The following is a 228,666-nucleotide window of genomic DNA, read 5'->3' as shown; positions in this document are numbered from 1 at the left end:
ATAAAATGGAGGCATAGATACGTGCTACTACTTTTATGAATAAGTGGTGATATAACATTAACCTCACATTTAAATTTTTATAATTTTTTGCGTGTTAATGTGGTAGGTGTAGGAGCTCTGAAGTCGATAGTATGATTAAATTAATTTCACAGAAAAATCCTAATTGACATTCATAAGAAAACATAAGAAAATTCCAAAATCAAAAGGTACTTACTAAATTTATAAGCATTTATTTATTGCAAATAGACGATAAAAAATAATATATTTTATTCTTCTCTCCGTTATTATAACGCAGGAGAAAGAATGCATAATATTATAGTAGAATATTAGATAATTTTATTAACTGCATAACAATATTCATAAATATATTTCTAATTATCAATCTATTTCTTAGGACTGCATTAATTCTCTGGCATCAGATGACCACACGGGAATGGACTCCTTTCATGAATGCCTACAGGAGTATGGAGAAGGCCTAGAAGTTGTACAAATATGCTTAGAACCAGAAGAATCGTCCATCAAAGATGATGAACTATCTGCATTAGCAGATATGAGTAATGATGATTTTCAAAAGAAGGACAGTTACATAAGTGACGATGAAGTCATGTTTTCCATCGACAATAAAGATAATATTAAAATAAACGGCGTTATTGATTTAAAATTATCAAAGTCTGTTGAGTCGTTAGACGATCAGGATGATGATATGACAATAACCGAAGATGATGCCATTACAGCACCAAGAGAGTTACATTTGAGAAGTAAATCAGAAGAAAGAAAAATAAATGGTAATACAAGTTTATCCAAACAACATAGTAAGGATTTATCAACTTCTGATGAAATGGTGTTTGCTGTTACTCCAACGGGCTTAGAGAGAATAAGTTACGAACAATATTGGAAAGAATGTCATGAGAATAAGGAGAAAGTCACAAATAATGTCAACTGCAAGGAATGTTCTAATTCATTGATAAGTGAAGACGGGAACTATAACGTGATTCCTAATATTTCCGTCCACGAAGAAAAAAACATCTTGCTATACATCGATCACGAAATAGATGGATACGAAACATGCCTCGATGATGAATCACCGTATATAAAGCTTACAGAAAATAAGAGCCATAAAATCAACGGTAAACGTGAGATCAAAGAGTTAAATAAACATAATAAAATAGGTATTAGTAACAAAGACAGCGAAGTATGTGCCAAAGATATAAACGATCAGATCACTTTTAATACTGCATGCGAGGTAGCGCCAAACGGTCATCCATATATTGAAGAACGCATTATTAAACAAATGCAATCTTTAAGAATAGAACCAATTAACGTTAATGTAGCTCCTAAAGTACACAAAAAACGAAGTCCAACAAAACAATCAAAAAAAGAACGCCATTGCATCGAATACTATAATGATCAAGATGAATGCCTTAAAGAAATTCGTCGAAAAAAATTAGAAGAAGATAAATGTGGGAGCAAGGGAGACAGAAAGAAGAATCTAGATAATAAAGGGGCAATGGAAAGGAAATTGCAATTTAAAAAGAAAGAACTCAGTGAGGAATCTACGGACTTAGAGTCATACGTACCAGGTTGCCATAAATGTTTTTTGGAAAACTATGCGTATGCTCTTACAGAAGCATATATTGCTGAAGCAGCACAGTGCAAGTTTTGTGAAGTAATATGTGATATTTTAGAACCACGAAAAGTACTATCGTATCGACGCATGTCTGCTCCTGCTTCTATTAACATTGATAGCCCAGTTTCTGAGACCGATGATGAAGACTTCTTGATGGTGCCTTCTGAGAGGGGTAGAAGAAAATCGGCTGGGCCTTTAAAATATATTTTATCCTCAAGAAGATCAAGGTAAGATAGTTTTGTACTAAATTATTGAATATAAGAATTATATTGACAAACGTGCAAGTAGTGTACCTGATGCTGAGTGAGTTCCATCGGCCCTGAACATTTGCAATACCAGAGGTCTTTAAAGCTGGATTACCGGTCTCTGTGGTGAAAGAATCATTCTTTTCAAGCTTTTTGCTAGAAAATTCTTAAGGCATAACGTGGGAAAATGGTGGATAATTCTACATCATCGTTATATAAAGTAAAATTGATTACCGCCGCCCATATTTATTTTGTAATTGCAGGCACAATTCAGTTATTGTTGTACCATTAAAGGTTTTGTCTAACAAGATTTTATGATTGTATGACTCATAAGATTTTATTGAGATTATCAGTAGAGAGGGCAGGCAGGCTTCTTTGCACAGTATGCGGATAGGTTGTGTGGTAATGTAATGTACAAGTATCACTGGTTTTCGTCGTGGAGATCTTTGGAGAGGCCTTTATCCAGCAGTCGACGTTTTCCGGCTAAATTACTTAAATCTTAATCCTTAAAGTGACGAGCGCAATTGCTAGCCGCTCAAATTTTTGTAAAACCAAGAATCCTGAACGGCACTGCATTTTAAGAGCATGACGTATCATTTACCTTCATCGGAGCGTCTTAATTATTTTTTTTTATTCGGGAAACAAACAGTACAACTTAATACACTTAAAAAATAAAACTTAAAATATATTAAATCACTGACCAATAAAAGTTTCCACAGTTTTCGTTTATCCCATCACCTTTTAACAAAACGGAGGTAATCTAAAAAAATGATAATAGATATAAAAAAAATTAGGAAATCCTTTGACCCTAAGGCCACCCCTGCAACTTCTCGCTAATTCCATAGCTAAACGGTTCAAATTGTACTCTTCGAGCCCAAAAATATCATTTGTATTATTTTGACCTTTTCGAAGAGTTAGGTGTTCTATGTTTTAATAAAAAAAAAAAATAATGTTCTGATAAAAATTAAATAAAACCCTATCTTATAAAATTTTAAACTGCTATTACTTTTGAATTAATAAACCGATTTTCACGATTGGTAAAGCTGTTTAACTAACTATTCCAAAAAAGCAAACAATAAGATTTTTTTCGTAATTGTTTTGAGATTTCTCAAAATCTACCGCCCGTGGTTAAGCCCTTTCGAATGGCGTCAACCGCGATTAAATCGGTCGAGCCGTTCAAAAGTTATAAGAGGTTTACATACATCCATTCACACATACACATACAGACGTACGGACACCATCGCGGGAATAGTCCGGTAAGTTTCCTAGGGCCTTCAAACGTCGAGAACTTAAAAAAACTCAATTTTCGAAAAACGAGGTAAGACCAATAACTTTCCGATTTTTGAAAATTTTCAAGCGAAAGTTTAAAAATATGATTTGTATTTATGAAAAAAATCCCATTCTAAGGTATGATTGCTACTTAAATTAACTTTTAAAACTCTTTGACCCTTTCTGCAATAAATATAGTAATTCTCCCAATAGAGTTTATATACATGGACATTAATTGAATTACCTTTCGTATACATGACCGGCTTGGGAATTGCCCTCTTAGTTAAATTAATACATTAACTTAATTTTTGTTATCTTTCACATACTTACCATATTGGCTACACAGCTTACACCCGCTACTTCATCTGTGTGGATTTTAAATGTAAAAATAGGAACAATGGTTATAAAAATAAAATATAACATGAACAGACATACCAAAATAACATATAATTTAAATCAGATTAGTATAAGATTTAAAAAGCTCTCATTTTGAATTTCAAAATAAGAATCTGAAAACATATTTTGTATTGAATGTCTTAGTTTTGAAGTTGTTTTTATGGAAGATAAACTAGCGCAATTAAATTTAAATTAGCGCCAAATTCATAATATTCTAGATTTATTTTTAGTTACATTATTTTAATATAATTAAACTCATACTGTTATTTTTTTTACCTTATATGAATTAAGTAGGGCAGCTGGTATATTATGCTGTAGCAGGATCTTCTTCAGTGCGGAAATGTGGACAAAAACAGTCTTAGCGCTGCCCACAACTACAGTGTTGTAACACATTTTGGATGGAGGCAGATGCTAACTCTTTAGTTTTTTTAATTTGTGCTTGTATTCTCATTTGCACATCATAGACACACCGTAGAGGGAGAAATATCCAATAATTCCCGAGATTCCGGGGGTGAAAAATCTGTAATCAAAACGTATGGAAGTAAGATTATTAAGTGTCAAAAAGTTGTCAAACAGAAAACTCACAAAAAATGTGAGCAATGTAAGTAAAATCATATTTGCGCGGGAATAATTGTTCGGGAAACTGCTGGAGCCACGTGTGTACTATCGCCGATGTTATTAACGCTCTATGAAGTACAATCCGTTCGAATTACATGATTCTATTTTAGTTAAAACAGAGTCAGTAGGATTAAAGTCGTTAATTTCCGATTTATTAAATTCAATGAACAATCAATTTTTATCGCATCGTTTAAAAAAAGAATTTTTATGGGTTGTAATTTTTTATGTGATAGACACCAAATTAAAAATATATGTACATTTTAAAACATCTACAGACAGTGATGGAAAATATACCGAGATTATCGATAAAAATTCATAAGCAATGCATGCTTAGACATTAATTAAATTAAGCTTATAAAATACACACGAGCAAGTGTATGCTATACCAATAAAACTGATTTTTTGGTCAGCGGGGGCCGATTCTTGGTTGAATAACCCCTGACTTTAGGCCGTGCGTGATTTAGGGCGGCCGGGAGGTGCATTCTGATTGTAGACTAACAAATCTTAGCGGTATTAAAATTTAAGGTAACTCATAAGATTTAGAAATGTGTGTATAAATTATATAAAAATGTAAGTATGTATATGTAATATAAATATATAAAATGAAATGGCAAAATAATAGATAAATAATAACCACGCTAAGATCAAAATCAAGCAGGTGCTCAAGAAGCTGTCAACGTTGCCTCCTTGAATTGTCAAACAACTTCTTTGGCAAAGGTACGTCCCAGATCTCGGGTCTTCTGTCAATCTTATAATTTGCCTGGACAACTCTTTAATAAGAGTTTGGGCGGGCAAAGTCTCCACTTCAAACGGAAGAAATATGTGCCCATCACCAAGTGACGCATATTTCCTCCCTTTAAGTGTTTCAGCCGCATCAGCCGCTGCTCCTGTCGCCTTTGAGGTGCTTTTAAGGGAAGAGGAGTGATATGAATGCGAAGGATGACAGCTCAGACTCATTTAATCTCTACAAACTAAAATGCTTAAGAAAATTATAATTCCAAAGCTAACCAACTCTTAACTCATCTGAGTAAGTAGATAACATAGACAATGGTTAATAATAAACCTTTGTACTGCCAGGAGAGCCGGCAGAAGTGAAAACTTGAACATAACGTTGTGCATTTTTGAATATTTTTGAATGGTTAGGGAATAATTTTGTATGAATCACTTAATTTATCATTATAAAAATACTAGCATGCATGTAGTTAAATACAATATTCATTTGTTTCAATTTATATAACATAAAAATTTTAACACTTCAAAAAATTAAAAAGAACTGTGCAGCACATGAGTCCCAGCTAAAAGGAGCTGAATCAGTATCTAATCATCTGAATCTGAATCAGTACCTTAAAATTTTAATTTTTTAAATAATAATAAATTTTAAATTGAAATAAATCCATCTTATAAGAAAATTACAACAACAATTTATTGTGAAAAAGAAAATTGGAATGCTATAATTTATTAAGCTATATTAATATCAACAATATTATGTTGCAATGTTAAAATACTTTATCGATAATATGTGGCTACATCACTAAAAGCAAATTGCTAATACGGATAATTGAATTATGGTCGGCCGTCCTCAGCGTTCCAGTACAGATTGTCATCTTGCTTTTTATCAACGTGACAAATTTTAAAGTCGTTTTTTTTTTGTATTTTTGCTAAAATCTGCGGTCGTATTTGTTCACTGTCGATATAGGAAATGTAGTGTTGTTCTGTTATCGATTAACGGTGAGTGATTTATGTATTTTTTTAATATTTTGTTTAATTTGATTGATTATTTTATTTTTGTCAAAAAGTACAAAACCTACAATTAACTATCTAAAATAGTATAGTAGACTTTTCTTCTTAAAATTTCCAAATTAATTGATAGTTTGACATTAATTGTTACAATATTTATTTCATACTTTTACACTTTACTTCCTATATTATAGATTTGCGTTGTCCTCGCTATAGAGTAGCTAATTTTATATATGAGTTAGTTAACTAACCTAAGGGAAATAGTACTCAAGGGTTTAAATAAATATTGTTATAAATAAAAAATAATCAAACCAATGATTTCCTTATTAATGCACTGTTTTACCAACTAACGGCGTCTATCGATCGAAAGAATGTTATCTCATTACGATGAAACCTTACTAAGCATACCTCCGTAACACTCCATTGATTTGCTCAATGCGCTTATATTTTTGTAAAGCTGCTTACGGCATACGTCTTAAAGTTATTGGAAATTATATAATTGATGCATTGTTGGCAATGTTTGAATATCTATACTCTTTTACTTAACCCAGATTCTTTCATTGATTTTTCATTATTATAATAATAATACTTAGCATCACAACATAACACCTTTACATCAATCTATAATAATGACAATATAAATGTTTTTATTTATTTATTCGTAATAATAATATGCTAGTGATGCTTATTTTGCACTCCGTAACAAAGCGATAATGAAACCTATTTTAATCATTATATTCTTCGTTGTAAAACAACGAATGCAAGCGCTATACTATTCTGCATTCAGAAGAAATAATAGAAATCGATATCAGTAATCGATAAGTGACGAACCACTGGTGTCCATCTCTTGCAGACCGACCGACAGATAATTAGGGGCACAACGACCAAACTTTGGCATAGCATAATTATTATAACGTATTAAAAACAAAATAAATATTATAATTTTATAATTTGGAAACAGGCAGCCAGGCAGAGTTACACAAAATGAAACTCTATACACTTTTATAATAAAGCCCCAGTTTGCACTGTTCAGGTATTATCAAAAAATTAATTTAAATGTTTTATAAATAAAAATGTCTGTATAGTAAATTCTATTACTCCACAGCTGAATAATGAACCCTAGTAATCGGACAGCCTGGGACTAGATAATGATTATTTTATAGCAATAACAATGACAGTACAATATTGTATATTTTATTAAGAAGAGCGCAAAATACTGGCAGAGTTTCTTGCGTCGCCGTTGCTTCGTCTCTCTCAGAGCGCCATTTGTTTCCGAAGCGGTGGTAGTGTTAGAAATGACATCAAAAATAATTCTAATGGAATCAATTTTAAGAAAAATAAAATATGCCTTTTATACCTTTAGTTCCAACTAAGAACAATTTATGAGTCCTACTTTGAGTCTTACATAAATATGTAAGATTACCTAACAACGAAGACATGTTTTGCCGTTTGGTGTCGAGACACTTGGCCCATGGGGCCCAGAGGCGCGGAGAATGTACTAAGTACTATGTTCGTGTCTCAAGGACTGCTGGAAACCCAAGCGCTGGCAGCTATTTCGGTCAACGGATCAGCCTTGCTATCCGACGTGGAAAAGCTGCCAGTATTCTTGGTACGCGTCCCCGTAGTGATAGTTTTAATTTTATGTAATCATAGTATTGTAAATATAGTTATAATATTTGTTTGGAAAAAAATTAAGAACAGTTTTATACAGCAGTAATATTTCAGAACAATCAAAAACTTTCCAGTCACAGTGCAATTGGCTGCAGCTGTGAATGTGTCGAACATGTTCCAAAACGGTTTATTATTAAAGTTTTGAGACATATTTATTTAACTTGGCATAGCTTTGAGTATAATACAAGTATAGTTGTAGTTAATATTATAAATGAAATAAACAGTTTTATTGATCAACTGCATAAACTATTTCGTGGGAAAATGTTCTGTAGTTATACCAGTTCCAGGGTCCTTTGCACAGGATGCCGGCTAGATTATGCATACCACAACGGCGCCTATTTCTGCCGTGAAGCAGTGATGTTTAAGCATTATTGTGTAGCGGTCTGAAGGTAGTTAGTGAAATTACTGAGCAAATGAGACTTAACGTCTTATGTCTCGAGGTGACGAGCGCAATTATAGTGCCGCTCAGAATTTTTGGGATTTTTCAAGAATCCTGAGCGGAATTTCATTGTTATGGGCAGGGCGTATCCATTGCCATCAACAGAACGTTCTGCTCGTCTCGCCCCATAAAAACGTGTTTTGAATATTACAGTTTAAATAATTTATAAAATGATAAAGAAAACCATAAACCTAAAGGAGTGGCAATTAATTTCTTAATACAAGAAGTATTAAAAAATTAAGGCTGAATCCCTTCCGAAGTGTTGGTAAATGCTAATATTCTTAACTAGTTATAATATAATCATATAAATTCGAAATTCATAAGTGTAGTTTCATGACCTGATTTAATAAACCTGATTTGATTAATTCTTATATAATTTATACATCTAGATAGATTGTGACAGCTGTGAACACGACGAAAATAATAGCGGTGAACTGTTAGCCTCTATTTTCAGCAACGCGCGCACACTAAAGCAATAAACTTGACTTCTTGTCATGCGTTGCTAGAGGCTCTATTTAGATGTGTAAATTATCTAAGAATTCAATGTTGTATTAAAAAGTTAGTTATCTGACACACATAGTACAGTAAGCCTATCATTAATTATTTACTGCATCAACAAAGTATACACTAATATGAAATACATGTAATATATATAAAATTCTCATGTCGCGGTGTTTGTAGTTAAACGCCTTCGAATCGGCTCTCTGACCGATTCTCATGAAATTTTGAGTGCATATTGGGTAGGTCTGAGAATCGGACAACATCTATTTTTCATCCCCCTAAATGTCCACGCCAAATTTTTTTTTATTATTTGACATTTTTTTTTAAATTTGTTTGATTATGAGTCAGCATTAAAAAATATACACAACTTCAAATTTTCACCCATCTACGATCAACAGTTACTTTTGTATCGCGATTTTCATATCAGCAATACAATGTTTGCTGGATCAGCTAGTATAATATAATATTGACAAAAACACAAGCTGAGTGCTACTTAGTTATAGACACAAATAACATTCATAATTAAGAAGAAAGAATAATAAAGAATTTCAAAAATTAAATTAAAGAATTACATCATTATTAATTGTAAATTAAGGACCGAGTCCGAGTAAGAACTTTACGTATAACATAAAAGGGTTTTACTAGAAGCATTGTTTAACTAATTCCATCAGCATCATAATTAATAGATAGTGGAATCAACATGCTTGATTAAGCGTGAAATTTAGTGCATCCCAGTGCCTGTGAAATTCATTTTGCAACGTGTGCATTGTGGGATAAAACTAGCCACATAACAAAATTTTTTTGCTGTTAAATTATACAATATTTTTTTCATTAAACAATTCATATTCATTTAAAAAAGATGATTTATACGTCTAGATAGACCATGACAGCTGTGAAAACGTCGAAAAAGTATTTTGATGAAGTATAAGACTGGAGCGACCGCCCTCAGGCTATTAAATAATAAATTTAATTGTACAATGTTACTTTGTAAATGTTACTTTAATTGTAAAACATATTTTTGATGAAAAAAAAAGCCCGCAGAGTTTGTTGCGCCCATTCTTCTCAGGCCTGAGGCATTCATTTTGGAATGGGTGGTAGAATTTTGACTTTCAATAAGTGATTTCACATCCTATTTTGACTAAAAATATTTGAGTTTGAATTTGAATTTGAAAAATATTCTGTATTTTGAGCAATTCACGCACAGTAGCATAAAGTGTCATACAAATCGCTAGTGTAAGACGTAGCTTTTCACGCACACAAAACTAATATTTCTGGCTTTTTAATCGTTTGTTTATAGCAAGAGACGCAAAAATTATCTGAGGAATCGATCATTTTTTTTACAAATAAATTTACTCTATGGATTGAACTTATTTGCTCTGTGTTTTTCAGGGTGATACGATATGGGTTGCTTGAAAAACAAGCGCGTACTGGGACCTAAAGAAAGAAAGAAAATTAATACTTATTCACCTAGGTCAAAATGACAATTAATGTCAAGATTTTACCACCAGTGGGAGGCTCCTTTGCTCAGGATCCCGACTAGATTATGGGTACCATAACGGCGCCTATTCCTATCGTGAAGCAGTAATGTGTAAACGTTCTCGTCTGAAGGGTGCCGTAGCTAGTGACATTACTGGGCAAATGAGACTTAACATCATGTAGTTAAATACAATATTCATTTATTACGCTATCTTACATAAAAATTACAATTTATGTTACATAAATAATTAACCCTTCCGAACGTTTTCAATTATTTTACATAAAAAAATTTATCTCTCAGAAAAATAATCTTCCATCCATAATTTCAACAACTGCCTTACGAATTATCGATCAGGTCACGTGTCCTGACGCGAGTTTAACATTTTATACACATCCCAAGAAAAGTGTTCAACGCCGCTAAAGAAGTTATCACTTCAAAACTCAGTGAGTGCAGTAGATGCATAAGTTCAAATACTATGTAAATAAGTAAAAGTATTATGCGAGTTATAATCTAGAATCTAGACGCGTACTAGATTATGGGTACCACAACGGCGTCTGTAACTACCGTGAAGCAAATCCAAATTCAAATTCAAATAGTTTTATTCAAAATAGGATTTAAAATCACTTATTGAACGTCAAAAACTACCACCCATTCAAAAGAGACTGCCTCAGACTTGAGAAGAATGGGCGCAAGAAACTCAGCGGGCTTTTTTTTTTAATAAAATATGGATTACAATGTGATATCGTACAATAAACATTTATTATTAAAGAGCCTGAGGGTGTTCGCTTTATTCCCAGTCCGTGGTGTCATTAAGAAAATCGTTTATGCTATAATAACCTTTCCCACACAAACGATTTTTAACAATTCTTTTAAATTTCGTAACACATTTGTTTTGTACATTTTCTGGGATCATATTGTAGAAGCATATACATCGCCTAACAAAAAACTTACTAACTCGACCCAACCGAGTAGTAGGCATAACAAGTTTATGTTTGTTCGTCGTGTTAACATTATGAATGTCACAGTTTCTAGAGAATTCCTCAATGTGCTTATGAACATACAGAACATTATCAAAAATGTATTGAGAAGCAACAGTCAAAATGTTTATTTCTTTAAATTTTTCTCTTAATGATTCTCTAGGACCTAGGTTATAAATCGCGCGAATAGCCCTCTTCTGCAGCACAAAGATGGTATTAATATCGGCCGCACTGCCCCATAACAATATACCATAGGACATAATACTATGAAAAGCAGTAATGTGTTAGCATATTATTATATTTAATTATATTATTAGTAAGCTGTGTTTCGGTCTGAAGGCTGTCTTTTGTCTCAAGGTGACGAGTGCAGTTGTAGTGTCGTTCAGAATTGGCGTTTTCAATAATCTTGAGCGGCACTGCATTGTAATGGGCAGAGCGTATCAATTACTATTAGCTAAACGTACTGATCGTCTCGTCCCTTATTTTCATAAAAAAAAATCTAGAATCAAGAGTAAAATTCACAATTTTATCATATCGTCATGACAAACAGACAACAGAGCAAATGCTGTGTGGGGTGTGTTCACTCGGCCATATCGTGGTGCTAAGTGATTGAACTGTCGTGTCCTGTACACTGCGATACATAAGAGAAACTGATATATTCTTTTTTCTGATTAAAACCACATGCTTATGATGTTTTTGACAACTGTGATACTAATAAAGCAGCGAAATCCAGAGCAAATTTCTGAAAATGAATCTTCTGTGTGCATCTTGTACATTGTAATCGACGACAAATTTTAACGTGACATGAAAATCATACGAAATCTGACAGGCATTGTCAGCTTTTTGTATTCAAATATCATGTTTGCTACACGGACGAGTAAAAAAAGTAGGACTCCGTGTCACCTTACATAGCAGTGAAACACCAAAATAAGCCGGTAAACGAGTAAATACATAGCCCCACGCACACACTTACATTAATACAAGCCGATCGGCCGCCATTATGAGTTTTGCCTTCGTCTGACAGATCAGTTTGCGTCGCAATAAAATATTTTAAAAATGCCGTCGTGCATTGTTAAAAGTGTAAAAACGATACTATAAAATATTTGTGCCATATATGGTTATTCAAGGGAGAAAAAATTGTGTAAATGGTTTCTCTCGTAACGGCACACACACTAGCATAAAGGTGCTAATATCACGGCGCGGAGTCCTTCTTTTTTTACTCGTCCGTAGTTTGCTATAAATTATTCAAAAACTAAACGAAACTTTAGATAATTAACACAACTTCTTACAAAATTCTATTGAAATATATAAACATAATCATAAGAAAATAAAAACATCGATAAAACATCGATGCAGCCAAAAAATTCAAAGAATTGCACAAAATTTATATTTTTAAACTTGTATTTTTCCTTAATGGGTTCATTCGTCTTTTTAAGCTTAATTTCCATTTGATTTGATTGATTTGATAGTTAAATATGTACATGACAAACAACCACCTTCGCACGACACGCCACAAGTTAGGATATCATCCCCACCATCAGGATGTGTGGCGGTCCTCCACAGTGCGGTTTTCAAGGAGCTTTCTCCCACGTACTACAAGCTGTGGAATGAGCTTCCTTGTGCGGTGTTTCCGGGACAATACGACATGGGTACCTTCAAAAAATGCGCGTACACCTTCCTTAAAGGCCGGCAACGCTCTTGTGATTCCTCTGGTGTTGCAAGAGAATGTGGTCGGCGGTGATCACTTAACACCAGGTGACCCGTAAGCTCGTTTGTCCTCCTATTCCATAAAAAAAAAACAAACAAAAATAAGGGAGTTGTATAAGAAGGATGATATTAAAAAGTTTCCAATATGGACAGTATAGTTGGTGGGCTTAAGTCACCAGGATCCCATGCAGATACGTCCGACGTCATGTTGAGCCCCGATACTTAGCTGGAGATCGCTGACACACGAGTCAAACTTCAGCTACTTGTAAGCAGTAACTTCTATTTCAATAGATTTGATCTTTAGTAATTGAGCTGGTTTCTGAGGCCCCATCAGGCTCTCTGATGAGTAATTATAGTTACAACGATGATTTGACCCTAATGAATCAAACAAATAGTACAAGATAAATTAATCCTTGTATGACCGTGATCTTCGTCTAACACAGACAAGTAAGATCCACGGAAGTCATAGATAGTTTACAGTATAAAACCGAATACAACCAAAATCACAAGTTGTAGGTCTGCACGTCAAAAGAGAAAAAGGGTTCTGAGGAAATATTTTTTATCGCATTACTATAATATCTAGCAGTAAAATTATCATTTATTGTGATTTTTGATAATTTTCATTTGCTACACAATTGATTACATAGCAATTTTACAAAGCTTGTTATATTGTTTTTTAAATTTATTCTTATGAATTATTATTCATAATCACAACAGTTCACTCATCATTATAATTATCGTCAAATGTAAAAACTGATTTATGTCATAGAGGCTCATCGTAACATAAATACGATACGAACAACTTTTATTCAATTTCCAAATTCCTGCCAATTACCTATCTCAACAATGCACAAAGTGCCTAAAAAAGTTTTCTCTGTAAAATTCTAATAATTATTTCAACAGTTAATGTAAGCGACTGTACTGTATTATTCCGGGAACAATGGTCGGACTCAATGAATACGTTTTGTATTTTTGATTCAATATGTTGTTTTATTTATTATGTCTATTTTGTTCATAGTTTTAACAATTTCAAACGTAGCTGTGACAGTAAAACCAATTCACAAAAAGTATTTTAAATCTTACTACGATACAGTTATCCCAGATGTTATAATAGATAAAGGGGCAGAGCAGTACGATCAGGGCTATATCGTGATACGATACAATCGATCCGCTTGCATTCATCATCTCTATATTATAACCAAACCACCACAACGTTCCCTTCACTTCAAACAGCCCACATTCTAGTGCTCTACTAGGCGCAGGCCCGGCCACATATGGAGTATTGCTGTCATCTCTTGTCTGGCGCACCCCAGTATCAACTCAATCCATTTGATTGCGTGCCTCGCATATCGGCTCTAATTGTCGGGACCCAGTGCTCTGTGAACGGCTGGATCACTTGGTGTTGCGTAGAGACATCGCTTCATTGTGTGTCGTCTACCGCATTTATCACGGGGAGTGTTCCAAAGAGCTGTTTCACCTGATTCTAGTGTACCTAATAACGGGGAATGGATTGTAGATATCCCCCATCTGGGCGCCACGTTGGCAACTCAACCAATTGACACAGATCATACGCCACTGCAAAATTATGTACAGATCCCCCTACGTAGTCTGTGGTGCGCGACCCAAGCCGTTCGGCATTACGCCCGTTGAAGTCACCCAAGACTACGATTTCAGCAGAGACAACCTATGCAAGCCAATCAAATGAACTGTTTCTGTTACCACTATAGGACCACCTGTCGACACATACGTGGATGCGTAGAGTAGACAAGCCCCTACCCTCAAAATTGGCGGTTTGTAAAATTTGTGATTACCAAAGCAGGTTTTACTCGATTCATCTGTGTCTATAAATTGCACCCTCGTTAGGAATCGCTAATTTTCTCCCCTTGGTGAACAAATACTACTAACGGTATTATAGTTCCAAGTAAATCAATACATCTTTGATAAAGTAATGAGATTGCAACGAAACCATCTAACTGTTGTTTCATCTAGAGCTGTGTTTGAATAATTTAATTGATTTAAGTTCAAGATACCAAGGCTATAAATTACACATTACCTTAGCCTTAATTTGATTTATAAAATAATAGGTACACGAAAGAAATCATACTTTAAGAATTAAATTAAAATACGCTTACACTCAATCCGAACATCTAATATATAAAATTCTCGTGTCATGGTGTTAAACTTTCAACTCCTCCGAAACGGCATGACCGATTCTCATGAAATTTTGAGTGAGTATTGGGTAGGTCTGAGAATCGGACATCTATTTTTATTTTTTTGACATTTTTTTTTAAATTTGTTTGATTAAAAAATACATACAAATTCAAATTTTCACCCATCTACGATCAACAGTTACTTTTGTATCGCGATTTTAATATCGGCAATACAAGGTTTGCTGGGTCAGCTAGTAATTATATAAAATAGCTTTTAATCTAAACGTATACACTTTTATAATGAACTGAAGCTGTGACAGTTGCTCTATTTATGAGTTATCTATAAATAATTATAAGGTCTTATAAAAATGTTACATAAGAAAAAGCTTGGGACTAAATTATGTTTATGATTATTTTGTAGCAACAGCAATGTCACATGCATAAAAAATATACGAGTTGCACTCCGGGAGCGCCGGTAGAAGTGAAGAATTGAACATAAATGTTGTGCATTTTTGAATATTTTGGAATTGGAATGGAATAATTTCGCACGAATTGCTTTATTTGTCAGTATAAAGTACCAGCATTTATGTGGTTAAATACAATATTCATTTATTGCGCTATCGTACACAAAAATGACAATTTATATTATAATAATTCTACGTGATAAAGTTTATCTCTCAGAAAAATCAACTTTCATCCATAATTTGAACGACTGTCTTACGAATTTTCGATCAGGTCATGTATCCTGACACGAGTTTAGCATTTTATACCCATCCCAAGAAAAGTGCTCAACGCCGCTAAAGAATACAAATGATTTGAGTTTTCTTTAGTGTTAATTACGCCAATATTTGTCTTTAAACAATTCGACACGTGTTTCGCCTCTACACGAGGCATCCACAAAGACGTGTTGTCTCGCCAAAATCTGGCACGAGACTGCTATGCAGAAAGTAACGCCTACTTCAATAAATTTTCACTTCAAATATCTATTATCTTACCGACGTCTCAAGCTCTTTGAAAAACGTAAATAGGTGTCGATATTTCACCACCATTCCATACAGTATTGATCTCAGATTCTGAGGTAGATTTATTTAACGGCGAAGTCATAACCTTTATTTACAATAATATTTATAATAATACAATAGACAATGAGAACAAAGAAATACAAGTATAATTTTCCCCTTAGGGAGAGTCTTCGCTAATGACAAAGCTAAAAACCAAATATTTAAACTGTTAAAATATTTCATGCCTGAGATTCGATCCCTCCACCTCGCGGTGTTTCGGCATCGCAACACAATGATTCAACCACAGGTCCAATGACTGTATGATCATTAAGTTGAAATAGCCGAACTATAATTAATTAACAAACTATTGTATAATTAACTATACATAGAAGCATAAATATTTCATTCATAATTTCAACGACTGTCATCCGAATTGTCGATCAGGCCTCAGGATCAGTCCTTTCGCGAGTTTAACATTTAATACCCATGCTAAGAAAAGTGCTCTACGCCGCTAAAGCAGTTTTTACTTCAAAAATATTATATAAAATATATTTCACTTTTAAAAGAATTTTATGTTCACTATTTTCATTGAAGCGAGCTAGTATAATGGATATATGACCAACTTCTGTGAGTTTGTAGCGGCTAATTTCCATATAGAATGTCGTAGGTGATATTTTACATGTTTTTTATCTAATCCACTATGTCGTTACTCGCCCAAACGCTCACTGCCCACAAAACTGGTAGTATACGCAGCTATTCAACCATTGACTTTTCTTTATAAAAATTGATTTTTCTCTATATTGCTACTTATAGCACTGCATAGCCTCAGTTTGTTTAACAAGAATTAGTCACAGTTAATGAACCTTGGTCGTGATTGGTTTGTAAATTATCCTAGTTTTTATTTTTAACAGATACCTACTATAAAGAGAATTGGCCCTAAATATGAACCCTGAGGTATACCATACCACAAGTATCACAGACATATAAAAAGTAGCGGACTAGACATCCGTAAAAATTGAGTAGCCATTACTCACAAATAGGGAGTGATGTCAATTATACAGTTCCGGCCTAAGACCTGTTATTTTTTTTGTACGGATCACCTGGTGTTAAGTGATCACCGCCGCCCACATTCTCTTGCAACACCAGAGGAATCACAAGAGCGTTGCCGGCCTTTAAGGAAGGTGTACGCGCTTTTTTGAAGGTACCCATGTCGTATCGTCCCGGAAACACCGCACAAGGAAGCTCATTCCACAGCTTAGTAGTACGAGGAAGAAAGCTCCTTGAAAACCGCACTGTGGAGGACCGCCACACATCCAGATGGTGGGGATGATATCCTAAATTGTAATTGTAATCTGGCATTGTGGCAACCAAAATACTTACTGAAAGCGATATTATCTGCGTTTTAAGTGTAGATTACTTATCAACAAAACCTCAACAATGACCTAGAGCTAACATTAAAATAAAAGGTGGATGGAATACTCATAATTTATTTCACTTGTTTTTGAATAACACAATTCAGATTTCACTGAGATTCATTTTATTCGTCTGTGTGGGCAAATCAACAAGCTTTCCTTCGATATGTACTTTTAAATGGGCACCAGTAATATTTTTTATTGAAATTGAAACCATTTGAAATGTCAATTTCAAGACCTGACTGTACAATTAAACGTTTTTAAATTTGATAATTAATATTCTTGACAATCTTTCCAAAATGAGATCCATTGTTTTAGAAGTATCACATATCGTGGTACATACTCTATCCATCAGAAATATCAACTTTCATCCATAACTTCAACGACTGTCTTACGAATTTTCGATCACGTCACGTGTCCTGACGCGAGTTTAACATTTTATAACCATCCCAAGAAAAATGTTCAACACCGATAAAGAAGTTTTCACTTCAAATCTGTCCGACGTCTCTTAGCTCTTTGACTAATGCTAATGTTCGAACAGAAAATTCCGTCTTTATTGGCAAATCTGTACCTGACTCACACACTGTATTTAAATAGATGTATGTTGCTTGTCAATACGGCAGCGGGGTGAAGACAATTTTATCTATGAGTCAGTGAAATACTAGGATGTGTTAGAATAAGATACATTTACAACTTTATTTTGCAAAAAAAGATAAGGAATCAATATAAATATAAGTATGAATTAATGTTTGATCTGATACTCTTACGGGCCGTTCCCAATATTCAGTCTTTCTCTTACTTGCGATAAAAATCGTAACTATCGTTGACTTTTCTATCCCAATAAACTTAGCGACCGTAACTCACCTTTGTACACACTGTTTGTCAATGGGACGACGTATAGCTTACCAGCGATAGCAGTTTGTATGTCCCAATATAAGGCGATAAAAATTACTTATCGGGTATATTGGGACAGCTTCAGATTATTGACACCTGATGGTAGTAATTTATCTCTATCTGTAGATAGTATATTGGCCGTTAGTAAGGCAAGTATTCATCTGTCCAATTACTTAAAAAAAGAGTTTGCTGTATCTTTATGTGGCTTATTTTTTTAGTACTATTAACATAATATTGTCTCTACAGACAAACATGCATATAGTAGTTATTACGTAAGCTTTTAATATTGCAAAGCAAATCTATAAGTTTCATATTGTAAGGATAATTAATAAGGTTACTGTCCAAAAGTTAGGAGCATTATTTTTACAATAATGAATTGGTTTTATTAAAAACCTTATCACTTTTCCTGAAATTTATTGCCAAGCCCGCAATGAAAGTTTTCTTTTGCGATTTAATCACTGATTTTATATGTACAGCTTCGCTACCAATATGACAGTGACCGTTACTCCTGATCGTCGCGATGGCACCGCGCAACGCTGGGGTCCTCCTCGTCGAGTGACTCTGAAGAGAAGTCCTGGCCAGCCGCTTGGTGTCAGCATCGTTGGTGGAAAGGTATAAATATGTAACCATCCAATCATAAATTATCAAAACTTTTGTGAAACATTATAAAATTTATCTGTGTTAATACAAAAAAGTGAAACATATTCGGCCTTACAAATAAAATTGGCATAAAGTTATAACTAAGCCTAAATCTGTGTCTTTCTGTTGTTTGGCGTTCAACAATCTTATATATTTAAACACGAGTCGAAGCTTGTCTAAAGTGTGTTTAACGAATAGATATGTATATGGAAGATTTATTAATGATGACAGATAGATGACAGCCGAGAAAAATTGCGTTCTGTTCCTTTAAGTATTGTTCCTGTTCAGTTAATGTTGTATTTTAGTTACGATATTTTCGTTAAACACAAGATAAACACTGTTTTGTTACAGAAAAAGATAAACTCCATTTTACGGCCGTTTTCAATAATGTATCTCTAGCTAGCTACGGATAGATTACTATCACCGTTTAATAACAAGACCTTATCTATCCATAGTTATGTCCAATATAGTTTGTTATTAGTTATAGTCCAATGCTATATGTCGATAGGTTATTGAAACGTAAGTAAGCGTAAAAGGATAGATTTGTATACCTATAGTGAGTTAAACTAAGGATAGATAGGTTATTGAAAACGGCCGTTAGACTTCGTGATTGTTAGGTCACTGCCGTTGTTATTGTTAAGTCACTAATACAACGTGTGTATAAGCCATGTTTAAAAATTTGTTTGTCTAAAACGGCTTTATTCACGTTTTATTGGTGTGTGTTTCGGACCATTCGGAAGTCCTTCGTCAGGGTGAGTGCGGTAAGTTTGCGGTGACACCCCGTCTCAAACTGCAGATTTGCGGACGCAGTTCCGGTACCAACTCTGACTAACCATAAGTAAAGCCGTTTTAGACAAATAAAATCCGACCTTAAAAGTTTCAAATAGATACATAGCAATTTGCTTGTCACTGCAGATAATCGCGATTTTTTTCATTAGAAGTCTATAAACTGTCGCTTACATGAGAACATAATATTATAACAAAGAATTTTTAAATCGATCTCAAGTCAATTTCCTATGAAGCAAATATTGGGGTTGAGCAGGTTATCAACTGTAAAGTAGATACTGTAGATGAAGCCACATCCTTAGAGTTGAACAAAGCATATAAGATTTTATGATGATACGTCACTCGAACCGTTAGCTCAGTTGGGAGAGCATTGGCACGGAACGCCAGAGTTCGTGGGGTTCGAGCCCCGCATCGTTCATAAAATTTGTTTTCAAATTTTATTTGTGTATTTTTAAATCGTCCTGTTGATGTGTATATAACTGGAAGCACTAAACAAGGAAAGACATGCTATCTGTTATACTGCATGCATTAGATTAAGATTGTCCATTGTGCAATTTAGCACCTTCATAAGTAATAGTTTTCTGTCCATAATGAATTAATTTATCCTAGGTTTTTGAACTGGAGACGGATACCCTTTCATACATTATTGGGCCAAGATGTAAAAGGATGAAATTAGTGTCAATAAATAGCTTATGAATTAAAAAAACATCACTGAAAATTTTATGAATTTTGGCAATCTGAAAGCTGAGTTATAGGAGGTTTTGTAAAATTGAGGTTATGCAATATATGGGCAGCAACCTATATTAATACAGCTGATTTTTGAAATGCGATTGTTATTTTGTTGTATGATAATGATTGTACAAGTTTAGCAATATCAGAAGTCAAATAGAAAGAAGGAAAATATCAATAAAACAGCGGGAAACACTCAAATGACAAATCGCCTAGTTATGAAACGAGTGATTGACATTTGACGTTCTAGACAATTCTGTGGCTGTCACTGTCAGCACAGATAAAAATACAAAACGAGATTCAGAATCGACTTTTTCTTCGATCGATTTCTTTATATTAAGTTGATATTTATTTTTTTTAATAAAAGACATTATGTTATGTTAATTATTATGTATTTTTTACTAAGGTACTTTTATTGAATCAAACATCTGGTGCGAGTGGTTTTGGGTTGAATTCTAAATATCATTCACATTAATCGATTATAGTAATCGATATCCCATTTTAATCGTGAATATTAAGATTGTGAATTAGGCTAATTTTGTATATTGTGAAATAGAAAAATATGACAATTTTTTAAACGATATCTCAACTCATTACATTGTGGCCCAGAAATCCCCAACTCCTTTTTTATGTAATACTAGCTGACCCGACAGACGTTGTTCTGTTCATGATAAATAAAAACTCGTGCGGATGGAATTTTGGAAAATCCGTTCTTAGCTGACTTCTACTCGGTGAAAAGAATATTCCTACCAAATTTCAAGTCTTTAGCTCTAGTGGTTCCAGAGATATCGTGATGAGTGACTTTATACGTGGAAATCTATTATATATATATATATATATATATATATATAGATTGAACTTCGGAAATGGATTGTCTTGATTCATACCACAAACTTTCAAGGATTGGCCTTAATATTTGAATGGTCAGGGCGAATGCGAGACGGATCGAAAATTAAAGATATGCGGGCTAACTCGTCATGCAAAATGTTCATTAAGTAGTTGCTGCAGATCTGAAGAATTGCTATTATCATTGCTGCATTGATCTCTTGACATCGATCAAGTTATTTGTCCATGTTGCCCATGAAGTATAATTGTAAAAATTTAAGCTGTGCATCTTCGAGAGGTTGCAGAAAATCCAATACGATGGTCAATCTGTCCTTATATCTACAATAACAAAAGCAAACCCCGTATTACTGATTTATAAACACTTTTTTTAGAATTACCATACACAATACATAGGAATAAGTATAGTACGTATGTTATTCTTTTACTGTATTGTGTGTAAGTATGTAAATAAATAAATACCTTGAATGTCGGATTAAATCCTCGTTCTTAGTTGTCTGCCCCAAATGATGTCATTTGGAAACAAACATTGTATTTTTGAGTGTTTTCTAGAACATGGCAGCACAATTCTTGCGTTTCTCCGCAGAATACTCGCAAACAACGTCCATCGGCCCAATGCGAAAGCTAGTCTGCAAGCAGTACTACAGTACAGTATAAGTACTGCAATCGTATCGAAACGCTGCTCGATTCAAATCAGTACTTCATAAACTTCTTCTTGTGCGTCGAAAATTATCTATAAGTTGTTGATCTCTGAGGTATTACTGGACGATTTCGTATTGCCAGCCGATCCGTTTTACGGGCTGCTACGCTTTGCTCTTGTGATTCATAGTACGAAGACGATCCATACTAACGCGGTTCTTTTCACCTACAATTTCTTGTTCTTCTTCAGTCCTTTCATTCGCAATATTTCGAATCCTAGTTGCATTAGGTCTTTGTCGGGAATAATTTGATCGTCTTGGTCGTGACATTGTTAGTGATAATATCTGCACAATAAGCTAATAGAAACTCGAAACAAACACACCAACCGGTCAGCTTGAATAACATGACGTGCACTGTCAGTTGTATTTTATAACTCATGTAGCGTGAAACTAACAAAATCTTTATTGAATTCTTTCTATTCTCGAGATGTCATCAAAATGTCAATCCATACAAAATGTATCAGAAAATAATTTTTTTTATAATAATATTTTGTCGTAATTTTTTTGATATTTTATGACTTATGTCCTATGTCCTTTTCCTGGCTCTAAGCTACCTCCTCACCAATTTTCAGCTATATCGGTAAAGCCGTTCTTGAGTTATAAATAGTGTAACTAACACGACTTTCTTTTATATATATAGATGAATTGTCATTTTTGTGTACGGTAGCGCAATAAATAAATATTGTATTTAACCACATAAATGCTAGTACTTTTGTACTGATAAATAAAGCAATTCATTGCGAAATTATTCCCTAACCATTCCAAAATCTTCAAAAACCACAACGTTAATGTTCAAGGTTTTACTCCTGGAGTGCAACCTGTATTTTTTTAGTATAATGTGGTCAGTATTGCGTCTATTTTCGATTTGTTTCTGTTTTGTAAATTTTATTCCTGAGTGTAATTGTTTATTTATAATTTTTCTAATTACAGTACAGGTTGTGTATTTGTATAGTTGTATATTGTACTGTATGTATAAATTTTGTTTAATTACAATTTTCACTATTGTTAGAAACGGATAATGAAAAAGTGTTATAATTATTTGGTTTTGCATTACTTACTTGAATTTTATTTAAGATAAATTTTGCGTTTATCTCCCAGAAATTGGCTCTTCATGCGTCCTGCTTAGCAGGATCTTTTTCAGGTAGGTCGTATCACTTACCATTGTATGTCTTATCTCTTCTCTTACTGACATAAAAAAATCGAGTAATGTGAATGTAGGTTCTTCGAATACATTATGTTCAATCTCCCAGAATTATACTGAGCAATGCCCGGAAGTACTCCAGTAATATAATGGGATATGGCGACCCAATTCGGGCTGATTAACCTTCGCTTTAATATAATATCAGCCTGCGGTTAATACCTCATAACTACGCGCCAGTAAATCCTCCCACATACAAACGAAGTTTGTTTTTCTGAACATAAACTGAGTCGTAAATAATGTTGGATAACGATGTGAGAATTATATTCATTTGACGTTATATTGACGTGATCGTAAATATTGCTATGAGGTGGTTGTTACCATCTTACGCTAAGTCTTATTGACTCAAAGTATCAATCAATTATTTCGAAGAACAAGAAACGATATAATCATTCGGCAGCGGAATTCTAGAAGCTTTATGAGCAGAGAAAGCTATCTTGATTTTTTTTTTTTAAATGACAGTAAGCGACGAGACATTCAGGACGTTCAGCTGATGGTAATTAATATGCCCTCCTCATTCATAACAATGCAGTAAACCCAAGAATTCTGAGCGGCTCTACAATTGCACTCGTTACCTTGAAACATAAGATGTTAAGTTTTAGTTTAATAATAGTTTGCCAGAGGACATCCGACGGGAACCAAATAAAAATAAATTAAAAAAAGCTATTAAATTGTTATTTATTGTTGCAGTAACATTTGTAAAATACGTATTAGGATTTATTTTATGAGACTCGCTCGATCCTGTAGATAAACTGTGTAAACAGTTTTACAGGACCTTGTATTATTTTAAGAAGAAAAAAAAATCTTATTTGCCCAGTAATTTTACTAGCTACGTTGCCCTGTAGACCGAAACACAATAATGCTTACACATTACTGTTTTACGGCAAGAAAAGGCATCCTGTACAAAGGAGCCTCTCACTGGTAAAAAGTGTCGTTTATCATTCATTCTCACTCACACCCTATTGTGAGAACTGCGAGCAAAGAAATATTGGAGGTATTTTTGAGCTACAAAATTTTCAAAGAAAAAATTAATACTTAAATACTAATAACAGGGGATAGTTCGCAAAAACATAATGAACTAGTCAACTTTTCTAAAGCATCTTCGTAATGCTTCCCTAAAACAAACCTAGCTTTATCCTCGTCCTATTATTTAATCTAAGAATAATCAATGAATTATTAAAAACTATCAATTAGTACTTGCCTATAGATTTGACCTGTAGAAGATCAAATTAAAAAAAAACTCACGATAAAGTTAACATAATATCTGGCAGTAATATTTTCTAGGTGGACATAATATCTGGCAGAGAAGACGCGAATGGCAACGATAAAGGAATATTTGGCATATTCATTAAAAACGTAGTCGCCGACAGTCCTGCGGGAAGATGTGGGGATTTACATGTGAGTAGTATAATAAGCAGACACGAGAGTTTAAGTTATGTTAGCGTATAAAAATTATATGATACTATGTGTTTTAGTTAATAGGGTAGTTCACGGACTAATTAAAAAAGAAGGACTCCGCGCCGTGATATTAGCAAGTAAAGCACCTTTATGCTAGTGTGTGTGAGGACGGGGTATACCAGTTACAAAAATTTTTCTGCCTTAAATAATCATATATCCACAAATACTTTTATAGTATTGTTTTTACACTTTTTCACAACGCACGACGGCATTTTAAAAATATTTTATTGTGATGCAAACTGATCTGGCCGATCGGCTTGTTTTAGTGTAAGTGTATGCGTTGGGCTATGTATTTACACGTTTTCCGGCTTGTTTTGGTGCCTCACTGTTGACTCCTTATTTTTTACTCGTTCGTGGGGTTGTTATTAAATTAATTTTATGTAGATGCTAAGAGTAATATATTTAATGATTTATTATTATTATATTATTGCAAGCACACGAGAGTTGAGACCGTAGACTTATAATGTGCCTTTTTTTTACAAAAAGGGACGAGACGAGCAGGATATTCAGCTGATGCTAATTGATACGCCCTATTCATCGCTTTTTTCAGTTGTTAAGCAGTAGTGTTGCGAACTCTTTTTGTGTATCTGTTTGAAGGGCGCCGTAGCTAGTGCAATGACTAGCTTAGTTAAAGGAATTTAACATTGTATGTCTTAAGGTGACTAGAGAAATTGCGACATCACTCAGAATTTTCAGTTTTTTATTATTACTGAGCGGCACTGCATTCAAATCCAACTATTTTTATTCTAAATAGGATATGGAATCACTTATTGAAAGTCAAAAACTACCAACCATTCGAAAAATTACGCCTCTGACCTCAAAAGATCGCCGCCAAGAAACTCAAAATGTATTATTTAATAGCTTGACCGATAGTGCGCGGCCTATTGAAAACTAATTTTTATTGTGCGAAAGTATATTGTGACAAACTTCTATAAAAAAAAAAGAAGAAGCCCGCTGAGTTTGTTACACCCGGTCTTATCAGGTCTAAGGGATAAATATACGAAAGGATGTTAGTAAATGACGTTCAATAAGTGATTTTTAATCCTAAACTAAAATATTTCAATTTGAATAAAATTTTAGAATACGAGTAATCCAATGATGAGATATATCATTTAGGTGGTCACTTTTCAGGCGGACGCTTACCAATATCATTAAATACTCTTGTGGGTGCTCTCATCTGCTTCATATCCCTAACTGAACCAATGATTTGACGAACTAGAGAAACAAGGTCAAACTTAGTTTTACATTTTTAACCATCTGCTATTTCGGGCAAAACTGCCATGACATTTCTGCGATAAAAACTGTGCATTTGTGCCATTGTATACCGTTTTAAAGGGTATGGGTGCACATATGAGATATTTCATTTTAATTCCGAAAATGATAGACGTGGAGTGATGTAATCGGTATCATATCACATTAGGCTTCACATGTTTCTTATCATTTGGATGTACCAGCAGCTTTTCCCCTTGCTTACTCCCAAAAAAGGTGTATAATGAAATTCTTTTTAAAGACAGGAGACAGAATCTTGGAGGTGGATGGATCATGCGTGAGGACTGCTCAACACGAGCGAGCTGTTCAGCTGATAAAGGCTTCTGGAAACACCGTCACGTTGACAGTGCAGAGCCTGATCACTTGGGTATTTATTTATTGATAATTAGAATAAATTAGATGACATTTCAGTCTTGGAGATTCGTGACCAGCCTTCGAGGTGATAAAATTATATTATTTACTGATATATATCAGTCACATCTATATAAATCTAAATAAGAACGTTCTAAAAGTGACTTATGTCTACCACTAGCGAAGAAATAGAGATTTAGTATTGATCACTCTAGCGAAACTTTATAAAAAGCGATTTACTGGATTGTATGAAACGTGCAGTCATTGGTAGAGATCCACTACGTTTTAAGCAATTGTTCGCTTTGAAACTTAGCTGGATTATACTTCGTCGCCAATCACCATACTATTTCAAACTTATGCCTAAACTAAACTAAATTTCAATTCTTACTTCGGCAGTCACGCCTTTTATTACTTAGTATTTACGTCTTCTTTAGTATTGATTGGAACGGCGGTATTAGTGGGACCATAGATTAAGAATATACTAGAAAATATCTATACACCGACACACTATAGACAGCCTTACAGCAAGTTGTGTGCGTTAGTTAGTTGTTTAATATTCAAAATGATAAAGCTGACTGACTGTTTACGACTTGTCAGTCAAAATCGGTTACTGTCAGAATCTCAGGTCACAATAGATTCGCTTACCTTCTCTATTCTGTTGTTTCTCTGATAAGGACATCCTTCTCTCTCACACGTTTTGTCTATACGCTAGCATAATAATAATAAGTCTATTGCATGATGCAAGGTAAATATTATGATGTATATCAATATACAGGATTAAGTAGTAGTGGTATTAAGTAGAGATAACAAATAAATATTGATTTTCAGGAAATAAGCGCCTTAAAAAAAGTAAAAAAATAATTATTAACGTACCCAATTATAAAAGTTTGGATACCTCTGCTTGCGACCATTTTAATTTATCCCCGCCTACACACCCATTTCATTCATGTACCCAGCGAAAGGGTAGGCAAGCAGCGGAAAAAATGAGTTTTGTATTAATAATAAATATCGCCCGCCTTATTCGTTTGAGCTGCCGCGCAGCTGATGTTAGCTATACGCCATTAGATCGAAGCCAGGTCGATGACCTTAGTTGAGTGATAGAGGTTCTCAAGATTTTGGAAACCATTTAATATTATGAAATATTCTTTTTACTCTAGCATTTAATCTCAGGGGTTTTGGATTTTTATTTTATTTTTAGTGGTGTCTCCGCATTCAACTTCATATCCGAGTCAATTATCGTGCAGGGTTTTTTTAACACAGTGTATATAATTTAAAAAAATTTATTTTATATTTATTTTAACTGCTTTTTATAAAATAAAATATGTGGCTATTTTATTCTTAATTTGTTCATATTGCCGTTCTACACACTAACGCTGCACAAGTTCCTCAATATTCTGAGCATTGCTATCGTACGTAGCAATGTAATGTATACAGTATATAATTATAGGCAACCGTCATTCCGTTAGGTATATTATTCCATATGTTTCTGTTGTCATATCGGTTCAGAAATACTGTATCGGGAACCGATTCAACAAATTTGCAGTACGAGGCAATACATTAGTATTGCCGATATTATGGGCAAACATTAACGCTGTTTGTATGTTTATGTAGAATACAGATTCATCAGATGCATCACCACCGGCCGCTACACCCAGACCATCCATTAAGAAGAGGCCAGCCCCATCAGCGCCTTCGCTCGGTGGAGCTACTCAGAAACATGATATCAAGGTAAATTGATTGATGACTAAATATTATAGGTCTTCTAGACTATTTATCCCCTGCAGTTTCGTCAGATCAGTCAATAGCGGCAAATGTGTTGTTTTTGGAAGAGGAACATTATCTTGCACGTTGTCCTCTAAGTTTCTAATCTGGCCAACTTATCGGTATTTGAAAATTGAACACTCTTAGATTAAGTTATATTGCTAGTATTCTAGTGATTGTTTGTGTGAGTCGCTTTTTACATTGTAGAAACATAAAATGTCACAGGCTGAGTAATATTGTCACTGGTTTGGCGATATCCGATCGATAGATATATGAACCTGAAAGAAAATGCTACTAGGCGGAATGGGTAGGATATTACATTTGTATCGTCTATAATATTAATTAACTATAATAATTTCAAAACTTTATCTTTTGTTATTAAGATACTAATGTTTTAAAATATACGGTGTAGTTTTTTACGAATTCTATTACGTTGATTTTCCTTTGCTAAGCCAATTGCTTTGGTAAAATTCCTTTGCAAATTAAACCGTGAACTTCCAGGGTGCCAAGATGATTTTTATAATGAATTGGTGATGAGGTAAAGAACTGTTCACTTATAAACTTATTTAAATTTTAACCCCAAAAACAATTTAGAATCTATCAAATAAAAATAAATCACATCATTCACTTATGAATATCAAAAGTTATACTTTTTACCATTTACCAACTTTAATGAGAAATAGTGGCAAGAAACTCATTGCCATTATTTTAAATCAACATTTACTGCTTCATCGTTTTACAAGTAATTTTAATATCTAATATATAATATTTTATAATCTATATAAAGTGATGCATCTGAAATATTAAAACATCAAGTACTCTGTAGCATAAATGAGTAAGTTAAAAAAATAAGTAAATAATACCTCGCAGTATTTACTTTCTTATTTATAGATAAAATATAGCTAAAAGAACTAAAAAATTGTAACATTAATTTAATTTCTTATCAGATAACAGTGACATCAGACATCGATGCAAAAGAATCTGAATCAAAAGTAGAGAAGGATACAGAAGAGAAAGAGGTAGAAGACAAACCGAAGACGGTTTATTCTTCAGATGAGAGCAGTGATGAAGAAGACGATCGAGAACTTCAAGGAAGAACTTATTCTGATAAAGGAGTTGAGGTTTGTGTAGAAGACATTTCACTTAATGTTTTGAAAGCAGGATGAATTATCTTCAGGATCACCGGATAATAAGTGATCACCTTCGCCGATGTTCTCCTGCGACGGAGTAATGAAAATAACGTCCACCAAAGGCCTTTAAAGAATATGGATATTTTTTTCCTATTTCTCATCATATAGTCTGCTAACAGATGTATTCTATATTATAATCAAATATTTTATAAAAAAAATCTCGTGTCCCAGCGTTTCTTCCCAAACTTCTTGCCTAATTGTCATGATATTTTTGTGTACCTATAATATTCGGTAGAGAATAATATCTGGCAATACAGCGTTTGCCGGGAAAAATAGAACCTTCCGTGACTTTTCTATTGTGCTAAAAAAGTAATGTAATATTTGAATTGAGTTCCGTGGACTGTTCTTCTGTAGTTTTCTAAGCCTTTGAGAAAATTTAAGAAAATATATTCACGTATTTGACTATCATATAAATAAAACTGGAGTGTCTGTTTATAATATTGAAATTATATTATTGTTAAATTATATTAATTATATATGAATGTAATAATAAATACACAAAAATATTTTTTTTACAATTTTTGTCTGTCTGTCTGTTTGTTCCATCCGTCCGTTTTATGGCAGACTTTTATTGGCAGGTAGCTGATGTAATAAGGAGTTACTTACGTTTATTTTAGAAAAATTCTAAAAAAGTAATGTTGCAATGTCCAAGAAACGGTCTAACCCTAAAAATAATTTATATGGCAAAACAACGTTTGCCGGGTCAGCAAGTAGATTAAATAAAATGTTACAGTCCCTTACGTTTATTGCTTTTGGATGGTTTTTAGAATTGTTGTTATACATGGTATTGAGGTGGAAAAGAGACCCATTTATCTTCTATGTTTGATGAATGCTTAAGAAGGTATAAATTGTGATACTTTCTTGTACTATTAAGACTTATCGTAATATTATCAGATTTTTTTTAAATAATTGTATTCTTCTAGATCGATCGTGCTTCAGCAGGAGCTATTAAGCGTAGCAGAGAAGAGAAAGAGGCTGATCCAGAGCAAGAAGATGACTTCGGCTACACGGCAAGTAAGTGGAAAGATACATTATTCGCGTTTGTAAATTTCAGTCTCTATATAATACATGTATATTTTTATGCGTATCTTTTAGATCACAAGGATATAATCTAGCATCGTTGAATATACAGATTATTTGAATAATTATAATAAAATATATATATATACATGCAATATCCACGAAAAATTTCACAAATATTGTAATATTCCTCGTTTGCTCACGAGTGAAACAACTAATCTTTACTATGTGGCAATACACCCGGACACGTCCGCACGCAACCAATAGCCGATTAGACAGTTTTAATTAAGGCCAATGCCTTCCGCTGTACTGTGCATTCCTTATATAGTACTCAACGTCACACGGTTGATGTCACTGTCGATGTCGTGACAGTGACAATGATAGTTAACACATACTCTGTTAAGACTAGATGTCAGTACACTACAAATATAATTCTCCTGGAACAAATACATTTTAATTACAATTTACTTATATATTATACTTATCAATAAAATATATTTTCCTGCAATAAACCCTATCTTAAATGTTATTTATTCAAACAAAACTAATCCTCTAACTATATTTACAATACTATGACTACGTACCAAGGATACTGGCAGCATTTCCGCGTTGGATGGCTAGGCTGATCCGAAAAAGCTGACAGCGCTTGGATTTCCAGTAGCCTTATTGAGGCGCGAAGATAGTACTTTGTACCTACATTCTCCGCGCCTCTGGGCCCCACGGACCAAGTATCTCGACACCAAACGGTACAAATATGTATGTCTCACTGAGACCTATCCAACCAACATATTTGCGACGTTTGCTGTCTTCGGCAGTTGAAGCAGCAGCCCCAGCAATAACTGACGTAACAAGGACTGATGATAAGGAGCCTGAGTGTCGGCGCAACTCGCGTCCCACACCAGTGCGCTTCCTTAGAAAATCAATAAAATTAAAAAAAAAAAATTAACACTGAATCATTATCCTTTTTACATTTATAAATAGATTTGATTAATCGTAATCCATATTTTTGCTGCTACGAAACAACAGGTATGAATTCTTTATGAAATGCCTTTTGTTGGACTTAAATTTTCCGAACATTTACAATTGTAATTTATATTTTTGTTACACCATCAGAAAGTAGATATTTCAACGAACAAAAAGCCTCCAAACTTTTTGAAAAAAGCTGATACTTTGATGTCAGAATTTTCAATTGAAAATTAGGGTGCTTTTTTGATATTAAGTTAAAATAAGGCGAAAAAATAAATATTTTAAATCAAATAAATTGCAGTGTATTTGGGACATAATAAGGTAAGTTTTCACCAAATTTTGTAGAAGAAAAAAATTTTTTTGAAAAAGATATAAAAAACTAAAAACTTGGTTTTTTTGAATTTTTCACCTAAGTTTTGAGGTTATGTGAAAAAAGTGTGATTACAAAAGTTGTAGATCTCTTTATTACCTACAACTTTGCCAATTAACTTTATGCCATAGGACTTGTAGTTTTGCCGGAAATCGAGATAAACCGTTTTTTACCCTAAACACCCCCTTTTCCACTTCCCGACCTCAGATCGCCCGTAATTTATTTTTCCCTTAATTTTTGTTATATTCTCGTCGTTTTCCAATGGGTTTCATCCTACTATTAGTTTGTTTCACTTTTTATCATTTTCAAAGGCTTCGGCACTGGTCTATATATACTACATACATCTTAAAACAGCACTAAAACCCCTTTTACTTAAAAATGGAAGTGTTAAGGTTTTTAAATATTTATTTAAATATACTTGGTTAATTGTTTTCCCTACTTTAAATATACAAATTGAATTTTCTTCAGGCGTATTGATTTTAACGCAGACGTAAATCTATAAGATTACGTGAACGATAGATTATTGACATTACCTTACCTAAAAATGAATTTAATTTATATTAAGGTTAACTGCCCCACTGTATAAATATAAAATAAGTGTTTATTAATTAATATTCCAATTAACATACATTAATAATATTGTACTCTGCGTTGCTTATCGTTTGTATTTCTTTTGTTAGACGGGCAACTAACGGCCGCTCCCAATATACAATCTACAAATAGAGATAAATTACTTCCTTCAACTGTCAGTAATTAGCTGTCAATAATCTGAAGTTGTACCAATCTACCCGATAAGTCATTCTTATCGCCTTATATTGGGATGCGTGAAATGCAATTTCCATCGCAGATAAGCTATACGTCGTCCCATTGACAGACAGCGTGTACGGATAAAGTTAGTTACCCACGAAATGTTTATTAAGACAAGACAATTATGACAGAAAAGTCAACGATAGTTACGATTTTTATCTCAAGTAAGAGATAGGCTGAATATATGGGTTTTGTTTTTAGTTTGAACGCACTAATCTGAATTTATTACCATACAGATTTGAAAACTTTATAATTGCTGATAAGATAGTATTTTCTTTGATAAACGCGAGTGTTACAAATTTAAATAAAACACTTTAAAAGGATTAAAACATGTGTAATTGTAACCGTGTACATTAGATTTTTGCGTAAAAGTTACATTTTTTACGTCCGTGTCCCCCTGAAAACGAGATCTGGAAAGGTATTGAAACGTCCGCGTCGGGTTAACTAAAATAATAATTAAAATGTAACTTTTAACCAAAATACTGAGTTAATTATAAAACGTTATGTACAATGATATACAAAAATATTGATCCTCAGTACAAAAGGAAGTCAAACGAAAAAATAACTTTGTTTTTTGTTCCGTTTGCTATTAAAGTGTGCTTTTTAGTTGTGCAAACCAGCTTTGAATTAAAAGGCTCCGTCTATTCTCACATCAAAACATCACACGTTTGTTGATGTCTAAAATAATGTACTAAGTGACGTGGTTACTATGTAAAGTCGAAATAATTTAAATATTGTCATTGTTCCTTGTTGAAATAAATAAACTATTTTCAATTAGGCATAAAGTTCTTTTGAATCGTCACTTTAAGTTGAGCTCGTGAGAAGAACATACAAGAAACTCAACGAGCACTCTTATCAATCATATTGAGTTATTTACAATGGCTGTAAAATATATAACAAATTTACTTGTTAGGTGCTGCATCAAATATATGAATCGTGTTTAAATAATATAAATTATTCCATAAAAAGATATATGCTTATTATATTTATACAGTTTATTCTTTAAATAAACTGTATAAATATATATTATCGTATATTGGATGCAGCAACCTTTAGAGCTTTAATTCAAGTATATCAGACGTCTTCAAGTGAATGTAAATTAAGTTAAAAGATTCCGACCACACACGTAGAGGTCAAGTTAATAAAATATAGGTAGAGTTTAAAAAATAAGTTCCCATTTCACTAAACCAATAATCCACATCCACCTTACTGTAACTAACTGGGGTCGTAACGTTAAACGTAACACGCTCGTAAATCGGACATTGGAAGTTTTTAACGATGAAAGAGTTATATTTCACGTTATAAAGTTTTTAGTAGACAATAATGAAGTTTGTCGACATGTCATTTTACAACTCTGTTGTTTGTTTTCGTTGTTCGAATTATGTGTTAGAAAACTTTATTTTTACTCGAGTTAAATAATTCAAAGCATTCTGCCAGTGTTTTTACTCGAGCGGCTTGTGGGTGTCATATTCGCGCGGGGCTTATAGCGTTCTACGTGTCACATATAATAATGCATGTAGGAGGCTGTTAGGGCTGCCGTGGCGTTGTAGCGCTTCTGGAATGTTTGCTGAGGCATGTGTGGACGGTTTCCATGCCATAATGCGCAAAAAAGCGGTCTCCATGTTGCAGCGTCTTCGTGTAAGCAGTAACAGCATCCTAAAGATGATTGCTGCCAGAGCTGACTGTTCCTTCCAGAAACACTGGATACAGTTAGCTCTAGGTTTATAAATATATTTCACTAATAATACTAACGTAGTTCATAATAAATATTGTTACCAATATATATGGAATTGTCTCTGAATTAAATAAATAAATCGCAACAAGACTCACAACAACGTTCAAAAATTGTCTGATCTAAAACTGCGTATCGCGTCTTTTGGGCAGTTGTGTTTCGACCGCGCTTTGAATTCAACGCCACGCAATGATATAGTGGTTAGTAAAAAATGTCAAAATAACAGCATATCTAATCTCAAAAAGGATGGAGTGTCGTGTTTCAATCGTTAATCATTTTGCTAAATTTAAATTAAATCATTTAAATTACATCGCCGACGAAATGTGCGAGTGTTCGCACCATAATCAATGAGCTTCTTATTAGCGTATACAACTTAGAGCATTATTGCACCACTATAAGGTGTTAATTCGAATGAATGTTTGAATGTTATCTGTTTATGTTAATGTATACGTATATACTACGACGCTCGGACATTTTTGATGACTTTTTAATAGACGAATTGAAGTCTAGATCCTTATAGTACGTCAATGAGTTAAAACGATAAATACCTGGAAATACCTCGTATAAAGTTTATTCAATATTTTAGTCGTACGAGCAAGAAAATTCCTTGATAACCCCACCCCACTTTTAGGCTATTCCATTTGTTCATGGTAAGTCGTGCCCAAGGTATTATGAAAATATCTAAGGGCATCGGACATATAATCACTAGACTAATTTGTTAAATGGGCTAGTTTGTTAGTTAGTTAGATCGCTTATTCTCCGGGAGATTATTAAAAGAAATTTAGAACATATTTTGATGGCTTACAATAACGTGCCATCATCAACGACCAAGTCAACTGACTCTAGTGTTGCGTAGAGGTGCGGGGGTGTCTCTACATCTTCTTTCGGATATTATATATATCACCGGCAGATTTCGGAAGAATTGTTGAACCGTCAAAATTCGAAATTGGAACATCTGGCATTTCTTAATCGCAAGTTTTGCAAGAAAATTATTGTCTCGCACATTCATATGTCCTGAATCAATTCAACTCAGAGACTTCGAAGCTTCGAGAATCATCTTACTTCAAAGGCTGTCAATGCATTTGTCCATGGATTTAACTTTTCAGGTGTGGCACCTGCCGGTATGTCCTTACTTATTATTATTTATCCCTTAGGGCGTTATTTAACTGGCCGCTACTAGCATAATGTACACAGTTATATAGAGAGAAACTTACCTACATGAAAATATCCTCGATAAATGATCTCGTCCACAAGATTGTAGGACGACAAATCACTCTACTTTAATAGTCGGGGACCCAGTGCTCTGTGAACGGCTGGATCACTTGGCGTTGCGTAGAGACGTCGCTTCATTGTGTGTCTTCTACCGCATCTATCGCGGGGAATGTTCAGAAGAGCTGTTTAACCTGATTCCTGCCGCCGAATTCCACCTTCGCACGACACGCCACAAGTTAGGATATCATCCTCACCATCTGGATGTGTGGCGGTCTTCCACAGTGCGGTTTTCAAGGAGCTTTCTTCCACGTACTACAAAGCTGTGGAATGAGCTTCCTTGTGCGGTGTTTCCGGGACGATACGACATGGGTACCTTCAATAAAAGCGCGTACACCTTCCTTAAAGGCCAGCAAAGCTCCTGTGATTCCTCTGGTGTTTCAAGAGATTGTAGGCGGCGGTGATCACTTAACAACAGGTGACCCGTACGCTCGTTTGTCCTACTATTCCATAAAAAAAGTCGTAATTTGAAAAAATAACGTCGTCATGTTAGGGTTCGTAGAAAAAAACACCACAGTTATGTCAAGATAACTTTTGACGTAACGAGACGATGTAAATAAGCAACCATGTTAGCTTCAGTAGACATGTCGAGAAAAGACGTGGAAATGCGTATAGATAATTTACTCGTGGTGCGCATCCTAGCCCGGCTGGTGTCCGTTTGGTTGCAAAAACAATTTGGTGCCGCGACCAGCTCGGACGTGCCATGACGCTGGTGTCTGTATGGTGTCTAGTTTGGTAGCTTACGGACACCCGTTGGTGTCCCTGGGAAGCCGTAGAATACCGTTTACTCTTATGCAAAAAAAAATAACACAAATAGTATTGTGGCATTTCAATTGGAAAACGTAACTGAAAACAACTTACGTAAAGTAAACATTTTTTTGTAAAAACCCACAATTTTTCTCGCTTATACTCACAAAGCTTTGTCGTTCCGTCGCTGGAATACAAAAGGCTCTGTGAAATACAGATGTGTTTGTGACAACAGTTCTCTGTATGCTCTGGGCGTTGTTTAATTTTAAAAGTAAAAAAATACAAACTGTACGGAGAATATCAAGCTTAAATGTACGTTTTTGTATGATCATGTCGGTGTTAGGAATACCTAAAAATATTGTGAAAAAATTCAAGACTAATTAAATTAAACGGGCGCAAGATACTCAGCGGGCTTCAATATTTTTCATAAAAATATGGTTACAATGTAATATCGTAACAATAAAATTTATAATTTAATAGACTTAGGTCGCTCCATTCCAAACCTGTGGTATAATTAAGAAAGTTACCACACAAACGTTACTTCGTTTCGTTTCAAAAATTTCGTGATACATGCTGGGAAAGTTAGAGTCGATTCGAAAAAAGTGTAAGGACCCTTGTCAGATAGAAAGTTGCACGAGCTGTTGCCGGGCTTTCAAATAATTAATTTACATAAATTAAATATAGAACAGAACCTAGCACTATCTATTCATCGCTAGTTTAGCTACACAGTCAGTATCTAAAAAAGGGATTGTGTGGTTTTATGAAACCCTGGTAAAAGTGAAACTTTTTTTCACATTATAGACATTTATAATAATAAAAAAAAAAATAGGAGTTAGAATGTAATGTATCACTTGACAAAATATTGTACAAGAATAAGATGAAGAACATAAACAATGGTTAGAATATTATTTTGTGTAATTTATAAATCTGGTATATAAACATTCGTCTCTATGACAGTATCCACTAACTAACTTTGAAAAAAAGGATCTAAAATTTTCGCATCACGTATGTAATAATTATTATGTAATGTGTATAATAATTGGGTATATAATGTATTAATTAAAAAAAATGTATCTTTTCACTTATATATTTAAATATGAATGATTTTTTATTACTTTAAAAAAATATATACAATAATTGACTGTCTACTTTTTTATTTATAATATATTTTTAAAACCTTATTATTTTCTTATTTATATACTAGCCTATATTTGTAGAATAATTAAATCTACAGTATCCTATGGTACATGTACACGATTCTCGGTACTTTATTTTTGAACAGAAGAAGAAGAAAAAAAAATATGTCTATATAGTATGAGAAGATAATTCATTCTTGAAGTGAAACTTTTATTACATCGTCTCAAACTTTTTCGTCTGTGTGTTGCATTTCGCGTGACGGTCGGGCGGCGCCTATAGTTCGCATATTGGATGCAATTGCGTTCGGGTGGAAGAGTAGGTTCAACCCCACACACTTGATTAAGTTTTATTTTATTTTATGAAAATGTAAAACAAAATAAAGTCCTTCTAACTTCTACAGTTGGAGCCATGTTTATCATTCAAACTAGATAAAAAAATGTATGAAAACTTATTAACTGTTTACCAATACTATTTAACATGACATATTTTTGTTATTTTTGTAAAGAAAATCGTTTTATCTTTGTAATAAATTAAAAATGCTTCTTATTTTGAATTAAAACTATGGCGATCTTGTGTGAGACAGGTAACCTAGCTCCGCTCAATTCCTCAAGGCCATTGGCTCGGTCCCCAGCCTTAACTGCTGGTTAACTAGGTAGTCAATTAATATTTATTTTCTATGTTATTTATCTTTTAATCACATATTATGATCAACAAATGTTACGTTCTAAGATCTCATTAGTCTTACCAGTCATATTGTATATTAACAGCCATTTTTGGTGGTCACAAAGTGATTCCATACCCACTATACCACTTGTATAGTCGTATGTAACGCAATATTTAAATTAAATATAAGCGTGATATTTATTATATATAAATAAAAAAATTTCAAATATTCAAATTCAAATATTTTTATTAACAATTGGATGTGACATCACTTATTGAAAGTCAAAAAACCACAAGCCATTCCAAAATAAATGCATCAGGCCTGAAAAGAATGGGCGCAACAAACTCAGCGGGCTATTTTTTTCATCAAAAATATGTTTTACAATTAAAGTAACATTTACAAAGTAACATTGTACAATTAAACATATTATTTAATAGCATGAGGGCGGTTGCTCCATTCTGCGGCGGTCTGTTCCTGGTGTTAATATTATGAATATGACAGTTTCGCGCAAATTCACTTATGTGCCTATGAACATACATTATCAAGAATATATTGAGAAGCAACAGTCAAGATTTTAATTTCTTAGAATTTTGCTCTCAATGATTCCTTAGGGCCTAGGTTATAAATAGCGCGAATAGCCCTCTTCTGCAGCACAAATATTGTATTAATATCGGTAGCGCTGCCCCACAGCAATATACCATGGGACATAATACTATGGAAGTAACTAAAGTATACAAGTCGCGCCGTATCTATGTCAGTTAATTGTCTAATCTTTTTAACCGCGTTCTAACTAAGTCTGTTCGTCAATCTTTCAATATGGGGGCCCCATTGTAATTTGGTATCCAGAGTAATGCCAAGAAATTGAGCAGATTCCACCGGTTTTATCACCTCTTCGTCTAACAAATACTTGCATCAATATTTTTGACATTTGGTACGGTAAATTTTATATATTTCGTTTTCTTGCAATTTAAAAATAGGTTATTAGCGCTAAACCAGTACACGATGTCAGATAGAATATTGTTCACTTCGTCATACATAGCTTGGTTTCTTTTCACTTTGAAAATCAGTGAAGTGTCGTCCGCAAACAATACTACCTTATGTTTTTTCTCTATAAGGAACGGTCCGAGAATAGACCCTTGTGGTACCCCCATACTGGGACTCCTCCCAGGAGATCTCCTGCTATTCACTTCGACCTTCTGAATTCTATTGTTTAGATATGAAATCAGAAGATCAAGTGCAGTTCCCTTAAGCCATAGTGACATAGCACAGACATAAGCTTGTAAAACTATTGCAATAAATTCACTTATAATAATATTAATATCATGAATTACAAAATGTTATATCGCGCTTCCGTAAATTGATATACAAATCCTTACGTGCCTACAAACAGCACCGTAGCAGTAATCACAACATTGTCATTATCAAAGGGATAAACAATGTTTTAAAACTTTTAAGTACTATTTTTATTTTACGTACTCTTCGTAGATTGTTCATTGTTTTCTAAGCCTTGTTTTAAATATTCAAACAATTATAGTTTTCCATCTTGTCCTTTACATTTAAAAAAATATGATTACATCTTTATTACTTTCACCGGAAAGTATTTTACGCTAAAATGTTGGAAAAACTCTCTGTTTCAGTTGAATTAATTTAGATACAGGCCGGTAAAAATAGAATCCGTAGTTGATTATATAATCTGGTTCGCGAACACCTGTTTTGTTGTTTATTGTAAATAACCTTCGAGAGTGGAAATAGAAGCGCAGATCGATTTGACTAAGTATAGGATTCTTGATGTATTTCAACCTATTTCAATGTGTTATTAGCTATTATTTCGTAACGAGCGGCGCCCACGACCTTGTCGAAATCTAAGCACATTTCATTCAGATGCCAACGTGTACTCGATTCTGTTTTCATTTTAAAAGCAAAGTAAAGTATGCATTTATTCATGACAACAAGAAACTTAAATAAACAAATTTTTAATTTGATTGATTTTATTACGACGTCCATGAAAAGGACACCCACTCAGCATTTTTGGAATTGATTTCTAACACTGATTTTCAGTAGGCCCTGACCATTGATCATTTCGACCTTTTGCCAGCAGCCGTTGACAACACGGTTCCTGTTGTTATAGGTCTTAAAAGTGACCCTCTAAAAATAGTAGAAACAGATCAGAAACTATAAAGATTGAATTCGAATGCGAGTTTTAAAAGATTTTTTTTTATTCATTTTATTAAATAGGACATATTTTGATTTTCTTTATTTATTTATGCTGATTTTCATTATTTTTATGCCTCTGAAGACTTTTGATTCCATAATAGAAAGGATTTCAGTTTGTTTTTAAAAGAGAACAAACGTTATTGATCTTTAATAGGTGGCGGCAAATCATTCCAGCATTTGGAGGCCCTGTATTTAAAGCTAACTAATAGTTATTAGTATGGCAGACATGAAAAGGAGTTACTGAGGCCTATTCAAACGTACTTAAATTTTATTTATTATAAGGATAATATTTATTTATTACATCTTCTCAAAAATTGCCTTCAGCAAATGTTTCTTGAAAATTCATTCCAACTTTGCGTCAAATAACACTCGCATCACGTTGACGTTTCGTATTCACACATCACATCCGCGCATTTTGCAAGATATTTCTTGCCATGCACAGCCACTTTGTGGAATCAATTAACAGCTGCTGTTTTGCCGCGAATCGATACGACCTTCAAGAAAAAGCATATTACCAGTGAGCAGACCCACCTTAAAGGCCGGGAACGCATCTCTTCCTCATCTGACACCCGTTGTTGCGGATGTCCATAGGCGTTTGCCTCACTACTCCCCACTCCGTGAGTCTTTTGCTCGTTCGCTTCCTCATATATAAAAAAATTAGGCCTTATGTATAGGTAGAACATATTTAAAATCTTATTCATCAAACTTTATTAAGCCTATAAACTTTATTTTATATTCTAAGGACATGCACGGACTCCATGAAGACTAGTCTGCTACACTGTGAATAAACTCGAAATATATTAAGAAGAAGAGATAGAGAAACGTTGAAATCAATAGCAAATTATTTAAAAAATTAAAAAGTTAAGGTGCGATCAGACTGAAATGGAATGAAAAAATACAATATATAATACGCTATCAATTTTTTTAAGAGCTTACTATCTAATATATTATATATTTATATTTATATAGGTATTAGAAAGTGTATTTCTATAACCCTATCTACGATGGGCGATCAAACTTTATTAAGCTAATAAACTAATACTTATATAATAATATGTTCTAAGGGGGAAGAGTCCATGAAATCTGTGAAAAATCTGGCAATCCGTTGTTTAAGAAATTGAGATGGTTTTATTAAGTTTCGAAGACCACGTTTTTCTTTGCGCCCATACAAAGAAGAAAGGGCTAATGAATACTACTATACTAGTGAATGCAGCTGGTTGCGTTGGTTATGTGGGACTTACAAGAGCCTATGTTCGTATCAACTAAACACCACCTTAGGTTGGCTTGGGGAGAGAGAGGCGCAAATTGCACTCCCTTAGGAGTATCCGCTGGGATATTGCACAGAAGGTGTTATCTAATTGGGACTAGTGACATTGGAAGGATGATCACAAATGGTGAGGTGAGTATAAATGTGTCTGGCTATTCCCGGATGTCAAAAGACGGTCTAGGTCAGCCGAGAGTTTGTTAGTTTGATAACTCCTTAACGACTTACATTAAGGGTGCGATCTGTGACAGAATTTCTAACCGTCTGTAATAAATTTGCAATGCGCTTACGTTCATTGCTGCATTATAAAATTTAGTAGATCTACACAAGTTTAGACAAATTACTAGTTAGTGTAGTTCAGATTCACTAAAATTCTAAAAATAAAAAAAAATAACAAAAAGACCGACTTCAAAATCACTATTCCAAAACAATAGATATAATATGCACTAAAAATACGTAATTATTTTTATACAATCTAATGAATAAATCTAATTCTAGTAACGATTATTGTTATTTTTGGAATCAGTTGTTTTTTTGTTAATTTTTTTTAAAGGCCTAGTCAACAATGATTAGCAATATTGTATTTTGTGTAATGTGAACGGCTTACAAGAACGTTAACGTTAGCAAATATGTAAAAGCCAATATTTTTCAGCTTTCTCGTACACGAGATAATGAAAGAGAATTGGCGCCAGTTGGCAAATAGAAATTTAAAAACAAATAAGCATTATTTATATTTCACCACTAAAGGATTTAAGTTTTTTGGATTTAACCACATTTAAAATTTGACAAAAGCTGTCATCCAAATATAATATGTTCTGTCCACTTACACTACATATACTAAAAAGATACCCTGGAATAGATATCTAAGTCTAAAAGCAAATTTTATTTAATTCAAGGAACTTTACATTTAAATATACAGTTTAACTAATTATTTTATGTCAGTAAAAATATAATATTTAAGTATTAGTTTCTCTCATTAAAGGTTACCGTAACTTATTAAATCCAAATCCCCTTAGATGGTAAAGAAGTAACAAAATATAAACATAAACCAATAATACATAACATACAAACTTTCCCCTCTATAATATGAGTGTGATTTTTCATCAAAAACGTAAAAACCTCCGACTGAACAATTCTTGGTCGGAAAATTGGGACAGACTGACGAACATAAACTTATTTCGTCTGGGCTTAAAAAATACCTTACTGCTACTCCACTGATGTCACTGTCCAAATCGGGTTCTAAATTCAAAATACGCAGCTGAATCTGAAGTAGTATTTACATTGCTGCCTATTGACGAAAGAGAGGCACCTAAAACTCAGTGGGTTTTTTTTTAATATAAAGTTCGACACAATAAAATTTCGTACAACGCTTGCTCTATTCGAATCTGTGGAAAGATTAAAAATGTCATTTATGTTATGGTAACATTTACCATATAAACGTTTTAAACAATTCTTTGAATGTCGTATCATTCGTTTTGCACATTTTCTGGGATTATGTTGTTAAAAACATATAAATTGCCCAATAAAAGCCTCGCTAACTCGACTCAACCGAGTGGTAAACATTAAATATTTAATATTTAATTATATCTTATCAACTGAGCTAGTTCTTGACGACTATAGACGATATTAAAACGCAAGCTGACGTCATATTTACATACCATACGCATTTTATTAAGTCGTTAAATAGCTGTACAGCTATATAGTATAGCTGTGCATCAAGTAATTTATTACTCTAATCTAAGCCCTATATACTATGACTTAGAATCTATTTTATTATAACTATTAGCCATCAGCGGATAAAAAAGTTCTTCTAATGCTAGATGTTCACTTTCGCGTCCCTGATCTCAAAAATCGCACTCCGCTTATTTTTATGTTATTCTCATGTTTTACTAATAGTTTTGAGTATTTAACTTCTAAAATCCGACGGGACAACGAATTAACATGCATAGATGTAAGAGCAATGAATGGCAGATTATATTTTCACATACATCGCTTCATTTTGTGTTGTTCGCGAAAAGCTGTTTCACTTGATTCCTGCCGCCGAATTCCATCTTCGCACGACACGCCACAAGTTAGGATATCATCCTCACCATCTGGATGTGTGGCGGTCCTCCACAGTCCGGTTTTCAAGGAGCTTTCTTCCACGTACTACAAAGCTGTGGAACTTCCTTGTGCGGTGTTTCCGGGACGATACGACATTGGTACCTTCAAAAAAAGCGTGTACACCTTCCTTCAAGTCTGGCAACGCTATTGTGATTCCTTTGGTGTTGCAAGAGAATGTGGGCGGCGGTGATCCTTTAACAGCAGGTTACCCGTACGCTCGTTAGTCCACCTTTTTCAGAAAAAAACGAACGTATGTTTCTGGTGTTAAGTGATGACCACAACCCATATTCTCTTGAATCACAATTACAGCCACAGCATTTTGCAAAAAACTTTTACAGTCTATCCAAATGATCGATTCATGAGTCGGGGCTGTTTCACTGCCTATCATTGTTCGGAGTTCGGCACAGTAGACATCTGCCGTTATTGCTTGGCCAGATCGGAGAAAGCTATAGTGAATAACACCATGCTGAGACCACCAAACAATTACCATTACCTTTTTATTGGTAATCCTTGCTTTAGAACACTGTTAGGCGTTTGACCTGGGGTCAGCGATTGCATTTTTCACTAACGGTTATCTTAAAGAATCCACTTTTCATAGCATTACATAATTCGATGCAATATTCCTTATTTTCTGTATCGATTCCACAAGGCAACACAAGTTCTTTTTGCAGATCAGTCGAACCATGAGGCACCCATTTTTAATATTTTTTTAATTTATTGATTTGACGTAAATGAGTGAATATTGTTGAGGTAACGTTAAACCATGCCGCTAATTCCTGGATCGGCTTCGACCATCTCTTTCAATTCATTGTTATTCATTGCGGTCTTCCACGTGGTTCGAATCTTTCCTTTTCGTTCTTCAAATCGAAGTTTCCATCACGAAAGCGTTTAAACCAAAATCGCACGGTGCGTTTATTAACAGTCCTCTTTCCAAACGCAAAATTGATATTGCGAGCTGTTTCTGCCGCTAGTTCCACGTCGGACCTCGTATTCATAAATCACTCGAATTCTCGAAGTATCTATCTTTCTTGTCGAAGCTGAATAAAAAAATCAATTGAAAGTTGATAATCGGATGTTGCATATATTTAAAAAGGAGAACTACATAGGTGAAAAAATTTTCACTCCAAAATCACAAACCATGAAGGTTCTATGTCAAATCGAAGCACCTAACACAATAAAACGGCAATATCATACTTTAACCCCTATTATTAACTGTAGTGCAGCTCTAAGAACGCCCTTCTCATGATACAAAAAGAAATGCTAATTGAAAATAAAAACATAAAACTGTACAGGACATATGATTTCGAATGTACTACCTTGAGTGTTGGGTGAACGTGTGGGTGGGTTAGTGTTAATGATATGTATACAGTGTTTGGGAGTAATTTAGTACCCGTTCTTTCCATTTGACCACATACAACGCTCGAATCATTGACAATATTATGGTCATCTCCAATCACCTTGATTCTTCAGCATGATCCAACTTTAAAAGCCCGCATGCCTTGACCTCTGGTTTTTTTCATTTTCCAGTAGGTGGACCGTTTACCCTACGAACATGCGAAACTTTGTATAAGTTCCCATAATTGTTTATCAATTGTTCTCATTTCACACAGGAAAAGCTTACGTGAAAGAAGTAAGCAATAAGAACGAAAAGTGCCGAGTATCCCCGAATCGACTCAACCAGCGCTGAGATGATCTCAATCGAAATTATACTCAGTGTCAAGTGCACTTCAGTTGCTCTTGTATTGTGATTTAAAAATATGCGCTTAATTTACTGCAAGGTGTTTGAATCTGAAATGATATTTACACAGTTGCGTTAAGGTCCAGTTTTGTTTGATAGTTACTGTCGCTTACATCGTCTTGTAAATACAAGTGTGGATATTTTCCAGCGCACGTGTTTAGTTTTCAGTGTCGAGATAGAAACACCCGAACGCGGTTGGCTGTTCGTATGACGCGCGAAAGTTTTTCGAAATTTGAATTTTAAATTTACGACTGCTGTTATGTTTTATTTTTAATCGGGCGACTAGTGCATGGTGATTGCCAGTGTTTGTGCATACGAGTGATATAAATAGGTTTTATTGAAAGTTTATTGTACTCATTGAACATTGTTTATTATTCGCCTTCTAAATATATCGTGTATTGAAATAGGCTGTAAAGATTTACCTTTGATTTGATTATCGAAAAAATATTTTACAATTCACGGTCTTTGGCACTAAATTTATTTTAGTATTATTCATTACAATAATTATTAGAAATTAGCTTTAATAAGAAGAGATCTTCAACTTAAATTTCACCGACAAACAATAATTGGAAAGTTTTTTTTTTTATAATTATTCCTAGTAATAAAATTATGGTCTTTGATTACTTTAAGCTTACATAAATTTATGGGCCGTCAAAGTACTGATATTTTTTTTAGCTTAGTTATTAGGGTTTAAGGCTTGGCTATAAGGCTGTATGTCTATCAGCAGGTTATATCTCATAATCCCCAATAATAAGATAGCTAAAAATAATTTAATAATAAGCACAAAAATCATTCACCTTTCTGACGATTTTCTTTTTATGTCATGACATTATGACATTCATATCTGCAATTTACACGATTTTCTGTGACATAACTTTGGAATGATTTTAAAGTCTTAGTAGAATAATATAACCACGCGCTTCGTGCTTTAGTCTTAGGACTGTAGGTCATAAGTGAAAATTCTTACCTTTGAGAAATGTTTTAGGAAAATCTAAGTAATGTATGTCTTAGGAATTTTTTACTTCAAAAAATATATCACTTACATAAAAGTATTTAAGAAGATAGTTAAGAAGTAGTTGCACATGTGACATAATATAGGGATGGTGTATATCGCAATTGGATGCACAAATTTTCTAGGTTAGCAGGTGACGCCTGGGATAACAATTAATATTAGTAATTGTAATAATTAACAATTGTTTTTCTTTAAAGTGATCACTTCTGGAATAATTTACACAAATTAAAGTTGAAAACAAAATTTATGAACGATGTGGGACTCGAATCAGCGACTACTTGCGAGCGCTCTTCCACTGAGACAACCGTTTCTTGTTCAACTCTCAGGTTGTGGCCTCATCTACAGGATCTTCTTTACGGTTGATAACCTGCTTAACCCCAATATTTGCATATTACGAAATTGACTCGAGATGCGGCTCTTTCAAATATAAACAATTTGATTTTGTTTTTAAATTCAATTTTTGTATAATTATAAATACGTTTAAATTTATACTTTACTAGCTGACCCGGCAAACGTTGTTTCGCCATATAAAGTATAATTCACGCGATAGTTTTATAAGTAATAAAATATTGCCTATATTATAGCCTGTACATCATTTTGTTCTATTGTCAATAGTTTTTGCAGCGCACGCAAAAATAGGTTTTCGATTTTACACCTTGTGTTAGAAAATAGCAATTTTATTACGGATCCCTAATTTTGAAAAAAAAACATAGCCTATAGCCTTCCTCGATAAATGGACTACCCAACACTGAAAGAATCATTCAAATCGGACCAGTAGTACCAGAGATTAGCGCGTTCAAACAAACAAACAAACACTGCAGCTTTATAATATTAGTATAGATTATTATGTTTAAAAAAATAATATAAAATATTATTTAAGTATTATATACATGTTTTAATCTGAGATTATGCGCTTGTCGTGAAAGTAATTATTTTAGTAATGATATGCTGAAAAGTAATATTGAGGAAGTTAGTTTTAATAGAAATAGTATTCAGAATGTAGATAAGAATCATGTTAGTTTGATATTAACAGGTCTTTTTCTTTGAATTTTAGTATGTTTAATACAGTTTTTAAATAAATATTGTTGACAATATTCATCATGTCCTCATATTCGATCCATATTTTCTATTAATAATAATTGTTTAATAGGATTTTGTATTCTATTAGAAATTTTAAAGGGGTCATCATCACCTATCTGTAATGACTCTCTTTCTCAGGAAGCCGTGGAGGTGTCAAGTTTAAATACACACGTTACACATAAATTTACTTCTTTGAAGCTGTAAGCTAAGGTTTCTTAATAAAGCCAAACAAATCTGCAGTAATTTTAGCCATGTATCTTAACCTGCGGTTAAATCATTACCTATAGGATAGGCAGAAGTGTTAAACAACTTTTAAATACGAAGGTTTAGTTGTGTTTTGATCATAGGTACCTGCAGAATTATCCTGGATAATTTTTCATGTATTTCTCATTATGTGGTCTGCTGTCAATTAAATTTTTCTTATATTGCTTTTTTATAATACCTATATCTACTAGCTGACCTGACAGCATTCGTACTGCCTCCATCAATATATAAAAGACGTAAACTTTTGTATAAAATAAACTTAAAACAAATAAAAGGAACACTTTTTTAAGTGTTATTTACCCGTGTTTTAAGGAAGTTTAATTTTTACCTCCTGAGAAAGTTATAAAGATATAAAAATTCTAATTAGTTATTCATTTTAAACTATTATTTTTATTTGATTTCTGAACGACTGGCGACACATCAAAGGAAAAACAAAATTGTTGTTTTTATTTAATTCCGGATATTTTCATATTTATTCAACCTTTTTAACCTTCTCTGGACTTCCACAAATAATTCAAGACCAAAATTAGCCAAATCGGTCCAGCCGTTCTCGAGTTTTAGTGAGACTAACGAGCAGCAATTCATTTATTTATATATATATATATATATATTACTACAAAATCAATTTTCCAATGGAAAATACTTCGAACGAAGACCATTTCGTGTCATTTATACCATATCGTTTTGTCTGCTAAGGAACGCAATATTTGAAAGTAAAATTAAGTTTGGTATACTTGTACTATGACTGAAACTGTGCAACAAAATATTATTTTCTCTTTATTGATTTATATTAATTATTACATTAAGTAAAACAATATATAGCTAATAATATAAATATACTAGCTGAACCAGCAAACGTTCTAAGGCCATATAAGGTAATAAAAAAAATCAGTAATTAAAATTTTTGGGGTATAAAAAATAGATGACGACCGATTCTACCTACCAAATATAACGCACATAAAACTTATCGTATTAAAATAATCATTATATTCGATTTCCATCTTGCAACTCTATTGCGTATCTGTGGATAGTATAGAATAATATTAAAATCGCGATACAAAAATAGGCGTTGATTGTAGATGGGTAAAAATTTGAAGTTGTATGTATTTTTAATGCTGAATCATAATAAAATAAAAATATAAAACAATTGTCAAAAAAAAACAAAAAAAAATATTCAGGAATGTGTGGATGGACCCTTATCATTTAGGGATATGAAAAATAGACGTTGGCAGATTCCCAGACCTACCCCATATACACACAAATTTTCAAACAAATTGGTTTAGCCGTTTCGGAGGAGTTTGGTAACAAACACCGCGACACGAGAATTTTATATGTGTATAAGATATAGCGCATACGTGATGAAATTTAGAAGATGGCTCGGCGGTTCTTTGCCCAAAGGATCTCTATATTAATATTTATGACCTTTTATTGACTTAAGCTTAACGTGGCACCTGTTACAATTATTGTTATTGCTTGTTTCAATATAAAATTGTTTCAAATATACTATAATATGTATCACATATGCTCACAATATTAAATCAAGTCAAGGAAATAACTCTTATGAATGTTAAAAGTTATTCTTTTCTTTTTTTCATTTCCTACCAATTTGAAAAAGGTTGAGCTGTAATGAGAAGAAGTGGCATGAAACTCATTGCCACTCTTTTAAATCAACATTATGAAGTTACTTTCTGTAGTTTTTGTTTGTAAATAGCGGAAACTGCGTTTAAAGACTTTTTTTATGACAATAAGGGTCGAGACGAGCAGGACGTTCAGCTGATGGTTATTGATACGCCCTACCAATTACAATTCAGTGCCGCAGGATTCTTGAAAAACACAAAAATTCTGAGTGGCACTACAATTGCGCTGGTCACGTTGATACATAAGATGTTAAGTCTCATTTGCGCAGTAATTTCACTAGCTACGGCGCCCTTCAGATCGAAACCCAATATTGCTTACATGTTACTGCTTCACGGCAGAAATAGGCGCCGTTGTGGTACCCATAATCTAGCCGGCATCCTGTGCAAAGGAGCCCACTGGTGGTGAGAGTATAAAACAGAGCGTTCTTTCCGTTCGAAAAATAACCTAAGTTACACTCAAGTTCCGCCTAAAGAAATTTCACTTCAAAATTTATCTTCAAATGGTTTATTATACAACATTTCATTTTATCAACAACTCGACCATTTTGTACCAGAAATAATAAGACTCCCGAATTAATGTTCCCTCGTTTTAGCATAAACAAATAAACACAACGAAAGTTATGAGCGCAATTTCTTGTTAATTTATATGGCTAAGGGTGTGTTTATCTTTGGGTTCCGTACCATGAGTAAAATGTAGTAAAATTTGATGAAATAAATGCAAAGATATTCATGCTTACTAGAATAGCATTGCTTGCGCCGGCGTCATGTGCCTAGTCCTCTCCTTTCCTCAAATATTATGTACGAAAGGAACGATGGCTGGTCCATGCGGTAACTCGTGAACGGGTGCTGTTTGTGGTGCCAGGTCGACCTATTAAAGTTAATAAATCATTGTATAGGCTCCGCCAAATAACTTTCTTTTTTTAAATGCTATAAAAAAACTACTGAATATTTTCTCAAATTTCTTATTTTTATTTTTATTTGAAAGTACAATCCTTCCGGTTTATAATGGAAAATAATTTCATTCAAATGGCTGCCTCGGCTGGCTATGCAGTAGCCTACACGATCGGTCCAATTTTTAAGCACATTATCAATTGTGTGCAACTGTATTTCATCAATGGCTTCACGAATATTGTCCTTTAAAGCGTCAATTGTCTCTGGCTTGTCGGCGTAACTCTTCAGATGGCGGACCCGTTACTTGTTGGATACGATTACTAATTATGATATAGTAATCACAACCATCAAAGTGTCAAGATTTAACATTGAAGCTCTAATAGTTTTAAATAGTAAAAAGTGGTTAAAAGTTCTTTTAAACCTGTGATTTATGTTAAAACAAGTAGTGCAAGTGCCAATCCATTGAATTGCTATTAAATTCACTAGTTTTAACAAGAGAAACTTCATTCAAACCACGGTAAAAAATCACTATTATCCAATTTTCTAGATTATTATTCATGAATCATCAATAATCACCAACCGCTGCTGTCAGCTAGCATTGACATTTACTAGCAAGCACTTGACAGCGGGGTGAGCTGCCAACTGCCAACGAGTATACGAATATCGCCATTGACAAAAAGCAGTATAATAATATTACGTTCCGTTTTAAGCATACAACATACAACGTAATTAACTTTACCACTAGAAACAAGTTATCGTTATGGATCTCAATTTACAACAATTATTTCTGAAGATAAAACTCGAAATGGAGAACCAAACGAAAGAAATTACAACTAAATTAACGGAAAAAATTGACGAAAAGCTTCAGCCAATCATCGAAGAAAATAAAAACTTAAAGATTGAAATAAATAATTTGGAAAAGAAAGTAGCTTGGTTAGAGAAGGATAGAAAGAAAAACAATATTGTTATATTTGGAATGGAAGAGAGCGAGAAGTCCAACAAACAATTAATTACGAAGGTCATAGATGAAATAAAAAAGTTAGAGATAGAATTAAGTGTACAAGAGATAAATTCTGCGCATCGAGTTGGAAAGACAACAGCTGATAGTAAAAAAGCTCGGCCGATCGTAATAACGCTTGCAAATACATGGAAGAAAATTGAAATTTTAAAAAACAAAAAGAAATCAAAAAATATTTATATAACAGAAGACTTCTCGAAAGAGGTGTTAGAGAAAAGGCGCTCGTTACAAGCTCAATTGCTAGAAGAGAGGAAAAGAGGGAATTTTGCTTACATCAAATACGATAAACTAATAATAAAGAACAATTAGAGTCATGAGAGCGAAAGCGTACCCTATCTACGCCATATAGCTCTAATGCTTCTTCACAAAGTCCAAATGTAACAGAGTCTATAAACAACACACCAACATCAAAATTTAGTAGAGTCAATGCTTTCGATATAATGCGGGCTCGCTCTAATTCTTTTAACCAAGGCACGGACCAAAACAAGTAGCAATCCCCTTTACTCGGCAACCGAACTGTTACAGACAACATTAAGAATAACTACGAAAATCTTCCTCCAAGCCGATTGGTCATCGTGGAGGAAAATGACCAACACCCTCTAAATTCTAATTGTAACTTCACAGTTAACTACCCTTCTCAAAAAGACAAACATAATATATACATATCAACATTAAATGTACGATCTATTAGCTCACCAGAAAGGTTACTTGAATTTGAAAAAGCACTCGACGATATTAAATGGGACATAATAGGTTTAAGCGAAGTGCGAAGAATGGGAGAGTGTGTTGAAGAATATGACAACTACCTTCTATATCATAACGGAGAAACACCAGGCCTTTACGGAGTTGGTTTTCTGTTAAAAAAATATCTGTCATCAAAAGTAGAAGAAATAATTGGTATATCCGAAAGAATAGCAATCTTAAACATTAAATTACCAACATCAGTAAAAGATGAATCATGGACAATCGTACAAGTATATGCTCCCACTGAACCTACAAATAAGAAAGAACGTTTGAAAGTTGAAGAATTTTTCGAAACATTACAATCGATCAACCATTATATGAAAAATAACGTTATAGTTATGGGTGATTTTAATGGCAAAATAGGACAACGTAAGCCCGGCGAAGAGCACATAATAGGCAATTCCAGTTATGGTATACGCAGTAAAAATGGTAATAAAATTATCAGTTATGCCTTACAAAATAAACTAACAATTCTCAACAGTCAATACAAAAGAAAACCTAATAAAAAATGTACCTGGGTGTCACCTAATGGAAATTATAAGAACGAAATTGATTTTATTATGACAAATAAAGCGAGATGTTTTTCTAATACACATGTTTTGAACAATTTTAATTTTAATACCGACCATAGAATGATAAGAGCTTCACTAAAAAAAGTACCAGCCAAAAAGTCGAGAAGAAATTATAGAAACACCAAGCCAATACCCATAACAGAGGATTACAAAAAACTACAAAATAATCTGTCCATAGCTTTAAACCAGGAAGACAAAAACTATGAGGATATAGAAGAACAATATAATTCATTAATAACTAACCTAATAAGGGAAACAGTAAAATGTAAACCAGAAGCAAAGACTCTATCAGATGAAAGTGAGAAATTGATAGAACAAAGAAAACAGTTGATTTTAAAAAAGGATAAGGCCACTAAAACTAAAATTGCAGAATTAAGTAAAAAAATAAGATCTCAAATACGCAAAGATATAACTTAGAAAAGAAATAAAACTATACAAGATCACATTACCAAAACTGGAGGAGTAAGAAAAGCACTAAAAAAACTGATGAACAAAAAGGATTGGATGATTAATCTCAAGAATAAAACAAATAGAATAACTAGGAATAGGGAAGAAATAATAAGAACTGCAGCCGAGTTCTATCGTGATCCGTACAAAAGTTCTAAAAATTATCGAAACTTAGCGGAAAATGTAAAAGACAATGAATATGATGTTATTACAGACAAAAATCCTCTACCAGAGATCCTTCTTAGTGAAACTGTTTCAGCTATCAAATCACAGAAAAACGACAAAGCACCAGGACCTGACCAAATATCAAATGAGATGCTCAAAGCCACCTTACCTATAATAGCACCCAAGCTCACTGTACTATTTAATCAAATCCTGAAAACTGAAAGCATTCCGGCAGACTGGACTAAATCAACTATTGTATTAATTTATAAAAAAGGTGACAAAAACGATATTGGAAACTATAGACCGATAAGTTTGATGGCAAACATATATAAAATTTTCTCCAAGATATTATTATCAAGAATCTCTAAGGTATTAGACGAGAACCAACCCAAAGAGCAAGCAGGCTTCAGGACAAAATTCTCGACTGTAGACCATATACACACGGTAAAACAAATATTAGAAAAATTTTAAGAGTACAACTGTGTATATTATCTAGGTTTTGTCGACTACAACAAAGCTTTTGACTCGCTAGAACATGATGCAATTTGGAACTCTCTTAAAGTTCAAGGAGTTCATGGAAAAATAATAAATATTTTAAAGAATATATACTCCAAAAGCACAGCTCGAATAAAATTGGATAAGGTCAGCAGCGAGTTCCCAATAGAAAGAGGAGTCAGACAGGGAGATCCTATATCTCCCAAACTATTCTCAGCAGTATTAGAAATGATATTCAGAAATCTTGAATGGGAAAGTGAGGGACTTAATATAAATGGGGAAAAACTAAACCATCTACGATTTGCGGACGATATAGTACTATTTTCTGAGTCTTCAAAGAAACTAGAGCATATGCTACAATTGTCAGAGGAAAGTGTTAAAGTAGGCCTCACAATGAACGTAAACAAAACTAAAATAATGACAAACTCTAATAAAAAATAAATTAAAGTAGATGGTAAAACAATTGAATATCTAGACGAATACGTTTACCTGGGGCATTTATTATCAATCAAAGACTGTATGACAAAAGAAATCGATAGAAGGGTCACGAACTCCTGGAAAAGATATTGGTCGCTCAGCGAAGTGATGAAGAACAAGCATATTCTCATTAAGGACAAAAGAAAGGTTTTTAATGCTTGCATACTACCATGTTTAACTTATGGATCACAAACATGGGCCCTAACCGAGAAAAATCTCACAACTCTAAAAACTTGCCAAAATTCTATGGAAAGAAGCGTCCTAGGTGTTAGATTGAGAGACAGAATGAAGCTGCAGGACATAAAAGAAAAAATAAAATTTAAAAATGTAAGCAAAATTATTAAACAGCAAACATGGCGATGGACAGGCCATATGATCAGAGACAATTCTGGAAAAATGGACGAAAAAGTGACGGAGTGGTACCCCAGAAACGGAAAAAGAAAAAGAGGCAGGCAATCCAAAAGATGGGAGGACGACATCCGAAACTTGGTCGGAAGCATGTGGACTCGTCTAGCCAGAGATAGAACGAATTGGAAAAATTTAGAGGAGGCCTATGTCGAGGGACACGCAGCAAGAAAAGTTTTTAATAATTAAGTTATGCAATATATTTAAATGTAATGTAGTTGCTGCAATAAAGGCTATTTTTATTTTATTTATTTTATTAATCACAACCATCAAGTTCACGAAGCATCCTTACATGAATGAATACAAGCTCTAAAGGTTGATCCAATATAGGATAATTTATATTTATAAAGTTGATCCTTGATTACTTTTTTTAAATATTAGATATTATACAAATGATTTAAGTTTTCTTAGTGTTAATTCCGCCAATATTTGTTTATAAAACAATTCGACACGTGTTTCGTCTCTACACAAGACTATTAGGCAGTCTCGTGCCAGATTTTGGCGAGACAATGCGTCCTCAGGATGCCTCGTGTAGAGGCGAAACACGTGTCGAATTGTTTTATAAACAAATATTGGCGGAATTAACACTAAAGAAAATTATAACATTTGTATAATTATGGATTTCCACAAAGTAACGCCTAATTCAATAAATTAGATATTATTTTAACACGATTCATATATTGGATGCAGCACCTTACTGTTTGTAATATATTTGTTTTGTAGGTGTACAGCTGTTATATAATACTCAATTTGACTTAGAAGAGTTTCTTGTATGTTCTTCTCACAAGCTCTACTTTATCCGAACATTTGGTAAATTCAGTAATTTAAAAGAAAAATATATAGTGACAATTCAGAAGCGCTTAGTATAAGCCTCATTGAATAAAGTTTATTTGACTTTGACTTTATATAAGTATTTTACATTAGTTGCATTAATATATTGTTTATGGTCGCGTGTGTCTCTTCAGAAAAATAATGAGATATAGATGAGAGTAGGTCGCCATATTGGACGGACCTGCGCTTTGTAGTGGGCAAGAATTGTTATGTTTTTTTACCATTTAAATGTTTCTTTATTTTAATAATATAATTAATTATTATAATATTGACACACTTTTTACACAAATTATCTTGCCCCATGTTAAGCATATATAGCCTGTGTTATGGGTTACAAGACAATGATATATTTAATACAATATACTTACTTAAACATACATTAATTCATATAAACATACATAAATACATTTTAACATCCATGATTCGGAAACAAACATCCATATTCATCATATAAATGCTTGCACCTACCGGGATTCGAACCCGGGACCTCTAGTTTAGTAGGTAGGATCGCTAACCACTAGGCTATACAGATCGTCATTTTGTAATATGCTTTTTCTTAAAGTTGTTTTCCTTTTTTATTCAAGCTTCGAAATTGTTGAAAGGCAATCCAATATGTTTTCAGAAAGCTTATTAGACAATGCTATTGCCGTTAAATCGTTTATAGCTTCTAATACATATTATTATCTCAATGTGCAGTTTCTATGTCAATAAATTATCAATATGATAGCTCCGCTGAAGTATATAACGTTATTCTTAGAAAAAAAGCGGTATCTACTAGATCTAGTTTATCGTTATTAGGTTGTACATGTTACTCGCTTTTTGAATATTTTGTCTATTAATATACTGTCTCACAATACAAGTAATGTAGCGAATAGTTATAGAATAGATAAATATAGCCACATACAACGTTCTGAGTAACTGACTACGTTTTAAGATCATTTCACCGCTATGCTTATTTACCAGATGGCTTTCAGGCAGGTCAGTTTGGCAACCTTGCATTCTATAGTTCCGTCTGACAAAACGGAAATAAAAAAAAATTGTTTCTAATACGAAATAACTAAATTTAGCTTAATATATCGTCGGTTTGCTGCAAGAACTCATTAAGTGACAAAAACAGAACTATGAATGAAGCCACTTTAAGTTTTAGTAATATTGTTTATATCTTAAATATGATTCTTGTAATATTTTTGCAGTGTACAATGTTACTTACTTGTTTAATATTTGATAAAGTCATTTAATATCCTAAGGGACTGTCTCACAATATACAAGTAAAGTAGCGAATAGTTATAGATTAGACAAATTGGTAGCCACACACAAAGTTCCGAGTAACACTAGACTGCGTTGCAAGATCACTTCACCGCTATGTTTATTCACCAGATAACTTTCCGGCAAGTCAGTTTGGCAACCTCGCATTCTATAATTCCGTCGTAAAAAACGGAAATATAAAAAAAAATTTTCTAATACGAAATAATGAAACGTTAGCTTAATATCCTTACAAATTTATGTTTCATATACATATTAAAATTTTCTATTGTTATAACTCTAAATAGCTGTTCTAAAACTATTTTCACTATAAAATCAATCATCACGTACATAATTATTTTGAACTTTCGTGTAACGAAATTTGGAAATGACAATAAATCAGTTGTCATGTGCCATTCATTAGTCATAACACGTTATCCGGCATATAAATACGCACATGTTTCCAGATCCATTCTTTAATTTAACAAGCGCTTCATATACTGGTTAACACTATAAGTACATTGTGAAACAAGATTATAAACAAGTGAATAAAAATTTTTTTGACTTTGTCTACTAATGACTGTATCTAAATAATGTACGTTTTATTATTCAAAACTACCGGGTTCGATTCTTGAATTGACTACTAGGTTTTTTTTAAATCTACAATTGTAGTTTTTCTTGTCATTCAAAATCAATGACATATAAGGTTTATAAGAATAGCTGTTACAAATGAAACATTACTTGTGAAGATAAACAATTTATAAAGATTGAAATATTTCGCGTAATTCCAATTTCGTATGTTATTTTAACCTAAAAACGTTCGCAAGAATCATACAGTTAGGCAAAAGTGTTACAATTAACTAATTTAATTACCGTATTGTCGCAATTCAGTAGAACACAAAACTTTTTATTAACGCTTTTTACGATTACAGTAAATTGCACTTAAAATTAATTAGAATAAGTCTCATGAGGGATTAAGTCGGCTTTTCTCAGGGAACTTTACAAAGCTCGCAGTAGGTACTCATTTTAAAAGGCATTTATTTTCTCTTTTCCATGTCATTTCTAATAACAACTAGATACTACTAACCGCTTCGGAAACAAATCGCGCTCTGAGAGAGAAGAAGGGGCGCAAGAAACTCTGCCAGCATTATTTTTTTGCGCTCTTTTCCATTTCCATCGCTTTAAAATAATCACAACCTTTTTAACTGACTTCAAAAAGGAGGAGGTTCTCAATTCGAATTTTTTGCACCGACTTAAAACCTATCAATATGAAGAACATACAAATAATAGTATTTTATTAATATTAAAGGTAAAGGTTTGCGTAAGATGTGTAATAAATTAAATTTTTATTAAGTTATTTTTTTACTTTTCAGTTTTTTAAGTCGGTTTTTTCAAACGTAGTTTTTTTTTTATTTAAAATGTTGTTCTCCGCTGCGCTCCAACTAGATACAGCAGGCGCAGTCGCAAAATGCGGCAAATAATACTACGCCCAAGTGGGTGTACTCGAGCCAGTCTCTAACAATGTGTGACGTTGACGTGCCACATGTTCTGTTAAACTTTGCTAATAATTGAAACTAAAATGCCGGTTTGCGTAGTAAAACTATGTAAAAATAATACCACAAGAAATAAGAAAGACACTGGAATCACATATCATCAGTAAGTATTTTGTATTTTATTAATTTCAATGTAAAATAACACGAAGCGTATATTACAAAATTTGAAAAATGTCATTGAATGTCAAGATGCCACGCACACAAGCATTTAATAGTTGCCGTAATAAAAAAGCTATTGTTTTTAGGTAGTGCGGTATCTAGTTGGAGCGCAGCGGAGACCAATTCTTTATCTAAGGTTGTACTGCTAAACTAAAATTTTGTTACAAAAAATAACGCCTTCAAAAAAACATAACATATTAAATCAAATAACCTTAAATAAAATAAACTCTACAAAAAAATTATGATTAATTTATTTTAATACTTACCTATATATTTCTAACAGGCGTTACATCACAATCTCAATATTATAATTCTAACGTACAAAGCTATTTAAAACGCTTTTACAAAACCTTTTAAAAATCTTAGATTATACGTCTAATAGACTTAATAGTTGTGAAGGTGTGGAAAAAAATAGCAGTGTACTGTTAGCCTATATTTTCATCAACTCGAGTATCGCAGTGTAAACCTGCTATTATGCAGACTAAAGTAATAAATGTGACCTGTTATCATTCGTTACCGTACAGCAATAGGTTCTATCTAGCCGTATATAATATATTATCTAAGATTTAATTATATTAGGGTGGATCAAAGATAATAATAATAATAATATTGACACACATTTTACACAAGTTATCTTGCCCCAAATTAGGCATATAGCCTGTGTTAAGGGTTGCAAGACAACGATATATTTAAAACAATATACTTACTTAAATATACATAAATGCATATACCTAAGCATCCATGACTCGGAAACAAACATCCATGTTCATCAGATAAATGCTTGCACCGACCGGGATTTGAACCCCAAAACCAAATTCAAAACCTCTAGCTTAGTAGTAAAGATGTAGTCAAAGATGTAGAAATGAAGTCCTTACACGTCAAAAATGGATTTTCATAATACCTATATCTTTTATGCTCGCTAAACCACGTTCGTAATGAATTTTGATACAACTGTTCCACCCCGCAATTTCGTACGTAATAAATGTAGCTGTTTCGACCATGGCACTTTTCATGAAGGTACCTATAATAATAAGAAGCATTTAATATAATAATATAATTTTCTTTATACCTCAATTAACCTTAAATATTTCGAATTTTTGCACTTTTATCGCTTGTACGGTTATAACAACCAGCCTCTGATCAATATCACGAAAACTCGTTTTTCTCCCTTTGGTAGTTGTAAGAAATAAATTCCGACATCATATTACTAAGCACATAATGAAGATTGGTCGAACCGTTCTTGAATTATAAAAGGGCACACAAACTGAGCTTATTATCATATATTTTATATTATTATTATAGAAAAAACTTTATAATTATGTTGCGCGCACGGCGGAGTGACAGACGCTGTATAGACATAGTTAAAATAGAGAAAATGCTCAAAAATCTAAACCAAATACTATTGTAGCATATTATATCTATTCAGTAGTTTTTTCGTTGTTCCAACGTACATACAGAAAAGACCAATAAATATTAATAAAGTACCTTTTTGGCTTCGGAATTGTAGAGCTTAAAGCTCTGTTCAAACTGATGCGACTTCCCGCGTGTCATTTTTGGTTCTTCAGTCTCTTGTCATCTTGCATTGTGAGATCAAACAATCTCCGCTATATAATCAAACGTCCCGCTCTTGTTTCGCTTCAACTTGAGCGACTATTCGCGTCAATTTGAACACGTCCATACAAGTTAGCTGACACAATCGACGCGAGCGACTTCCGTCCCGCGGCCCGCGCGTTATTCGCCTCAGTTTGAAGAGAGCGTAAAGTTTGTTACGATTCCATTACATGTATAGATTTCACAGAAACATTAACATAAGGTTGAGATAACATACATGCTACTATCACGCTACATGCAGACACAGTATTATTGATGCTTTCGATATCCGGGCATGACAAAATTCATTATTGAACACGTAGATCATTTATACGTCTAGATAGACTACGACAGTTGTGAAAACGTCAAAAAAGTTTAGAGTTAACCTCTATTTTGAGCACTTCACACACACAAACACAAAGTGTCAAATTATTGCTTTAAAATATTTTTTAAATTAAAACATATTCTCTGCTATTATAAAAAAAATGGTCTAACTACAACATGTAGATAATTTGTTATGTTTTTATAGTGAGACCTCACTATTGAGAAACAAATATTGGGGTTGAGCAGGTTATCAACTGTAAAGTAGATCCTGTAGATAAAGCCACAACCTGAGAGTTGAACAAAATATACAAGATTTTATTACCGATAAGTCACTCGGTTGGCTCAGTTGGAAGAGAATACGCACGGAACGCAAAAGGTCGCGGTTCGAGTCCCGCATCGTTCATAAAATTTTGTTTACAAATTTTATTTGTGTAACATGTAGATATCTGTAGATTGTTGGTGAGAGTGACCAATTATACAGTTAGCCCAATGCTTAAATTACTGGGCAAATGATACTTAACATCTAATGTCTCAAGGTGACTTGCGCGATTGTAGTGCTGCTCAGAATTTTTGGGTTTTTCAAGAATCCTGAGCGGCAATGCATTGTAATGGGTAGGCCGTATCCATTACCATCAGCTGAACGTCCTGCTCCTCTCGTCCCTTATTTTAATAAAAAAAACCGACATCCGTTGAAGGTTTACATAAAAAAAGCACTTTAGAAACTGATGGGCTTGTCCCAGAATTCGGAAGTTAAGGTCAAATATTTGAATTTCTATGGCTTCTTCACGCTTCATAGAATCTGCCATTTGAATTTAAAATCTCATGATTAATGTATGAAGGGGCGAGACCTACACAGTAACAGAATATCTTTACGAAGATTTGACTTTTCGATTACTTCTTACATCTATGGAACAAAAAGAAACTCTAGTAAGCTTCGTAAAATATACAATAGTTAACACAGGAAGCCGGCTAGATTATGGGTACCACAACGGCGCCTATTTCTGCCGTGAAGCAGTAATGTGTAAACATTACTGTGTTTCGTTAGTAACTAGTGAAATTACTGGGCAAATGAGACTGAACATCTTATGTCTCAAGGTGACTAGCGCAATTGTAGAGCCGCTCAGAATTTTAGGGTTTTTCAAAAATCCTGAACGGCAATGCATTGTAATGGGTAGGGCGTATCAATTACCATCAGCTGAACGTCCTGCTCGTCTCGTCCCTTATTTTCATAAAAAAAAGATGGGCGGCGTCGTGTCCCGGGTTGTCTACTTCCCTAAATATGTGCAAAGGGTACGATGGCTGGTCCATGCGTCAACTCGGGGGTCAATGTGTGCTGCTCGTAGTGCCAGGTCGGCCTGTTATGTAATTACTAATTATGACAGTAATAACCACCATTATGTTCTCGAAGCATCCTTACACAAACAATGAATTTTAGCTCTGAAGGTTGATGCATCCAATTTACGATAATTTATTTTTATACAGTTTATTCTTTATTACTTTTTATGAAATATTTGATATTATTTAAACACGATTCATATATTGGATGCAGCACCTTACAAACTAATTCGTTTTATATATTACATCCATTGTAATACTCTATTTGATTGAAAGGGTGGCCGTTGAGTTTCTTGTATGTTCTTCTTGCGAACTCAACTTCTTCCGAACATAATATTGTAGATTGAGTAATTTAAAAGAAATATTTATAGTGGCGATTCGAAGCGCTTAGTTTAAGCCTAATTGAATAAAGTTTATTTGACTTTGACTTTGAGTTAGTAGAAAAACGAATCTATTGATTTTGAAGGACAAGTCATGGTCTTCCTTGCTTGAAATTGCCTCAAAGTATTTTTTTTATGATAATAAGGGACGAGACGAGCCGGATGTTCAGCTGATGGTAATTGATTCACCCTGCCCATTACTGCAGTGCCGCTCAGGATCCTTGAAAGAGCCAAAAATTCTCAACGGAACTACAACTGCACTTGTCACCTTGAGACATAAGCTGTTAATTCTCATTTGCCAGTAATTTCACTAGCTTCGGCGCCCTTCAAACTGAAACCCAGTAATGCTTACACACTACTGCTTCACGGCAGAAAGAATCGCCGTTGTGATACCCATAATCTAGCCGGCATCCTGTGCAAAAGAGCCTCCCACTGGTAATATTAAGAAATTTTTGAAAAAAATTTTTGATTATAAACCTAGCTTACCACTACCGAACGAACACATTGACAAATCAAATTTGGTTACGCACTCGATAGTGCGTAAAAATGAACTGACAGCCTTCGGGCTGTTTATGTCAAGCCAATCTAAATTATAGTAGAATTCACAGAAGTACAACTAACTCTTCGATTGACCCAAAGTTTAATTAATAATTAAAATTGTTGTTGCACGCACACTGGCGTATGTTGATAGCAATAGGATGACATGCCATTTAAGATTATTACATAAAAAAAATTGCGTCGTACAAAGTACACATGTCAGAAGTGAAACCTTCATTCTGCATGAACCTCTAACTGCATATGAGGTCCTGGTACATGTTGCTAGGATGACACATGATTTCAACCGCTATGACAGACATTACTATCACCGCTACCATGTTTATGTACTCCTGGTGTCTATGTAGCGATGCGTCGTGCGTTAGAATATATTAAGGTATACTCGCGTCATATATATTATATAATCTCTTCTGTAACTATGATCGCCTGGTACCAAAACAGTGTATAATGCTTCCTATCTTATTTTATCCCACGTATCTTATGAATTTATGTGTTTGTCTGTCTCTTTTTATTGTCGCGCTTTTTCATTTCATCGACATTCAAATCACAGCGTTGCTACAAAAGTTTTCACTTCAATTATTACACCACACAGACAGACAACACTAAGCCAAAGTACCTGTTATCTTTTAGATACAGATAACCGTAACAAATAAATAAAAGTAATCATAACCCAGAAAAACAAGACTAGAGTTATTGTGAGAGAATATGAAGATGTAAATTATTTTGATTAAATTGCAAACAAATCCAATCACTTTAAACGTGGGAATGGATATTTTGATGAAAATGAAAAAGAAACAAATCATTTGAAGTGTTTTTGAATAACATCCAACATTCCTGTTTGGCTCAAGTTGGACTTTATCTGAGGTTTTAGCTTTATTGCTTTTGCTTAACAGAAAACGTTTCTTTATAAATAATACGCATTCAAGTTTGAAATTGCTATTTTTGCGTACTGTAGTGTCAACTTTTTTACTGGTCTTCGAATCGCTATAGGGTTTGATTGACTGCCGAAATTAATAGAGCTCTCCTAGATGGAAATCTTGAGAAATGTCCAGAAACTGTGTAACTGTATATATAATAATTCCTTTTCATTCATAAAACACATGATTGAATGACGCTTCCTAATCGTATCTTACACTAAGACTATTAATAAAGTTCAAAAATGTTTTGCCTAGGACATAGGCCTGGAAATTCTATAGTTTAATGGCAATTTTATGGTTTAATGGTGGTTTTATATAGTTCTTATATATATAGTTCAAAGAAAAGTGAACATTGTGTTTGGTGATTGAGAGTGAATAAAGGATACTTAGTTACTTTAATGAGATGCGTTAGTGTAAGCGACAGCGTGTAATACAAAGCATTATGAAACTTAACCTCTGTGATATAAGTACGGAAACAGCATCCAGTGAAAGACATGAGTGATGTGCTAGCATAAGTGCCGACGTATAAAATAAAGCATAATGAAACTTATGTAGTATACAATAAGTGCGAGAAAGGCGGCAAGTTGAACGGTTGCGTGGAATGCGCGCGGCGGGCGGCGCGCTCTCGTGCGACGCTCCCGCGCGAGTTGGAGCCATGTAGTGATCGTGTCATGGAGACAATATCCGAGGATGCTGAGGCTGAATTGGAACTTGGTAATTACACAAAAAATAGTTATTACGATTCATTATCTTCTGTTCTTTCAAAGCTTCAACGTGTCTTTCGTGATACAACCATTCATCCATCTTGGAGGTCCAAATTCACATAGTTATACATCTAGGAGGGCTATGCTCGGATTTTCCCTGCGAGATCGAATCAGAAATGAGGAGATCCGTAGGAGAACCAAAGTCACCGACATTGCCCATATGATTGCGAGACTGAAGTGGCAGTGGGCAGGGCACATAGCTCGGCGGACAGATGGCCGTTGGGGCAGTAAGGTCCTCGAATGGCGACCACGTACCGGAAGGCCTAGTATTGGTAGGCCCCCCACAAGATGGACCGACGATCTGGTCAAGATCCCCGGAGTAAGTTGGATGAGGGCAGCGCAAGACCGATCGTCATGGCGATCTTTAGGGGAGGCCTTAGTACAGATGTGGACGTCTTCCTGCTGAAATGATAGTTATACATCTAAGTTACACAGAACTGTTATACTTCTCTGGCATAAACCACACTTTCACACATGATTCTACTTTTCTGTATTCTTGACCTGGTCCCTTTACAATACATCCCCAACATGTTTGTGAAATGAACGCTTAGCCTGATCTTTTTTTTAATTTTAAACCACCTTCCACAGTTGCCGGATTAATTTTTGCAGTCAATTTACTTTCATCAGTCTTCTATACATTACGAAACCAATCCAACATTTCCTTCTTAGCAACTATTACTACATATTCTTTACAACACATTACTAATAAACATCTTCCGCTCCTAAAACAACATTCTAAGAAATCCTTGTTTGTATAAGTTCTTCTTTTTCTTTTCTTATTCTTGACATGTGCAATGCATACAATTTAACCAGTGGGAGGATCCTTTGCACAGGATGACGGCTAGATTATGGGTACTACAACGGCGCCTATTTCTGCCGTGAAGCAGTAGTGTTTAAGCATTATTGCGTTTCGGTCTGAAGGGCGCCGTAGCCAGTGAAATTACTGGGAAAATGAGACTTAACATCTTATGTTTCAAGGTGACGAGCGCAATTGTAGTGCTGCTTGGAATTTTTGGGTTTTTCAAGAATCCTCAGCGGCACTGCATTGTAATGGGCAGCGCGTATTAATTACCATCAGCTGAACGTCATGCTTGTCTCGTCCCTTATTTTCATAAAAAATAATACATATAACTTGATGTAACTTTTGAGTCCTGTACTTAGTTATCTACAAGAAATATGTAATTAGAAATGCGTAGAGGAATCAAATTGAAATTAACATCAAATACGTTCTTATAGTCCTTTGAAGCTTTGATTATTTTATCATCATTTTTAAGTACCGCATTCTAAATTTTGTAGACATACACCCTCTTATTCATATGGTCCGCTAACTTAAAACAGCCGCTAAGGAGTGTTTTTTCTCATTCTGACTTAGGTCGATAGAAGAAGACAGAGTGAGAATTAGCAATGCTTTAAGTTAGCAGACTATTATGAATAAGGGGGACAGTCTATTATTATTTATAATTCTATAGGTTTTTCTTAATGATTCTCCAAGTTGAAAATACTTTCTATGTGACTGGCTGAAGAGACGGAGACGTACACTTGCCTATCCTGACTCGCTGTGATGAAGAATTGCTGCTACCACATGTTCTCACAGCACTTGAAGTAATTAGTTATTCTATTGTTTATCCACTAAGCCGGCTGGTAGTACTAAGAGATTTTCGAGTTATTGAACAGGATATATAAGTCATTCTGACTGCCATGTTACATTCTAAGTTAAATTTTTAATGAAACTACTAGCTGACCCGAAAGACGTTGGTCTGTACACAATAAACAAAATACAGTTTTTTTATGAATTTGTCAATAATATTTCATAACATCAAGATTCTCTCATAGAAAATATGTTCATACAAAACAAATATTGGAAATCAAAATAATTATTGGTCCCAAATCGAAATAAAAACTATCCTATCACTCATGTTGGACTAAACTGCACTCCATGAAGTTATCCCCATTAAAATCTGTTCATTAGTTTAGGAGTTCCCTGGAAACAAACATCAGGTCACTGAATTTATTCATATAAAGATAGTAACTTTAAATTGCATCACCAACCAGCATGGTTTTCTCAGAGGTAGGTCTACTGTCTCCAATCTAGTTGTTTTTATCTAAGCTATCTGCGTAAGGTATTCATGGGGATCTTTACCGTTGGTTCACGTCATATGTCCACAATAGATCCCAGTCAATAGTTTTAAATGGGTATTCATCGACCTGGGTTGAAATTCCATCTGGAGTGCCTCAAGGGTCTTTATTGGGGCCTCTTTTATTTGCAATATTTATAAACGATATCAATACTTGTTTTCATCATTCTAAATTTCTACTTTTTGCTGACGATATGAAGGTCTTTAAATCTATTGGTTCCACTAGCGATGCTTTTCATCTACAAGAAGATCTTTTGAGACTTGACCAGTATTGTGCTCTCAATAGATTGTACTTTAATGTTGCGAAATGCTTTTTACTAACTTTTACTCCCAATCAGGAACCCATTCAGTTTCATTATGAGATTAAATACCAAAATTTATCTCGTGTTAATACGATCAGAGATTTAGGTGTTACCTTTGACACCAAGTTAACATTTAGTCAACATATTAATGATCTAACTGAGAAAGCATTCAAAGCATTAGGATTTGTTGCCCGGTCATCTCAAGACTTCAAGCAGATGAAAACGTTGAAAGTTCTTTACTGTGCTTATGTGCGAACCCACTTAGAATACGCGTCTGAAATATGGAACCCTTGTTATGCCACTAGAATATAGAAAAGATTCAGAAGAAATGCACTCGTTTTCTCTGCTATAAATTTAGAATACCTATAGTTGAATACCCTCAGCGCTGTCAGAAATTTCATCTGTTACCACTCCAGCTTAGAAGATACTCGACTGATATTAGGTTTCTTGTAAAAATAGCCCAAAGTGTGGTGGATTGTCCTGAACTCCTCAGCATGATTGCGTTACGAACTCCAAATCGAACATTAAGAAATCATGATTTACTTTACGTACCTACCAGTCATTCTCAATATAGAATAAACAGTTACATACCACGCGTCACCAAACTGTTCAATATGTATAATTGTGATAGCCGATTTGATCTTTTTAGTGGTTGTATAATAAGCATAAAAAGTGCGTTCGCAAATGATTTTATGCAATCAAAAAATGTATCATAAGTGTATCTTTATATCTGTGTATGTATAAGTGTTTCTATTCTAAATCTATAGTTATAGTTAGACTAAGCAAATTTCTTTCTATATGTGCAAGCTTGTAATTGACTTTTAGATTTATGTTTACAATTGTTTATATTGTAAATGTTACTGTAAGCTCCCCAAATAAAATAAAATAAATAAAATTAAATAAAATAAAATTAATATTTTAATATTAAATCAACCCAATTCAAAATACAGCTATTAAAACCATCTAATATTGATACGATGCCTACATTGTATTAACTCATCAAGCAATTCCAATATTTTTACTTTAAAACTCCAAACATCAACTTAAAGTTGACAATTGAGGTTTCTTATTTACCTATCTAAAGTAATCAAGTTTCTTCTGAAAGTCGATTCTCAAACTTAATTCAGAAGCCTTAATGTCAAAACAACGCAATCTGGCAACAGAAATGGAACGATCGAGCTCTGAAGTTTGTGAATGTTTGGCGAATTTTGTGTGATAACAAGGGAGCCGGTATTTTGGTAATGACGAAATAACAGCCCAAAGTTGAAACCCCTTGTGAAAGAAATTTTACTTGAATTCTTGGGCTTTTTGTGTCAAAATACTTGTGAAGATTTTCCTTGCTTTGTTCCCAGCTTGAGTAAAGAGGCGAAAAATAGCTATTTATTTATAGCTAATGGCTTTTAATGAATGCTTTAGTTTTACTTTCTGAAGAGAAAACTCCTTAGCCGCGCTGAGCACTTTATTTTGTGAGTATTGAATGAGATTTATCCGTCACTCGCTCGGAATCTAACGATGGACCAATTTTTCATACAAACTAACAAAGGCTTAATAACAAACAAAAATATAGAAAATGGATTATGCTTCCACACATTAATTTAGATAATAATAAATTTCATCATCATCAGCCGGAAGACGTCCACAGCTGGACAAAGGCCTCCCCCCTAAATATTTGCACTACGATCGGTCCTGCGCTGCCCTCATCCATAATAAATTTATTTTTATGTGTATAAATAAGCCAATAAGTAGTTACTACTATAAGAACTAACTTATTGTAAACAATTTGTTATTTTTTGAAGTGATATCTTGTTGAATTCTCGGGTTCCGTCCGTGCGCTCTTCGACTGAGCAATTCAAACTGATGGCTTCGTTCGTTCACAAATTTTGGTTAAAAATTTAATTTACTTATTGTAATTTCAATAATTAAATTAAATTTAAATAAGAACAGCAAATATAAAATCTATATATTTCTTTGTGTAGTAAGTATGTCAGTAAGTTAATCATTTTTACAATGGTTCAAATATTGACAGTCAAATCGGGCACGAATGAATTTAGAATACTATTGCTTTTGCCTCGTAAATAAAGTATAGAATAGAATAGAATAGTATAGAATAAATAAATACATTAACTGTTAATTCCGCTAAGTCTTGGGACTGCACCCCCCGCCCACCCGCACGAGTTAAGGGTTAAACACGTCGCCCACCAAATAATCGAATCCCGTTGAACTCTTGACTGAACAACCGGGTTCGTTAGTAACGTGAAACCCTACTGAAACCAATTAAAGACGTGTTTCACAGTGAAGTGTATGAGGCTCTCTGTCTTAGGAGCTGTTAATTCACAGAACTGTGGAATGAAAGAAAAAAGTAACTTCATTTACTTAGATCATTACACGTCTTACATATGATACATATATACGTCTAGATCGACTTTGACGGGTGGAAAAACGTCGAAAAAATTGAGGTTGACTGTTAACCTCTATTTTGAGCAATGCACGCACACTTACACAAAGCGACAAACAAATCGACATCGTCACAAGTGATGAAAGCAATATTTATTGCTACGAACCCAAAACCATAAGACAATCAACAAGCTCAGTGGGTGTTTCCTTTCGAGGATCGTAAGGTATAGAAAGGAACAAGCCAAGGAAAAAAGATGATTGCCTCATTCTTTGGTCGAAAAGATCACTTCGCGACAGTTGTGCTAGAAGATGGAAAGACAGTTACTGCAGACTGGTATGTCAATCGCTGTTTGTCGCTGTCTTGGAAAAAATTCGACAGCAACGCCCTCGAAACGTAATCCTCCTTCACCACAACAATGCTTCAGCGCACTCCGCAAAACGGACTGTTGAATATTTGACTATGTCAGGTGTCAAGATAATGAGTCATCCGCATTATTCCCAAGAACTAAAGATAAAATTTGACGTATTCGCTTTACGAGCCCTGAGCCCACGAAAATGCCCTAGAAGAGGAAGGAAGAATAGGCCCACTGCTTTTCTCATTGATTCCATCGAATGCTACGATGTGTAGAGAGGAACGGAGATTTCTTCGAAAAACAATAAAAAATTTGGCAACTTTCTACATTAAGCCGTTTTTCATTTTCTAAACATTTTCAGCGTTACCTAGGTAAGAGCGGGTCCAAGTCCTGCATTGTTCATAAATTTTGTTACAAATTTTATGTTTAACTCCAAAAGTGAGAGAGGTGCCAAAAAATACTTAATTATTTAGATTTGCAAGAGCGACATCTTAAGTCAATTTCCGAATACGCAATTATTGGGGCTGAGCATGTAAAGTACATCCAGATGGAGCCGCAATCTTAGATTTGAATAAGACATAGCAAGATTTACGAACCATACGTCACTCGAACAGTTGGCTTAGCTGGTAAGAGCGCTAGGGCGTATCCCGAGAGGAACGGGTTGGCGTTTTTTTTTCAAAATTTATGGATAATGTGTTTAATTCGTGTGTAATTTATTTTTAAATTTAAACTTCATCCCAGAAGTGAAAAAGGTGACCCGTAAGCTCGTTTGTCTTCCATAAAAAATTGAGATTATTTGAGGTGAGTGAATCGATTCTATCTCGAAATTACGATATCACAGGCAGAGACCGTAAAATAGAGAACTTACGTTGTTTGTTCGTTTTTGCACAGTTTTTAAAGATCATTCATTCTATTCACAATTTGCATATTTTTGTAATTTCTCTTCCATGTTCGGGGGCTGATATAGACGGTCATTATTTATGATTCTGTTTACGAATTTTAATTTTGCCTTGGAGAAAATAGAATATTGCCTTTTCTGGAGTAATAATAATGATAATGATGGTTTTTTTATTAAGTATTCCGTTACCGTTGAAAACCAGGTCGTAGTATAACAGAACGAACCCGTATACTCGTATGTCCTCCTCTACCAAAGAATCAGGATGCTGGCTAGATTATGGGTACCACAACACATTTCTTACAGTAAGAGACGAAATGAGCAGGACGTAGTGCTGATGGTAACTGATACGCCCTGCCCATAACAATGCAATGCCGCTGTCACCTTGAGGGATAAGATGTTAAGTCTCATTTGCCCAGTATTGAAAATACTTTCGCTAGCTACGGCGTCCTTCAGACCGAAAGACAATAATGCTTACACATTACTGCTTCACGGCAGAAATAGGCTTCGCTGTGGTACCCATAATCTAGCAGGCATCCTGTGCAAAACCTTCAACTGGTAAAAAAAAACATACAGTAGGTATATGTTATTATTAAAGTGACTAGTCGTTTCTTGCCACTTATCATATTAGACAGATAAACAAAAATAAACTAGTAGTCTTCTATTCTAGTAGCTTAAGGACGCGTTTACGAATCCGACAAAAAAAAGATATTTTTCGGTCGAGTTTGTGATGAAATGAAACTAAATCTAACAAAACTAAAAATTGCCACAAATAGATTACATCTTTATCTCCAATTAGCGGGAAACATTTGCTTTAAAATTTTGATATTTTATCTCGTAAAAACGATTATTCGTTACCTCTTCACACAAAATTGACGAAATGGAGCTTCATTCAGGATCAGTTTTCTGCTACTACTTACATAATTTTGTCTCTTAAAAATTACGTAAGGAAGGCAGATATAATATTTTCAAAAACACGGGATTTAAATTATTGAATATTTTATAAATAATCTCAGAAAAAAATAAAAATGAATCGTCCAAAATTCATATATTTTTCTGATAAGCATGAGCTTTAAAGTGTGGTATTAAGGGTTATTTTATTTTGTCCCTCCGTACGCATTGCACAGAGAGATCTATCGAAACAACGTCTGTCCGCGCTCGGCCGCCGTCGTGAGTAGACACTGTGTCGGTTGTAAGTAGCAGCTCGTACTCGGAAAGATCGCTGTACGAACATGAATATTTTTTATAAGCTCTACAATACTGTCTTTGATACTTTACATATTTTGTACGCAGTCTTATTTTCAAAAAATTATGTTTCTGTATTTTTTTGAAGAATTAGTGATTTATTTTCATCTCTAAATTTAAGGTCTATATTAAATCGAAATCCAAGATGGCGCCTATGAAATTTACCAAATTCTCTTCATGGATGTCATTTTCATGGTTTTCGGGGTTAACAACAATGAATTTCGGGTCAAAATCGAATTTCAAGATGGCGTCTATGAAATTCACCAACTTCTCATCAAGGGTGTCATTTTCATGGTTTTTGGGGTCAACAATAACGAATATACGATCAAAATAGAAATCCAAGATGGCGCCTATGTAATTTACCAACTTCTCTTCATGGGTGTCATTTTCATGGTTTTCGGGGTCAACAATAACGAATATCGGGTCAAAATCTAAATCCAAGATGGCGCCTATGAAATTCACCAACTTCTCTTCATGGGTGTCATTTTCATGGTTTTCGGGGTCAACAATAACGAATTTCGGGTCAATATCGAATTTCAAGATGGCGCCTATGAAATTCACCAACTTCTCATCAAGGGTGTCATTTTCATGGTTTTTGGGGTCAACAATAACGAAATCGGGTCAAAATCGAAATCCATGGTGGCGCCTATGAAATCTACAATAATTTTTTCATGGGTCATTTACATCGCCAAAATTAGAATTCATTCATAAACTAATAATTATATTATAAAAGGCCTGTCTAACAATATCCCACATGCTAAATTAATTCTTCATTCCCTAAAAATAACAAAATAACCCGCAATATTTACAAAACACATTCCGTTACCAATCTAATTAAAAATCTCAAAATTTGATTTTGAAAGACCTATCTAATGATACCTGTATATTACATAAATGTAACGTATATCTTCCTTAATCCCGCATTATTTTCAAAAGACCAAAGGAAATGCCATGTATCAAACCTGAATCTAACTTTCAAAGACCTATCCAACGATACCCCACAAGGTATGTCTCCAGTATTTTTTTCAACTCCACTTTTAGGGGAGGTGTCCTCAGGGGGGAAGCTACGTCCAAAGCTATATTAAGTTATATTAAATAATTATCCTAATCTGTTCTCTAAGCCAATTGATTTTTGTCAAAATTAGAAATTATTTCTGTTTTCTAATTATTATTACTCATTAAACCTGCACGATGCAAAGCTAGTAGGGAAGATGTTCTACATACTCGCGGCCGCGCGCTAAACCTGCATGATACAACTAGTAGTGAAGTTGTTTTACTTCATAGCTGTACCGTCTGCTTCATGCTACATTCGAATTTTTTCACTCTATCACAATCAGACTCAATCTCCCTCCCCTCTTCTTGGATAAAAACGTCCTTCATTTTCGTGACACTTTATTCTGTTTCATCCGTAAAAATTTACCCTCATGCGAGCAAAGAAGTTTCACTTCATAAATGATCCCAAATTCGTTCTCTGCGCCCTCGGGAACCTCGGGTTCGGTATCCATATTGTTGAAATCATAATTTTGCGCGGCGGCCATCTTGGATTTCAAAAATGATCCCAAATTCGTTCTCTTTACCCTCGAGAACCTCGGATTCGGTATCCATATTGTTGAAATCATGATTTTGCGCGGCGGCCATCTTGGATTTCAAAAATGATCCCAAAATCGTTGTCTGCACCCTCGAGAACCTCGGATACGATACCATATTGCTGAAATCATAATTTTTAGCGGCGGCCATCTTGGATTTAAAAAAACTGCGTTTACTGCATACGACGTTATGCGACAGAATTGCCATCTAAAGTTCTAATATTTAACTACTAAACGAATACATCAAACAATTATCAAAAATACATAGGTATTAAAAATAACAAAATTCAAACTTGTTAAAGTATCAAATTCATTTGATTCCCGCAATTAACTTTAAGTACGTGTATGTGTTTGAGCGGTGTCAGTGTAGTGGTGCGATTCGATACCTCTCTGTTTTGAGAACACGTCCTTAAGTTGTGATAAATTGTAAAATGACTTTGACATTTATAAATATAATTTTTTGACCAAACTTTGTAAATGACATTGTTCATTGAGAATATCTTTATGGTAATAGAACCTGTAGATTTCGTATTGATATAGAATGGTGGGCAGATTGATAGCATACAATCAATCTGCAACAAAAAAAAGGTGAAAGTAAGCAAGGTTTCTCCATGGCTCAAATAACTCATATAATGCATGGGGAGGTCTGTATATACTTACAACAACGGCACGCTCAAGCTCTGCACAGGCTATTTCAATGGTACGTTCAACAGAGAGGCCCACAATATCTTTACGGTCTTTGAATTTAAATGATTTACTTATAAGTATAAGAGAGCCGCCACGTGCAGTCTTTTCTCTGCTAAACACACTTGCCACCTGATGATCACTGGAGTTAAAACTGAGCTCATATTTTCTAAGCCAGTGTTCTGTAAGACATAAGATATCAAAATTTTCATGGTTCATTAGTAAATCCAGTTCCAGTTCTTTTATTATGTTTACTAGTACTTGTACATTGTGTATTTATATTGCTAGAGGAGTCCCCTCTCGTCTTATTGACTAATTTAAATTATTTACAACATATTCCAAACCAGAAACTAAACTATAAGACTGCTTAATAGAAGCAGTGTGAATCAAATCATTACTTTGCTCAATAGGAGCAGAGTCCAACAAGCTATTACACTGCTCAATAGAAGTAGGGGATCGGGTTGCCAAAAAGTTGGCTGTGTTATAAAATAAATAAAAAGATAGCGATTTTGCTATCTGTCTTTTATAAAAATAAGATAGGTGTAACCTATCAAATGTCAACATTTTACATTTATGATTAATTCCAACCATCTCCATGAAGGTGTTCACTATCACTCAAACTCTATTACAGGTGCCATAAAAACATTGAAGATATTGGAGTATGGCGGAGGTGCTCTATTAACGTTTATTTTAACTAATCTGTGATGTTTGTTCTTCTTTGTAATCACTTATTAGAGCTTAATTCAAATTCAAATATTTTTTTCGAAATAGGATATCATATCACTTATTGAAATCTAAACAATTTGTTATGTTTTTAAAGTGATAAGGATTAAAAATAAAAAAAAATTAACAAATAATAATTTGAAAACAAACTCAACTCAATGAACGGTTGGAAGAGCACCCGCACGGAACGCGAGAGGTCATGGGTTCGTGTCCCGCATCGTTCATAAAATTTTGTTTTCAAATTTTATTCGAAAAAGTATGCCTCGGACCTGAGAAGAACGGGCGCAAGAAACTTAGCTGGTTATTTTAAATATAAATATGGTAACAATGTAAAATCGTACATTATTTAATAGTCATATTGCGGTCGCTCCATCTGAGGTATCATTTCATCTGTGGTATCATCAATAAAGTCATTTATGGTACAGTGACCTTTACCACACAAACGTTTTTTAACAATTCTTTTAAATTTCATAATACATTTACAGTAAAATGTATGAGAGAAACATGGACGATAGTCAGTAAGAAAATTTTTAAGAGAAGTAAAATTACACTTAATTGAAATTCGATAAATTTGAACATATAAACGTCAATCTATTTGTTTCACCTTTAACTGAAATCGATCCATTTGAACCGAACGAATATAAACTCATTACACATTAATAACATCGGCAATAGTAACCCCATGTCGACCTAGCATGACATATGTACTTATATTATACCTAACTGAAGTTTCCCGCGTAAACATAACTCGCATGGTATATAATATACCTTTGACAATTTGTACACATCTAGATGGTGGGGATGATATCCTAATTAGTGGCGTGCGTGTGAAGGTGGGATTCGGCGGCAGGAATCAGGTGAAACAGCTCTTTGGAACATCCCCGTGATAAATGCGGAAGAAGACACACAATGAAACTACGTCTCTATGCAACGACAAGTGATCCAGTCGTTTTCCAAATAAAATAAAATAAAATAGAGTAGGTGTAAAGATCTCATATGTAATTTGTTTAATGCAGAATACTGATATATTATATTGAAACAAGGTTACAAAAACCAGAAGTCATTTGATGACCCATATAGTCCACAGAAGTAACTACAGCCAACTTGTTTCGGCATCAAACGTGGCGTATTCAAAACAAAATCGACTCTACGACAAACGATCGCCGATTCGTGTAGAAAAGCTTGTTACAAGTTACAACTTTAACGTTACTGAAGGTCGAAATTCGCGTAGCATTTTATGTAGCCAATTGTCATTTCGATTTTATGAGTGTGTTAGTCGTAGAGAAGAGTTTTCTGAGATAGGTAGCTAATATATGATTTTCAGTTGGAGATGATTCGAGTTGTAGTCAGGTCATACATAACCGAAGAAAATATTTATAGGAAGCGATTATTATTAGGAACGATTATATTTCCTATCCATTGAAAGGATGAAAAGTATTTGAAAACAATGAGGTCGAGATTTGACCATAAAGTATTTAATTTTAAAATTTGCACTTTCGTAGGTTTTATTTGACGAACACCCCTCTGTAATATATGTGTGTGTATGTTGTGTTTTCAATCAGTAATGTGTGTAATATTTATTCTAGTTAATTTAAACCATTAATAATTAAATATATAAGGTATTTTATTCATGGAATAGCTGTATGCATTTCGTCTCCATATAATTATGCATCTGTTCGCGCGTTTTTATTAAAAAGGGGTACAAAGTTTTCGCTTTACGTATTAATTATAGATTTACGGCCGTTTTCAATAACCTCTCTATCCTTAGTTTAACTTACTGGACGTAGACAAATCTATCCTTTAACGCTTAGGTACTTACATTTCAATAACCTATTGACAGATAGGATTGGACTATAACTATATTGGACATAACTATGGATAGATAAGATCTTGTCATTAAACGGTGACAGCAATGTATCCGTAACTAGAGATATGTTATTGAAAACGGCCGTAGAACTTTATGTCTAAAAATGTATCTTATGTATCAACAATCAAAATTAAAACTATATGTCACTAGACTGATTATGTTAAAATTAATTTAAAATTGTAAAAATTATTTTTTAATATATTTATAAGCACTGCACTTACTTTAAATTTGAAATGGAAAACAGTGCCATATCACTTTTAGGCATTTATTTATCACGGGGATTGTAATTGAAGAGCTGTTTGACGTGATTCCTGACGGCGAACTTCATCTTCGCACGATACGCCACAAAATAGGATATTATCCCCACCTGGATGTGCGATGTTTATCTACAATGCGATTTATAAGGAACTTTCTCCTAGGTACAACCTACCTGTAAATTGAGCTTCCTTGTGTGATCCTACCAGGGTGACACGATAAGGGCACCTTCAAAAAGCATTTCACCTTTTGCCGGCTGTCAAAGCTCCTGTGACTTCTCTGGTGTTGCAAACTAATGTGGGCGGTGGTTATTACTTTACTTCCTGTACGCACGTTGAGTCTTCATCTTCCAAAAAAATACTAATTGAGGCTACCGCAGACACATCTCACTCACTCTGATGAAGGAACTTTACCGATTAAATTTGAGCTATGTCGTTTCAAATATATCGTTGTCTCATGAAAGTTTTAATTAATTTATTGCACTTTTGATTATGAGAAAAATAACAAACTTATTCATATATTTTTATTCAAAATAGGATCTAATCACGAAATTCACTTATCGATTGTCAAAACTGCAATCCATTCGAAAATAAATGCTTCAGACCTGAGACAAACAAGCGGAATTTTTAAATAGAATGTGGTTATAATTAAATTGTCAGAGAGCGGTTACTCCGGTCTTTAATGACATAGTAACCTTTACCACACTAACCACTACCACGCCTTTCGAGGATTAAAATAAAATGTATTTAATAACTAAATATACAAATAATTTGCCCCCGGTATTGTGTCTAAGTCTCAAAATTTGCAGAAACAATAATAAACTACAAACCAATCCCTTAGCTAAAGCTGTTTGAAAAATTTTCCCGAGAGTATCAAATATATGTCAAAATAATTAAAATATAATTGAACTCAATGTAATCTACTCGTAATATCGCAATTAGCATCCGACTGCACAATTTTAATTGACGCAATGAATCTCGAGCGATTCAACCTTACAGAGCGTCGGCCGCATCCATTCAGGAACATCTCGTTATAAATAAACTCTTTGATTCATTTGATACAGTGAATGTAATATCAGAATTCAACATAATTATAATAACTAAGTTCATTCCGTTCTTTTTTTAGGTTGCTAAAGTTCGAATGCATTTATTTCTGCAAGAAGATTGATGTATAATCCCAATAAGAAAAAAATATTTTAATTTTTGTATTGATAATTCGTATATAGGCCTATTTCTGCTGTGAAGCAGTAATGTTTAAACATTACTGTGTTTCGGTCTGAACGGTGCCGTAGCTAGTGAAATTACTGGGCAAATAAGACGTAACATCTTATGTTTCAAGGTGACGAGCGCAATTGTAGTGCCGCTCAGAATTTTTGGGTTTTTCAATAATCCTGAGTGGCACTGCATTATAATGGGTAGGGCGTATCAATTACGATCAGCTGAAAGTCCTGTCGCCTTGTCCCTTATTTTCATTTTAAAAAAAGGTATCTGCAATATTAAGCAGGTTTAATGACCCGATTGCCTAGTGCCTAGTAGGCCTAAGCTAATAATGGTCCCGGGTTCGAATTCCGGTAGGTGCAAACATTAATATAATATGTATGTGAATGCCTTCAGGTTATATTATGTATTCATGTATGTTTAAGTATATATTCTCTGGTGCAGGATACGCCTAGTTTCTAGCCAAATAATCTGTATAAAATGCACCTGAAATTCTTGTTCTTGTAAGACAGAAATCGTATTATTTAAAAGTATTCTGTTAAAATAATTGAGAAATTTTGCTCAAATTACCGAACGTATCCTATATAACATTATTTATTGAATAGTTCTTAATAATGGACTAAGTGTGTGGATTTTCCAATTTTTTATGGAAAGGAAAGAGAATTTAGAAGAAAAGAGGTTACAAATGGTGAGTAAATGATCACTGTATGCCCACAACACTAGAAATAACGTACACGTCAACTTAAAAACTGAAAACACATGATCATCGAACCGGGAGCACTTGTTGAAGGTTAACAATTCTACCTATTGCATCAAAGACGCTTTTAATTCCTTCAAAAGTTTTTCATTATTTTACTAAATCTATTTATCGATGTAGATATTTTTGGAATACCTACCACCTAAGAAAGTTATGTCCGAATGGAGCAAAAAATCCCGACTTGCCCACATTAATATTATAAATGTGAATTTAAGTTGTTGTTACGCTTTCACGCCTAATCCACCAAACCGATTTTGATAAAATTTAGTACAGTGACAGACGCCGTACCTTTTTTTTGCTTTAAAAAGCCCTACCTTTTGCAAAAAAATAAATGGAGGGGTTGAAATAGGCGATTGCAGTTTGTATGGAAATTCAGCATTGTCGAAGATAAAACAATGAAACTTTGTATTTAAGCACTTGATAATAAATAATTTATAACATTTGTTCGAGCATTTTTAAAACTTTGACCTACATGGGGATGAAATAGGAGATTAAAGTTCACAGGGAAATACTATTAAAGAGACTGTCCACAATGACAAGGGATATGAAGAGCACTGCCAGCAGCGGAAAGAACAGTTTGTAAGTGTGTTATTTGAAAAGTATCCTTAAAAATAAAAAAATTGCCCAAAGTAACTATTCAACGCGGATGAAGTCGTGGGAAAAAGCTAGTATAGATGTAATCAAAGCAAATGAGCCCAATAAAAGAGACGTCGGTATAATGGCATGATGAAGGAATGTGATAAAAGATTTAATAAACTAATGCTCATCTCTCCAGCAGTTTATTACTGTTTATGATAAACACGTCTACTTGATATGACATTAGATTTCCTGCGCTTTACGTCTTAAATACAAATCATTCTGGTCTGAGATATTCATGCAAACACTTTCTGATCAAATTTAAACGTTTTTATTCAAAGTTAAATAAAAACTTCTCGATAAAGTGGCTTATTTTTTTATAAGAGTAGGCTTTGTCAAGAGATGCTTTGCCGGCCTTTATGGTAGGAGTATGCTTCATTCTTGATGGTGGCGTTGAAAGGCTTATGTCATGAAAAGTAAAAAACCATCTGCCCAAGGACATTGGTAATACTTTAAGTTAATAACAGATGCGTTTTATCATCCGAATTGATAGTATCAGGATGCGAGAAACACAGTGGGCCTTTTTTAAGATGGTTGAAGTACTAAGTAGAAGAAAGATGCTTAAGAAGACCCTATAGGACTTTAAACGAAAATTTGCATATTTTTTAAAACTTTAAACAAAATATTATCCATAATGTTTTATCATCACGGAACTTTAATATTGTAACACATTAGCGCAATCAAAAATAACGATCCTGAAAAATTGGCAATAGCCGAACAGTTGCTTAAAGCCGTTACCAACAATTTAATTGGGAGGAGGAAATTTAATAGGGAGGACGGTTTTAGACTAGCGCAAACATGGAATCCTGTGGTCTCACTCTGCAGTACAAATGCAACAAAAAGAAATTTAAAAGAAAGAATAGTATGGAAGTCGTCAGTAGTGTGTGTCGTGACTTAGAGAATCAAAGGCCAATACGAATTAGGCGCCACGTGGACAGATTGATGTACTATTAGTGTCAAGAGTTTCTCGCCGCCTCCGCAGTTCCGCCGCGACCATGATACATGCAATCGGATCGAAATATCGGCATCGTATTAATCTATACTAATATTATAAAGCTGCAGTGTTTGTTTGTTTGTTTGTTTGAACGCGCTAATCTCTGGTACTACTGGTCCGATTTGAATGATTCTTTCAGTGTTGGGTAGTCCATTTATCGAGGAAGGCTATAGGCTATGTTTTTTTTTTTCAAAATTAGGGATCCGTAATAAAATTGCTATTTTGTAACACAAGGTGTAAAATCGAAAACCAATTTTTGCGTGCGCTGCAAAAACTATTGACAATAGAACAAAATGATGTACAGGCTATAATATAGGAAATATTTTATTACTTATAAAACTATCGCGTGAATTATACTTTATATGGCAAAACAACGTTTGCCGGGTCAGCTAGTCTTAATATATATAAATTACGTGACACGTTGTTTGTCCGTGATGTACTCCTAAACTAATTAACGGATTTAGATGGGGTGCAGTGCATGGAGTGCAGTTTAGTCCAACTTGAGAGATAGGATAGTTTTTATTTCGATTTGGAACCCATAATTATTTTCTATGAGAGAATTTATTGACGCACGGTTTGACAGTTCTGCTGTGAAACAATTTCTGTTTAACAACAGTGAGCATATTTTACGTAGTAGTTCGTGACGTTATGAAATATTATTGAAAATTTCATTAAACAAAAACAGTATTTTATTTATTATGTACAGAACAACGTCTGTCGGGTCAGCTAGTAAAATATATGTCGTGAGAACCCGTAATTATAATTACATGATATTATGCTATGATTTTTTTTATACTACATTATATACTACTAAAGAAAACTTTAAATTTACAATATGATTTGATGGTGAAAAAATTTCCGAATGTGACTCTATTTTTTATTTCTTATGTTGAGCTAGCTCCATACTACATCCATGGAAAGTTATAGATTTAATCGGAAATGTTATTTTCTATATTCAGTAGCATTATTTGAAAAAAAAAAACAAATAAGCTCGATTACATACATATATTCATCGATGAATATATGTATGTAACTATAAATATATAATATATTATGTATATAACCTATATTATGTTTAATGATATATTTTATGAAAATAAGGGATGAGACGATAAGGACGTTCAGCTGATGGTAATTGATACGTCCTGCCCATTACAATGCAGTGCCGCTCAGGATTATTGAAAAAAAAAAATCTGAGAGACACTATCATTGCTCTCGTCACCTTGAGACGTACGTTGTCAGGTCTCATTTTTCCAGTAATTTCGAATGAACCTAAACACGAGTAATGCTTACACATTACTGCTTCACGGCAGAAATGGGCGCTGTTGTGGTACCCATAATTTAGCCGGCATCCAGTGCAAAGAATCCTCTCACTGTTAATACTCCTACAATATTTTTTTCCCATCATTGTTGTTTTCAAATGCGATATACAAGTGTGGCACAGATACAGACAGTCAAACGCCCAATAATAGTCACTCTTACTTATTCAAGTCTAAAAAGTTGTAAGTTACAAGTATAATATGCAATATTCCACTTTTGAAATACACAGTTAAGAGTACTTAAATTAAAAGTCCTCATACGCTTTACAGAGGTCGAGAAGAAAAGAAATTTTGCATGAGTCAAGCAGTCTCTTTGTAAGGTCAGATTACTTGAGGCTAAAATATAGACTGAAGACTGAAGAATTTTATTGACGGAGCTGTGTCACCAGTGATTTTTTTATATTATATTAAAGGGATGAATGTTAGCATTGCTTTTACTACCTGGTTACATTATTTCTAGACCTGACGTCGATGACGTCATATCGCCGCTTTGTTACGGTATGCAAAACAAGCATTACTAGGATATTATTATAATATAAATAAAAAACAATTTTTCTTTCAGTATTATAAATTGATGTAGAGGTGTATTCTGATGTTGATTATTATTATTATATTATCGAACCATATAGCTGAACGGTTAGTGACCGTGACTACTAAGCTGGAGGTCCCGGGTTCGAATCCCGGTAGGGGCAATCATTTATATTATCATTATGCATGTTTGTTTACGAGTTATGGATGTTTATATGTATTTATGCATGTTTAAGTAAGTATATTGTATTAAATATACCGTTGCCTTGTACCCATAATACAGGCTATGGCTAGCTTAGGGCAAGATAATTTGTGTAAAAGTGTCAATATTAATATTACTATTATAATGATGAAAAATCAATGAAAAAATCTGGGTTAAGTACAAAAAGTAATTATTTTCTGGCAATAGTATTAAAGCGATACAGAACAACAGAAACTACAGAACTATTAACAACAACAGACAAACCGTAACAAAGAACACTTTAAAAACAAACCATGCAAACCGTACTGACGCAACAGGACGAGTGCGAGGGGGTAAAAAGGGAACAGGAGGGGGCTTCACTTTTAAAGGATACTGAGCTACTAATACTTAACATCTTACGTTCTCAGTGAGATCCCTTCATGTGAATGTCTCGTATTTTCGCTTGGATCCGACTAATACAGGCATATTGCTAAAACCTCCCTTCTAAGCTCTTGATATAACTAAGGAATGAACAATTAATAAACGAGCGACAGCATTGCTTTCACTGTGGTCGATCTGCTGGTCGCCTTCTGGAATACCTAATCATAGCTATTTATAGAATAATTGCAAAAATTGGTCTTGTACTTACTCTTGTACAAGTCAATTAATTAATTTTGTCCATTATTTTAAGTAAAATGGAATTTTTTAAATGTACCCAAAATAGCCTGGATATTGGTAAAAATATTCCATTAGACTATTGGGTCTTCTATAGTATTGTACTAGGATTTTTAAAATCCGACATTTCTGAATGTTTTACTTATCATTTCTATACGATTAGAAAGCCGTCCGAACAAATAATAACTAGATAAATCAAATTTTTCAAAAGTGCATAACAAGATTACTTAGATAAATATTGTTTTTAATTTATATTCAGTTCTGTGTCAAAGACTCCGTCTATGAAATTTTAAATGTATTAAATAAAAGTAATATACGGGTCAGCCCATAGTGATCCTCGGCATGAGTCAATATTTGGCAACTTTGAAGCTCAGAGAATATCACTGGATTGGATGAGAATATTCGATTTCAGACTTCGTTCACAATAAATTAAGTAACTTTACAGTTACTTTTGGATATAGTCTTTTCTTCGATTGACGCGAGTGTCATACATTTAAATGTGATCATTTTTAAAGATATGAAACGCGTTGTAAATGTATTTTTTATAAAAGTTATTTGAATATAAAATTACATTTTTTATAATTTATTTATTTAACGCGACGTGGCCTTTGCACGTTTTCGTTCTGTAACTATAAAAACTCAACGCCGTCCTGAACATAGTGTTCTTGCAAAGGTCACGAAACGTCGGGTTAAATAAATAAATTGTAAAAAATGTCACTTTTACGGAAATAACTTATGTAAAAAATACAGTTAAAAGTACACGCGCTTTAATCTTTTTAAAAAGTATTTTATTTAAACTTTTGGATATCAAAGCCCAAATTCGTTATTATTATAATGAACATGTATTTTTTTTAAATGAAGTCCATTTACGAGTATTACAATAATGCTTAGATAATTTATATGTCTAGATAGTCTTTTGCTGTTAAACAACAGATGAAAACAGTCCAGGAATGTTAGTTTAGTGTGCGTGACATGAGAGTAAGAGAGTTGCCAAACCAAAAACACATTGTTATGTGGCGGGTAGGATCGAAAAAGCGGCAATGTAGTAAACACCAATGATTCTACCACGCTACCGATGCCTTTTTATCGATTAACTGTGATATTATAATGATGTTGAACCCGATTAAATCGAACATTTCATCCATAAACATGAAGTCCGTACGATAACGAAGATAAGATATTAGCTTCAATGTTAATAATTTGACGATATAAAAGCGCTTGTGGAGGAATTCATAACATTTACAAACAACACATTAATACAGTTTTAAATAGAAAATTACAGAAAAAAAAATTACAAAAAAACACCCGACTTCAAAAACACTATTCCAAAACAATAAATATAATATGCACTAAAAAGTATAAAAATAATTGCTTATTTTTATACAATCTAATTCTAGTTACGATTATTGTAATTTTTGGAATCGGTGTCCTTATAACTCTTAATGATATATTATCTTCTTCTGATTGGTATAAAACACGAGTTATTTTTCAAGGCAGTACCAGGAATGCAACTATATTGAAGAACGTCATATTATCACATGTATTATGGTTCATTTTAATCTTCACTAAAGTGGAATTTTAACGACTAACTTCTTGGTAGTAGACCTGCAAAATCTTCACTCTAATCTCGTTTCCTGTGCTATTTATTAAATTATGTATATCATTTCTTTAAAATATATACGTATAGTCGTAGTAGATTTTTTTAATAATTTTTATCAATAAACCCCCTTATTCATAATGGTCCGCTAACCTTAAACAGCCGCTTAGGAGTGTTTTTTCTCATTCTGACTTAGGTAAATAGAAGACGACAGAGTAAGAATTAGCAACACTTTAAGCTAGCAGACTATTATGAATAAGGGGGTATATATCTGCCACCATTTCGGAGACGAATGGCGCTCTTAGAGAGAAGAAACAGGCCAACAAACTCTGTAAGACACGGCACTGCAATCTTTACTGTTGCTTAAATTTATAGTAGAGGACCAAATGTTACATTAGTTAAGAAATAGCAATAAAATAAAAATAAACTAACGGTAACACTAAGTATAAAATTTAAATCAATTTAACCAAGTTTCCAAATAAACCATTTACTCAATATAACTGCGATGCATTCATTAATATTTAAAACCAAGAGTGTGGTTCAAGAATCGAAGGCTTTGCGAGAGAACTCTTGACCTAAATGCAGTGGGGATGCAAATTGCTACACTTTGTCAAGCCTTATATAACGACATGTTATTAAGAAAAGAGCTGAGAAATAACTTGGTTTAATTTTAATGATATTCTAGCTACTGTTTAGAATTTTATAAAAGTAGACTTCTCCATTATATGCTGACATTAATATAGTGTTTGCTCTGCAAAAAAAAGCTGTTCGTGCTATATATCAGCTTGGTTATAGACAGTGAAAGAAAAAATTTAAGAAATAAATATTATGACTGTTTATTGTCAGTAAATTTATGAAAATTTAATATACGTTCACAAAAATCGTCACCTGTTTGCTCTTAATAGGTAATGATTTTCATTAATATAACACTAGAAATAAGGGATTGCTTGTATCTAATTCTAGTAGGCTTCATAAGATACATAATAGCTTTTTTAAAAAGAGTTCTTCTCTCTCAGAGTGCTATTTGTTTTCGAAGCGGTTGTATGTATTAGAAATGACATCATAAAGAATTCTAAAGGAATAAATTTTGAGAAAAGAAACGCTTCTTATGCCTTTTTATACACAGTCATATCAGATGTTAACATAAACTTAGTAACAATTTTATAATAACTTACAAGCCAATGTTCAGATACACTGTTGAGTGGCTTTTTGAAACTACGAATCAATTGAAACTTTTTTCACAAAATAACACATTAATAAGCGAAAGAAAAACAGTAATAATATATATTTACTAATTCATAACATAAAATATATAAAGAACACATTGTTAGGTATGGGGTTCGAACCAACGTTCCCTGTCGCCAGACCTTAAATGACAATCTGAATTAAAGGCTGTTGTTGTAATTAATGATTCAACTTCAACCCTACTCCACATCCGGCGGTAATGCGACATGAGATAGCTAGAACAGAATTAAGGCATTGAAATAAAAGTTTCCATTTAATATCTAAACAAGTAGACAGACAGTCTGGTATTTTTAACTAGTAATGCTATTTTTCTATAAGGAAATAATAAGAGAGTTCCTTGCGAGTTTCTTGCTTCCAATATAGTGTGATAGAGGTTTAACTAACATTAAACAGTATAACTTAGATTAAGGATTGATCTCCGCTGTGCTCCAACTAGATACCGCAGGCGTAGTCGCAAAGTGGGGCAACTAATACTACGCACAAGTGGATGTACTCGAGCCAGTCTTGAACAATGTGTTTTTTTTATGAAAATAAGGGACGAGCAGGACGTTCAGATGATGGTAATTGATACGCCCTACCCATTACACTGCAGTGCCGCTCAGGATTCTTGAATAACCTAAACCTTCTGAGCGGTACTACAATTCCGCTCGTCACCTTGAGACGTAAAAAATTAAGTCTCATTTGCCCAGTAATTTCACTAGGTACGGCGCCTTTCTAGCCTTTTGTAGCCATCAATAAAATAACATTATTTTGTTCCAGATAAAATCAGGAAGAAGTATGGACCCCTTGGTGAAAGCATTATCGTGGTTAAGCTGGAGAAGTCCCTCAAAGTGGGTCTGGGTCTAAGTCTAGCTGGACATCGGGATAGAAGTCGCATGGCTGTCTTCATCTGCGGGATACATCCATCTGGAACAGCTGCTAAGTCGTCACCAGCGATCAAAGTTGGAGATGAGATTTTGGAGGTGAGATATTTATGATATAAGTAATATTATAAACACCTCTTTATCAAATATCCAGTAAGAGATATTCTCGAATATGTCAGTTCAGCTACACTGATGTAGCAGATAATAACAAGAAAAAACAAACAAGTAATCAAGTTGTTTACGCAACAGCTAGTTATCTCATACTCGACTTAAGTGTTTGTACATAAGGTCTTGATTTATTCACGTACCACCGGTACGTGCACCTAGCCATTCGGCGTGGTGGCAGTGGGGTTCTGCTCCAACACAGAATCTGTAGGATTGGATGTGTTCGAGGAGCCGGTCAGCTTCTGCGTTACCGTTATGGGACCTATACAGGCATGCGTAGATTCGCGGATTCTCCCTGACGTAAGCGCACACGCCAACCCGCAGTATAAAGGAGTGTTCCAAATTATACCCCGGATATGAAAGGTAAGATGAATCAGCCAGAGAGTCTGGCTGCGTCTCGGTTAAAAGGAGCAGGGCCGGCTTCGCCGTCTCCAGGTGAAAGTGGACGACATTTAAATTTGAGCAAGTGCAAGGAGGTGTAGGCCTCCGGATACCCCACTCACAGGACGAAACACAGCGGCATAGCCGCTATTTCACGCCTGTTTCGTGTGGGGGAGTGGTATTTCTCCGGGCGTGTTGGCCCAATCCGGTTAATTTTTTAATTTTTTATGGAAAAGAAGGACAAACGAGCGTACGGGTCACCTGTTGTTAAGTGATCACCACCGCCCACAATCTCTTGCAACACCAGAGGAATCACAAGAGCGTTGCCGGCCTTTAAGGAAGGTGTACGCGCTTTTTTTGAAGGTACCCATGTCGTATCGTCCCTGAAATACCGCACAAGGAAGCTCATTCCACAGCTTTGTAGTACGTGGAAGAAAGCTCCTTGAAAACCGCACTGTGGAGGACCGCCACACATCCAGATGGTGAGGATGATATGACCGTGTCCGTGAGGACCCAACATGGCACTACCACCCCTGTATATGAAATGTAATGTAAAGCATATAGGAAAATTCCATACAAATAGAAACGAACCACTGAACATGTGATAGTGCACCGCACATTACACAGTTTACTCTAAACAAATGCGCTTCAATTAGCATAGTTCGTGATACGACTTTTAGATATTATAGCTGACCCAGCAAACGTTGTATTGCCGATATTAAAATCGCGATACAAAGTAACTGTTAATCGTAGATGGGTGAAAGTGAAGTGAAGTTGTATGTATTTTTAATGCTGACTCGTAATCAAACAAATTTAAAAAAAAATGACAAAAAAATTAAAAAAAAAATTCGTGTGGACCACCCTTAACATTTAGGGGGATGAAAAATAGATGTTGGCCGATTTTCAGACCTACTCAATATGCTCACAAAATTTCATGAGAATCGGTCAAGCCGTTTCGTAGGAGTATGGGAACGAACATTGTGACACGAGAATGTTATATATAAGATTTATTTAGTCTGATATTTAGCGTAATACCATAAATCTTATTAGGAAAAAATATTATGGACATAGTCTGAAGGGTGCCGTTGCTAGTGAAATTACTGGGCAACTGAGACTTAACCTAAGACTAAATGTTTGTAGTGCCGCTGGAGCGGAAGCTGAAAACCGCTAAACTATTTTTGGAGTTTTTCAACAATCCTGAGCGGCACTGCATTGTAATATCCATTACCATCAGCTGAACGTCCTGCTCGTCTTGTCCCTTATTTTCATAAAAAACAAGTCTAAGGAAAAGGAATAAATAAATTTCTTCCATTTGAACGGTTCTCGAAGGGAAATTACGTGAGTTGTGCAATTTTGATAGGGCGAAAATATAATATAAATATCACTAAAAGAAGTAATAGCAAGTAATATGTTACTTTGTAGCAAATCAAAACATTCATTGGATTTGTCGCTTACTGTGAGAGTGGTGGGAAATGTAATTTCCTGTTAAATTGGATGTAATGGAACATTTTCCCGAGCATGATTTTCCGATAGTGCTAATGGTGGACGAAATATATTTATTTGCGATGAAAAATAACGTGCAATACGAGAATTGTATATTAAAACTCTTGGGTGCAGGATTGTTTAGTAGAAATAAAAATTACTGTATGTACCATCTATATGTCACATGTTACAAACACATAAGCGACCAAGTGGAAGTCAGACTCGCCCATGACGGGTTCCGTAGCAGCAAGGAACTTACTATAAAAGTTATATATAGAAAGATGACATTAAATTATTTAAATGATTTTTTTTATGTTTTTTTTTATTAAAATACGAGACGAGCAGGACGTTCAGCTGATGGTTATTGATATGCCGTGCCGATTACAATGCAGTGCCTATCAGGATTCTTGAAAAGCCCAAAAAATCTGAGTGGTACTACAATTGTATAATATAATAAAGTTTTCATTCATTCATTCATTCATTCAATTGCGCTCGTCACCTTGAGACATAAGATGTTAAGTCTCATTTGCCCAGTAATTTCACTAGCTACGGCGCCCTTCAGACCGAAACACAGTAATGTTTACACATTGCTGCTTCACGGCAGAAATAGGCTGTGTTGTGGTACCCATAATATAGCCGGCATCCTGTGCAAAGGAGCCTCCCACTGGTAAATGCTGGTCAAAATCGTTGCTCAAAATCGTACAGCGCAAATGAGCTATCATCATTTATACGTATTAAAAAAAAACTTCTTACTAGATCTTGTTCAAATCAATTTTCGGTGGAAGTTTGCATGTTGTATATCATATATTTTTTTTTAGTTTTATCACTCTCTTACCACTTTGGAAGTGTCTCTCGCGCAAACTATTCAGTTAAGAAAAAAAATGATATAAAAAAACCTCAATATTATTTTTGAAGACCTATCCATAAATACCACACGTAAGGGTTTGATGAAGAAAAATTTTTGAGTTTCAGTTCTAAGTTTGAGGAACCCCTAAATTTTTTTTCTATTTTTGTGTGGAAATCTTAATGCGGTTCACAGAATGCATCTACTTACAAAGTTTGAAACGTATAATTCTTAGTTTCGGAAAAATTTGGGTGTGACATACGGACGGACAGACTGACAGAGATGACGAATCTATAAGGGTTCCGTTTTTTGCCACTTGGCTACGGAACCCTATAAACATTGCTTACCGATACTTAAAAATCTGACCTTTCAAGTGTTTAAGTGTGATTTTTACGTAATTTATAGGAGTGTTCGCTCGTCGACTGTATTTCAACAATAATAAACAAAAATATGACCAATCTTTGTTTTTTGAGCATATTTCTCTTTACGTTTTTAAGACCTTTAATGTGACAAATTCGTAGGGCATAGAGAAAATTTTCCTCAATTTATGTATTAATTTATTTCAAAAAATAAAATAAGAAAGCATTTATGTCGTATTATGAAACCGCGATGATTTACAAGTGAAACCTTTTTTTTTCACAAAATATCAGGGTAAGAATCGAAAAAAAAACGAATTCATACATTTTATTATCCTTTCCTTTTTTATTAAATAAAAATATATTGTAGAAAAAAACAGAGTTTGTATATAAATAAACCATTTTATAAATTTTTTCTAATGATTAATTGTCTTTAATTTTGACTTGACAATGTCCCATGGAGATATTATGTCATTACGACTTTGTAACGTAAAAGCTTCGTAAATGCTATAAAATGAAACGATAGCTTTAATCGGCCTTGTATGAGGTCATCATCAAACGTGATCTGACGTCAAACTGATCACTTCAATCTCAATATAACATCAAACAGAACACTAGCGACAATACAAGAATGTGAATCTACCCACATATTTTATTTTTACTCTGCTATCTTTATATTTTTCAGTGATATTATTCGAATATATTCGAAGCTTTTTGTTGGTGTATTAAAATACAGATGCACACGCGTACACTTTCAAATCCTTCAAGTAAGGAACGATTGCAACAGATGCCAGTGGGAGGCTTCTGTGCAGAGGAAGCCGGCTAGTTATGGGTACCACACCGGCGCCTGTTTCTGCCGTGATGCAGTAATGCGATACATTACTGTGTTTCGGTCTGAAGGGCGACGTAGCTAGTGAAATTACTGGGCAAATGAGACTTAACATCTTATATCTCATCTTGTGACAAGTGCAATTTTAGTGCCGCTCAGAATTTTTGGGTTTTTCAAGAATCCTGAACGGCACTGCATTATAAAGGGTAGGGTGTATCAATTACCATCAGCGGAACGTCCTGCTCGTCTCTTAAAAAAAAAATGCATCAATGTACATAAATAAATAAATTGTTAATGTGATTATTTAAAAGAACAGTGGCAAATGAGATGCCACTATTTCTCATTTTTTACTTTTCTGAAAATTTAAATTTGAATGTCAGGCAGTCAGTCCCCCTGAGAACGTGCTCTGGAAAGGTCACGAAACGTCGGGTTAGCTAAACTAATAATAAAAATGTTACTTTTACATAAAAAACTAATGTAAAATCACAGTTACAATTACACGCGTTTTAATTTCTTTAAAATGTGTTTTATCAGAATAAAGTATTGGTAAAAATAAAATCTCTGACGAATAAAGTACAACCGAATAAAATCCATCGTCATGTCAATGGTTTATATTTCACAAAAATTTGTTCTAGAAATTTTATGTTAGAAGATTTAAGTACTATTATTCAAGCTGAGAGATACTTCTGCGGACAATAGCTCTTATACTGTGAAATAATAGTTCACATCGTTAGTTCGAGACAGTAACAGCATCGTGTTGCTAGGAATAAGTTGGACACCAACAATTAAAAAGGGCTTCGTATCAACCAAATAATGATTGTAAAACTGAAGTAGTACATAGTTCAACGGACAGAAGGCCGGTGAGACAGAAAAGTCCTCGAATGGCAACCACATACCGGAAGAAGCAGTGATGATCAGCCCCCCACAAGATGGATCAAGAAACTGGTCAAGATTCGATCGTCGTGGAGATTTTGAAGGAGGCCTTTGTCCAGCAGTGGAAATCTTCCAGCTGATATGATGATTATGAATTTACAAAATTTATCTCTTTAGATTACTTTATATATATAGTTATCGAGAGTCCCATCTTCGCGACCTCATAAATACCGCCGGCAAAGAAGCCATTGCCATCATAACAGCCAGTAGAAAGGACAGCCCTATTGCCAAAGACTCTGACATGAGTGAACGACTGGGTAGAAAGATAGTATCGTGCATCAAGTAGCTTAGAGAGAGGTAAGTAAGATTTAATCACGAGACTGGTCACGGCATGGTCCTAACAGAAACCATGATAAGTATTTCCTGGCTGCATTGACATTTCATTCATACTGCCTTAATATTTTCCGGACGATACGACATACGGGTATTTACAAAAAAGCGCATCCCTTCTCAGATTCTTTTGGCGTTGGAAGCGTGAATGGGAAAGTGGTTACTAACATGTCATCGACAACATAATTTATATATTTTATCTCTTAACAGTATCCAAAACAATCCTTCAAATTTAAAGCGGAAAGTAAGAATAATTCACTAGTAATATAGCATGTTTATATTAGAGTGAGACCAGAGACCTTGCATCTATCGCTCGGTCAATTAAAGCATCCAAAAATAAAGTCTTTAATCAAAACATGATTCAAGCAAGTAAATTCGCGCCCAATCTCTCAGTCTAGAATTTGGCAAGATGCCAAATTATTTGGACGTGGGAAAAAGACGGATGGCAAATGAATATACAAAGAGGAATGACCGGGTTGAACAGACTGGCTGTCTAGCTCTCCGTTTGGCCACTACATGGACAATATATCGCTTGATGTCGATTTAAGTGAATAGTTATTGCTACGAATTAGGTTTAGTGAATGTTTTAGGGTTCACGACCGCTGGATGGAAAGCTTTTATCATTTGCTAAGAAATAAAATAAACCGTTGTGTAAGCTGTTTTTGTTACGAAGTTCTCGTTTGCAATATAATGTCATTCATTACGTCTATTGAAAAGGTCTGCAAAAACTATTACATATTTTTTTCATGAGTTTCAAAATTTTATAATAATATTGTGACCGTTTCCTTAGTGGATTTGTTTCGAAAAGATTCTTTTAGTACTCACTTACGTCAGTATAATTCATTCATATTTATCTGTCTCAAAAATGTAAAATGTTTAATTAGAAGGCCATCAAAAGCGTATCTAATATATCTGGTATTGCAGATCTCTCTATATGGTTGTTTATTTGTTTTGCATATTTCGTAAACTAACGAAGTTTCTGAGCATTATAATATGAAACTGAAGTGGCAGTAGACAGGGCAGACGGGGTAGTAAAGTCCTCGAATGGCGTACGTACCGAAAGATGCAATGTTGATAGGGCCCCCACAAGATGGACTGACGATATGGATAAGGTCACTTCGTCGAGCAGTGGACGTCTTCCTGCTGCTGATGATGATGATGATAATATGATCGCAATCTTTTATTTAGATAAAGTACTAGTCACTTGCCCTGACTTTACTCAGAAAGAATTTGACATTTTATGAAGTAAAAAAATTCGTTAACTTTTATGTGTATATAGAGCCTCTTGCTGCTAGACAACCGACGTAAATAGGCCAGGTTCATTACTTTAGTGTGCGTAACAAGCTACGCCTTACACTCGCGATTTATATCTCGCTTTGTGTTAGTGTGCGTGCATTGCTCAAAATAAAGGTTAACAAAAATGAGTCAACCTCAATTTTGTCGACGTTTCAGAGCTGTCAAAGTCTATCTAGACGTATAAATCAAGAAAAAAAGAAGGTCTTAGATACTCTTTTCAATTATCTAAGTATTCCAAATATTACTAGAATGCACCTTTTTATTATTAACTATTTTAAATAAAACATATTCCTTGTTACTCAGTGATATCAATAAACTGGTGAAGATTTTTTAAAAGATTTAAATACAAACAAAATATAATAAATATAATATAACTATTTTGCTATATCTAGCATGTAAATATTTAACCTTTTTGTCCGTAAATTCCTTGAGACTAGAAATTATGTGTTAAGCCAATTATATAGCTTATTTCTTAATAATCTCGAATTTAAAATTTTAATGCTATAATCATACAAAGCAAAAATATTTGATGTTTTCATTATTAGTGTAGAATGATACACAAGTTCAAGTTAAGATGAAAATTATTTAAATGATATAGAAGGAAAACTAAAATGTTAAAAGAAGATGGCTATAATATTGTATTTTTATAATGTTTAAGAAGCTATTGCGTTCAATGAAAGAAGTTCCATTAGATAGAGAAATCTTTTGAATCTGATCGTACAAGTTCGCTTGAAGGGTGTTTCCTTAAGTTTATTGGGCTGAGAGTTTGAAAATCTCTCAAATTTAATTTAGTAAAAATGTGTCTTACATTTTTTAATTTTCTCTATGTTTAGATATTATTTGGGTAAGGTATAGTAGGTAAGTTATTTATGTATGATAAGGTCAATCTGCAATCTAGTGAGCCGGACTGAATGTTTAACATAAAATATCTAACAGTTTCTGAGACGAACTCTCATATTTAAGTCATCTTTTGATAATTTATTTACTACATCTCTAAGTATCAACTTAAGACTTCATCTACGCGATTTTTTTTATGGAAAAGGAGGACAAACGGGCTTTCGGGTCACCTGGTGTTAAGGGATCACTGCCGCCCACATTCTCTTGGAACACCAAAAGAATCACAGATGAGTGGCCGGCCTTTAAGGAAGGTGTACGCACTTTTTTTGAAGGTACCCATTTCATATCATCCCGGACACCGTACAAGGCATATATATAAGGAACTGGCAATCGCTCGAGATTTTGAGACCCAGTATTCGGATACTAGGCGAGGCTTTAAGAGAAGTGTTGTCGAAGAGCGGTGATACGACAAATGGGGTTTTATTAGTGGTAAACGCGCAAACTTGAGTCTACTGTGGGTTAAATTGGACAAGATTCAATTTACTCCATTCCAAAACCTTCTCAAGAGGGGACTCGATAGAAGATACAAGTTTCTCCCGGCACTGGTCTACATTTTCCCGAGAGAGTCATGTATACGGCATGTATACGGCATCACCAGTGCATGCAGGTGACAACCTGCATAGCAATGTATTTATTACAGACACACCAACAAGCTATTCTAAACTAAACGAAAATAAGAAAATTATAAAATGAACATTATGAACAGAATAGCTTTCTTACAGGTGTACATACCAGGTCTGTTGTATTATTAAAAATAATGTTAGTACAAAAAACGCAAATGTATCTTGGAGATGTTCAACATATCATTGATATGCAGAAGAAACAGCGTGAAAGATAGCACACAGCCTTGGGGCATTTCCGGCGTTCATGGGATTCGGGTTCGAGCAATAACCGTCGACAACGGCCTGTATGCTGCGCCCAGTGAGGAAGCTGGAGGTTCACTTGCATAAGCTCTCGGGAAGTCCAAATGATGGAAGTTTTGAGAGAAGTGCCTTATGCCATACACGATCAAAGGCCTTTTATAGCACAGGCCTTTGATTGTGTATGGATCGATCGTGTAAGACCTGGATATGGTCCAGTCTAACAGCCAGGCCTGGATATAGCAAAGCAGCAAATTGATCAACAGTGACCTTCTAGGTATACTGAGAGCTGACGGTTAATTATGCTCTCTATGACTTTAGAGACCAGGGAGATAATATGAATAGGCCTGTAGTTTGCTGGATCCGAACTGTCTCCTTTTTCTGGATCGGATGGACAAGGGCTGACTTCCATGAATCAGGGACTACGCCTTTTGAATATGAATGCTCGAATAAACGCGTTAGCATCGGCGTCAACTCAGGGGCACACGTTCTAAGCACGATTGAAAAAATTGCTATCTGGCCCACTCGAGTTCCTGATGTCCAACGAAAATAGAGCTCGCCAAACAGTTTTCTGTCTGAACTGTACTTCGGGCATAGAGCTCTGACACCGCGGGATGGTTCGCGGTGTTTTTCCGTTGTCGTCAAGAGTCGAGTTGGAGACAAAAAGAGCGCACAGAAAGTTGGCTTTCTCTTTTGCCGTTTGGGCCAGCGTGTCATTCCTCATGTGCAACGGCGGCACGGACGGCTGGTTGAAGTTACCAAGAGCAGCTTCCGGCAACGACCAGAACTTGCGTGTTCTAGTCGGGTAACTGGAAAGCTGCTCGGTGATTTTGACAACGTGCTTGGATTTCGCACGGGCAAAGGGCAAAGAATCTGAAGGCACGGTTAAATTTCCTCTTTAGAACGTTGCAATTCGGATCTTTTGAGCCCAGCGCCGCAACCCAAGTTCGATACGCCTGTTTTATTAATCGGTTATTGAAATGCAAAATGAATATAGAACTGTATAGAATCACCCTTAGATTATTTGTAGAAAACCGCTGTTAATCTGAACCCACCCTAAGATTCTTGATTCGCCGACAAAGACATACCTTAGCATATTCTTATATAAATAAACATGAGTACAAATGATGCAGGTTGTTTAGCAAGTGTGTTACAATTGTTTAATTACGCTCGTTGCATACATTAACGCGAATCTTTGGTCTGGCTTAAGGCCAACTTGATATGGAGTGCATGTTGCAAGCCTTAAGCGGATCGTCGTCCTATTCAATATTCTAAAATGCTTTTCCGTGTTTTTAGAAGTGCTCACTTATTATTACTTTTCTTTTTATTTGATTTGGCTTTTGTGGCAGATTTGTCATGCTCGCATTCTCATTGCTCATTTGTAGTTGTGGACGTACCTGGTTTATACTTCATGCGCAGGATGAGACTTGTTGTAGCTAAATGATCCTCACATCGAGAAACAGGCTTTTGTTCTTAAATTTAAAGCTATATATTCCTTAAATACTTCAAATCTTTCTTATCACGCAATTACTTCAGTTGAAAGTCATCAACTGCTGGACAAATGCCTCCCAAAGAGCTCTATGACGATCGGTCCTACGCCACCCTCGTCCAACCTATTTAGACCTATGGTTCTCCGAGGGATCTCCTCATTTCTGATTCAATCTCGCAGGAAAACTCCGAGTAAATCCGTCTGCATTGCTCTCTAAGTGACCATGAGTTTTATAATAAGGCCCATAGTTAGCGACCACATCTGTTTGTTTGTTTGTTTACAAAATGTAAATCTAATTGAATCTAGATGTTACACATTATATACTCTATCAATAAATTATCTTTTCCTGATTCTGATGTTAATATCACGCAATAATCAATCTCTGTATATATTATAAAGATCATCGTAAAAGTACTTCTTATTTAAAGTTACAATTTCAATGTGTATTGTTTTTTTTTACTTATCCTGGTTATACTAGTTATAATGCATTGCTAAAGTATTAAAAAAATATTGTATTGCTGTCAGTCTTGCATTCTCATACGTGTGCAAAGTATTGAGATAATCGCATATCTTGCATGCGTTTCATAAATCAAATCTACACACGAAAAGTTTATCACTTACTCCATCACAAATCTTAAGCACCATAGCCGAAATTGGCTCGGAAGCCCGAACTATTCTTGTTTTACGTTCCGTTTGATTGAAACATTACAGTGTGGTATGTGCAAGTTGTTCGCGTACTTATTACCCATGCACAACCACATACATTATATCTACCACGGTTTTATGACGACATATGTACGGAGACGTTGGCTCTGCGTTCTTCGACACACAATTATTCATTTATAATATGGCGTGAGCCTTTACAACATTAAAGCAAGTAATTAATGAAAATCAAGCATCATTAATTTGTACACAAACAATAGGAAACAAGGAGAAAAGATTTAAATAACTTTTTAAAGTATTAAAACGCGTGTAATTGTAACTGTGTTTTTATACTAGATTTAGCGAATAAGTTACATTTTTATTATTATTATAGTTAACCCGACGTTTCAAGATCTCTCCAGATCTAGTGTTCAGGGGGACTGCGGATGAAATGTAATAAAAAGTGAACCTTAAGAAGATAAACTAATGTACAAACATCGAAATACCGTTCATCCATCCCTTTTACAAAAACGCTAACATTCTGTTAAAATCTTCTGCTATCCATTCGCAAACTACATAGTACAAGGCACCAAGCTTCAAGCCTTCTTAAATAATACGCGAAAGGGTTCCAGTGGGAACCTTCATTTCTCGCGATAAATTTGTTTCTATAAACGACTCGGCGAGTCCTGACTTTTTAGTTCTTACAGCATGCGGGCGCCCCGATCTTTTATAGTCTTCGACAGAGGATGTGTTGGTGTATCTATCGATAGCACGATATAATACGTACATACGATCGCCACTTTTAAGAAGTGTTTTGATAATGACCGACAGCCCTCCTTTTTTTCTCCTCTTACATAAAACATTTAACATATTATTTTTTAATGGGGTCGTAAGACTATGAAAAAAATTCAGAGTTAAATCTCAACCTTTTCGTTTAAAATGAATAGTTAATTTAATGAATTTTGAATGAAGAAGATATTAACTTAATATATTTATTTTCAGGTGAATGGAATTGTCCTTCATGGAAGGTGTCACCTCAACGCTTCTGCCATCATCAAGGGTTTAGCTGGACCTGTATACAAGATAATCCTACTGAGGTAATATATTGCTACCAAATATTTATTTATTTGATCGTAATTTCCCACACTGAATCACTGAAACCACACAGATGGCACCATCAACGCTCTTAACCCAACCGAAGTCACCTACATGCTATCGCTAGCGCCTATTTACTGCCGTGAAGCAGTAATGTGTTATTATTGTGTTTCGGTCTGAAGTGCAGTGCAATTACTGGGCAAATAAGACTTAACATCCTATGTCTCAAGGTGTGACGAGCGCAGTTGTAGTGCTGCTCGGAATTTTTGGGTTTTTTAAGAATCCTGAGCGGCACTGCTTTGTTATGGGCAGGGCGTTTTAATTACCATCAGCTGAACGTCCTGCGCGTGTCGTCCCTTAGTTTCTTAAAAAAAAATGCTATGTTTTGTTCTCCGGAGGTGCTCGAATCCCACATTGCTTATAAATAATTTTGGTTCAAATGTGAATTTGTACATTAGTATCAATGGTGAAGGATATATATGAATGTTAAGTCTTGATAAAAAATAAATTTTCTTAACAAATTTGTTATTTGTTAAGAAAATTTATTCTTTCAACATGGGCCTTACATAAAAGACAAAACATGGGTACTAAAAATAATAGTGTCATCCTTGGTCTAAGTATTTTTTTTTAAATTTTGACGATCTTCAAATTATATTAGGATAATTAAGCTGCTGTCTTACAACGACAGCACAAACAGACAGACTCGATATACATAGAAATGTATTGTAATAGTGAACTTCCACTTAAAACAGGAGTGAAGCAGGTTAGTATCGAGAACCAGTGTCTTTATACAAAGATTACAGTGGTCCTGCCAGATACAAAAATAGAAAATTCCTCGTTGCTTGTATTTGTTCAGGCTATAGTGTGATGTATTCTGGTGACTTAGTTTTATTTAAAACTGGCTCCACAAACCCACTTTTTAACCAACTTCAAAAAAGGAGGACGTTCTCAATTCGTCGGTATTTTATTATTACCTCTTTTGTTTGTAACATCAAAACTTTCGACTGTATGAACCGATTTTGATAATTCTTTTTTTATTTGAAAGCTAGGGTTTCCCAGAGTCGGTGTCATCCAAGATAGGTTTGTTACTACATACATAGTTATAGGTGAGATGTGCTTGAGTCGTGATGAGGCGAGAGGTGATAGCAGGTTGCGGCTGAAGGACACCGATCCCAAAAATAACAATAATCGTAACTGGAATAAGATTAATAATTTAGATTGTATAAAAATACGCAATTATTTTTATACTTTTTAGTGCACATTATATCTATTGTTTTGGAATAGTGTTTTTGAAGGCGGTTGTATTTTTGTTATACATTATCATTTATTATCATAACATAGAACCTAACACCTATTCTGAAGATATAATATAAGAATGATGGGCGCAATATTAATTCACCAGTGGAAGGCTCCTTTGCACAGGATGCCGGTAGATTATGGGTACCACAACGGTGCCTATTTCTGCCGTGAAGAAGTAATGTGTAAGCATTACTGTGTTTCGGTCTGAAGGGCGCCGTAGCTAGTGAAATTACTTGGCAAATGAGACTTTACATCGTATGTCTCAAGGTGCGACGAGCGCATTAATTGTAGTGATGCCCAGAATTTTCGGATTTATATTAAACCTAAGCGGCACTGCATTGTGATGGGCAGGGTGTATAAATTGCCATCAGCTGTATTATTGTAATAAAAAACTCAGCCTTCTTCATCATACAGTCATTACGATCAAGTAAAAGTGGCGGAAAAAATTAACACGATTGTTTTCAGGCGCAAAGCTGCGATAGAAGATGTAGCTGTGAAACCTTTGACACAGTTTCCTACGGCGTTAGAAGAAGAGGTAAGTTCGAAAACTATCTATAACTTCTATTTTATTGTATACCTTGTTTGATTATTATAAACTATCGGACATATCACATGTTGTCCTGCGTGAAATTTCTAAAATAATAGGCAAAAATGTAAACAAAAAGATTACTACTAAAATATGTAGATACCATGTAGGTATACAGAATGTTTCACGGCTATGCCACATGCAGGGGAAGTACCTTAAATATTGTAGATGTACAAGTAACATTTTACTGAAAGAAGACTTTTATTTTAATTTAAAAAACAATTTAAACTGCATTCATAGATTTTTAAATAAGTGCCTAGTTGAACCGGGAATCCTTCCTGGATCACGACAAATGGACAAATAAGATGGCCGCCGAGATCCCCAGATCTAACCCCATTAGATTTTTATGGGCCTACGTAAATAATAAGAACCGCTATGAAAGTGTGAAGGGATATAATCAAAAGAGTGCGAATTTGTATTCAACAGAATGGGACTCATTTTGAGTATGTGATAAAATACATTGATTAATTTGGTACTATAAATATTAAAACTCATCTTAGTTTTTTTCTGATGTTATATTGTAGCAAAAAATTAAGCTTATGGTGAAGGCTACCTCCCCTCCATGTGGCATAGATGTGAGACATCCTGAATAATAAGTACGTTCTGATTTGGATTTATATGCTTAAGCCCAATCAAATGCACACATTATTTCATCACGAATGGATTAGCTTATACTATAGGGGTCTTACAAATAAACTTGGTATAAAATTATAACTGAAAAGAATATGCAAAATGTTTACAATATCGTTGACAACACTGTCAATACAATGATAATTCTGAAGTTTTCTGAATGACAAGCTGTCATGCAAATAAACGCGGGAAACGTTATACGTCCGAACAAACCATTCGTAAGCAAAATGTCTATTTGTAAACATTTAATATATTCTTGGTTTATGCTTAGTTATAATTTTATGCCAATTTTATTTGTAAGGCCGTATGAGTTCAGCTATATTAAATATGAGCTGCTTCAGTGTGAAGGCTGTTTATAAGATACAGTCTAACGATAAACAGGCGGATAGACAGTACTTTAAGGTTAATAGTAACGTTAATTCAGTGTTTTTACCCATAACAAAAGTACCCAACGTGTTGAAAAAAGTTTTCACTTGAAGAATGGCCAACCAGCCTTACAACGTCTTTTAACCTACCTATGATTATGACTTGACTATATGACTGGAATTGTAACACAACACAAATCAGTTTAAAAGTGCATCGTAATAGGAAAAGCGGCGATTACTTCTCATGCCTCTCTAATGCTATGAAATCATTCATGTGCCTATCTTGATTATAAATCCTAAATGTTTCTGTTGCAAAATAAACTCACAGCGTAATTGCTACGAAATCTTGTAAGGATTTATGATTTAAAAGATTAATTTCAGAACATTTGCCAAATAATACATACAACTATATTTTGCCAATATATAAATGAAACTTTATCAACAACCTGACCCTGTTTTGTCTTCTTCCCTGTTTATTGAATAGCTGAAAAATGTAAACAGCGAAACAAAAGATCACAACAGCCCAACACAATATACCAAGAAGTATGTTAAATATCTGAAAAAAAATTACGTACCCACTCTTAACTTTTTTTCTACTGTAAAATCAGAAATACGATTTTGGTAAGTGATGCACTCTCTAAGGCCTTACAACTAACGTAGCAATGGGCCAGTTATGTTATAGCACAAAGTGAAAAGGGCCAGTGGCTAAAATATAGGTTAGCAAGCCAAAAAGAATGTGAAGAGACGATATTACAGATATTCTTGGATAATACATGAGGAATCTGTGCATACAAAAAGGAATATGCCATGAGGACTTACGAACTCATGCATCAACTAAGTTATAACAATCACTTAATACTAACACTTAAACCCAATACTTAAGTATTGGTTTTAAGGTTTATAATTAATTTATAATAAGAATTAATGGCATTTTTTATCTATTTTTTGTCATAATCGATTCGTAAGCAATTATAATATCCTCGTAGTTGCCTATTTATTTATTTGAAGAAAATTAGATGACGGTTTTTTTTTAATTTATAATCGTGCTCTTAATTACATTACATTTTGTAAAAAATATAGCTTGACCTGTTATTGCTCAATCTCGTGCGGCTCGAAGCCGCCGGTCTCTCTAAGAAGAATTTTAATACGCCGCCAGTGAGTTGCGCGACCCTGAAGCCGCGCACAACTAAATGACGACGCCTATTTAGCAGGCTAGAGTCTCGTTCGTTACCGGAATTAACCAGACAAATCGCTCCACCAACTAAGAACGGCCATGCACCACCACCCACCGAATCAAGAAAGAGCTGTTAATCTGTCAATCCTTCCGGTGTCCGGGCCTGGTGAGAGTATGAGTCAGGGAGCTATAATTAACTCCCACTTAACACCTTAGGGAGGAGGGAATGGCGTAAGAACAGCGCTTCATGGAAATATGAATCCATGATTCCATGTCGGGTGAAGCTGAACCTTCTCCTTTTGCCTATGTTTTCATCGCGTAGCTAAATTATTCATTTCATTTTTGAAATGTTTTGTATGGCCATAAAGAACTTATTTATTTATTTAATAATATTAATAATCGACCTCTGATATGTTGCAAATATTAACTATCGGAGCTTTTTTAATATCTGCCATCTTTGCTACCAAGATTAAACTAGGTACTATTTTAGTGTAACCGTCTAAACTCGTTCACGTAAGTTTGCTTTCAATTTTATTCAAACGAATATCACTCTATGTGAAACCAGGCAACGTTTTCTAGGCATTTAATTATGGATGGTGGTGACCGGTAAGCTTGATTGTAAGGCCATTCCAAAAAAAAAATGGGGTCACTCTTTTAAAGGACAGAATATTCATCCTGTTGTCAAACAATCTCACTAACTCTGAAAATTACTCCTAAGCTTCTACATTTTTATGAAGGTCTGAAAATAATCTCCTTGTATTAAAATCTTCAATGCATCTATAATCTCCGAAAACTACACCTAAACGTCTAAATTTTTATGAAAGTCTGAAAAGAATTTATAATCTGGAATGCATCTATAATCTCAGCGGTTATTTTATCATCATAATAACGCTATTTCGCTACGTCACCAAATCGTTTTTATACTTACTACAAATTTATCATTCTCATATGTCAAGACGGGCCTTAATTAAAGCCTTTATATTGAAAGGACACGGGTTTCTTGAGCGCATATTAAATCGACAATTGCTTTTCAAATCTTATAAATATATTATGACGATCATATAATTTATTTTCACGACTCCTACTTAACAATGTTCAATGCATCACGAATTGTCAAAGAACAGCAAGCATTTATTTCCCATCAAAACGCAGAGGTAGAAAATATTGAGAATTGGGAGAATTATTAAGTGAATTTCTAGAGATAAAATAAATCGTATTCAAAAATCGAACATTTATATCAATCTGATTTCAAAATTGGAACTGGCCACCAATACAAAAAGAGTAAAGCCACCAAAGAAATGAATTTCGTATATATTATTTTCATACGAAAATTTTATATAGTGATTTTATTCTCGGAGCTTATCAGTTCAGTTGCTTTAGGGTTAGTAATATACTACAAAATAATCAAAAAAAATTGTCTTGAAACAGTGTAATCAATGGAGAACAACAAAAAAAGTGAAAACAATTATTAGAGACCATCAATAAATGATATAATTAAAATTTCAGGTCAATTTAATAATTTAATAAAGACTTCTATTTGTAGCCCTATTTGATATTGTCTTTCAAAACGTGTGTGAGAGTATTAACCTCTGGAGTGTAGCCATCGCAGTCAAGACAGTACAAGTAAAGCTTGAATCACTTTTTTCTCTCAGATGTAAAAATCCAACAAATTAAACAATATGTTATGTTTTTAAAGTGATAGCCCTCACTTCTAGGATTAATACACAAATAAAATTTTATGGACGGTGCGGGACTCGAACCCACGACCTCCGGCGTTCTGCTCTAACCAACTGAGCCAACCGTTCGAGTAACGTATCGTTATAAAATCTTGTTTGCTATGTTCAACTCTCAGGTTGTGGCTTCATGTACAGGATCTACTTTACAGTTGACAACCTGCTCAACCCCAATATTTGCATATTAGGAAATTGACTTGAGATGTCGCTCTTGTAAATCAAAACAATGTGTTATATTTTTAAAGTGATTAATTAATTAGAAACAAATAATAAAATTCACAGTCTTATCTAATAACTATAATAACTCATTAAACAAATCATACAAAAGAGAAAAACATCTTTAACGGTGATAGAGCAAGATAGAAAAGGTAAGCGAATCTATTTTTACTGTAACCAATTTTGATTGACAAGTCATATGACCCATGCTCGGTATTAGCTCCTTGGCATTTTGAATATTTAACCCCTATATTAAGGATTAGTCTCCGTCGTGCTCCAACTAGATACCGCACTACCTAAGAACAATAGCTTTTTATTACGGCAACTATTAGATGCTTCTATGCTTGGCATCTTGACACTCAGTGACATCTTTCAAATTTTTTAACATACGCTTCGTGTTTTTTTACATTGATATAAGTAAAATACAAAATACTTACTGATGATATGTGATCTCAGTGTCATTCTTATTTCTTGTAGTATTATTTTAACAAAGTTTTACTACGCAACCCGGCATTTTAGTTTCAATTATTAGCAAAGTTTAATAGAGATCTGGCATGACATTATTTGAGACTGACTCGAGTACTTCCAGTTGGGCGTAGTATTAGTTGCCGCACTCAGAATAATTTCAGCTATCAAATGACTGTAAAAATGAAATTACTGATTATGCTGAGCTTACACTTGGCTAAGTTATACTTAAGTAAAGTCTAAGCAAAATCAAAGTATGTTCTATAAATCTCAGCCCAAGTCTATGAATCCAACAGACACCCATGACGTAAGCGTTAACAGTTTTCTATTCCTTAGAGTTATTATTTATTATTTTCTACCCGCATATTACTTGAACGCAGTTTCAGCCAAGTTAAAAAATGCTGTGTAATATATGTTATTTACTTTCATATCAATACAAAGTGTCGAGTACAATTTCACAAAGACAATTAAATCCGTTCTTCTATTAAAAACTGTATTAACATCATTTATTACACCTCTATCCGTATTTACGCTGACCTTGTTGTGTATATCTATCTCTTTCATACCAATAAATATTCCATCTCCATCTTTGTCGCGTATAGCACTTATTAAAACGCTGATGATTTCCGTACAATTTTCCTACGGCGACTCTACATTGAAAAATAAACCCTACCCTAACTGCATAAACATAAAACTCGCCTAATATATGTTTAGTGTTTATCTTAAGCCTCGTTTATAAAACGACGTAAGGGTTTATAATTATTGTTATAAAATGAAGTATAACATATAGAAAATAAGGTTAATAATAGAATAATTACGAGTATATAACATGAAGTCGGATCTCGTCTTATCTTCAAACTTAACAATGTCATACAAATTATGTATTTAGTAATGAGAAGCCGATATACGTAGCGGTTGTAATATCGCGATGTTTTGTGTAAAATATTCAAGTGATGTGATACCCTGAGTGCAAAATGAATGCAGAAAAAAGTGTGTACGAAATTGAATAGTTATATGTGAAATAAGTTTGAAAATGGCGTTGATTTTATAGTAATTACATTTCTAAATACAAAGGCAACGTTATTTTTGTTTAGTTTAAAAGTTATTTTCGTAAGTTCTTTAGCAAATTATGTTTGGTTGCTGTAGACCCTCTATATAGCCAGTTTATATCACGTCTATTACGTTGTTAACTTGTTTATTTACAGTATTAAGTACCATAACACGTTTATGATAACTAAACGTATTAGTAGGCTTGTATAGTTGATCTTAGTGCTGTAGAGATTTGATTTATCTTATTCTTAATAACAATTCTGAAAGTTTTACAAATCGTATCATAAATTGGTTCTAGAGGACGGAATCGCAGAAAATAACTGAATATTATTATTAATTATAGTAAAATTTACAAAACATAACTTATTTTTAAAAACAAATGCTTTTTTTTCGAGATATAATATTTTGAATTTACTTTCATACCTACACCGCATTTTTAAATCTATAACCATACAGTCATATAAAATCGTAACCATGCCGTAATATTCAATATTAAAAACAAACGTAAACGTATTATGTTCTGATGTAAGTAAGGGATGTGACTAGGGTTCAAGACGCTTATCTGATATGATACGCCCTGCCCATTAAAATACAATGCTCTCGCGACTAACGCTGAGATCTATAGAGCGTAGGTACTTAGACTTTACTAACGCAAAACTTAACTGAGTGTAATAATACGGGATCATGGCTTTTGTCTGTCTGTCTGTCTTAATTTGAGTCCAGCATAATTTCAGTTGTCAAATGGCTATAAAAAAGAAATCAACCGATACGATTTACGGCCGTTCCCAATATACTCTCTACAGAAAGAGATATATTAGTACCTTCTACTGTCAGTAATTAGCTGTCACTAAGCTGTCCCAATATACCCGATAAGTCATTCTTATCCCCTTATATTGAATCGAAAAAACGTGTACGGATAAGGTGAGTTATAAGTTTATTCGGACAGAAAAGTTAACGATAGTTACGATTTTTATCTCAAGTAGGCCACAACCGGAGATAGACTGAATATTGGGAACGGCCGTTTGGGACCTTCAAGAAAATAGCATACTCCCACCTTTAAGGCCGGCAATGCATCTCTTGACACCTGTTGTTGTGGATGTCTATAAGCGGTTGTCTAAGCTTACATCCAGCTTAGTTTTGTGTATGTAAAGTCTAAGTAAGCTTCATAGATCTCAGCTTTAGAATATTTGCATATTAGGAAATTGACTTGAGATGTCGCTCTTGTAAATCTAAACAAAATGTTATGTTTTTAAAGTGATAACCCTCACTTCTAGGATTAATACACAAATAAAATTTGAAAAACAAAATTTTATGAACGATGCGGGATTCGAACCCAAGACCTCCGGCGTTCCGTGCCGGTGCTCTAACCAACTGAGCTAACCGTTCTAGTACCGCCTAGTTATAAAATTCTGTTTGCTTTGTTCAACTCTCAGGTTGTGGCTTCATCTACAGGATCTACTTTACAATTGATAACCTGCTCGACCCCAATATTTGCATATTAGGAAATTGACTTGAGATGTCGCTCTTTTCAAATTTTATTTGTGTATTAATCCTACATGCGAACATGACTTTTGCATTCGGCTGTCTTAGCATAAGCTCAGTATAATTTCAGGTGTCAGGAAATTTTTATACTAAAAAACGAAATTAAGGGTTATACTAAGCTTACTCAACTAAGTTTTACGTAAGTAAAGTCTGAGCAAAGTCTAAGTACCTATGCTCTATAGATCTCAGCCTGAGACAGAAGATGATAAGTCTTGTCCACTTTACCAGTGGGAGGCTCCTTTGCACAGGATGCCGGCTAGTTTATGATGTGAGTGTGTAAACGTTACTGTGTTTTGGTCTGAAAGGCGCCGTAGCTAGTGAAATTACTGGGCAAATGAGACTTGACATCTTATGTTTCAAGGTGACAAGCGCAGTTGTAGTGCCCCTCAGAAAATTTGGGGTTTTTCAAGAATTCGTGCGGCACTGCATTGTAATGGGCATAGCGTATCAATTACCATCAGATGAACGTTCTGCTCGTCTCGTAACTTATTTCCATAAAAAAAAGAAGAAATGGTATATAGATATTTTTCTATGTGGAAAAATAATCGTGATCTATCTCTGACAGTTAAATATTGTAGTTATCTCGATCAATCGTAGATACGAGCATTTGAAAATCGAATTCACCGCCCATATTGTGGAATGCACATTGAAATCAACATCGATCGATCGGCGCTTTCAATAATATTTCTCTACAAATCGGTGCATTGAATCTAGTTTCAAATATCCACTTTATATGAACATGCCACCTCGAAATTCCTTCTCAATAGCGTTATATCGATGCTATTCAAATTTTTTTGAATGATAATCATTAGCTAGCTAGAAGAAAAGTTATTATATTTTTAGCTAATTAATTGCAAATATATATCTAAATTACAAATCGAACACAGAAAATTATATAAAGTCTTTTTTATAGTCAAAATATTCAACAGCCTAAAAGTTTTTTTACTCCTAGGTTGCACTCCGGGAGTGCCGGCAGAAGTGAAAACTTGAACACTATCGATGTGCATTTTTGAATATTTTGGCATGGTTAGGGAATAATTACGCACAGATTGCTTTATTATTAGTACTAGGATTTATGTTGTTAAATACAATATTCATTTATTTCGCTATCGTACTCAAAAATAACAATAATCTATATAACATAAAAATTTTAACACTTCAGAAGTAGGTATTATAGTTATTTTACATGAAAAAGTGTATCTCTCAGACTGATCAACTCCATCCATAATTAAACCATAATTTCAACAACTCTTTCACCATCATCATCGGCAATCTCTAAAACTGATACAATAGGTGTAAGGTAGATTAAGTATGAAACGAAATAAAAAAAGGATTGTGTGTTTTTATGAAACCACGGTAAAAGTAAAACTTTTTTTCACATTTAACTAAAAATTTTTGGAATAATATTCCATTAAGGGTATAAAAATAGCTTTATTAAATTAACCAAAAGCAAATAAAAGTTTCACTTTAATAAATAACAACATTTACATTAAACACTGATAAAAACAAACAAAATAGCGTGGAGCACTGACACAACTGAGTAATAGTCTATACACTACACGGTCAGCCGCTGGGAACATGCAACACACAGACGAAAAAGTTTGGACGATGTAATAAAAGTTTCACTTTAATAAACAAAATAATTAGTAACAAAGAAATACAAGTATAACTATCGTCTTATGTAGAGTCTTCACTAATGACAATGCTTAAAAACCACATAATTAAAACTGTTAGAATATTTCACGGCTGAGATTCCATCCCTCGACCTCGCGGTGTTTCGGCTTCGCAATCACAATGATTCAATCACTGGTCCAATGTTCGTTTGATCATTAACGGCCGATCCCAATATTCAGTCTATCTCTTACTTGAGATCGTAACTATCATTGACTTTTCTGTCCCAATAAACTTATCAACGGTAACTCACCTTATCCGTACTCGCTGTCTGTCAATAATAATAATATTGACACACTTTTTACAAAAATTATCTTGCCCCAAGTTAAGCATACATAGCCTGTGTTATGGGTTACAAGACAATGATATATTTAATACAATATACTTACTTAAACATACATAAATTCATATAAACATACATAAATACATTTAAACATCCATGACTCGGAAACAAACATCAATGGGACGACGTATAATAGCTTACCAACGATAGAAGTTTGTATGGAAATTGCAATTCACGCGTCCCAATATAAGGAAGAAGAATTACTTATTGGGTAAATTGGGACAGCTTCAGATTATTGACAGCTAATTACTGACAGTTGAAGGTAGTAATTTATCTCTATCTGTAGATAGTAGTACATACATGCATATATGCACACACTATAGCTGCGTCTCGTAACGGTGTCGCGAATCCGGAGATTTTATCTCATCTAAAAATATGAGTACCGCACTAAAAGAAGTTTTCACTTCAAAAATTATCAAATTAATAAGAAGCCACTTTCCGAGAAGGGTATTAAAAATTTCTGCCTTGAACGAATTGAGCGTAATAAAAGGCAGTATTAAAAACTCTCTACTCGACTGTGATATGAAGTACGCCCCATGTAAACAGCCTTATCGAGATGCTTTTATCAATGTCAACATTATACGTCATTGTCCTGCCTGATGCTTTGATAGCTTTCGTTGTTTTATTATATTTTGCGTGAAAATTTAACTGAATAATATTATATCATTCATTCAGAGACATTTTACAGCGCAAGTGAAATAAACTTTATTCAATTAGGCTTAAATTAAGCGCTTCTAAATCGACACTACAAATATTTCTTTTAAAATCACTGAATTTAATAAGTTCGTAAAAAGTTGAGCTCGTGAGAAAAGTTTTACCAGGGGGCGGCGCCTTTGCACAGGATGCCGGCTAGATAATGGGTACCAAAACGGTGCCTATGTCTGCCATGAAGCAGTAATGTGTAAGCATTACTGTGTTTCGGTCTGAACGGCGCCGTAGCTAGTGAAATTACTGGGCAAATGAGACTTAACATTACGATGTTATGTCTCAAGGTGACGAGCGCAGTTGTAGTGCCGCTCAGATATTTGGAGTTTTTGAAGAATCCTGAGTGGCACTGCATTGTATGGGCAGGGCGTATCAATTACCATCAGGTGAACGTCATGCTAGTCTCGTCCGTTATTTTCATAACAAAAATATCAATTAGGTTTAAACTAAGCGCTTCTGAATCGTCACTAAAAATATTTCTTTTAAAATTACCGAATTTAATATGTATGTAAAAAGTTCAGCTCATGAGAAGAACATACAAGAAACTCAACGGCCACTCATTTCAATCAAATAGAGTATTCTAAAATGGTTATGTGTGTAGTGGTTTAATATTTATAACAAATTAATTTGCAAGGTGCTGCTTCAAAATATTTGAGTCGTGTTTAAATAATAAAGAATTGACTGTATAAATAAAAATAATCGTATATTCTTCGTAATGGATTCATTGACCTTTAGAGTTTGAATTCATTGTTTGTGTTGGAACATATCTGAATCGCCTCGCTAACGAAGTCGCGGGTGATAACTAGTTATTTCTTTATGCAAGATAAGGGCATACGAGCGAACGGGTTACTAGATTTTGAATGATTACCGCTCACAAATTTCTTCTGCAACAACAGAATAAGCACAGGAGTGTTGCCGGTATTTAAGAAAAGTATACGCACCCTTTTGAAGATACCCATGTCATATTATTCAAAGCCCATTCCATAGTTTAGATGTACTCAGAAGAAAGTTATTTCAAAAATGTACTGTGGAGAAACGCCATACATCCAGATTGTGGGGATAATATTATAACAAGGGCTTAAAATAAATGAGCTTGATCTGATGCTACCGGTGGAAGCCACAAATTGAGATTCATAGTTGCTTATACTGCTGGTATTGACAAATGATTGGCAATGATTATAATTCAATTTGTTGCCCGCGCAGAAATCTGTTTTTTTTAATGATAATAAGGGACGAGACGAGCAGGACGTTCAGCTGATGGTAATTGATAACCTGCCCATTACAATGCAGTGCTGCTCAGGATTCTTGAAATACTCAAAATATCTGAGCGGTACTACAATTGCGCTCGTCACATTTGCCCAGTAATATAACCAGCTACGGCTAATGTTTACACATTTAATGCCTCACGGCAGAAATAGGCGCCGTTGTGGTACCCATAATCTAGCCGGACTCCTGTGCAAAGGTGCCTCCCACTAGTAAAGTCGAAGCCGTTTCTGAGATTAATAACTAATCTTTCCCGTAATAAGAGTTTTAGATTTGCCGCCAATTCACAAAAACAAATGACAAATGAATGCAATATACAACATTAGGTTGCCAAAGAGTTCTAAAGTTGAAATTAAAAAAAGTTTTCATTACCAATGTTTTAACTGGCCAGTTCTAAACATTTTCAGTGTTACCCACGTATATTGGAAGTACTATTTTCACAAATATGTGTACAGTACTAGTACTACTTAGTTACAAAATTGCAAAAGATCTCTTACCACAATAACCTATTTGTTTTCGATTAAATTCACGAGGCATCATTAGTGAATACAAATGTCTAAATAAATAATTAATAGCTATCTCTTTATCTTATACTGAGGTTAACATTGTCTGGTAATTGGTGACTCATCGTACATTTAACGACGTTTTAAGTGATAATTTTAATATACCGGTTGAATCTTCGCAAACATACATATTATATTGAATACGATAAAGTATTCTATCTGTATTTCAGTATAAGTGATACTTTTGGACTACTGAAACAAAAAACCTTAACCACAAAGCAGTCAATCTACGACCGTTCCCAATATACTATCTACAGATAAAGATACATTACTACGTTCTACTGTCAGTAATTAGCTGTCAATAATCTGAAGCTGTCCCAATATACCCGATAAGTCATTCTTATCGCTTTTTATTGGGACGCGTGAATTGAAATTTCCATACAAACGTCGATCGCTGGTAAGCTATACGTCGCTCGTCCCATTGACAGACAGCGTATACGGATAAGGTGAGTTACCGTCGATAAGTTTATTGGGACAGATAAGTCAACGATAGTTACGATTTTTATCTCAATAAGATATAGACTGAATATTGGGAAAGACCGTTACTCAGTTTTTTGAGTTTACTCTTTAAGAATCGATTTTCATATAAGGCGCCCGGTATGAGAAAAATATAATAATAATAATATTGACACACTTTTTACACAAATTATCTTGCCCCAAGTTAAGCATATATAGCCTGTGTTATGGGTTACAAGACAACGATATATTTAATACTATATACTTACTTAAATATACATAAATTCATATAAACATACATATCAACATACATAAATACATTTAAACATCCATGACTCGGAAACAAACATCCATATTCATCATATAAATGCTTGCACCTACCGGGATTCGAACCGAAATATGGATAGTAAAATCTACTCATCAAATCTCATAGTAACGTTTTTGGTGCGTATCATTTCTCGCGCACCTTTCACTGTCTTGTGTTCTAATGCTAAATTATATTATTGAAATTGATTTATTATTATTCTTTCATAAAGTTAAGTGAAAATTCTATAAATTATGGAAGAATGTGGTGTAAATAATAGTGCCGGAAAATCTGATAAGCACGTGGGTACTAAGTAAGTTACAATTCATACATTACAACACTATGACATGTATTGTATATAAAATAAACATGTGTGCTTTGTATCTATTAAATATTGAATTAATCAGTATAGTTCATACAAATGTATATGAGCTATGCACATAATTAAATGTTTAATTTAACATGGAGAGTATATGTAGCGCATTTCACGCAATTTTTAACATAACCTATTATTTTATTTTTTTAATTTCTATATTTTTTTAATTTATTATGATTTATTTTCTATTAATTATTTTTGTACTTTCAGTTACGATAATTAATGATTCGATATAATAATTATGTAATCATGTAAGATCTACTTAAATGTAAAGTATTTGATATATACCGAATAGTCGTAAAAAAAGTTATTATTAAAAATGTAAGTATATATTCTTTAAGAATTTTCATTAATGCGTTTATTTGACATATGATGTCCATCTTTTTTAATTAATACGCTTTTATTATCTTCTTCTGTACGTCTGATTCACGGGCGTGCATTCAATATAGGCAAATAGGCAGATACAAATTAATATTACTTGAGATATCTGTGATGGTAAAAATTTTGTTCGATCGCTATTACTTTACAATACCTTCAAGTAACAACACGAAGAACACCTATAAGAAGAATATAAAAGTTTTGAATGATAAGCAGACTGATAGTACTGTGTAATTTGTATTTTGTGTTTATAAGTTAGAAAATTATATGGATTGAGATTAAAGTTGTTTTTGAACAAATGTTTCAAATACATATTATTATTACAATAATTAGAGTTCACATTTGTTCATGGATGAAAGACATCTACTGCCTCTACTGGTGACTTTAGAAATATGAAAGTACACATTACAATATCACGTCATTATAATATTATTATTATTTATATCATAGTTAATTTTAATAACAAAATAATTAAAAAAAACTACGCGTACCAATTATGGTTATGGAGCTACAACAGGAAAACTAATTAACATATTCTGAAGCTAATAAAAAAGCGGACTCTATGTCATTTTTGAAGACTTTAATTTAAATCATATCACTTTGACCTCAAAATCTATTGCTGTTAGACTAAGCCCAACTGCAACTAGTTTGATCTTCATGCCTACCTTGCTGGAAAACCAATGCACTCCCCTGTTCTGTTTGTAACCGACTTCCATTGGACTTGATTTTGTTTAGTACCTGTTCAAAGACAATCGTTCTTGAGGAGTAAACTGCAGTCGAGCGTTGGAGCTGACACACACACTTTTTTTTTAATATTGACAAACTTTTTACACAAATTATCTTGCCCCAAGTTAAGCATATATATAGCCTGTGTTATGGGTTACTAGACAATAATGCATTTAATACAATATACTTAAACATACATATATTCATATAAACATACATAAATACATTAAAACATCCATGACTCGGAAACAAACACCTATATTCATTATATAAATGCTTGCACCTACCGGGATTCGAACCCGGGACCTCTAGCTTAGTAGGTAGGATCGCTAACCACTCGGCTATACAGGCTGTCAAAGTCAAATTCTTAAATTCGAATTTAAATTTAAATATTTTTTATTCAAAATAGGATGTGTCATCACTTATTGAAAGTCAAAAACCACCTCCCATTCCAAAATGAATGCCTCAGACCTGAGAAGAATGGGCGCAATAAGCGGTCTTATTTTTACATCAAAAAAATATGCTTACCAAGTAATACTGTAGAATAAAAGTTATTATTTATTAGCCTGAGGTCGGTCGCTCCATTCTCAATCTGTGGTATCATTTAGAAAGGCATGTATGTTATAGTAACCTTTGCCATACAAACGTTTTATTAACACTTCTTGTGAATAACGTGATACTTTTGTTTTGAACATTTTCTGGGATCTTGTTGTAAAAGCATATACATCGCCCAACGAAAGACTTACTAACTCGACTTAGCCGAGTAGTAGGCATTTTATTAAGTTTTCTTTTCCTGTTGTTAACATTATGGTTATGACAGTATCTAGCAAATTCACTTATATAACATTATCAATATTAAATAATTGCCAATAATAAATAGTATGCAAATATTGGGGCTGAGCAGGTTATCAACTGTAAAGTAGATCCTGTAGATGAAGCCACAACCCGAAAGTTGAACAAAGCATACAAGATTGAATCAACGATACGTCACTCGAACGGTTGGCATAGTTGGAAAAAGCTCTCGCACGGAACGCGAGAGGTCATGGGTGCGAGTCCCGTATCGTTCATAAAATACTGTTTTTAAGTTTAATTTGTGTAAAGCGGGCTTATACAATAATTTAAGCCGGTTAGGGTCGAAGTAAGTAATTAGAGAAGTTTATAATCGGTTTTGTTCTACTTTTTACGACTCCTATACGGTTTTATGTTTATTTATTTACATATTTGGGCAACTAACAATTACACTCTTTACATGCTTAAACTTAAAATATAATAATAATATGGATAAGAGTTAAATCACTTATAAGCTACCACAGCATTCATAATTTTTACTACGCTTATAGGACAGTAATTTTAACAAGTTATAAACTAAAATCTAATAATATTGTAATATATAATTTAAAATAAAAATTTTATTTGCGTTGTAAAAGTATCGTGGACTAAGACGGTTAAAAGTAGTTTTAAATCGAGAAATAAATCACCACTTGACCCCACGAGACGAGCGTACGGTATACATTTGGTAAGCACGTTAGTTAATAAATGATAGATACAAACCAGTTTTAGCTATTAATAGCAGTTTAAATTCAACCGATTCCATGCCTTAGTGTCAAGAGATTAGTGACGCATTAGCGGATGCGCTTAAGGCGAAGGGTAAAAACAAAAAATAGGTTGTAAATATTACTAAGAGAATTATTAATTGTAGGATTTTTTTTGCTTTAGGGATAAATATTAAATATTAATAAAGAATAAAATAAGTATTTCTCTTTTATCAGCACCCAATATTGTAACAATAAATAATACTAGTGTAAACCATGCAGCATGGTAACTTACTAAGAACAATAGTCACTGTTCAGGCATTATCTATAAATAAATTTAAATGTTTTATAAAAAAATGGCTCTGTCGTAAATCCTATTACTCCACAGCTGAATATCTAAATGATCGGACAGCCTGGGACAAGATTGTGATTATTTTATAGCGATAGAAATGACTGTACAATATTGTATATTTTTATTGAAAAGAGCGCAAAAAAAGAATGCTGGGAGAGTTTCTTGCGCCGCTTCGTCTCTCTCAGAGCGCCATTTGTTTCCGAAGCGGTAGCAGTATCCAGTATATTAGAGATGACATGAAAAAGAATTCTAAATGAATCAATTTTGAGAAAATAAATGTCTTTTATGCCTTTTAGTGTAACTTGTAGCGGTATTACAGCCAACACGAAATAGTGTGTCAACCAAAAGTGTAAAAATATGTAACCATGCTGAAACCTAACAGTGTAACATGTGATAGTGCGGCAACCAATAGTGTAACTGACATGTAAAAGTGATAAGTCAATGAGTCGATTATGACTGTAATGACTGAAGCTCGTAAGCTTGATTCGGAACATTATTACAAAGCGACAGTGTTTATAACATCATTATGGAAACGTACTTTTACATTTCGGCGGAAAAAGGTAAGGGGTTGATGATTTTTTTCTTGTTATTAATTGGCGAAATGAGCATAAAGTATATACATCTATGATATATGTATACATTAATCCCACCCGGTAGTCTTCTAATAAAAAAAAGTGTGTGCTTATGTATGCACGCAAGAAGTTATACTTCTTTCTCCTAACAAAGCAAAAATCCTCGAACTTATTTATTCCTCGTGCTATTCTGACTGAACTCAACGATGGATTTGACAATTATTTATTAAATAACAAATACGGATGTACGGGCTGTCGAAGAAAAAACATAACGAATATCCCAAACGTAAGAAAATTTTAGGAATCAACTTCACCCTGCCACGTTTGTGTTACAGTGATGCGCACGCATCTTAAAATTTCACTCTCATAATTTTTTCATAACGCGCCTAAAGAAGTATAACTTCAAAAAAATGTTCGCAATGCAAACAATTCTGTCAACCAAATGTGGTGAGCGGTCGCGTTATACTGAATGCTCATTGGTCAGGTAACAATCACAACGTATCGTGATTGGTCAGGTAGTAATCACGGCATATCGTAAAGCACAGCAAGTGGCTACTGTGGATTTATACAAAGATGTGTGTGTAATTTGGTATCTAAAGGATTTCGCCAGGATGCATTCAAGGATTGTAGACCTAAATTTACTTGTTGTAACCTAAAGCAGTATAATACAGCCGTTTGGGAACGCAAAAAATTTTTTTTAAATTTATCACCCTCTGTGAAATCAGACGTACCTGTACGTCAGTGCAGTTTTCAAGGAGCTTTCTTCCACGTACTACAAAGCTGTGGAATGATCTTCCTTGTGCGGTGTTTCCGGGACGATACGACATGGGTACCTTCAAAAAAAGCGCGTACACCTTCCTTAAAGGCCGGCAACGCTCTTGTGATTCCTCTGGTGTTGCAAGAGAATGTGGGCGGCGGTGATCACTTAACACCAGGTGACCCGTACGCTCGTTTGTCCTCCTATTCCATAAAAAAAACCCTTCATGAAATGTATGTTTTCAATAATGGACATCTGTCAGTTTCTACCAGTGCCTCTCCAAATAGTAAATCCTTGGACCAGATTCTACCTTCGTACAAATATCTTCTTCTGGCCTTCTTGTGTAACATTAAAAGCTAAATAAGCTCGTATCTGGTGTGCCTAAGCACGTGACCTGAATAGATTACCTCTTTTCTTTGATTGTCTGCATAATTTCGCGTTTCGATCCTCTCTCATTGGTCCTTCGATGCGTCCAGCTTATAGCCAACTTGCGTCTATATGCTAAGATGCCTCTACACATTTCCAGAGTTGCTCTTTGAGAGACCAGGCCTCACTTCTGTATAGATATAATATATAGAGTTTATAAGTACACAAATATATTTTAAGGCTGCCACTGCGAAGTACCTTTTTCCTTTTAAGGCGCTATAAGCGATTACAATGCTGTTTTTTTATTTCAGAGTCTCTGTCCCAGGTTTCATCATGATCCTATATTTACGCACCCGTTCCAATGCATTGCGTTTGACAGAAATCACTGGGCTTATAGCCTCTTCTTAAAGATTTTTTATGTTATAGATTGCCTTTGTATGGAAACATACAATTTAAATATAAAATTAATCTTATTTACCCAAAGAGAATCGCAGGCGGCGCAAATATTGGAACAACAGTATGTGCTATTTGTTGTGTGGCACGGGGCAAACAGTTGGCTTTCTGTATTTACATATGGTTTATGATATTAAAGTAATATTTGTATTTTAACAGGTGTTTTATCAATCTTTGGTAATAGACTTGTGTCTGTTACCAAATTTAATGCTTCGTTTTGTAGGCAGTAACTTGTATACTTCATTTGGAGTCGGGTCGGAGCTTCATTTATAAACCTTTTTGATAATCTAGCAATCTTGAAAAAAAAGAATGATAAAATTTGTTAGGTTGTTGTTGTAAAATTTTGGAGTCGATAGGGATCAAAAGGGTTAGAACTAATTTTTTATATGTCTAGTGATTACTATTGACAACTGTTCGGTTAGTACTAATTGGAAGGAATTAATAAAACAGAGGTTTTATATCATTAACAACATAAATAGCTGGCAGGTTAGTCTACAGTCTACACAATGGTACACCACAGTTCCAAATTTAAATTTTCGAATCATCCTCGCCTGTTGCCGGATCCAAAATATATACAGCATGGGCTGGCTGTACGATTGCATTTTTGCCTCTCTGTTGTCAACAGCTTTACCGAAAAATTGGTATGTGGATTGTATTACCAGTATTATTATTGTATTTTATTCCCAGTGGGAGACTCCTTTGTACAGGATGCTGGCTAGGTTATAGGTACCACCCGCCTATTTCTGTCGTGAAGCAGTAATGTGTAAACATTACTGTGTTTCGGTCTGTAGGGTGCCGTAGCTTGTGTAATTACTGGGCAATTAAGACTTAACATCTTATGTCTCAAGGTGACGAGCGCAATACTAGTACCGCTCAGAATTTTAGGGTTTTGCAATAATCCTGAGCGGCACTGCGTTGTAATCGGCAGGGCGTATCAATTATTATCAGTTTAACGCCTCGCTCTTCTCGTCCCTTATTTTCATTTAAAAATAAAATTAACTCGCCATCTAGGATCTGATAGATATCGAGATATATCTGAGCATGATGAACGGTATATTGTGTCCGTTTGTAAGGCTGAGATCTATAGAGTTAACATAGACTTTGCTCAGATTTTACTTACATAAAACTTTGCTGATTATGATAAAACGCGAACTTGACTTTTGCATTCGTATGTCTTAGCTTAAACTAAGTATAATTTCAGCTGTCAAATGACTATAAAAACACAATAAAAGATTATGCTAGGCACACACTTAGCTATGTTTTACGTGAGTAAAGTCTGAGCAAAGTCCTAAGCACGCTCTATACATCTCAGACTAAGAGTCGTCGTCACTTTAACTCTATTCAACTCTATTGAGGCTTGACTGTGAGCGATTCTGTTACTAGAAAAAGAGTGGGGTATCATGAACTGAAGCCTTTCCTATCAGCTTATGGCCTTAAATTAACGGAAGGTCCCTGAAGAGCACGCCTTACCTTTGTTTGCGAGCACTTTAATTGGTCATTCCTTCAATCGAGCAAAGTTCTCTTTAGCGATGAGTGCAAGATCATGTTGTATGAACGGAAAAAATAAAGAATTACGAAGAGAGGGAGAGCTTATCGCACAGTGCTGATAGAAATAAAAGGGGAAAGTTGTCGATTAATGGATGGTTAGGAAAAACAGAGAAATTAACTTGCTTCTGTATCTGTACTTCACTTATCGTCAATTTTGTCACATTATATCGAAATAAGTAATACTTACTTCTTACTTACTTATATATATTCCTGTATCCCATAGTTGAGGTAGAGGACATCCACAGTGCATCTCCATCGCGATCGGTCCTGAGCATCTCTCATAATTTCACTCCAAGTCTTTCCGATGTTTTTCGCTTCGTCAATGATAGTCCACCGCATTTAACGGACGCGTGTGCGTTTTCATTGAGGGTTCCAGTCTAGGGCTTGCCTCGTTATATAGTTGGGATCTCTCCGGAGTGTGTGGCTTATCCAGCTCCATTTACGGCGTTTTATCTGTTGGTCGATTGGGACTTCATGACAGCGTTGCCAAAGATGATCGTTGGAAATTTTGTCGGGCCAGTGAATGCCGAGGATATTTCGAAGGCATCATAACACAATTGCTAATTAAAATTAATTAATATATGCAACGTTAACATTCGTTAAACGATACCTTAAAAAACCGCAGTTAACTCGTTTATTAGTTTTTGTTTAATTTAATAAAAACGTTAGACACATTCAAAACTATCTTTCAGAGGTGTTTTGATACTTTTGATGAGAAATGTATTGGAAATATCAATTTCATCTAGACTAAGTTCGAAATGTGCATATGTATTTCACGACCCTCTTTTTGTAGGCAGTGGTTCATTGCCCTGTTGGAATCTATTTAGTAAGCGTTACTATAACCATATATTTGAATAAAAACAACACAGCTGGGCGAGGAAAAGTAAAAATACTGCTAAACTGTTATCACTTATATTTTTTATTGCGCTCAATTAAAAAAAACAGTTTATAACAACTGCACACTCAAGGCACCACACAGTTTTAATTAACACCTATCGCTTGACTGCTTACGTATGATAGGTATACATATATAGTTATTTCTTATAATATAAAGTTCGATTGAAATATAAAAATATTCGGTATGGTTTTCGCTTTTATAACAGAGGCTTTCTTAGAAGAAATATTTATTTAGCCAGATAAATTAATTTAGGGAAGTGATAAAAAATATTTTAACAAGATTTTTATCAATACTATAATTCTTACCTGGTAAGGATTTTGTTATCAATATTACTGGCATATTACATTTATTTTCCAGATCCATATTCACTACTTCGAATAAAAACTTAATTCTTTTTTTTGCATTTTATCTTTTCTATTAAGATATTAAATAAATATTAGGCCCTGTTCCCCTTTGACCTATGAATTCAATTTAAACTATATTTTTTTAAATTTGCTTTCAGGAGGACGACCGGTTCGCAAACTACAAAGGCGTCCGCGACATTACCATCAAAAAGGTAATTTATCATCATAAGATTACCTTATTTTGAATAGTTTTATATTAGCGTATTCAAAACACAGTTTTAAAACTATGTCTAGTCATTATTGGTACCTTTAAGAAACGGTGAATTCGTTGGAAGACTCCATAATAGCATCGACTAATAATATTTCCTCTGGTGTTGCAAGTAGACAAATAAATAATAAACAAATCCATACTACAAGGGTCTTCTTCTCCAAAAATGTAATGTAATAACAGTTGATAGTAAATGCAGCTACGTTATGTTCTTTAAAGTTATATCCCTTAATTCTAGGGTTCAATGTAGGAAGATACTCCCAAAAGTAAGAGATATCAATTAAAAAAAAGCGTTCTGTCAATGCTTATTATTTTACGTGTAGCAAAAGATTGCTTATAATTAGGACGATTTGAGTGAATGTATCAGAAAGCTATTGAAACAAGCTATAAGACCATTTAAAATAAACCATGTTTTAAACAAAGTAAGGGTCAGAACTTGGTGAAAGAGTAGGGTGCCATACGCCACACTCGGTTTTGGTGTATCAGAAAAATCTAGTGGCCTGTGGCACTGCCGATTTGGGAAGGTTTATTCTATGCCGAACGTTTACAGGAGCGTGGCCAGATTCATGGCTCAGTTTTGCCGAACTCCATACTTCCATCACGTGCTTCAAATCTATCATTCTTTACAACTGGATGTGAAGCTTTCACAGTGTGGTTTCCCCCAAAATCCTTCCTAAAGTGGGAAACTTCCTTCCTATAAAAATTCCTAAACTTGTTGAAGGGTTTTTCCAGGTCAATACGACAGAAATCGAACTCTTAATCCAGTCTGTGAGTTAATGCATTACCAGAGGATGCATGATTGCACGAGGTGATCACTCACTACCGGACAGCCTACGTTAACTACACGTTTTTCCATATATTCAAAAATAATTTAAAAGGTTATTTTATTTTAATGCAGCCTAATTTCTTAACTGTATACTCTTTATAATAAAAATGCTCTGTTCTTTTCAGGGTCCTGCTGGTCTGGGCATCATGATAATAGAAGGACGGCATACGGAAGCTGGTCGTGGTATATTCGTGTCCGATCTTCAAGAAGGAAGCGCTGCAGAACAGGTTAGATAGACCCTTTCAGCTCATAGACAAGCAAGTCCTCTCTAATTAAGCCGGCTTAAGCCTTTGGCACTCCGTAAATTAGGGTCTCTCTGCATCTCTTACCATAGCTTAAGGTAACACATATAAAACTATATTACGAACATTTATGGGTATTACTTGGGTGTATGCATACAGTTTTACCATTCAGCTTGCACTACTTGATTTGATTTATTTATTTATTCATTAAAGATATAATGTAACATTACAGATTAAATCTAAAGCGTTACAAAGATATTATACTAAAGAAAAAAAAACAATGAAAATTACTAGTTATCTACTATCTATTACTATCTTATTTTATAGAGCTTACAGGCATCATACTCTCAAATCTTTTCTTACATTCTTTGACCAAACATTCAATCGAGCTGGCAAATAGATCACACTGTGGTACTACCTCAAGTACAGAATTTAGAAGACAGCTGGCTCGTATTACAGGCGTGTGCTTATGCGCTTGAGTGCGTGCAGGTGGCTGCGCTAATAGTGCGTGTCGCCGCGCGCGTACGTACGAGATCGGTACAAAGAAACGCAAAAAAACTATTATGCATGTCAAAAAACAACCACCCGATTTTTAAAGAACTTCATAAAATAATCATCTTCCATCTAAAGTTTACCCGAATCGATCCTCTTAGGCACTTTCGTAGGAATTAATTAAGTAAATAAGGTAATAAGTGATATAGCTGCGTTTAACATATCGTCTCTCGGGTGACTTTTAGTCTACCAGCGAATAAGTAGTGATTTAGTATTAATAGGAACGGCGGAGGAGAAGCTACGCGAAAATATGGAGTGTGTTCATTAAAATTCATCGGTGAATCTTTTTTAAATACAATTATTGGCAATCTTATTCGCATTGCTATCATTTTGCACACCATTGCTGCATAAGTATCTCAATATCCTGAGTGATGCAAGCGTACACAACAATGTATGTTACATTGCCGATTTATTTCGACATTATCGATAGTCATCCCAGAATAAATACACATTTATAGCATTACTATTACCTTCTTATTTAGATTTCTATGGGCACCTCCAAAATGAGTGAATATTACTCTCACCTCACAGGCCGGCGATGCATCTTTAGATTTCTGGTATTGTGGCCAAAAATACTTTTGATAGTTCTGAGTTCCTCAGCAAAATTAAAGTGAATGTCCCTTCTCGTAGCCTTTGGAAACCTGTTTTGTTTAGCATCGAGTCCAACCACACTAACCACCAGAAAAATAGTTTTTTTCCTTCTTGAGAAGGTTTAACAAGCCGGTCGTTTTCCCTCCAGTTCCTGAGATTTTTTGGATTGTATGTACATGCTTTTACAACATGATCCCAGAAAATGTACAAAACAAAATATGTGTTACGAAACTCATAATAATTGTTATGAAATGTTTTGTGGTAAATATTACTATAGCGTAAAATATGACTTTATTAATGATAAACCACAGATTGGAAATGACGCTCTAAGGCTATTTAAAAATAAATTATTGTACGATATTATATTGTAATGAAATTTTATTTAAAAAAAGCCCTCTGAGTTTCTTGTTTGTTCTTCTCAGGTCTGAGGCATAGTTTTTCGAATGAGTGGAAAGTTTTTGGCGATTATTAAGTGATTTAAATCCTATTTTAAGTAAAAATCTTTGAATTTGAATATTCACTTTTGGGGCTATTCTCGGAGTTTCCCTGCGGGATTGAATCAGAAATGATCCATTGTAACCAAAGTCACCGGCATAGCCAAAATGATTGCGAAACTGAAGTAGCAGTGGGAAGGGCACATAGTTCAACGGATAGATGGCAGTAAAGACCTCGAATGTCGACCACGTGCCTGAAGACGCAGTGTTGGTAGTCGCCCCACAATATGAACCGAGCGACGGTCTGGTCAAGATTACCGGAAAACGTTGGATGAGGGCAGCGCAGGACCGATCTTCGAGGAAATCTTTGGGGGAGTCCTTTGTCCACCAGTGGAAGTCTTCCGGCTGATGATAATGATGATTCACATTTGAATACTCATGCCCACATCAAGTTAATGTTAGACAACTGAAATTTTGGCGTGTGTGTATTATTATGATACCAAGATAGCTAATTCAAAAATGAACAATAAAAGTATTTAAAAAGTACACACTGTTGGTCGAGTCTCACCAGTTTTGTAAGCCTTAAGGAAATAACGAGTTTCAATTAAACTCAATATTATGTTCATCTGTCTAGTTCATACAATGTTTATGTAATAATATTTGTTTTATTTCAGGCTGGCCTGAATATCGGAGATATGATTCTTGCAGTGAACAGGGACTCTCTCCTAAGTTGTACTTATGATGCAGTAAGTATTGTCATTTACATAACAACCTCAAGTTTACTATCTCACAAGTGTTCATTAACCCACTAACCCGTATAGTACATAACGTTTTTCATTACAGTTTTATAAAATAGTAAAAAACAAATCAAAGCATTAAATATTATGTTAATTGCTACATTCAGAATATGGACTTTGGACTTTTTTACTTCGGATATCCAGCCTATTCGACTTTTGACAATAATTGTTTATGTGAGAATAATTCAATTATAACTGGTTGTTAAATATAATAAACAACCCTTAGATAATTTAAGCGTCTAGATAGAGTCTCTTGCTATTAGACAATAGATAAAAAAGGAATATTACTTTAGAGAGCGAAGACAAGCTACGTCTTACACTCGCATTTTGTATGACACTTTGTGTTAATGTGTGTGAATTATTCAAAATAGAGGTTAGTTCTAAAGTCTATTTTTTTCAACGTTTTCACAGCTGTCGTAGTCTATCTAGATGTACAAATGATCTAAGAAACAACCATTTAAATTTTTTTTGATAATTCAATACTATGATGTTTGGAATCATTCATTTCTCGTATGAAAAGTCTTTGCCCCTAACCTTTTTAAATAGACTTATAAATATTAGATTTAATTTAATATTTAAATTATGTTGTGTGTCCTTGTAAAAGGAAGATGCTTTCGCAATATATTTAAATTTCGAATCAAAATTATAGAGTCTAAAAGTTTGCCATATTTAACAACTGTTTAGGAAAGTATTTTATGAAGCCAAAACTTTTTTCTTTCAGGCGGCAGCGAAGTTGAAACAAACGGAGGGTGTAGTCACCTTAACAGTCTGCAGCCCTAACAAGAAGGACTCGGATAACGCTGAAGACGGCGGTAAGATTTCACTATGAGCATTTATTTTATAGTTTTAGTGAAATTTTGAAACAAAACCTAAAGCTGGAAGAAAAGGAAACTGTCTGCCCGAACAAGCATTTACCTAATTGTAATCAAATGTCCTGAAACCAGTAACAAACGTAAACTTTTTATGTCTACTACTCGGTTAAGCCGAGTTAATAAGTCTTTGGTTCATCCCAGAAAATGTAAAGAATTGATAACAAACGTTTGTGTGGTTAATAACATAATTTACTTTCTTTGTAATACCACAGATTGGGAATGAAGCGACTGCCTGTTAATAAATTTTATTGCAGGATTTGTATTGTAACGTTATTTGCTCGCTTGCTAAGTTTCTTACGCATCTTGTTCTCATGTCTGTGGCATACATTTTTAAATGGCTAGTTTTTGACGTTCTCTAAGTGATTTTAAATTCTGTTTTGAATAAAAATATTTGTCAATTTAGAAGTAATTATTGCCCACTTACATTTATCTGTCTTTAATAGGAAATATGCATTCATTTTTGTAGTAAAGAAGATAATGTTTTGTTATTATAATTTTTTTGTAGTGAATACTTCTGAACGCGTGTTTAGCCTCTGCGCTGAATTGAGTTGAGGAAGCGTGACCAACTTCCAAAATTTATCAAAGTAATTTATACACAATAAGTGATGATCCGGTTGACCCTCGCGTCTCTCTTCTAGTTCTTATGAATAAACCCCATTTTTAACCGACTTCGAAAAGGAGGAGGTTCTCAATTCGCTGAGTTTTATGATCCGATTTTCATAATTCAACTTTGGTATGAGACCGAATGTTTGCCATTTGGTTACATAAAAATTAGACATTGTTTGAACCAGTAGTTTTCATTTAATGAATATTTTTGTTTACTTGGATGATGTTATTATAGTTTAAGTATGTTTAAATACTATTATTTTTATGTGCTACCTATTGATAGGTTTGAAATCGATACCAAGACAAATGTAATAGCAGGTACCTACACTCTCCACGCGTGACTTTGAGCAGGATAGCTTCGCCTAGACTCTAGAACAATACAACCCAAGCGGGAAGGCACCGAATTTAACTCTATCAGAAGGTAGCACGTTGTTTTTTTACTTTTCAGTTTTTGAAGTCGGTTTTTTTAAACGTAGTTCTTTTTTTCAAAGTAACTCTTTGGAAAATATTTTTCTCTCTATAGAGATATAATGTATATGGGTTATGCCTATTATGTTTACTTTATCAACAAAATAGTTGTTATTCCTATAATAAACCTTGCATGGATGAAGTTTTTACTTCTGTTGTCCGGTGAACACATGCCGTTTTTTGTATATTTTTTTATGTTTATAAAATCAACACTGTCTTGTTTACAGCGAGTGGTCAGGCGGGAGCTACAACTCCAAAACCGGCACCTTCTCCTGCTAAGCGTAAGTATTTTACAACGTTTAATTATTATGTGTCTGTGTGTATTAAAGCGTCTAAATATTCCACTAAGAATTTGTAATTTTTTAACAGTTTTTTAAATGAGTCCCTAAGATTATCAATACATCAAACGGATGACAGGCTGGCGTTTTAAAGGATATTGCTCTCATCTTTAGTCTGGTGCAAGCCGACTGCAAAGCTTGTGTTGGCGTTGCGAAGATAATATGGTTATATTCTTTTTATGAAAATAAGGGACGAGAGGAGCAAAACATTCAGCTGATGGTAATTGATACGACCTGCCTTTTACAATACAGTGCCGCTCAGGATTCTTGAAAAACCCATAAATTCTAGAGGCATTATAATTGTGCTCGTCACCTTGAGACATAAGTTGTTAAGTCTCATTTGCCCAGTAATTTCACTAGCTACGGGGCCCTCCAGATCGAAACACAGTAATGTTTACACATTACTCGCGTCGTTATGGTACCCATAATCAAGCATAATTGCTCCTTTGTCTCGTTTATCACTGGAATTGATCCCTTTGGATCTACTATTTCACCTGATGCCCAATTCTACTAAAGCAGCAAGAGACACTAACTTAAACATCATCCTCACTTTTAGATATTTGGCGTTCTTCTACAGTTTTCAGAGTAATTTCATCCAAGTATAAACAAACTGTGAAAGAACTTGGCGCATTAACATTTCATAGGTACCTTCAAATATACTCCCCATCCCCCAAAAAATATCCTCATTTAAAAGGCTGGCAACGCTTTGGTGTTACAAATATCCATGAATGTTGTTGCCAACCACCTCCCTGCCATCACTCATCGTTTTTTTGAAGTGAAAACTTCTGCATCGTTGTGATTTGAAATTCGATTAAACGAAAAAGTGCGACAGTAAAAAGAGACAGACACATAAATTCATAAGATAAAATGAGATAGGAATATTATGCATTATACAGTGCTTTGGTACCAGGCGAACATAGTAGAAGAAGAGATTGTCTTATGTAAGATGCGAGAATACCTTCATATATTCTGACGTATTAATACATAGACATCAGGAGGACATAAATATGGTAGCGGTGATAGTAATGCGTTTCGTAACAGTGTCATCCTAGGAGTAACAGGACTTCATATCAAAACTTTGACATAAGTATCAGAATAAAGAAGAAATGCATCAATAATAATTTATTTGTTTCTATATTTCCAGCGGAACCACCCGCCGATCCAGCTACGGCTCAAATCCGACCCAACCAAGACACAGTTATAGAAATCAATTCAAATAATGAAGTGTTGGGTATATTATTATTAGGAGGCAGTGATACTTTAATAAATGTGAGTATAATCCAATAATATGAGAATTTTTGTGATCTGTGTTTAAAAAAAAAGATTTTCGATAATGGGCTATGTTAACTAAACCACTTATCAGAGAGTCAACGATAAGTAATTATCACCGCGTCGCATGAAGTTTAGGTCGTTATACTACGAGTTTTAATGGCTGAGATCTAAAGAGCGTACTCAGAATTTGCTCAGACTGTACTTACGTAAAACTCCTACGTACAGAAACAGTAATTGGCCTGTCTTATTATTTCTTATTAAATAAATTGTTTTTCACTTCTCATGCTCTGAAATTGCTACTTTGTGCACGATATAAGCTGCACAAAATCGATGTTTGTACACAAGTGCATTAACGTATCTATTCATATATGTATCTATATTAAGGCAAAGAAAATGAGCCATACAGCCAAAAACAATAAAAAGTTCAGAGATAGAATTTGTTATTTTTTAATATTTACTTTAATTTATTTGCCTCATGTGTTTTTTAAGACATAAAAGATATTAAAATATAAATTAAAATAGGGTAGGTTATTTAATTAATTAAAAAAAATATATATTACCAAATTAATTCAATAGTAGGCTGTATAGATCTGGAGCCCAAGCCTAATATCAATATCGTAAGATTTAAAAAAAAAAGCGGCGGGAAACAGGTCAAGTTTTTTCGTGCGTTTATTAATTTCTTCATATTTGCTAAAATTGTTAAAAATGTCCATGTTATACTTCTGCTTTATTTCCTCGCAATCAAAATGAAAAGCAGAGTTTATAACTCGTCCACAAAACCTTTTTATCTTTGACATTATTATCAATAAAGTTGGTCGGTTAAGTCTCGGATAAAAATGGTTCCTTTTGTGCACTCGTTGTAAAATCTACTATTGTCTCGTTGCGACATAATAATTTTATTATCACAATTAACTAGATTCCTTCAAAATCAAAAATTCCTGCGATCAAAATTGTATTGGATGTTCAATTCTTCTATTAAAATAATAATTCTATGAAGAGATATTAAGAACCGTTGTAACTTTATAAATATTTGTTGTCTTCTCGATAGCTTATTTTGAATACCAACAATGCCTGAACTTTATGGTATATTTCAATTTAAAATACAGATATTTAATATTTCAAACATCATGATTTTGCTGGAGTGTATAGAAACAAACATAGAAGAGTATTTATATTACAGGGTGCAGCGGCCGTGGTTCTAGATATTTACAAAAACGGTGTCATCGCTAAAGATGGACGACTCAAACCTGGAGACCAGATCAAAGACTGCAATGGTATCGCAATCACAAAGGAGATGTCGAATGAGAGAATCTCTCTGTCTATCAAGCAGAAGGCTCCCAAGGTTAGAAGTATATTTGTTACCAGATATCATATAGTAAAAAAAGTTTTATTCCTCGGTTAAATCTGTTATTTACTCTCAGATAACCATGCCCTCATTTCACCGACTATTTACCCTGAAAATAACAAAGTTATACGAGAGTAACTATTATAATATCATAATTTTTTAAGGAATAAGCCAGTTATTCCTCGGATAAAAACAAAATGGTGTCAAATTTTTATGTCAGCTGAGCGCACAGAGTACAATATAACTGAGCGACCAATGATTTATATTTATACTCATAAATTACAGAGAAAATATTACCGTTTGAGAACAAACAGCAAATAAAACACAAAGCAAAATAGACGTAATTTTAACACCACGAAATTTAACACAATATAAAAATTAACTTTAACACTAGTGCTAGATCTATTTAGGCTTATAACGAGGTTGGCACTGCCTAATTGCCTATATAATATGCACGCCCCTGGTTATGAGCCTTGTTAGACTGAAGTGTCTCATTAGATTCTCGTGCCAGAATTTGGCGAGTCAACATCTCGTGAGGATGTAGAGGTGAAGCACTTGAAGAATTGACTGAATCTTAGCGGAATTTATACTCAAGAACATTTGAATAATTATGGATTAATTATCTGTTTCAGTTAAAAATGTCAGTATTCAGACCAGAGCCGATAGCGTATGATGAAGTAGAAGTGGAGTTATCCAAGAAGTCCGGACGCCCGTTAGGGCTGGCGTGCGTTCAGCCAGTGGAGGGTACTGGAGTCTACTTGGGAGAACTGGTGCGTAGAATGATGGAAATTGTAGTCATAGATACTCGCTATAGCAGTAGAACTAACTGTACGTTCTGTGTTTGATGACGGGAGGCAATTTTTGAGTTTCGAGACCTTGAATTCATGGACCAGTGGTCCAGTATAACTCTCAAGCAAATCGCTTTCGAGCCGATCTCATTTATAAGTTTGTAAGGAGGTAATCTCCGAAAATAAAAATTGCAGAAGATTTCTTTACTACTTACGAATAAATAGCATTGTAGCAACAATTAGAGAAACATTCCGTTAAATTAAATAAATAATAATCGGGCAGGCGTCAAATACTTTTTGGTAAGGAAATTTCTTTAAATATATTCATTCATTCTTATGTTTTATGCATCACAATGAAACTCCACAAAAATGTAAGGACCGTTGCTGGCCTTTTAGATGCATTATTAACTCATATAGGCTGTCTATATGAGTTAAACATGCATCTCACGTACTTATTTTGTTCAGACGGTTTGCAAAACATGAAACTTACAAAAAATAATTCTTATTTTATTTTTAAATCAACGTCAATGTATAAAAAAAATATTGTCCTTTTCTTTACCTAATAACAGTCGATAATATATTTTTTAATCACACAAATATTGTCATAATCGTTACTTTAACTGTCAGTTTTCTCAATTCCAATGAAAGCCACTAATCTTTATAATAGTAGTCTGACTTTGAGTAGTATTTCAAAATTTAAAACGTCCAATGCCTATAAACTAAACAAACTTATTATTCGTAATAACAAACTTAACTACGCGAAGATTTAACAATATTCAATGGATGATTCAATACGGTAATTATTACCGTATTGAATCATGCTGTCAATATGAGTACTGACAACTCGAGGAAAGAGAGGGGCCGTATGGGATTCAGGGAGAGGGATTGAATACAAGCAAAGAGCATTCTTAATTCATACGTGTTATAAGTAAACCAGCTTCTTTTGAAGATAACCATATCGTATCAAGTAGAAAATTTGTTCCTCTCCATCGCGAACTTAAAAAATTAACAGCTATAATTTTGTAATTTTTCAGCTGCCTGGATCACCAGCGGAAGTAGACGGCCGTCTCCAGAGAGGTGACTTCCTCGTATCAGTTGACGGCAAGGATATGACGTCGGCAGATAGCGTCACAGCGGCAACAGCGCTCAAACTGTGCGGCAACAAAGTTCCCATTAAAGTGAAGAGGTTTAAGATTAGATAGATCTGCTTAATAGTCGCAACCTATTCCTGAATAGGTCAATTATTATGAACATCTTGGGAAAATAATTGGAATCTTTTAAAAATTTTGTAGAACGGCGGAACTGTGGCCTGGATAAAACTTTAGATGAACAAACAAGAGTTTTATTAATTTTTAACAAAAATAACGACATGTAGGACCAATGGTTTTGGTAGTGGTGAAATAAATTCAAATTTATCATTTGATCTTCAGCCAATAATAGCTATAATAGGCTAGTTTTAATTAGTGATTTGCAAAATTGAGAATGAATAGGTTATTGTAAATATAACTGATTATTATTTCGCTAATTATTGAAATGTTATGATGTGCCACTATTTGGAAACACGAGAACAGGTTCAGTCGTTGATAAAAGTAAAGAAGACTAGAAAAAACTGTTTATGATAGTCCAAACAGTTTCGAATAATTTTCGGATTAGCCTGATAATACTGAACACTCGAGATAACACTAACATTATATAAAACTATGACATTTATAATAGAAAATAATACAATAGTGCCGTTAATTTTAGCTAGATCGGATTGTTAGTTTTAGGAGTTTATAGTATAATATGCCTTAGGCCGAAATAGCCCCTCACATAGTATATACACTTCTATCAAATTAGCCTAAAACCTTGAGAAGTCGTCGACGATATCGGATAGTGAAGTGCCTACCTAATGCTATAAAGAACAGTCATTTATTTAAACCAATTGAGTTTCGATTTGAAAGGCACCTTTATAGTAAAATTACTGAGCTAATGAAACTTAATATCTTATATCTCAAAGTGACATATACAATTACAATGCCGCTCAAAATATGGGTTCAATCAAGAATGGACAACATGACAATGGACAATGAACAAGGCAGGACGTACTATCAGGTAAACATCTTGCTCGAATCATCACTTTTCTTATAAAAAAACAGGAATACTGTTAGGTAGTATTAACAGAAGCTGCATACTTCCACAATGTATATGATGAGATAAGTGGTAAAATGAAAAATGGATTAAGAGTATTTTATCCGAATTGAGGTTCGATAATTTTGGTTTTCATCGCGAGTAAAATGTATTCCAAATGTTCATAGGCAAAAATTGCTATCAACAGTGGGGACACCAGTCAATGAACTAAATAGCGAAACATGAAAAGGACAGTCATTCGTTACACGAGATAGGGAAAAAGAAGATACTAATTCGGGATTTTTGAAAATATTTTCAACGTGATATTTGATTCAGATATGCAGGTTCTTAAGTAACTCATTATTTACTATTTTAGCTATCACTGGACAAGCATTGCGCTGATCCGAGAAATTCAATTCATTAGTCAAACAAGGCTTTTTTGAGTACTTAGAGCTTCTTGATGGTATCAGTGTGAGTTCTAGTTCATCTTTCAACCACTCCGGGCCGTACCAGAAAGTTAGTAGCCTTTTTATATTTTGCTGCAGACTTTCGGGAGTGTGGATATTGGAGTATCTGTGTCCGTTGTTCGGTCACGCTCATGCAGTCCAAATGCACATGGTGTGGCCTTTCTACTGCTTTTTGTTATGTGAATTAGGCAAATTATTTTGACATGGGTACTACAAAGAGTGTATACTCTCCCATCTTAAAAGCATGCACCTCTCCTATAATTGCTCTGGTGGTGCAGGGAGGATTGCTTGCAGTGTTCAGATACCCCATACCCCCAATTTCTAGCTAGCTAGGATGTTAAACCCAGCCATACCATTATAGAAAATTTTAGTGTACACATGTAAATAGTGTAAATTATGCTAAAGTCGTCTACTTCGTTGTTGACATTGCTTTTGATGCCCTAAAGTGACTATAAAATGAGGATATATTCATTTTTATTTTACCAATTCGCACGACCAATCCAAATACACATAATATAAGAAAAAGCGTCATCTATTTGTAGAATCATTACGATCGATTACGATCCATGACGTTCTACACACATAAAAAGACATATCATTCGCAGTCTGACAGAGGAACGGTAAACATGTGCTTAATGTGTTGAACATTTTTCTCCCTAGTCGTGTGTCAACTGTCACTGTCCGAAGAACCCGTCTAAATTGAACATACTTGACCTGAAGTGAATAAATGTTTTACACTGCTGCTTACTCACCCAGAATACCTTAAACAACTGGAGTTAAATGGCAATGCATAGATAATATAGCAGTCGAAGCTTATTATAGTGTAATTTATGGCATGTATATTTCATTGTCTATTTCTTTTACGACGTGATTTATCTATATGAATAGAATGTCATTGATTATGCCACGCAAGCATGGAACTACAAGTGAAAGGATGGCATAATGTCGCAAAGCGAGAATATTTTATTCCAATTCCTTCTATATTATTCGTCTGTTGATCTTGTTTATTATTTATTACTTATTTTGTTGCATTATCTAAACATAACAATAAGTCGGTTACAATCAGAATAGATTTATTGTTTAAAAGTAATATTTCAGTTATATCTTCACCAAAACTAATTTTATCGTGAAAACTAATAATATACTTCCATATTTAAGGCCTATTAAGTAATCATCATTGAACACAGCGTTGAACTATTATTTTTACTGAAAATCTGTCCTTTCGGACTGGTATTTTCAATTATAACTAATTGATAATAAAACACTATTTAATTAGATTAAAAATAAAATTAAGTCTCTAATTAATATTACATTGAAAGCGTAGATTTATTCTAAATTGCTGTAAAAATATGTTATTACATTTATTTAACATAATTTATTGTTAATAGTTATAGAACTAGGTAATTCAGTGTAATATAGGATTTGTTTTACTTATAAAACATGAAGCTAAAATCTTTATAGTGTGTAACTTATAAGAATACTAGTACAATTTGTAGATGCTTGTATAGTCAGGTACCAGATGGATACTACAGTAGCGCCTTTTTCTATCGTCAAGTAGAAATATACAAGCATTATTGTGTTTCGGTTTAAAGTGCGACGTAGTTTGTCACATTACAAGCTTATGAGACTTAACATCTTATCCCTGAATTCACCATTGAAGAAGAACGCGATTAGAATTAAAAACACTTTGAACTAATCTTACGCCTGTAATCGAGTTTAAAGATTCAATTATGATTTCACCAACACAAACTAAACGCAGTTATAGGCTTAACGCGTTTAAATGCTAACCGCCGAATTTTCGGCTTCAACATATTTGATCGCGTTCAAGAGCTGTCACTGTCGCTACCATAATAGAACCATTGACATTTAACAATTTTGATTTTGTTAATATTTATCAATGATAGTTTTGACATGTATTTTATACATTCTAATGTTTTGGACAGCGTTAAAACTTGAATGCTTTTCAACATCGTACCTTTACTCATTACTTGGTAGCCTACCATAACCTGACAGTGGCGCAGTAGTAATAAAAAATAGAATATAATTTGTGAATGTTTAATCGAGATCAAGACTGGCATTTAAACTCGTTTACGTAAAACTGAGTTTCGTTGAACTCAGTTTGTCATTGGTGAAATCGGGGCTTATAATTCGAAGTGACGAACGTAATTTTGCGATGCTGCTTTAAGGTTTTACAAGAACCCTAGGCGGCACTGCCTTTTAATGGTTAGGGTATGTATCACTTACCATCACATGAATGTCTTGCCATCTCGTCACTTTATCTCGTAATAAAACCAAATGTAGATCATCAATTATTTTTTTATAATTGTAAACATTTTCTTAACTATTATTGTATCAACGTTATTGTGACGCGTTAAATTTGTAAACAAATTGCTTTTTAAATGAAAAATTTAAAATTTATAGTTTAGATAGATTTAGATAGTTTTAGTGTAGTTTAGAAATTTTTCAATTAATTTCTTAGCGAAGAAAACAATCAGTGATTAATTAATTATAAGTACAATGTTAATACCAAATTAGATGATAATGTATTAAATGAAGTGTAATTAAATATGCGCTTTTTATGTATTTTCTTATTTTAACCATCTCACAGAGTAAATGGAAGCTAATGCTGGTGTCAATGTATAAGTGGTAAATGTCTCATTGAATCTTTCAATGAGTTTGAGATAAATTTCTGATTATTCGATTTGCCTAAAAGATTTACCCGTAACCATTAACCGTAACCAGGGCTATCCCTATAACATTAACGTGTTGGTGGAAGTGACCCCGAATAAGCATGATTTTTATTATATAAGCTAATTATTTTAGTTATTCACCAGTAAGCTACCAAATTTCATACAGATAGCTATACTTAAAACCCTGATCTCAAACAAGCAGATCGCGACAGATCCTATACTATACCCTTCTTACTTACCCTGACCTTATAAGAAGTAAGCTTTCAGATCCCAATTTGTAATTTACTTAGTATAACTCTACTTCTTACAGCAATAAGCGGCAGATCCTATAACCACTGTACGCTATAATATTAAAGCATACTTACTCCACCTTCAAAGGTAGTTGACCTCTGTATTACGCCTGTATTCGCATTCCATCAAGTTCAATATAAAAAGATAAAGGTCTTTTTTCTGACCTTTTGGCTGCAACCAAAAAGCTTAGAAAGGCCTTAAAATATCGACCTTATTAAATAGTAGACTAGTATTTTTATCAGGTGTAGGCTTCTTTGCATAGGATACTTACTACTTGGGTCCCTCAGCGACGCTTTCATCTGACGTGAAGTAGTAATGTGTAAGCATTAGTCTTTTCCTTGCCTTTGTTTTCCTTTTCCTCAGTATTCGCCGGCCCGACAAAATTTCCTATGATCAACTTTGGCATCGCTAACATTTTGGCATCCCAATCGACCAACATATAAAACGCTGCAAGTGAAGCTGTAGTCGAAGCAAGCCTTAGATTGGAACAATCGAGGAAAATGCAAAGCAAACCTGGCGGAGGACAGTCGTTGACGAAGCGAAAGACATCGGAAAGACCTGGAGTAAAATTAAGGGAGTTGCTCTGGATCGATCGCGTTGGAGATGCACTGTGGATGCCCTCTGCCCCAACTAGGGGCTATCGGAACTTAAATTATTGAATGACTGTTTTTCGGTCTTTCGGTTTGAATTGCGCCGTAGCTAGGGAAATTACTGGGCTAATGAAACTTTACATCTTATGTTTTAAATTATATTATTATATTCAAGAATCCTGATCAGCGCTGCATTGTAATAAGCAGGACGTATCACCTTCAATCAGACGATCATTGTTCGTCTTACCACTCATTCTGACAAAAAAAAGACACACATTGTCAATGTAAATAATTCAGTCAGCCAACTGAGGGTAGCGGGTGCAAGTTACTGAATTCTTATTGGTCTGGTAACGAAGACATCGATTTGTTTTTTAAGATTTTAGTGATCTCTTTACACCAGGTTATCAATATGCTCGATTTTATTCTCTTTAATAAAAAAAACAGTCTAGGGTGGCTTATATTTAATTTCAAATTCCGCTACCATACTGCTACTACCAATTATAAAAACCTTATCATAAAAAACGATGGAAAAAGGAAACAAAAATAATACCGAAATAATTTATTGACACTATGATTTCAGTTACTAACCGCAGATCTGTATACATAGCGATAAACTAAAAGAAAAAACAAAAGAAAACATAAGTCTTATAATCCTCGACATATCGTCTCTAGACGACTACAAAACCATTCAAATCGATAAATCGAGTGTATAGCACGCTTTAGTTGATTTAATATTGTATGTAAAGGGATATGATCGTAACATTATTAAGACTCTTAATTAAATATATTTAATTTTGCTTATAAAGTAACTTGAAAAACTTAACGTTACGGTGGTTTTTATAATTTAAAATATGAAAATCTGTTCGACTTTAGTCGAACTTCGCGCTGAGCAAAGAATAATTTTAACTTATTTTTATTTATAATACCGATTTTATGTTTGTTGACTAGATACGACATTATGCGATATTATTATTTTTAAGTACTAATAAACATACTTAACATTACAATTGTCTTATAATAAACACAAGAGGAATGTGATAGTAAAATATTTTATAAGTCTTCCTTTTAATTACTGGGCGTGAATGAATTTTTAAAATTATGAATGATACGATTTCGAGAAATCGGATTAAGAAGAGAAGAACTTAAATTTAATTATATGGAGAATGTGTTTTAGAATGGAAAGTGATATATCCTTCGATATAATGCAATAATCAATTCATTTCTGATGTGTTGTAGGCCGAGTATGACGTAGTCTGAAGGAGTATGACGTCATACTAGCCGGAACCAATCAGTCACGTTGCACATACTTCTCAGATGACAGCACAAAAAGTTGTGTATGTGATCTTGAAGTCATAACATTTGCAAATATTATAAAAATGCTGTAGGTACGACAAAAAGTGTGCAGTGTACAAACGTCTGAAAAGATAAGTCTAGGCAACAAAAAATAAATCAGAAATCCAATACAAGAATTACAAAAAAATATTGCTTTTCGGGGAATTTGTCCTATAAACATTATGAAAGCTTGGTACGATTTCTAATATGATTTAGCTAAATCCGGCTAGACTTTGCAACACTTCAACATAATCTGCTGACCTCTAGAAATGAGAAATTCTGCTAAAATAGCTGAATTCTGCTAGGGTTACTGCAGAGAAAACTATTTGCATTAATTTTAAAGCATGTATTATAGGTACCTACTGAATTGTTGTAATATCGTGCATTAGCAATTATATAGTATTTACTTTTCACACTGCTAACGCAGAGGTTAACAGAACTTATGAGATACTAGTGGCTCATAATAAGTTCTGTACTAATATTTAATATCTGTCTTTCTATTATTTCTATTCTTTATTTCTAATATTTGTTCGAAATTTTCCAAATCTTGAAATTTATGATTTAACAAATAAATTATTAATACAGTCAAATTCATCTCGTCTATACAACGACACTAAAAAAATAATAAAAATTAATTAATATTCATTAAAATTAACTTAATAATAATATGTTAAGGAACATAATATAATATGTTAACATTTTTATTATTAACTTCTATAAAGGTACATTGAGCCACAAAATTAGATTTTACAATATTATTTAGTCAAACATTTACAATATCTTACACTGGTTTATTAAAATAAATATCATTAACATAATTTAAAATATTCTAACTGAAGTTAGTTTAAACAAAAATAAAATTACTCGATGATAAGTAGGTACTAAAGGTAGATTACTAATATATGCAATAAATTATTATTGAAATAATAATAATCTTAAAATGTCATAATTATTATTTTATGTCCAAATTTAAAATGTCAGAATTTCTATTTAAGTTTTAATACAATATTTTACAGATAATTACATAATTATAAGCTATATAATTTATATCACAATGTAGCTATAGTTACCGCTTATATATAATTGAATTTATTAATACCATTTTAAATTGTATATTTTACATAGATACTTTTTGCAATGGTAACATATTATCGTTTACCGTCTTGGATATTGCCGCAAATAGTAATTGTTTATAAGTTAAGAAATTAACGTAATTAGCTACATAAGAACTAAATTATTAATAATCGGTAAATTAAAGTTTTTCTTCAGAACTTTTTCGAATAACTAATGGGTTCAATTTACCTCTAAATTTGGCTAGACGGCTACTTACTTTACCAGTTGTTATAGGATTTCTTAAATCCGGCATAGATTTACTTTCTTGTACAGGGATTGGATCAGCTTTCACCGTTCCGTAATACCTGGGCATGCTAAAGTCATTTTCTTTGAACTTGAGTGCAGTTTTCTGTTGGATGCTTTGTAAACTTGTTTCACCTTTATACTCGGGTATCGATGATGGTGTATCGGCGAAGAAACGGGGTAAGTTATTGCTTTTTATAATAGGTGTATCTGGCAGTGAGCTCAATTTCAATTCACTTTCAGCTAAAGATGGTACTCCAACCGTAGATTTACTTTTCATTAGCGGTGGTTTTTCTGGGGCTAAATGTGCCGGTATATTTAAGAACGATGCACTTCTATGTGGCACTCTTGCTAATACTTTGGTAATTTTTTGAGGGTCTATATTCTTAAGGCTCTCATTTCTACTCAATGAAGGTCTTAATTTACTTCCACTGTCAATACGATCCAATGTTTTTGCACTGTTTGTTCTCAAAATACTCTTAACACTTTCAACTCTAGGTAATCCAAAGGCAGAAGGCAGGGTTAAAACAGAAACAGGGTCGTATTCGTAAATAGGGGTTTGTTTGGTAATTTTAGTTTCATCTTTCAGTGTAATTGTACTTGGTTTTATAACGTCTTGTTTCTTAACAGAAACATTCATTGTAAGACCTTCTTCAGTATCTTGGCTCTTCGTATCCTCTTCTTCTTCTTCCTCAATCTTGAACATATCATAACTAGCTAAGAGTTCATCTTTGAACATTATTTCAAAGTCTGTTACAGGCGAGTCTACTTCGTCTTCGAAATATACTTTGGTTCTATTTGGCTTATCAGATAGATAGTCTGGTTCTGACTTAGTTTCGTATTCGTCTAGAGTATTCGTGCTTGCATTCTTCAGTTCTTGGTCATCTCTGAATATAAGAGATTTGGAGAAAACCTGGAAATTAAATAATTTGTTTTAATTTACCTATTCAGTTTCTGTAAGCAGTTCACAAAGAAAAGCAACTGTATTGTATACCGAAAGGATATTTGAGTTGCTATATTATCCGAAAATTCAGAATTTGGTTATTATTTATTGTGATTTTACATAGTACTTATTCCGAAAGATATTGATGTAATATTCTACTCTTTGTTATTATTAACAAGGTTAAAAATCTACTACCTACCTCATATAATTTATCGACATGCAAAGGCAGCTCGTTTATTTCTCTTCCAATGATCGCTGTCTGTGGCAAATGGTTGTTGTTCATTGGCTGACCCGTCACCACGTCCCCGACATTAGCGCCCATGTTGCCGTACCCATTTGTATACAGGGTGCTGCTTTCCAAACTGCAAAGGGATACAATTAGTGGTTTAAATAGTGTCAAGACATTGATTTCACCATTGGTTGGATGATTTACGAAGAGGAGGTCCTATGATGATTTATTTATGTATTATTTAATTTTTCCTTATTTTTCAATGCATTTAGAGATAGCAGTACGTCATGACTCTTGGCTAATAGAGCTTCTTAATCTCTTCCCACACAATCCCCCTTCAAAATTTATTAGAACTCTTAAAATTTGTTTGGTAAATAATAGTAAATAAATCATTAAGCCACTTGAGAAATACTTGTCATTTCATAGTTCCCATGGCCATTTAGAGTATTTTTTCAATTCCAATTCACCAAAACACTTTTGTTAGTTTTACCGGTTGTTGTAAAAACACAAAACGCATTGATGCCATGATCAGATTTTTTTTTTTTCAATGGGACTAATTTATCCATTTTCAAGAGCAAATATAAATTTCGTAGAAACACATTAAAATAATGCATAAATGAGTTAACCTCCACTTTTTTGAAGAATGTTGAGACAACGTTAGAGTTTCGAAGTAAAAATGTAGACAACTCAGATAAGTTAGTCAAAAGAAAAGGCAGATTAATTATCATACACAAATAATAGAAGCAGCGATATCGCGCGCGTTTCTGGTTTATGGCCGCACAGCAGTTGTTGCTTCTCTTACCTTGTTGAACTGGCACAGAAACGGAGGGGTATTAGATCGAACTGTTATGTGTGGTCTAAAGTTGAATCTATACTAAAATCAGATGCGAACATCACAAAGACTTTCTTCTCGAATCTCCAGGTAAAACGCCACAACAATTACCTAATGCGAAGCTTACCCATAAATAGTGATGGTAACTGTTTGGTAGTCAATTCTTAATGTAATGCATTATAACTTCCTCAGATTCAGAAATAGCAGCAGATGTCTAGTGTACTGAACTAGTAGAACACAGCCCCCTCCCGTCAACCATTATTACTCGATGATTGCGATACATACGTCATGGTCTCACACTGCTCGAGAAAACGTTATAACTCTATCTATGCTGCAAATCAGCGGCATTCATTGCTATGCAGAAAGCACAGACGCATGCATCTTACACAAGACGTGCTAACATTTCTCGACCGATTTTCAATGAGAACCAGACCAAAGATGTGTTTAAAATCTGTTTGTAAGGAATTGCGCCGGCAAGATTTAGTCCAGTTAAGGTTAAGTCTAGTTCTCAAGGTTATTAAGAAGATACAAGTTTTTGCGTTCACCGATAAAAAGTCCTCCTTACATATCGTCAGAATTCGAAATCTACTACATCTTGTATATATACTCGACGTTAAGTTTCGTTCCGTGGCCAAAAGGAGGCCAAATTGGCTTCTAAAAAGTTTGATGTACACAGGTAGGTTGTGTAAGGCGAGACAGTATTAACACTACAAGTAAAGAATATGTAATAGTGCAACAAGCCACCGCCTTCAACTATATAAGGTGCAAATTCGACTTCACATGTTATACTTTAATCATCCTTGAGCTGGGAGAGGGGCTTCCCAGTTCCAACTTCTTCAGGTCAAATCGTCGACGATTAAGTCATATCCGATCTGCTTGATTTTTTGGCGATGTTTAGATATATTGCGTCTCTCTGCATGTTAGAACGCCACATTTTTATGCGGTAGGCAGCACATATCACGGGGAGTATTCGGAGGAGTGGTTTAGGCTCATACAGCCACTATGTAGATCCAATTATTCACTACAGTGTTCCCGAACTGATAAGACTAGGACTTCCCAGCTTATAGCATACTCCTATCTTAAAGGCTATAAAAACGTCTCTTGCCCGCTGGTGTTGCGGTAATAAATGGGTCGCCTCAACACTTTCCATCGCGTGAGCATCTTGCACGTTTGCCTCCTCTTATAAAAATAACAGACAACATTAAATCAAGACTGTAATAAAACTGTAATCTGCATTTACGTATCATTAACGAAGATTAAATTATCGTAAATGTTTAGATAATTTTATAGTACTGATAATTTTGTTGTCATTGCATATTCAATTGTTTGCTTTTATAATTGTATTCATATAAATGAGAATTACTAATTAATTTGAAATATGCTGCACAATAAACATTATCAGAAATTTGGAATTATCTAAATTTTAAGCCGTGAAATATATAAAGTTTGTGGAAGAGTCTTCTTTATATTAGTATAGACAAATTATATTCTTATAGACAAGGATGTAATATAAAGCACATCCGTAAATGGGAACGTGGTTTCCAAAATCTTCACGCGCTAGAAAGGTAATTGCCAAGATGGCAATATCTTTTCTACTATCTTATATTAGTAAATATACAGATTACCCAGAGTGAGTAACCTGGCCAACGGTGGCAAACATTTCCAGAAAAGGGGCTGGGAATAAGCGCAAGCAGCTCAATGAGAGGACCAATAACGAAATATATTTAAAGAAACTGTGAAATGGAACACACTCTCATGATAGAGAGTACTAAAGAGAACTGTTACTGGTGATATCAGATTAAACAAAAATCTATAAATCACAGGTCTCGGTTTTATTATTATTACTTTATTTATAAGAGCATTATTAACACTACCATCGGCAAACACACTAATAAACGCAAGAATACTTTAAGATATTTTCCAACTATATCAAATCTAACATTAAATCCTCCATTTTACACTTCCGTGCCGACAAGACTCAATTTTTCAAGAGTTTCTCAGATGAAGAGTTTACTCACACCAAGAATTTTGAAGAGCATGAACTCCGAACCTAAGTCATTAAAAGTCTCCTTTCTCAGGGATATTATTTACTTCATAGAAACAGTTGGTCTGGAGCTCTGAGATAGCAGCATATATTGACAAATAATACTGTAGATTCTACATGGGTCTAAGTATTCAAGGTAACAAACTTCATCTTAACAGTGGGTTTTAATAAAATTAGTTACTAAGTGATTATCAAGTATATGTTAGATATTATAATCAATAAGGAGAGCAAAATTGAAGGCTGTCTTTATATTTATAGTATCACCTTCAAAGATAGGTTGTATAATATTTGCATAGAAAATTATCATCATATTATATTTTCATAGCCTAGAGGTGTCCTAGAGTATCTGTTTGTCAACCAACGGATTACGATTTCGATCCTTGTTGAAAACATTGTATACATTATCTGCAAGTCTATCAACATCTACTGATTATAAATTTCTGTCTTCCCAAATTGCTGTATACAGATTATATTTATTAGCATTGGCCAGAACATGCCGGTGTAAATTATGCAAAAAATTCCAGAGTACTATCTGTTACAAAAAAGCAAGTAATACATAAGTATTATTATTATAAAATAATAATAATAATAAAATTGACACACTTTTTACACAAATTATTTTGCCCCATATTAGGCATATATAGCCTGTGTTATGGGTTGCAAGACAACAATATATTTAATACAATATACTTACTTAAACATTCATAAATACATATAAAGATACACATAAACATTCATAAATACATATAAACATCCATGGCTCGGAAACAAACATCCATATTCATCATATAAATGCTTGCACCTACCGGGATTAGAACCCGGGACCTCCAGCTTAGTAGGTAGGATCGCTAACCACTCGGCTATACAGGTCGTACTTATGTTATATCGCTAAAGAAATAACCAGGTTTCACAATCATAACTGAGGCATGGGAGAATAGATGTATTGTCCTCAAATCTAATGATATCTCTACATCAATCTACTACTACAATAATATAATCTTGTTGAACCGTTTGCATTTATTTATTCCTTAAGTCTACTGTGGCAGTGTGAGTACGTCTGTGGGATCCTTCATTGCACAAGATGCCGATGTTAGGTGGTGGAAAATCAGCGGCACCTTTTTATGCAGGAGTGTGCCAAGATTACTGTGTTACGGTTTGAAGGGCCCGTAGAAATGACTGGACTAATTAAACTTAACATCAAATGCCTCAAATTGCAGTGCTGCTACAAATTTGTGTTTGATTTCCTCTTGCTCCTTTTCTCACATGTAACAAATTGACGTCACATGACAACATTCGCAATCCACAGGCTATAAAAAGTAATAACTTACTTATATTTCGCAATATTCTTGTCGAAGCAAAAGCGTTCCTCGCAACAGTTCCAGTACATCGTCTCAAGACAGCTGAAAGGATAAAATAAATAATATTAATAATCATAAAACGTAATTACCAAACTAGGTTTTTTTTATCAAAAAAAAGGACGTCTTGAAAAAAGGCCACGTCAAGATAAGGTCGCTTTATGAGACTCGCTCGATCCTGTAGGCAAACTGTGTAAACAGTTTTAAAGGACTTTGTATTATTTTAAGAAGAAACTGTATATTTATAAAAAAAAAGAGTACCCTAAACCGGAGAGCATGTATGAAAGGAATAATGAAGTGGACGAAGCGAAATAAGCGTATGTAAGGATCGTAGCAAGTGGAAAGAAGTGGTCTCTGCCTACCCCTACGGGAAAGAGGCGTGATTTTATGTATGTATGTAGGTATGTATGTTATTATTTTTGTCCTTTAGCAAATCTCCCTCCCGCCCATTAACCACAATTTAATTTTTGCACACAGTTTTGATATCATTGAAGTTAGTTGTTTGTTATCATTGAAGTTACTTTTAATTTTTATTAGTCTTTTAATCTCTTCTTTTTTTTTTAAATACATGTGCCCAATTTCGAATACACTTTTTTCGATTCCGTTTTGGCAGATGCTCATGTTTGGCTACCATATGGCGAACGTTATAAGCAATTAACTTAAAGAAGGGTTAAGTTTTTTTGCAAATATCTCAAAAGCTTATTAATTAAGATTTTAGGAAATTTAATGTAAAATAAAGATAATGTTCCTTATAAAAATATCGACTCCCGGACGTTTAGGACCAATATTTACAATTTTCCCAGATTGGTGAAAGTACGGTCGATAACCAATAAAATATTAAATTAAATGATTGAAAATTAAGAAATAAAAAATTTGGCAATTACTGCATCGACTATTAAAAAAGGTCATAGTAAATATTTTACGATACGATGATAACGAAACCGAATAAAATGAACGCAAAATACCTTTTTTATTTACGGTGTGTGTGTATGATGCAGCTACTGTACTCTATAACTTTTGTTTTGTATTAATTAACATTTATTTTTTTGACTTCCTCGTGTTGATGGCATTGAGTAGCGGAGTATATTCGATGGTATGCATTCTACATCGCACAAAACCCACCGTCCAGACCATGCCGAGCACGACGACGGACCAATTGGTGCGAGGCGCTCACTGTACAAAATCCGACCATGTGTTTAGGCTATTAGATTCGCACTCAACCGGTTTTTTAAGAAGAGCAGGACAAAAGGTTATCTCTTAAACACCCGAGCAATCACAAGATTGCTGCCAGACTTTTAGGCTTTTTATACGCGCTTTTTATACTATATTATAATAATAAAAGCCTTTATTTACAATCCTTAATTATGTACAATGATTCCTTACCTAACTAATCTAATCTTACCTATATTTATATTCTATTTATGATTATTATTATTTTCATTTGTAGGTAATTCCTATTTACACCGGTAATTATTGCATGTCTTGCCTTTTGGCATAGGCCTCCCAAAACTTTTCCATAGTGAGCGGTCTCTCGCTTTTGTCGACCAGGTTGCACCTGCTACTTTCTTTATGTCATCATTCCATATTAGGGTGTTTAATTAGAATTGAGTATGTACAAAAGTAACCGACATAGTCCAAACGATTGCGAAACAGAAGCAGCAGGTGGCCGTTGGGGCAGTAAATTCCTCGAATGGCGACCGCGTACTGAAAGACGCAGTGTTGGTAGGCCCCCAACAAGAAGGACCGAAGATCTGGTCAAGATCGCCGGAATACGTTGGATGAGGGCAGCGCAGGACCGATCGTCGTGGAAATCTTTGGGGAGGCCTTAGTCGCGTAGTGGACGTCTTCCGGCTGATGATGATATACGAAGATGTTCTGAGATTATAAAAAACATAGTAACATATTATGGAAAATTTATATTTCTACGTAAATAAAAAGCGATTCTCACTAAAGTAATTCTTTTGTTATTGTTTCACGGTCAACTAATTTAAATAACATGTTCACTATCAGATGTTTTTAACGAGTGTTAATGAGTTTTGTTATCTGTTTTTTTTTAATATGCTAAATTGTTTCTTACAAAGTTTGTTCGAGTGTGAAATTAACTTGTTAGTGTGTGTTATTTAATACTATTAAGCGAAATTGAAATGTGTTGCTTGGATCACTTTTTTTGAAGATAAATTCTTTAGGCACGTTATGAAAAAATTATGAGAGCGAAATTTTAAGATGCGTGCACACCACTGTAACACAAAAATAACAGGGTGAAGTTGGTTCCTACAATTTTCTGACGTTTGCGACATTCGTTATTTTTTTGGTTTCTTCGTCCATTATTAGAACAGGCAAAGGGTTCAAGCTAGTACAGCCTTATTCGTTATTTAATAATTAATTGTCAAAGCCATCGTTGCAAGATTTTATCAATATTGTTCTTTCTATAAACGTAGAATTAAACGTTAGGCCAAAGCAGTATATCTTCTTGCGTGCATACATAAGTACAAACACACACTTTTTTATTTGAGTACTTGACGTTTGAGTATTTTTAACATCACATTACATAGATTTTAATTTGTGAAGTGATGAAGCTGTAAATGTTAATTTAAAAGAGTGGCAATGACTGTCTTGCTACTTCATTAAAACTCAACCTTTTCCGGAGTGGTGATAAATAAAGAGGATGTAAAAATAAAATGTTACATACTATCGCGTGAATCACTTTTGTCTTAGAGAGTTTCGCTAGGCTGGTGGTAAATGGTAAAGAATATTACTAATAACGAAAGTCAAAAAAGTATACACTTATTTATATTATATTCTTAAGTTTTAAATGACACTCATATTTATAAGTGTTTTAAACTTTTGTTTACCTTAATGATAATAATAATAATAAAATGACATCACTTTTTATTTGACTTGATAATTAATCAATAGTGATTTGACTTGACTTGTTTTTGTAAACAGTTTTACCGTTTTACCAGTGGTATCACAACGACGCCTATTTCTGCCGTGAAGCAGTAATGTGTAAACATTATTGTGTTTCGGTCTGAAGGGCGCCGTAGCTAGTGAAATTACTGGGCAAATGAGACTTAAAATCTTATGTTAGACTTAACATCATATATTACAAATGAATTTGATAAATACTTCTCCGAAATCCCGATTGTCACGACCAAAGACCTTAACTCTTCACATGATATGCTTAAATCACACGTACCAGCATCTTCCACTGATTTGAAATTTAAGTATGTTACAGGTAGCGATATAATAAAAATCTTAAAATGAATTAACCTAAAAGATACAAAAGACAAAGAATGGCCCCATAGGGGCCATTCGACTAATATTAAATACATACTTGACATTATAGCACCTGAATTAGCAATAATATTTAATTAATGCATAGATGAGAGTGTGTTCCCTGACCTCATTAAATACAGCAAAGTTATACCTTTGTTTAAATCGGGCAGTTCTTTTGACCCTGCTAATTTCAGACCTATTTCAGTGCTGCCTGTTTTTAGTAAAATTATTGAAAAATTTTTGCTTCAACAGCTACAAATGCATTTTTGTAAATTAATGAACAAAATCAATTTGGTTTCACTAGGGGTTTATCAAAAATTAATGCGGGTACTAGACTCATTGAGCACATCTTTGGCGCCTGGGAAGAGTCACAGGATACATTGGACATTTTTTGTGATTTGTCCAAAGCATTTGACTGCGTCCACCATGAATCTTTACTCCTAAAACTAAAACATTATGGAGTAAAAAATAGAGCCATATATCTGTTAAAATAATATTTAAGCGAAAGAGTTCAGATAGTCGATGTAAATGGCAAACGGTCTTCGGGTAAACCTGTGGGAATAGGTGTTCCACAGGGTTCTATTCTCGGTCCTTCGGTTCATTCCTCGGTGTTTCTTATATATATTACCGATCTACCGTTTGTGGTAGGTAGATGATAGCCTTAAGATTGTATTGTTTTCTGATGATACTTCACTTATTTTTAAAGTGAAGCGACGTGCAGATATTGATGACGAGGTAAAAAATGCACTCTCAAAGATAGTGCGTTGGTTTGAGACGAATAATCTGCACTTAAACAGTAAAAAAACAAAGTGTTTACGGTTCATTACACCGAACTCAGCGGAGGTGCAAAACAACGGCTCTCCATCCAGCCTAGTGAGCAGGCGGTCCGAGGTTCGAGTCTCCGTCCGAGACGCCCCGCGCCTGTGAGCTACATTTTCGGCCTCCAAGGCCCCCGCCCGGCTTCGCTGTAAAAGCCTTCAGGGCTATCAGCACAGAGGAGGTTTTTAGTCGGTAGGGGATGTTTACACCCGAGCCCGACATATGGGCCCCGTTTCGGGGTCTTCAATACGTAAATGTATTTTACTCCTCTCGAAAAAAAAAAAAAAAAAAAATTAGAAGTTGGAACATGTGGACACGACGGTCTTCTTGGGTATCACGTTAGATAAAAAGCTTCAGTGGGGTCCACATATTGCCCATCTAGCAGATAGACTCAGCTCTGCGGTATATGCAGCTAGAAAGATTAGAGAGTACACGAATGTTGCGACCGCTAGATTAGTGTACTTTAGTTATTTTCACAGCATCATGACGTACGGTATATTACTATGGGGTCATGCTGCTGACATTGATATGGTGTTTGCTCTGCAAAAGAGAGCTATTCGTGCTATATATCAGCTTGGTTATAGACAGTCTCTCAAAGAAAATTTTAAAGAAATAAATATTATGACTGTTCATTGTAAGTACATTTATGAAAATTTAATATACGTTCACAAATCGTCACCTTTTTGCCCTTAATAGTGATTTTTATTATTATAACACTAAAAATAAGGGATTGCTTGTAACTAATTCTAATAGGCTTCATAAGATACATAATAGCTTTAAGGGTAAATGTATACACTTCTATAATAAAGACCCAGCCACTGTTCAGGCATTATCTATAAATAAATTTAAATGTTTTATAAAAAAATGGCTCTGTCGTAAATCCTATTACTCCACTGCTGAATTTATAGCGATAGAAATGACTGTACAATATTGTATATTTTTATTGAAAAGAGCGCAAAAAAAGAATGCTGAGAGAGTTTCTTGCGGTGCTTCTTCTCTCTCAGAGCGCCATTTGTTTCCGAAGCGGTAGTAGTATCTAGTATATTAGAAATGACGTCAAAAAGAATTCTAAAGGAATAAATTTTGAGAAAATAAATGCCTTTTATGCCTTTTTACGTCTCAAGGTGATGAGCGCAATTGTAGTGCCGCTTAGAATTTTTGAGTTTTCTAAGAATCCTGAGTGACACTGCATTGTAATGGACAGGGCGTATCAATTATCATCAGCTGGACGTCCTGCTCGTCTCATTCCTTATACCTTCATAAAAAAATCTTTACTTTCATTAATATATAGTCGAGAGAAGCGATGGCTGGTCCATGTATCCTGCTCATGAACGGGTACTTCGTATGGATGATCCTATCCTATCAAAATTATTTGTTGTTTTTAAACATCTGAATAAATTATTAATAACTATCTAAACTCCGATTTATATATAAATACTAAATACGTTTTCTTAACACTTAAGCTTATCATATTTTATAACATTTTAGATAACAATGAATTTCCGCAAGATAGGGCCTATTATTCTATTAATATACTGACTAATCAGTCCTGTTGAATGTATCATTTTACTCATCATCGCCAAATCCTGAAATAGAGATTCTAGAAATACATAGAAGTCATAAAGAACCTTCTTGGTTAAATTTATTATATTCTAGAAATATCAATGGATACAATGAAACCATTTTGACAGTAACACACTAAGCAAGTTTTTTAATATACCATCCCCAAAGGCGTTAAAAAGATGTCGTAAGAAACTTGGAATGTTCGTAAATTTCAATGCAAATTCTCTGTAATTCTAGCATAAGCATATAAAGGATTATATAATATTATGAATCAAAATAAAGAATATCTAAGTGATCGGACGGCCTGGGACTAGATTATGATTATTTTATAGCAATAAATAACAATGACAGTACAATATTGTAAATTTTGTTTAAAAGAGCACAAGAAATAATGCTGGGAGAGTTTTTTGCGCCAGTTCTTCTTGTTCTTCATTGATTGAAGTGACATCAAATAGAATTCTAAAGGAATCAATTATGAGAAAATAAATAAATACCTTTTATGCCTTTTTGCAAAATCATATTGGAAGGTTTTTGGGAAACGATCATCTAAGGCGTTGAAAAAAGGTTTGAAAGATTGTTCCAAAATACTAGATTTTAGTTTAAGCGCAATGCTAAGATAAAAAGGTATTTAGCTTTTGTAAATAAAAATGTTTTGGAAATTTAACCCGATAAATTCTACTATTCCGTAAAAAAACTACGCAAGTACATACATAGTTTTTTTAAATGGAAGTTACCCAACTTCTCAAAAATACCTCTAAAAATTATGTTTGTAAAAAAAGCAATTACATATATCCGAACTATTGCAGAAGCCGACGAACATCAACTAGATGACTAATGTATCTTCAATAAAATAATTTACCTTCCTCGTACATTCAAACTAACAACTACAATATTTCATAATAAAATTATTATTCAGGTATGTATGTAGGTACTTACGATTGACAAGATTTGCAGATTGTCAGTAGCATTTTTCACATTTCACAGTAGCTGGGATCAGGAAATACTGTAACATAAAGAGAAAATGGATGAGTTTAGCTGAGGCCTTTTTCAGATTTAAGAATTATAAAAAAGGTTAGAAAATCCTACAGTACACGACTCATTTTTTAACAATTCAATTGATTTTGATTTCAATTTAATTTATTTCGATTGCTTTTTGTGCTTAACGTCTTAAAGAATATAAGTACATGTCAGCTCTATTGCATGACCGGAGACTATTTAAACCTTAGATTAAGGATTGGTCTCCGCTGCGCTCCAACTACGCAAGTACTACGCTCAAGTGGAAGTACTCGAGCGAGTCTCGCACAATGTATGACTTTGACCTGCCAAATGTTCTGTTTAACTTCGCTAATAATTGAAACTTAATTGCCTGGTTGCATAGAAAAACTTTGTAAAAATAATACTACAAGAAATAAGAAAGACACTGGGATCACATATCATCAGTAAGTATTTTGTATTTTATTAATTTCAATATAAAATAACACGAAGCGTATATAAATAACAATATTTGAAAGATGCCATTGAGTGTCAAGATGCCACGCTCACAAGCATCTTATAGTTGCCAAACTAAAAAAGCTATTGTTCTTAGTTAGTGCGGTATCTAGTTGGAGCGCAGCGAAGACCAATGCTTAATCGAATCATAAGTATGATAAGAACAACTGCAGATCGATTAAAAATCATGAGCGGAAAACTCATAAATCAGGGTTCATTCTCGACGATTTTCTTCTCCAAAAATAAATGAATCGTAGTCAAATTTTACAAACTGAATGATAAGGAAAGGCAGAGTGTCGGGCTGTTTTGGTTTTTTCACTTATTGTTGTCGGGTTTGTATACTAGACCTCTATTTGCGGCCTGTAGGCACATTTTGAAGTAGGTACTCTAGACCAGTGTTTCCCAAACATTGTTCTGCTGTGGCCCGGTAATTTTCACACTGCCCCTTCTTAACTCACTTTATACTTTTACACGCAAACTGATTGTATTAGGTAAAATAATAATCATCTATTTGGTATGATAAATAATAAATATTAATTGGTATTGCTTTAAACTTTAAACTAAAGTTTAGCTCCTGCTCATTTTTTACCAATGAATCCGATGATGAATGAGTTTTTTTAAAACAAGGCAAGAATGCTGTGTATGTATATACCTCGTATTTCATTTTGATGACCCAGTACCGGGTCGCAACCCGGCAAATGGTAAAAGAGACCGACACATATTAGAAACAGATTCATATTTAGGAATGGTACACCTTACACCCTTACACAGGATGCCGGCTAGGTTATGGGTACCACAACGGCGCCTTATTCTGTCGTGAAGCAGTAATGTATAAACATTATTGTGTGTCTGTCTGAAGGGCGCCGTAGCTAGTGAAATTACTGTGCAAATGAGACTTAACATCTTCAAGGTGAAGAGCGCAATTGATTGAACATAGAAATTTTGCGTTTTTCAAGAATCCTGAGTGGCACTGTATTGCTGCACTGCATTGTAATAGGCGAGGCGTATTTATTACCATCCACTGAACGTCCTGTTCATCCCATTCTTTATTTTCATAAAAAAATCTTTACTTTCATTAAAATATAGTCGAGAGAAGCGATGGCTGGTCCATGTATCCTGCTCATGAACGGGTACTAAATGTACGGGTACGCAATTGTAATTGTTATTATAATTTAATATCATTTATTATTTAATAGGTTGAGGGCGGTCGCTCCATACTCCATTGGGGTATCATTGAGAAAGACGTTTATTTTAACGTCAACAGAAGGCTTAGTAACTCGACTTAACCGAAAAGTAGGCATAACAAGTTCATGTTTGTTCCTTATATAAACTATGTCATCACTGTGATTATCATTATTTGTATTTATGTATGTTTAAGTATATTGCATTAAATATATCGTTGTCTTGTACCCGTATTGTATAGCACAGGATATGCCTAGTTTGGGGCAACATAAATTGTGTAAGAGTGTGTCAATATTATTATTATAATCACAGTTTCTATCAAATCTCTAATGTGCTTTTATATACATACATAACATTATCAAGAATATATTGGGATGCAACAGTTAAAATGTTTATTTCCTTAAATTTTTCTAAGTAAGTAAATTATTGGGAAAGTATTGCGAAGTTTTTCGATTTATGGAAGTCTACAAAGATCTTACAAGCGCATGAGTCATTCTTAATCGAGCTGTTTCATGCTCACGTTCTTCTCATTTCGGATGATTTTGTCTATGAATAGGAAGTAGATTATGAATAAGTAATTTTTAAATTCTGTTTTGTTTTGTATTAGAATTTGAATTTCTATAAAACACTTAATGTTTCTCCGTCTCTAAAATGGTACAACTTCTATTAAATCTATTTAAACAGACACTAGACAGACACTATGTCCTCGCAAAGACTTATAACAAAATACGGATGTCTTTGTGTTTGAATAACATTATTATTTATAACGATGAATACCACAATACCACAGTCATTAGAATGTGGTATTGTTCTGAACTAGTCATCAATTGTCAAGTTTACATATAGATTTTTTCACTTATAGTCATCAGTAATTAAATAGCATATTTTTCTTCTAGCATATGGCATAGATGCCTTCTAGGAATGTTTCTACGTTTCTATATTATGTGGTGTGTCGACGGCAAGGAAGGTTAAGCAGCTTTGTAAAACTCTTCGTGATAAATGCGATACTTATCCTTACCCTCCCGAACTTTTAGGGAGGTAATGTAATATTCTAGGAAATAAGATCAAAAGGGGTTTATTATAACAAGATTTATAGACAAATTTAGTACCACCTACTAATAATTGACAAATATGTTAACATCTAAATAATTACTGTGAAATTAAGTAGAAAACCGTTAAAGAACTTAAAAAGCAAGAAACTCTAAGCTTCTAAGAATACATTACGAATAATGACGCAATGTCTAATATTCTAACAGTAATCAGGCAGAGTAACGCCCTAACTCGTCAACGGTTGCAGCGGAAGTGTGTGGACCAGCCTAGCAAAACTTTCTAAGAAAAAAGCGATTTACGCGATTGTATAAAACGTGCAGTCCTTGATAGATTGACAGATTACGCCTATAATCTTGTACAAAAAGGAGAATAAATCCACTACGTCTTAACCAACTGTTCGCATTCAAACTTTGCCGGATTATACTTCGTGGCCAATGGCGATACTATAGTTACAACTATTTCAAACTTATGTTAAATGACTGCACGTTTCATACTAAACTAAATTTCAATTTTTACATAGGCAGGCGCGCATTCTATTACGTAGTATTTACATCCTCTTTGGTGTCGAAGGCAGGAGACATTGCCTTTTATAGACCTCTTCATCCTGTCCACCTATCACAGTCAACAATATATAACATTGTTGTATAAGCTTAAAGCATGTAAAACATGTTAATTTGGAAATAATTGCATAGTAACAGAGTCATCTTGCCTCTGTTACTATGCAATTATTTGCTTGGCAAAAGAAAAAAAGCCTTTGTGATTTGTTCTTTTTAGAACAAAGCAGCAGTATAATATGAGCGAAGTGTCTGCCACAAAATTTGAATACATGCTGTAAAAATTAATAGCCAATAAAAACAGGTTAGAAGAGACACCCTTCTAATGCTATTTATCAAAATTTTTTCGACAGAAACTAGTGTTTTCTTTATTCATTCCCCCAGCACCGTGCGCGTGGATATTTTAAATACTCGATTGATTAAAATTGCTTATTCGTGTCCAAAGTGAAAATAAATCATTCCAAACTTTATATCAATGTGTAGTTAAGTATTCAATATTTATAATGAATTAATCAGCCTGTTAATCTTTCCAACGAAGAAACGAAAAAAAACTACAATGGGTGGGGGGATCGAACCGGCTCCCCTCGGATGAGACTGTTCACTGTCTTATCTGTTTTCTATGTGGACGTTTTCCTCTTAACAACCGCTGACGAAATAGAACGCAACTCGCAGTCTATTATTAAAAGTGTCAATCAAATCTTGATCATATTTCGACAAAGCCTCGCAGGTAATGTACCTCTATTGTATTTAAATGTTAGCCTCAATGGCGACTTACTTCTAATTAAAGGGCACGTCAAGGTCGTGAGTCAAAGCTTCAGACATATAACAAACAACTTAGTCATAGTACCTAGTCGGAAAGGTAAGCTAGTTAGTAGGACGTAGACTGTGGATTGCACATTATAGCTTCAGGTTTGAAGGGGCATTTTTTTATGTAATTTTTTTGATTTGTGTGGTAAAATAATGTTTGAATTAAAGGGGGGCATTTGCTGAAATTGAAACTTGCTTTGTTTTTTTTTAATATGAGAGCCATGCCTTATTGCTTTGTCAAAATTATTATATTAATATTTCAATTCTTTACTTTACTTTAAAAAGTACAGTCACAGACTAGTATTAAAATAAATGATATACATAATGTATGTACTTCTTCTTACAGAAAGCCAAAAAAAAACCCTTCACTTAAATATCTTCGAAAATTCTCAGTTAGTATTGGTAACAAATAATGCATTCACATGGAGAGGATGAGCGGTATTGACGACTTAGTTCGAGCAACAGTGCGAGACAATGAGACAACAAAAAGTTATGAGTTACGGAGATAGTTGTCTCGTAAATATAACCGTAACAGATCGCTGTGCAGATCAGGCGCATCGATACGGATGTGAAAAATATTACTCGCTGTCTCTGCTCTAGGCTTCTTCTTATATGGGTTGGGTAAAGATACGGAAAGTAGTTGTAGGTTAGGAACTAAGTAACTTAGGAAGGTATTTTGCACTTTCCCTACGAATAGTGAGTAGGTTGCTTCATGCGGGTTCCAGACATAAACTTAGAATACTACCGTAATAAACGAACCCTGTGTGAAAGTGAGATAACTATCCTTACATAAAAACCTAGATGTGAGAAAGAGACGCAATAAATGAAGACCAGAAAAGTATAAAATAACCCAATAAAGATTTAGTTTAATCACACATTTTATGCTAATCTTATACCTTTAATATGAATAAAATACTATTATTTGTACGCACTACCTATTGGTAGGGTTTAAGTCGGTGCCTGTCCGCTTGGGTTGTTTGGTTCTAGACGAAGGTATCCCGCTCAAAGTCACGCGTGGCGAGTGTAGGTACCTGCAATTACATTTGGCTTGGCACCGACCTCAAACCTATCAATAGGTAGCAATAACAAATAATAGTATTTATTTATTTATTTTATCATAGGGAGTGACAATAACATAACATATTACAACAATCACTTGGTCAAGAAGTCATGACATCATGAAGCTACATCAGTTTGTAAAGGGGCTTTGACATGAGGAAAAGAACTGATAAGAAACTCTCAACCCATCTTTTAAATCATATAAAAACACCACCGGATATTGCATCAAAATGGGAGATTTCCGTTCCGGGAAACTGATCGCACGGTATGCCTCAGATCGGCGCTCGCGCAGCGTTCTGTCAATGCGTATTATTTTAAGTGTATTAATAGATTTCTTATAATTAGGATGATTTGAGTGAATGTATCTGAAAGCTATTGAAACGCACTCGGTTTTGGTGTATCTGAAAAATCTAGTGCCCTGGGGCACAAAGAATTATAACAATTTTTGTCAATTTTGTGTCTTAATGGACATGGGTCGAATTGAATGCGCACCATGTAATTGAATTACCAAGTACCAATTATGACGATATTTTTTCTAAATGTTTCAATTTGTTTTTGATACAAAAAGTATAATTTTTGTCCGAATCAATTCATATAAAAACTTCGATAAAACTTATGTTTATTTTATAAACTTACAAACTTCATTTCAAATATTTTATCCAATAATAATTTGTTGTATAAATGACTAATTAACAAGGTTCTTCTCATTTTATTTTTAAATTAGGTACTAGTAATAATTAAGAATTAAGTGTTTATTCTTTGTGTATGTAAAACCATCAATATCAGATAGCTTTATCACAGAAGACATATTGTCTACGGTGGCTTTAGCTACAAAAGCAAAGAGAATGTAAATACTACAATTTTAAATTTAGTTTAGTATGAAACAGTCATTTGACATACTTATGTTGTTTAGTAGTAATTACAGTATGGAGATCGTCGATGAAGTATAATCCGGCTAAGTTTGAAAGCGAATAGTTGCTTAAAACGTAGTGGATTTCGGCTATCTCCGTTTTTTACAAGATAATATCCGTTTCCTGTAAATCGATCAATGACTGCACGTTTCATACAGTCGCGTGAATCCCTTTTTTCTTAGAGAGTTTCGCTAAGCGATATGTGCTTGCGTTTCTACACGAATTGTGATTAATGGAATTGCATCTAGTAATTGATATTTTTGTTATGTTACTTAATTTGTATCATGTCTCACCTTTTTATTTTATATCAAGTTTTGTTTTACGAACTTTCCTAAAAATTCCAATTTACGCCATACGATGCTAAGTGGTCTTTTCTACAGATATATATCAACATAAATATTTAGTAGCTTCCTCTGGACACAAAGTCTGCCAAATTAAAGTGCTTAGACAATCTTTTTCATGGAAGAAGAGGATAAACGAGCGTACCACCTAATATTAAGTGATCACCACATTGTTACAGTAATCGTGTTCAAAATGACGGCAATTTTAGTAACTTATAATCAGATAGTGAGAACTGGTGTCTAAAAATTTAAAAGAAAAACACAGCAGTTTCGGAAAAAGTTAACCTAGCGTTTCGTTTTATTGAAAAGGAGGACAAACGAGGGTACGGGTCCCTGGTGTTAAGTGATCACTGCCGCCCAAATTCTCTTGCAACACCATAAGAATCGTAGGAGCGTTGCCTGCCTTTCAGGAAGCTGTACGCGCTTATTTAAAGTACCCATGTCGTATCGCCTTGATTCTCACTCCCACAAGGAAACTCATTCCACAACTTGGCTGTACAGGGAAGGGAGCTCCTTGAAACCTGATTTTGGAGGAATGTCACACATCTAGATGGTGGTGATGGTATTCTAATTTGTGGCGTGTCGTGCGAAAGATGAATTCGGTGGCAGGAATCTGGTCAAACAGCTCTTAGGAACTCTTCCCCTGATAAATGCCGTAAAAGATAGACAATGATGCGACGTCTCTACGCAACCAAGTGACCAGGCTGTTTACAGAGCACTGGATCTTCGACAATTCGAGCAGCTCTACGTTGCACGCGGTCAAATGGATCGAGCTGATATTGGGGTGCGCCAGACCAGAGATGACAGCAATACTCCATATGTTGCCGGTCCTGCGTTTTGCAAAGCGCTAGAATGTGGGCCAGCTTGAAGTATTGCCGTGCTCTATATATGACGCCCAGTTTCTTCGAAGCATTCTCTTCCGAATGACCAAGAAATTAAAGAAGAAATATCTATCTATCTATTTAAACATGCATTTTATCAAACATTTTCTTAAGATTCCTATTTTATTTATGAGAAAGACCAACAAGACGTTTATCTGATCGTAGGCGATACGCCCTACCCATTACAATTGAGTGCCACTCAGGTCTTCTCTTTATAGCCCAAAATTGTAAGCGACAATGCCATTGCGGTAGTCACCTTGAGTGATAAAATGTTGAGTCTCAATAATAATATTAAAACACTTCTTACACAAATTATCTTACCTAATAATTACTATGCATAGCTTGTACTATGGTTGCAAGACAACGATATATTTAAATACGATATACATACATAGACATAGGTACAAATACATAAAGACAGTCATGAATCTGAAACAATAAATGTTTATATTCTTGATAATGCTATGATGTACATAAGCACATAAGTGAATTTGATAGAAACTGTCATGACCATAATGTTAACACCAGGAACAACCATAAACTTATAATGCCTACTACTCGGCTAAGTCGAGTTGGTAAGTCTATTGCGGGGCGATGTATATGCTGTTACAACAAGATCCCAGATAATGATTAGAACAAATGTGTTACGAAATTCAAAAGAATTGTTAAAATACGTTTGTGTGGTAAAGTTTACTATAACATAAATGACCTTCTTAATGATACCACAGATTAGGAATGGAGCGACCGCCCTCAGGATTTAAATAATAAATTTTACTGTACGATTTTACATTAAAACCATATTTTTATTTAAAAAAAGAAGCAAGTTGAGTATGTTGCGCCTATTCGTCTCAGGTCTGGCATACCTTTTGGAATGGTTTGTAGTTTTTGACTTTCAATAAGTGACATCCTATTTTGAATAAAAATATTTGAATTTAAATTTGCACCTTCTGGGATTCTCGACTAAGCTTAGTAGGCAGGGTCATAAGGCATTGGGCTGTATGGGACGTCAAGACGAATATCTTATGCATGCAAATTAAAAATTACACATGCATTGTTTTGAGATTAGAAGTCTTGGTTCCTATTCTAATAAGGTTTATTATATACGAATCCGCTGTTATAAAGGCGGGAAAACGGATACATGGTCGGACAGTAGTCTCAGTAATATGGTAGCCGTTGGCACCGAAGATATCCCTTCGTTAAGGATCTGTAAATTGCATTAATTGATGTTTTATAGAATGATAGAAAAATTTATATATTAACGATATAAATATCCATTTGTTATTGAAATATTTTGTCTTCTTGATAAACCTTAAATCCTTCTACAGCTGATTCAACGTTCGATAAAATTCCATATTCATATTCGTTAGATAAATCTCCCATCAGTTATACGTCTCTATAGTACGCAATGTTGCCATTTCGTACAAAAAACATGATTTTAACTAATTTAATTAGGAACTGTCAATGGAAACAGACATATTTTCAATGTCAATGGTTTGTCAGTTGTCAGAAGTCGATGTCAAAATAATTTCAAACTTCAAAAATCAAAGTTTTGAAGTCTGTTGTTTGTCAATCTATGACGGATATCCAACAACTTTGAGCGGGAAGCTATATATCACATTATTTAACGAACAGCTGATCGATGTCGGCCATGTTTTTTTGCGTTCGATGGTTTAAAATAGGTTTATAGAAGGGTCCTAGCTACTATAAGTCACGTCAGCTTTATCGAAGAGATAATGAGCGTTTTAGCTCTAATATGCGATTATGAATACCATTTTTGAACAAGCGTATATTAGCAATGTTTTAAATCTCCGCTAAGTCATTATGAATAAGACAGTTCATCTTCACGATCTTCACTGAGTTACGCAGACAAGTTACATCTTGCGTATTTGGCATAGACTTATACGAAGGGGTAATGAGAGCCTGAAGAAATTGATCGTAGTTTTGAACACAAATGGCTAGCGAGCCCGAGGCCAATCTCCTACCAGATGGACCGACCAAATAAAAGACTCCAGGTTCCCGAGGTGTAGCTCCGTTGTCAGGGCCGCGATGGACAGAAGCCAATATGGAAACAAGTAGTTCACTCCAAGTGTGGACCACTTGTTGATGACCACGATCCTCAGTCATGAGGGAACGACTAGAGAGATATACGTAAGGTTTCGCACGAACATTAGGCTCCTAAAGTTGATTTTATATTTACTTTGAAAAGTAGGAAAAAGATCGATACAAGACAGAAGCCGATACTAGACGAGTTTACCCTGCTTATATTTTACCAAAAAACTCGTAACTTAATTCTAAATATGCAATCACAGCATCGCATCACACGCCACAAACAAATATCATACACACTATAAAGATAATTTATTTATGAAAATAAGGGACGAGACAAATAGGACGTACAGTTGATGGTAATTGATACGCCCTGCCCATTACAATGCAGTGTCGCTCAGGATTCTTGAAAAATACGAAAATTCTGAGCGGCAAAACAATTGCGCTCGTCACCTTGAGACATAAGATGTTAAGTCTCCTTTGACCAGTAATTTCACTGTGCCCTTCAGCCCGAAATACAATAATGTCTACAGATTACTGCTTCACGGCAGAAATAGGCGCCGTTGTGGTACCCATAATCTAGCCAGCATCCTGTGCAAAGGAGCCTCCCACTGGTAACTGATATTTGGCGTTTCTGTACAAACACAACAAAGAACAACCAAGGATGGCTACGTTCCTCTGTTGTAAGAATATATATATAATATATAATAAGCGGCGGTAATTACTCATCTTAATATATATAAATTTCGTGACACGTTTTTTGTACGCGATGGACTCCTAAACTAATGAACGGATTTAAATGGAGATTACTTCATCGAGTGCAGTTTAGTCCCACTTGAGAGATAGGATAGTTTTTATTTCGATTTGAGACCCATAATTATTTTTTATTCCAATATTTGTTTTGTATGGACATATTTTCTGTGAGAGAATTTATTGACGCACGGTTTGACAGTTCCACTGTGAAACAATTTCATTATAACAACAAGGAGCATACGTTACGAAATAATTCTTGATTTTATGAAAAATTATTGACAAGTTCATAAAAAACAATATTTCGTTTATTATTATGTACAGAACAACGTCTGTAGGGTCAGCTAGTAATATATAGTTATTAATGCCACTTGGACTTGACACTGGTCTTTTGGCAGCCATTTAAATATTACTACTTAGATTAATTTTTTATCAGGTGCTCGTTTGTACCCTCATTATTTTACTGAAGCCGAATCTCAGTAACTTCATTTCTCAGACAGGAATGATCCAGTTGCCTCTCCGTAATTATTACTAGAAATTTGACCATAATTCATCTAACTTTTAAGTTTGAACTTAATTACGACTTATTTGTCAACGACTATACCTCTATAATGTATGTGTGTGTGTCATTCAAGCATAAGTGTGTGTAAATGTTTATTTTAATAAATTTCATGTTTATCTTAATTAATTTAAGCCATTTTATATAAGAAAAATAGCTATATGCACTTCTTCACCATATAAACCTTAGCTATGTTAAATTTACCTTTTATCCGTTCGCGCAGTTTAAAAAAAAAGGGGTACAAAGTTTTCACTTTACGTATTAATATATAGATTACAAGAATATCGCTACTTACTGTTATTTACTGTATATCCTATATACATCTAAATATCCCCTCAGACGTCAAAAGAATCTTAAGATGCCAGTTTACTTAATAACAACTTTGTCTATTAACAATTTACACCATAAGTAACGCTCAAAACAGTGGTGAAATCATTTTTTTTATGTCATTTATAAAATAGTCACTGCTTTACCTCGAATTATCACAAAACTAATTCACTGATCACTTAGTCACATCGTAACCAATATTCACTTAGCACTTGCACTGCCACCGGCGTTGATAAACAACTGTACTATACCGTGGTAATAGTGAAACTGTTAATATCACTCGAAAGGTGATTCATTGAATAATTGGGTATGGTGCGTGTTGTAAGCGTAGCGGGAGCTAAGATTTCATGGGCACTACAACTTGAATTATCATGCAATTTGAAGGATATATTTCTATAAAATTATCTAATAAGTTCTACACATGAGAATTATGGCTGCGTTATGCTTATAAAAGAAATGCTTTATAAAAAGAGTAATAAATAATAAGTGGTATGCCGCACATAAAAAAATAAACACGTCAGAAAATTGATTTTCTTGATAAATATGTTAAATATATCAAATTATATATCAATTTTACGTTGTCAAGCAACTGCACTATGTATGCATCACATATTATAAAACAAAGTCCTCCGCCACATGTGTCGGTCTGTCTGTTGGGATAAACTCAAAAAATACTGCACCGATTTTTATGCTATTATCACCAATAGATAGCGTGGTTTTTGAGGAAGGTAAAACAATATTGTATTATAACTGTGAAGATTATTATAATTTAAATTACAAACATATTAAGAAAAAAATTGTAAAAGGTTTCACTTAAAACTAAAAGTTTTGTTGAACTAATCAGAATGTTTATTATTTTGCTGTTCAAATTTATTTCATATATATTTTACTTATAATATTGCTCAACCACTCAGCTTGACTGTTGGAGATTGGAGTCTTGACGAACATATTTTGGAAACAAATTAACAATAATTTATCATGTTACTCTCTGGAAGGGAGACCGCAATGAAAATATTAATTACTAGCCGTTCCCGCCCGCTTCATTGGGCAAGTTTGAAACGCTAATAAACAATAAAAAAAATAAGTAGCCATAAACCATCTAGGATTTTTTTTGCATCGAATAGTCGTAATTTCATGTCGATACGATCAGTGGTTTAGGTGTGAAAGATCCTCAAGCAAAGACCTTTTTATATACAATTATACATATTTAATTAAGGGTTGGTGAAAATGAAAAGAACTTATTTTTATTAAAATTTAGAAATGTTACCCTATCTTCCACTTTTCCACTTCAAGGGAATATTAAATATAGAATGGAATTATAGTGGTGGAATACGTAATTTAACTAACATATATAATATACCAAAATCCAACCAAACAAGCGCAACTTTACTTCGATATTAGTTAAAATTAGATTAAAATTATGTTATAAAATCTTATGCCTGAAATGTAGTACAAAATGTCGCTATTCTTATAACATTGTACCATACCGTGAAATACAATATTCTAAATTAGTTTCTCAAATCGGTGACGTATCAACTCATCACGACCAGTTTTTGTGACGTTTTTATACACTCTTAATTTGTTCGAACTCGTGATCTTCAAATGAGTTTTTTGTACTGGGTTTTTATATTTTTTTATATTCCATATCCATCTAGCGTTGAATTGAATATTTATTATTTTGATTTATTTTTTCATCAAGAGTCTTTCTTTGAGTGCAATTGCTGCATAAGAAAACTTACATAAATATAAATAAAACTCTCTTACGGCCGTTCCCAATTTTCAGTCTATCTCTTACTTGAGATAAAAATCGTATGTATCGTTGACTTTTCTGTCCCAATAAACTTATCGACGGTAACTCCGTAACATTATCCATATATGCTGTCTGGCAATGGGACGACGAATAGCTTATATATAGAAGTTTGTATGGAAATTGCAATTCACGCGTCTCAATATAAAGCGATAAGAATGACTTATCGGGTATATTGGGACATCTTCAGATTTTTGACAGCTAATTACTGTCAGTAGAAAGTAGTAATTTATCTCTATCTGTAGATAGTATATTGGGAACGGCCGTTATACTTATACGTTATATTATATATATTTGTTATATTATTATTATATTATTATATACATTATCTTGCTAACAAGATACACAATGCCTGATGGGGAAAGAGTTGAATATTGCCTGCACTATTCAGACGTAGACTCTGCAATACCTATAGTTTTATGTAATCCTGTAATATATCGAAGTTTACGTTCGACGGGCAAAAATCCTCGAGATATAAGGCTGCTCTGAGAAGTCTGCCAAATTCCCAGGAAGGTTCTGAACTTCTCGAAAGAGCTGACTATAAAAAAGTACATAATAATTGTGACCAATTGCGTACACAAGAACACCCACAGCATACCATATCATATCTCGATAATTTCTATTTCCTTTGCTATATGAACTAGAATACTACATACAATCTCCACTCATTAAGCACCCCGTTGTCGCTTTTGTATCAAATCTGTGCCTTACCTTACACTTTATCAACCATGCATTAACCATTTTAAACCGAACATGCGCCCGCGACTTTTCCGGCTAAGATTAGTTAAAATAATTTTTTTTTTTTGGTTGCAAGAAGATTTGACTTGATATCACTTCTTAAAAGGTGAGCTTTAATGAGAAGGAAGAAAAACTCATTGCCACTCATATATAAATATTTAAAACTTCGTCGCTTTACAAAATTGTTTTAAAGGCTATTTTTGTAACAAATTTATAAAAAGTTTAAAAAAATCATAAAAATAATTCATGGTTTACTTAATATACAGATGCATTAATCCACACACGCTGTAAATTAACTAAAAGTATTATGGAAACACAAAGTATCATCATCATCAGACTTTTGGAATCGGAAATAAACGAGAATGAAAGCCCGATTTTTGAGTAGTAACTGCCTTGTTACATTGATTTTATATCACGAGTGTTAGTAAGACGGAAATATTGTTTTAGAATTTTCAAATCTGATAATGATGAATGAAAGTCTAAGAGCAGCAATTTTGAAAAATTCGTGAAAATTCAATGAACTTAGCTCATATCTTTATTTTTTTAAAGCAATGTGTATTTATTTATGTATTTCGTATTAACAAATTACATAATATTATACTTATCAAAATTCTTGTATATACATACTCATTCGAGTTTTACCGTGTACAAAAAAATCATCGGAATACATAATATTATTTAAATTTGAAGGGTAATACTTAATTAATTATAAAAGAAAATGGAAACAACTTAAAACTACATACAAATATTAATTATGTAGGAAAACAAAACAGAACAAAAGCATAAACATTTAGGTGCTAAGACATTATATTATAAACAACATTACAAACTAAATAATATACAAATACCCTCAATAAGAACATTAAAAGTATTGTTGCTACACAGAGTGATTATTTTATTAACAAATAATATAACACTACAAAAACTACGAGGATTAATTAAGTTTGAGTTTGAGATTGGCGAATATTGAGTTTTGACAGAAAATATTGGTTTAATTTCAATTTCAGATTTGCAACAATGATTCTGCGACAAGCAATGGAAAAAATAATTTCAAATGATTCAGATAAGTATTAGCAGTCAAGACTTTGAGGTCATGGAATCGATTTAATACAGTTTAATTTCAGAAACATTATTCTCAGCACTTTAGTCAATTTCAACTGGTTCACAGAAAAGGTTGCTTTAGAAAGAAATAATTTGACGACGTAGGCCAAGGGTTGTTGCCAAGTTAAACATAGAAATGCTTACATTAAATTATATTAATCTATACGTACCTGTTTCGTGTATTTTTTATCGAGAATATTAAGTGTGGGTGGTCATCTTATGGTAACTAAAAACTAACTATCTACATAATAAGATTATTCCTTCCTAGAGAGTAAGTACCATTACGTACTTTCTAAAACATAAAATTAACCTAAATTAACATACGAGTGGGCCCCCGTACCATTCCCTACATAGATGGCAGTGTATAGTTTCAATTAATTTGCTTCCTTTGTTTTCAAACAGGTCAAAATCGTAACAAATTCGGAATTTCACGGGAAAGTTGCTACAAAACATCAGTGTAAATTGCTAAAAAATTTGATCAGTCTTTCTGAAATTAGCTTGTATATCAAAATAGTAAAAGTGACAAAGATCAAAATTTCTACAATCGACTGTATAGGTGTCGATAACACAAGCACAACAATATAAAAAAAATTGATTATCAAAAATCCATGTACAGATACCATGTATATTTAATTTAAAAATTCCCACATTAAAAGTCAATTTCACCTTCAAAGACCGATGCTTTTATCCGAAAAACAGCGCAAAAACTGTATTAATTCCTTGGAAACAGTATTAAAGCCGAATGAAAACAAAAACCAATCGGAGAGCAATAAAGTCGTTTATAAATTACTGTCATGTACAATGACTTCACGCGATCTGCTTGACAATTCTGAACCTTATTTCTACGAAATAGTGATCACGTATTGCTAACAACTGACAAATTCGATACACTGATTGCAGAAATAAGGCTGGTTACTAACTGTTGGGCAATTCTATATAACTGCACACATAAGACTTGAGACGTGCAGTAACAGTATAATAGTGCCAGTTAGCGTATTCTAGTAAAATTCACTGCACTTTAACATATTTTTTCTTGTGCTGCTACTGCAATGATACTCCGCTGCAACTGCTCGAATCCTCCAATCATAGGACAATTAAAGTACAACAAACACTGACCTGTATAAATACCACAGGACAGGCTGTTCCATATGATTGACAGCAAAATTTTTGTGCCCATTTGAAGCGCCACTTGCAAAGGTCAAGAGAACAAATTTTGACGTATAATACAAATGGCTGCCAGAGAAGCTTATAGAACTCTGAATTACTATTGGATTTTGAATTAATTTCGGTCGTTTTCCGTGTTATTTATACTTCAGGAATCAACGTAAGTACAATTTTTTTTTTGGAAATAGCTTTCCTATCGATGTTTGTTTAGCTGAGGTTGTCATCACTAGTTTTAGTACTGCAGACTCTCGCTACATGCACAAAAGCATTTTGACAGCCGCCAGTCCAGTGGTTAATAGTGGTTAGTGGCAGTAAATAAAATTCTATAGTCAAAGTGTAACCATGCAGCAACAATGCAGATTATAATTGGACGGGTCAAAATAATTTTTAATTTCATACATAAATTTAGCAGGCATACTTATCAAAACACTAATATATCAAAATCTGCCTTGTTGACAATCGTCGTACAGCAGTTCTCTTGCAGTTTTTTAGTTTAATACTACAGAACTATAAGTATCCGTAAATAATATGATTCATACTTTTATTGCGTGAGGTACAATGGAAAGAAAGAGAAGAGCAAGGCATGTGATAGAAAGGATCGAGGCGTGTGAAAGAGAAGATTGACACGAATGAAAGGATCGAGGCGTGTGAAAGAGTAGATTGAGACGAATGAAAGGGTTGGGCGAAGCGAGTGAAAGAGAAGATCGATATTTGTCTTTGATCGATGTCCAGATCTTAAATATTACAATGCGTCCTCTATCCAGCTTAAATTTAAAGCATGCAAAAACTTAACATTTATTTAAATATTCATTAATACCATAAAAAATATTTTCAAGCAGCCATTTGGAGAGTCTTGGTATAAACATTTTATTTGACAGTATTTTCAAGTCCTCAGGCAATTTGTTATATAATTTTATACACATGTTATGGCAATTTTCAAGAAAAAGTGTTCTATTAGGACAATGTTTCAAAACTAGTCTATGCGGCTGTCTTGTTACATTCAACTCAATAGCTGACGTAAAAAGATATCTGTGGTAACGCACAAATTTTGCAAACCCCGAAAATGTACATACATGGTAGATTTCGCAGATTGTGTTTTTTAAAAAGTATTTTGCAAGAATGCCACGGCACTACACCTACTATTTGCACGTAAGCATTTTTTTTTGGGCACCAAAAACCCGCTGAACGTATGAACCATTATTTTATATTAGTAGTCTATAGCGTAAAACTGATGCAACGTATCCATAATAGGCCAGTACAGATAGCTTGTGTGACTCTATTCTTCTTAACCTATTAAGTACGTAGACAAAAAGATTAATTTTGTTACAAACTGTGTCAATATAAGTAGTTTAGTTGAGATATTTATCGTTTGCCATCGTTTATGGTGTATGTGTGGAAAGCCAAGTAAAAATATATTCGTAATGAGCAAATTACAATACATCCTATCTTTAGCATGACACAGAAACCCACAAACTTAAATACGTAGGTATTTTATTTGTGCCATTTTTTTTTTAGATGAGAGGGGGCAAACGGGCAAGAGGCTCACGGGATGGGGAGAGGTGAGGCAACCGCCCATGGACATTCGCAACAACAGGTGTGTCAAGAAATGCGTTGCCAGCCTTTAAGGTGGGAGTATGCTTTTTTCTTGAAGGTTCCTAAGTCGTATCTGTTCGGGAAGACCGCTGCCGGTAGTTGATTCCACAAAGTGGCTGTGCGAGGCAAGAAATTTCAGACAAAACGTGCGGTTGTGGAATGCCAGACGTCTACGTGATGCGGATGGTACGTAGCACGTAATGTCCGGTGGTGGAATTCGGCCGCTGAAATCAACCCGAAAAGCTTCTCTGAGCACTCCCCATGATAAATGTGGTAGAAGATGCAGAGAGAACCCACATCTCTACGTAATGCTAGACAATCAAGCCGATCGGAGATGACTTTATCGTCGATGATTCGAGCCGCTCTTCGTTGTATGCGGTCAAATGGAAGAAGCTGGTACAGGGGAGCACCCGCCCAGAGGTGAGAACAGTACTCCATGTAAGGCCGAATTTGCGCCTTATAAAGTTGCAGGCGGTGGCTATTAGTGAAGTACTGTCTCGCCTTACTGAGTACACCAAGCTTTTTTGAGGCCAGTTTGGCCCTATCTTCCAAGTGACCACGGAACAGAAGGTCGGTGGTGAACGCACAAACTTGTGTCTTCTTGGGGTTGAATTGCACTAAATTTTGTCGGCTCCATTTCGAGACTTTGCAAAGCATAGTCTGGCGGTAGTTGGACGGATCTGAGCGTACACCTTTCTTAGGGATCGGGTGCACTAAAGCTGCCTTCCATAATTTCGGGACTACGCCTGATGAGTAGGAGAGCCGGAAAAGACGGGTTAGGACCGGCGCCAGTTCCGGAGCAGATGTCCGCAGCACTATCGGGGGAATGCCATCGGGCCCGCTCGATTTGTGAATGTCCAAGGTGAGAAGCACCTTAAGCACGGCGCCATGCCGGATTTTTACCTCCGGCATGTATGACTCGCACCGCGGAATATGCGGTGGTGGTGCACCTTGGTCATCCAGAGTCGAGTTGGACGCGAAGAGGGAGCCCAGGAGATCAGCTTTCTCTTTCACGTCATGGGCCAGCGAGTCATCATCCCTGTGCAGTGGCGGAATGGCTGGCTGGCAGAAGTTTCCTTGGACAGCCTTGGCGAGCGACCAGAACGCACGAGTTCCCGAGGGAAGGCGTGCAAGTCTCTCGCCAATTCTGCCAATGTGCTTCGACTTCGCGTCAGCAATAACTATTTTGAAGGACCTGGAGGCATGATTGAAGTGTTTTTTAAGTTCGCTGGAATTCACATCCATAGATATCACCGCATTGACCCAAGCCTGATAGCATTCCTGCTTTCGGCGAGAGGCCATTTTGCAGGACCGGTCAAACCATGGTTGGGACCTGCCACCGATAGGCACAGAGGAGGATGGAATGAAGAGTTCCATACCTTGCAGTAATACATCAGCAACAGCGTCAGCAGCGGCATCTGGATCTCCCAGCGAAAAACAGATCAGCCTCCACGGGTAGGATGCAAAAAAGCACCGCATCTCGTCCCACTCTGGTGACCTATAGTGCCACACGCGGCGACAGCCTAAGAATTGGGGCTCCGGGTCAGGCAGTGGTCCGACGATCCCAGAGGAGGGTCAACGGAAACAAGGTAGCCGTCCGGATGTGAGGTCAATAGAAGGTCCAACAGTGAAGGTGTATGATCTTTCACATCTGGGATTCGCGTTGGCGCAATAACCAGTTGCGTCAGACCATATGCTAAGGCGAAGTCGTGAACAGATCTCCCTGCATGATCAGTGGTACGTGAGCCTAGCCATTCGGCGTGGTTGGCGTTAAAATCGCCAAGAAACACGATCTCTGCAGTGGGGATCTGCTCCAACACGGAATCTGTAGCCATTTGGATGTGTTCGAGGAGCCGGTCAGTCTCTGCGTTACCGCTATGGGACCTATACAGACATGCGTAGATTCACGGATGGTCATCGCAGTCTACACGCAGCCAGATGATGGATAGGTCCTGTCCTTCAAGAAAACTCAGGCGTCGAGAACAGACATCCTCCCTGACGTAAACGCACACGTGGTATAAAGGAGTGTTCCAAATTATACCCTGGGTATGAAAGGTAAGGTAATGGTAATGAATCAGCCAGGGAGGATATCTGTGTCTCGGTTAAAAAGAGCAGGGCCGGCTTCGCCGTCTCCAGATGAAAGTGGACGGCATTTAAATTTGAGCGAAGCCCACTGATGTTGCAAAAATCCACAGCGAGTGTGGTGGAGGGTGGTTTGAGCCTCCTGCTCCCATGTCAGCGCAGATTTGCCCCCTCCAGAATACGCGGGGCAGCCTGGACAACCACTATTAGATACAGACCCTAATTGTGGACGCCCAGGGACGGATTCTCCAGGGCTGCATAGCCTGGTACCGTCCTGAAGTAGTCTATTTTTAGTCCGTGCTGCCAATTGTATTTGGGAGGGGGGGTGTAGGCCTCCGGATACCCCAGCGACGAAACACAGCGGCATAGCCGCTATTTCACGCCGGTTTCGAGTGGGGGAGTGGTATTTCTCCGGGCGTGTCGGCCCAATTCGGTTGTGTCCGTGAGGACCCAACATGGCACTACCACTCCTAACTATTATTTCTTTTAAAAAAATTGATACCTTGATAATTTAAAAAACAATTATAATTTTGAATTTATACTACAGTCTTTATCTTATAAATATTTTCCTTACTATCGTTATCTTGTTTCAACAGAATTTGACATTTTTATCAATATCCGTATAAAGACGTTTTTCCTGTTTTATTCCTGTTTCAATTACACAACATTTTTTTTAAATTGCATAAGATTTATTACAGCATATTTTTTAATTTACATAACTGAAGAAACCAGACTTAGGAAGCATGCATTACCATTGACATTCTAATCTCTACCACTGTTATAATATCAATTTATACTTAACAGATTAATGAACGCAGCAACAGTCTTCTGTTTTCTTCTGTAAAAAATAACACTCATTCGTATTCTACATTTGACTATTTACCACCACTTCGGAAAAGTGGCAAGACCCTCATTTTTACTTACAATGTAGCGAATTCGATTGTAGAAATAGAAATAGAATAGCGTCACATCAAGAAAATATTATATGAGATTGAACATATCCGGCTTAACTTCATCAGACCATGTTTATATTAATTGTTTTTTTGTGTGACTTTAAAGAAATTCAGTAACTCGAATTTGCTAATTAAGATACAATAGATACAAAAAGTTGGATGATAATTTTCAAAATTCATTTAAATTTGCCTAATGCTTCAAATTTACCAAGGCTCCCGAGCAATAAATACTGTTAACAACTACAAAAATTTTTAGAATTGTTATCATTTTCGAAAAAACCCTCGACAAAGGCAAACCATGTGCAATCAGCAAAACTTAAATATTTATATTCCACTGAAGTTGATAGATCGTTGACATTATCAACCTCTTGTAAGCTGTGACGTTCAAGATAGTGGCTGATTGGCAAATATTTAGCTATCAGATGTTGTGAAGGCAACTAAAGTATCCGATATAGATACCTGGATGCATTGGAGATTTGAACAGATAAAAATTTAAACATTGGAGTGAATAATGCTCTTAATTAAATCCTTTATCCTTCGCCAACAATCAATAATATATAGCGATTGTGTTAAGTATTTTGACTTGGGTCTTCATATGTCAAACAATGGAGTGGCGACAAACAATTACGAGATACTTTTTCTGTATTACATAATATTACATGTTCAGATTTCTTCAGCTTTCCAAGGAGGAAGGAAACAGCAGAGTATCGATTTATTTTTTTATATTTGAGGGCGCACAAGGGCAAACAGCAAACTTGGGAATGTACAAATTAGCCACCCATGGATATCTGCAATAAGAGAGATCAATGTCTTTGCCCTTGAGATAGGAATATGCTAAGTATTGCCAACTTTATAAACATACTATTTCCCCAATAATAGACAGTATTTCACACAGGGTGCCTCCTATCCTTTTTCAGGAAAAATAAACTAGAGACGCCATGATAAAAACACCCTATCAATCCATGACGTAGAAAGTTGACCAAGTGGTATCCTCTACATTCGAAGGTTCTTTGGATTTGGTTATACAACTTTCCCCATCTATCAGGACATGTTCTTAGTAATCGATCCCTTTAAAAAGATAACGCTTATAGACTTCGACAGAGGAGGTTACAATCTATATGTACACGGAAATACAGCTGATATCATTTTTCTGAAGTGTCCCTTGTGGATTGAAATGTGCTATTATTTTAATGTTTGCTTACTGTCTTTTTGCCTAGTAATCAAAGCTTGTAACAAAAGTTAGATGATAAATAAATAAAATTGTGTTTCAACTTATAGTTTATCATGTCCTATCTTAAACAAGGAAAATGAAGTAGTTTCTTGTAAGAATGACATATAACATGGTGTTGTTTGCTAAATGAAAGTTACATACTCATGTTAGTTTACTTTGCCATAACAAGTCACGCGGAAAACTATTATAATTCATTCATATCTCTTTTCTTCTCGACAATAACTAACTATAGCACGCCAGTGCGTAGTTAATCGACTCGGGATATTATACTCGGATACCATAATATTCCCATTGACTTTAAATATTAATGAGTGTGAAAATTAAACTATATTTAATGAATAAGAAAAGCGTTGATTCATCCGGGTAGCATCCGCGGTTCGTTCGCCACCACGTACCAATGTGTTTTCGAATTCAAAATTGAATTCAAGGCAGCGAAAGTATATCAACTCGCAATAAGCCAGCATGGTTGACTAAGAATACAGGCTAAAAAAGGCTTGAACCCAGCTCAGTTTTCACGCATAATAGGCGCAACGTAGGCATAGAGTTGCGGAAAAGTTTCGTTTATAAATGCGTCTGAACCGCTGCATGTATTACAAGCCTTATACGTTCAAGGGCGATGTGTAAAGCGGTCCAACACCGTAACGCTGGACGGCCTTTGACACGCAAAAAAGGAAACCATTTTGAAATGATGAATTGACGAAATTTCGTCGTTGTTTTATGTACTTAATAAGGGCGAGTTTCCTCTGGATGAACACGATATCTTGACAGATTATTATTGCCATCATTCTGTGTTTATAACTGTATTTATGGATTTATTATGACTAATTACTTATTGAGACACTTTCGTATACCTAATATATTTTTCAGTTTTTAATCGTCGAGTCTGTTGTTCTTAGTATACTTCTCTACTATCAAATAATGGGTTCCAAAGTTTGAATTTTTCATGATACAATGGATTGGGAACGGAGCGACTGCCCTCAGGCTATTAAATAATAAGTTTCATTGTATGATTTTAAATTGCAACCATATTGTGAGCAAAAAAAAGATGCCTGCTGAGTTTGTTGCGCTAGCTCTTCTCAGGTCTGAGGCATTCTCTTTCGAATGGTGATTTGGACTTTCAGTAGGTGATATCATATATCCTAATTTTTCCACATCTGTGTATAGAATTGTCTTTATATAGAATAGATTTCAACAGAGCAATAAACGACTTTGTGCAATACCTACCCGACATCCATTCCAAATTGCAATTCTAGCTATCAATTCTAATTGAGAATTGTTTGAATATAGACAAAGCAATTCATGGTCTGACAGTAAGTCACTCCATTTATTAATGTAGGTATAATATGTAACGGTTTTGCGACACTACTTTTTATTTTTACTTTTTGCGGATTTAGTATTTAAAATATAAATTTTGTACTGAGTTAGGCTCTAGTTCTAGTGTGGTGTTTTGTACCTCATGTGCTACCATACTGGTAACACTGCCTAGGTAACATTACACAGTGCAGGAAAATGTAGAAGATAGTTTCACACTGTTCAAAACATTCAGAGATATTTTTTTATGACAATAAGTGACGAGACGAGCAGGATGTTCAGCTCATGGTAATTGAGAGGCCCTGCCCATTACAATGCAGTGCCGTTCAGGACTCTTAAAAAACTCCAAAAATAATGAACAGCACTACAATTGCGCTCGTCACCTTGACATAAGATATTAAGACTCATTTGCCCAATAATTTCATTAGCTACGGCCTCCTTCAGACCGAAACACAGTAATGTTTACACATTACTGTTTCACGGCATAAATAGGCACTGTTGTGGTACCCATAATCTAGCCGGCATCCTGTGCAAAGGAGGCTCCAACTGGTACAGTTGGAATGGACCTACAAAAGGATGGAATAGTCTCCTTCACAGTTGTATGATGAGTGTTAGTGTCATGTTGCGTCCTAAGGGACACAACGGAATTAGACCGGCACATCCTCAGAAATACTTACTGCGAGATACAAAAGAACATTATAATGATCGTTTGTATATCACAAGAATACAAGGTGATGTAATGCTTACTAATTAGTCCATATTGGTGACTGGATATGACCCTGCTCACTGACATGTGTGAACTAGAAATTAATGAGTTTCACATTATTTATAACATACCTTTAGTTATCTAGATCCAATTAGCCTTAAAACGGACCTTACAAAGTAACTTTCGTTTGTTAATTACAAAATAAACTCTATTCTCATATAATTAAGACTAATGTTGATTTTGTTATTCATTGTAATTTTGCCTTCTGAGACCGTATAAAGTAATTATATACGTGTTCTTGTATTTTTCTAGATTGTGACTTGTTTAAAAGTTGTTTTATGTTTTGTAGTTATTGGTTACTTACAAGCCTTTGATTAGAGGTTATTTTTGCCTACATGTATGCAGAAATAGGATTATCAGCTGTTAAGAATAAAAGCATTTTTTTTATAGAATACTTTTGTCCTTATACTCCAGAATCTAGATTGGTAGGTGATCAGATTCCCGCCCAACAATTCCAGAATTATTGTATAGTGACTCAATATCAAACTATGCGGCATTATGAAGTTATTAAAATTTATTGGCACCTGTGGAACATAAGACGTGAAGTAAAGATAGTATAAATTCCTTTGAAGAGTGATGAATGAAGCGTGTCTTATATCCGGATCATTTCCTGCCGTCTTTGACGAAAAAAGTAATTCTATTTTTATTGTTACAAGTCTAGTCTGGCCATTAATACTGTTACAATTAAAAATAAACAAAATATTACATTTGAATTTGGAATCTGTCATTTTTATATGATTGTTCATTGCGTTTTCTCATTTTGGCGCTAATTCATTGTACAATATTTTGCGATATTAAAATAGAGTGGGGTGATAAAGGTAACCTAATCGCTGTGATTGTATTACACAATCTAGGTATGGAGCCAAATGCAAATTTTAAAACTCTCCATACGCTTGGTATGAGTAAAATGTCTGTGTACTGGGCTATCAATAGGTACAACGAGATCTCTGTTTGTGACGGAAAAAGATCTGGCCGTCCACGTGGTGTTCGTCCGAAAAAGTCGAACAAAGCAGTGAAGGAAAGAATTCGAAGAAATCCTGTCCGAAAGCAAAAGATTTTATCTTGGGATAGTGTACAAGACCTAGCCTAGACAAAAGGGCCACAGAAACATCTCTTTTATGTTTATATAACATGAAAAAATATATTATAATATTGAATATAATTATGTGGGAAATCCAGTGAGAACAAAGGTTTTTTATTCAATGAAGAAAATGCAGAACAGTTTCAACATGAGCCAATGTATTTAAAATAAGTAAATATAGAAGTGAAAACAATGAGTATTACAATTTCCACAACTAACTTTCGATAAAATTTAATTAAAATTATATATTATACACAATTGTAACCAAAGTTTGAACTAAATCGCAAATATAATAACGATATTTTTTCCGACTTTAATTGACAAAGCATATAGATATACGATAACATATAAAGCTTAAATACACATAATATAATATAAATGGCGTCTTATTGAAAAATACTGATGCAATTAAAGACCTAGGCGTAATAGTAGACAATGAACTTAAGTAGTTTTAGCAGCCCAATTGATAATCTTGCACAAAAATGTCATAAAATGCTTAGTTTTAGATCCACTGAGTCGCTAAAAATACTGTTTAATTATTGAGAACCTATCCTTGAATATAATTCTGTAATTTTCTGTCCACACTATAAAAAATACATAACTCGAATAGAATCAGTGTCAGAAATCGTGTCTAGACTCAGTTATATCGATAAAAATATCTAACCGATAACAAAAAAGCTAATTAAACTTAATTGATTCCTTGGAAATACGTATAAGGGGGCCCAGTTCATTTTTCTTTAAAACTCATAACAACCTTATAGACCGTCCAGATGTACTTCAAAATATTGGCATTATTGTACCAGCACACGGACGAGTCAAAAAAGAAGGACTCCGCGCCGTGATATTAGCAAGTGAAGAACCGTTATGCTAGTGTGAGTGCGGTTACGGGGGATACTAGTTACACAATTTTTTCTCCCTTAAAAAATCATATATGGCCACAAATACTTATATAGTAACGTTATTACACTTATTCACAACGCATGACGGTATTTTTAAAATATTTTATTAACACGCTAACTGATCCGTCACAGACGATGACAGTTCTCATAACGGCCGCCTATCGGCCTATAGTAGTGTAAGTGTGTGCGTGGGGCTATGAATTTACACGTTAATCGGCTTGTTTTGGTGCTACACTGTCATGTAAGGTGACACGGAGTCCTTATTTTTTGGTCCGTGGTACCAGCATTTAATTGTCGAGTAGGTAATTATTCCCCAATATTTATTAAATTTTATCTGTGTATATAATTTAATCTTATATATGTGTGTGTGTAAAATATAGTAAAATATTTAAATTTGATCATAATATTGATATTTTTTCAAATTTTAATAAAAAACAGGTGTCCTTGTCATAAAAAAGCTGAAATTTATAGATTAGTAAGCAAGTAATTAGTAGTGAATTCAATATTTTTATTTTTCTAATTTGTTTTAAGCAGTAGTTTTTTAGTTTAGTAACGATGTGCATACCTTTAATTTAGATATGTAAATAGTAACACTTATTAATGTTTATCTTATTCGTCTTATAAGTTAAATTATGTATCTAATTGGTAAGCCTTAATAAATAAATAAATATTCTGCTCCCTATTAACTTTTGTATACAATTGAAGTCTTTATAAAAATGCTTTCAATACTTTGAAAATATGCGCCAGCAAACATCTAAACAGAATAAAAAGAATTCTAAAATCGCTGACTTATGTTCTATTACATATCAAGAGTTTAGTCGTTTTTTTTATTGTACAAACATCGAAATCTGCTGTTTTATTATCTATTCTAATAAATGAACTACTGAATTGATCGGAATAACTATGCCATGCAGCGTCTTTCGGAGAAGGTTTAAGTATATCATTTCAACTTATATTTTTAAGCTGTAGGGGTTTACTTAGCTATTTGAAATACAGACAATTCAGTCATTAACATTTAATAATTATATTATGACAATCATAGATGAAGGATCGGTCTCCGCTGCTCTCCAACTAGATACCGCAGACTTAGTCGCAAAGTGTGGTGTTACTTTTACTTCGCCTAAGTAAGTATTCGAGCCAGTCTCGGACAATATGTGACGTTGACGTGCCACATGTTCTGTTAAACTTTGCTAATTATTGGAACTAAAATACCGGGTTGTGTAGTAAAACTTTGAAAAAATAATACTACAAGAATTAAGAAAGTTACTGGGATCATATATCATCAGTAAGTATTTTGTATTTTATTAATTTCAATGTAAAATAACACGAAGCGTATATTACAAAATTTAAAAGATGACATTGAGTGTCAACTGTCAAGATGCCACGCACACAAGCATTAGTTGTCGTAATAAAAATGCTATTGTTCTTAGGTAGTGCGGTATCTAGTTGGAGCGCAGCGGAGACTAATCCATAATCAAAGAAGACAATTCATACAATTGAGGCGTGGGTTACTAAACAATGGCTAAACAACGTTTGCCGGGTCAGTTGTTTTTATAGTCTATATATCTTTTTGTGTAAACAGATTTAAATTGTACAATTAATGATTTAAGTTTTCTTTAGTGTTAATTCCGCCAATATCTGTCTCGTGCCAGATTTTGGCGAAACAACACGTCCTGAGGATGCCTCGTGTAGAGGCGAAACACGTGTCGAATTGTTTTAAAAACAAATATTGGCGGAATTAACACTAAAAAAAACTTAAATCATTTGTATAATTATGGATTTCCGGAAAGTAACGCCTACTTCAATAAATTTTCTGATATATTATTGACAAATTCATAAATTATTTTATTTATTATATACAGAACAACGTCTGTCAGGTGACGGGTCAGCTAGTTAAAAATAGTGGTAACATTAAAGTTGAAATATAATAGTGTATAGACCACCTAACGTGTTATCAATTTTGATTTGTCAATGTGTGCGTTAGCTAGTGGTTAATATTCAAAATGCTAAGGAGTTAATAACCAAGTATATCTAGCTATTTACGATTTATCGGTCAAAATCGGTTATAGTACCAACGGATTCGCTTTTATATCTTGCTGTATCTCACTTACGGCCGTTCCCAATATTCAGTCTCTCTTACTTGAGATAAAAATCGTAACCATCGTTGACTTTTCTGCCCAATAAACCTATCGACGGTAACTCACTTTATCCGTACACGCTGTCTGTCAATGGGACGACGTATCGCTTACCAGCGATAAAAGTGTGTATGGAAATTGCAATTCACGCGTCCCGTGCGATAACAATGACTTATCGGATATATTGGGACATCTACAGATTATTGACAGCTAAATAATGACAGGAGAAGGTAGTAATTTATCTCTATCTGTAGAAAGTATATTGGGAACGGCCGATAGAAATGTTCTACTCTTCCATACGCTAATATTTTATAAGTCTATGGGTGCAAATTAAATACAAAACAATAAACTCGTTTGATTGTAGTTTATTGAACTGTCCGCAAGTTATAAAGGTCCTTCACACTTTTCACTCTCGTTAAGGTCTCGATGAATATCCGCCGATACTTCCTTGGCATCTTAAGTGTTGACTTCCGGTAATATTAATATTATGGTTAACAGTTATGCTTTCGTTCCTTTGATGTGTCTTAAGATAGCGAACACTTAAGAAAATGATTCTTACAATGTTTTTTCATCGAAAAATTTTCTGTATTTGTATTATGTTAATCAAATTAAGAATTATCCAATAATATATTTTCTATAAAGATTATATCTTTTTTTATCTAATATATAAAATTCTCGTGTCATGGTGTTAAACTTTGAACTCCTCCGAAACGGCTTGACCGTTTCTCATGAAATTTTGAGTGCATATTGGGTAGGTCTGAGAATCGGACAACATCTATTTTTCATCTCCCTAAATGTTTTTTTTTTTCATTTTTTTTAAATTTGTTTGATTATGAGTCAGCATTAAAAAATACATACAACTTCAAATTTTCACCCATCTACGATCAACAGTTACTTTTGTATCGCGATTTTAATATCGGCAATACAACGTTTGCTGGGTCAGCTAGTTATAACTATAATAATCTTACTAAAACACGAGCTATGAGACTTAGGTTCATTACCAAATTTTATGGTTATATTTAATATAATAGATTGTAGAGTACATGACAATTCTAATAATTCCTCTTTGCACTCCCCGTGATAAATGTGTTAGAAGATGCAGAAGGAGCTCATATCTCTACACAAATAATCAAGCAAATCGGAGATGTTTCGATCGTGGATGTTTTGATTACATTATTCACATTTTAAATCCTAGAGCGTAGCACAACAACTGGTGAAGTTGTTTATCATCTCCAAGGCAACGTTTCGTTTCCCGTCCATCACATATCACCAATATGTATTCAGTTTTACAAATCCATATACACGTTTATTCGAGATGCTTATGGTGCACGAAAACATCTTATTTTATGGAAAACTTTCTTCTATAACTCCAGATGATGCTGGCCCTTTAGGAAATCGGAAAATCGTTCTGGAAATACCACGCAAGGAAGCTCAATTAATTGTTTATCTCAATCCAACGAAGAAAGTTCCTTGGCAGCTATACTGTAGTCTTGTAGAGTTTGTTAGGTGTCTTAAGATGTCCTGAATACTGAACATATCTGCAAAGATATTCAAATGTTGACCAACTTACATAGAGCTTACAAGGGCTAGAACTTAGGATATGACGCAAAATAGGCGTACAGTACTCGGGCTTCGAGAAAATATCCCTCCATTTAGCAAAGTTCCCTTTTCCTGTTCCTTGATACCCACTCTGTTAAAATTTTTATTCGGAAATAAAAATTCTTCATTGAAATAGATGAGGAAGATTATTATTGTTTTGTAGTTTGTGATATTTTTTATTTATTTGTGAGCTATCTGACTAATGTAACTACTAGCCGTGAAGAAGACAAGGAAAATGTATGGGAAACCCCGAGACGTATATTGTATCCGTAAATATTTAATCTTTATGTATAACAATATAAATAGCAGCTATTGCGCTTGAAATGAAATGAAATTTAAACTGCTTATTGCCTTAGTACAACATTATACAACATTTTTGTTGGGGTATTTTTAGCTAGTTAACTCTTTTAAGCGTAATGTAAAGCGTATAAGTAAATCGGGTAATAAGCGTATGTGTAAAGATAACTATAAAAAATGATTCAAGGTACGTAGAATACTACCAACTACCTTAAAAATTAAATATTTACTTGCACTACACCACCGTGGCAATCAAGAGCGTAGTCCAACCCTGGTATGTCATGCTCACCAGACAAGGTCTACATCTGATGGTAAATATGAAGTACCTAGAGTTAATAATTACTACGGAGATAGAACATTAAAAAAGAGAATCCCATATATATTAAATAGTTTACCAGCAGATATAAGACACGAACCTAATAAAATAAATTTTAAAAATATGTTAAAAAAATATTATATTGACAATCTGGACACATTATATATCAACATTTAAATAATAAGAGTCCTTAGTAATGTTAAATAATATTGTATAAAAATTTTCACCTCCATGTTTATAAATAAATCTCCATTAATATACATATATTTAATTTAATAAATGTTATAATTAAGATAGCTCAGATTCCACAGACAAACCATCAAGAAGGTTTTGTGGGACCATTATTTTATTTAGTCATTGTAATATCAAAGCTGTAATAAATAAATAAATATAAAGAAGTATAAACATATAATTTAGTAGTGAACCCAACAGACGTTGTCCTGTACACACGTGTAAAATAGGAAAAATAGGTCCAGACGTTAGGAGGAGATGACTAACATACGTAGGAGAATTATATGTAAACTGTATTGAGAATCTAAACCAATCTCAAATTCTCTCGAACACTCCAAAAAAAAATCATCAAAATCGGTCCAGCCATTTAGGAGGTAGGTCAATTGTGAATCTAAACCATCCTCAAATCCACTTGAACACACACAGAAAATTTTATTCAAATCGGTCCAGCCCTTTAGGAGGAGTTCACTGTCAACACACGTACAGAAGAATTTTATATAAAGACTAGCTGACCCAGCAAACGTTGTATTGCCGATATTAAAATCGCGATACAAAAGTAACTATTAAAAAAAATAGCGTGGACCACATTTAGGGGGATGAAAAATAGATGTTTTCCGATTCTCAGACCTACCCAATATGCACTCAAAATTTCATGAGAATCGGTCAAGCCGTTTCGAACGAGTTTAACTACAAACACCGCGACATGAGAATTTTATATATTAGATCTATTATAAAAATATAAACTATCACTACGGAGTATTTACTCACCAAGAATACTGGGCTCATTTCCGCGTTGGATAGCTAGGCTGATCGGATGACCGATGTAGGTACCAGTGCTTGTAAAGTAAAAGTAATTAATCTTATCTAATATGATCAATATTAACATCATATGACTTGATCGATAGGAGTATAATATTATTTGTGCATGTTAAAATAGGGGGTTAAAATAGGGGGTGGAAGTTTGTATGAAAGTTCGTCATTATCGAAGATTATACTATGCAACTTTGTATTTAGGTACTTGTTAAGAAATAATTAATGAATATTAATTGTTTTAGCACTTTAAAATCTTTGACCTGGGGATGAAAAAGGGGGATAATAGTTCTACAGTTGGTAGCTTATAAAAATGTATTAACCACAGCAGTTTGTTGTGTATTATTTGCACGCGCACGAAGTCGTGGGTAAAAAGGCATAAAAGGCATTTATTTTCTCATAATTGATTCCTTTAGAGTTCTTTTTGATGTCATTTCTAATAACTACTAGATACTACTACCGCTTCGGAAACAAATGGCGCTCTGAGAGAGAAGAAGCGGCGCAAGAAACTCTCCCAGCATCCTTTTTTTGCGCTCTTTTCAATAAAAATATACAATATTGTTCAGTCATTTCTATCGCTATAAAATAAACACAATCTAGTGCCAGGCTGTCCGATCATTTAGATATTCAGCAATGAAGTAATAGGATTTACGACAGAGCCATTTTTTATATATATAAAAAAGCTAGTATAAGTATTTTATTTTATCCTCGTTATTAAACTCGTCCATTTAGTTATTATTATCATGCATTCAAAGTACGATTTTCTAAACATTATATTAATGAATTTATTTATTTTATTATGTTGTTTTGCCTAATTTACACTTGCAAACGTAGTTTTAGTGTAATATACTTGTGCCACAATGTATTCCTTTCTCTTCTTAAACAAATTAATGTTGTAAGGATAACAACTTCCAAACTGTTAATAAATTATTGTTCGAATAGAGGCTATGCGTGGGATATCGCCGTTTCTTAAAATACACTATTTTAATTAAGCACACTTTCAAGTCTAGAAACTTTTGAATAACAAAAAAAAAACTAAGTTAATAAACCGACTTCAAAAACTGAAAAGTATCAAATAACTAAAAATTTAATTTAATAAACCTTTACCTTTAATATTAATAAAATGCTATTATTTATATGTTATTTAAGTTGGTGCGAAGCCCGACAACAAAATAAAACTTAATATTATAAACAGCTTACTTACTGCAATTATTAAGGTTGTCTGGTCACGCGTGTCTCTCCGGTTGTTTTGTTCTAGACGAAGCTAACCCGCTCAAAGTCACGAGTGGCGAGTGTAGGTACTTACTATTTATATTTGGCTTGGCACCGACTTACTTTTGACCTTTTTTTTTACTTTTTAGTGTCAGTTATTCATTATAATATATAATCAACCTGAATGAAAGCTCCTAAAAATGCGGTACACAACAAACACTTATAGATATCATAGTGGTAAACAAAAATTTTCATAAAAAATGTTCATAAAATGAAAACTACTGGGCCAAACTATGTAAATCGGATCATAAATCTCAGAGTAATCGGTGTACATACATAAAAAAAAATACCGATAGAATTGATAACCTCCTCCTTTTTGAAGTCGGTTAAAAAGCAACATAATATTTTGTGGGAATGAGAACTGTCACGCTCAAACATATAACCCTCTTTCGGGTAAGTCGGGGATTGATCTATGGTAAAGTATGGTATAGGAAGCTCTTGTTACCGTAATCAGACCCCTTAATCGGGTCCATTTTGCGAGCAGGGTTGCCTGGTTATTCCATCCAGTCACTCTCCTTCAAAAAGTTAAAGAACCCTCGGGGTGATCCGCAGACTTATCTTATCGGAACAACCTCATATTTTCGAGGATGTTTACGCGTTTGTCAGCCACTCCTATACATTACATAAGAATTTTTTAAATAATACATTATGTAAAATATTACACCAGGAGTAAACATAAACTTGTTATTCCTTTTGTTAAGTATATGTGTCACATGGTAACAGAAAATGTATAAAATACATATTATTTTAGGAAATTTAAAAGAAATGCTAAGTAAATGTTTCAATGGTAATATTTACTACCGCTCAGGACTCTTGAAAAACCCCAAAATTCTTAGTGGCACTACAATTGCGCTCGTCTCCTTGAGACGAGAACATAAGATGTGCCGAACAGAGACATAAGATGTCAAGTCTGATTTACCCAATAATTTCACTAAATACGGAACCCTTCAGACCAAAACACAATAAAGTTACTGCCTCACGGCAAAATTAGACGCTGTTGTGGTACCTACCCATAATCTAGCCGGCATCCTGTTGAAAGGATACAAATGATTTGAGTTTTATTTAGTGTTAATTCTGCCAATATTTGTCTTTAAACAATTCGACACGTGTTTCGCTTCTACACGAGGCATCCTCAGGACGTGTTGTTTCGCCAAAATCAGATTTTTTGTCGAATTGTTTAAAGACAAATATTGGCGGAATTAACACTAAAGAGAACTCAAATCATTTATATAATTATGGATTTCCGCAAAGTAACGCCTTCTTCAATAAATTTTCTGTTGAAAGGAGCCTGCTACTGGTATATCATGTACCGGGGTGTTACCGTAAAGGTCGACCCTGAGCAACATTTCAAAAATCTTTCATATTTGAAAATGAAAGATTTTTGCAAATGAAAAGTATGATAATGTTTATTATGGTCATTGAGTGCATATCGTTGTAGTATTTAGAGCGTGCGCATGTATACGGAAGAATGTTCGTGACTTTCACTTACTAGGAATCCAGTATTATCGAAACGTCTAGAAGTTGCGTCATACGCGTGTCTGGAATATTATGGCAACAGTATCTATAAGCCGCGCGCGTTGAATACGGAGCCGTATTAAATGCGTGACGTTTACCCGGGTACCGGCCTGTCCATCTTTACCAGTGGGAGGCTCCTATGCACAGGATGCCGGCTAGATTATGGGTACCACAACGGCGCCTATTTCTGCCGTGAAGCTGAATAATATGTAAACATTACTGTTTAAGGGCGCCGTAGCTAGTGAAATTACTGGGCAAATGAGACATCATCTTATGTCTCAAGGTGACGAGTGCAGTTGTAGTGCCGCTCAGAATTATTGGTTTTTTTCAAGAATCCTGAGTGGCACTGCATTGTAATGGGCAGGCCGTATCAATCACCATCAGCTGAAGTCCTGCTCGTCTCGTCCCTTATTTTCATTTAAAAAAAATAGGTCTATCCATACGTATGTCTCTCAGCGGACTGTATCTCTATAACAACTGTCCGTTTTCACTGTTACAATAAATAATAATGAAAACAAACATAGCGTATTTAAAATTAACGGTATGCACATCAAATTACTTGACTAAAATGATGAAGCCACAACCTGAGAGTTGAACAAAGCAAACAGAATTTTATAACGAGGCGGTACTCGAACGGTTAGCTCAGTTGGTTAGAGCACCGGCACGTAACGCCGGGGGTCGTGGGTTCGAATCCCGCATTGTTCATAAAATTTTGTTTTTCAAATTTTATTTGTTGACAAAAATATTTAAAAAAAAAAAGTCCAGCAGAATGGATCGTCATGGAGTACTTAAGGCCTCCTCCAGCCTTTATCCAGGAGTCTTCAACACGTCTTCCGTCTGATGACGATAATATGTATTATAAAATATAGGTTGCGGTGTGGTCAAATAAGGTTTGTTTGATGTTTCACATGACGCTACAACTTGGGTGACTTAGAACTTCCATTCGACTCAGATCTCATTGACATTTATAAGCAGAAGATGCTACTCATCTTCTGGTAGTAGCTCCTTCTCTTACTTACAATCCCATATAATATTTCTAATATAAAATAAACTTTCATTACAGTTTCGTCGAACATAGAGTAACACAAAAAGATTGAATGCTCCATTGATTGTCCTCGTATTGAGGCCAATTCTATTGTTTATTTTTATTGATGAACTCAAATGTTAGTAATTATTTCCGAGGACAATCTCGTAGACATATTGTCTATCGTTTCGTTATTTAAACAGTTTCTTTAGGGGTTTGAATATCGTATTTTAAATTTGAATCCCTTTTGTCTTGAAAGATTGATTAGTTTTTAGTACAATTTTATATTTTCAGTATCATTGTTAAGTCCAAGATGAATATTTACTTACTTTTCACAACCCCATTGGTTCCTAATGGTACGGCTACTAAATTTGAAGGTATAATTATAAAAGGCATAAAAGGCATTTATTTTCTCAAAATTGAGTCCTTGAGAATTATTTTTGATGTCATTTCTAATATACCAGATAATACTACCGCTTCGGAAACAAATGGCGCTCTGAGAGAGAAGAAGAGGGCGCAAAAAACTCTTATAGATATACATATAGATTTGGTATAAGTGCTTATTTCTTGCAGGATGACTGTCAGCTATAAATATATACCTACATTACATTGCAAAGCTTGCAACTTTCCGGATATTGAGGGACTTGTTCAGCAATCTATACTAATATTATAAAGCTCAGTGTTTGTTTGTTTGTTTGTTTGAACGCGCTAATCTCTGGTACTACTGGTCTGATTTGAATGATTCTTTCAGTGTTGGGTAGTCCATTTATCGAGGAAGGCTATAGGCTATGTTTTTTTTTTCAAAATTAGGGATCCGTAATAAAATTCCTATTTTGTAACACAAGGTGTAAAATCGAAAACCTATTTTTGCGTGCGCTGCAAAAACTATTGACAATAGAACAAAATGATGTACAGGCTATAATATAGGCAATATTTTATTACTTATAAAACTATCGCGTGAATTATACTTTATATGGCAAAACAACGTTTGCCGGGTCAGCTAGTGATATATAAAATAACTGTAATACAAGTAAATTAATTTAGGTATTATTACTATTATGACGTCTATATTATTTCTTTACTTTAAACTTTTATGTCGTCATTTACGAACATGAATATCGAAAAAAAATGCTAATTAATGATAGTAGATAAAGCTTTCTGAAAATTTAATTTAAAAACATAATTCCAACGAGGATATATATTTCGAGTGTCTGGATGATACCATAATTGTTCAGATTTAAAATAATACTCAAGGTGGATGTAGTCTTCAGGGGCAGGCTGCGTGGAGCCCTACTAACAGCGTTAAATTAAAATTATTATTATTATTAATAGTGATAGTCCTAGAAGTCGGAATGTTTTATTTGGAAAATTATTCAGCTCTAAGGATATTTTCTTAAAATTTATTAAATATCAATACTTTTTTGTTATTAACTAAACTAGGGTTTTTTTCGTCTTATTTTGTTACTAATGATAGAAATGTTTTTGTGCGGTAGAATTCATAAAATTCTTATTCCTAGAGGTTATTTCAATTAAAAAAGCTCATATTTTTAGGAGCCTTATTTCTATTTTCACGTTTTTTAACTTGTTGGCTAGAGTACGCTAAGAATTGCTTTCTTCCCATGGTGAACAAGTGTAGGTTTCAATTAGAATCAAAATTATAAATACTTATTTCATTACCATAATGTGTGATAATTTATCTAATCCGGGCTACTATTATTTATAATATACTAGCTGATGCCCGCGACTTTGTTGGCGAAGACGCTATGTACGCTATAAGACCGCGACCGATAGTTCGGTCATACCAAATCCGATCATGTGTTTAGGCTTTTATAGCTTATAATATAAGGTAACCTCACTAGATACGCATAATTGATGATCTCATGATGTTTTTTATATTTTTAATTCATTAATTAATGTTTACAATAGCTGCAGCCCTTGTGCTCAACATGGACATAATTATTGACAGATGCTTTTCTTGTTCTTTTTAATTCTTATCTCACGCTCCCGTAAGCGCCTCTCCCTTTCGAACTCTTTCATTCTGATCTAATAATCTGATTTGTTTTTGTTGTGGCATGTTTTTCATGATGGCATTTGTGCACCCACGGCATGTGTTTGTATCGACACACTTGTTGTGCACAGTAATCTCTATAAGCGGGAGGAATTTTCGCCGAAACAAGATCTTCCTCTTTGGCACAACATGTTCTTTGCTCTCTAGAAGTTCTAAAACCGTCCTAATAGCCAAATGTTGGTTTGTCGTTAATTTTGAGATCCAAATGTCTTGTAAGAAATGTGCCCAGAAGTTGCCCCATTTATAATTATATAATGTTATGATTATATATGTTATATTTGTTGATAAAGCGGGAATAGTAATGCTTAATCTGGTAACAGTTCAGTTCTCATTGTTTGGATTATGAGGTAAAGCGCGCTGAAAGACAGGCATTAATAATTTTCTGTTGGTTGAGTTAATTGATGGCTTCGGGTTCTAAAGCCAAAGAAAGCATAAAATAGCTAAATAAAACCTCCACTTAAATTGTTTGTAAAATAAAACCACGATCGGAAATTGATAATTTATATTCGGAGGTCCTATGTTTCAACAACTGTGTACGGCATTGAATTATTAATAAACACAAAATTAAATAGCATTGCCTTGCCGGTAATATAATATGTTACTTTAATATTAATAGCAATAATACAAGTGGAAACAATTATCTTAAACAAGTTCCGCTGAATATAATAATTAGCCTTGTTTCACACCGATATCTTGTATCGATTTTGTGCGAAAAATATTCGCTATATCTTTCCTTATGATGGTTTGAATCCTGGAATAATATATAATTTTTTTATTAAAATAAGGGTTGAGAGGAGCAGGACGATCAGCTGATGCTAATTGATATGCCCTGCCCATTACAATGCAGTGCCGCTCAGGATTCTTGAAAAACCCCAAAAATCTGAGCGGCACTACAAGTGCGCTCGTCACCTTGAGACATAAGATGCTTAGTCTCATTTGCCCAGTAATTTTACTAGCTACGGCGCCCTTCAGACCGAATCTCAGTAATCCTTACACATTACTGCTTCACGGCAGAAATAAGCGCTAGACTAGACTATGGGTACCATACTCATAATCTAGCCGGCATCCTGTGCAAAGGAGCCTCCCACTAGTATATCTATACATTTTTCTCAAAATCAAAGTCAAACTTTTCATATAGGCTTTTCCCAGGCCTCAAAAATATTCCTGATGAGTTCAACACCTGCATCCGTAGTCGAGCGTCCCCTAGTAAAGCCAAATTGTTTTATGTAAAGTAACTTATAAGTGTTAAAGTGAGTAAGCAATTGGCTTAAAATAATTTTTTCAAAAATTTTACTAAGGGTCGGCAATACCGAAACAGGGCGATAGTTATTCGGGTCAGAAGTGAGTCCCGTTATAAATATTGGTGTAATTTTACTATACTTCAAGAGGTATGGAAACACGCCATGTTCAATACAGCTATTAAAAACTAGTGCTAGATATGGTGCTATGACGTCAATAACAGAACTTATTATTTTTACTGATATGCCCCATATATCAGCAGTTTTTTTCATTTCTAAGGATCTGAAAGTTTTAATTATTTCTGCTGGGCTAACAACACTGAATTTGAAATTTTGTTTACATTCCCTAGCATTTTCCAAAAGAAGTGACTCGGCAACACTGGTGGAGGAGACAAGGGTGCTTGAGATGGAAACTGGAATGTCAGAAAAAAAGTTCTCAAAAGCAGAAGCTACTTCCTGCTCAGAGTGGATTTTTGTATTGTTTATTATTAGATTATATTCAAACTTGCAGTCTTTCGCTCTTCCAGATTCCAGTGTTTAATAACTTTCCAACTCATTTTTATTTTATTTGAAGCATTTTTAATTATTTCTCTAATATGCATTGACTTAGCAATAGAACATACTTTCTTAAATAATTTTGAATATTTTTTCACATATACAAGGAAAGATACATCATGATTATATGATGATCTCTCACTATATAGTTCATATAACCGTTGTCTGCTCCTATGAATACCAGCTGTTGCCCAGTTGTTAAATGACAGATGAGAAATGACCCAGTCAATACATAATAACAGATATCTAAGCCGCCAGAGTACTGGTTGGTAAAAATAGTATTGGTTTCACGTGCTACAGTTAAATTGTCGCAATTAGACTAAGCTTAAAACTTAGCGCTTTTATATCGTCCCCATAAATATTTAAATTAAGTTACTAAATCGGCCATATGTTCAGAAAAAATAGAACTCGTGAGAAGAACATACAAGAAACACGACGGGCACTCTTTTAAGTCAATGGCTTTAATATACATAATAAATTAGTAATAAGGTGCTACATCCAATATAAAATGATTAATGTTTGAAGTTAAAAAGCGTTTTCAATTACAAAATATAGTCTATAAAAGTAATACAAAATATACTGTATATCCTATCAATATATATAAATTACGTGACACGTTGTTTGTCCGCGATGGACTCCTAAACTAATGAACGGATGGAAATTCATGGAGTGCAGTTTAGTCCAACATGAGAGATAAGATACTCTTTCGTTTTGGGACTCATACTTATTTTTTTTTTCAATCAATCAATCAATCAAATTCTTTATTTGCGTATAAACATGGTATGTTACGATGGTATAATGTTATTGTTTCACATGTTGCGCCAGGCTTAACTAGGCATGCAAATTAATTTAATACAGTAAATAGTATAAGGTAAATAACACTTAACAAGATTAGATGATATATGTCTACATGTCAGAGACAATAAATATTAATTATCATAATACTAAAAATAATACAGAATTACAGACTCACATAAAGTAATAACAGACTAACATAATAATAAATATTCTAATTAATTATTAACAAAAAGTTTCACATATTATGTTTTGACATTAGTCGCGTTCAGAAATTCATTTATCGTATAAAATAGTCGCTCACTTAACCAGTGTTTAAGTTATTTCTTAAAAAGGTCTTTCATTTAATAATTTTAAATTAATGGGCAGTTCATTGTATATTCTGACACTCATAGCAAGACAACTCTTGTCATACTGCAAGGTCAGTGGGATTTCGTCGAAAATTAGTCTATTTGGATCCCGGCGGTTTCTTTGAGGGTTAGTGTCACAAACATTCTTGAATAAATGACGATTGAATTGCCAAAATCTGGTACGAGTCTCGTACCAGATTTTGGCAGATATTAATTATGGATTTCCGCAAAGTAACGCCCAATTCAATAAATTTTCTTAAACGAGAAGAAGTTGAAAATGGTTGGTGAAAAATCTGTCCAAGCAAATAACATATTGCAACTTTTCGCATTTGCTTATAAATATATTTTGATTGTAAAATTACATTAGTCGCAGCGTATTTCTTTATTTACATAAAACTTAGCTGAGTGTGATAAAACTAGAGCTTGACTTTTGAATTGGGCTGTCATAACTTAAACTAAGTATAATTTCAGATTTCGGATGATAATAAAAACGAAATCAAATAATATACTTAATGCATTTTTTTTTTGCATTAAAAGCACACAAACTTTTTAACAGACCAGTTTTTTTAATGAAAACAAGGGACTAGACGAGCAGGACGTTCAGCTGATGGTAATTGATACGTCCTGCCCATTACAATTCAGGGCCGCCAAAGAATTCTTTAAAAACCCCAAAAATTCTGAGTGGCACTACAATTGCGCTCGTCACCTTGAGACATAAGATATTAAGTCTCATTTGCCCAGTAATTTCATTAGCTGCAGCATCCTTCAGACCGAAACACAATACTGTTTACACTTCCATCCGGCTTCCTGTGCAAGGAAGCATCTCACTGGTAAATGGTTGAGCAGATTAGTAAATAAATAACGTCTGTTTAATGAGTAGGACTAAGGTTTGAAAATAATTTCTAAGCATGGAAAAATTATTTCTAAGGTATTTATCAAATACGATAACTGAACATTTAAATGATATTAAAATACCTTGCTTATCTAGTCACTTCTTCTCATAAAGAAGGAGCTGATTGCATGCGTTGACTAGCTATCGCACCTCTGCCATGTCTTATGAGACGAAACAGAATATGTAATTACTTCTTAAGGCGAAGAGTAAGCAGAAAACACGCAAACATGGTGTTTTTAGACAAGTTTTGTGGTGAAAGTATAGCATTTCGAGCTATGAACACTACTTAATCCTGTTACACATATCCTTAAGTCTTATTTGTAGGTTGCTAATGCTTGCTGTTGGTTATAGTTAACACTGCCGAGCCTTTTTGAACTACAACTTTTCTTTGAAGTTAAACAAGTTTTTTGGCATGGCGTGACGCATTTTTTGGTACTTCTCTCAGAAAAGTTATTCTTATAGCTTGTACTTTTTTGTGTAGGTATATTTATTCAGATTAGTAATGAATAACGAGGATTGTAAGCATATAAACTGTTTTCCACGCAAGAATTTTTAAAATATTGGCTTTGTTATATATATGGCGGGCCCATAGCCGTGAACTCATATCGCTCAAGGTCGCTGGCATTTAGTGTCGCCTTAAGCCATCTGTCTTCCTTTTGTCAAAATGGTCATCCCTGCTTCCACTAAACGAAACAAAAGTTGATTCCGGCAATGCTTCTTGCGTGACTCATAAATTTATTATTCACAACTGTAAGAGAAATATGTATGTGGTATTTATTCGCGTACATTAATATAATTCATTTAAATGTCAGTGCAATAATTGGAATGTAAATAATTCAGAACGATTCATGCAATTTCGGAAATATTTGTGAAATTTCTCCTTTAGGTACCGGCAATTTGGACAACTTAAATAAAATATCATTCACCATTCACAACTTGAACTTCTGACATGTCAGAAATTCAAGAATTTTTATTAAATTAACCTGTCCATTACTTACTGCTGCTTAATTACCATTTTTGCTTTACTGACTTGCAGTTAGTAGCAATTCATAAGATAATAAATACATATTTTTATTCGATGAATTCGCATATTTTTAACTAGCATAAGTATTGAGAGTACATAGAGTAAAGCTGAGAGTAGCCTGTTTAAACCTTAGACTTAGTATATACTATTGTTAAGACAAAGATGCAGCTTCTGTGCAATACCAGCGAACACTCCCAAGGGAGTACCGCTTGCGCCTCTCTTCCCCAAGAGATGGTCGCCTCCGATGAAGGCGAAGAGGGCACACTGCCCAAAGCCAACCTCAGGTGGTGTTTAGTGGGTAGGCACTTAGGTTTTTACGTGAGTCCCACATAACCACGCAGACTTAGGCTGCGTTGGTATGCATGAGCATTCACCACCTCCCTCCCATCGGTATCCCGGAGGGTAGCCCTTTCCCATTGTCTGGGCGCAAAAAAAAAGCGTTCCGCTCGACCATAAAATTCATTGTGAGGCGTGTCAATAACCTGCAGCTTTGCTTCATTAAGAACTTTTAAAACAGTTAAGAGTTAGAACCAGTGCAACGGTGGATTTAAGAGAATGTATGCTTTGTCCAGTAGTCACACCACAACGCTCTCACAAACCAGACATTTTCCTATCTGCCTGAGTGTGATCTCAGCAGTGCCAAGACGGACCTCAAGGTGCATGAGCAAATTAGTTACCATTCGGCTTTAAGGCCTCATTCTGTATCCACTGCAACATAAATCGCCCAAAGGCGAGGGAGCCAGCAAATCTGAGTAAAGTGATGTGCCACGCATAAAGTACAACCCGACTTTCAAAAATCGGTTTTGAAATTTAAATCGAATATATTCAAATCATGTTAGCAAATCAATTCAAGCCATGTCGCAACGTCAGGTGATCAAGCACACTTGATTTAAAGAGCACTTGTTCCCCGACATATCGAGCTGCCTGCGTGCAGCGTTCAAATGGTTTGAGCTGATACTGGGGTGCGCCAGACCAGAAATGTCAGCAGTACAACTTATTTGGCCGGACCTGCGCTTTGTAGATTGCCGTGTTCTATTTATTATTCCGATTCTAGGCGAAGCTTTAAGGTCGAAGAGCGGTGTTACGACAAATGGGGTTTTATGAGTGGGAAACGTGCAAACTCGAGTCTTCTGGGGTTAACCTCGCTGTATACCCAGAACTGTAGTTTAACAATGTCGGCCCTGATTTTGGAGAGTAGAGAGGTATTAGCAATGGCCGGTTGTTAGCCGGATCCGAACTGTCTCTTTATTTTTTGATCGGATAGACAAGGGCTGACTTCCATGAGTCTGGGACCGGAGTTCGAGTGATGCAGCCGAACAGAAAATAGATCTCTACCATTTACGGCTAGTAAAATGCTTAATACCTTATCCAATGCCAGTGTTAAGGTAACTACAGATGACTGGAATAGGTAAACTTGACGAACACAATAAATATAAATTAGAAGAGTAGGAACGAGATATCCTCTTCGACAGAGTTTGTGAATAAGAATTAACTATCACCATTAGTTACAATACCAGTAGTGATGAACGATGATGATGACGATATTAATATTGAATTAGATATTTAGTTTTTGCTCCTATATTATACAATAAACAATTTTAAGTTCTAATTCTTTATTGCACAATAAGCGCCCATTCACTATTTTTTTACGACTAACACGGATTGTCTAAATAGTCCTACTGATCAAAATTTATACACAAGGCGGAATTGTTATAAAAGTATTAATAATTAATTATTATTTCGATATAAAAGAAATCGTTTGAAATTAATAAATCTACACATTATAAAACATGCAACTATAGATTGCAAGTTCTATGAGAAAATAATCGAATAGATTCAACGATAAAACACTACCCCCATACCTAGTGAATTGTCAAAAGTATCTTACTATATTTGTCGGACCATAGTGATTGACAAATGAAAAAATGCTATCGATATTTTTGTCGATAATTAAGATCAATGTATTGGAACGAAGTTCCTTAAGGGGTACCCCCTGCGCATCGTCCCATATGGAACTAACCGAGGAAAAACGTCCGGAACGTACCTCTTTTCATGTACTCGAAGCGTTGCTACGCGACAATATCTTGCTGATTATTATTTATATATAAATAATTGACAAGTAGGTAACAATTATTGACATTTGACTAAAATACAATAAACAAATATATAAATCATATTTAAATAGGTTTACAACTGCAAAATTACATTGACATAAAAGCAAAACATAATGACGCTTACAGTACCTTTTTTATATTATTGAAGATGAACTTCTTTGACTATTATACATTGCACGCGCACAAAGTTTTCAGAAATTTTCTGACGTTTGCGACATTAATTTTTTTTTTTGGATTCTTCGTCCAATATTAGGACAGGCAAAAGTTTCAAGCCAATACAGCCGTATTCGTTAATATTCAATAATTTATTAAACGATTTTTACAATAGAGTTATTTCTATAAACGTGGAATAGCACTACGAATAAATAATTTTAAGGATTTGTTTTGTTACACCAAAGAAGTATAACTTCTTGTGTGCATACATAAGTATACACATATTTTTTTTTATTTAAGATAGTGGAATTCAGTGGAAACAGCCCATTTTTTTAGTAAATCAGTAAAATGAATATTTTTATAATAAGGAACTTCGTTCCTATTCGGTGTCCTACGACACCGCACGGTTTTTTATAAATTATATAATATTTGTTAATAACATAAGAATACTTTACATAGCAGGTAACATTATAAATACAGTTAAAAGAAGTTAAACGTAATTTGTATATCAATGTATTGTATAGTTGTTGTATATTTTTGTTAAGTTAAAGTGTAACTGATGAATTTAACGTGTAACAACCTTTTTGACATACTGAATTCGTAGATTACAGGAACATTTTTCCAAATAAATGTTATGTACAGATTTGACTCAGTTACAATCTTATTAGTATATACATGTAATTACTGAACATATTAGTATATATATTATTGCTTGTTATTAATAGCAAACCACGGCATTATTACACTATTCATCGTAGCTACGTCCCTGACGCACTCTAAACATGAACTACAAACAGTAAAAAAAAAACTACCAGTGGTGAACGGATTAAATTGTTTAAGTATGATTGTTTAATCATAGTTACGGCGCGGCTTTTACGCCCATATTACCCTTTCAGTCTTTTTTACCTATTCCGTATATGTACAAATTTATACACATACTTAATATCGACATTGTTTACAATTAGGTACAACCCTATCGATACGCATGAATTCAAACTTTGATATATTTAATAATCACAAATATCTCTTGTATTTGAAGATTTTTGAACTTTCCAAAGAAAAGAAACTTCCTTCTCGGACTACACTACACACCAGGCTTCTTTTTCGACGCGTTATCATAGTGCAAGACGGCAAAATTCATCATTTTCGCGGAGCTTCATACGTTATCACAATAAGAGCGCGACTGTCAGCCGGTCAACCTAATTTCGTTGAAATATGCTCCGTCGCTCATATACGCGGCGCGCCTGCCCCGCCCACAAGGCCATTCTAATCTCTTTAAACTGTTCTGTGGGTATTTTCATCTTTAAGCCTCTCCGCATTGGCCTAAGCCTGATAGCAACCTATAGGCATATAGAGACCCGCAACCGAGAGGTACTGAAGACAACTCTGCAGTACCACATAAGCAACAGAGTCAGCAGCGGAATCTGGATCACCCAAATCTGATGATTTGAAAGCAAATCTGTCTCTACGGGTAGAATGCAAAAAAGCTCAGATTCTCATCCCAGTCTGCCCACCGTATCACATGGGGCAGCAACTTAAAAAGCAGGACTATGTTAAGTGTGTGACCAGCCCATGTCTTCGGATCAGGTAGTATTTCGAGGACCCTATTAAAGCGTCAACGGAAACCAAGTAGCAGTGTATTTGACATTAAGCACTTGGTGTCAGCAGAAGGTCTAAATAAAATACGTGCCGGCATAATAACCAGTTATGTCAGACGATGTGCTAAAAATCGTGAACATATCTCCCCGCATGAGCGTTGGTATGTCTGTCAAGACCAAATTAAAAAAATACTGGATACTTTTTGATTTATATATACATACATACATTTAAATACCTACTAAACTGTGTAGATAATTATTTCTGTTGTTTTATTTTTTGTGTTTATTGATTGTTTAATTGATATAAATTTAAATTTAGTCAAACTAGCTATAATTTTGAACATTATTTATTTTTCTTTAGTTTCAAATAGTATTGCATACATAAACACTTTTTCTATGTACCTTGCATTGAATACCTCAAAGTTTTAGATCTATATATATATATATATAAATGGATTGCTGTTCGTTAGTCTCGCTAAAACTCGAGAACGGCTGGACCGATTTGGCTAATTTTGGTCTTGAATTATTCGTGGAAGTCCAGAGAAGGTTCAAAAGGTGAATAAAAATGAAAATGCTCGGAATTAAATAAAAACAACAATTTTGTTTTTCCTTTGATGTGTCCCCATGTCATTCAGAAATCAAATTAAAATAATAGTTTAAAATGACTGAATGAACTTTCTCAGTTGAACAGTTAACTATATATCAGATTATTTGTATGTAGATTGATAAATCTGAAGTTTTGTCCAAAATTAAAATTCCTGAACCTAACCGCACCAACAAAACAAAACAAAAAGTTTATCAGAAAGCTTTAAATTGATTAACAGACTCTATCATAACTGTGTGTCAATATTAAATTCCTTATAAATAGCCAGTATTTCAAGAAAACTCTGTTTTGTAAGTACGGAATATGTGTGTAATTAATCGAAAATAATTATAAAATTTCATTCGTACCAAGCATTTTTTTTATTTGTTTTTATGAAAAAGGATTTCTTTTGTTTGTTTTAAGTTTATTATATACAAAAGTTTAGGTATTTTATGTATCGATTGACGCAGTACGAAGTCTGCTGGGTCAGCTAGTAGTCAATAAAATGTGGTCTAAAATTTTATTACACTTACATGTTATTTCTTTATTATTAATTTGTAGTTGTTTGCTTTTAATAATAAAATAAAATAAGACAATTGGCGAGATCAGCGTTGAAATTGCCAAGAAAAACACAGTGTTGAAGCCAGGTACGTGGTGAAGATCGGAACAAATTAGGTACAAAGTCAGTAACAATTTTGAATACTACAATTCATTACAATAGTTTAGAAACATAGAAAGGCGTGACGTGTTTTCGTCACGATATGATCACATCGTACCGTGAAGGTCATACTGATGTTATTGGAAGATTGTCTCCCTGATTTGTTACACTTGGATCGGAAGTAAAATAGTGACTTATGACTGTGCTACACAGCCCACTTAAACGTGACGTTAAAGTATGGAATTCAAATTTAAAGTATCTTTGTGGGTAAGGGAAATTTAATGAATTTCAGTACTTCGGCTACCGAACCAAGAGATACTGCACGCGTTGTTTTCGTATTACTGTTTTCACTAGCGAGTTCTTTAAAATGTAGATTATAAGCATCGCCTTCTATTAGTTTATGGCCTTACTAATCATTACTGTAAACGGTTGTTTAGCCATCCCCTATCATGGCTACAACAGGCAGACAGTTATTTTCCAACTGATTGCTAGATACTCGTTGGCGAGGTGTAAAAGCGTGCGCGTTAGCTTTCAACGGATGAAAAGTTAGACATTTTTATAATATGAGTATGAATAAAGACTAGACGTATGTTTACAATATTAAATGTTTTAATAATTGTTGCTTGTGTATCTGTATTATACTGACGATTTGATCACCAAAGTGACGTGTTGTTATTTATTTACAGCGTAAAATGCTAAATAAATATCTTGATCTCCTTTTTTCTAAAATGTATTTTTTTTTTAATTTCAATAATGATGATCTAACCATTTTTCCATTATTGAAGTGACATTATAAAATGATTCATCGTTATTAAGTACAGTCAGGGTAGACTTACAATAATCTAGAATATTAAATTCATCTAAGTCAAAGATTATCTATATATATAAAAATCAATTACTGTTCGTTAGTCTCGCTAAAACTCGAGAACGGCTAGACCGTTTTGGCTAATATTGGTCTTGAATTATTTGTGGAAGTCCAGGTAAGGTTTAAAAGGATATAGGTTTGAATAAATATGATAGTGCTCGGAATTAAATAAAAACAACAATTATATTTTTCCTTCGATGTGTCCCCCGTCCTCCGATATTTGTTTTGTATGGACATATTTTCTATGAGAGAATTTATTGACGCACGGTTTGACAGTTCTGCTGTAAAACAATTTCATTACAACAACAGGGAGCATATGATACGAAACAGTTCTTGATGTTATGATATATTACTGACAAATGCATAAAAAACATTATTTTATTTATTATATACAGAACAACGTCTGTCGGGTCAACTAGTATCAAATAAAAAGATACAAAAGTCGCTACTTCATCTCCGGCTGTGTGAGCGGACTTTTAGCTGACATCTTACTTCCGATCAACTGTGACTAATATGACAAATCTGCCAATAACATGTCTGTAGCCTTAAACGCAGGAATTACATAATGGTGATAAACATTACAAACTTTTACAGATATAAAATGAGTATATCTATAAAAATGATTTTTTATTTGTTAAGGGCCTCCGTTTTCTGCTCCGTAGAAATGTCTCTTCATTGTGTCTCTTTTATTTCAGTAATCTTACTTAGAGTATTCCAAAGAGATGTTTGATCTGATTTCTTCCGCCGAACTCCACCATAGCATGAACCCCCACAAACATAACTACTATTATCCTCCACAGTGTAGTTTTAACTTTGGTACCATCAAATAAAATGCATACATCTTCCTAAAAGCTCTTCACCTGCATACCATAAATATTCTGTACTGCATTTACAACGGCTTTATCATCTTCGAATCTATGCCGTTTCAAATAAACCTTCAACATTGGCAATAGATAGAACTCAATTAAGACTAGGTCGGGTTAAAATGGATGTTCAAGTATTTAAATGCCAGCATTCCAGATTTTTTATTTGTTCTACACATGAAGAGCCAATCCACACTAACTCCATGGTTGAAATATTCAACCATAACAGTGGAAGGCTACTTTGCACAGGATGCCGGCTAGATTATGGGTACCGCAACGGCGCCTATTTCTGTCGTGAAGCAGAAATGTTTAAGAATTACTGTATTTCGGTCTGAAGGGCGCCGTAACTAGTGAAATTACTGGGCAGATGAGAGTTTACATCTTATGTCTCTAGGTGACGAACGCAATTGTAGTGCCGCTTAGAATTTCTTATCTTTCAAAAATCCTGAACGGAATTGCATTGTTATGGGCAGGGCTTATCAATTACCATCAGCTAAACGTCCTGCTCGTCTCGTCCCTTACTGTCATAAAAAAATTGATGTTTTTTTAACTGTGCCAGAAAATAGAGCCCGAACCGAATCTTTCCGGCTGAACGTATTTTCTTCAATTTCTTTTTGGCAAATTTTATTTTTGGGTCATAATAATGGCGCCATTTTTGTTCCATGGCTATAATATTCAAGCTTATAAATGTTCACAATCTTGTAGCAGTCCCAAAGAAGCTCAAGAAAAGTTGAGTATCATTTTTTTGTGCATTAGTAAGTATTCTTGGACCCAGCGCGCGATAATTTTTCTCATTCCTAAACGCTCATGTAAAATCCTGTGTCACCAGCAGTCAAAGCCTTTGTTTATTCGGCTCTAAACGTACTGTGATGCTACGATGATATGCTAAAACAAATTTTCCAGATTTTAACCACTTGTTAGGTCGCTTCTAACATGACCCGAGTGAGAATTATCTTTGGTGGATATTCTTTCACGTTTATATAAATTTGTCGCAGATTTTTAACTGCCGCACGCGGTACAATTTTATCCATTTTCGACAACACGGCAAATTGAAAACAAAAGTATCCCATTTTGAAAAACAAAAGATATTTTAATTATTTCCTTTTCTTTTAATCAATGTATCATTTTTACTAGTCAGCATTTGGTTTTTGGTTCTTTATAAGTAACGAGTTCTAACTATTTAGTGTTGGGAACTCATTCTTACTATTTATTGAACGTCATTCGAATAAGCGTTCAAAAACAGCAATAGCAACCCATTCATCTATTAGGCTCCCCTATCCCCTTCAGGTCCACAGCCAATACTTGGGGGTGACCCTCGACTCCCAACTCACCTTCAGGCCTCACGTCCAGAAGGTGACCGGAACCGCCCGCTTCTATCTGTACCGCCTAAACAGTATGTTAGGTAGGCGCAGTAAAATGTCTTTTAGGAACAAGCGAACACTCTTCAAGGTTTGCATTCGACCGGTTATGACTTACGCCGCTCCAGTTTTCGCTCATGCGAAACCCAATATTATAGATAAACTCCAAACAGTCCAATCCATTTTCTGCCGTAAGGCTGTCAATGCCCACGGGTGCGTTAGAAACGCAGACCTTCACCGGGACTTAGAGCTCCCCACCATCCAACAACACCTAAAGTGCTTGTCTGAAATTTTCTTTAAGTCCTCAGACAATCACCCAAATCCCCTGATTAAGGAGGCAGCGGATTATACCGCCCCCCCTCCTTCACGTTATCAAGTCAGGAGGCCCAGACACGCCCTCTCCGATCCCCCTAACAAACTCTCGTCTGACCTGGGACGCCTCTTGGCATCCGGGGATAATCAGACGCATTTAGATTCACCTCTAGTTTGTGATCATCCTTCTGATGTCACTAGTCCCAATTAGATAGCACCTTCTGTGCAATATCCCAGCGGAAACTCCATAGGGAGTGCCGCTTGCGCCTCTCTCTCCCCAAGAGAAGGTCGCATTCGATGTAGGCTTAGAGGGCACCTGCCCAAAGCCAACTGCAGTTGGTGTTTAGTGTGTAGGCACCTAGGTTTTCACGTGAGTCCCACATAACCAACGCAGACTTAGGCTGCGTTGGTATGCATGAGCATTCACCACCTCCTTCCCGTCGTTATCCCGGAGGGTAGCCCATTCCCTTGCTTGGGCGCAAAAAAAAAAAAAGGCAATAGCAATAGCAATTTAAAAGACATAAAGTCAAACACGACTTGAATAGAGAATGAGTCCGTAGTAGTATAAGGTGAGGCGGTCCTCGCAAACATATTTAATATTAGCCGATTATTAGATGCCCGATTCTTCGTCCGCGAAGATAAAGGGTTTTTTTAAAAATAATTAGCAAGTTTGGAATTGAAGATTATCACATGTCCTATTCCAGTTCCGGTTCCCGTTTTCGCTCACGTTCCCAACATATTATATAAATCTTAATTCGAAGAAGATTGCTATGGCAAACTAACCCTACTATTGGTATAGTTACAGCTCATCGACGTGAATTTAAGTTTTCACAAATCCCGCGGGGACTATGAATTTTCCGGGATAAAATGTAGCCTGTCTTTTCCCAAGCTCTAGTCGATCGCTGTACCAAATTTCATCAAATCGGTTCAGTAGTACACATTTATAATATTACATTAGTAGGGATGTAATTTATGTATTTGTAATACGTTCACGTCAACTTAATAGTAAATTTTGCAACCTTTAACGATAAATAAATAAGCATTATGATAACATTACTCATAAATAACATGAAGTTAGCAGGAGAATTAATAGTTTAGTTAATTCTCGTTACACAGCTGCGTTTTATTTAAGTCGATAAATGTTTTTAGCTTACCTTACCTAACAGAGAATAAGGTGTTTGCGTTAGTTAGCCAGGGCTGTATTGACCTCATAAGAAAACACTTTGGGGCGTAGCATTTCCCAAATAGGTCTTAGTTATGTGAAATAAAATATAGAAAGTATTCCAACATACATGTGCTACTATAGGATAGATGCAGAAAATGAAGTAAAATTGTCAAATTATTTTCATTCTTTTAACCAAGAAATAATTACAATGTTTAATTTACTTTTAAATAATGATTGTTTTTTTTTTTGTATATTAATTGTTAATAATTTTGATGAATATTTAGCAAGCAATGGACCATGTTTTCTCTGCTTAGTATACCTTCTTTCGTTTCTATTTCGAGAGTAACTTTTCAGAATACTTTTTATTAAAGCCAGCCTCCTACTAGAGCTGTTAGCAGTGGTAGTTCCGACCTGTTCGAAAAAATCAGCTTTAGTACTAAAGCTGATTGTTTCTGCTACGCCTCGAAGCCCCATATTGGAGTTTATTTTTGGGAAAAAGTAACGAGACAAAGACGTTCATTAACATTCAGTGATACCTTAGCTCCAATGAGTAACAATTCAGAGAAGGGACGTCGCTTCATTATGTGTCTTTTACTGCATTTAACACGGGGAGTGTTCCGAAGAGCTGTTTCACCAGATTCCTGCCGCCCGAATTCTACGTTCGCCCGACACGCCACAAGTTAGGATATCATTCTCACTATCTGGATGTGTGGCGGTCATCCACAGTGCGATTATATTTGTAATAAATACATATCCGTAGTTTTCAATTTTCATTTTCTCATATAAATGATTAAGATTCAATTTTGTACTAGAAAAGCGTATTATAGACCATAAAATGCTTAGACTTGCTACTACTTTGCTATGAGGCTGTTTATTTATAAGGGAATATAGTGTCGAATTTTATATCAAGTCGTTATCTTGTCTCAGGTGAACAATAAACTTAAACGATCATTGGAAATATTTTTATTGTAGAATCTTTTAGTTAAACGTGTATTACATTTAAATAAAATGCATTATAAAGGATGAACTGCAAGATATAATGAACGCGCGCCTGAAGACGTTGCTCCGAAAAGATAACGAAACGTCGATTTAAGTAAATAATTGTTTATTGTTAAATAATTTTTATTATAAGAAACCAATATTAAATTCAGTTGAAATAACGCACGTTTTAATCATTGAAGAAGTACTTTATTTGAATTTGATTTATTTTCCTTGAGATTTTATTATAATTAAAGATTGCGAATGCCACTCTGGTAAGGTTGTTAGAGACCTGTGGTTATGTTGCGGAAACGTTTGAAAAAGGTCACAATTAATATTTCCTTCATAAGAAATCATGTGTTAGGTAAAACTTTCATCCACGAACAAATTTACTTTACCATTACTATTTCAATTTCATAATATCTTATTATACACTGGCCTGCAAAAGTAAGTATCACACTTTTCAATTTTTTTTTTTTTTAACTATAGAAGGTAGAGATTTAAGATTAAAAACGTTTTGTTGCAAATTTTATAGGCTTTAATTCTTAGAAACTAAAATTATACATTAGTAACATTTTTAACTTAAAAAAGATAAAACAATGAAAATAAACATTTTTAGTTTAGTGTAAAAAAAAACCAACTAAAATGTATAACATGTTATTTAATTTTTAATAACTGGTATTGCCTCCTCGAGCTCTGATTACAGCTTCGAGCCGGTTTGGCAATCTGAACACTAGGTTTCGGAGCCGATGCTGGCGAATATTCTCCCATTCTTCTACCAGGGCCTGCTTTAGTGCCCTGAGGGTAGTAGGTGTGGTCTGCGATTTCTGACTAGCCTCCCAAGCTCATCCCAGGCATGTTCAATCGGGTTGAGATCAGGACTTCTTGATGGCCAAGCCATCACGCTGATACCGACCTCCTGAATATACTCTTGCATATCTCTTGATATGAGCCGTGTGTGGCCGGGCATTATCATGCATCAGCATCGATCCATCACCCATATTTGCTGAATACGGCCCTGCATACTCATTGAGAATCTCTTGAGCATATCTTTGCCCAGTGAGGGTGCCATTTTCTATGGCTACTAGCTCTGTGCGACCTTCTGAAGATATGCCAGCCCATACATGTACACTGCCTCCACCGTATTGGACTCTTTCTGAGATGCAGGCTTGAAGGTATCGCTCACCAGGTCGCCTGTAAACACTTCGCCTTCCATCAGAAGTGTAAAGGGAGAATCGAGACTCATCTGCATACAAAATTCTTGACCATTCTTCTTCATCCCACTGCATGTGTTCACGGGCGTATCGCAGTCTCGCTACTCGATGCTGTCTCTCGAGCTTTGGGCCACTCGCTGGTCTTCGGGGTTTCAAATTTGCTTCATCAAGTCTTCTTCTCACTGTACTGTCACTAATGTAGTCCCTCCGGGTGTGAAATAGCTGTTGCTGAACTTCAACTGCATTTTGGTGGCGATTTCTTAACACAGTGGAAATAATATAACAATCTTCTTGGGCACTGGTACACCTGGGTCTGCCATTACAAGGTCTCCTCAGATGGTGTCCAGTCTCTTCGTACCTTCGCTTTACCTTCTGGACCGTTCGTACCTTCACACCCACCATTCTTGCAGTGCGACGCATACTGATGCCTAGTTCCAGAAAAGCCATGATCCTAGCACATTCTTCAACTGAAAGAGGCATGATAAATAAATGTTATGTGCTTTTTAGCATAAATTTTTAAAACAAGACCCATCGATTTTGAAAAAAATTTAAAACAGAAAGAAAAATGTGAATGGTAAAATTGTTATTCGGAAACGTCCACTTTGAAAAAAGAATGGTTTTGTTTTTGAAGTTTTTTTTCAGCCAATTCTTAAAAGAAGGTTACCGACTAAAAATTTTTTATGTACAAAATTAAATTCTCATTGGAGTCCTTTTTATTTCGAAAGTATATCTTGTGAACTTAAAACGCTATCCCAATTTTAAAAGTGTGATACTTACTTTTGAAGGCCAGTGTATTATTGTCATGTCAAGCTTGCAGTAGTTAAATATAAACTATGATGTTCTACGACCAGGCAGGCGGTTTTCGGGTTCCGTAGCCAAATGGCAAAAAACGGAAGCCTTATAGATTCGTCATGTCTGTCTGTCTGTCCATGTATGTAACACCCACCTTTTTCCAAAACTATAAGAAGTATACTGTTGAAACTTGGTAAGTAGAACCGCTTTATCATTTTACACACAAAAAAAAACAGTCACTTTCGGGGGTCCCAACTACTTACAACTGAAACTCAAAAAAAAATCTTGTCAAATAAGAGAATAATAAACCTAAAAAGAATAATAATAAATTTGCTGTACATTATCATGCAACTCCCACCAAAAATTGGTTTGAACGAAATCTAGTAACTAGTTTTTTTTAATACGTAAAAATGATGAGAGCTCATTTGCACTGTTTGATATTGAACAAAGATTTTTTCCATTTAAATAATTTAATATCATTTTCCTTTCTACATAACTTTTATATTGTGTTACTTGCTGCTACGGAACCCTTCAAGGGCAAGTCCGACTCACACTTAGCCGCTTTTTGAGTTTTGCACGCACAATTCAAGTTCTCTTAAATAATAATAATAATAATAATAATATTGAAACACTATTACACAATTTAAATTATAGAGGATATTCTCATATGCTACATCTCATTCTCTCATTATTTTAAAATTATAATAACCGGTAATTATAATGAAAAAATATTGTACGTAAATCTTTTTTTTTTATTGCGCCCAGACATTGGGAAAGGGCTACCCTCCAGGATAACGGGAAGGAGGTGGTGAATGATCATACATACATACCAATTATACGGGACTCACGTAAAACCTAATTGCCTACCCACAAAACACCACCTGAGGTTGGCTTTGGGAAATTGCTCTCTCAGCCTTCATCGAAGGCGAGCTTCTCTTGTGGAGAGAGTGGCGCAAGTTAATTCTAGTAATAAAGTCATTCAAATCATTATTTTAATAAATACTTATTGTAAGTTTCATGCAAAAAGAATTGTAAAAAATTGTTGTGTGTGTCATCATTTCTCGACTATTGATGTGGTACATCCGAGACTCATAAATCATAATAAGTATCCTTGTTACAACTAACCGCAGCATTTTTAACATCGACAAAGTTGCTCTCCAGCGTAATTGCTCCACCTTGTCAACAATTTTCTTGGTGATGGATATGTCACAATTTAGTAGTTGATGATTTGTGAGTTTTAAATTTTCTGCAATGGCTATTGCTCATTATTAATAAAGGCGTTATAAAACTCAAGGTAATGTATATTTGATACGATACTTTTTTTATGAAAGAGGATAAACGAGCGGACGGGTCACCTGCTGTTAAGTGATCACCACGCTGACCACATTCTCCTGCAACACTGGAGGAATTACAGGAATGTTGCCGGCCTTTTAGAAAGATAAACGCGCAAGGAAGCACATTCCACAGGAAGGTTGTACGTGGATGAATAAGATACTACATGCATAATGTAATATCGTATTAGTAGCATATGTTCTACTGTTCTGCTAACTTTTAAGACGTAAGAAAAGCTTTTGACTATGTATGGCATGATGAGCTGACATACAAACTCAAGAAATCAATAGGTATTTGGTTCATGTTACTATACACATCCTATATTTATACCGGAGAAGATTATATGTATGAATATAATAATATAAATCAACTTAAATGTATTCTGTTGTATATAAAATATGAGCAGGTGTCCCGCAGGGGAGAATATCTAGGGCCTGTTCTGTATCTTTTTGATAGTAACTAACCATCTAAAAAGAAAATATACTAAAATTATAAACAAAATAATATAACGTTAAAAAATTAACGAATAAATGTTCAACCATATTACGCTTAAAATATGAAATATAGAACAAGACACATCAAACAGAATTTTGCCATTTCATTACCAAAGATAAATGGAAATAATTTTGCCACTCATTTGTAAATCTCTATGGTATTTTATTAAAATTAACATTTATAATTCAAAACTATGTATGAAAGAACCATCTCAAATGGTAGGCATAATTGCCAGCTCTTGGTATACCTAGAGGGTCACCAGTTGATCAACGACCGGCAGTACGGCTTTCGCCATGGTCGGTCGACTGGCGATCTTCTGGTATACCTAACACATAGCAGCGGCTATTGAAAGCAAAGGGGAAGGTCTGACAGTTAGCCTGGATATAGCGAAAGCCTTTGATCGTGTATGGCACAAGGCGCTCCTCTAAAAACTTCCATCATTCAGGCTTCCCGGAGCTTATGCAAGTGAACCTCCAGCTTCCTCACTGGGCGCAGCATACAGGTCGTTGTCAATGGTTATTGCTCGAATCCCAAGCCCGTGAACGCTAGAGTGCCCCAAGGATGTGTGCTATCGCTGTTTCTTCCGCATATCAATGATATGTTGGACACCTCCAACATACATTGCTATGCAGACGACAGCACTGGTGATGCCGTATATACGGGCCATGCAGGTCTCTCTCGGGAAATCGTCGACCAGTGCCGGGAGAAACTTGTGTCTTCTATCGAGTGCTCTCTCGAGAAGGTCACGGAATGAGGTAAATTGAACCTTGTCCAATTTAACCCCCAGAAGACTCAAGTTTGGGCGTTCACCACTAAAAAAACCCCATTTGTCGTATCACCGCTCTTTAACAACACTTCCCTTAAAGCCTCGCCTAGTATCGGTATACTGGGTCTCCAAAATCTCGAGCGATTGCCAATTCCGCGGCCATCTGGAGGGCAAAGCCAAATTGGCTTCGAAGAAGCTGGGCGTCATCAATCGCACGGCAATACTTCAAGCTGGCCCATATTCTAGCACTCTACAAAGCGCAGGTCCGGCCACACATGGAGTATTGCTGTCATCTCTGGTCTGGCGCACCCCAGTATCAGCTCGATCCATTTGACCGCGTGCAACGCAGAGCAGCTTGAATTGTCGGGGACCTAGTGCTCTGTGAATGGCTGGATCACTTGGCGTCGCTTCATTGTGTGTCTTTTACGCCATTTATCACGGGGAGTGTTGCGAAGAGCTGTTTAAGCCGATTCCTGCCGCCGAATTCCACCTTCGCAGAACACGCCACAAGCTAGGATATCATCCCCACCATCTGGATGTGTGGCGGTCCTCTACGGTTCGATTTTCAAGAAGCTTTCTTCCTCGTACTACAAAACTGTGGAATGAACTTCCTTGTACGGTGTTTCCGGGACGATACGATATGGGTACCTTCATAAAAGCGCGTACACCTTGGTGATCACTTAACACCAGGTGACCCGTACGCTCGTTTGTCCTACTATTGAAAATTAAAAAAATGGGTTGTTCGAAAACTTGATGGCAGTATATTTGAAGCTTCTACGAAAAGTGCTGGGGAGGAATACTAATAGGAATACTTTTGAAAGGATTCCTAGTTTCTGAGGAACGGCGCCATCACAGTTTTTCGTACAGATATATTATGCCGAAAAGATGAGTGGCCGAGACCTTGACTATGCCGGCACTGTTTATAAGCGGGGTGATATGAGCTCGAGGCGGACAGTTAAAGCAGAATCGTGCACAGGTGTTTGGAACCCCCTGCACGATAAGACAAGAGACTTACAAATGCGGTATGCGATAGTCTATATGTCTTAGGATAATATTTGAGTCGATTAAAAGCTCTCCGTCTCAGTTCAATGACGAGACTCTCAAAGTTTTAGTCATCTTCAATTAACTCTCTTAGATTAAATTATTCCAACAGTCGCTATATTTGTATACATAACTAAGATTTTACATGAGGTTTCGAAGCAATGCGGACTATCGGATCTATTTGTAATTTCGAACCCAAAATCTGTATTGGGTTTTGCATTGGTTTTATAATAGAGTTGGACATCGCTATTTCATATATTTACTTAAGCGATGTTGTCTTCCGGTTGAAAAAGATTAACTGTACGTTATCTGAATAAATAATATGAAAACAATAGGTCTTTATGATGTTCGAAACGTCGGCCGTATACAATATGAACAGCAAAGGTCTTAAAATGGGCCCTGAGGAATTCCTCTACTTTAATTTGTTGCCTTTTACAGCAATGGGTTGCCATTCCCATCTATAAGCTGGTCATGCTAATTACGGCTACTAAGATAGCTTGAGAACTATTTCACTGCAGCAGGTTTGGTACCATAAGGCGCCTGAGTGCCAAGGAGCACCACGATCGAGTCTTGATCATGATCACGAGCATATATTATTGTGTCAACAATGTCTGGGGCAGTAGAATTTCTGCCATCTCCTATTTTTGGTACCGGTGTAACATCGGCTGACCTTCAGGCATTTGGGAAAGTGTTTGTCAGAATGAATGTGTTAACACTATGAGAGATAGGAAGAGATAGAAGTATCATATTATTGTGATGAGGTATGTCGTCCATGCCAACAGCTTTACATTTTTTATTATTTTGTTTTAGTTAGCTTACTACCTTTTTTTCCGTTTTCCATTTTCAGGTTTCCTTAAAATTTTTGCCATGAAGTTTTTTTTCCTAATATTGCAATCTTAATACACACAATAAGGTGAAGTCCATTGCTAGCACACCTTTTGTTCCTAACAGCGTTTTTTGCAACACTCTGTATGCTATTGACAGTCATCTCAGCGATACCAAACAATCATGAGATAAGCTGAATGAACTCTAGGTTGTCTAGGACCTTCTAAGTGGATTGCAAATCTAATAACTTGATCCTAAGTGATCGCCCATACTCTCTTGAATCTCCAGTGAAATTGAAAAGCAATTGACATTGCTCGTATGATTTGCATTTGCATTTACGTTTGGATTTCTATAAAGTCCATGCATCAAGGTCCAATGTCGTATTGCCCTAGAATTTCAGCTTCCATGATTAAATGACTATGGGGGTTATCCTGGGTATTAATTATTAATCTTATTAATCTATTTAATCATTTATGAGCCAGTCCAGCGGCTCTCAGAGCTGGCCGGATCACTGTCTTACTACTTGTACAACGTCAAAAACTGAAACCGACGTAAAGATTTTATACAATGTGACCTGGTCAGATCATTACCCCCTATGTATTACATGTTGCATCCCTGAAAATATTGTACCTGCGGTGGTAACTGGCAGTGATGATGGTTTAGTGATGGTAAAATGGGGGTCACGTAGATTACTTGCATTAGAGCAAATAAATAAATATCAATAGTATTGCTATAAACACTTCGACAATTTCCCAGGTGTATTTCACTGTAATTGTAATAGTCATAAAACTTGTACACATTATAAAGAATACTTCTCGAGTATAGAACTGTACTACAATTTTATTGTTGATGTATTGCAGAAGGCAGCATTAATAAGTTCGCGTCCGACGCTCCTTTATACTAAAAAAAACATGTGACGGGGTGGAATTACTATGTCAGAGACAGTCATCAGTTAGCAAGATTATATTTTAAAACCTGGGTAAGCGCGGGAAAACCTAGTAATGGGAACTTAATGAGAAAATGAAACTAAGTAGGAAGGGAATTAAAAAATAAACTTAAATGGAGCCAACAAAATGAAGAATCCATTATAATGAATATTCAGCAACACATCACAAAGAAAATAATTTAGTAAAATTTTGAAATGCACCCAAAAGACTAGAGGGTGAGGAATGTAGGCCGGTATCCATAGATGGGTCTAAAGAAATTTCACATATTGCCTACACATTTAAAACTAAATTTAGAGCCAAACACCTGACCACAAATTGTGTGGTCGACACCAAAAAAGTACCAAGGTCAGAGTTAGATTCGTCTGGTTTTTTTATACAGTTTACGCCTAAAGATACTCGTATTAGAAATACAGTTAAATCTATTAGATGCGGTAAGTCACCTGGGCATGATGGTCTTAGTGTCGAACACAGAGTGTGGGGTACAGATAAAGTATACCATCATTTATGTACATTTTTTAATCTATGCATAAAATATGAATTTTTACCGGTTTCTATAATAAAAACATTAATAGTTCCTATCGTTAAAAATAAAACAGGCAATTTAAATGAGTCTTCAAATTACAGGCCCATCTCGCTTGGCACAATTATTAGTAAAGTTCTGGAGCGTCTAATTTACCCGGTATTGCAAAGATTCATCAATATTGATGACGCACAGTTTGGTTTCCGACCAGGATTGTCAACGGATTCAGCTATCGTTACACTAAAGAGTTGTGTGAGCAATTAAACAGAACGTAGAACCTTGGTATATGCATGCTTTCTTGACCTAAGTAAAGCCTTTGACGTGGTCAATTATGACATTCTTTGGAAAAAGCTTTCTGCTACGAAAGCTCCTACTAAGATCATAAATTTATTAAAATTCTGGTACGGAAACCAAACAAACTACGTTAAATGGAGCGACAACCTATCTAATGGCTACAGACTAGATTGCGGTGTGCGGCAAGGAGGGTTGACTTCTCCTGATCTGTTCAATCTTTACATCAACGATTTGACCGCCGAATTCAGGAGGGCCAGAATAGGCTGTCACATGGGAAATGTATGCATCAATAATTTAAGTTACGCTGATGATATGGTCCTGCTGAGTCCGTCGATCAAAGGGTTACGTAAATTAATATGAATATGTGAAAATTATGCTAACAGTCATGGATTGAAGTATAATGTTAATAAAACCGTATTGATATTATTTAGATCTGGAAAGGGACCAGAAAATATGCCTGAGGTATATCTGTTTTTTTTTTTTTTTTTTTTTAATGGAATAATGGAATAGGAGGACAAACGAGCGTACGGGTCACCTGGTGTTAAGTGATCACCGCCGCCCACACTCTCCTGCAACACCAGAGGAATCACAAGAGCGTTGCCGGCCTTTAAGGAAGGTGTACGCGCTTTTCTTGAAGGTACCCATGTCGTATCGTCCCGGAAACACCGCACAAGGAAGCTCATTCCACAGCTTCGTGGTACGAGGAAGAAAGCTCCTTGAAAACCGCACTGTGGAGGACCGCCACACATCCAGATGGTGGGGATGATATCGTAACTTGTGGCGTGTCGTGCGAAGGTGAAATTCGGCGGCAGGAATCAGGTTGAACAGCTCTTCGGAACACTCCCCGTGATAAATGCGGTAGAAGACACACAATGAAGCGACGTCTCTACGCAACGCCAAGTGAACCAGCCGTTCACAGAGTACTGGGTCCCCGACAATTCGAGCTGCTCTGCGTTGCACGCGGTCAAATGGAACGAGCTGATACTGGGGTGCGCCAGACCAGAGATGACAGCAATACTCCATGTGAGGCCGGACCTGCGCTTTGTAGAGCGCTAGAATGTGGGCCGGCTTGAAGTATTGCCGTGCTCTATTTATGACGCCCAGTTTCTTTGAAGCCAGTTTGGCTTTGCTCTCCAGATGGCCACGGAATTGGCAATTGCTCGAGATTTCGAGACCCAGTATTCCGATACTAGGCGAGGCTTTAAGGGAAGTGTTCTCGAAGAGCGGTGATACGGCAAATGGGGTTTTTTTAGTGGTAAACGCGCAAACTTGAGTCTTCTGGGGGTTAAATTGGACAAGGTTCAACTTACCCCATTCCGCGACCTTCTCGAGAGAGGACTCGATAGAAGACACAAGTTTCACCCGGCACTGGTCGACGTTTTCCCGAGAGAGACCTGCATGGCCCGTGTATACGGCATCACCAGTGCTGTCGTCTGCATAGCAATGCATGTTGGCGGTGTCCAACATATCATTGATATGCAGAAGAAACAGCGTGGGAGATAGCACACAGCCTTGGGGTACTCCAGCGTTCACGGGCTTGGGATTCGAGCAATAACCGTCGATAACGACCTGTATGCTGCGCCCAGTGAGGAAGCTGGAGGTCCACTTGCATAAGCTCTCGGGAAGCCCAAATGATAGAAGTTTTGCGAGGAGCGCCTTGTGCCATACACGATCAAAGGCCTTCGCAATGAATGAGAAAAGTTTAAAAATTGTCAATCAATTCAAATATTTAGGTCATATCTTAACGGAATATCTGAAAGGCGACTGCGATACCAACATGATACCGCGAAAGTTTGCAAAGTGCAGCAATGAGGTGAAAACAACACTATTTAAAACTTGTTGCCTGTGTATGTACACCTGCCAACTGTGGTGTAATTATTCAAACAAGACCTTAAGTTCACTAAGAGTGCAATATAATGATTCCTATCGAGCTCTTATGAAACTTCCAAGGTATTGCAGTGCCGCAAGTATGTTTGCGAGAGCGAGAGTGTCCGACTTCTTCGCAATAATTCGCTCAAGAATTGCTTCCTTTTGGGATCGAATGAGACGCTCCAGCAACGGAATTCTGATGACTGTCTCTAACAATGTATATAATAATGATATTTTCAAAAGATGAATGGACATCCATCTTGATAAAAATAGAAAATAAGCTATTTAATATAAGTATGTAATTGTAATTAATTTAATTAAAATTTTTGTATGCTTAGTTAATTTGATTTATTAGTGGTAATTTAATTGTAATTTTGATTTTAATTGTATTTTCTATGGCTTATGCCTGAAATAAATAAATAATAATTATTATTATTAATCCATATCGCTAACATGATGTAACATTAGTCATCGTTGGTCTCCATAATTTGGGTTGCACTGTCTCCCGCGCGATATAGTTAGGTAATAGGTTTATAGCATTGCCGAAGCACTACACTACAGAGTTGTCTGGGTTACTGTTTTGGTTAGTTCCGTCCATCGCGTGATTCAGATCATACCCATCATATATATGAACTGTCATCTTTAGATGACAGCTCAGTTTACTGAGCCTATGTAAAACGTCAGATGAATTGGTAGATGATAAAATATTCAAAACTTATTTGCAAGACTTACGAACGTTGCATCATACTTTGCATCTGCAATTTTAAGTAAAATGCATTTCTTACGGACCAAGTTAAACATCAAGTAGGTACATCGCTAAGCCATCAAACAAAAACAACGAGTAGCAATAAGTATACTTTTACAACATCAATAATTAAAACAATCATTACTTAAAACTAGATAAATTTATTATAAATATAGTAATAACATCTTTAAAAATACTATTTAATAAATGATTTACAAAATAGATTGTCATATAACATAAGTAGTCCTTAATGAACGACTCATTTTTGTACTTCTAGTACTTGTATTATTGTCTTTTATTTAAATTGGCTACAGTTCATTACCTCAATCCCTAGATCGTCTTACTAAGACACTTGCGGTATTGTGTATTCAGTCTTGCGTCCTCTATAAAGACTGAAATTTTTAAACATATTATTAAGTACGTGTCAATAATTGTGTATTTAAAACAGTGTCTTTGTAAAGTATGCAATGTAAATAAACGTTAGATCTTACTAAAAAAGTGAAGTAAAAGCATAAATTGGAATGATTATGACAAAGTTCACATTAATCTAAAAACAAGTCCAATACTTATAAGTTAATACTGGAATAAATTGAACCTGTTCTTTGCCTCATAATTATCACAGAGTTGAAAATGACTGACTAAATGCAATTCAGTTAGAACTGGTTAAGCCGTATACTACTCGTGCTGATAAATAATGATTTATTAAAGGCTTCGTCTCCTTTTGCTTCTCAGGCACTACTACCGTCTTTATCTCTTAGATTAAAAAAAATGAAATATGCTGACGGTATACTTTTAATGAATAGCCATTTTAAATCTCATACAATATCTGCACGAATAGTATCGTTGTTTTCTTATGTTGTAGTGGTTGTAACAGTTAGAGCCGGTCGCCTCTCGTCGATCGTAGTAATAGTTGTTGTAACCGTTGTGGTATTTGTATCGTTGCTATCGTTACTAGATACAACGGTATCATTGCTGTTCGATGGTTGTGGATTGGAGTGGTGCGGTAGCGCAGAGTTGATGGCTAACGCTGTTGCTATTGGTTGACTGATTGGTTGAACAGGCGGTAGGTATGCTGGGTAGTGTATACCAACCACTTCTTCATAACTTGGGGGTGCCAACGCCTCTGGAATATAATAATAAATAAATTAGTATATTTGTAACAAATCTAGAGAATTAATTGAATTAATTTATCCACTATGTAGGTACCACAGAGACGCCTGTTTATGCTGCTAAGCAGTACTGTGCAAGCACTTTGTTGTTTTGGTTTGTATGGCAAAATGACTAGCGAAATTACTTCGGTCTCAAGCTGACATGGCGTGAAAGTACGCAATCCTCTCAGATATTTAAGCTTTTCAATGATGTTGCGTTCACGGATTTTAATCCGAGGAGTAGTATTTTGTATTAATCAAATCCGACAACGTAGCGAATCACAATTCATAAAAAAGTCCGAGAGAACATGTTATTCTACCAGGATTCAAAAAAACCTTTCCCAAAAATATTATTAGCAATATTATTCATTTCTATTGCAGTAGCTTCTGCAATTGGTCTCAGGGAAATTATTGTACGAACGGGCAAAGAATATAAAAGATTTGAAAAAAAATGTAGTCTCCATGGGGACAACAAGAAATATCAAGAGTAGCAAACACCCTACGGATGAAGCTACGTGCCGACTAATGAAGATTTTAGACAGTATCGTGCAGTCGTCTTAAATCATTTTTATGCACACCACGTTAGTATTGAAGTGTTTCGTTTGATTTTATAACCTTTTGATAAACTTCAACTGTACGTGTTAATGTGATCGAGACATGGGATCAATTTGAAATTTGGCAGACTTTTCAAGAACCAATTATATAAAATTATTTGGTACTAACGCGGCAGAAACAGCTCACAATATTAATGTTGCGTTTGGAGAGAGGACTACTAATGAACGCATAGTGCGATTTTGGCTTAAATGCTTTCGTGATGGAAACTTTGACTTGAAGAACCAACCACGTGGACGACCGCCCCGCCCACACAGGTGAATAACATTGAATTGAAAGAGATGGTGGAAGCCGATCCAAACCATACTACCCAGGAATTAGCGTCATGGCTTACCGTACCTTACCAACAATATTGACTCATTTGTGTCAAATCAGGCCTTTGTCCTGCAGTGAACGTCTTCCGGCTTATGATGATGATGATGATGTGTCAAATCAAAAAAAATATGAAAAATGGGTGCCTCATGATTTCACTGATCTGCAGAAAGAATAGCGTGTTGAAACTTGTGTTGCCTTGTTGAATCGATACAGAAATGAAGAAAGGAAGGATCGAATTGTGACATGCGGTGAAAAATGGATTCTTTAGGATAACCGTAAGCGAAAAATGCAATGGCTGACCCTAGGTTAAACGCCACAACAGTGTTCTAAAGCAAAGGTTACCAATAAAAAGGTAATGGTAGCTGTTTAGTGGTGTTATTCACTATAGCTTTCTCCGATCTGGTGCAGCAATAACGGTAGATGTCTACTGTACCGAACTCCGAACAATGCTATCAGAACTAGCAGTGAAACAGCCTCGACTATGAATCGATCTCCACTATTATTGCTCCATTATGACGCGAGACCTCATACAGCACGAGAAACCGTTTTAACTCTACAGAAACAGCATTAGAAACCATTCGTCACTCTCGTATGCGTCAGACCTTGCTCCAACGGACTACCATTTTTTTCGTGATTTGGACAATTTTATACGTGATAAAAAGTTTTCTTCTCAGGAGGCAGTACAAAATGTTTTCACACAGTCTTTGTCGAATCTAGATTACCACAGTTCTATCGCAAAGGCATAAATGGCCTTCCAATTAGATGGCAGCAATGTATAGACAATAATGGTAATTATTTTTATAAATATATATGTTATATTAAAAAAAAACTAATTTCAATTTTTCGGTACAAATCGCCAATTTCATACTTTAACCCATAATATGTAATGGTGATGCTTTTTTGTGAGAAAAATTATGAATTTTGATTAAAAACAAAAAATACGCTTTACTTTGATTTTGACAATTGATTGATAAAACGTATTTATTTGTAAATTTAATTTATATTGAAAAATATTTAGATGATGCGGGATTTCAACCCGTGCCTTTAGGGAATCGCTTTACTCGCAAACTGTATTTCCTTACCATATTTAGGCGGTGGGGGCAAATTGGCGGGGCTGACGTAGATAGTTGGCTCGGTGGACGGCAGAGAATTGCGTGACCGAGTGCCTATGTATGGTCGCCTCTGCTGCGGATTGCGCGTCTTTTGCCCTGGAACAATCAAACAATTAAATTATATTTGAGACAAAATAATCATTTATGTGAGGGATGGTTGGATGCAGTGTTGGTAGCAGTGCATATTCCAGCACGTGGTCGCCATTCGAGGACTTACTGACCCACCGTCATCTGTCTTTCGAACTATGTGCCATGCCCACTGCCACTAGATGGACCTACGATCTATGCTAGGGGTTTCTCAGTTTTCTAGGATCGAATCAGTAGGAGATCCGTAGGAGAAGCAAAGTCACTGACATAGCTCAGATGGTTGCAAAACTGAAGTGGCAGTGGGCAGGGCACATAGCTCAATGGATAGATGGCTGGTACTGCCCGTAAGGTCCTCCAAGAGTTGTTGGTAAGCCCCCTACGAGAAGGACCGACGATCTAGTCAAGATCGTTGGAATACGTTGGATGGCAGCGTAGTACCGATCGACGTGGGGATATTTGGGGTAGGCCTTTTTCCAGCAGTCTTCCGGCTGATGATGATGACGATGATAAACCATTTTTGATATCATTTCTGTAAGTTCGTTTTTACAAACGAGCAGACTAATTTTATGGTCGAGACAAAATTTTTCGGTTTGCCATAGTCAAAAGTTTTTAAATACCAAATTTATGCACACTCAAGTCATATCTATCGCCTATAAGCTTTTCAAGTCATTCTATTTATTAAAGTAACTATTTACGTAAGGAGGGAGACCATCCAAAGGTTATTTAATTAACGACTTTATTGTTATTTAATTAATATATTCAAATCACTTCAACATTCTCTTTTCAACATCTAGAAGATGTCTCTTTAACTGCATGATTAAAACAACACCAGATAATTAACAATATGCATAATAAAACATAATATTAAGATTTTGATTATGAGAAAAAATATACTTAAATCTAATCAATAGATCAATTCCAAATAAGAACGTACTGTACCTTAAAAATGTACTAAAAATAGTTTTAAGTAAAATTGGTTAATTGGAGCGATTGCCTTTTTTAAGTAAAAAAGTTATGATTTCTCGAGTTTTGGCTAAACTGGAGGATCATCGTAGTCTCCTGGGAGTCTACGATGAAAATTTTTGGAAATTAGAATTATTTAAAAATCATTAAGTGAGCAGATAGATTTAAAGTTATAAATTATATTTTACCTATTTGGTAAACTTTAAGCACAAAAGATAATAAACACGAAGTTATAATAAAAACACTCAAAATAATTAAACACAGAAGGAATCGTTGAAATTGTCCGTGAAATAACTCGTCACCATTGACACTGTCTTCCACAGAATCTTGATTAGTCACCATATTTACACTAGCACTATATTAGAATGAGATTCATTTAGTCACTGTCTCCCGCACTATTATTATCCCCACTTAATTGTCATAAAACAACTTTGGTTATAAATAAATAAATATTACTAATCGTATTGGTATCGCGCAATGCATAAACATTCTAATAAAGAGAGTTAACTGGTACCTTATTATATATGCGATAATATTATCATTGAGATTAAAATAATCGAAATAGGTTATTAAATCAAGTCGTTTAATATCATGCATTGTTTTTTGAGTACAGTCCCCATTTTCTAATCTAAGACTATGTTAAGTAGAATCTAGATTAATTGGCATTATAATTATTGCTTTGTCAATAAATTTTGTCGCAATCAGTCAATCTTGATAAGACATCGATTCCGTTGGATGTTATGTTTCACTTAAAATTATATATTTTTTAAATATCCGGACAAATAAGTATGAATCTGTTTATATCAACAACGTAGTTATTTGTTAACCCCCTTATTCATAATAGTCTGCTAACTGAAAGCATTGCTAATTCTCACTCTGTCTTCTTCCATTGACCTAAGTCATAATAAGAAAAAACACTCCTTAGCGGCTGTTTTAAGTTAGCGGACCATTATGAATAAGGGGGTAAGACTACAGAACTTGGAAAACACCACTATTATTCCGTAATTAATTTATTACTAGTAGCAGCAGTCAGTAATATACCACTAACAATAACAGTAAAACACTACAAACCATTACTGATCAGCAATGCCACACTAATGGTGGTACTGTTTGAAATAAGTATCGTACTGAATGTTCAGTTTACCGCTTAGTAACTTTATTTAAATAAGTAAGTATTATTCTCGAGCGTTCTCCAACAGTGTAGGTCTGGTACCTAGGTAGGTTAGGTGTGGCGTTTGAAATGATTATCACACTGATTGTTCAGTTTATATCTTAGTAACTCTACCTTTCAAAATCGGGAAGTCCAATATTTCACCAGATTATCGGAAGTACGTACGGCACACTACGCCCAGACCAAGTTCTGACCCTCATTTGGTTTATAAGATGGTTTATTTTGCATGGTATTGTCACTTGTTTCAATAGCTTTCTTATTCATTCACTTAAATTCATCGCCGTTGCGCGCGAGCCGATTTCGGAAGGTTAATACAAGTAAGTATTATTCGAATGTTCTCGAACTCAACAAACAGTGTATGTGAAGTTGAGTCTAGATTAATTGGCTTTATAACTACTTTGTCAATAAATTTAGTTGCAATCAGTCAAACATTCATAAAGGAAACTGTTTATATTATGTAATTAACAATATATTTATTTATCAGGACTATAGGGTTTGGACAACACCAGTATTATTCCGTAAGTAATTTATTTCAAGTAGTAGCAGTCAGTAATATACTTCTTACAGTAACGGTAAAACGCTACACGCCATTATGGATCAGCAATCCCACACTAATAGTGGTAACGTTTTAAATAGGTATCGTACTGAATGTTTAGTTTATCGCTCAGTAACTCTATTTATACAAGTAAGTATTATTCTCAAATGTTCTCGAAGAGTGTAGGTAGTATCAAAGAAGAATAAACAAAATGTTTTATAATTACGTATTTCTTAAACCGTCATAGTTAGACGGAGAATTTAAGAAGTACCATCTTCGTGTTATATCTTTTACAATGCGGCGGACCTTACTTCTCCAAACAAATTGTGTACATTTTCCTAACTGACCGTTAGCAGGAGAAAGTACGCGGCGGGGATAACTTTACATCACCCGATACTCCGTACGCTTGATTGTTTAATATGGGTGTGCAATTCGTCTGTCAAAATTCTGACAACTGTGTAAATGAGATAGATCATCTATCAACTACTTAATCTAACTATTCAATTTTAATTCTGTAGAAAATGGTATCTAGTTTACTAACGGCCGTTTTCAATAACGTATTCCTAGTCAGGATACATTGCTGTCACCGTTTAATGACAAGATCTTATCTATCTATAGTTATGTCCAATATAGCTATAGTCCAATGCTTTATGTCGATAGGTTATTGAAATTTTAGTACCTAAGCGTAAAAGGATAGATTTGTCTACCTCTAGTAAGTTAAACTAATGATTAATAGGTTATTGAAAACGGCCGCAAATATGATGCTATAACCTAGTCAAGGAACATCCTGTAAGAGTAAAAGAATTAAGACTTTTAAACTTTCCTCGAGCTAAGAAATTCTCGAATAACATAAAAACTGACTCTGAGTTTAGGAAAATTGTGTTCCAAGGAGATTGCACACTTTCATAATTGTATCAAAAGATTACTTATATCCAAGAGTTCCAAATATTGACGCATGTCCAAGCACAGGGGAAACTATTTGAATATAATAAGTATAAAATTGATAAGATAGTACTAAAATGACGATCACGTATATTTAGTATCACTTAAAAGCAATTACATATACTCGATTATTATCTACCACTCGTAATTACTACACAAATTACTTAGCGACAAATTCAGTTGTCACTACATTATTATATGTATTAACAATAATGATGTAAGCCTTTATTTAGATTCAGTTATATTATTTTAAAATAATTCTTTACACAAATAAAACTTGAAAAACAAAATTATATGAACGATGCGGGATTCGAACCCACGACCTCCAGCGTTCCGTGCCGGTGCTCCAACCAACAACCAACGGTTAGCTCAGTGTATTAATCCTAGAAGTGAGGGTTATCACTTTAAAAACATAACATATTGTTTAGATTTACAAGAGCGACATCTCAAGTCAATTTCCTAATATGCAAATATTGGGGTTGAGCAGGTTATCAACTATAAAGTAGATCCTGTAGATGAAGCCACAACCTGAGAGTTGAACAAAGCAAACAGAATTTTATAACGAGGCGGTACTCGAACGGTTAGCTCAGTCGAACAGTTACGTCAGTTGGTTGGAGCACCGGCACGGAACGCCGGAGGTCGTGGGTTCGAATCCCGCATCGTTCATAAAGATTTGTTTTTCAAGTTTTATTTGTGTATTAATCTTAGAAGTGAGGATTATCACTTTAAAAACAAAACATATTGTTTAAATAATTCTTTGATGTTATATAACATAGGCAATTACATCTGTTAGTCTTGTCCAGTTATTTATGTTTGTTTTCCTTTAAAAACTAATAAATTTCGTAAGTCCGTTCTTAGCTGACCTCTATCACAAGAAAGGAATATTTCTACCAAATTTCAAGTCTCTGGGCTTTATGGTTCCGGAGATATCATCGTGATGAGTCAGTACATAGGTAGAAATTTCTTATCTATCTCAAGATTATTAAATGTATCTTTGTCTGGCACCCGTTGTACAAGCTATGCTAAGTTTGGGCTACATATTTTTGTATAATCTTGCGTAAATGTTTTGTGTATAAATACATACCTAGACTAATTAATCGAATGCAGAAGTAAAGAATCAGCCATATCACAATGATGGATATAAGGATTATGGAGTACAAAAGGGTAACCTCTGTAGCCCCCCCTGTCTGATCATCCGGAACTGTTTCATCGGGGAAATTCACGTTCGGATAGCCGTAGGATGGCGCCATACTTGATAATACTTGCAGCACAAATATGTCAAGTTGTGGCTAAAAGGGCACGATTTACTTGTATGGATAATGCTTTTGTAAATTCAACAATGTATGATTTAGCCACTTCTGTAGTATTTTGTATAGTTTTTTGGTAAAACTTTTGTTGAAAGATTTCCTGTTTTAATACTTTTAGTACTGCTAAAAGTTAAAGTACGGAGTTTTACTTGTAATATATTAATTCACAACTTATCAACAGCACAATCTGGCGCTAAATTTTCTAGTTTCACTAGTATTCACTGATTTTATTTACACAGCGATCCTTTTTTTAAACTTTTCTAAGACTGACTTATCTGACACAACCTATTACTGCGCACAAACTTTAGCACAACATTTTGGAAACCGTTTTTCTGCATTAAGGTCAATTGATTCTTGATTAGATTTACATTATTAAAATAATTCCACATTTCACAATTACGTTTCATAAATTCTGTAAGAGACCAGTTCGAAGTATTGTGGGACTTTGATAAATATGTCTTGTTTCGTTTTATCTATATATTATCTCATATCTCTGATACTTCAAGATATTTGTGATGTACGTTACTGAATTTAGCTTGGAATATGTACCTATCGTTATGGTTACAATAATTTTGTATTTGCGATAAATATACACTTTTTGTTTTAGTTTTGCTGGTAATTTGATCGGGGATTGCATGAAACCCATTGAAAAGATCTTAAACTGTCTTGGTTAAATCTTTCAAAGGATTAACATGTTAACACTCTCATTGATGATAACGTACACTATTCTAGCTTGTCTTGAGAAGCATTCATTTGTGCACGCATCATGGAACAACTACTGGATGTAAATTAAGTCTTCTAAGTATATTCCTCAGGCTGATATCTATAAAGAGTAATTAGACTTTGCTCATAGCTCTTGTTTAGTATGCATCGATGTACCTATATATTATGTCTGACCTAAACGACCTGTCGTTCTCACTTTTTGCCTCAGGTGGAAATGATGTCCTTCACATACAATTGATTTAATATGAAAGACGCTATGCTGGGCTATAGTTTTGTAATCTTTTACTTTCTTGCGGGAACCCGTCGCTTTTATGGGATTTTTAAATTTTATAATACTTTCACATTGTTTTACCGGCAATATAAGGTTGACAAATTTTACTCAATTAGGTGCAGAAGTTGTTGTGTACTAGGCTGTATAAGAAACTATAGTATTTTATTTTTCCCACTCGTTAGTTTTCCAGGGTGAAAGGTATCCAAGATGTTGATCGGCAATATAATTAGCAAAATGCCAAATTTTATTAAATTATGTATGTAAGTTATTATATTACTAAGCAATATAAGATACTTTATTAATTAGTTATCGCAAGGGAACTCTTTAATTTTCTGGGATGAAATGTATTTAAAGTGTTGACCGGCAACAAAATAATATATCAACATGCCAAATTTTCTTAAATAATCTGCATAAGTTGTTGACTACACTATATAAGTAAGGAAAGGTTTTTAACTGTCCCACGGGAACTGTTCTTTGAATTGAATCTAAGGTTTTCACATTTCTAAATAGATTATTTAATTGATACTTAATTTTTGAAGCAAAGACTTCTTTATGCACGATGAACACTTTATTTTGTAGGTATTCATTAAGACTAAGCTGTGTCGCTCTGCTATGTAACGCACGTCGACTAAGGGTGTGCGACCAGTAAGAGCTAGAGTTCCCTGTGACTTCTTCTCATTAAGCTCAACCTCGTCCGAAGTGGTGAAATTATAATTATATATTTTGAAAATCTTAAAAATTTAAGAAGATAAATAAAAACTTACGTATTTCTTATTAATAACCTCACCTTAATCACATGTCATGACAAACACACCGTTCATTTTATATGATATTTCCTTAATAATTAATCTGTTATCTACCATAATACCTTAATAAATACGAATTAATCTATCAATAAATAAAATGATATACCTATTTTATCATCACATCTCTCTTATAGAGGTTAAAAACCTAATGAGTCCTCGATAAGCAATTAGATAAACATGTTTGTAGGTACAAAGTATTTTAAACCTTGTTTACCCCGGACTCTTACACATAACAGCTATACATATCATTCATTTTATTTCAAGTAAAGTGATAACCGCCGCCCACATTCTCTTGCAAGACCACAGGAACCATAGGAGTGTTGCCGGCCTTTTAGAAAAGTGTATACGCTTTCTTTGAAGGTACCCATGTCGTATCGCCCTGGAAACACCGCACAAGGAAGCTCATTCTCCAGCTTTGTAGTACGTGGAAGAAAGCTCCTTAAAATCCGCACTGTGGAGGACCGCCACACATCCAGATGGTGGAGATGATGTCCTAATTTGTGGCGTGTGATCCAGCCGTTGAGCACTGGGGCCCCCAGAATTCGAGCTGATCTGCGTTGCACGCGGTCAAATGGATCGTGCTAATACTGGGGTACGCCAGACCAGAGATCACAGCAATACTACATATGTGGCCAAGCCTGCGCTTTGTAGAGCGCTAGAATGTGGGCTGGCTTGAAGTATGATGCCAAGCTTCGAAGCCAATCTGGCATCATACTTCTAAGCTTGCATCATGCTTCTAAGGCTTGGCTAAGCAATTGAGTGCAAACCCAAATTACCATGACCACGGAATTGGCAATCGCTCGATATTTCGAGACTCGTCTGCATAGCAATATATGTTGATATGCATGTAATTGATATGCTTCGAGCAATAACCGTCGACATCGACCTGTATGCTGCGCCTCGTGAGGAAGCTGGAGGCCCACTTGCATAAGCTCTCGGGAAGCCCAAATGATGGATGTTTTGAGATAAATGCTTTGTGCCATACACGACCAAAGACCTTCGCTATATCCAGGCATACTGCCATGCCTTTCCCCTTGCTTTCAATAGCCACCGGCATTTTAGGTATACCAGAAGATCGCCTGCCGACCAACTATAGCGAAAGCCGTACTGTCGATCGTTGATCAACTGGAGACCCTCAAGGTTTACCAAGAGCTGGCGGTTAATTATGCCCTCCATGATTTTGGAGAGCAGGACCTGTAGTTTGCCGGATCCGAACTGTCTCCTTTTGTTTGTATCGGATGGACAAAGGCTGACTTCTGAGTGAGGGACTACGCCTTTATAACATGAGTGCCGGAGTAAGCACGTTAGCACCGGCGTCAACTTAGGTGCACACGTTCTAAGCACGATTATTAAAATGCCATCCAGCCCGCTCGACTTCCTGACGTCCAGCGAAAACAGAACTCGCCGAACAGTTTTCTGTCTGAACTGTACTTCAGGGATAGAGCACCGACACCGCGCGATGGTCGCCGGTGTTTTTGTTTGTTTCAGAGGCTTTCTCTTTTGCCGTATGGGCCTATGTCTATTCTAAGTCTATGGGTACTTCTCACCTACGAGTTTATAGGTGTCAGGTACCTACCCTAGTGCACGGCTACTAGATTACTTACAAGTTTTTACAATGAATGGATCACCTATTTCATTTTATCTCCCCATTGTAGCTTCACGCTCTATATTACATAAGTTAATAAATAAATACATTTAGCATGTCATTATCAATCATACAGTCTAAATATTTCTATTAAAAAATAACTGGTACAAGGAAGTGTTTATTTGATAAGTTGATAACAAATAGTTTAAGGCTAAATAAATATTGCCCTGACGAGGCCGTCTTTGCTATCGCCGTGTGGGAAATATCTTCAATATATCTACGCGTTTATCTAGAGGACATAGTGGTAATGCAGAAAAGGATCGTCTTATGGTACACGTCCAAGCAGTAATTGATATATTGATTGCATGCACTGATCAACACTGCGTCTTTTGCGGTACGTAGTCGCGATTCGAGGACTTTACAGCAGTGGACGTCTTTCGACTGAAATAATGTACTAATCCCTTCCTTATCTCCCATTTTTTTAATGAAAATAAGGAACTAGACGAGTAGGACGTTCAGCTGATGGTTATTGATATGCCCTGCCCATTACAATGCAATGCCGCTCAGGATTCTTAAAAAACCAAAAATTCTGAGCGCCACTATAATTGCGGTCGTCACTTTGAGACATAACATGTTAAGTAGTTGCCTAGTAATTTCACAATTCTGATCGAAACCCATACCCATAATCTAATCGGCATCCAGTGCAAAGGAGCCTCCCACAAAGTTACAAAGAAGTCTTGAGTAAGTTCAACGCAAGTAATGCCTTTTAGCCTGGGTTCATTTTAAGTTGGGGAGCTGCACAGACAACGCAGGGCACCCTTGGAAAGAGGCCGCTGCCGCGCCAAGTTCTGCTCGAATTCATATGTTATGCAAGCATGTCTCCGCGTTGGTAAGGTTGTGTCCTTTGAAAGGGGTAACCGACCCATACAGAAAACAATCCTTAACAATGCGAAATTCGAGATGCGAATTTCAAATGCCAACCCGTTGTGGCAAGTGGATTACTACTTCCATTACGGGTCTCAGCATACAGGTCGGAGTCAACGATTGCTACTCGGACCCTAACCCCGTAATTGCAGTGTTCCCCAAGCTGACTGTTATCTCCTACTTTTGCATATCAATGGTATTATGTAAGATACATCCAATATGCATTATGCAGATGAACTCATATAAATCCTGGCTAATCCAATTATAATAGAAGTTATTCATACTAAATTGGAGCCCAACAAACTCTACTCGCCAAACTTTCAGCACTCGGACTAACCCGAATGGGTTTGAATATACAAGCTCTCTCTTTTTGTTGGTATCTTTGAACTGCTTAATTTACCTTCATCATTCTGATCTTGGAACGTACGACTATCTACCTAACTTATATCGTTCCATCAAAACAAACGTACAGTAATATTAACATTTTACTTAAGAATTAAAAAAAATGAATCAACAAGTAAAACGAAGAAGTGAAAATATCAGTAATCCCATTTTAATAATACAAGTTCAGTTTGTTCTCGGATCGAGTGTCCCTTAGTCGACACGAGCCAAATTTATCTGAGCGAGTGTTACATTGCGTGACTGCTCAGTTCAATTAATACTTACATAATAAAGTGCTCAACGCGTGTAAAGAATTAGATTATTTATTCGTCTAAATAGACTGTGAAAGTTGGAAAAACGTCGAAAAAGTTGACAGTTATCCTCTATTTTGAGCAATGCTCGCACACTAACAGAAAGTGGCATACAAAGCGCGAGTGTAAAAGGATGTTTGTCATGCACACAAAAGTTAGTAACCTGGCCTGTTTGCATCGGTTGTCTAACAGCAAGAGGCTGGACTAGATAAATTATCTAAGGCCTTAACAAATTTTGTAGTCCCAAACTAATACTAATGACACAATGCTATGATCAAATTAACGAAATCTATTCCTCACTTATTGATTTTCTAAAATTCTTGGGATGTAATTTTATTTAATTATCTAAAAAATCTATATACAGGGTGTACCAAAGTTATGGGACATGAAGGGAAATTACCTTAAATATGGAAGATAGGCTATTTTACTGAAAGAAGACTTTATGTTATTTTTAAAAGTTAGTACTTCTGCATTCAAAGATTTTCTAAAAATTACTTGCCTCGTCTGGGAATCGAACCGACTGAAATGTAAAAAAAAACAGCCCTACTTTTATGATGCCAATCGAAAGAATGGCCAAAAACTAATAACTCATCTTAAGTAACATAGTATTCTAAAAGAAAAGAACAACGTAAAATTAATGTTTTCCTACATGGATTGGTACGAATGGACCGATTAGATGGCCCGCCAGATCCCCGGACCTTACACCATTAGATTTCTTCTTTTGGGGATACGTGAAAAATATGCTATACAAAAAGCGATACGAGAACGTGGGCGAGTTACAAACAGAATTGTGCCATATCATATCGCGTATTCACCATAAAATGATAAGAAAATCAACAGGCAGCGGACTCATTAAAATATTGGCCATTTGCGTAAGACAAGAGGGATCACATTTTGAGCATTTAATTAATTAATTTACAAAAAAATACGCCCTATACGACATGGGTAAAAAAAGCGCGTACGTCCTGTGATACCTCTGGCGTCGCGGGAGATTGTGGGCGGCGATCATAGCTTAACACCAGGTCGACCGTACGCTCGTGTGATTTGCTTTTCCATAAAAAAAAATATATATTTCCTTTTGCTTAGCACAGCACCAGACAACAGACATCAAAAATGTTTGCATCACCCGGATCTCAAACGATCCTGGAGTTAATCTAAATTAAGAATTCAGGATCCCTAAGGTAAGAATAAAAAAATATATAAAATAATTACTTATTGAAGCCATTTTGATGCACATGATG

At 34.7% G+C, this 228,666-nt stretch overlaps 2 protein-coding genes and 1 non-coding gene across 11 annotated transcripts; 2 read left to right on the top strand and 1 right to left on the bottom strand.

The window, feature by feature from the left end:
• The first annotated feature begins 5,793 nt into the window (after positions 1–5,793).
• Positions 5,794–135,202, top strand: LOC126968379 (inactivation-no-after-potential D protein). 8 transcript variants are annotated; one of them, XM_050813374.1, is made up of 19 exons: positions 5,794–5,883; positions 18,598–18,733; positions 24,299–24,412; positions 25,983–26,108; positions 27,704–27,820; positions 28,801–28,974; positions 29,967–30,057; positions 86,279–86,481; positions 97,889–97,983; positions 99,746–99,815; positions 120,807–120,860; positions 121,868–121,969; positions 124,236–124,307; positions 125,080–125,170; positions 126,532–126,585; positions 127,787–127,911; positions 129,095–129,256; positions 129,892–130,029; positions 131,082–135,202. In XM_050813374.1, exons 2-19 carry the CDS (start codon positions 18,611–18,613, stop codon positions 131,247–131,249), a joined length of 2,079 nt encoding a protein of 692 aa, XP_050669331.1. In that variant the 5' UTR covers positions 5,794–5,883; positions 18,598–18,610; the 3' UTR covers positions 131,250–135,202. The 8 variants fall into 8 exon arrangements, with proteins under 8 accessions (XP_050669331.1, XP_050669337.1, XP_050669336.1 ...); XM_050813380.1 differs by lacking the exons at positions 5,794–5,883; positions 18,598–18,733; positions 24,299–24,412; ... (2 more) ...; positions 28,801–28,974; positions 29,967–30,057 and adding exons at positions 45,249–45,366; positions 63,502–63,881; XM_050813379.1 differs by lacking the exons at positions 5,794–5,883; positions 18,598–18,733; positions 24,299–24,412; ... (2 more) ...; positions 28,801–28,974; positions 29,967–30,057 and adding exons at positions 45,249–45,366; positions 63,487–63,881.
• A 1,536-nt stretch (positions 135,203–136,738) lies between these two features.
• LOC126968403 (uncharacterized) lies at positions 136,739–162,145 on the bottom strand. Of its 2 annotated transcripts, none has more exons than XM_050813419.1 (5): positions 161,867–162,145; positions 150,880–150,946; positions 144,259–144,330; positions 140,025–140,187; positions 136,739–139,795 (listed from the first exon to the last, which is right to left on the bottom strand). In XM_050813419.1, the coding sequence occupies exons 2-5, from the start codon at positions 150,909–150,911 to the stop codon at positions 138,779–138,781; spliced, it is 1,284 nt and encodes a 427-aa protein (XP_050669376.1). In that variant the 5' UTR covers positions 150,912–150,946; positions 161,867–162,145; the 3' UTR covers positions 136,739–138,778. The 2 variants fall into 2 exon arrangements, with proteins under 2 accessions (XP_050669376.1, XP_050669377.1); XM_050813420.1 differs by having other exon boundaries at positions 162,045–162,145.
• A 23,285-nt stretch (positions 162,146–185,430) lies between these two features.
• Positions 185,431–185,504, top strand: Trnay-gua (transfer RNA tyrosine (anticodon GUA)). Its single transcript has one exon. It is a non-coding gene; the product is annotated as a tRNA-Tyr (tRNA).
• The last annotated feature ends 43,162 nt before the right edge of the window (positions 185,505–228,666 follow it).

The sequence above is a fragment of the Leptidea sinapis genome, chromosome 15, assembly GCF_905404315.1.
Source record: "Leptidea sinapis chromosome 15, ilLepSina1.1, whole genome shotgun sequence".
Taxonomy (NCBI): Eukaryota; Metazoa; Arthropoda; class Insecta; order Lepidoptera; family Pieridae; genus Leptidea; species Leptidea sinapis.
This window is presented reverse-complemented; position numbering and strand designations above follow the sequence as displayed.

What these genes read in the sequence shown, in the direction of transcription:
- LOC126968379 (XM_050813374.1), top strand. Translation starts at nt 18,611, where the DNA reads ATGACAGTGACCGTTACTCCTGATCGTCGCGATGGCACCGCGCAACGC. An exon ending in GGCACCTTCTCCTGCTAAGC is followed by an intron (nt 126,586 to 127,786) that starts GTAAGTATTTTA and finishes CTATATTTCCAG; the next exon opens with CGGAACCACCCGCCGATCCA. An exon ending in GAGTCTACTTGGGAGAACTG is followed by an intron (nt 130,030 to 131,081) that starts GTGCGTAGAATG and finishes GTAATTTTTCAG; the next exon opens with CTGCCTGGATCACCAGCGGA.
- LOC126968403 (XM_050813419.1), bottom strand. Translation starts at nt 150,911, where the DNA reads ATGCTACTGACAATCTGCAAATCTTGTCAATC. An exon ending in ATCTGCAAATCTTGTCAATC is followed by an intron (nt 144,331 to 150,879) that starts GTAAGTACCTAC and finishes TTATCCTTTCAG; the next exon opens with CTGTCTTGAGACGATGTACT. An exon ending in ATGTCGATAAATTATATGAG is followed by an intron (nt 139,796 to 140,024) that starts GTAGGTAGTAGA and finishes TTTAATTTCCAG; the next exon opens with GTTTTCTCCAAATCTCTTAT.